The sequence below is a fragment of the Cheilinus undulatus genome, linkage group 10, assembly GCF_018320785.1.
Source record: "Cheilinus undulatus linkage group 10, ASM1832078v1, whole genome shotgun sequence".
NCBI classification, from domain to species: Eukaryota; Metazoa; Chordata; class Actinopteri; order Labriformes; family Labridae; genus Cheilinus; species Cheilinus undulatus.
Genome location: NC_054874.1, coordinates 13708280 through 13982864, shown reverse-complemented (window position 1 = coordinate 13982864; position 274585 = coordinate 13708280). Strand labels below are relative to the sequence as shown.

The 274585-nt window shown below is 39.8% G+C and overlaps 5 protein-coding genes across 12 annotated transcripts; 2 read left to right on the top strand and 3 right to left on the bottom strand.

Annotated features, from left to right (window-relative positions):
• Positions 1-9386: 9386 nt before the first annotated feature.
• On the bottom strand, positions 9387-17408 carry LOC121516757 (skin secretory protein xP2-like). Its single transcript, XM_041798165.1, has 9 exons — positions 17265-17408; positions 13349-13462; positions 12722-12835; positions 12096-12209; positions 11473-11586; positions 10846-10959; positions 10303-10416; positions 9674-9787; positions 9387-9413 (listed from the first exon to the last, which is right to left on the bottom strand). Exons 1-9 carry the CDS (start codon positions 17406-17408, stop codon positions 9387-9389), a joined length of 969 nt encoding a protein of 322 aa, XP_041654099.1.
• Positions 17409-35235: 17827 nt separating this feature from the next.
• On the bottom strand, positions 35236-78029 carry sh3tc2 (SH3 domain and tetratricopeptide repeats 2). 3 transcript variants are annotated; one of them, XM_041797365.1, is made up of 23 exons: positions 77798-78029; positions 68816-68933; positions 64137-64229; positions 58806-58928; positions 58030-58157; positions 57721-57826; positions 56437-56580; positions 53992-54193; positions 53758-53831; positions 52664-52859; positions 52291-52427; positions 51078-51128; positions 50650-50954; positions 49918-50112; positions 47592-48452; positions 47285-47505; positions 44607-44773; positions 44232-44409; positions 43989-44139; positions 43774-43896; positions 41681-41831; positions 41376-41572; positions 35236-38882 (listed from the first exon to the last, which is right to left on the bottom strand). In XM_041797365.1, the coding sequence occupies exons 2-23, from the start codon at positions 68838-68840 to the stop codon at positions 37983-37985; spliced, it is 4728 nt and encodes a 1575-aa protein (XP_041653299.1). In that variant the 5' UTR covers positions 68841-68933; positions 77798-78029; the 3' UTR covers positions 35236-37982. The 3 variants fall into 3 exon arrangements, with proteins under 3 accessions (XP_041653299.1, XP_041653300.1, XP_041653298.1); XM_041797366.1 differs by lacking the exon at positions 68816-68933; XM_041797364.1 differs by lacking the exons at positions 68816-68933; positions 77798-78029 and adding an exon at positions 68934-69077.
• A 7586-nt stretch (positions 78030-85615) lies between these two features.
• On the top strand, positions 85616-180399 carry ablim3 (actin binding LIM protein family, member 3). 4 transcript variants are annotated; one of them, XM_041797558.1, is made up of 22 exons: positions 85616-86023; positions 101063-101197; positions 120311-120494; positions 136304-136419; positions 146343-146469; positions 146585-146678; positions 153618-153705; positions 153818-153876; positions 153993-154064; positions 157719-157880; positions 160780-160809; positions 160954-161080; positions 163465-163560; positions 173466-173600; positions 174290-174360; positions 174548-174716; positions 175837-175866; positions 177772-177827; positions 178658-178724; positions 178820-178827; positions 178947-179027; positions 179191-180399. In XM_041797558.1, the coding sequence occupies exons 1-22, from the start codon at positions 86011-86013 to the stop codon at positions 179302-179304; spliced, it is 2034 nt and encodes a 677-aa protein (XP_041653492.1). In that variant the 5' UTR covers positions 85616-86010; the 3' UTR covers positions 179305-180399. The 4 variants fall into 4 exon arrangements, with proteins under 4 accessions (XP_041653492.1, XP_041653491.1, XP_041653490.1 ...); XM_041797557.1 differs by having other exon boundaries at positions 178817-178827; XM_041797556.1 differs by lacking the exon at positions 157719-157880.
• Positions 180400-182852: 2453 nt separating this feature from the next.
• On the top strand, positions 182853-231291 carry afap1l1a (actin filament associated protein 1-like 1a). 3 transcript variants are annotated; one of them, XM_041798304.1, is made up of 19 exons: positions 182853-182959; positions 209334-209459; positions 211153-211236; positions 211354-211433; positions 211903-212041; positions 212251-212346; positions 212431-212645; positions 214758-214937; positions 215084-215167; positions 216270-216345; positions 218642-218761; positions 218843-219054; positions 220231-220376; positions 220498-220570; positions 221092-221206; positions 223756-223923; positions 226713-226888; positions 226966-227091; positions 228497-231291. In XM_041798304.1, exons 1-19 carry the CDS (start codon positions 182917-182919, stop codon positions 228521-228523), a joined length of 2286 nt encoding a protein of 761 aa, XP_041654238.1. In that variant the 5' UTR covers positions 182853-182916; the 3' UTR covers positions 228524-231291. The 3 variants fall into 3 exon arrangements, with proteins under 3 accessions (XP_041654238.1, XP_041654237.1, XP_041654239.1); XM_041798303.1 differs by having other exon boundaries at positions 226710-226888; XM_041798305.1 differs by lacking the exon at positions 182853-182959 and adding an exon at positions 202566-202756 and having other exon boundaries at positions 226710-226888.
• A 619-nt stretch (positions 231292-231910) lies between these two features.
• On the bottom strand, positions 231911-261057 carry LOC121516755 (gamma-aminobutyric acid type A receptor subunit pi). Its single transcript, XM_041798164.1, has 10 exons — positions 260702-261057; positions 252059-252136; positions 251810-251922; positions 249186-249253; positions 248877-249094; positions 245527-245609; positions 245163-245300; positions 244914-245066; positions 232330-232523; positions 231911-232243 (listed from the first exon to the last, which is right to left on the bottom strand). The coding sequence occupies exons 1-10, from the start codon at positions 261055-261057 to the stop codon at positions 231911-231913; spliced, it is 1734 nt and encodes a 577-aa protein (XP_041654098.1).
• Between the last annotated feature and the right edge of the window lie 13528 nt (positions 261058-274585).

Here is a 274585-nt window from a genome sequence, read left to right as displayed (position 1 = left end):
TGTGCCTGACAATATAAGCAGATGCCTTTTTGGAGCTCGACTATAACTGACACTGAAGGTAAAAAGCTATAAAACTAAGCATTTTTAAGAGTGTATGTATGTAGATATCTTGGCAACCAAATCAACGACAAGCTTATTTTGAAGAGCAGCAGTAAATGCTTTCACTTTCAGTAAAGAGTTTCTGGGCCAGTCAAAAGTATTCTGAGCTTTTCATGGATGCTTTGTGGAACCTTTACCAACCCTTTAACAACCCAGTGTGGTTTGGAGCAACAAGTGCTGAACTGAAACCCTTGAACAAGATTGTGAGGACTATGAACATCAGACAGGGACAGGAGCCTCTCTGCAGCATCCACAAGAGACTTACAGGAAGACCTCATAAATTGCAGTAGGAAACACATACCTAACACCCACTAGGCCCCCCATGTACTCTGTGCATCTATATAGTTCCTTGTCACTCAGACTAAAAGGATTTCTTCCTCTACCCTTAAGCCCATGCTAACAACACAATAACCTTTGCACCTACTTCTGCACCATTAAGAGGGCTGTTGTAGAAATGTGCATTTTTTTAAATTTATGAATAAAGAGTTATTTAAGGTCCTTTAAGAATTTTACAAACACAACATATTCCATAGATGACCTAAGTGATAACTGGTTTGTGTTTGTTGAATTTGTTTTATCTGTAAACTGTACGAACCAAGTTCCTCTTGTTCCCCATGAATAAATTCAAGAAGCTTACCTCTCTTTTTCGCAAACTCCCTCCTTTGGTTTTGGGCAAAAGTCCTTTCTTGTAATGACGTGATGATGGTCTCATCTTCCGACCCCTGGCCTTCTGCCATGCTGGCATCTGGCAACAGAAAAAAGTTAAAATAAATAAACAAGACAGAACTAGCTTTCAGTAAGCTGACTGCATTTGATCCTTTTCTTCATGATAATTTAGTATATAGGGTGAGTCTATAAAGTCACCAAATATGTTAAAGCTCTAAATGTTGTGTGATATCATCTCTTTCCTATTTCCAAATGTGCATTCCCAATAATTGACATTAAGTAGGGGAACCTGCTGTCATTGTATAGCCAAAGAAGATATAGACCCAAACATTCTAATCAAATGACTGATAATTCATAACCAGTGTCAAAATGCCTCACACATACCTTCCATGTCCTCTTGTGAACAAGCTTCAATTTCAACAGTCTCTGAAACGTGAATTGACAAAATACTGTATGAATGAGCTGGACAGCTGAAAGTGTAGTGATCCACCTCTGACAATCAAGAGTACAACAAGGGGAACATAAACAGCTAGACTGATTAAATAAACAGTTAAATTTAAATTGTGCCGTTATAGTCAAACTCTAACCACTACAAACTTGCCCTGTTCAAACCTCTTTCCATTAAAAAAAAAAAAAAAAAAATTATATATATATATATATATATATTATTATGAATATATGACTAATTACAATTTGGATCGATGTGAATTTCATCCAAGCTCTTTCCTTTGTATTTGCCTAGCTTTCCCTGCTCCAATGCCAGAAGAACTTTGCTTATTTTGGCGAGCTGGAGGGTCCCCTCTGGAAGGCGGTAGTGCTTTCTGTGTACATCAATGTTATGCCCAAGGAAATCTGCCAGCTGGTCAAGTTCTGTGTTCTTCAGATTTAGAACAGTAGAGAGTGTTGCAATGTGCTTCCTGAGTTTTGTTGAGGTCAGAGCTTTGGGATTTTTGATATCACTACATTCATGCACTAACTGTCTTATGCAGTCAGAACCCTGAGGTGGTGGACAGAATGAGGCAATGCAAACAAGAAACCATTTTCAGTCAGTACCCCACATTCTTCTCGCTTCTCAACCAGAGTATCAAGAGATTCCCTCATGAGTGGAGTGAGGAGAACAGGAACTTTCCTTCCTCTCTTTCCAACAATGGTTATCCGGACAAAATGTTTGCAAAGCTTCTGCTCAAGTTCTGTAAGGGCCAAGTTAACATCTTCATGCGTTTCTGATAGGTCTCTTGACAAGTACACAGACAAGGGCATTTTGGATACCTCTCCTTCTCTCCGTCGGTTGAAGAGGATAACTTGTGCCAGCGTCACTTTTGCCAGGTCTTTCCAGTTTGAGGGGGAAACCTCTTCTTTCAGGGCATCTAAGTGTTGCTGTTGTTTTTCAGACAACTGGGCATGAAGACTTTGGACATCCTGTGTGAATGGTAAGAGTTGAGGAGAATTCCACTTCGACTGGTCGAGCTGAATCAGTGCTTGGCTTGCAATGTCAAATTTCCAGCTTTCTTGGTATAGCTGTGCAAATTCCTCAGCGTCTTGGACTGTTTCTTTATCTCTAGCCTTCAATCCTTCAGACTTCTTAAACATGGCCAAAGCAAGCAAGCTGTGTCCAACTGCGAGCCAGTGATGGACATTTATATTTGCCTGTTTCATCACTGAATCCAGCTAAGCATCTTGCAGCAGTGACAACATGAACATACTTTTCAGGTTTTATAAGTTCTTTTATAGTCTTCGCTGGTGCAACTTTTTGCTGCCAGTATCAGCCTGCCAAGCTCCTCAGCTTTTGTCGAATATGCTGGTGTTGGCTGATTACCCTTTCGTTCTTCTTGAACAGTCTGTAGCCGTACTCCAGAAGGTAGCGGTCTTTCTTTACAGCTATTGCAATCTCGTCTTAATTCATATCATTCAAGAACTTCCAGTATGCATCACTAAATCCAGGAGGAGCTGGTTCAGCAAAAGCACACAGTGTCTGGATCCTTGTTTTACCTGGTTTAGATGTCTTGTCCTGAGGCTTGAATTTGCAAACCTGAAAATGTCGCCACATGACTCGTTTTGTAAACAGTCCATAGCAGTACACACAATGTAGAAATTTTTGTCCCTCAGTCTTTTTCTTTGGCTGCTTGAATGGTATTAGCTTTCCTTTCTGGCTCTCCAAAACTTCAGTGTTATGTTCAAAGTTTCCTTTGTTTCTGATTAAATCTAAGTGCAGTCGTCTTTCTTTTGAGTTTTTTGGAAAACTGAATGCTTTTGAAACGTCAATTTCATCATTGTGGCTACGTAACAAATGTCTTGACATTTTTTGAACTACTTTTTTACAATAAAAGCAGTGATGCTTCTTGTTATACCGTCTTGAACCATCCTCCTTCTTCAAAACTGGATTAACATAGACAGATGCATTGTTTTCATGGTTTTCAAGCTCATGCTCATCAGTACATGTTTGCCCCACCTTCTCTTCATTCATACAAGTGCTTTCAGCAGGACCATTGTTTGTTTCAAAGCTGCTGCTCTGACTGGAAGACTCAAACCCCCTCTGACTGGAGGATTCAAACTGGCTCTGGCTGGAGGACTCAAACTGGCTCTAGCTGGAGGACTCAAACTGGCTCTGGCTGGAGGACTTGAACTGGCTCTGACTGGAGGACTCAAACTGGCTCTGGCTGGAGGACTTGAACTGGCTCTGACTGGAGGACTTGAACTGGCTCTGACTGGAGGACTCAAACTGGCTCTGGCTGGAGGACTCAAACTGGCTCTGACTGGAGGACTTGAACTGGCTCTGACTGGAGGACTCAAACTGGCTCTGGCTGGAGGACTTGAACTGGCTCTGACTGGAAGACTTGAACCTATCCTTACTGGAAGACTTGCATTTTTGGAATAGTAGATACTTTTTTCATATTCTTATTTGCCATGGGTATTTCCAAGCTGCAGTCACTGTCTGTGCTCTCCTCCATGGGACCTGGAATATACTCCTCTCCACTATCTGCACTTGAGGCATCTGATCCTACAAGAATCTTTTGCATCTTGAGAAGAAAAAGAAAACCTAAATTAATAACTCAACCTCCTCCCTCCTTATACCAAATATGATTAAAATGTATAACTGTCTAGGCAGTTTAATATGTGTTAAAATTATGTTCATTCAGAGTGGTATGAGTAAAATTCAGTGCTTTCAGTCAAGAAAATTCACATATTAAGAGAAACGCTGTTACGTTACATCAGACTAAGGAAGCCAAATTTAAAAAGAATTGACTTATAAGTTTATATTATAAAAAAAAAACACAAATCTACTACAATATTAGGTAGATAACATTAATAACTTAAAAAATTGAATAAAAATACCTTCAAACATTAAACTCACAAGAGCAATAGACATGCTCATTGATGATAGTCTTTAAGACTGCATCATCCATAAGCATGTCTGGAACTTCAGTAAGGGAACTCTGTTTTAAGTTTGGGGGGCACGATCCTCAAAGTGATTACCCAGAAAAAGTAGCTAGGAGACTTACAGGATGGACGCAGCCTCTCTTTGGCCTTTGTGAAGCCATCTCAGACTTAGACCAAGTAGATGTGTCCTCTGTAATGTCATCACTTGAATTGTAGAGGGCATCAGAATATTTGGATACTTTTCTCATCTGTAAAAAGAGTGTGTGGTCAGCCTTTTTCACTAACCATCAAAATAAATGACAGTTGACAGATTTAGAGGGGAAAGGTCTGTCACTTAGTTATTGGCATTTAAAGTGTCAGGGTCATACCTGAATGCTTTTTGCCCTTCTCAGCTTTGGAACAACTTCAATGTCTGATTGCACATCAGAATAATCCTTTATAGACTCCTCATGTGTCTTCCACAATACTCTCATCTGAATCACTGAGAGGTTGACAAATCTTCTAATTTATGCATCTACAAAGAGAGTTGTGTTAGGAGGAGGTTATTTATTTTTGTTTAGTTTTGCTAACCATTATGTTAGAAGAAAATATTCTAGTTATGTCACAAAAATGGAGTAAATATATCACAATTTGTTTGTCAAATGTTGAAGTAAGAATTAAAAGGCACACCCTTGGCAGAAATGTACTGGAATGTTTCAGAAAATATGAATGAAAGCAATAGCAATATTTACAACTAAAATGGCAGCACCTACAAAAAAAAAACAACAACACCAAACTCACCAACTAGAGCAAAAGACATGTAATCATGACTATCTGACCAATTATATCGTTGCCTTCTTAGAATAATTGCCTAAGTCATTTTTTGACAAAAATGATTTTATTTGGAATAAATCAACTCCTTATGATGCTGCCCACCTCTGGTAAAATCGTCTACATCCTCAGTTTAACAGATCATGTGATTTTACACCTTCAGCATATTGCCTATGTCAGGAGTGTGACTTAGGCAGTTTTATTTCTGCCTAAGTCAAAAGACAATGTGACTTAGGCAATTGTACAAGCTTGTCAAGATGGCAGCTGCTTCAAGGAGGAGAAAATCTACCAGGCCACAGAAGTTATTGCCATGGTTTAAGGCTCATCCCCTATTGGTAAGTGATGAGGTTTACCATAATACTGGCTAAGCTGTATTTGGCATAGTTATTTAGTCTTTTAGTCAGCATTTTAGTCAACAAAATAGCTAGCTAAATAATGCTACCTAAAGCTTGCTAAATGATGCGCATGAACTAAGCTATTATACCTAGCTATTTTGGACCAAGAGTAGAAAGTGGAAATCCAGTTTTTGTCTATTTTTTTTCCACATTACAGTCTAACTGCTTGAAATGATTTTTTATTACTAATTACCAAGGATTGACATTTTAAATGTTTTTTTAAATAATTTAATCAGAATGTAACTTTAACATAATATTAGAAATCGTATCACCACTTGACTGGTAATATAGTATGCCTGTTGTGCAGTGTCTGCACACAGTAAAATGAATTTTTTTCAGAATGATCACCCATTTGTGACCGTATACCGCAAAGAGTTAAAATGTTTTTCCTCTTTGGTAGGAGACGCTGGAATAAGGCTAAAACCTTATTACATATGCCTCTATGGGGTTCAGGTCAGGCCAGTTTGCTGGCCAATCAAGCACAGTAACACCATGGTCATTGAACCAGCTTTGGTACCGTTGGCTGTGTGGGCAGGTGCCAAGTCCTGCTGGAGAATGAAATCAGCATCTCCATAAAGCTTGTCAGCAGAAGAAAGCATGAAGGTCTCTAAAATGTCCTGGTAGATGGCTGCGCTGACTGTAGACTTCAGAAAACACAGTGGACCAACACCAGCAGATGCCATGGCAGCCCAAACTAGAGGTGGGAATCTTTAGGCAGCTCACGATTCGATTAGGATTCATAGGGCTACGATTTAATTTGTAATCGATTATTGATGCATTTAGCTGCACTTGGGTTTTCTTACATTTCTGTTGTCCTCACTGTGTAAAACATAACAAAAACATTACATTTGTATTTACAAAAATAGAGATAAATTAAATGTCCACTATCTTCAAATGGAAGACATGTGTAAACTGGAAATTTACAATTGCACTGAGAAAAGGTAGTAACATCATTTCCTTGTAACATTTCTGAAATTACAGACATAAAAATGTCTTTTTCAGAGATGAACAGTTGGTAATCTAAAACTTGCTGTTACACACTGTGTGTCAGAGTTCCACCTTTTGTTCCTGCTATTCCGCAGTATTAAATATTGAAATTACTAATGATTATTGATTATTAGACATTCATAAAATGATTCAGAATCTTTCCTCCGCATCACGATGCATCTAAGAATCAATTATTTCTCCCACCTCTAGCCCAAATCATCACTGACTGTGGAAACTTCACACTGGACTTCAAACAACGTGGATTCTGGTCCTCTCCACTCTTCCTACAGACTCTAGGACTTTAAAAGTGTGTTATGCTGTTTTGCTGTTCTGCTTTATTATGCGGACAGAATTGATGTGTTCAATTGCCTAAGTCACAGAGGCATGTTCAAAAAATTTGCCCAAGTCATTTATTTTTCTTATGTTACAATTGACAAACATTGTTTTTAGTTGGTCAAAAGTCATCTGTTGTCATGACCTTGTTGAGAGAAAGAATAAAAAAATATCATATATTCAACAAATGGTGCAGTTTTTGTGTCTCCTGAAAAACTTGAAAAATTGACTTAGGCCATTATTTTAAGAAGGCAACGATATGTATGTCTCACAGAGTAGTTAGTAAAAGAGGTATTCAGTTTGGAAGGTGTTAAGCTTTAAGTGATAATACAGAGCAACAACAGAGAGGCTTTCAGGATGGTAACAGTCTCTACTCACCCTTTGTAAAGCCATCTCAGACTTGGACTGAGCTGAAGGGCCCTCTGTACTGTCGTCACTTGAATCGTAGAGATCATCAGAAAATCTGGAACTTTTTCATCTGCAGAGAGTGTTATGTTATGGAATGGTTATACATTTTAGTTTGCATTTATCAAAATCAATTAAAGATAAAAGATTATCGACCAATCAATAAATTATTGGTGTTTAAAGTGTCGGGGGCATACCAGAATGCTTTTGTCCTTCTCAACTTTGGAACAACTTCATCACAGTGTGGACCCAATGGCTGGTCATTTAAACAATCCTCATCGGTTTCATCAGTGTCAGAATAATCCACCAGGGATGACCCTCTGATAGTAAATTCTAAACATCATTAAAGAAAAATTAATCAGGGAGGTTGAGCATAACATATCTTATAAACACTGTGGTGCAGTTACCACAAGCAGACTGTACATGTTTCACTCTAACTGTGCTGGGCTGTTAGCACCAGCGCTCATGATTAAGCCATTATTTGCAATGAGGCTCAGGTAATAAGAAAAAGCCTGTTTTTCTTCACATGAAGGCACACATGCTGTTAATTAAAAGGTGTGGATTTGGCTCCTTTTAACAAGTTGAAAAAGTGCATAAGTGGCACAGTCCTTTAGCACAACAGTCCCTCAGTATCAACAAAAAGCATGGTATATTCCTGGAAGTAAAAATATTCAAGAGAAAGAAAATTTTGCATATGTGATGACACTATTCTGATAAGCATAAAACTGTTGGCCAAGTACAACTATTTTTCTAGGAGTCTCAAACTCACAACATAAGAAAAGAGGCTGCACAGTTCATTTTCCAAAAAGTTTTCCTCATCATACAGCAGTTTAGAAAGTGTAAAATAAGTACAGGGAAAACTTATGGTAACTTTAGAAGTGAAAGGTGTCACCCATTGAGAAAAATCACATAAAGAAAGATCCACATAATGGGCCCCAGAAGGGTCAGTCTAAGAAGTCTCCTATCTTGACATCTTAAAAGAAGCCTAAAAAGGGGTCTCACTTCAAAATATTTTCTTCATCATGCAGCGGCTAAGAAAGTGCATTATTTGTATTGTAGATACTTCAGTTTGGATGCTGTGAAGTGTTGTCCTATAGGTTAACAATCACTTAAAGAGGGGTCCATACGGAGGGCCCCATAAGGACACGAACTGAAACTTGTGTGTGTGGAAGAGAAAAGTTGGAAAAACCTTTTGTAGGAAGAGTACCATACAGCCCCATGAAGACAGGATCTGAAACGTGTGTGTGTGAAACAAGTAGGCTGACCAAATGGAGATCAAACAGAGACTAGTCTGTCAAGTTAATAGTGCACCCTGTAAAAAACTCAATCACATTCATTCTTTCCATTACCTTTGGTCCATCAGCAGCAGCAGCATTCTCATCATCATCATAAACACAGGAAGACAGATTAACAGGAAGCGCAGCCATCTCTTCTTCTGGTGCTGGAGCCTGCTTGGATGTCACCTGGTGTTTAGACATAAAACAAGAAGACAGTGAGCTCTGACAGGAACCATGAGTCTGGACAATCTTACAGGGCACAAAGACATTTTAATCTAGTGCCCCATGAGGGTCAGTCTAAGAAGTCTCCCTATCTTGACATCTTAAAAGAGGCCTAAAACGGGATCTCACACCAAAATATTATCTTCATCATGCAGCGGCTCAGAAAGTGCATTATTTTTATTGTAGATACTTCAGTTTGGATGCTGTGAAGTGTTGTCCTATAGGTTAACAATCACTTAAAGAGCGGTCCATACGGAGGGCCCCATAAGGACACGAACTGAAACTTGTGTGTGTGGAAGAGAAAAGTTGGAAAAACCTTTTGTAGGAAGAGTACCATACAGGGCCCCATGAAGACATGATCTGAAACGTGTGTGTGTGAAACAAGTAAGCTGACCAAATGGAGATCAAACAGAGACTAGTCTGTCAAGTTAATAGTGCACCCTGTAAAGAACTCAATCACATTCATTCTTTCCATTACCTTTGGTCCATCAGCAGCAGCAGCATTCTTATCATCATAAACACAGGAAGACAGATTAACAGGAAGCGCAGCCATCTCTTCTTCTGGTGCTGGAGCCTGCTTAGATGTCACCTGGTGTTTAGACATAAAACAAGAAGACAGTGAGCTCTGACAGGAACCATGAGTCTGGACAATCTTACAGGTCACAGATATTTTAATCTGGTGCCCCATGAAGGTCAGTCTAAGAAGTCTCCCTATCTTGACATCTTAAAAGAGGCCTAAAACGGGATCTCACACCAAAATATTATCTTCATCATGCAGCGGCTCAGAAAGTGCATTATTTGCATTATAAATACTTCAGTTTGGATGCTGTGAAGTGTTGTCCTATAGGTTAACAATCACTTAAAGAGGGGTCCATACGGAGGGCCCCATAAGGACACGAACTGAAACTTGTGTGTGTGGAAGAGAAAAGTTGGAAAAACCTTTTGTAGGAAGAGTACCATACAGGGCCCCATGAAGACATGATCTGAAACGTGTGTGTGTGAAACAAGTAGGCTGACCAAATGGAGATCAAACAGAGACTAGTCTGTCAAGTTAATAGTGCACCCTGTAAAAAACTCAATCACATTCATTCTTTCCATTACCTTTGGTCCATCAGCAGCAGCAGCATTCTCATCATCATCATAAACACAGGAAGACAGATTAACAGGAAGCGCAGCCATCTCTTCTTCTGGTGCTGGAGCCTGCTTGGATGTCACCTGGTGTTTAGACATAAAACAAGAAGACAGTGAGCTCTGACAGGAACCATGAGTCTGGACAATCTTACAGGGCACAAAGACATTTTAATCTAGTGCCCCATGAGGTCAGTCTAAGAAGTCTCCTATCTTGACATCTTAAAAGAGGCCTAAAACGGGATCTCACACCAAAATATTATCTTCATCATGCAGCGGCTCAGAAAGTGCATTATTTTTATTGTAGATACTTCAGTTTGGATGCTGTGAAGTGTTGTCCTATAGGTTAACAATCACTTAAAGAGCGGTCCATACGGAGGGGCCCCATAAGGACACGAACTGAAACTTGTGTGTGTGGAAGAGAAAAGTTGGAAAAACCTTTTGTAGGAAGAGTACCATACAGGGCCCCATGAAGACATGATCTGAAACTTGTGTGTGTGTGAAACAAGTTAGCTGACCAAATGGAGATCAAATAGAAACTATTCTGTTGAGTTAATAGTGCACCCTGTAAAGAACTCAACCACATTCATTCTTTCCATTACCTTTGGTCCATCAGCAGCAGCAGCATTCTTATCATCATCATAAACACAGGAAGACAGATTAACAGGAAGTGCAGCCATCTCTTCTTCTGTTGCTGGAGCCTGCTTGGATGTCACCTGGTGTTTGGACATAAAACAAGAAGACAGTGAGCTCTGACAGGAACCATGAGTCTGGACAATCTTACAGGTCACAGATATTTTAATCTGGTGCCCCATGAAGGGTCAGTCTAAGAAGTCTTCTATCTTGACATCTTAAAAGGGGGCCTAAAAGGGGTCTCACTTCAAAATATTTTCTTCATCATGCAGTGGCTCAGAAAGTGCATTATTTGTATTATAGATACTTCAGTTTGGATGCTGTGAAGTGTTGTCCTATAGGTTAACAATCACTTAAAGAGGGGTCCATACGGAGGGCCCCATAAGGACACGAACTAAAACTTGTGTGTGTGAAACAAGTAAGCTGACCAAATGGAGATCAAATAGAGACTAGTCTGTCAAGTTAATAGTGCACCCTGTAAAGAACTCAATCACATTCATTCTTTCCATTACCTTTGGTCCATCAGCAGCAGCAGCATTCTCATCATCATCATAAACACAGGGAGACAGATTAACAGGAAGTGCAGCCATCTCTTCTTCTGGTGCTGGAGCCTGCTTAGATGTCACCTGGTGTTTAGACATAAAACAAGAAGACAGTGAGCTCTGACAGGAACCATGAGTCTGGACAATCTTACAGGTCACAAAGATATTTTAATCTGGTGCCCCATGAGGTCAGTCTAAGAAGTCTCCCTATCTTGACATCTTAAAAGAGGCCTAAAACGGGATCTCACACCAAAATATTATCTTCATCATGCAGCGGCTCAGAAAGTGCATTATTTGCATTATAAATACTTCAGTTTGGATGCTGTGAAGTGTTGTCCTATAGGTTAACAATCACTTAAAGAGGGGTCCATACGGAGGGCCCCATAAGGACACGAACTGAAACTTGTGTGTGTGGAAGAGAAAAGTTGGAAAAACCTTTTGTAGGAAGAGTACCATACAGGGCCCCATGAAGACATGATCTGAAACGTGTGTGTGTGAAACAAGTTAGCTGACCAAATGGAGATCAAATAGAAACTATTCTGTTGAGTTAATAGTGCACCCTGTAAAGAACTCAACCACATTCATTCTTTCCATTACCTTTGGTCCATCAGCAGCAGCAGCATTCTCATCATCATCATAAACACAGGAAGACAGATTAACAGGAAGTGCAGCCATCTCTTCTTCTGGTGCTGGAGCCTGCTTGGATGTCACCTGGTGTTTAGACATAAAACAAGAAGACAGTGAGCTCTGACAGGAACCATGAGTCTGGACAATCTTACAGGTCACAGATATTTTAATCTGGTGCCCCATGAGGTCAGTCTAAGAAGTTTCTTCTATCTTGACATCTTAAAAGAGGCCTAAAAGGGGTCTCACTTCAAAATATTTTCTTCATCATGCAGTGGCTCAGAAAGTGCATTATTTGTATTATAAATACTTCAGTTTGGATGCTGTGAAGTGTTGTCCTATAGGTTAACAATCACTTAAAGAGGGGTCCATACGGAGGGCCCCATAAGGACACGAACTGAAACTTGTGTGTGTGGAAGAGAAAGTTGGAAAACCTTTTGTAGGAAGAGTACCATACAGGGCCCCATGAAGACATGATCTGAAACTTTACAGTTTGAAACAAGTAATATGACCAAATTGAGAACAAACAGAGACTAGTCTGTCAAGTTAATAGTGCACCCTGTAAAGAACTCAATCACATTCATTCTTTCCATTACCTTTGGTCCATCAGCAGCAGCAGCATTCTCATCATCATCATAAACACAGGGAGACAGATTAACAGGAAGTGCAGCCATCTCTTCTTCTGGTGCTGGAGCCTGCTTAGATGTCACCTGGTGTTTAGACATAAAACAAGAAGACAGTGAGCTCTGACAGGAACCATGAGTCTGGACAATCTTACAGGTCACAGATATTTTAATCTGGTGCCCCATGAAGGTCAGTCTAAGAAGTCTCCCTATCTTGACATCTTAAAAGAGGCCTAAAACGGGATCTCACACCAAAATATTATCTTCATCATGCAGCGGCTCAGAAAGTGCATTATTTGCATTATAAATACTTCAGTTTGGATGCTGTGAAGTGTTGTCCTATAGGTTAACAATCACTTAAAGAGGGGTCCATACGGAGGGCCCCATAAGGACACGAACTGAAACTTGTGTGTGTGGAAGAGAAAAGTTGGAAAAACCTTTTGTAGGAAGAGTACCATACAGGGCCCCATGAAGACATGATCTGAAACGTGTGTGTGTGAAACAAGTTAGCTGACCAAATGGAGATCAAACAGAGACTAGTCTGTCAAGTTAATAGTGCACCCTGTAAAAAACTCAATCACATTCATTCTTTCCATTACCTTTGGTCCATCAGCAGCAGCAGCATTCTTATCATCATCATAAACACAGGAAGACAGATTAACAGGAAGCGCAGCCATCTCTTCTTCTGGTGCTGGAGCCTGCTTAGATGTCACCTGGTGTTTAGACATAAAACAAGAAGACAGTGAGCTCTGACAGGAACCATGAGTCTGGACAATCTTACAGGTCACAAAGATATTTTAATCTGGTGCCCCATGAGGTCAGTCTAAGAAGTTCTTCTATCTTGACATCTTAAAAGAGGCCTAAAACGGGATCTCACACCAAAATATTATCTTCATCATGCAGCGGCTCAGAAAGTGCATTATTTGCATTATAAATACTTCAGTTTGGATGCTGTGAAGTGTTGTCCTATAGGTTAACAATCACTTAAAGAGGGGTCCATACGGAGGGCCCCATAAGGACACGAACTGAAACTTGTGTGTGTGGAAGAGAAAAGTTGGAAAAACCTTTTGTAGGAAGAGTACCATACAGGGCCCCATGAAGACATGATCTGAAACGTGTGTGTGTGAAACAAGTTAGCTGACCAAATGGAGATCAAACAGAGACTAGTCTGTCAAGTTAATAGTGCACCCTGTAAAGAACTCAACCACATTCATTCTTTCCATTACCTTTGGTCCATCAGCAGCAGCAGCATTCTTATCATCATCATAAACACAGGAAGACAGATTAACAGGAAGCGCAGCCATCTCTTCTTCTGGTGCTGGAGCCTGCTTAGATGTCACCTGGTGTTTAGACATAAAACAAGAAGACAGTGAGCTCTGACAGGAATCATGAGTCTGGACAATCTTACAGGTCACAAAATTTTCCTCACATAAAAACTGCCTTTGAAACATCATGTTACTACTCTACTACTATGTGTAACTACTATCCATGTCCTCAAAGACACCTGACTTTATGATCCATTTCTATGTAATAATAATGCAGAAAATGACATAGAAGATTGGAATATTTTTAAGTTTGGAAAGCAGATCCCTCTGCACCAACACACCACTTTTCAAGTGCTGGTTTCAACCTTGTGTAGACAGTTTCATTAATTTGAATGAAAGCGTGAATGAAAGGAACTTCCCATGTCACTATTTTTTCTTAGAAAAATATACTTTGGACACTGGTTTTACTATGACTCAAAGATTCTCATTTAAGAGACATAACGTTGTGTGAAGGGAAACTAACATCTTTAAAAATTATGTAGTGTAACCAATGCATGATCTAACAAGCTCACCTTTTGACGCCATGGCCATTTTGAATCACCATAGTTGTAATCAAGTTCCATTCCTACTTCTATGTTCCTCACAGCAAACAGACACAAATGTGGCCTGTTGTTTACTATAACTTTTTTCATGATGCAGTTCGGATATTTGTGGTTGTCATTCACTAATCTTCCAAGGGAGCCGTCTTCCTTGGATGCATCAATACTAAAGATAAACTAAAACAATACATCAAATAAATATAAACTTTATAAAATATATCTTCACAGTTTTATTAGAAGAGCCACTTGAGGTTTAAAGTACATTAAGTCTAATATTTTACTCATTCATTTATCAAATATTTAAACACGTTCCAGGTCTAAACAAGAACACCCTTATTGCTACTAAAAATACATCTCATATACGTACCACCACTGGCTTTTCTTCCAATCAAACTCATACAGAAATGCACTCTGTGTCTCTGAGTAGTTCCTTGACTGGCATTCTTCTGCTGATATGAATTCACCTCTGTACTCCAACACAAAAGAACCTTGCTCGATTGGTTCGGTAGCAAACACTCCTCTTCCTATAATAACACAGAATTAAATAAACTTAAGTAAAAGTCACACCAAGTTGCTTTAACCTTTCTCATACAGCATGAAAAAAGTCTGTACACTGTAGCTCCCATGAACTGACCCCAGATTAATATGCCACCCCCCTCCTTTGGGAAGACCTGTGAGCTGGATTTAATTTCCTAAATGCTCTGGGGACATACTATCTCAAACAAAGAGATGACTTTATCTAGTTATTGGCCAGATTGAATTCATGATTGTCACAGGTCTAATGATGTACTTTTGTTCTGTGAGCATCTTCTCTGAATAGTTTTCTTTCTAAAAATGTTTAGAATGTGACATGACTTTTTAAATACGAGGGTTTTCTGTTTAACAGGGACCATCATGTGATGACCACATGACCTACAAGCCTGTATTCTGGTTCTCCGTTTGTATAACTACTTCTATGCATTAACTTAAAATGTCACTTCTGAATATGCCAAACAGTTGCACAGTGTTCAGACCTTTCACATTTTCATTACAGTCTTCTATTGGTCCAGCACTTACCTTAATGGTACTTGAATGTGCTGGACACTATACACAGCAAAATAAAATGAATAACTTTACATTTCTATATTTGATTTTACCAATGTGTACCTGAAACTTCTCTGATGGAAATCAGGCTCATTTATACATGCCTATACCTAAACGCATTGGATTTTAACAAGACAGCAGATTAAAGCCAGTAATTTCTATAAGATATCTTCTGAAAAGTAGCCTGAATCCTTCTTCATTCCAAATGAAGAGTGTTAATGAATGGTATTTAAAAATCTGTTGCTGTCATTTGCAGCTACCAAAAGGACTTCAGATCATACCTTTGATATTATTGATAAATCTCTCTGCAAACCATGGCTTGTCTCTCGCTGACAGAATGTATGAGATTGCATCTTCAACAGGCTTTATCCTGGCCTTCCTTTTGGACATCATGGCTCTGTGAAAATATTTTAATATCATTAAACAGCTGTGCAGCATGAGAAAACACATTGCTCATTAACTAATTTTGTAATTACAAGAACACATTTATGTCCCAAGGTTTATGATATTCGTGGAACTGTAGCTTTGCACGTCATTATTTATTTTCTCAATTATGAGAACATAGCATGTGGTACGAATATCGCTATCTTGGATTCATGCTTCAATTTTTGTGACTCACACAGATCGTTAACCCCTGAATAATGACATCGGTTGACTATTACTCAACGCTTGTTACACTTTAGGGGGTGGCCCGGACCCCAGAAAGCTTACCTGAGCTAACCGAGCCTACCGCAACACTTTCCCTGACCAAGCCCAAGCCTCAGACCACAGTTAGCTTACCTGACCAGGCCCAGTGTTGTGCAAAGGTAGTTATCCCTGATAGAAAGTGTTTCCCCTGTCTGCGGGAGCGCGCACGTCTTAACAGAGAGGAAGTAGAGTGCTACAAGGCTGGGATTTCACACTACTGAATGGAAAAATACTATCATGAAGATTGTTGTATATCTCTTTTAAGTGTTGTCGTTTTGTCAGTGATGTTTTGTTAAAGAGCACAAAACATATCTATCAAAATAAATGACTTTCTTCTTTGAAATTCTTAAGGTTGCCAAACTGTCGTACATTATTACACTGTGAAGCACCATTAAAAACGGATCTTAGAACGTAGTAGTGTTCATGTAATGCTTTATGTCTCTTCGTGCCATGGTCATACACTGAGTTTTGACTGCTCTTGGTGATACTTTTTCATCGACTACTGTAACGTACGATCTTCCAGAAGTTGTCTCCACACTTTCAAAACAATAGCACATATCCAAGAAAAATGTGAGAAATTGACCTAGACGTAAGACGGGTAAAACATCCAAACAAAAGCTTGTAAACAATTATAATTTTTAGAGACACTATTTGGAAGCTAAGTTTAAGACTCTGTCATCACCATTTGTAAGAATTTCTTAATCTGCATATTCAGAGCAAAAAAACAGAACATCACCGCTCCATCTTAGCACACTGGTCGCACCATTGAGGTTGCATTATTCACTTGAAATGGAATTCATAATAACCTGAATCCAGCATTATCAAACGTTATTTGTCAATACCAATGTTTCTTTGCATAATAAGACCTGGCTAAACCAACCCTTGGATATTGATTGTGTATTTTTATTACCCTTGTAATAAAAACAATTACCTTGATGCAATTTATAATGCAATGAGGGATACACTTTAGAGCAGGCTCAAAAATGAGGTCTGAAATAATTTGTATGCCCCTGTAACTCAGGATAGAAGTGAGCTAACCTGTTCAAACCAATATTATCAGGCTTGGTCAGAAATGAGCACAAAATAAATCTTATGAATGTTGTTCATGATTTGAGCATTCTGGAGGGGGGAAACACTTTATAGCAAGCTCAAAAATGAGGTCTGAAATAATTTGTATGCTCTGAATATGCAGATTAAAAAATTCTTACCAACGATAATGACAGAGTCTTAAACGTAGCTTCCAAATAGTGCCTCTAAAAAGTATAATTGTTTACAAGCTTTTGTTTGGATGTGTTCCCTGTCTTACGTCTAGGTCAATTTCTCACGTTTTTATTGTTTTGAAAGTGTGGAGACAACTTCCGGAAGATCGTACGTTACAGTAGTCGATGAAAAATATCCCCAAGAGCAGTCAAAACTCAGATAACTTTTGTGCTCTTTAATAAAACACCACTGACAAAACGACTACCTTACTACATTGGCACAACAGGACCACAGTTAGCTTACCTGACCAGGCCCGCGCCGGGCCCCGGGCGACAGGTAGCTCCCTGACCGGGCCCGAGCCTCTCGCCCCAGGTAGCTTCTCTGACGAGGCCCGGGCCGGGCCCCGGGCGACAGATAGCTCCCTGACCGGGCCCGTGCCTTCCGCGTCGCATATAACGTAAACCGAAGCACAGAGCTTGTTTTACAATGATTTATCTGGCTGTATGTGAAGTTTTTGACCACTAAAACATGACGCTACGTGTGATCGGATGCCCCTTTAAGCCTGCGTTGAACCCTGGACGATCGCTCTTAGCACAACAGTTTCTACCGTACATCACCTTCTATAGTAAAGTACGAGATGAGCGTTTCCGTAGAAATCGGCAACAACACGTTTATCAAATACCTTATCAGACATCTGTTCACGTAAGACGGCAAGTTGAAACTCCGCACTTCATGTATTGCAATCGACTCTTCCACCGTCTCCCAGCTCGGCCATCTCATGAATATTCACCGGGTTAATTAGCCATGTGCTCAGCCGGATATGCGTCATCAGCCGGATGACGCATATCCGGCCGAGCACATACGCTACCGTCTCCAAAGCTAATGGTTAGCAGCTAACTAGCTTAAGATAACAGAAACGGTCTTTCATATTGGTATCCTGGGAACAATGCTTTCTATATGCAGATATTCATCTGTTTAATGTAATAAATTAAAAAAACGTTATTTAAGTTAATTTAGAAATAAAATAAAAACTAGCAACCTATTGCTAATTCTAGCGGCTAAAATAAGCGTCTATATCAAATGGCACAGTTTGTAGTAATAGTAATGTTGTAATAGTTTGTTTCTTGTAGTCCCACAAAACTCTATATAGTCAAAAACATGTAAATTAAAAATAGTATAAAACTGGAAACAAACTTACCTACTTAATTTGAGAAATTCTTCAGTTGGTACAGCATCGCTCTGTGATGTGATAACAGCATTTCAGCTCTCAAACAAATCCTGTAAAATCCCGCGAGACTATGACACTTAATGTTCAAGGCGTCTCATTGGCTAATATCACGCACACTTCAGGAAGTGTGTGTGTGGCTGCAGTGGCATCAAAAAACCTCTAGGGGGCCAGAGAGCAAACACACTTCACACACACATTTCCAGTTTTTGTCACTTTGTGGGCCAAGTTAGAAAAAAGCATGAGGAGCATCAGGGAAGGCTCCAGAGCCAGTTTCAAGCAGTAAACGGTCTGGGGCCCAGCATTTTGGCCCCACAAGGATTCATGGCCCCATACCGTTGGTGGGCTACCGGTGGTATGGCCCCACCAAGTAATTAAAAACGAGTGCCCCCACCCAGACACACACCTTCATATAGACACACACCTTCATACAGACACACACACCTTCACACAGACACACACACCATACAGTCACACACACCTTCATACAGACACACACCTTCATATAGACACACACACCTTCATACAGACACACACCTTCATATAGACACACACACATTCACACAGTCACACACACACACACCACACACAGTAGGCCTAGAAAGGAAGTAGACAGAGTGAGGGTACACAGGACCTATAATTTCCCCCCTTTTTTTGCCCTGGGTCCACTGGACCTGAACATCCTGTATGTAATACAAACGTGTAGGGGGTTTAAAGCGTGGGGTCATTGAACATTTGTTCTGATATATGTTCTTCACAGAAAATGAGCCAAGGCCAATGAGTCTGAGTTTGAAAAAATAATTACTGATATCATTTTTCTTTTAATAAAAAATGAAAATGGGTCCCACAGACCCGAACACCATACAAGGGTTAAACAACAAACTTTTTCATCTAAAGCTGCATGGTCGACTGATCAACACTGTAATTAGATCAGGGTCGTTAAACATGGGCCAATGACTTTGAAGATGAAAAACAAAAAAGTTGCCGCAGTTTTCTTCCCACAGACTCAAACACCATAAAGGTAAAAGACTGAGACTCGTTTCTGCTGTCTTAACTCCTTTGAGTCTATTTTAAGAAAAGGCCACTGGCTATGACAGATCATCAGGAAACAAGTCTACAGTAAACGATATCAATGATGTGATTGTTGGAATAAAACCAATGTAGAACATCAGGGTTAAAGGTTAGCCACATAATGAATGAGTGACTCAACAGCTCTCTAGGCATCTGATGACACACATGCCCTTCTTATGTAATCCTCCTCTTTCGCTTCTTCCTAAAGGTGGCGTAAAACTGTATGGTGGTGGGTGGGAGGGGGGCTTCAGTGGGCCTCAGTGAGAGGACAACTTTTGTTGTAATGAGCAAATAAACTTCCTGTTGCAAGCATGTTGGCCCACTTGCTTTAAATGTGCACAACTGATGATAATCCCATAATGACCTAATAATACCCTCTATGTGCCATTATACAACAAGTAGATCTGAACAACAGTCTGATTTGTCGATCAGACATTTAGTATTTTCTCTGACTGAGACAGCACATTGTACTCATCAGTTATAGATTTAGACTGTTTCACACAGAATCTGCCCCCTCCATAAGCTGTGCAAAGTGTGCACACAGTATGTGAGGTTATAATGCATATGACTTTGCCTTATAGAGAACCAATGCAGACTTACTTGTTAATCGTCTTTCTCTAGGAGACATTTTTGCTGTGTTGATGTGAAGTTTAGGGAACACAACAAAATACACTTAATTCTCTGGATACCTCATATCAGTGCTGCCTTTACCCATGCACATAATTTGACCATTTTTTAAACTTCATAGATTTCAATAAAACTGCAGGAAAATCAATGTTTCCAATGCTTTTCTATGGAGGACTGAGCCGGATGTCAGAGTGCTCTGTGAAGCTACGAGAAATGCGATTGTCTCATGGCACTGGGGGGCAGGGGGCAGTGACAGATCATTTCACAAATGTAGTAGCTAAATTTGTCTGTTTAACAAGAGACCTAAGCATTCCAGGCCACTTTTAACAGCTTTTCTCCCTCATTATGTGAGATTTATTTGTGAATGAAAACAGTGGTTTACCTTTAAGGTACTCAGCCATGTGGTGGATTTCATGAAACAAAAACTACATCGCTGTGTTAAAGCCTGAGTTGTACTTCTGGAGGAAAATTTCATTCTCCTAGTGAGACTCATCTTCCCAGTATGCTTTGCAGCATGTCACTCTCCCCTCTGACAGGAGAAGACCATAAGAGACTCAAACAGTGTGACACCACAAGAATTTTTACTTGCTGAACAGTGGAAGGAACATTGATTGACTGACCTCTGCTCACTTCTGGATCTAGTTGGACACCAGATTCAAATCACACACCGATCACAAGTAAGAAGCTTTGGTCTAGGCAGAACTAGCAGTAGGAAGTGTTTCATGTGCATTCATTGAAAGCTGTATGTTGTCTAATTGTTTGCTTATGTGTTGTTTATTTACTTCGCTGTGTCCACATTTATCCGGTACAGTGCCTTCTGCTACACAAACATTAGTGTTACTGATAAAAGTCCAGCCACTGAGTTTCCGTGTAGGAAAGTTATGCTGAGTTTGTAGACTACTGAGCCTGAGCTTTTCTCTGTTCTAAGTCCACCAAATTTAAAGTCACATGTGTGAAACTGCATGAGACTCAGCCATTTTAAGACAATCAGCTATCTTGTTTCTCAATCTCTCTCTGACACATGCATCCCAATTTGCTTGAACACAGTTTGTTTGTTGTAGTTGAGTTTCACAGTAGTTATTTTTGAATAAGTGCCACTGATAACAACTGATCCTGCTGTGTTCAATAAATCCTAATATAGATTTAAAGAGAAGTGTGATTGTAATAACCTGCCCGTTAAGAAGGTCAGTGTACAGTCTCATGCCCAGTTTTTTTTCTAAATACCTATATTTTTTGTATGGTTGTTGTTCCCTATTTTCAGTGCCCTGTTAATCATTGGTCTTGAAGGGTTGCTCTGCACATTCCCGTTCTTACTTGGGTCCATCTGCTCTACATGGATTAACTCCTGCGAGCAGTAAGTCCTCGTATGTCGAGCAAAGCAGAGAAGAGTTGGCACATGCTGGAGATGGACCAGACTGCTATGGAAATGCAATGGTTCCTCTAGAGTGCATTGTACCAATTTCTGCACAGAGTATGTGGAATTTGAGGGTTATATAGAGCCCTCTTAAATGAACAGAGTCTTTATTTCCAAACAAAAAGTTGACTTTAAAATGTCTTTGATGTAACATTCAGCATCTCAAAAGAAACAACAAACATGTATTTTTCATGACAGCCACTGTAACAAGAAGACACTGGCAGCCAACTATAAGAAAAAGTTGTTTAATGGCTTTGAAAACTGTTGAAAATGTGTGACATGATGAAAATACTCAAATTTAATGTAGGAGTAGTCCTTTTAAACATTGATGTAGATTTTTTTAAAACAAAAACTTAACATATTGTACCTTTAATTCAATAACCAGTGGAGAAAAAAAACCAAGCCTTCTAATCTAATGAACCTGCTGCCATCACACCAGCTGACAGGATAAAGAAGTGTTAGCTCCTGAAACACCACTGCTTTTCTTCTGTGATAAAACTATCCAGTAGTTTCCCCACTCGGACGCCCCAAAGGTCAGGACTTTGAAAACAGCTCACTAACGGGCAATTACTGAGAACTTAGCTACACTGCAGTGACTGCAGAATACATTTTATCATTTCAAAAGCTTCTGCCGGCATGACTCCTCTCGTCCTGTGCCTGCTTTGGTCTTTAAACTGGGATGTTTTGTGTCCTCTGGTTTTAATGCTCCTATAGCTGCTTGAATAACACACATTTAGAACAGCATGTTCAGAGTGGCTCCTCTACAGAGCTTCTACTAACAGTATACATCTGTTTGAGCTTTCCTATGAAGACTAATGAAGCTTGGATTCTGTTTACATGAGGTCAAGAAAGCCTTTTTCAGTGAGTGTTCTGGTGGTCAACAGGAAGTGTTGTTCTCCTTTATTTAAGTGTCAGCCACATATTAAAGTTGTATTAATCTTTGTCTGATTAATAGAGATTAATAAAATCATCTGGTAGTGGGTGACGTTTGGTTACCATTTGAATTAATGGCACAGGCCAAAGAGGGAGCAGTGTAATAATACCATTTGTAATCTTCCTGCTGTCGTTTTTCCTTTCTAATGGCTCAATTATCTGACAGAATAACAGTCGTAATTGTCTGCAAAGTAATCAATTGTAGTCTGAGCCAGCTCTGGCACATTATATTCTTAATGGACAGCTTTTGTTGAAGGCTTCGAAAAATGCCACTAGCTTTTCTAACCCTATCTTAGTTCCTCAAATACTGCAGGAAGGTTTTATTTGGTTTAAATACAGTCCTGGAGCAGAGGTTCTCAACTGGGGGACTGAGACTGAGAGGATCATGAATGTGTGCCTGGGGGGAAAAATTAATGCAAAAAAGTCTCTAGAGCCCAAAACTGACAAACATCCAGATTTTTCTTTCTCACTCCATTTTACCATGGTGATCGGAACATTTTCTGTTGTTTTCTTGAGCTCATGTTTAAAGACCTTTAAACACGAATTCTGTTATTCTGGGATGAATTTATGTTCTTCACAATTTGATAAGAGACATCACATACATAGTCCAAAGATTTATTCTTCTATTTATTGTGAAAACTCAAAAGACAAGGCAAAATGCTCTCATGCTGTGAGGAATAAAATAAGAGAGAGATTTTGTGGCTTGGGGGGAAGGGGGAATACTTGCTCTTTCCATCATGATAAAACTCTCCATGTAGCGCCGGCGTCAGGCCAAAACCTCTTATCTCTAACCCACTACTTTCCAGTGAATGAAAATAAGGCTACTCAAATAATTCAGCACTGAGTGGTCATAGTCTCCAGTCAGTCTTTTTACTTAAAAATTTGTAAAAACCCACTAACAGAAGTTAAAGGGTGGTTAATAGCACTGATTTATGAAAAAATAAACTAAATCATGAAAAATGGAGATATAAGCTTTTGACCCTGTTCTAGCTATATTCAGTTATAGCACCATCAAAAATAACTAAAATATAAAATGTGAGCTTAACAGGCAGCTGTTGTCATTCTTTACTATTTGTGGAGCCAGTTGGTAAATCAGACTCTTTCTGAAGCTAGTTGTGAGAAGACCAAACAATTATTTTTCACAGAGAAAAGCTTTAAGTGGTTCTGTTCTCTTCCTTGAGCTAATTATTCACACCTGGCTTGTATTTTAATCAAATCACATCCGTCTAATTCAGGCCTTGTCAACACATAGGCGGATATTTTTGAAATGAGGTTTATTTCCTCATCCGTATTCAAAAATAATCTCGTCCACTAACAACGTTTTAGGAACATCTTACCCACACAAAGACGTGACACGTACTGCTGTAAAGTTTCTGTTATGCCAACAATCATCTGTCCTTTACTGTACAGCTGAAGCCGTATACTCACAAGACAGAAATAATGTCCAGATATGTGGAAAATCTCCCGCTGCTCATTCCCTCCTCAAAGTTGTCCCATTAATCTGATCCAGGTCTGATCCAAACTGCAGATGTTGGCGAAGGGTTCTAAAGCAGCATTGAGCTCCGCAGTCCAGTCAGATGTCTCTTTTTTTCAACATAGTAGGAGAGCAACCGTGTTTGTGAAAGCATGGAGAAAGTTCTGCAGCAAGTTTAGTTAGCACAACTTTGGCTGCGACTGCATTGCTATGGAAACGCAAGTAACACTACACACAAGAGATGTCAAACAGAGGAGAAACCACCACACAGTGTGATGTTTCAGGACGAGTTCTGCTTTTTCCCCGTTGGGAAAAATCTCCACCCTGGAAGGAGTTTTTAAAAGGTGCATTTTCATTGTCCTAAAATGCTGTTTGCGTGTGTGAGGAAGGTGTATGTTTTTGAAAACACCCACATTTGTGTGGAGAGGGCATCAGGGGACTTAAGCTGCAAGATTTAGGGCGCACTCACACTAGGCCATCTTAACCTTGCCTGGGCCCGTTTCAGCCTAAAGTCCGGTACATTTGGCCAGTGTGAGTGTAATCGTTCCATGCTTCGGTGTGGAAGGATGAGGTGGGCCTAGGCACAGCACGGATGAAAATGAAGGAACACAAGTGCGGGAATGTGACGTAGCGTGACGTAACAACAAAAGGACCCGCCTCAGGGCAGAGGTAGCAGCTGCACACTAGAGACAGCAGGATTTTTCAAAAGAGATAGAGAGAAATATATATTTAGTCACATTGTATTTCAACAAGTTACAAAGATTTTATAAGAGCTGAAGAATTCAAGTTTGCACAGCTCCACTACGTTCTTGTTTAAATGGATCCCAGTCCAGTCCTCATTTCTGACCAGTTTCTAGATTTATAGTCTCTTCCTTTGCTCTGCAATTGCGAGTTCGCCCCGAGTTCAACATTACCGCTCGCCTCCAACCCTCCTCCACCTCAGCATCCACCTGTAAGCTCCGACAGGGGGTTTATCATGTTATTTTATCACTCCTCAATCCTACATGTAAAACAAATCTGTATTGGAATGATGATGAAGGGAAGATGAAGCTGGAGCCTGACGCGAAACATGCTATGCTGCCATAATAAATGCTCAAACAATTACAAACATGAATGACTGAAAAAATATAAAAATATTGTTTACTTAAACTGCTGCTACATCTGTTTCCATGCTAACCTCTTTCAGCCACCATTGCTGTAACTAAACCCAGCTGTAGATAAGATACGTTATTGTCCGATTGCTCAGAAATTTGTCTTGCATCACCAGCTCATCCATCAACACAGTACAACCACATCAGACATAAAATAAGAGCATATCATTAAAAACATCTCCCTAAATGAAGCTGATTACTCCAGTAATTCTCTGAACAAGCGTCAGCTTATAGCTTTGCAAGATTGATCATGTTGACGAACATAGAATCTGGACAATCAGTTGGCATTAGAGATGAGCCATGAGATGAGCGAAGTTCATTTAGGGAGAAACTTAGATTAAATTAAAATGTTCGTGCAAGCAGCTAAAAAAATAAAATCAATCAGATATAATCAAAAACTTGATTATATAAAACTTGTATATAAAATCAAAATATCTACTACATAAAAATGCTGTATTTCTTTTCTTTTTCTATCGAAGGGCTATATTAGCCACCTACAGCCACTAGTTTCAAGCAAAAATGTAAGAAATACAAGTCATAAAAGATTTTCATAGAAATATTCATCCTTTTATGTTTTTACAACGTGGTCTTCATACATGGTATGGTATTGGCATGTGGTCTCAGTATTTTTTTAGAACGTTGAAATTTACTTGGGACCACATTGAGTGAGAAAGACAGCCGTGTTCACATCACAGACTGTAAAATAAATTCATGTGAAAGAGCCCCAGATTCAGACATGGATATTTACCAGTTCTAGCTTCTTGTCCTTGATACACATGGCTTTTGATAAGAATGTATACGTATGACTTTTCAGCTGGGACTTTATCAATTAAAAAGGCTAACATGTACGTATGTCAGTTATTTACAGCAACATATCTTTTTTTTTTTTTTTTTTTTTTTTTTTTTTTTGCCTTGCAGGCCTTTGGGACTGTAAACCCATCAAATAGGGGGGCGTAAAAGGAAAAAGGTTAGAACCACTGCTACAAGCTGCAGGAATTGACCTTGAGTGAATGTATTCATCATGCATCATCCTCTCTGCATACATGGCCATTAAACCACGGTTTAAAAATAGTGACTTAGATTAAACACACTGACTCTGATATTAAATCTAACAGGCATGCAAAGGTTCAGTTAGGGAGCATTTTGACAATTTTTGGCTTTCAATAAGTTGTGAATGGGCCTCAACAGCTGGCCTGTATAATGTTTCTCCTCTTTAGTTATTGGAAATTGTACAGGTTGTACATCATCCAAAAGAAGCACAAACTCTGGAAAGAATGATTGTCAGATTTTTACAGCTCCTAACAAGAGAGGAAATCCCCTGATCTGTCCTGTCACAACCCTATGGGTCAGGCCTCATCACACTTCTCTTTTTCCTCCAGACCACCCGGCGTATCCTGACATGTTCTCAGGGAATTTTAATGACACAAGTCACTTGTCTGTGGGGTGAAGAGGTGCCTGAAAGTCAAACAGACGTAGTGTAATGAAGATGCAGGCTCTTTTTGTGTATGTGTACTTGCATTCTTAGGGGATTATGTTTATGTCTGGAGGGAAGGTGGAATCCAAGGGTATACAGAGCACAGCTACCCTGAGATGATTGCTCTGTAGCATTTTAAAACCACAGCTGAGGCTGATGATAAATATGCAAAGTGATAGCTTGATACTTTAAGGGGGCAGTTGTCAATACTGAGTATATGAGCCACAGGAGAGACTTGTCAGCTCAGCTCCTCTGAGCAGAAACGGGTTAGTGTGCAGGCATTTAAACTAGATTATATGGCTATGCAGACTGGGATGTTTGCTTCATGGAATGTGGGAGATGTAAACACATCCGTGCACAAATACAGGTACTTTATCGGAGCTCAGTGTTGTTCTACTTGGCTTTGAAATGTCTATGGGAGTGCGCTGCTATGGAGCTGGGGGTATGGAGTTACATCTTAAGGCTCATTTATGCTCCACGTTCAAAGTGCATAAGGATACAGATGGTGCTTTCTGTCCATACTGTGTGCTTATTTCTTCCTTTTTATGCAACATCACTGATAAATGTGGGCAGTGTGGAGCAATGCGGCTATAATTTAAGATTAACTTTTTAATATGTGAAGTAAGCATTAATGAGCCTTTATGTGGGGAGTTTGGGCAACAGAATACACAGTTGACATGATCATCAATCATGGCAGCTCCGTTGCAACAAGACATGCAAAGGATGTTTCTGTTTTTTGGCTTCATAATCTTTAACGAACAATAAACAGCAGCTGTATGATTAGAGTGTGTAAGCAGCAAGGCCTCCCGTAAGGGGGGATAAAGGGAAAGCTTTCTGTGGCCCAGCCAAATGGGGGGGGGGGGGGGCATTGGAAGTGAGGAAAATCATGGTCCGTTGTAAAGTTAAGCTGTGATAACAATTTTTCAAAATTGATTCTGAATAATAACCACTCTTACCAAAGAAACACAAAATTATTTTAATAATTTAGGCTGTAGTACCTTTTTGTTTGTTAATGCTACTATTGTGGATGGTAAAACTGACTAAACCATTTGGAAAGTAATGACACACTTCATAGCTAGGCATGATCTGTTAAAATGACAGAGTGCCAGAGAATAAAGTAGACAGAACTGAAACAACTTTTACCGAAGAATAATGAAATAATTGCAAAAACAACAAGGCGGAAATTGGTGAAATGGGTAAAATGGGGAAAAAAATTGTGGGAAAAAATGGTGAAAAATGGTAACAGGGTGGCATAACTTGGTAAATAGTGGGTAAAAGGAGGAGAAGATGGAATGAAAGGTGCAAAAATGGGTTGTGAAAGACACAAAATGGTACTAAATGGTGAAAAGCAGTTAAAAAGTGGCAAAATTGGAAAAAAAAGGGAAAAATTGGCAGAAACGGTGATGAAAAGGCTTTAACAAGTGTCACGAATGGTTAAAATGGTTACAGAGCGGCAAAAATTGGTTAAAATGGCAAAGATGGGTAAAATGAGAGAAGAATGGTATAAAAGCTGAAAAATTGGTCATGAATGGTGATTGGTCAAAAATGGCAGGGAAATGGTGAAAAGTAGTTAAAAAGTGGCAAATATTGGTTGAAAGAGGTGTTGGTTAAAATTGTGGAAAAAGAGAGAATAATATGATAAAAGCTACAAAAACGGAAAATAGAACGGTAAAAATGGATGCAAAAATGGCAGTAAAATGGTGAAAAGCAGTTTAAAAGTGACAAAATTGGAAAAAAGGGGAAAATTGACAGAAACAGTGATGAAAAGGGGTTTAAGAGGGTCATGAATAGTGAAAATGGTTACAGAGTGGCAAGAATTGGTTACAATGGCAAAGATGGGTAAAATGAGAGAAAAATAGGATGAGAAAGCTGAAAAAATGGGTCATGAATGGTGGGGAAATGGTGAAAAGCAGTTAAAAAGTAGCAAACATTGGTTGAAAGAGAGAAGTTGGTTAAAATTGGGGAAAAAAACAGATGAAAAGGGGTTAAAAAGTGGCACAAATAAGTAATTTAAACATCAGGACCCAATAATAGCATGACATACTATTCAGCCCCAAAATAAAGTAAATGTTAGCCAGAACACCAACACCAGTGCTACTGAGCCAAAAGACATGCATCTGATATCATTAATAAATCACAACTGGGGAGGGCACATTCACTGGGTTTTTTCAGGGGCCCGGCCTATTGTGTGGGCAGGTCTGGTAAAAAGATAAACATAAAGTAAAAGGACAAAAGATCAGGGGTAAGAGACTTCTTCATAAACTGATCAGACTACTTCAAAAGAAAGGAACTTGAAAGACCTGTTTTTAGAACAATATGACATTTACGACTCCATATTTAGGTCATGACCAAAGTGGGCTGACACTTCCAGTCAACATGAAGCTCCCATAAAAATCTAATGAGAGAAAGCAGAGGTTAAAACTTTCATCCTGACCTCGATGAGGTTACAAGAACAGGCTGACAGTGAAGATGATGTCTTTTAGCGTGGAGTGTGATCAGTCGACCTGAGACTGGAACTTCTTCATATTATTGCCAGCACACATCGTCCAATCAGCCAAAAATGAAAAATCACTCAGTGCATGTGTGAGTGCTGATGTGATAAAGTCATTCAAGTGTTCCATCAGTGAAGGATAATGTGGTGGGGCAAGATTATTATCCAGGTGAATGAGAGGTGTGAGGGGAAGGACAGGGTGTGGTGGAACGGTGAACTGAAGGTGTTGTTGGTGTTTCACACTTGTGAAGCATAACACCATGTTCTCATTCAAAGTCACTGATGTGTCTCTTTCAGATGGCAGCAAGTTTCACTGCTACACATCTTTCAGTCTTACTAGTACAAGATGTAGATTTTTCACTCTGAAATGACTACATAAATTCAAATAAAACCACTCCTATAATCTATATGTGGTATATATTTGTGTTATATCTGTGCTGCATCTCAATCACAGTTTGTGCTTCTTAGTTGTGATGGACCAAAAGTATTATCTGCCATTGGCAGTGCATTTCTGTACAAATTTAGACCTCCCAACCCCAAACCCTGCAACATTGTGGTGCAACTAGACATTTCCAAGTCCAGTAGAGGCATGGTTCTCAGGCCCTCCCACCTCTGCTGCTTACTTATCTTAAATGGAGAACTCTGTTCAATAAAACCTGATCCACACAAAGTCTGTTTACGAAACAGTAATCCACAATTCTTGTGCCATTGATAGGTTTCATACAAGCAGGGAGAATAGCTGTTAAAAGTGACATTCCTAAAAGTGGTCTCTTTTGTCAGAAATCTTTAGTTTGTTTAAATGATCTTTGACTACTTAAACGTGAAAAGGATCCACTTAAATCTGATTGTTTTTTTTTGTTTGTTTGTTTTGAGTTTGAAAACTTGGACGTGGACATTGATCATCAAAGCTGACTGCCAGGCTAATTTAAAAGGATAGTTTTTGTCAGGGCAACACCATCCCTGAAAGGTTGTATGGCATGGCCCAAACAACCGGGCCTAGGAAGAATAAACCATGCATACAGACATCTGAAATCAGCTGAAAAGAGCTACCGAAACACTTTAAAATAGATAAAACAACAAAATCCTGCATATTTCTCAGGCTAAATGACTCATAAGCTAGCAGCTAAATGAACAAATGTGCTTTATGCTAAGAAAACTGCTATTCTAAGAATATGCAACATAAAATGTCAACTTTTGAGGTAAAATCAGTAAGGGTTAACCGTTAGGATATTAAAAGTTAAAAACCTGACTTGAAAAACCTGATTATAAAATGTCTGATAAAGTACAGTAACAGTCTGCTGACAGGAAAAAAGCTTGTCCTCCATGACAGCGTTTAAATGTAGCAAACGTAGCGCACATAGCTCTATTAGCTGCATAAGCTATGTAGATAATGTAGCTATGTAATCTATGTAGCTACGTTATGTACATAGTAATGTCAGTAATAGCTACTAAAGTGTACATTGCTGAAACTAATTTAGCTATATTAGCTTATGTAATAATGTCAATTACGTACCTAGCATGACTGTGTTAGCTTTAGCTAAGGCTAATGAAGCTAAAGTGAACCACTGTTCTTGTGTCTACTTCTACTTCTGGTTGTTCCAAAGTCAAGGCTCAAAACTAAAGATGACAGGGCCTTCTCTGTCAGGGCGCCTCGACTTTGGAATGGCCTGCCTGAAGAGATAAGGCAAAAGCACTTTGTAAACCTCTGTTTTTAAAGGTGCTATACAAATAAAGTTTATTATTATTTATTATTATTATTATCAGTATAGAATGGGTTGATACATAATTTAGTCTTGGATTAGACCTCTGAAATGTTTTCTGTTTTGTGTTGCGTGGTCTATACTGTTTGCAATGTGATTATTTCATGAATGTTAATTTAAAAATATCAAAAACTGGAAATATGCCGTAGAAAATTCCTGCACTTCCGTTCTGAGACAGAGGGCGTCTCAAATGAACCGTCTGTGAGAGTGGCTGTCAGAGATGTATGGTCTGCAGCCAGACTGCCATAACACAGAAAAGACTCATTTATCTCCGGGGATATGGCGTACAGAGTCGATACCAAGCACAGTCAGCAGATGCCTGGAAGCCCTAGAAAAGAGTAAACATTGGCCTGACACTTTATAATTCAACATGCATGTTCACATGCTCTTGTTCCTTCAGAGCAGGGAGGTGTAAACAGACAAAAATTGCTAACACAAGGATGCTTTGTGAACAGATGATGAGTTGTTACTCTAAGTGAGCCTAAACAACAATGAGAGTTAATTATGAGAAAATGTCTACTGAGAGTGAGCGGCACAGAACTCAGGAGGCCACCATTGTTGATTTACTCACCCTACTACCCTAAACTTTTGATTCCTTGATAGTGTGCAGTCTCCTCTTATTCTGTTTTGCAGAATACGTATTCTTTCCCCTTTCCTCCTCTCCTTTCACTCCTTTTTTAATATGTAAAAAGTCATACAAAACAAAGATAATTAATAGGGAACTTTCATCCCAAAGTTCCTGCTGAAGTTCATTGTGTTTTACCAGCAACTGTCAACTTAACAGGAAACAAATTTCTCATCCTTGTCATCTCAGTTCTTGCAAGGTCAAATAACTGGAGGGACATGCAAAAACTAACTGTACACAGTATTTACATAGGCTCTTCTATTGCTTACACATTTATTGATGAGAGTCGGAGTTTCGTTGTTTGCACAGCAAAGGCGCGTAAGGCAGCACGTTTCTGTTCTGTTTCATGGGGATGTTAATACTTAACCTCACATGATCTCTGTTTGCTCACGTTTACTAAATGTGTTTGTGTTGTGACAACTAGCTGAGGATGAGTTTAACTCTCATAAATATTCCCAAACATTACTGAGACTCACAGGCACTGTTTAGTTTAAGGCTTGTGATGTCTTTTCAGCTACAAAAGGTTGATTTATTTTGTTTGTCTGACTAAAATTTTTAGAATTTTGTACCTAAAAAGCACAAACATAAAAGTCTGACTGAATTCATACTGGATCACATGGCTCAAGGCTGTGCTGATACACAGAGATAATTCCTTTGGAGACTGATCTACTCTTGCATATATAAGTCTATTTTTTGACCAAAACTGGACTGCATACACTCCACAGTTTCCATGTTGGACTTTAACCTATAAGTTAACTGGTATGAATGCGTAGCATAGCAGAAGTCGTGTTACTGTCTGCCTGTAACCCAAAAATTCCACATACTCAGTGTTTGTAGCTTTGCATCGAGCTTTGCATTGAATTTGTGTAGGAGTCAAGTTTGCTTCTACCATGGGTTACTACACTAGGTCAGGGGTGTCAAACTCAATCACAGCAGGGGCCGGATTCTGGATTCAGGTCTAACCTGAGGGCTAACAGCGTCACCTTTTTAACCATAACTGTCAACCTCGTTTCACCAGTAATAAAATATAGAAAAAAGCGTATCACCGATGATAAATGATTCTGATATTAAAAAGTTAAAAAGATCAGTTAAAAGGCTCAGAAGCTGAGAAAAGTACATTTATAAGTTCAAAAAGGTCAAAACAAGAAATTGAAATTGAAAAGTAATGTTTTTAAAGGCAAATATATCAGAAAGAAAGTCAAAATCATGAGTTTAAAAGGTCAAAATATGAAATAAAATTTGTAATCATGAAATTATAAGTCAAAATATAATTCCGAGTTTTAAACTGTGAGTCTAAAAGGTCAAAATATGGGATTATGAAGTCAAAATCTGGAGTTGGAAATATGAGGTAAAATACAAAATAAATGGTCAAAATATCACTTAGAAATTACAATATAAATCTTAAAGCTCAAAATATTAAATGAGAAGTCAAAATTATGAGTTAAAATGCTCAAAGTATGAAATAAAAAGTCAAAATCCTAAGTTTGAGTCCTAATTGTGAGGTGCAGAACTGAAAATGTGAAATTAAAACACAAATTAATTTATTTTTCCCCAGTCCTGACTTCTTATCTAAATATTTTTACTCCTTAGTTTTTCAGATTTTGTGACTTAACAAGGATATCATAAATCATCAAGGATAAGTTCACATTTTTATACCTGAGGAAATCTGCAGACCTCATACTGATAGGCCGGTTATAACAGAAATATGAGACCATCTTGCGGGTCGGATTTAACTGTTCCACGGGCCAGATTTGGCCCCCGGGCCTTGAGTTTGACACCTGTGCACTAGGTAATTAAAAGGTGTATATTACTAGAAAGAATGTATGTTGTCATATAGAATCCCGTGGTTTTCCACCTCAAAAATAAACTTCTCTTCTTCTATGGCATCATGTTACCTCTGTAACCCTCTGACTGACTGTTGCCCTGTGGATTGTGCCACGAGATGGGATGTAATGTTGATAAACTGATGAGATTTAAAATCAGTCTGTGCATGGTATGGTGTTGTGACCGTGACTGGATGCTTTGCATGTTTTTTTTTTTTTGTTCAGGTTTATTTGCAGAGTAAAGAGACACGTCTTGCACACTCTGGAGACAGACCAGCCAGAGACGGATTATGTGTAGGGTAATTTAGGGGGATAGGGTGTATTGCATTTCTGACCAAAGCTGTATACCTGATGACTGGAGCTTTAAAGTCCTTAACTCAGTAAGGAGCTGGATCTGGACACTGATGATATGTAATGGAGGTAGCTGGGGTGGAGGAGGGTTGCAGCATCGCACTAAAACAACAAACTGACTGCAGAGGAGAGAACAGATTTTAGAAAATGATTGCAGCAGGAAGAGAGTAGCTGCCTATACCAGCTGATTACCAGAGCAGAGAAAAGGAGACAAGTGAATGAGAGATATTGATGGGTGAAAGGATGAATGGAAATTAACATTCTACCTGCATGAACTCACACTAAGCTTCGTTTGCTACAGCTTCTTGCAGCGCATCTTTCCAATTTGCAGCATCAGTCGTTGCATTTATATTGGAGGTTTGCAGGTGTTTTATATTTTGAAGCATATTTAATAATTTGTTTGGCATGTTTTAAATGTGTGCAATTTCAATCATCTGCCTCTTTGCTCATGTCACTAAATGAGTGATTCAGCTAGGATAAGGACTACTTAGGTGGTCAAGGTTGTCTAGTTAAATTGCCTAATTGACCTACTATATCTGTAGCTTGTCATAACCTTGCAGGTAGCCGTGCTGTTAGAGGACAAAGAAAAATGACAAGAATATGTTTAAAAGAAACTCATTAGAATGAATACTGTTTGGTTTGCTCATTTATAATTCGCCTACTGCCTTGAGCTTTAATTATTGTTTAAAGTTTCTCATCTAATGCGAGTAGGACAAACATCTAGCCTTCAAAGCTGCCCATAAGGGACATAATTGCACATCTTAAGGTTTTACATATAAATAGTTTTTAAGTTTTCAGTTCACATGAGATCAATCAGCCTTGTATTATTCAAACTTTTGATACTAATGAGCTTCCATAGCCCCACATGTGAACACAATGTACTGAAGAGCTTAGTCTTACAAAGCAGAAGTCTCTGAGGATAATTTGAGAGCATCCCTGGGAGTACTTAAAAAGGAAGAGCGATTCGCTGCTTGTTTTGGCACACTTGGACGTGTTTTGGAGTCTGTGCTAAACCCATGCCTGTGGAGGGAAGGAAGGAGCCTTGCAACATTATTAGGCATGCAGATCGTGTCTGCAAACACTCCTTCCTTTGGCTCACTGCTGCACAACAATCTCATCCTCAGCAGTTGTTTGTTTGGTCTCGCCTGTCCGCTTTCTCAGACTTGCACGCTTTGATTTCCGTCATTTTACGTCAGCCAGTACCCTAAACACACGCTCAAATCACGAGGAAGAATTGTCTTTATCCTTAAAAGAAGTGTAATTGTAATTATCAAAGAATAAATCATCTCCTGTGTTTCATAGCATCATAGGAGAATCAACAAACAAACTCATAACAAGTTTTCTTATGAACTTAAACCCAGATGAACCCTTCATTTCATGCTTTCTTTGTACAGCTGTCATGTGTGGACACATGACGCGATTTTCTCTCTTTCTCTACTCTTCCTCTCACCTGTCAAGTCTCCACAGCTGCAGCAAAGCGGCAAAGCAGCTGACAGCAACAGTGTTACTCTGCCCTCTTCTGGCTGCTCTGAGGAATAATGTCAGTATGTTATCTTTTTAAAGGAAGTGGAAAGCTTCATCTAGTGGTGATTTCAGGACCATGCAAAAAGGAGGTTTCTTCAAGGCTGTATTGACTGAGTATTGGCTGTTCCTTCTTGTGTTGTTAAACCCTCCTGTGATAGCTGGTATGGTCTGTAGTGGGGTACTAAAGTATATGCTGTGAAGGAAAACAAAGGCATGAAAACCCGCAAAGCAATCTTTGAAGGAACATGCATTTTCATTTGCAATGTGTTTTGTTGATTCTCTCTGTTTCCCCAAAAATTTTTGACATGACACAATCACAAATAAAAACAGAGCAAAGAAAATAGCATTCTTTATTTTGAAGTCATATCTTCCATAGATACAAAACAGACATTGAAAAAAAAAAAAACATTTTACAGGCAGAAGGCATCAAACATGAATCTGTTTAATAGCCTGAATATATTATACAAAAGGCACATGCTTTAAATCAACTAAATCTTTGTATGAACATCGTTTCCTATAAAAAGTGCCGTGTGGCTGGAACGTTTGAGTCAGTTTGCCGGTCAACAGTCGAGACCAGACAAAGGAAATATCAGAGTACGTTTACATTCACACCAATAAACCGATCATAATCCGATTTCTGGAGAGATCTGATTACTCGAGTACTCTTATAAATAGCATAATCCAATATCCCATCATCAGATTATGAAAAACAGATAAACACACCTAGTTTTTGCCCTATTTATGCAGTGCCAGTATACTGTTGACATACTATTGTATATACAAATGTATATGTTGGTAATGATCTAGTACAGTTTCAATTTAAATATATCTCAACTCATAAAAGCGAGTAAGCAATGAAGGAAGGCAGAGCTCAGTGATTCATGGCTTGGCAGCTTGGACTCATTCAGTGTGGCAATATAGGATATGTCTATGTGTTATTTTTTCATGGCAATCGATAACTTCTAAAAAACACATTTTCTGCTGCTATTATTGTTTATCATAGTAAAGAAAGAATTTAATCTAAATAAATAAAGGAAAGAAATGAGATATGTAATGCTAGCATTTTTATATTTTCCATGATAATGTTTAAGGAATTTAGGACACTTTGAAAGTAGGGGTCCATGAAAGAAGTAATGCAGTACGGGGATCCTTGGCATGGCAAAGTTTGGGAAATCCTGATATACTGTTTGAAGAATTCTGATGTTAAAAATTGGTTTCCCAAGTGGTCTCCCAAGTGTTTAAAATCACTTAAGCATTGTAAATAATCCAGTGTGCAGCCAGCCTCAGACTAGTTAAAGGAACAGTGTGTAAAAAAGGAATATTGGCATCATCTAACAGTCAGATTCTAGATTGCAATGCCCGCTTTTGGTGGAAACTGTGGCAACCAGTGGAATAAAAGAATGGGTGTGTTTTATTGGTTGTTTGCAATCATGTGTTCCCAAATGTCCATTGGAGGTCAGGAAGTGGGGGACAGCCATTAGGATTGAATGTGAATGTAGGAAAGTTAGTGCTTAGCTGCTCCAAATGGGTCTCTATGCTGCAATCATCATAAAAAAATCTACATGCATCGATAACGATCCCAACACTTTACAAAAAGGGATTTTTATCACAGTTTGACAGATTGACCAGGTGTGGAGTACTTGAGATCAATACCACAAATACTCAGTCCTGCAGTCATTCTTATACATGTTGTGTGTATAAGATGTGGTCTGACTGTCATTCAAAGTTTCAAACAGAGCCTATGTTCCTTCAATGGCTTGATTGCTTAATGAAAGCTTCATTTTCATGACAATAAATAGGTATTATGAAAATCAAAATATTGCATTCTGTATATTTCTATTAATAGCTGCAGTCATCAAATTACTTCAAATCAAATCCTTGATCCGTAATGAATGTGTGTATGTGCATGCTCCAACCCCATCACTAACAAAAATCCCACCCCCTCCCAGAAAACAATGCCAAGGCTATGCCCACCACTATTGTCAACCACCATGGAAAGGAATCCTTTAACCTGACATTTCAGATAGAAATCAAAAATCCATGGCATGGGATATATGTCATATGAATCTGGACAAAACCCCATAGACAGTGAAGGAAAGTAGGTAGAGGCAGAATCTTCTGAAAAAACAAACAAAAAACTCAAGAGGGTGCATTCATGCACACTGCAGTGGCAGTTTAAGTCCAAGATGCTGTCTACAGTTTGGATGGAGGGGAAAAGGAGTACCCACTGCGAGGAAGGAGAGCCTTCTTCCCTTTTGCTACATTCTACATGTGTGCGATTCTGGTTTACAGGTTTTTCTGCTAAAAAGCTAGGCACTGAAATTTACCCAACTCAACGAGATCCGTTGTGTCAAATTAGCCCATAATAGTCAGCAACTATGTAGGATGGGGGGTATAAATCTAAAAGATTTTCTTTGTCTTCAGAGTCAGATCTTTAAAACTCTGTTTAAGGGCATGACTGTTGTTACTGCAGTAAAAGCTAAACAAGGGTTAGTGGTAGTAAATTCTGAAAAAAAGGAATTAGTTCGCCAATATTATGACTGACAGATACATATTTTTGCATGTTGATATGTTCGGTGGGGGGTGGGGGGCTGGGAAAATATTTTCATCTGCCAAAGGGGGGGCTGTCATGAAAAGTTTGGGAACCACTGTATTAAGTGTGCACAGCCCCAGAGAGTAAACTGCATAACACAAACTCACAGGCAGCACCTGTCATGTCAATACACAACTCCAAACTATCAGTGGAGCCAGGTGGTAAACTGGTTAAACTGGTCAATTAAACTCACCATTGATTAAGATTTGCAGTCGCTTCAACTAAACCATGCCCAAAGTTTCGGTCTCTTTCTCTTCAAATGACGCTGATCGGTTCAGTCTTTCCCAGATTGATTACAGACAAGGAATCTGAACAGTCCATGTGCTGTGCAAGGTTAGAGAAATCATGTAAACCAGGTTTGTTCTGATAACATTACTGAAGTGCATGTAAGTGCATGAGATCAGGTTATAATCTTTACCCGATCATTCCCAGTAATTGTATTGATGTGATCATGTAAACATACTCAGAGATGAAGTTTTTCTGCTGTAGACTATGTGTAGACATCTAAATCCATGTGACTGTGTGGGTCCATAGATTTATCTTCATCAGTGTTTACACCAACAGTCTCTGTGTGGGCAGTGTCACGCTGATTGTCCTTAAGACTGACATCTTTTTCAGTAGCATCTGCAGGAGTATCTTCTTCTCCTGTTAGAGTGTTTTCTTCATCCTGAATATCAGGTTCAATGGTTTCCATGACTCTAGCGATGTCACCCTTTTCTATAACAGGCACGTTACTACACATGTCATGTGCAGCATCGAAGAACGAGGTCTTCCCGTCTGTTTGATCCTGGTAGGTTTGCATAGTGTCAGTAGAGCTACTGGAGTCTGAGATCTGCTCCTTTGCCGTTTCGAAGGATTCAGTAAAAATACTGTCACTGTATGAATGACTGGCGATGGTTTCTGTCTCACAGGCGTCCACAAACAGTCCGTCTGTATCAGGATGATCCCCCTCAGGATCTCCTTTTCCTTCAGTATGCCCTGTAGAAATGTCTATACATCTATCCTGTGTGTTTCCATTTATTGTACAAGCTTTAGGTAGAGAGTTTTCTTCATGTTTTGTATTTTCACTTATACTGCTAGAAATGCTTTTTCTCTCCACCAGACTTTCTGCACATTCCTCATCAAAGTCTGTTTCCTTCTTTTGGCCAGACTCTGAGTCTGCATCGTCCACGTTTTCCTTTCCCACAGCAGCGCCTTCCACTCCGGCCAGCAATCTCTTCAGGCTCTGGGCTCTGTCTCTGTAAACTTGGCACAGCTGAGCGTCGGGCATGTGGTTGCCGTGGATCTCGGCCAGCTTCATGTACACCACGTAAAGAGCCTCAGGGTTGGCCTGGTCCTCCAGAGCAGCTGCAAGAGCCAACTGGAAATATCCCACTGCATCAAAAGCATCCTGTAGATAAAAGAGAACAGAGGTAACAACAGGCAAAATTTAAAATTAATATCTTCCATTTAAGAGGGCTAATTTTATTGATCACATGTACTAAGAAAAGCCAATTGACAAACAAATGTGTTGCTCTGTTTGCCATGACAGAGCTATCATGGCAGAAAAAATGTGTCTCGCTTATAGCACTAGGATAAGACATTTATTTGCCCCATTTTTCTGCTATTTGACCCTTCAGCACTCACAAAAAGCAGCACTGTTCTTTCCAGGATGGACCAGGATGTTACACCAAAGACTAACACAGCGGTCCAATAAGACTATCTGCCTGTCATGACACTAATGTAATTATCTCAGGTGGCTCGAACTTAGAGCTGACAGATCATGTAGAGCAAACAGATGAGTCCTCCATTTGGGTTGTAGTTTGTTTTGTTTTTGGGCCGATCCCATTTCTACCTCTTAACCCCTTTGTCTACCCCTTCCCCTCGCCCCTTGAAAGTGGTAACGGGTAGTGGTGAAAACCACCTTCCCTTAGGGAATGAGACACCACTTCATTGCTATTCATCAGCACAAATTGCCGATAAACAGTGCATCATCAGAAGTGACAATAAATCTTCAACCATCTCACATACTATGAATCTTCGTTTTGTTCTTCTCCATATATTTATACAGTTAATAGCCACCGTTTACACATGTACATACAAAAAATACAATAAACTCCCATGATCATCTATAATCAATGCGGAAAATATTTACATTATGCGCCTCCTTCGTAGTCCGTTAGGCCATTTCACAAGTAAACGCAGTGCATGGTGGGAAATTCATCATACCCCTTGGTTTTAAGTGTAGTCCTGAAAAGTCTTCGTTTCAAAGGCATGGGTTTGGGGCATTCAACCAACACACCCACAGCATCCGAAAGCATGATATAATATACTAATAGTCAATTTCAAGTAAAATCAACTAGTTGTGCAGGTACTTAGCCATTTTAAGTTTTATCAACTTAATTATTAGGGTAAACTACACTGTGGGAAATGTCCCAATCCAACTAAAAACAAAGTATTTTCTGCAAAGCTTTGCATTCTTTATCAACTTTTCACTTTTTTCTGTTTCTATTGTGTATTGTGGTTGATCCCCACAGGCAGGACTTCCCTTACTGAGACAGTAACCTCACTCATGGTGCAAAGAGTCTAATGCTCAAAGGCATTCTAGGAAAACTCTTTAGATTAAGGGAGGATTTTCAATAGTGACAACAATTACATAAAATGTTAACCAGACACGCAAGATGGATTTGTTTCAAACATCCATCTGGAAAACCTCCCATAGACAGTGTTTGGGAAACGGCAGATCCTTTGAAAAAGAACTGAGAGGGTGATTGGATGAACGTTCTGTCTTTCACATCTTTACGGGCCAATCAGAGCAACAAAACACATGAAATAGCCACTACCGAGGTGCGCCACGACCAAGGAGTAAACTCCATAGAGAACTGAATAACGCAAACCATGGCGACTATAGATATGCCACTACATGACTTTTGTCGTCACTTTCAAACCGGGCCCAAATGGTTCAGATGAGAGCTTTTCGAGATGGATTGGCCAGAGAGAAACACGGAAACAGGCGAAAACATCTGCTTTACAAGGTTTATAAAGTCACTAGTTGAGTACTTTTTAAACTAAAAATATGTTCTATCAACACAGAAAAATAGAGCTGACTTTGCTGATTTCAAAGTTAACACAATTTGTTTTTTAACAGCTGTTCAGTCTGATAGTGCAGGACAATTATGTGGTTCCAAGTTCATGTAATTAGATGCATGGTTTCTCCTCTCCACTACTTTATCAAGAACAGCCAAAGAGGGAAACAGACATTTTTAATGCTCTGCCCACGTGTGCAAAGATAAATGCATTTTTACAGATTTGCATCATATTACAAAGCTGCAGACTTTCTACAATCAAAGCAAATTTGTAATTCTGGGCCTTGAAAACCTAGGCTTTACCTTATGAATCCAGAAACATTAATAGAGCTGCACAAAAGTTAAAATTACAGAAATGTTATGTTGTACTCCTTTTTACAGTGCAGGCAAACTTGGCTCAAGCACATGCTCAGACAACTCTAACTGTTAAATTTCTTCTTCTTTTTCTGGTTGTTCGAATCTTGCTTTAATCTAATTAACGCCACCTACTGGACAGTGGTGTAAATCAGCAAGTTGGCAGCCCAGCCCAAGATGTTACTTTTTACTTTAAATTGACTTAACTTGAAACAGCCTCAAAATGGTTTCCTTCACCCTGCAATTAAACATTACTTGGTAAAACAGTGAGTATACATGTAGCCTACTTAATTATCAAGTAAAAGTAAACTGATTTATGTGAGTCTTGATAGCTATCAGGGTTTCCAGTGTACTTACAGATGTTTTTCATGACTGAAATTTTGGTCTGGTTTTTAATTTCACAGCCTTCTGTCAGACAACAAACCTTAAATACTTACTTTAGTTTATGTACTTTGTTGTTTTACCTTCAGTTTATGTAGAGTGAGATTTCCCAGTCGGCAGTAAACCTTAGTGTAATATCGAGCCTCCATGGGGTGCTGCAGCACTGGTGGACAGAAGGACAGAGACTTGAGGTAGTAATTTTCTGCCATCTCATACTGCTGCAGGCTGTAGTAGACTGTAGCCAGCCGGTGGTAAGCCGTCCTCTCATTCTCACGTACACCTACAGAAAATCAGAGAGGATGTCTGCTGAGCAATAATGCCCCTTTACAGCAACTGCAGGACATCAGAACTTTAAAACATCAACAATGAGCTGTCATTGTCATTGTACCTGTCTTGTTGGCGATCTGAACAGCCAGCGTTGCGTACTGCAGAGCTTCGTCCTGCTCTTCATGGTTCATTAACAACTCTGTCAGTTTACTCAACAAACGAAACTCTGAATGGATGTCCTTGATGCTCCGTGCAAAGGGCAGACTGCCATCCTAAAGAAAAGGAGAATAATGCTATATTATGTTCAAAATTCTTCCAGAGCATTGCAAAATTCTGCCTCTTAGATTCATTGAAAGTGATATCTTTATTATTATTGTACATTATTCAAAAAAACTGAGTGTCTGTGAGAAAAGAAAACTGCACAACAGCAGCAGTAGCGGTAGATCGAGGGCAGGGTCTGCCATGTGCAAATTTGCAACACAGCATAGTATGTACAGATGCTTTTCAATAAATTAGGATATCATGAAAAAAAAAACATTTTTTTCTGATTTATTTAAGAAGTGAAACTCCCAATTAGATTATTAATTCTTCTCATACAAAGTGAAACATTTCAAGACTTTTATGTTTTAATCTTCATGATTATAGCTTAGAGCTCACAAAAATCAACTTTCTCAAAATATCCATCCATCCATTTTCTATACTGCTTGCCCCGTTGGGGGTTGCGAGGGGGCTGGATCCTATCCCAGCTGTCATTGGGCGAGAGGCGGGGTACACCCTAGACTGGTCGCCAGTCAATCACAGGGCTGACATATAGAGACAGACAACCAGACACACTCACATTCACACCTACGGCCAAATTTAGAGTCACCAATTAACCTAACGAGCATGTTTTTGGTGCTGGGAGGAAGCTGGAGTACCCGGAGAGAACTCACACAAGCAGAGGCCCTGACTGGGGGGTGAACCCAGGACCTTCTTGCTGTGAGGCAACAGTGCTAACCCCTGCAAGGCCCTCTCAAAATATCATATATCACAAAACATCAGTCCAATAAAAGGATTAATGATACAGAAATGCTGACCTTCTTGAAAATTATGCTTATCTATGCACTCAGTAATTGGTTCGAGCTTTACACAAATTGCTGCATCTCTGTGAAGTGTCGTGAAGCCAATCAGTCCGTGGCACTGCTTGGGTGTTAAGTTGCTCTGATAGCAGCCTTCAGCTCATCTGTACTGTTGAGTCTGGTGTCTCTCATCTTCCTCTTCACAATTTCCCAGAGATTCTCTTTGGGGTTCAGGTCAGGCCAGTTGGCTGGCCAATCAAACACAGTAACACCATGGTCAGAAAAACAATTTCCGGTAGTTTTGGCTTCACTGTGGGCAGGTGCCAAGTCCTGCTGGAAAAGGAAATCAGTATCTCCACAAAGCTTCTCAGCAAACAGAAGCATGACATACTCTGAAATCTCCTGGTAGATAGCTTGCAACATTGACTCATCACTGACTGCGGAAACCGAAAACACTGGACTTCAGGGACCTTGGATTCTGTGCTTCTCTGATCTCCCCCCAACTCTGGGATGTTGCTTATCAAATGAAATGCAATTTTTTTTTTACCTGAATACAGGACTTTGGGCCACAGAGCAACAGTCTGCTTCTTGTGTGCGAATAGCCTGCCTTTTTCAGCAGTGACCCTCTGCGGCTTACCCTCCTTGTGGAGGGTGTAAAGGATTGTCCTCTGGACAACAGTCAAGTCAGCAGTCTTCCCCATGATTGCAGTTGTATGTACTGAACCAGAGTGAGAGAATGCAGGCTCAGGAAACCTTTGCAAATTAGGCTTTCCCACAATATTCTAATATTTTGAGATGGGGGATTTTTTTAAAATTTTTGTGATCTCTAAGCTGTTCTCATCAAGACAAAAAAGGCTTGCATTGTTTCTCTGCATGAGCTGAATCTAGAATTAATGGAAATTTAACTTTCTGAAGTAAATCAGGAAAAAAAACGTTGCTTGATATTCTGTTTTTAGAGATGTTCCAGTATATTGCAGCAGAGTATAAAAGATGTGATTTGGAACACACGGTATATTTCTGGAAAAGAAACTCAAGGGGCACACGTGTAACCTGCTGAAAAATTGCCATATGACCTTTCTAGAGATTTCCATGCAAAAAACAAAACAAAACAAAAAAAAAAACACATCAAATGTGCTTTAATTTAGCTTCCTCTTACCCTGTAGAAAGGAAGTGAAGCCATCCTGTTCCTGTGGCCCTTAAAGTAAACATCTCCTGCCTCCTCATAGATGCTCATGGCAAAGTTAGGATCTTTCATCCTGAGGGCTGTCTTCACTGCTGCCTGCAAGAACAAAGAAAATACTGATTTAAATAGGAAAGAGAAAACTGTAAATGCTCCAGTATTAACTCAGTTTGTTATCCCCTTGTTCTCACCTGAAGATACATATCTGCCAGCTCGTCCTCTAGGATCAAATAATAAATGCGTCCGACCTGGAGCCAGGTCTCCGACTCCTCCTCCCTCTTTCCCAGGTCGATAGAAATCCTGAGGCTCTGTTTGGTGTAGTCCAGAGATTTACGAGATGATCTGTGAAACAGAATGGTTAAAAACCAGAGTTACTGTGGCGATAAACATGGAGAGAGACTTAGAATGAGTGTGACAGAGATGCAGAAACTGACTTCTCAGTGTTGAGAGAGAGGTAGAGGCTGCTGAGGATTTCCAGATACTCTCCCTCCAGCCTCTTATCCTTTAGCTCTCTGGACACAGACACACAGTGCTCGTAGTAGACAATACTCTGACCGTACAGCATTAAGTCCGCATACAGCCGACTCAGCACCTTGGCTACCACCATCTGACCTGCGGGACAATGCAGCAGAACTGTAACATCTAGCAGAGATTCACATTCATAATGAGTTATACATTTATGATACTGAGCAGGCCACCAACAGGAATAGCCGGGCCCCTGAAAGATCCTGTGTCTTGTCAGCAAAAGGCAGGACTCTTTTCCTGCTTATGAAACTCTTCTTTTGAAAAGTGTATTTATATGTACTTACTGTGTAAGTTTCTGGCATGTAGAGCAATGAGCAACCCCATTTCATAACAGGCCCTGATGTCCTGACTCTTCCCCCTGTCTTTGTAGCTCCTCCCGAGCCAAAGGTAGGTCTGAACATGCTCTTCATCAGTGGGGCTTTCACCCAGATCCATGAAAATATGCAAGGATCTGACAAGAAACATAACAATAAATCATTTTTAGTGAACGATGTTTTAGAAAGTGGGTGCTTGTCAGTGGAGGGTGCCAAAGCAATGCATCACCAATCTCCTCAAGGGGAATGGCAAACCTTCAGTTCACTGAATCAGAATAAAAAAAGTCCATGTGTTAGAAGTTACTCCCTGGTCTCATGTGTCCAGCTTGGGCCCCCTTGATTCTCATGAAATGATGCACATTTGCTCCTCACCAAGACAAGACATAGGAGAAGAGGAACATTATCTTAGCTCTGTGACAGCTAACGTGCTCATGAGTGCATTACAAACCAGCTGCCAGTGGGTGGCAGCAAAGAGAGATACACCAGTGGTTACAAGGAACTCTGCATGATCAGACAGCTTCACCATATTGGATTGACATTTGTATCTCTTTTATGTATATTTAACAATAAAACTTGAAATTTTTCAATATTTTGCAAAAGTAATGTTGGTCCCGCCTCTTTCTGGGTGAAAACATTCCATTAAAATGAATGACGGTAAATATAAGAAAGGGTCTTTAGCAGTTTAAAAGCTTGAAATACAAAAACTATGAAGTTTATTAGGATCCCAATCCAGCAGCCAGTGAGTTAAACATAAAAATGATGACTTTTCTGAACAAGGATCAGTATTGTAACATCATAAAGTGTAGTTAGTGAAACATATAGCATTTTCCATCAGGGTTTCTCCACTGTGGAACAAACTGCCTGAGGAGAAAAGGCATGCAGAAACAGTCAGATCTTTCAAATCACCTCTGAAAACTCATTTTACTCTTCTGCCCACTCCTTTCTGCATGCTATTTCATTAGTGTAATATTTTTTCCATAACTTTATTTATTTATTTTGAATTTATCTCTTTGAATTTGTAAGATAAATTTGCTTTTTTCCTCAATTTTTAACATGTTGGAAATAAATAAATCAATCAGTTTTTAAAGACGTTCTTTTATGTGATATCGTCTTCTTATTTGGCTTTTATCTTCTAAATTTTTTTTTTTTTAATCATTTCACACACTGGTTCCCAACCTGGGGTCTGGGACCCCTAGGGGTAGCCAGAGATCTAAGGGGGAGCACAAGGCTTTGTCTGCTTTGAGGTTGTTAAGATCAAATGGGCATATACAGTGCTTAACAAATTTATTAGACCACCCTAACCCTAACCAAAGTAAGGTTCATGCCACAGCTGCCCTAAATTAACAGCATTGGTAATTACCAAAATCATTTTTTATGTTTCTGCGATGGTTAATACACCAATATGTAGAAGATCTTTGACCCAAAAAATATTTTTAATGCTAAAATGGAATTATTATTGTTATCCATGAATTTTCAAATTGACTGATTTACAAAAAAGCTGAAAAAATAGTAAAGCACATTATTATTTCTTGATTGATATGTCAAATTACAGTTAATTACTTGCATTTCTGAACAGAAAAATGAGTTTTAGTGGTTGAATCTTATGCTTGATTCATTTCTGACTTCTCAGAGAAGCCCAGTGAGCCGGCTCAAATTTGGGTATAAAAAGGTGAATTCAGTTTGAAATTCCTCATTCCTGTTCAAAATGGTAAAATGTGAAGGGCTCACTGAAAATGAAAGAGTTCACATTAAAGCACTTCAAGATGCAGCTGTGGCATAAACCTTACTTTGGGTGGTGGTCTAATAAATTTGTTAAGCACTGTATTAACTAAGATCATGGCAAAATTTTACTTAAATAGTTTAAACAAATTTCTTTTGGTATAATAAACATGAATAAATCTATTTTCTTTGGGGTTTGTCTATGAAACAACTAAATTGATGTTGATCTTTGACAGTAATCGATCACTTTTTAATTCTTGTGGGTCTTGGGGGGCCCAGCTTTTCTTAGACATAAGTTGGGGGGGGGGGTCCAAGAAAAAGGATGGGAACCATTGATTTTTAAATTCCTCTTAATCTTTCACTTGAATTTCCCTGCATGTCAAAGAACTTCGTAAACCCTTGTTTTTAAAAGTGCTATTCATATAAAGTTATTATTATATTATTAATATTACTATTATACTGTAGGTGTATATGAGCATTTATTCCATCTGTCTCAGTCAACCCAGACAAACAAGCCCATAATATGACCAGAGATGTCATAATCTGAGATCAAATACCTTACTGGTGTATTTTAACTACATTACCTGAGTATGATCTGAACCCTTAAAATTAATTAAATTCGATTTGTCATTACTGAAGAATCTCTGAACAGGCAGGCGATCACTGGTGAAAGATTCTTCATATATCACTCCTCAGTCTCATCTTTGACCACTCCACCCCTCACTATTTTGTGCCCAAAGCCAGAGAGGATGAAAACAAACCACATCTCCAGTTGACACGGTTTTCTAATCTATCATCATTCAGTCTCTGGGCTTGTTTTCACTGAGACTGAGGCGTGATCAGTGGACAGTAGGCATACACTGACCTCTTGTGCTACATTTAATCATTTTGTTGGTCTAACATTTTTAAGTATTAGACAGAGATCTAACCTGACAAGGAAGCGTTCAGCCACTAAAGATGCCCCCACATCCAGAGCCAGGCATCCGAGGTTAGCCAGTGCCAGGGCCTGGTTCCTCTGGTTTCCGCTCTCCCTGGAGATAACCAAAGCAGAGTGGAGATGGCAGCCTGCCTCTTGAATGCAACCCTGCCGCCTCAGACACAGAGCCAGGAGGTTGTGGATCACACCTCGTTGTGTTGAACTGTCTGTGCCCTAGAGAAGCAAAGATTGGAATAATATAAGCCGGTATAATAAACCTATATGATAAATATTATGATTTATAGCACCATTTCTGTAACCTGCAGCGATGTGAGCAGTGGTTGCAGGACGCTCTGAGCCCTCTCAGCCTGACCGGTCAACACCAGCAGCCATCCGAGCATCACCGATGCCTCAAACCCTTCCTCCTCATTGATGTTGCCTCCAGTTTCTACAGCTTGCTGAGCACAGCACACAGCTTTATCCAGAGCGTTGTACTGCTGGTAAACTGAAGCTAAGCCCTGACACAGGTCCCTCTGGGTCTTCATGTCCTCCCCTCGCTCAGCTATAGCAAGAGCCTGCTGAAGGTAAACCACGATCTGAGCAGGCAGAAGGGAAGTCCCTTCCTTCCAGCATGGGTTCAGACGTACAGAGTTCTTGATAAACAACTCGATCCTTTGGAAGGCATCGTGGAGGGAATGGTCTTGTCTTGAATCCAAGCTGAGGGCAGCCAGTGCTAAGTAGGGCATGTATTTACGATGATAGAGCCAGCTCAAGAGCCAGTTTAGGTCCAGGGGAGCTATGGGAGGCCCCTCAGCACCAGAGAGGGTGATTGAAAGGAACTGGAGCCGCTCAACAAAGGGAAGAGCATCATCAGTCTTACGGAGAAGCAAAAAGAGGCAGGAGATGAGGTAGCAGATGCGGGCCTCCAGGTGTTTGTCTCCCATCACCACTGCTCTTCTCAGGAGCAGCGTGAGCAGCTCGATCTCATCTGTGGAGGTGAAGGTGTGGCATGGAAGGCAGAGGAGCAGGGCGCTGGCCTTCTCCAGAGTCTGAGGCAGTTTGTCAGCCATTTTCTGCTTCAGGTAGACGGCAGTGAGGTTTGTGAAGAGAGCAATGAGTAGCGGCGTGTCAGAGAAACTGTCAACCTGAACGCTGAGGGCCTCCTCATAGTAGACACGAGCCTGAAGAGAGGAGGAAAGACACAGACAACATTTATATAGCCAGTTGGTGCTAGCAGTCTCACAATTGAAGTGGAGATCACCTGAGCACAGTGAATATGTTTCAAGGAACTGTACTATTAAGACACCTGTGTCTGGAAGGTCCAGTCACTGGTTAATCAGCATTCCTGGCTACAACTACACAGAAGACAAAAGAACACTCCAAGCAGCTTGGAGTAAAGGTTATTGAAAAGTACAAGTCAGGGGATGGATACAAAAACATTTCTGAGGCACTGAACATCCCCTGGAGTTCAGTTAAATCCATCATCTAAAAATGGAAGAAAATGGTTCATGTGTAAATCTGCCTAGATCAGGTCGTCCTCACAAACTGAGAGACTGTGCAAAAAGGGGAATAGTGAGAGGGGTCACTATGATCCCTCTGAAGGAGTTACAAGCTTCAACAGCTGAGATGGGAGAGACTGCATAAAACAACTGTTGCCTGGGTTCTTCACCAGTCAAAGCTTTACGGGAGAGTGGCAAAGAGAAAGTCACTGCTGAAGAAAACTCATTAAATCTGGACCAGAGTTCACCAAAAGGCAGGTAGGAGACTCCATGGTCGAGTGGGAGAAAGTTCTTTGGTCTGATGAGACCAAAATGGTGCTTTTCTGCAGTCAGACATGATGCTGTGTTTGGTGGATACCAAACATTGCACATCACCACAAACGCACCATCCCCACTTTGAAACATGGTGGTGGTAGCATCATGCTGTAGGGGTGCTTCTCAGTCTGCAAGGAAGCAATGGCTTGGGATATGCAAGACAACAACCCAGAGCATACAGCAAAATCTATACAGAAATGGTTTAAAGACAACATGGTGAAAGATCTGGAGGGGCGGAGTCAAAGCCCAGACTCAATCCATTAGAGAATTTGTGGCTGCACCCTGGGCAAATGCAAATGCTACCAAGCATCACTAATATGATTTAAAATGCTATGCTGTTTACTGATGACTTAAACAAAATGAGATGCTAACAACAGAAAGTACCCTTTTCTTGATTTTATAAATCAATCAACATCCATAAAATTTGGCTTATGGACAAAAGAATGACAAAAATACCTTCTTAATGATTGCTTGCACCGTTAACTAGTAAGGGCACTTTGAAGAGCCTCTCTTTCTCATAACATGTAATTCATCCATTAAAACCAAAATGATGGTTTACTGGGAAATTTGTCATACTGTAAGGATAAACAGCGAAAAATTGACAGGGTTTTTATGGCATACCTTGGTCTTTTAATGACGAAAGACTCGAAAACAGTCCATGGTTTATAATTTTAAGGAAAAATAATATTCCCCAGATAAATATGTACATTTAAGCAGAGCCATTAATGCTTCATTTGCATTGAATTCTAGGTAATGATAGCAGAGATAGTTTGTAATTACATGTTTATATGCATATATTGCCTTTGTAGGTTGCTTGAGATGAAGTACAAACCTGTGAAAACTTTAATTTCCTGGCACACAGTCTTCCCAGTAGGAAGCACGCCCTTCGATGTGCCCAGTGCATCCCCATTCTCTTTGCACACTCCCTGACGCTCTCTAGGTGCCCTGAGAGCTCATCCTCAGTCTTCCCGCTGAAGGTCGCCCACAGGAAAGAGTAGTGCAGGTCATACAGTGGCAGGAAGTCCTCCTGTAGGAAACAACAAGATTTAAGAGGAGTCTCCTTTTAGGACTGAAACAAATGTTTTAAAATCTGTCTTTTTCTTTTACGCTTAGATTTAAAATGTGAAATGTGTAGGGATTAATATCTGTAATGATGAGCTATAATGTGCTTAGATGTGTTGCTTTATAACTGGAGGCTGTGGCATCAATCTCCCATTTCTGACCTTATTTAAACTTTAATGTAATTGTCTTTACTTTGTAGAAATCTTTTTTCACTTTAGCATTAAAGATGTTTTTATGTTTTTTAATATAAGCCAAATTATACTGATTGATTGATAAAATCAATAAAAGGGTAAAACATCCAAGGGGTTGATTACTTTTTATAGGCACTGTGTATTGCCAAAACACAAAAACTCTGACTGACATTTTCTTGCCCTTTCCTTCCCAAACTAAAAAAAGTAATGCAGATACAATTTTTAGCAAAAAAGTGTCTCGATTCTGAAACTTAACAGCCCTATCTATGCTTCGTGACAAAGAAATCATGGAAAACTTCATTCCAGCTGACCTTAAAGTGTTCCTGGTTGAGCAGGGTCAAAGTGGGGTCACTAAGCTCCGACTCGTCCCCCTCCCAGCTACTGTCCTCCAGGAAGAGAGGAGGATCTTCCTGAAACTCATCCAGTTCCCTGAATGTGTCGTCCAGAGTGAAGGACAAGCGCTCCCCCTCCTGTGGCAGAGGATTGTGGGATTGATAGATGGACAGACGGGGGTGGGAGTGAGAGACAGAGGTCCGAGGGGAGGAGTGGTAAGGGGGCGTCCCTCCGCTAGCTTCTGAAAGGACACTGAGACGGGTGCTTGTGGAGACTTTGTGATCTGAGAGGAAAGATTTAGTAGGTACTGAATGACAGCAGAGACTGAAAAAAACATTAAAATTCAAGCTTTCTGAATAAATATAGCCAAAAACAGCTGATTTCTTAATAAACTGTAAGATATTACCATGTTTTGGTCTATTCCTGATGTACATGAAGTCACTCTCATCCAGTCTGTCTGGAAACACACAAGGCAAATCAATTAAAGCTTCAATTTTCCAGCTGGGGATGAAGACGGAAACTTACTTTTCCAAGAGCAACACAGATCAACATTGAAAAAAAAGCACATGTAGCCAAACATAATCTGTTTTTCACCTCTGACCCCTAATTGACCTAAGCCTGCTTTATCAGCCCTGTCAAATCTTAGTCATAGCTATGGCTCCACCTAAACACAGGTTAGCAGTGAGATTTCTATGCAATAATTAGCATTAATAAGCATTTCTATACTAATTCTTGGTTCTGTTGCCACATTCCCTGCTAATTTGTGTAATGACAACTATGCCAACTGAAGCTAAGCATATTATGTAGGAGTTGGAGCTGATGAATATTGATCAGCAGTTGATTATACTGTAGTTTTTGCAAAGAGGAAAAGGGGGGAGACATCGGAGGAGATGGAAAGTATGGCTGCTGATCAGCTGAGGCAGAGGATAGGGGAATTTTAAGTGCTTGTGTCTCCACTAAGAAACATTCAGAGCTTTTCTCAAGAGCCAGCTGTCAGCCAAACAGCAAACAACTCACTTAATTACAGCTGGTTACTTTATCAGTTGATTTTATAAGATAGCTTGACTAATAAAATGCCTCCTATTTTCCCTTTAAGTTTATACTTTGTTGAAATAAATCTGGTAATTTGTTTTAAAAATGTTTCTTTGCAAAATAATCATAGAACTCATCTTATTGTACAATATTCCTCATAAGATATTTCATGTTTGACTGTAATGTAAGGTTTGTGACGTGTTTTTAACTCTGAAAGGCTTTAGAGATTTGTCATTGAATATGAAATCAATAATTTTTGATATCATATAAAAAATAACAAATTTGAGCATTGCATTGCATGTATGCATTTATGCATAGAGTCAGCCATGATAATAAGATATGTCCTGTTATAAAAATAAGATAAATAAAAATAAAACAAAACAAAACAAAACAAAACAAAATTTAAAAAATTATCTGGCTATGAAAACTGGTAAACATTCGAATTAATCTAAGTATTCAACTAAAAAGATAAATGCAAGAAAGGAGTGTTCAACTTTTAATCAAACTGGACATTTCAGTCCAAAAATTCTACATTTTGTAGCTGTAGCAGTGATTATTTGTGTTGGAAGGCTTCAGAGGTGTGTTACCTAGCCTGTACACAGAGCTGATGTCAGAAGAAAACAGTCTCTCCAGCAGGCCGCTGTCACTTAGCTCCAAGCTGCAGGGGTTGACCTGAGCCAGGCTGGCCCTCTCTTCCTCAGTCAGAAAGACCAATTGTCTGTCTCTGTGGACAAACAAAGACAGCTTTATCTCATCGGGTGTCTCCCCAGCCTCCTCACCACATCTATGCTGTCCAGACAGCAGAAAACATTACACTGGATTCCATAAAGACTATCACTGTTCTATACACTATAAACAAGAGTTGACTCGTGGATGTAATCAAGATGAAGAAACTGATATGAGTTCATGCTGCACTTTCTATAAAAAACAACAACAACAGGAGATTAAAAAAATTCTTACAATGGTTTGATATCCAGAGGTTTGACATGAGCCTTGTGTACAAAACCAGTGTGACCAGTGGAAGTGTGCATTCCTATAAACACAGCCAGGCCTCGTACTAGCAGACCCTGGATCTCCACAGTGTCACCTTGACTTAGCTGAAGTTCATCTGGGCTCACTGGGCTGTATTCGACCACGGCGATGCAGGAGCCTGTCACTGAGATCAGAAAAACCAGACCCAGATATGACAGCATTGAAGTAATTATGCAAGAACAATGTCTGATTACGAATACCATGACACAGCATTTTTATATTTAGCCTGCAAAGCATTTTGTTGCCTTTTAATATCCTGCTGAGGAAATTTCAAGGTGGAAAAGCTGCAGAAACTCAATGTGCTTCTTACAAGTGCATAAAGACTGGAGGTACAAGCATGCATCTATAAGCATATAAACAGTGATTCACTTTGGCTGTACTCTGCTGGGTGTTCTGGTAAGCAGGAAGTTGGAAACAATAAAATGGATGACTTCACAAACACCATGTATGACTCTCAGTATTCAGTGACATTAATTTAACTGTGAAAGTCCATGTGAAGAATCTTTACCTAGCAGACTGAGATTAATACTGATGCTTTTTTTATCACCTAGTAAGGCAAAACCCACCATCAGGAAAAGAGTAATTTGATCCCTACATTGTAATCTTAAACACTTGCAAGTGATGCAATGGGGTCAGACAAGAAAATTTGCAGGCCTTTGTTAAAATGGTTTCAAAAGGTTTTTTTGCAGGAGATGTTATGGTCTTCACATGATGCAACACTAGATAGTTTGCAAAAAAAAATCAGTTTTCCTTATTTTGTATATGCTTGCTTTATTTGAAAGTTCTGAGCAGGGGAAATCCCAAGCATGGGTAAGGGTGTCATCAAAAATAATAATTCTGAGATTAAATTTAATATCACTAAGTGACAGCATATTTGTGATTGAACCATATCCATCCAATGATAATGTTAGTTTTCACTATACTGGCATGGTCAGTGTCTTTTTAAAGTTAATTTATCAAGCCTTTATCAAATTGAACAGGATGTTTGCATGCTAAAAAATGTTAAAACAGCAAGACTTTACCTATAGGATGTTCAAAAAGTTCCTTCTCTGTGGGTGTGTATCCAGCGTTGCCTGGGTACTTCCTCAGGAACCACCTTATCAAACAGGAAGTATGGTTCATAAACCAGGGGAACTTCATGTGCATAAATTTACATCATTACCAGAACTGCTTTGTTTACGTCAGCCAACATTTTCACATAAGAATGAGGAATTTAAACTGTTGCATTCAGAGTTGGAGAAACAGAGAAGACGTACTGATAGAAAGGATAAGGCAGTGGCTGCATGGCGTTGACTGGCACCAGGCCGTGGTTTCCTGTGGGGAGCATGGTGCCCTCCCACATGTTGTCCTGCCCCGTGTCCCTCACCATGAGCAAGTCATTCTTTTTAAACGACAGCTGTTCTTCATCATCCTCATCCTGATCGCTCCTTGTGAAAAGGGCTTTAGCAAAGAAGGATCCTGAAAACAAAGATGAGTACAAGTTACTGAAATAAAGCCCTGACACACTGAGAGACAGAGTATATGTGTATGGAGACATGTGAAGTGTCTCAGTCAGCATTTTTTTGCCATGGCAAAAACAACATACTTCAGTTTAGTTTAGGTTAGATCAGCAAAATAGCAGCAACCAGTTTGGCCTCATTCAGTCACCAGCAAATGATGGATGTTTTACATCTCTTCTATTAAGTTAATGTATTTCTCATTACTATTTGCCAGCACTGCAGTCCTATTACATAATTCCATGAAGCATTCTGCCTCTGGGAAATGTTCGGGAGAAAGTAGAGTATACTCAGCCAGAAGAAATCAATATGCATTCCTGGAGGGAAAGTAGGACACAAGTTTTGCTGTAGCTTATTATTCTATGATGTATAACATTTTGACCAAATTACTTTAATCCAGTAGCATCCAAGACTTATTCAAAGCATAACATGTAAATTCAGCCACAAGGGGGGTCTCCATTTAAACAATAGCAAAATATGTTAATAAAAACTATACTCCAAACAGTGTTTTTTTCTCAACAGTAAATGATCTTTTTGGTTTCATGGATGAATTTCTCATAATGACTTAGAAAAGCTGTTAAAAGTGGTCATCCTTGTGGCGCGCCGGTAGTCGAGTGGTTAAGGCGCATGCCATATACGCAGGCGACCCGGGTTCGAATCCAGCCCGTGGCACTATTTCCTGCATGTCTCTCCCCGCTCTCTCCCCTATTTCCGACTCTATCCACTGTCCTATCAAATAAAGGCCAAAAATAAATCTTTAAAAAAAAAAAAAAAAGTGGTCATCCTTGTTACAGTGAGGTACTCACAAAGCATTCTAGGGTCCTTCGCAGCGTTAACCAAGCATCTCTTCTTCATTATGTGGTATTCATACAATTACAGAAGACTGTAGTTTACTGTTGAGTAAGTAGACCTTATGGAGTGCAGATTATGTTGAGCAGACTCCTCAGTCTCATCACAGTGGCTAAGACACGGACCATTGCAGCTATAAAACTTAAGGATTTCTCTGACTTTAAAAACTTTGAATGCAACTACTCAGTTAAACGGGAGTCGTTTTTTAATGAATTTAGGGGGACTTCAGAATTTCATCTCTGCTGTTTGCAGATGATGTGGTTCTAGTGGATTCCGCAGCTGGGGACCTCCAGCAGACACTGGGGCAGTTTTGAGCTGAGTAAGTGGCTGATATGAGACTACGCATCTCCAAGTCTGAGGCCATGAAGCTCTGCCAGGATTGAGGAGTGAGTCTTTGCCCCGGGTGAAGGAGTTCAAGTATCTCGGGGTCTTGCTCATGAGTGAGGGGAGAATGGACCATGAGATCAGCAGGCGTATTGGTGCAGCATTAGCAGTTTTGCAGCTGCTGTACCATACAATTGTGGTGAAAAGGGAGCTGAGCTGGAAAGTAAAGCTTTCAATTCACCATTCAATCTATTTTCCAACCCTCACCTATGGTCATGAGCTCTGAATAATTATTGAAAGAAAGAGGTTGTGGGTTCAAGCAGTCAAAATCAGATTGCACTGGAAGGCGCTTGGGCTCAGCCTTAGAGATAGGCATCTGGAGGGATCACGGAATAAAGGATAAAGTGTCACATTTCAGTAACAAAACCCCATCTGATCAGGATGTCTCTTGGTCAACTTCCTGTAGAGGTCTTCCAGGCCCATCCAACTGGGAGGAGACCCCAGGTTAGACCCAGAACTTGTTGGAGGGATTGTTTATCCCATCTGGCCTGGAAGCGCCTTGGAGGAACTTGAAAATAGCGTTGGGAAGAGGGATGTCTGGGTTGACTTCCTTTGCCGTAACCGCAACCGGACCTCAGATAAGCAGAGGATGGATGGATGGATTTCAGTGCCAAAATACTATATACTGTATCTTTAATTCACTTATAAGATGAACAAACTGATATTTTTTGCCATAAATAGACATAAATCATAATTCTGACTTGTAATTGTAAGACTTCCAACTGAAAACGTTGGCTTCGTGCAGTGAGTTTTTCTGAAGGAGTCTGTCACTTTAATTTGTCCAGTCATTTGGCAGCTTATTCCTCAGGCTTTTACAGTGTTAATTAGGGTCAGTTAAAGTGGATTAAAGGTAAAAAGACCAAAAGGCTTCTGCAGTCTGCTGCAGCAGAGAGTGACAAAATTCAAGGAAATTCATGACAATAAACTCATCTAACATTTAGTCTTTTTGAGAGGATAACACCTTTTACTGACCCTCCTGCAGTAATAGTCCGAGGTAGAGCGTGGCCAGATGTTCCTCGTCCACAGTGACATTTATCTCCAGGTCGCTGAGCAGCTGTGAGTCCAGCCAGACAGACTGATCACACAGGAAGTTCTCCAAGCAGCGAGCCACAAAACCTGAGATAAAGAGCACATGCAAGTCATATTTCTCATGTGAACACTAAGGCATCCTCAACACCACAACCTTGTCATATAACTACTATAATAACTGATCCTTTGTTTGTTCTGACTGGTCTGCTGACCCACAAATCAGAGCGCGCCCTCTCATAGAAAGTGCAGCTGGGCTACCTTCAGTAAGACAAACTTTCGCACATGCAAAATCAAATAACATGGTTAAAAGTTGGAAACTCAAGATGTTGTAAATGGGGAGTATCATTCATCCCATTTCCTAAACGAAAAGTTGATTATAAAAATACCAGCTTTGGGTTTGACTTGCAGTTTAACCCATGGACAATCACAAAGAATACACATCTGGACCTCTATTTTACTCCTTTCTTCTTTGCAAAACTGCTCAAACTCTGTCAAGCTTCATGGGGATCAGGTGTAAACAGCCCTCTTCAAGCCTATCCACAAAGTCTCTATTGGATTGAGCCCTGGACTTTGACTCAGCCACTCCAGAGCATTCATGTTGTTGTCTTTGAACTATTTCCGTGTAGTTTTTGCTGCATGTTTTAGTCATTGTCTTGCTGGATAATAGATCTTCTCCCAAGTGATGGTTCTCTTGCACACTGAAAATGATTTTTCTCCATGATTTTTCTACGTTACAGAATTCATTTTTCTCTCTACCTTTACAACCTTCCAAGGCTTGCTGCCGAGAAGCTTCCCCACAGTATGATGCTGCAACAAGCATGCTTCAAAGAGGGGATGGTGTGTTTTTTTTTTGTGATTTGCAAAAATAGCGTCTTGTCTGATGGCCAAAAAGCACCATTTTGGTCTCATCAGACCAAATAACATTTTTCCCCCTTGGGCAACAGTTGTTGTATGCAGAGTTTTTTCCATCTCAGCTCCTTCAGAGTAGTCAGAGGTGTCTCGGTGGCCTCTCACACTAGTCTCCTTCTTGCACAATCAGTTTCTGAGGACGGCCTGATCTAGGAAGATTCACACATGTGACATATTCCTTCCATTTCTTGATGATGGATTTGAACTCTGTAGGAACCTTTTTCTCTGACTTTGAGTGTTCTTTTGTCTTTATGGTGTAATGGTAGCCAGGAATACTGATTAACCAATGACTGGGAGCTAGTAATTGCAGTTTCCTACCTAATGCAAGGTAAGTTGAAAACTTCCATATCTCCTCCACTGTCTTGAATGTGAGCACGAAGCTATCCTTCTCAGCATGAACGGACACCAGACGTGCAGATAAGTCCTGCAGAAACAAAGTGTCACATTTCAGTAACAAAACCCCATACACTGCCTAAAAGAAAACCACATATATCTACAATTTAAACTATCATATTGCATTATGTGGACCCTCACATCTTAATGCAGCTCATGTTTCCTTTAGAAAGGTCTGAGTAGTGCATTACTACCTCCGTAATGTCTGCACTGTCAGGCCTGGCTGTCACTCACCTTAAAGAGTTGGATGACATCCTGGCTGTTGCTCTCCACCACTCGTAGTCGGGTGCGCAGGGCCTCCTGAAGGGCCCGATCGGGAACCATGCTAGAGCGCCTCCGCCCGCTGAACAACAACACAATTTCTGGGCAAAAGACAAGAAGAATGCTGTATTTAATCACTCTAAGATCCAATTGTATCCCTTTGTGGAATAACATGGACTAAAATGGAATCCAGTGTAAATAAGATTAAAACAACAAGCTTGGAGAGGATTTGGCATCCATTGTCTGAATAAATAGAAAAATAATTTGTTTATGCTCTGTCTGCTAATTGATCACACTTGCACAAATAAGTTCCATTTTCTTGGTTGTAATCAGTGATTTAAATGGGATTAAAGGAAGACTTGAATGAAATTGGCTGTTCTACTTAAAGACAAAACTTTGAAGAGTTCATTAAAGATTTTCTTCGATAGCTCATATTTCAATGAGACGCTCTGTGAGCACAGCGTAGTCCCCGGAGGAAAGCCAAAGCCATTAGAGCCTCTTATTGGACTCAGTGTGGCCTTTTAAATCCTTGTGAGAGGAAGAACCTGGGGAGCGTGATGGATGGAGCTAAACTGCTGAGTGAGTAAAACATTAATAGACAGGGAATTGTGCTTCATCAGTATGCATGAATATAAAGTGCATAAGAAATTATTCTACACTCATTTAGATTAGGTAATGCAAGCAAGCTTGTTCTTCAGCAGAATTATACATGTCAGCGAATGGAAAAAGAAAAGTCTCATCAAATTTACCTGAGGAAAATTTCTCTCCCAGTGACACTTTACTTCCTCTGAGGAAGGCCTCTTTCTTCTTCCAGTAGCTGTCAGGCTCCCCTCCTTCACCCGACTCCACCAGCGGGCCATCATCCTCCTCACCTGCTCCCAAAGAGCAAACAGAAACTCTGTTTTACCTTGTATTAATATACATATTGGTTATTTGGATATCAAGTGGCAATCCTTAATGCTTTGTGTGGACACACCTTATTGTGTCCTGAATAAAGTCTAAAATGTGACAGCTCAGACTGCTAGGCTAGAGTGCCTTAACTTGTGTTCATTTATTAGTGTTGACCCTACGTGTACTGGCAAGCTTTAAAGAACTTCCAATCACGTGGTGTGGTCTGCAGTGTAGGTCAATGGTAAACAAAAAAATCACAGATTAAATTCTGTTGGCGTAAAACTTTAACCACACCAACTTAAGTTTTAATTCAGCTACCATCACTCACGGACAGACACGGCTGCAGCTCATTAGCTGTCCCAGCTGCAGCTAATCCTTTGCAATCAAGATCTCCTCACCTTGTGATAAACTTTCAGACACCACTGTATTACAGATTCTAGTTGGGTAAGGCCGGCCACTAGACAATTTTAAATCTGAAGTGATTTCAAAGATGATTTTTCATCTTTAATCCTCTGAACGCACACATTTGACAACTTGGCCAGACTGTCAGATCAATGGAGACCACACACCTGCCGTCCTGCCAATGACCTCGGGTGACCACATGACTTCAGAACAAAAATAAACAAACACAGATGTCTGTCAATATCCTCTTGCTGTCCCTCAACAGGCTAGCCTGGCATGTGTAACAGGTGCAGCAAAAATCATAAAACAAGGAAAAGACTCGGGATGAAATCACATCACTGTTGTGTTTATGGTTGTGAGTGGTGAAAGTAGTCCATGATCCGGTTGGTAACGCTACCCCATCTGCTTACTCTCATTGGTTGTCTTGGGTACTCTGTCAGAGGCACTATGACCAAGAACTGTAAATATCAAATAGGTTTAATATTTACAATTTGAGGTCTGGGAGGCTCCGACGCGATTTGGAGCAGTAAAATATTTGTGTTGGCACCACACACACACTGGGGATTATTTAGAAAAATAATCGTTTGCAACAGGCTCCACTCAGGATGCGCCCCCACTATTGTTGGGGGAGGCAAATCTTGCCTCAAATCTGGCTTAAAATCCTGCAGTGTGTGGCCAGCCTAACCTGGCCCCTCTTCAACTTTTGAATCTAGTGATTTTTCTGAGTTTTTTTTTTGCCTTGTCTAACTTCCTTTTGTCCTCTTTTTTTGCCTTGTCTCATGCTCTGCTCTGGGGTCCTTGTCATATGTTCATTGCAATTGTTTTTTTAATATCAGAACACTGAGTATAATACCTTTATATAGGCAAAAAACATCTTCTGTTGTTCCTCCATTTACAGATAAAATGGCAGCAGAATTATCCATTTAGAGTAAAATGTAGCTCTACATAAAGAGGAACATCAACTATTTAAAGAAAGATACAGCTCTACATAATGTGTAACATTTCTATAAGGAATGAAAACTGCTCTGTAAGGTGTGGAAAACAGTTCTGAAAGGATTATACAACATTGTATTGAGTAAAACATAGAGTTTTACCTCAGTCAACCCCCCTACAAGTGACTTGATTCAGCGGATAGTGGAAGCTTGTCGGGAACCCTTCATGACAAAAGCATTCTGTACAAACGATGGGAGTTCCTCCAAAGAAATAATAAACGGGGCTTTTACTTTGAAAAGCTTTTACTTTCTACCAATGTGGAAACAGAAACCTTCCCTAATAGAAGTTGTTTAGATGCACTGTTGTGGACACATGACTAACTGCAGTCACCTTGGTATCCAAATGAACAAAAGGGATATTTAATACAGGATAAAGAAGCTGAAGATCAGAATGTCATCTCATCTGTGTTTAACAAAGAGGAGACTAAATCTTTTCTCAACTAAGTTTGATCCTGTTCTGATTAAACAGTTTTCAAAACACCATATTGCATGTTGGGTTTCTTGAGAGATAATACAGACAGGACAGGTGTGCATATGTGAAAAACGTGTTATAAAGTTCATTAAGAGTTCAGCTTAAAGCAAGATGCTATCATGATCCAATACCCAGACTGACAGGAGGTTTAACTCGATATTCTAGCAGCTGATGCAGATGTTGATCATTGTTTTGGCGGATAAGAACACACGTGTGTATGGTATGTCCTCATGTATAGAACAGGTTCAAGCTGTGATTTAGAACAGTGGGTTCACATCCTTTACAGCCACAGTGCCTTGAATAGACTTTCATTGACATCATCAAAATATGTCCCTCTAAAACTCACTGTGGTTTAGTTGTAATTTTAATGAAGTCAATTAATAAGAAACTGTGGCACATTGAAGAGGTAAAATATGCAATTGAAAGCTTAAATAATGTGTCAAAAACTGCAATAAAAAATGCTAATGAGAGGAACTGACTTTTTCAGAGGAATTCGATTTAGATAAAACCAGATGGATGTTCAGTTAGGAGGGTTAATGACAAGCATTTAATGCTGAGTCATAGTCAGTGCAGACGATAAAAGTTTATAACCTGAAATAAGGGTGTTCGAGGTTACTGTTCTCTCAAAGTTTGTTCCAGCTCTGTGATGCACAGTGATAAAATGCTGGTTAGTGATGTGTAGTTTATTCTTTGGGTACACTGAAAGACCGGAAAGGTTTGAAGGCTTTGTATATATTACCCTAAATAAAAATACAGCCACATTTGGCTCTTTGAGTCGCTGAAGCTTCATTTTGCAACCTTTATGTCACTGCTCTGCACTGCCACTGCCGTGTGTTTTATTCTGCTATTTCTTATCATTGATGTGTGATACTGACATATATAAACATATCTTGTGTATTTTTATATAAGCTGGTTTAGAGGCTAGTCAGTCTACCTAGCTCTGTAGTGTACTGAGACTTCCTACAAGTGGCAGCACAACCTGATAAAAGAAACAAAAAAACATCTTTATTCAGTCCATAACATGTTTTTACTTCCAGAGCCGAACAAAAATCTTCCAAAGAGCAATTCAACCGCAGATCATACTCGAAAGACAACAGAATTACCAAATGTGATGATTAATTCATTAAATTCATGGGAATTACTGTAAAATATAAAGTTTAAAGCAATGAGACCTTGTAAAGGGATGGCTTATATGAAAAGACTCTTCAATTCAGGCCAATAAGTAAAAGTGTTACTCCTGGACTGTGAGCCCGTCTCACAACAATTATTGTACACGGTTAAACTGAACGTTGATGATACCCAAAATATTTGCTGTAACTGATAACGTCAAAATTTTTAAGGAGTGGAAAGACATTTTTGGAGGATGACTCAATCAAACTATATGATTTTCCCTTTAATCCCTGGTGAGTTTATACCACTCAAAATATTAGAGGCAACTGATATGTAATTTCTTTAAGTAACTTACAAAGCAGTATTTGTTTAGTAGTAGGTACTTAGCCATTTTAAGTTAAATCACCTCAGTTTTACTTGTACAGCTATGTTAGGTTAACTACACTGAGGATACTTTCCTACATTTCAAATTTCAGTGGAAATCCAACTTACAATATGAAAAGTATTTTCCAGAAAAAAATATTTCTTAAAAAAATAGTTCTTCATCCACTGCAAGTTTCCCCTATTTCTTTCTCATACTTTAATCTTGAACATTCATGCCCTCAAGGTAGGCCAACTTAAGAGACGGTAACTGAAACGTGCATACTAAACAAGCAAGTCCTCTCCCATTAGGTTCATCACATCGTGGTAGCTCCCCGCAGGTGGGACTTGTCTGTCAGTAACTTCACTCATGGTGCAAAAGGGTTCAATAGCCAAAGGCATTCTGGAAAAAACTCTTCAGATTAAGAGATGATTATCAAATAATTTTAGTACACTTAAAGTGACTGAGTACTGTTTCCTTGAAAATGTTCTATTGACTTAGAAAAACAAAGCTGAAATGGTTATTTTGGATTTGTAAGTTGGCACAATTCATTTTCTTTAACAACCTTTAACTAACCATTAAACTACCATGTTATGGCTTGTGCAAACTCCATGCATAAAAAGATTGTTAAAAAAAAAAGTGCAGCAGCTGCTTTTTCCCTTTGAAATACTTCAAAATAGACACTAGAGCTCAAATACAAAGGTGACTTAACAGACTAAAAATAGGATCGTGCCCATTTAATTGGCTAAAGATTGCAAGAAGTGGTTTTGGAACTGGCCTGGATGGCATCAAAATTCATCTTGGTCTCAAATATTCTAAAGAAGAACCCATACTGTATTTCATGTAGTTTGTGTCCTCACACTTTGCTGCCTCCCAGCATCATCTTTGATATATAAGGGCTTCAATCTAAATCACCTTACCCTTATGTTAAAATGTTCACTAATCCCTCAGCAATTTAACTTTGCAAAGCATCTTGCAAAATTCCTGTCTGCACTGATTGGGGCCGGTTAGAAAGTGACAGGACCAATCAGCGATGAGGAGCAATGTTTTCGGGCACGGCGGAGCAAGCAGCAACAAGAGGCCGTTACAAATATGGCAGAAGATATTAAAGCGCCAGTTTTATCAGCAATTTACGACATGTCTTCGTTAAAAAAAGAACAAATAACAGCATTGAGCTGTTTCTTTTCAAAAACAACAAAAGTTGTGTACTGACATGTCTACAGTTGCCATGGTTCACGTTATGTAGTTCTGTATGAGTTTACTCCTCGGTAGCGGCTACATCACGTGTTTTGTTTCTCTGATTGTCCGTAAAGATGTGACAGACAGGACGTTCATCCAATCACCCACCAAGTTTTTTTTTCAAAGCTTCTGCCCTTCCCCAAACACTGTGTATGAGTGGTTTTCCAGATGGATGTGTGAAACACATCCGTCTGGTGTGCCAAGTTATCAGCAATTAGAATTAGCAGCTTACATCGGACTTTATAAAACAGGGTGTTAAACACAAATGGGCAGAGGCCACGTGGAGTAAATTACCCATATAGTTAGAAATCAAGTAAGTTTAAGAGTGGGTCATTAACAATAGATTTGTACCCTTTAAATATCATCCTCAAGGCTTCATATAACAGCAGTAAAGCTGTGACGGGCTTCCCCTGGTTTGTTCCATTGTGCAGAGAGGATGTCCCAAACACTTCCTGAGTTAGTGACCACACACACACACACACACCCACACACACACACAGCAGACAACTCTTACATAAGTACCACCATGTTGTTTGGCCTCCAAACTTTCACAGTACTCTATAGTCATACATTTTAGATCATTGATAAAGATATTAAGTGCTTGGTAATCTACCTTGCGTCATGATGTCATTTCCTGAGAAGTGTTCACCTCCAAGAGTGTAGGGAGGCTCCCTCCAAAGAGCATCCAGCTCAGCAGGAGAGATGTCTGTGGAAAGGGAAACCAGTTAGTACATGGATCAGAATATAAAACCACTTGAGTCTCCTTGATGCCATCCTCTTTTCAGTGAAGGGTAACATCAACTTCTGAAAATGGTTTTAGTTAACCCAGTGTTTCTTTTCAGACATTAGCCTGTAACATTAAATCGTTTGCTTTCATATGAGTTAGATGACAAAATTGATACCACTGTGTTTGGTAAATAGTTAATGCTAGGCTGGTTTGTTCAGCAAAAGGTACAGCTAGCCTGACTCTTTCTGCAATAAAATAAAAAAGTCTAGCATCACTGAAAACAGGAATTGTAACACTAGTGTCATAATTTACAGTCTAACAGTTCCTCTGCAAAAATCAAAATTGTTTTACATTACTTTTGATTATTTTAACATAATTCTAGGATTAACTTTAAAACATGTTTTATACACTTAAATTCAACATTTGAGTACATTCACGTTATATTTTTGGCAAAGCTGGAAATATTTGGTGTTGTAGTCTGTGTTGTTTACTCTCAGTAAAATTGTTCGTATGAGCAGAAAATGGTTTTAAATACATTTTGGTCACCGGTGACACTTCTGCAAATCCTGGTAAGTCTGATCTTTATCTAGCTTTTTTCATTATGTCTCTGTTTTAAATCACAAGCTAACACGCTGTAACCAAGACGTACAGGTGCCGCATATTATATCTTCACTGAGATGAAGTATTGCCATAATGCAGAGAGGGAAAGAAGGATTAGAGCGGGTAAAAAATGATAACCCACTGCACATCCTGTCGCTGTACCTCGCTCCTTTATGCTGCTCACCCTTTCGATCAGGTCACAGGATGCCAGGTCGCAGGTAAAGAAGGGTTAAGATTTTATGTTGATGTAAATTTTGCATATGTTACATGTTTTATACACGATTAGGCAACTTTGGTTTCCACAGAGAAACATACAAAAGGTATGAATCAGTGCTTATGAATTAGCCTATTTACAGCTATGAAAATTACAGGAGCTTTGCAGGAGAAATCACAAAAAGGAAGGTGGGCAGGACATGGCATAAAAATACGTGGGAAACCCGAGGGAATCCTGAGCGTTGGTAGGTAGGCACTAATCGGTAAAAATAAGGACAAAAGCTGTAGTACACATGCCAGTCCAGTAGATGGCAGTGTGACGAGAGACAGGTGAGATGTAAATGTACAAAAATGGCTACTCCACGAACTACATGAGCCCACATAGCTAATTTAGCTTTAGCAACATGACCCTTAGTAAATGTAGCCGAAGCTAACATGAATATGTAGTATGTAGCTGATTTCAGAGCTTAGCTTTAGCTACATCATTTATGCACCATACACAGCTTTATTTCTGCGTTAGAATGTTTCATCTGGGAAAAGCTTTCTTCCTTTATGCAAACTGTTTACTTGGCTTAATTAAATATGTTATAATTTAGTTATGCTGGTCAGGTTTTTAACTTAAACTTTCAGTATCCTAACCATTACCTTAACCCTTACCCTAACCCTAACAGAAGTTTAGTTAGATTTTATTTTACAAGTTTAGCATGTATTACCATTCTGAGATATATGGCATCTGAGATGAATGGGCTTTGAGAGTGGCTGTCAGAAATGTTAGGTCTGCAGCCAGACCGCTCTCGTTTATTGAAACCACAATGGGCATGTGTGAAAGACTGTCAGTGGGAGGTTTATTTAACAATGAAAATGGTGGCATATTAAATGTTTTCTATGCAGCCTTTTTTCAAAGTTTTATATTTTGGACATCGAAATGACATTGTTATGTATACAAACTGCCAAAACGCAACAAACTGTAGTGTTAACATGATATTAGATGGACTGAACTTTAAATGAAGCCAAAATATTTAGATCACCCCTACTGACCCATCGGAGTATCAGTTATAAACCATGTTATCCATGTTCCCAGATGGGACATTGGTCAAACAATAAAGGTAGAATACATGTCAAAATCATTGTTAAACCAGCATTCTGCTGAGATGGTTCATAACTGTTGAAATGATTTTTGTCCTATTGTTTTTTTTTGTTTTGTTTTTTTTTTTTTGCCTACTAGTTTTGTTTTTATGTGCAATTTGATATAAAAAGACCAGATGTAGCACTGAAGTCGACAGCTCTGTTGACTAATGTGCCTTTTCTATAGTGAATAAGCCTGATTAGCAGAGTAAACAAAAGAGGAGGAAATGTTATAAGAAAGAACATCACTATCATAACACTTTCCATAGCTGTGAGCTCTATCTGTTCCCAGCTGACACAAGAATATGTGAACTGTTCTGGCCTGAGGGGGCTGTTAGATTAGTGAGATTCCTTCCTTCAATTAGGGGTATTCTGGCTTTGATTTCTACAATGGAAGGAAATTGAGTTGAATTGAATTGACAATACATTTCTACATCCACCTATTATATAGTATAGTTTGGGTGCTAATGTCCATGTGGGTAGTCCTGACACCCCACGTGCAAAGGCATTTCTTGAAGCAAACATCCCAGGTTGAAATCCAACCTGTGGTTCCATTTCTGCATTTCAGAGCGAGTGGACCGGGTTGCGTCAACAATTTGTTGTTGTACAGTCTTACAGCTCAAGAAGTAAATACAACTATATCTTCTCCTCATTCGGGATTTCACTCATATTCTTTGTCTCATTTTTGTTTTTGCTGCTATGCAGAATGCAAGCACAGCCAGATGAGCTTGTTGATCATCCTCCATGATTGTTTTTCCCTTTTAAGTCACATACGGTAATGCTGCGAAATCTCCCGTCTGTGGGATCTCCACTGTGAAATTGTGACTACAAACAGCAGGTATGTGGTTTCACGATCAAGTTTTTGTATGTCACTCAAAATGTCTTCAAATAAAGCAAATAATAGTTAAGTACATTCATATCATAAGTTGGATTTGTGTATGATTAGTGGCAGATAATGCTTTTCTAGGAGCTGTTGGCTTTTCAGATTAACAGTATTTTTCACATTTGGCATGCTCTATAGTTCCCCGCTGTTTCTTAAAAGAGATGCCTTGAAATAAACCTAGCACAAAAAAGTAAGGAAATTTATGTTTGGTAGATTTTTTTTTTTGTTGTGACAATGATTCTTGGCAATAAATCTTATACCACTAGAAAGCCTGTTTATTTCTTTTCTAAATCTTGCCACATTTGGAAGGAGCATGCATTTGTAAGATGAGCAGCAGAGCTGAATAAAAAATGTTGCCAAATCTTCTCTGCCATCAACTCTTGTTTGGTGGATTGGATGACTGCATTCTGATCCCACAAGTGTTCAATGGGGTAGAGGTTGGCCATATCCTCCTGCAAACCTTGACTGCAATCTGTAGACGGCAGCTCATAGTTCCTTAGGTTCCCCAACCTTTTAGCTTCTTCTTCTTAGGATGCTTACATCACGACCAGTCTCTGACACCCTGCGTTACACAGAACTTGGCCTTCATTTGGAGATGGTGCTAAGGCTCACTCCATCAATGCCACAACTTGGTTTTGCGGAGCACCAGCTTGAATTTGCCCCATCTCACAAGCCCTATCCAGATCAGACAAACGTGGCATGCCAATCCTTGGAGCAGACGCCTACTGACCACTGTAACAGGGCCCATGCTCACAGGTGCTGACAATTAAGTGCCTGATTGGCATCTGATCGCCAGCATCTGGGAGTGCCAGATGCTCAAAACAAGAGCCAATAGCAACAGCAAAATAAGATGTTTGGCACTCACAGCAAAGTTTTGGCTAATTTACAGTGGAGCAACCCACCTACTCAGCTCTGCTGCTCATCCCACAAATTCATGTTGCAAAGGGAAATGAACAGACTTTCCAGTGGTATATGATTTAGTACTTTTTTCATGTGTTCTGATTATTTTTAGCCCAACAGAGAAAGGGCTTATATTGGTCTTTCCACATGACTAAAACCACACCCACCTGATGCTATGTTAACTGTAGTGTTTCTAATCTAAGCTAACTCTCCAGTGGAATTAATGTGACTCCACAAACTTTAGAGTGGTATCAATCTTCTCACCTCTGCAGGATGGCAAAATTAGAACAAGTCACAAAATGTTGAAAATATTCTCCTTTTTAAAGGGGGGTTAATGAAAGGGAGGATGGTGCCAGAGTGAACATCAAAAAAGTTCAAGCCAATTGTTAGTGAGGGAGTTATTGAAGGGTTTGGGGGGATGCAGTGACATTCAACAGACACGCACACAGCTGCACTGACATCAGCACAGCCTCGGGCTCACACAGCTGCCCTGTCCCTGACTCCTCCACTCTCATGTCAGCACAGACACATGTTTTCAGACAAACAGACGGACGCCACTTTAAATTAACAAGAGGGATACTGGAAATCAAATGGGAACAACAAAAAGACTCAATTTAGATTAAAATGTCTTTTCTTCCATGCTTTGTCAGTCCAACAACACAGCACAATATTGTTTTGTTGAAAAGCTTAAACAACACAATGTGACATGACATTAGGCTGAGGAGGACAAAAGCCTTTTCTTCTCCATCCTACAACACTGAGCACAGTTAGCACCAACAGGACTGAGTCAACACGAGCACAGTCATGCTGCTACAAAAACAAAAACACACCATGCCCTTTTTACCTTCATGGCTAAGTGTGTTACCCATGTTGTGTCTACACCTATGCGCTCCTGTCTATCTGACTGAAGCTGTCTGCTGTCTCATGACGGTGCAGAAGTAGCAGAGCGGGCTGGGACAGACCTGTGAAGAAGGAGAGGCACACTTTGATGAAGGGTCCACAGCAGTACGAGTTGAGCAGCGGTCTGCAGCAACAAGACGCCATCTGGCTCAGGAGCCGGCAACTCCCAGAGATCAATGCCATCCCATCAGGCCCCCCACCCCCCCCTCCCAGCCAAACCTCTTTAACAGCAACTCACTCTCTTCCTCTCAGCTGGACAAGCCCTGTTCCCCTTCCTATTTCTGTGGACTTTTTCCTGCCTCTCTCTCTGCCTTTACTGGATAAGTCTCACGTGCACCTCTGAAAGCTTTACCTCCTCTTCTTCTGTTCTATCTGTCTGGGACAGCTCCTCTTTTAATCCTTCTGTCTCCATCTCCCTCCTCCCACCAGCCTCTCCCTCTCTCTCTTTCGCTCTCTCCCTTCAGTAGCTGCCCAGTCCCACAGTGAAAGCACAAAGCACTCACTACGATTGGTATGAGTGTGTGGGGGGGTTGCAGGCCTCAGTGAGAGTATAGTATATGTGTGTGAAAATATGCACAGAATGTGTGCCACAGAGACAATGTGTGTGCTTCTCTCTCTGTGGGTTGCTGGGAGGATGGTTTGCTGAGCCACTGTAAGGCAATGCCACACAGGGACAGGCTGCAAGGTCAAAGTGAGGGGGGTGAGAGCGGCCCTGTGGCATAGATCGAGAATCACTTTATACCAGACACACAAGTCAACAAAACTCTGCTCTCTGTCGTCACATGGGTGAGCACACACTGATAACATCATCTTGTATGATGAGGTCACTGTAAAGATACGATAATGGTGGTTGAGGAAGTCAATCAAGGTTTGGACTGTTCAAGGGTTTATTTAAGTGTTGCTTATGAAATAGGATGTGCATATCATCAAAAGTACGGTCATAAAAAGGTAAGGAACTCTGACCTCTTGTGAACCACAACAATCTGACAAGATTAGTGGCGTGCTGTTTGCCGACAAGCAGGCTTTATCAAGGCTGGCTAAAACACTAGATTATTCTAAGCCTGATTCTAAGCCTGATTTGCCCCCTCCAACAATCAAGATAATATCAAGTTTCTAACCTTGCAAAGCCAGTGGATCAACCAGATTCCATGTCTGTCATCAGGCTGATACATCTTGCTTAGCTTCAAGTTATTCCATTTTTCTTGGAAGGAGTAGTTCTATGCGAATTTGTGCCCATTCGTTCTGTGAGCCTGGCTCTGAATCTGATCAGTGGGGTTGAGGTCGGGGCTCTGTGCCGGCCACTCAAGTTCTTCTAATCTGAACTGATCAAACCATGTCTTTATAGTCCTTATTTTGTGTACTGGGGAACAGTCATGTTGGACTAGAAAAGGGCCTTCTCTAAGCTGTTGCCATAAAGTTGGAAGCAGAGCATTGTCCAAAATGTCTTGTCATGCTGAAGCGTTAAGATTGTCCCTCACTGGAGTCAAGGAGCCAAGCCCAAACCCTGAAAAACCCAATACAATTATCCCTCCTCCACCAAACTTTACAGTTGGCACAGTACAGTAAGGCATGTAACATTATTTCAGCATTTGCCAAACCCAGACTCCCTCATCTGGCTGCCAAACAGAAGCGCGATTCATCAATCCACAGAACGTTTCCACTGCTCCACAATCCAGTGTCGGTGTGCTTTACAACACTCCATCCAACGCTCGGCATTGGACTTGGTGAAGCTCCCACTGAACAGTTTTGTGCTTACATTAATACCAGTGGAAGTTTCACACTCTTTAGTTATGGAATCAGCAGAGCGTTGGTGACTTTTACGCACCATGTACCTTAGCATACATGACCCCATCTGTAATTTACATGGTCTTCTGCTTTGTAGCTGGGTTGGTGTTGTTCCTAAATGCCTCCACTTTGCAATAAGACTGTTTATGAAACTTCATCTGGAATCATTTAGAATTTCCCCTTGTGGGACTAATAAAGGAATATCTTATCTTATCTAACCTTATCCCTGCTGGATATTCCACAGTCAGCTGTAAGTGATATTATTAAAAAGGTGGCGTCCATCACAGTACCATGTTTGAAGTCAATGCTCTTTAAAACGACTAATTTTGTATCACTGTTTTAAATGGAGACTGCATGGCAAGGTGCTTGATTTTATACATCTGTAGAAACGAGGATGATAAATACAAAAGCGTATAGTGATCAAAATTTAAATGAAAGACCTATTAAAAAAAATAGGAGCAACAGAAATGATTTTATATTTTCCAATAATGGATGCATTTTCAAAAAAAAAAAAAAAAAAAAATCGATAATTCAATTTTATTTCAATTTTCATCTTCAAACATGCTAATTTCCAGACATAATTCATTTGACAAAGAAAAGTATTTTTTTATTTTCAGAAAATGCTAGCTAACTATCTCACTGCTCAAATGGTTTGACCATTTTGTAAACTAAAATGCATTTTTAGAAATATCTCTTCATTTTCAGAACGTGTGCTTTTCTGACTCAAAAATAATAATAATAAAAAAAATCTAATCTCTGAAAATTAAAAGGCGATGACAGAAATGCATGTACATATAGCATGATTTTATTTTACTGAAATAAGATGTCCATATAAATAGAAGACAGAAACATTACCATTTCACAACACAAGAAAAACTGCATACTAAGGCAGTTCTGTTATTTGGAAATTCCATAATTTCAGCCCAATGTTTGTAAAATTATTTCTTTTGAAGACTTCCCTGCAGGAAGTTAGCAGTTAACACATAATGTAAGAAAAAAAAAAACATTCTTGCCTGTAGAACCGGATAACCCCTTAAAATCTGAACTATAATTAACCAAAATTTACACAATCATAGGGCAGACTATATGTTCTCAGCAACATCTGCAATATTTAGACAAAAAACTCCACAACATGCGAGACATAGGGCACATAAAATATGCAAGACTTCTGAAAAACATGGAAACTAAATTTTCAGTTCAGTTATTCTATTTTAAACCAGAGTAAACCTTGACAATGTGGAGAAAAAAATGTTGCCATTTAAAGTAAACAACAAAAATTGAACAATGCATTTGAACGATTTCAAACCATTCAGTGGCTTTGTACAAATTAATAGAGTATTACATTGATTATGAAAATTATGGTTTAATTCGATCTTAAACAGGTCAATATAGAAGTCCTGAAATTTTCAACAAACAGAAAGACGAGAAAGATGACAAGCCGCCATTACTGAAGTGGTAACCCATTCTAATATTTTAGCACATTTGAATGAGAGCATGTTTGCAACTTCGACTTCTCATCTGCTCTAAAGGTCATGATTAAATCATTTTTGAGGGGTGGGGGGACACAAAACTTTCACTTTATGCACAGACAACAGTGGCATTCTTCAGGACAAGTGGCCAAAAATATTTCCAGTTGTGTCTGAGTTATTTGTAGATGTCTCTAGGGATGTACAATATTATTGGCCTGTACTGGTAGATTTAAACATTTCTGCTGACATTTGCATCCAATATGTTGGCTGTGAATTTTAGCATATATCGACTATAAATGTTGACCATATTTACTAATAAATGAACGAAGTTTTAGACTAGAACATCAGACCTATGTCAGTTGTTTTTTTACCTCCGCCAAGGAGGTTATTTGATCGGGTTTGTTTGTTTGTTCGTTTGTTAGTTTGTTTGTTCATTTGTTAGCAACATAACTCAAAAAGTTGTGGACAGATTTTCATGAAATTTTCAGGAAATGTCAGAAATGGCATAAGGAAGAACTGATTAGATTTTGGGACTGATCCGGATCACCGTCTGGATCCAGGAATTTTTGAAAGGATTCTGTACTATTGCGCTGTTACCACTTTACACCAGGAGATGGCGGACATGAGTAACTAATCCAAAGTTTTGGAGTTTATAGAGTTTGAAAGATGCACCCCCGATCGAGGACACAAGTAACTAACAGAGAGAAAGACAGTGAATTGTAGCGAGAATAGTCACAATGCTGGGAGGAATAGCGGAATATTCACCCTCTGCCATGACTTTCACACGTAGTGAAGCCAATGCTTAGCCTCACCATGTTTCCACCCCACCAGGGAGGGAGTAATCGGCTTCACTATTGGGAGATAGGGCTAATTGTGGAGGTCTGCGCTCTCTGAGTGCTTTTCTAGTTTTTTCTTTATTCATCCTCAAACTTTAGTCCTTAAAAAACACTTTCAGGTTTGTGGATAAACAAAGACACATTCTGTAAACTTAAGTGTTTTACATTAATAAAAATTACGTCCTTTGAACACATTTTACAGATTCATTCTAGCTGACACCAATATTTAAATACCAGATATTGGCAAAAGTCCAATATCATGCATCCCTAGGTGTTTCCTACAGTAATCTTGTATCCGGTGGTCTCTGTGCTAGCATAGCCAAGTTAAAACTGCATGTACCAATGGATGGTTGGATTAAAAATGTTAACCACTGGTAAAGCTAGTAGAATCAGATGATATTTTAACTTGAGTTAGATTTATCAAATTACAGCTAACACTTTTGATCCAACCATCTCTGCTGCTGTCACAATCAGCAGGCAACAGGAGACACCACAGTAATGGAAAAGAAAAGATGGCTGCACCCATATAATGGCTGCAGGGCTTACACTATAGTTATTAACTACACAGAATTACTGGTCAATACCAGCAATTTACAAGATGGCTGAGAAATAATTAAACTAGAAGACGAGATGTTCTCCACTTAGCAATTGTTATTAATTCTGATAAAACTTTTTATATGACAAATATTCAACCAAATAATCTTTTGCAAATCAAAGATTAAAAAGACAAAAGTTAAATTGAGTAAATGAGTGAAAAGATAATGATTGATTAATCAATTAAAAAATTGCAGATAGATGCCATCTCAACACTAACATTTCAATCATTCTAAACTTTCCTTGTACAAAAAAACGAGCTCTACACAGTCAAGTGTACTCTTATGGCTTCCAGTTATTCTGATGTATAGCTGTGATTCTCTTCTGCTTTCTCTCTGTGTTTTGGCATACCATAGCAGGTTGTGATGCATGGGCTAATGAAGACTGACTGAAATGCAAAAAACTAAACTTCTCTGAAGCCAGTGGGCTAGATACCAGTATTTCCCAAATGCAAGTTAAAAAGTAACCAATGTAACTTCTTTCAAAATGTTCTGCTACACATTTTAAACCCTGTAATTTCAGCGTCTTTAAAAGGTAATGCTTTTTCTAAGAGTTCTACAAAAATTATTTTCTGCAAATTAAACAAATATTTATGAGACACACCAAAAGATAAACTGACCGATTTGATTTAGCCATTGAATGTCTTCAATGATCAAGGAAATCAAAGAGATAAAGTTTCTTCTTTCCTGGTGCCTAAGGGAAGTTTCTTCTTTCCTGGTGCCTAAGTTATTTCCCTTACTTGGAAACAAAGCATCTGATATCTTGTCTGAGACCCATCTCTCCATCTTGTTTATGTGTCGGCTGAATAGTCCTGATAGAATCCGTGCGTGTGTATCATATGAGGCAGAAAGCTGTAAACAGGCTAAAGGCGTGTCAGGGCATATTCTGATACTCTTTAGACTCCTCCACTTGTTTCTCATAGTGCAACAAATTCTGGCTAATCTAATGAACAGAGGGTGCTCAAGGCTGATTTGTGCTGTCACATGCTAGGCCTTTTGTTTGTACTCAGAGCTGCTGCAGTTGTCTCCATTGGCATCCACTCTAAAATGTGCGGAGATTGGCTGAAAAAATCTTTCTTCTAGTGATTCTGTGTCGCGTAGAGCTCAATCCTGATACACCCCTCCAGCTTAGCCCTTCCCTGATGTTCTTCATGTTCACCGTGAGGGGTAGGGTGTCCTGATTCTTATTTGAATTGGAGAGAAATGGTAAAAGTAAATGGCTCTTTAAACAGAGATTTTCTCCCAGAGTCTCAGCTACATCTTTGATTGATGGGGCCATGGATATAATTCTGCTATTGCCATTGAAGGCCATAAACTGTTCACAATACATGCCTTAGAGTGCAGCTAAACACTGACATATTACAACACTATCATTTAAAATTTAAACTTACTTTTATTGTATTGCTATAAAAATAAGTCTAGAAAAAAGCTTGAAGTTTAGAAGTTTGAAAAATTATCTGTAACAACAAATAAAATGAATTGCAATGGATTGGGAAATGTGTTGTTCCGTAATTCTTCTAAGGAATTGTGCAGTCTTGTACTTTGCCTTTTCTTTATTTTAAAATGCCATTTTTGAGACACTACGACAAATACTGTCTTCATTGAAAATCGTGTTTTTATCGTGTGTAGGGTTCGAAGAGATGACCAACAAAGCAAAACTCAAACAACAGATCCATTTTCCTTTAAGTCTTAACTCTCAAAACTCCACATCTCCAGCTGTCAAACACCTCTTCAGTGTAAACAAGTTTAATGTGGCTAGCTTTTTGCTACCGGTAACATCCATTGGTGAGTAAACAAGCTAAATGTGGCTTACTGTTAGCTACATTTATGATTGAGTAAACAGGCTAAATGTGACTAGCAGATGGCTACCTGTTTTAATCATTAATGAGTCAACAGGCTAAATGTGGTTAGCTGTTAGCTACATGTTACAACCATTCGTGAGAAAAAAGTTACTTGTGGCTAGCTTTTAGCTACCTGTAACATCAACTGATGAGTAGACAAGCCAAATGTTTCTACTCATCGCTTCCTGTTACATTCATTGGCTAGTAAACAAGCTAAATGTGGCTAACTGTCAGCTACATGTTACACCCACTGATATATGAACAAGCTAAATGTGGCTAGCAGTAAGCTAACTGCTATATTCATTGTTGAGTAAACAGGTTTCCCACCACTGGTAGGTAAAGAAGCTTAATTTGGCTCACTGTGAGCTGACTGCTACACCCATTGTTGACTAAACAGGCTAAATGTGGCTAACTGTTAGCCTACCTGTTATATCAATTGGTAGGTAAACAAGCTTAGGCTAGCTGTTATCTCCATGCTAAATCCATTGTTTAGCAAACAGGATAATTGATGGCTACCTTTGTCATCCATTTATGGGTAAACCATCGAGATGTTACTAGCTGTTAGCTGCCTGTTGCATCCATTGATAAGCACATTAGCTAAATATGGATCGATTCAAGCTAACTGCTCCACTCTGGTAGCAATATGCTTTTTGCATGGCAGTGTATGATGTACTTCTGGTGTAATCAAAGGCAGCTTTGTCAGCTTCCACCCTGTGTAGCATGCCTTGCTAACACAAGACTACTTTTAATATTTGTCTCAAAGGCAGGCTTGACTACATTTATGTATCATTTATTTATTTATTGTAGGCCACTGTGTTAAAGTGTGGTAATGTACAGCGTCTGTTGGTTTAACTCTTTCCTTAGTTTTTACATATTCCCAGAAGGCTTTGAACTACAGAAGTGGTGGGTGATTAATAGAGAGAGGCTAACGTAAGAGTCTGTCTCCATGCTTGGGGCAAATAGGGCAACTTGACAGTAAGCTAGCTAAACTGTTAGTTATATGCTACATCCACTGTGGCAGCAATTTCAGTCCAGCTCCCCTTCTTGTCTGTTAAATTGTGGTTTGTCTTGCAGAACATGTTGTAAAAACACTTGTGTTGTAGGCACAAATTAAGTTGGTTTTCCATTCTAGTCTATTGAACGTCACGCTCCATGCTAGTATGGTCATCATGGCTGTGTTTGTTGTGCTTCCTTCCTCAGTTGGCTTGTTATCATTTTGTTCCATGCAACTGTCCACAGAGCGCATGGCTGTCCTTAAGCTCCCCCCTACCTTCCCCTAAACGTATTCAACATTTATTATTTCAAATTAGGGCAGGGAAATTGTCTTCCAAGCAGCCTGAAGAGGAAAAGATCACTCTTAACGCACAGCACCGTTAAACCTGGGAAGATAATCTTTATAACATCAGATAATCAAGCCTTTGCTGACTTAAGTCTGAAGGAGAGAATCAGGCCTAAAATCAGTCTGATTATGGGTAATATCCTCTGCTGAACACCTGTTAAAGTGACGTTTGTTTCCTGTCAGCTGGACAGTCCAAGCCACTCCTCATCTGAATCACTGCACAGTGGTAGACATTACTGAAATCTCTAAACAATACATATGATTTAAGACATGTACAACCACAGGCACAGTACGTCTTTCCTTTAATGACAGGGGTTGACAAGTCCAATGACCACATGTCATGAATGACTCCCCACACAGTCTGAAACCACAGCAAAAACCCTGAGCTGCAAATGTGACACTCGGCAGTCCGTGACAATAGCATTCGGCCTAATGAGAAACATATGGTGTCAGCAGTGTCTGGCTGTGCTTGAATGCATGATAGGAAGGGGTGTTTGTAACTGTGTATATGCGTGGGTGTCTGTGTGTACAGCCCTGGTTTGTAGATTTGGAAGATGTGGAGCAGGAGTTAGCAGTGTAAGAGTAATATGAGACAGGAGTTTTGGGCTCTAAGTTTAGCATAACCCCCCATTAGCTCACTATCAAGCTTGTGTGTCTGGGACAGAGATCCCTGCAGGGAGATTCCCACACTGGTGCATAGCGGCATTTGTATTACACTGGTACAAGCACTGATTAAATATAATTACAAATTTGTCAAGGTTTGTGGGTTTAATACCATTGTCTGCCATATCCTATAAGAAAAACAGGATAAAGAAGTTGAAGTTATGGTGATTCTTCTGCTTTTCATGCAAACTTCAAAGCATTTCCATACATTATAACACTACAAGTGAACAAAAAAGGAACTGAAATCACTACATGACAGTTAGCCTCACTTTTCATCCCATGCCCAGCAGGCTGAGAGCAACTTCATGCTTATGTGACCAAGTACAAAGTACAGCAGTGTTGAAACAGACAAACAGAAGACTTCAGAGCAGTTACACATCTGAAAAAGTAAAACTCTTACCTCTGTGTTGCTTCCAGTTCTCCCTTTCTCAAGTCATTCCTCATGTGCGTGGAAGAATGAGTGTGTCTACATATGTGTGTTTATGTGTGCCATTTCACAGTTTAACCGAAGAGCTGCACCTCATGACAGCTGCTGAAAATGCCGTCATCTTCTCCAATCTGTGCTAAAGAGGAAAAGCAGAAAAAGAAAGTGTGTAAGTAAGTGAGTGTGAGAGCGCCGCAGAGGCTTTCCCAGCCAGCATGTCACTGAGTGAGGAAGTTTTTGCTGCTGTTAACTCCTCCCATCATTTCTTTGGGACAGGGTACAGCTCCCCACCTCCCACTCCAGCACACTCTCTCCCCCTTCTCTGTCAACATTGGAGCCTTTAAGAGGGTTGAACCAAAAGAGGTTGGGTAATAATTACATTTTGATCAGTCTTTTGAAAGCTGTTAATCATGGGTATTAGGTGACACCTCTGCAGAGTCATTTTCCTCATTCTTCTACACCAGTCACACCAGTTTGTTTTGGCTACACCCACTGTCAGAAGATGACAGAAGATCAGCTGGATGAACAATCGCCGAGCCTTGAAAATCACTCGCCTTCATTCCAAAGGAGGCTATGCAGTCCTGCCCATAAATCCCCACTGCCTGCATTCCTCAAAGTACGCTTTAAATGTGGAGTATTTCCTCTCATGTGCTGTATGACTGTAAAAACTGAGCTCATGATATTGAACACTTAATTACTGTCACATTTTTGCTTTCTGGGTCATGTCCGTTCATATCTGTTTATGGGAGATAACGATCCCCAGGCCTGCGTTGCTTTCGTTTCTTTTTTTCTGCCTGGTTAAATATAAACTCTGAGACTGATTGTGTATCCGCAGCCCCACTGCACCATGACAAAGTCACCCTGAACACAGAATATCAGCCTGGCCCTGCACATGTGATCATGCAATTTGCTATGCAAGGCTGCAAGACACCCACCATTTATTCTGCTCTGTTTGCAAAAGTGAGTGAAGGAAAGGAGAGGGCTGTATTGAATGGCAACAAATAAGAAATGGACAGGAATGGGTGGAGTAAGTAGTGAGCATGTCAGGTTGGATGTGTGTAGGGTTGGACAAAGGGCATGGATTGTGTGGGTTAGTGAAGAATGCAGCACACTGCTGATCATTGCCATAGATAGTAGGCACGTGGCCTTAATGTGATAGACAAACAAACAGTACTTCACCTCCAATAAAAACCCATGAGTTGATTATTAGGGTAACAATGAGGCAACACATCAGGGCTGCGAGAAAAAAACACAAACATGTCTCCATCATGTGTTCAGCAGCTCATAAAAAGCAGAACTTGTGCCCCATGTTGCTCTTTTGTGTGCTTGAGGAAACTGTTACCAAAAGAAGGAACAACATGATGTCATCAGCGTACGGGTTAATTCCAGTAATGACACAAACCAGTGCATGTTTGCTTTTATTGTCAGTCGGAGGGCACTGGCGCCATTGCAGTCAGTGTCAACAGTGCGTTGACCCGGCTGCCTCCTGCCCTGCTGCCTTCAGTGAACGGGAAGGCCAGCTTCCTGTTTTTCTGCCCCATCAGTTTGGAGGACAAAAGCACAACACGGGATTGACACAGCAGCACAATCAGCAGCCGGCACACTTCAGGCACCCACCTACATACAGTGTCACACCCAAACCTCGGCACAAAAACACACAAATACACACAGCCTGATAAGAATGCTTCATTTAGGTGAATCATTATCTGTCATGACACTGATAGTGATCACATTAAGCTTTGACCTGGGCCAGGTCAGTAAACATACTGCAGTAAACACAGACAATCACCAGAGTTCAGGTATGTAGGGTATTGTGTTTGATTAACAGGAGCATTATCATATCACTGTGTTAAATACTTGGTGGTACCTAGGGTCTGATAAGTATGGATGAAGCACAAGGAAGCTAAAAGGGACTAAAGCAACTAAATAAATAGGTCAACAGGCTGAAATGAGTATGAAATCAGCTCCTGCCTTTAAAATTACCAAATATCCCTCCCCAGTGGGAGAGCAGAGCCTTGAGGAGAAAAGAAAGGTGACTGTAAATTGGAGGAGTAATGCCCGCTTAAAACTTTAACTCAGGTGTCCAGAAGATGTAGACGATAGGGAGAGAAGAGGTCAGAAAGATGGAGAAGAAAGCAGGGACAGGGGGCAGGATAATAAAGTTAAAAGAGGGAAAGAGAGAAGAGAAAGAGAGCAAGAAGATGAGGATGATGAAGGGAGAAAAAAGCAGGGACGGAGAGCAAAAGATGAGGATGACAGAGGGGAAGAAAGCAGGGCAGGAGAGCAAGAAGATGAGGGTTACAGAGGGTAAGAAAACAGGGACAGAGGGTAAGAAGATGAGGATAACATGGGGAGAAAGCAGGGACAGAAAGCAAGAAGATGAGGAAGATAAAGGGCAGGAGACAGCAGGGACAGAGAGCAAGAAGTTGAGAATGATGGAGGGGAAGAAATCAAGATCAGAGAGTGAGAAGATGAGGATGATGAACGGAGATGAAAGCAGAGACAGAGGGCAAGAAGATGTGGATGACAGGGGAAGAAATCAAGGACAGAGAGCTAGAAGATGAAGATGAAAGAGGGGAGGAGAGCAGGGACAGAAAGCAAGAGGATGAGGATGATAGAGGGGAAGAGAGCAGGGACAGAGAGCAGGAAGATTAGGATGATGGAGGAGAAGAAAGCTTTAGATCTGTATCTGAACTTGTGGCTTAAAATAGATGAAATTACATACTTTTGATATGAAATTAGACAATAAACTTGCTTAAATTTGAGTTAATGCAAAGTTCTCACATCATTATGTGTGATTATAAATGCTGCTTTTATGAACCAGCATGTGGTCTTTTTCAATAAAGAATCACACCACCTTGTCTTTTGTCCTGAGGAAGCGTTGGTTCTAAAGTCTGGAGGAAGCTGGACAATAGCGGGATGTAAGAGGCGCCACATTTTCTCTCTTTTTCTCCCTCTCTGCATCGCCCCACGTCTTTACTTTTTGGCTCTGAAGCTTAATAATTGTACAAGATGTTCTCTCTTTATTCTTTAATCTACTTTACCCTCTCACATGGTCCCTGCTTCGAAAAGGCGGCTTTGGAGAGAGAATGGACTTAAAATGATAACAACTTTAAATTAAAATTCCTTCATTATTGAGCACCCTGGTGATAAAAAGGGCAAATGTTTGAACCACATGGCCTCTTTCATTTCTGTCTTTAAGTTTCTTTAAAACATAATATAATGTATATAATCCTGTTTGCATCAGGTTCTGTAATCATGTTTAAAGAAGTGTATGAATGTATATAAATGAGCTAACTGAACTCCCCATAGCTGTAACGTATGGACTGGTCTATGATATCTGGCATTTACAATGTTTGCATATTATATGCTTAAATTCTCGGATGTTGCCTAAATGCTCTTACCGGAAGTCTTTGCACTCTTTGGGTTGTATTTGAATGATGTCTAAGCCTCTGTACAGCCACTCTGCTGTAACTCCAGATCAGTGGAGGGCTGCAGTGATGTTTGTCCTTCTGAAACTTTGTCCCATCTCCACACGGGATCTCTGAAGCTCAGAAAAAATGACCATTGGATTCCTGGTCACCTGTCTTACTAAGGCCCTTCTCCCCCAATTACTCAGTGTGACCAGGCAACCAGCTCTCGGAAGAGTCCTGGTTATGCCAAACTCCTTCCATTTGAGAATCGTGCTGCTGGGAACCTGCAGTGCAACCCCATTTTTTTTTTTTTTTTTTTTTTGTAGTCTTACGCAGATCTGTGTCTTGCCACAATCCAGTGTCTAAGCTCTACAGGCAGTCCCTTTAACCTCATGGCTGTTTTTTTTTTGCTCTGATATTCATTGCCAGCTGTGAGGCCTTCTATAGAGAGGCCAAATCATGTCCAGTCAATTTAATCTACCACAGGTGGACTCCAGTCAAGGTGTAGAAACATACTAGCAAAGACTGAGAGAAAGGGGAAGCAACTGAGCCCCCTATTTCTCTGAATCTGAATACTTATGTCTAAGTATTTATTTTTTTACATTATGCAAAAATGTCTAAAATTCTTTTTATTTCCTTTGACATGATGGGGCACTGAATGTAGTTTAATGGGAATATATTTTTTTAACTGTAGCATTAGGCTGCAACATAAGAATATTAACAAAAGTGATGGGAGTTTGAATACTTGATGAAAGCTCTGTAGGTATCTTTTCCTCTGCATAAAAGTCTAATAAAGTTTTGATTAGTTTGCCTCTTACTCCAAATGTGAGTCCTTTCCTGTGTTATATTCGTGGCTTTCCTTGTCATATAAGCCAGGAGTTCTCAAACTTTTCAGCCCGAGACCCCAAAAATAAAGGTGCCAGAAACCAGGGACCCCAAATGCATCGGAGGGTGGTTGAACTCAGCCATGTACATTCAAGAATAGTCCTGTGCAGACAAGCCCGTCCATAAGGAGGAATAAAGGGGAAGATTTCTGGGACCCAGCCAAACTGGGGGCACATGGAGGTCAGAAAAATCATGGTCTATTGTAAAGTTAGCTGTGAAAACCATATTTTATATTTGACCTAAAATATAACCACTCTAATCACAGAAACAAATATCTCTATCTATTCATTTGTGTAGTAAATAGCCTTCTTAAAATGAAAATAACTTTTGTTAAAAACATATTTAAAATGGGTGAAAAATTGTTTAAATTAGTTAATGGCAAAAATGGTTGAAAAGCTGTTGAAGCTGTATTTTTAAAGAACATAAATGGGTTAAAAGTGGCAAAAATTAGATAAAAGTGGCAAAAAATAACCAAAAAATGGAATAAGTTGACAACTACAGGCACAAAAAGTGGTAAGAGAGGATTAAAAAGTGACTTAAATGGCTTTAAAGTGCAAAGAATAGAGGGAAATTAGTTGCAAATTGGATGAAAAATTGATATAAACTGGCAAAAATGGGATAACTTTGGTTCAAATTGACAAAAAAGGGTGCAAAAAGTGCTTAATAGCAGCAATAATGAGGCAAAAATAGGCAGAAAATGGCAAGAATTGGTTCAGAAGAGACAAAAACAGGCAGAAAAAGTGGTGGAAAGGGTATAAAATTGACATAAATGGTTTTTAAGTGTCAAACGTTAAACTTATTCTTAGTTTTTTTACGGCATCTGGAGACCCCCTCTCAGTGTCTCACGACCCCCAATGGGGTCCCGACCCAAAGGTTGAGAACTGCTGATATAAGCGATGCTGCTTGTGTTTCACCATTAGATGGAGATATTTCCACACTAACATTACTCTATGAACTACAACCCCTGGTGTGAGTGCACAGCAGCTTTTGTTTCACTCAAACTGAGTCAGAGTGAAATCATATGAGCTGTGGTAGCATACTGAATTAAGGTGAGTTTAAGGATAATGGGACATTAAGTGATTTTCAGTATTCTTTTAGCTTTCTTGCCATGGATTAACAGGGAAAAGTCCAACACATGATACCTTTCTGTAACACTGATGCTACTTGTCTATTTCAGGAGGAGGGGGGGTTTCTAGTGTTCCAATGACTAATGGTCAACACCTTGAAAGTTAAAAATCATCATTTTTGAGTTAACAGCACAGGTTTTGGAAATGTATCCGCTTTGACATCTTCAGAACCCTTAGATTTAAAAAAAAAAAAACTAGCAAAAGCTAATGAAGTACAAATTCAACTTCATGTTAATCTTGGCCAACCCAACCACGTGACATCCCTTTATTGAGAGTGAGACATCTTCATATTGTGGTGGAAAGCTTGTGCTTAGAAAGTTTTACCTCAGGCACCCTGATTTGTATTTTTTCTCCAAAGGTTTGATGTCTTACTGAATTCACACACCAATTAAGTCAATCGCTGCGTTTCTGCAGCCACACAGCGGTGCGTCTGTGTCAGCAGGTTCATAATTAAGCCGTCTTCCTGAACACCAGCTCCACCGTAAATAATCCAATTAACTAATTTGCTTACGTCGACTTTCCAGAAGAGGGCGGTGTCATGACAGTTTTAGCAACAAGCCTTCACAACCAAGTCACACAAGTCAAATATCCTCCCCAGAGACCCTAAAGCAAATGCTTTATTAGGCTATTTTTAGCTCTGTACAACGTTGTTGTTGTAAATGAGCCACTATATAAATGTCGCTGCCTTCATCGATTCCCAAATACTTTTGAGACGTTTCAAACATTTCGAGTCTCCCTCTTTCTGAGGCCATTTCTCGAGTTATAAAATGAATTCATGTTGACTGAGGACTTTGAAACATTTAATACTTCTTGCAGTGTGATGTAGGCTGCAGAGTCCCAGGAGCGTTCACAGCAGCTCTGAGTGACGTCGCTTAACCCGGGATAAAAGCACAGAACGGTCAAGTCAACCACAAACAGGAAGGGCAGGACCGGATGTAATGCTTTTTACCCTTTCACAGTAAAACATACTTTTATTTTTTAACTGATGCCTGCCTACAGAGCCGAGCATCAACAATTACCTAGACCGTTCATCGCTGGCGTCCACTCTCACACACCACTCATTTATCTCAAAACTGAAATACGTGCTAAAACTTTTGAAACAGACCTCCGTTTATGATTTGGGTAAGAGTTATCTGTTAGGATACCAAAAGTTAAACGTGAAAAAACCTGACCTCAAAAACCTGATTACAAATCATTTAATAAAGCAGAGTCAACAGTCTGCCCAATGTAAAAAAGCTTGTCCTCCATGGAAAACATGCTAATGCTGCAAATGTAGCTGATGTCGCTCCATTAGCTGCATAAACTAGGTACGTAATGATGCTACATAGCTAACGTAGCTGCACAGCTTAGCTGAAGCAGCTACATAAGCTAAAAATTTAAGTAAGCTATGTAGCTAAGTTAGCTTTAGCTATGTTTGCTGAAGCTCACACTGCTAAAGCTAACTTAGCTATATAACATAGCTAAAGATAAGCTCACAAAGTAGCTATGTAAAATATGCTGATATGTGATCTATGAAGCTACATTAGCTTTAGCTATGTTTGTTGAACCTCTGGTGTTCAAGCTAACATAGCTACATTGGCTAATGTAGTAATGTTGATTACTTAGAAAGCATAGCTTTGTTAGCTTTAGCTAAAGCTAATAAAGCTAAAGCAAGCCACTGCTCATTTAACTTCTGAAACAGGTCCATGTATACTTTAATCCCAATTTAGACCTCTGATGTTTTTCTCTCTGTTATTCATTAAATGTGCTTAGTCTAAATCTGGAAATACACTGTACTAGCAAATTATGGCACTTCCTTTCTGAGATATGTTACTTTTGGTTGGCATCCAGGGCTCCTCTGGGCACCTTACTGACATTCTTAATCCTCAAAATTATTTTTGATTTATACCTCACATGTGCATACTTTTACCTGGGCCTTAGGGACCCTTGTGGCCTTGTGGCAGTGCATCCCAAAGTGTGCTTTTAATCTCTTTGTTGACCTGAAATCACATTGTAATGACAAAAAGAATACTCACATGTTTGGAAATTTCTTGTTGAAGTCCCAGAACAAAAAAAACAACCAACCAAACAAAAAACTAAAAAAAAACAGCCATGTGATCTGACTCACATGTCACCTTTTTATAACTTATTTTCTTTTATGACTACCGGTGTTAAGGTTTTGAGTGCTACTGAAATAATTGGTGACAATTAAACATTGCTATGCTGTTTGATTAAGAATAGGAGTTTTAAAAAGCCCCTCAGAGGTTTTTTCTAACTGTGATTATCTTTTATTTTGAAGGTGAAGGCCGGAAGTGTTGTGCTGCCGCTGTGCTGACAGTGTGTGAGCGGCGCGCGCTGACAGCAGCAGCACACGGGCAGAGAGAGCGCGAGGAGCTGGAATCAGCGAGGAGCGAAAATGTGAAGGTGGACTCTGTCAGAGCAGCGTTGTGTTGAGACTGACGACCGATAAATACAGCGGAAATTCCTGCACGGCAACAACGGGAGCTTTAATTAGGAATTTAAAGAAAAAAAACACTGGAAATATCCTCGCTTTTTTCTTTTATTTCTTCATTTTTGTGTCTCTATTCCTGCCTCTATCCACCTTGTCAGACTGGGAGCAGTGTTGCGGAGAGTGAGGAGCATCTTTTTTTTATTTCATCTGGATATTCATTTTTAATGACACCGTTTGGATGGAGTAAAGTGTTCCGTGTGAAGATTCCCTCCTCCTTTATGGGATTATTGTCGACGGGGGCGCTTTGTTTCAGATAAGAGCTCATTGGGCATCATGAGTTCCAGTGGTAAGTCCTTTCTTGCGCGCGGAAGCCGTACACTTGACGCGCAGGGACAATACCCATAGGTGCGAAGAGCTGAGGAAAGAAAGGATGTGCTGTCACACTTGTATCTATAGGAAGAAACTACAAAAAGTGCCTGCAAAGGGTTTGATTTAAAGTTTTATGGCTACTTTTATTTATACTAACACCATTATGATAGCTTTCTACAAAATTATTTGAATATAAATGCAGTGAAAATGATTAAAATTAATGTGTAAAATGCTTCTGTAAATAGTGTTTACCTAGCTCCGAGAATAGCCTTGGAGGAGCTTTACCCAGGATGTATGTGCTAATTATATCCAGAGGTCAAAAGTAGCATTTACCCTGAGTTTATCCTTGCAGAAGCATTTTTTCACATTCTTCATCCTCATAACAGCTGTTGCTCAGACACTCCCAAAGTCCTATCCCTCCTCTTTCATCTTCCTCATCATCTCCCCACCACCAAAGCCATTACTAGTACTCCTGCCCTTTCTTCTGAGACCACCCAGACTCACAGGCAGCTGTTGCCCCAGCGATAAACCACACCTGTCCTCTACAAGCATCCACAGCTGGGGCAGGAAACCCCTGGAGCTGGAGGTTTTAGTGCCCTGACTCCCGGGCTGGTCTGATGGAGTTTGGTTCAGCAGCACATGACAAATAAGTGTGACAGCCTGAGGGCTCATGTCATGCTTACAGTAGACTCAGGACTCAGGGGCTGCTGGGATGCTAAGCTGACCTTGTATCAGCTGACTGTGACCCTGATCCTGTGTCAGCTGAATCAGAGCTTTCCCTTCAGGGCTGGCGGGTCAGCTGTGTGCGTGCGTGTTAGCGTGTGCATGCCTCAGCTTTGTTTACAAGTTGCTTGATTCACAAGAGCATTCTTTTCATTTGAGAGGGTAGAGAGAGAGAGTGGTGAATAACATGCAGGAAAGAGCCAATGTTGGATTTGATCCTGGCCAAGAGCAACATCTTTTCTGCCAAGAAACGCTTCAGTGCAGTTGCTCGTCTTTTAATAAAGATGTGTAGTTGTGATAAAACTGCAGTATCCATGCTGTTCTCTCCACCATGCACATCTTTGACTACTGCCCCTTTGTCCTTAAATGATGCTGATTGGTCCGGTCATTGTCACACCAGGAAATAAGCATATCAGTTTGAAGCTTGGCACAATCGATCCAGCTGCCAGTCCACTGTCTTTGCAAGGTTAATGTCTTAAATTAGCTCTGCTTCTTTGTTCCTCAGTTGATCTCAATGTTAGAGACAGCATTTCCAATATGGCAGCCACCATGGCTTCAGTAACCAGCTGGCTGACATACAGTGACAATAAAAAGTTTTCACTCCCTTGGACATTTTACCCTTTCATAGCCAAAATAATTTGACTTTTTTGACAAAAAGTAAACAGAAAAAAAACATCTTCAAACTTCAGCATACTATAAATTAAATAGAAATATGTAATGCCAAATAAGTGACTGCATAAAGATTCATTCCTTTCAAGTCAGTATTTAGTAGAAGCACCTTTGGCTTCAATCACAGCACTGAGTCTGTGTGGATTGGTCTCATCTTGATACTGGGTAGGTTGCACAGAGATCAGGTGTGAACATCCATTTTTCAAGTCCAGCCTCAAAATCTCCATTGAATTGAGGTCTGGGCTTTGACTCGGCCACTCCAGAAGATTCACCTTGTTGTCTTTTAACCATTTCTGTTTAGCTTTTGCTGTATGCTTTGGGTCATTGTCTTGCTTCTCCCAAGCCGTAATTCTCTTGCAGAATGAATAAGACTGTCTTCTAGGATTTTCCTGTATTTTGCCGCACTCATTGTACCCTCTACCTTTATGGGCCTGCTGCTGAGAAGCATCCCCACAGCATGATGCTGCCATCACTGTGCTTCACAGTGAGGATGGTGTGTTTGTGGTGATGTGGAGTGTTCGGTGTCTGCCAAAGATAGCATCTCATCTGATGGCCAAAAAGAACCATTTTGGTCTCATCAGACCAAGAGACAAGAGTTGTTTAAAAAAAAAAAAAAAGACAATTATTCTGGGGCAAAAACTCAAAGGGGGGTGAATACTTTTTATAGACACTGTAGTTCAGACTTTATCCAGTACTTTCTACAATCTTTAATAGACCTCATACAGACCCAGAACAGACTGGCTATGCACTGCAAAAACCGCCTCAAGGTACAGCAGTATTCAGCAGAAGTCCAGTTGTCATCTGCATGAATGTATCACCATTAGCAAGACATAGAGATGCACCAATTGTGAAGTTAGGTCCAATACTGATACCAGTGCCTCTCTATTACTTCTTTTGGTGTAAGACTCCAAAAATGATGACATTTCTGTCATTGTTTACCACAAAACACTTCAAGGTTTTCCCAACTTGTCATTTTCTCTGCCTGAAAAACCTCTTCTGTAACATCACTTGCCAATATGCTGAAGTTTTTCAATAGGGCTGATATCATAGATACTGATGTTAAACTGATGCATCCCTAGCTACTAGAGGGATAGCATGCATTGCATCAGAAGTCGAGTGCAGTTTGTAAAATGCAAGAGCTCCAAATTAGTCAGTGTTTCCACCGTAAAACTAATTTGCAGCTTGCTAACTTGTCAGAGAAGATAAGAGGGGGTACTATTGCCACCTATCATAATGGAGATGAACATACTTTCCATCAATATACCAATCGTCCTCTAGTGCTTGTATACTGGGATGATATTAAATGGTCTGATGGAGTTTTACCTGTAGCTCAACTTAGCTGCATGTAAACATACTGAGTAATGCCTGTTGAAGCTGATGTGCACCAGGTGCTCCATGAGCTGAAGGTGTCATGTCCTTCCTGCCCTCTGTGTCTACAGGAGGAACCAGGTATCACTGCATCATTCATAATCTGGCCTGTCATTGTGTGGCACTACATTATTCATCCTCTGCTCTTAACCCTCTGATACCCAGCCCTGCTTGACTGCCAGTTCCCGTGTCGTGCTTTGGTGTGTGCCGTGCATGCCAGGAGTGGTGTAGCAGCTCCTCGCTTACAGAGAAATTAGTAGAATTCTTTTGTTAAGCTTCGAAATGCCCTTTCTCAGCTGACAGGGAGGGGGAGGAGCACGTGGGGCCAGCGTGTGTGGAGCTGTCACAATCCCTTTTGTGACTTGTGGCCAAACAGGAGTGAGCACAAACGCATGTCAACATGTCAGCCTGTGGTTTGCGTGTGAGACAACCTGTGTGTGCATTTAACCGTGCGTGTGTGTCAGAGCCGGCAGATGGTGGTGTGACATGTGTCAGTAGTCTGGCTTTAGGCGTTAAAACACAGCAGGCTTTAGAGCTGAGGAAAGAACATCTCCTCTCCTCTCCTCCTCTCGTCTCATCCCTCCAGTCAGTCAAACATATGCTCCCCTCCTCTCTCAGCACTCTCAAGGTTTCGGACATGAATGGGCCTGTTAGGCCAGGCTGTGCGCTCTGTTTTCCGCTGCATTGGGTGTGATAGCCCAGAGGCCATCGACACACCGAGTAATTACACACAGCTCTGACTGTCTGTCTTCATCTTCTGGGCCTTATATCTCTCATGGTCACTGGCTTGTGTATAACTCCATGTAAGAGTGTGCGGGCAGACTCCTATTTTCTGCCTGGCTGGCGGACGAGTCAGGACCGTGGGTGCAGCAGGTTTGATGCTGGTAGAAAGATTTTGAATTCTCTCTCAGAAATGCTGAGAGCTAACAAGTATCCTTAAGCACAAAGCAGCAGTTTTACCAAATTTCCTCCTAACAGAAATCTCAGGCAGTCTCTCCAAGATAGAGCGCTCTCAGAGTCTGTGTGTTTCCAGGGAGTGATAAAACACGTGTTGATCAATATACTGATCATTGAGCTCAGGGACCTGAGGGATCAGCAGAGCCATACATCACAGACTACTCTGACACCTCTCCCTGTCTCTCTCTTTCCCTGTAGCAGAATTCTCAAGTATCAGACCAAATACATAGTTTAGGTTTTTAACTAGACAGGCTGGTGAAGAAATATGATCCATATGTAGTATTGGCTTGTAGATTGACACAACAACATGCAAGGATATGGGCGGATTAAAATGAGGCAGATAAGATCATTTAAAGTAGTTGATTAGTGCCAATATGCCTATGAGGCGAGGCATCTTACCATGGTGGTCATCAGAGTAACTCTGTGACTGTTGAGTGGTCATCAGAGTAACTCTGTGACTGTTGAGTGGTCATCAGAGTGACTCTGTGACTGTTGAGTGGTCATCAGAGTAACTCTGTGACTGTTGAGTAATCATCAGAGTAACTCTGTGACTGTTGAGTGGTCATCAGGGTGACTCTGTGACTGTTGAGTGGTCATCAGAGTGAATCTGTGACTGTTGAGTGATCATCAGAGTAACTGTGGCTGTTGAGTGGTCATCAGAGTAACTCTGTGACTGTTGAGTGGTCATCAGAGTAACTCTGTGACTGTTGAGTGGTCATCAGAGTGAGTCTGTGACTGTTGAGTAATTATCAGAATGACTGTGACTGTTGAGTGATCATCAGAGTAACTGTGACTGTTGAGTAATCATCAGAGTAACTCTGTGACTGTTGAGTGGTCATCAGGGTGACTCTGTGACTGTTGAGTGGTCATCAGAGTGAATCTGTGACTGTTGAGTGGTCATCAGAGTGACTCTGTGACTGTTGAGTGGTCATCAGAGTAACTGTGACTGTTGAGTGGTCATCAGAGTGACTCTGTGACTGTTGAGTGGTCATCAGAATAACTGTGACTGTTGAGTGGTCATCAGAGTGAGTCTGTGACTGTTGAGTGGTCATCAGAGTGACTCTGTGACTGTTGAGTGGTCATCAGAATAACTGTGACTGTTGAGTGGTCATCAGAGTAACTCTGTGACTGTTGAGTGGTCATCAGAGTGAGTCTGTGACTGTTGAGTGGTCATCAGAGTAACTCTGTGACTGTTGAGTGGTCATCAGAATGACTGTGACTGTTGAGTGATCATCAGAGTAACTGTGACTGTTGAGTAATCATCAGAGTAACTCTGTGACTGTTGAATGGTCAAGAACAGTAAGTTCAACTCTTTGATCTATAGGCTGAAATATATTAATAATGGTTAGTTTTAACAGAAATATTTGACAATAAAACACCCAGAGGGTTCATATGAATTACTTTGCCAAAGATTTGGGGGTATACAATTTTCAATTGGTGATTTAATTTACATTAGATTTCTATTATCTGTAGCTAACCTTTTACTGAACTTTTTTATTTCTTTAAAAGGTATTTTAAAGTTACAGTGGAAGTGTTACAAAATCACAAGACATTCTTCTCCTGGAACCAGTCACGGAGAGTTGTTACTGACATAGATTAATGTGGTCTAGACCCAACCTGTATGAATAAGCTAAATGAAACTTCTAAATTTAATAATAAAAAACACCAACTGATGGATATTTTTAATGCTTTGCCCAATATCAGTTATATTTCCCTCTTCTATGGGAGGACAGTGTCTGGCAGTGTTTACTCAGAGGGGGGTGCTGTGTCATATATGATTCCTGCTCTTCTGCCTCATCTGGTGAGCAGTCCAAACCAGAGCCAAATACCATTTATCACTCCTGCTGCCAGACGCCTCAGTTCAATAACACAGAGAACAAAGGGGGAAGAGAAAGATGCACAGGTGCAAACACAGATGCTGGGAATTCACACATGAATATTCAACCGGGTACACAGTCAGGTACAACTGGTCTATATTTACACACCATCATATAATTAAGCAAGTTTTCTTGTTTGTGAGCAGCTTAGGTTGATTTCAAAAGACCTTCAAACACTGTAGAAAAAATTATTCAGTTGACAATGATATTTGGGTTTTAGATTTCTTCTAGACACTCTGAAGAGAGCTCCTGATTTCATAAAAACTGCACTCCATAAGGTGTACTTTTTCAACAGTGAACCACCATTTTTGTTTCACAATGAGGGAGCAAAACTGTTAAAAGTGGCCTTCCTGGTTTGTGCTGTGAGCTACTTGCAAAGCATTTCTGGGAGCAGATCGCAGCCAGTGGCAGAGAATTATTTTGTGTCTGGATCAGTGACTCTGTCATGGCACCAGAATGAGACATGGACTGCTACAACTTCAACATTCAGTATTTTGGCTTTAAACAGTGTCTGAAATATTTGAGGTAAAACTCACTGAAAGATATGTGTATGAATAACCATTTGTATGTAGACACTGCAATGCAAAAATTGTACGTATTGCACCTTTAAATGTGATTTGATAGAGTAGAATAATAAGCCTGCTGCTCAGCTCAAAGCTACTCATGCTGGTTTTATTGTAAGCTGCGTCCTCGAGGTCTTTGTCTGCACGACCTTGGCTCCTGGTGGGATTGAGTGATCATTCAGAGTGTCAGCAGCAGTCTGACCTCTCTCTCTTTCTGTTGAGTGGCTGTATGTCTGTGATTCCTCCAGACACTAGCATTGCTCTGATGGATGCTCCAGGCCAAGGTCCTGACAGAGATGGAGGGTGATAAAGGGAAGAGTTAGGGAGAAGGGAGATATCTGATCAATGGCTTCGTTAGATTGCATACACAGAAGAAAAGCTACTGCTTATCTGTGTCAATATTTAAATACAATATTGATTTAAGTAGTTAAGTTCCCTCAAGTTATAAAAAGATATTTAGATATTTAGCAGATGTGTTGTATTCTTTGAAGATTATTTAAATGGAAGGAAAGAAGATATAGGAAAAATTTTATGATTCTAATTTACTGTACCTGAAGTCTGTGATTGTATCATATCTCATGGTGTCACATCACATTTTTACTTTACCTTTACTTAACCAGAAATTGTCCTTGTTAGGACAGGAAGCAGCACAGTTACAGTTAATAACAGGCAATGGGAAACATACAAGTACAAAAGTGCACTAGGCCTCATGATAATATTAGATAAGCACAAATTTGTCCGAATTAAGCCACAATCATAAAAAATAAAAATCTAGGAGAACATCTACAGACAGATGTATCATATCATATTGCCTTGAATCTTATCATATCATATCATATATCCTATCATATCATATCATATATTGTGCCATGTTAAATATCATGTTACTTCACTTTAAAGCTGAACAATTTGGGGAAATAATCTACTTGCAATTATTTTTTCCAATACTGCAATTTCAATTTAATATGCAATTGTTTTCTGGGTTCCTTGTCTCATTATTTTCAACAGATAGGAGCAATTAATCAGTCTATGTAATGACCAACACAATAAAAGATAGAATAAACTAAGGCCAAACGATTGTGAAAAATATTTAATTAGGATTATTTTCAGTCATATTGCAAATCGGATTTTAACTGTTTTTTTTCAGAGGGAATGATCATTTTCATGCCATTTTCATTTTGACTGGAAAAAAAAACAAAATAAGGAAAGTAGGATATTTTTGGCAAACTATTCTAAGAAGTTGAAACTTAAATGTTCACCTGATGTGTCAAGCAAAATCTCTTTGCTGCAAAATTAGTGTTAAACTGGTATTTTATCACACATTTTGGTTAAACAAATATTGCACCTTCTGCGATTTGAAAATTGCAGAAGGGCATATTGTGATTAAATCTAAATCTTGATTAATTTCCCAGTTCTACTTCATGCCACGTAACGTCACATCTCTTTGCGTCATATCATATCATGTCATATAAATCATATTACTTCAAGTCACGCCACGCCACTTCATGTCTCTTCAGGTCATGTCATATACAGGGCAGCCCCTGGCCAAAAGAAGTCCCTAGGCAGACTCTGATATGAGGCCCCCCAACACAGCCATGTATTGTATTGTACCTCCTGGGTCGTATATCCTGTGTTATCTAATCATAATGCATGCATTGTTTTGTATTATAGTATTGTGTTGTATTGTTTCATATCTCACGGGTCACACAAGTAACATACTGCCTTCTATATATCTATATATCTTATAGTCATGCATTGTATTGTTTAGTACCGTGCTCTATTGTATGGTATTGTCTCATATTGCATCCAGTTGTATTGTGGGTTCCTCTGGGATTCCCACTCTTCGTCAAAGTTATTGAAGTTCGAGGGTCACATGTCACGGGTTAATTCATGGCTAACAATTTGGAATTCCTTCTGAATAATCCATGCAAGGCGAAATTTGTGCAAATGGAAGTTGTGGAAGTTTGTCCTGAGTTTTTGCCTGTCCTCCCACAGATAATTCTCATCTCTGTAGTAGTCTTTTCAATGTTCTTTGTAGCGTTATTTCAGTTATTTGGATTGTAGAGAGAAGCTTATGGCCATTAGGCTGACATGAAAATATTAGTGTTTTGGGGGGACAGAACTTATCTTGATCTGAAATTGTTGTTTTGCAATTATTCTCGTTGATTCCCTGCCTTATTTGCACTCTGCCCACTAATCGTCACTGATCTCCCAACATTCCTTGTGACTGAGCTCCCAGCGTGTTGTTTCCTGGGGCTGTCAGGTTAGGGGCAGAAATAGCGGCAGCTTCTCCATCCCCGGGGACGCTGTCAGCCTTGCCGACCCTGGCCCCTGTTCTTATCACCTGTCTGCTGGGGGCCGTATTCTCCTGGGGCTCCGGCCGCTGGATTGGAGTCAGCGGATTACACTGCTAGTCTGCTGGCTATCATTAGAAAAATGACTCAACTCCTCAGCATGGGAGGGGATGGAGGGCTGTTAGAGGGCTCTGTAATGGGTTTCAATGGGAACCGCTTGGCTGTGTTTAACAAGAATGAATGCTCTGACCCAATCTGATGCAGTTACATAACAATGCTTCAGCTTCTGAGCTGATCGTTTACCTGAATTGCTTTCTGAGGTGCGCTTTTTTTATGCACATGTTAAATCTTTAATTACATCCTTTTAATCCTGCAGGAATCTTTGCTATGTACCTCACCTCTGTCATGAACAATTCACCTTTTATACAGTTAATAGTCCTTTTAAACCATGGCGCCATGCTTGTACACCGGGTGGTTTTAGTGATTTTGAGGCCCCAGGCAAAGAGTAATATAGAGCCTTTCTATATTGCTAAAAACAATCATAGTCAATGAAAAAATATTTTGAAACATCTTTTTTCAGTTAGCAAAGCCAGAGATCTACAGGTCATACCTAAACCTCAGTTACAAATAACAACCGTAACACCCATCAGTCCTTGCTTATCAACTCTTAAAGCAGTGTCAAAACTTATATTCTCAACTGGATATTTTAACATCTCTTGACCAGCTGTAGATTAAGAAAATAAAAAATACTCACTATCAGTGCAACAGCCAATCTACTTTGTTATCCACCAATTTATTTTTTTCAGTATGTTTATAGGGATCTACCTTACTATAATTTGCTAGATATGAAGACATTTTTTGATTTTTTGTGAGGCTTGGACTACGGTTGGGCGGTAATATAGACATGTGGTAAACCACGGCGTTTAAAAAATAGTCATAGTACTCTTTAAATACCATCATGAAAAAATCTGTTTTATATGTGCACATTTATTGTAAATGCTTTAAGAGTGTATGTCCTTTTCCAGCAGCAGCACCACTGTCTTTGAAGACAAAAATCCCATAAATGATGTAGGCCTCATTTGAACCTGTCTAAAGAAGAACTTACTTGTTATGAGTGGCACCACTCTTTGACACTGTCCTTTCATTTGTTTTTTTGTCACCTATGGATATTAATATGTGCTGGACAGTCCAGTATTCATGAAGCACACAGTAACAGAACAAAGCCATCGAGATCAAGCAGACAGCGATAGGTATTTACAGCCTTCCTTATCTGATTTAAAGCTACTTTAAAAACTCTACTTCGCATTATCAGATCCTACCTGGTATTTTTGGATTATTACTTTTTTTAAAGAGCTGAACAAGAGAAAAAAGAGCACTAGTGCGCACATAGAGAAAAAAATAAACCTTCATTAAATCATCCACTCTGTAACATAAAGTTAACCAGTAAAGTGTGTGAACAACACTGCAACTGTATATTACTTTCACTAATAAAGGCTAAATGCCCTTAAGAGGCATTAAGGATTAAATGAAAAGCATGCAGAGGTGCTCACTCTGCACTTAAGCTGGTGCTTTATCTGATTGGCTACTTACATAGTTTGATTTTTGATCATGTGGTGTTAATACTCTACACCGCAGAAAACCATTGTGAAAGTGTAATGGAAAATGTAACTCCCACCTTTACAAGCCTTCCGGGGCTGGCTGCCAAGAAGCATCCCCAAAGCATGATGCTGCCACCTCCACCTGCCTACAGTAAGGATGGTGTGTTTGCGGTGATGTCAAACATAGCATCTTGTCTGACGGCCAAAAAGCACCATTTTGGTCTCATCAGACCAAAGAACTTTCTTCCGCTTGACCATGGAGTATACCACATGCCTTTTTGTAATCTCTTGTTTTCTTCAACAGTGGCTTTCTCTTTGCCACTCTCCCATAAAGCTTTGACTGGCGAAGAACCCATAGGTGTCTTGGTGGCCTTGTACACTAGTCTCCTTCTTGCAGGGTCACTCAATTTGTGAGGATGGCCTGATCTAGGCAGATTTACTCATGTGCCATAAGCCTTCCATTTCTTGATGATGGACTTAACTGAACTCAGGGGGTACTCGGTGCCTTAGAAAGGTTTTTGTATCCATCCCCCCCTTTTCAATAACTTCTTCTCTGAATTGCTTGGTGTTCTTTTGTCTTCATGGTGCAATGGTAGCCATGAAAACTTATTAACCAGTGACTGGACCTTCCAGACACAGGTGTCTTTATACTATGGTCACTTGAGGCACAGTCACTGCACTCAGATGATCCCCATTTCACCAATTATGAGACTATTAGCACCAATTAGCTGGACCTCTGTTGAATTAGGTCAGTTGCTTTAAAGGGGGTGGATTTGTTTTAACTTTGTCATTAAAGAGGTTTTTTGGTTAAAAAAACGGGGTAAAACATCCAAGGGGGTGAATACTTTCTATAGGCACTGTACAGTTTTGACATGTACCTTAAACATATACATCACATTTAATATAAACCTGTAATGCCCTAATCTTGAGGCCTACTTTTGCCAAATTGTAGCAGCGATACCTCTACTGTGTGCCAGAGGTTTGTTTTGGCTCATGCCCAGAATGTCAGCACTGTAAATTATGACCTGTGTGTTTTTCCAGTGGGACCTGGCGCTCGCCTGCATGTATGGCCATTTGGCCCCATTATGTCACACTCACACTCAATGAGATCTGTGTAGCTAATTTGCTGTTAGAACAAAAAATTTCTTTCCTTTTCCTTGTCTCTCACACAAATGTATAATATGCTACTTCCAGAGGAGTGTCATTATTTGGACCCCTGGCTGGACATTTATCAGTCCGGGTAGCAGTTCCCAGTGGTGCTGCCAGCATTGTGAACCAAACAATGAACTAACTGAGAGTTGAGTGTGGGAGACTGGGGCCGAGAATCAATCATGCTTACATATTCCCAAAGCCCACACTCTTGTCTCGAGCAGGAAAGTAAACTACAGTCACGCATACATTATCTCTTGCAGCCATGGCAGGATGTATATCTGCCCTCAGACTTGCCTGCAAACACATACTGCTGCAGCAAACACTATGCATACCTTTTCGTCAACTTCTCAGCATGCAAACAGTGCTATGAAGCGTGCAAGTCTGTTGGACTTTTTAAGTGCTGCAGGTCCTTTGGGATTCATCCAGTGAAATGGAATCAGTGGCTCTGTCACGCCAGCACATATGCTGCGACTGAAGCAGCAAAGTCCTTCAGTGAGCTATTCAGGTAAGCAGTGAGACCAGCTGGTCGTCCCGCCCCCCCCACTTCCCCATTATACCCTCTTCAGAGTGCAGGGCCACTCAGATGCTCCTTAAGGAAGATGGAGCAAAATGAGAGACTGTGGAGGCAGATGTTCTGGCACCGACCCAGTACTGGGAGGGCGGATATCTCTGCTGGTGGATGCAAGAGACTCAGTTTTTAGCCAGATGGACTCTAAAGAGCCTCTAATAGCCAGAGAGGCCTTATACGAATACATTTTTCTAACTTAATCAACGTCCAATTAAATGATTATTTTGACCTTCATGCTTGTCAGAAGTGGGCACAGATGATCAAATATTTAACTGTGATAATGTTAATCTCTTAACAAAGATGTAAATGTTGATTACAGCAATCTTTCCATAATAGAAGTTAATATTAGCAGTAATTTTTAAACATCATGAAAGAATGACAGTATGCCCTTGGACCCTAAGAGTGTTTTCTGCTTGTCATGATTATTAACAAAGCTGCTTTCAGAGTCAAAGTCTGAATCAGTTTTTTTTGGCCAAGTATAATCACACAAAAAAGGAATTCTTGTCTATTAACATCAGAATGTACATTTTAATATCACTTTTCTGGTTAGAGCTCAGCAGGAGTGAATCAAAAAAGTTTATTTAATTGTAGGTTTGAATCAGTTCATGGATCTTTGTGCTTGTAATGTGTTTGGATTAAATCTTTCACTAGATTTGCATCGTGGGACCCTTTCCTCTGCAGCAGGACCATTTTTGTTGCAGTATTAAGATTAGGAGAGTACAGTAGAGCTTCAGTAAAAGCAGAATGGGAGAACTTGACTTTTTGACCATGAAACATGGCTTACAGGCTTTAAAGGGTTTGACATGTAAGTGAAAACACAGTGAAGGAAGGGGATCCTTCCTCTTTCTAACCTGATGCAGCAGAGTGTGCATTTGTGTGTCTGCCTGTATGACTGTGTGGAAAGTAGAGACAGTGGGAGACAAAGCCTGGAGCTTACGCAGCTTACAGTGTAGGTGTCAGACCTCACAGCTTCAGACGGCGTGTTGACAGAGCTGATCTTATTGTGTGAACTGCACACAGTTCAGTCTGAGACCCAGCTCTGATGAAGGCTTACTGAATGAATTAGAAAACTTTTCAGTGCGAAATGAACTCTCATTGAGCAGAATGCTGAAAGTTATCATAATGCTGAATTATAATGATGTTATTATATAACTGGAATTGATTATTTCTCATCCTGAGGATGATGTTTGTGTGACACACTTATCCATCCCACCTATAAAAGTTATACACCCCCTTGGATGTTTACCCATTTATTGATTTTATAAATCAATCATGGTCAAGATATCACCACCTTTAAATCAGTATTTAGTAGATGCACCCTTGGCTGCAATCACAGCACTGAGGCTGTGGATAGGACTTAATCAGGCACATCTAGACACTGCAAAATTTACTGTGTTCTTCTTTGCAAAAATGCTCAAGCTCTGTCAGGTTGCACAGGGCATGAATAGCCCTTTTCAAGTCCCACCACAAATCCTCTGTCTGGACTGAGGTCTGGGCTTTGACTCATCTACTCCAGAACATTCATCTTATTGTCTTTTAACTATTTCTGTGTAGCTTTTGCTGTATGCTTCAGGTCATTGTCTTGCTGGAGAGCAAAACATAAGTTTCATGTTGTAATGTGGGCCATTTTTCATTTATGTTTTAGAACTTGCTGCGGGCCGATTGAAAGTAAGCAAAGGGCCGCATTTGGCCCCTGGGCTATAGTTTGGACACCCCTTCTCTATATGTTCAAGTTGGTCAGCCTTCACTGAAACTAGCAGACAAGACCTTTGGCATACCCTTATGCATGAGGCTGTAGTCAAGATTGAAGATTCTTTATTGTCACTGTATACAAAACAAGGAGATTCAGTTGCACTTTGAGAAGACTTTTAAATCTCACACAGTCACTCCCTCACTCACTCAGCTACATGCATTTAGCCACACAATTGCAAGTGTATGCAACTAGGCTAAAATGACATGAATGATTGCACTGAGTTTAATAAGTACTGGATAAGATAATGAATAAAGACGTGATATAACTTGACTATGATATTGCCTAATTATTGTTTGTCTTTGGGGTGTCAGGGCCCTGATTCTTCCCTCATGCTTGTGTGATTTTATTCATATGAAAAGTGCTGGAAGCTACAAACTCCACTCTGTGACTCATTCACAAGACTTACTCTTGCAATCTGTCCCCAAAGTGCATCTGTATATGGAGAAGAGGAGTTTCTGCTGCAAGAAAATTTGTATTTGGGGGAGCTGGTCTATTTTACCCCCTTTATTCATGCAATAACAGGGATTTATTACTTATTTGGACATTATTATAACAAGTGGTAATCCTCAATACTTTGTGTTGACACTCCTCAATGTGTACTGTAAACAGTTTGATATCCGACAGCTCAGACTGCATACAAATGTGGTTTGGAATGCCTTAATATGGCTTGTATTGGTTTAAAAGAGCATCCTATCACCTGACATGATCTGCAGTATTCTGCTTGTTAATAAAAATCATTATGTCCATCCAGTCTCTTTCAGAGTGATGGGAATGGTTGCTCCTTTTAAAGATCCAGATTATTTGTCTCCATTTAGAAATACAAATCAGTTCTTTGGTTTCCTAAAAGCTTTTCATTTGGTACCATTTTGAATATTATATATTTCAAATAACAATAGAAATAGAAAAACAAGGAATTATGCCTCAAATGCTCCCTTGTAAATTTTCATCTTGAATTGAGTTATGGTTTTAACCCAACAACCACTTTTCTTTGCAAAGTAGTCAATCACTGTGTCCTTCTGCATGTTTATGGCGAAGTGTGGGAGAAAAGCTGTTAAAGAGGTACCGTTAGCATTGTAGCCTTTGGCTAGTTTGCCCCTTTTTTTCTTATGGCGTTGCAGCATATGCAAGCTACAGTTAGAAAGCCATGGAAATGATGTGTAGGCTGTTGTTTGCATAAGTGGTGGACAAGTGATTTCTGATATCTTGTCCTCACTGAAGACGTATTGTTAATGCACAATATGAATTCACCAATAAAGTGCTGTCACTTGGTATTGCCAAAAATGTAAACAGGGCCTTCAGTTCTTTTTTGTAAGAAGACTGAATATGTTGTGGAAATATTCATGGTTATATGCATCAGTTCTAAGTGTAGACTCATAAATCGCACCGTAGCAATAATAACCTAGTTGAGTTAAGAAATAAGTAATAAAGTTTGCAAAAAAGATTAAATAGAAGATACAAATAATAATAAAAAGTGTGTGTTTTTGTCTTCTGCAGCTTCTCACCAAGGCTCTCTTGGTGGTGAACGAAGCTCTGGATCAATCCGGTGCCAGCGATGTCGAGAGGTGTGCAAAGGAGAGGTGGTTCGAGTGCAAGAAACCCACTTCCACGTCAAGTGTTTTACATGTGCCGGTAAGATATGAGAGCCTTATCGACAGTTACAACACTGCAGGTGTTAAAGCAGACAAGCAGCTGTGACTGTGGACATGCTAAGAAATGTTGTCAGAGTTAAACAAGATGGGTCTCAGATTCCAAGAGTAGGAATTGAGTCATCTATCTTGGTAACACACACCAATGAACGCATGAACACACTGATGAACATGCACGCATCCCCTCGTTTATCCGTCTCACAGTGCACATGCTGGGTTTTACTATTAGTCTGTGGAGGAGGTTGGATGGGATCAGAGATGGTGCCTTGCAGGGGACGTAAGCTCCTGCTAAGGTAGCTCATTATTACCCTGCCAACTTGGAAAGGATTTCCCCTCAGTTGTATGCTGTGGTCTAATGAGACTAACTCAACAAGCTTTGCCGTGCTACAAGTGGGCACGTCAGACGTGGTGCTCTGCATATTTTGCTTTTTTTTATGTTTTATTTGTACAAAAAATAATTATTCTAATTCTATCTATCTATCTATCTATCTATCTATCTATCTATCTATCTATCTATCTATCTATCTATCTATCTATCTATCTATCCTGCTCACATGTTGGGCTTAGCAAATTCTTTTGCTCGAATTCATGCTTGAAGCTGTTTGCATCAATAAAATGAAGAGGCTGATGATCACATGAATGAGGGTTTTTTTTTGCCTCAGCTTGATTACAAAGCCGACATATTCAGGAAAGAAATGACCCCGGGCTTTCGTAAACACAATGCTGACATTTAAACTGCTTGTACATTTGCAGACTTAAATGCAGCAAAAGCAGCTTATAGTTCAAATATCTGCATGTACACATTAACTCAAAGGAATGAGGACCGTTGTTTGTCATGGTTCTGTACAGCCTTAAGCAAGCCTGCTCAGCATTATATTAATCATTTTATTTTAACAGCCAGGACAGTCATACCTTTATTTTTGTCATTTTTAGATGACCAAAAAGTCACCTGATAAATTTAGAAGAAATGTGGGCTCAGTTCATAGAATTCAGTTGTGCTACCAGTGCTGAGGCCTGGAGGGCAAGAAGCTTTTATGGGCAGCACTCCATAGGTGATATTTGGGGAAGGGTGATTGGATAAAGGCCCAGTCTGTCATAGATGTTAGAGGCAAATCTGAGCAACAACATAATAGGTGGGCACCACTGCCAAGGAGCAATGCTAGCTCAGCAGGCGGCTGTTATCATGTCAATACAGGATTGTTCACTATCAGTGGAGTCAGTTGGTAAATTAAACTCTTGCCCAAGCCAGTTGGAAGAAAAGCAATTTTTCCACAAAGAAAAGCTTGCTATTGTTTGCTCTTGTTTTTATAAAGAAATTTTCTGATAAACTGTCACTATTGCTGCATCCAGTGATCATATCACTGGCCACCAATGTTGACTGTAAATAATGACACATTTTCATCTTAGGAAGTAAAATATGGCTCGCTAGGCATGCATGAAAATGAAAATGCCAATTTTCCCTTTGCCTCCAAAACATTCATACACATGCGTCAGAGTTTGCTTATTGGTGCACACGCTTTACCGTCTAGTCCACAGGTGTCAAACTCAAGGCCCGGGGGCCAAATGCAGCCTGTGGGACAGTTGTATCCAACCCACAAGATCATACGATCTTTCTATTATAACTGGCCTACCAGTATGAGGTCTGCAGATTTCCTCCATTAAACGTGTAAACTTTACCTTGATGATTTACAATATCCTTGTTAAATCATAAAAATCCGAAATACTAAAGAGTAAAAGAAGTTATATAAAACATCAGGAAAGTGGGAAAAGAAATTAATGATATTTTATATTTTCAATTTTGCATCTCATAATTCTGACTTAAACTTATGATTTTTACTTTTTTCATGTTTTGACCTTCAGCATTCACAATTCAAAGTACTAAGTGATATTTTTTCCTTTTAAACGTGTGATTTTGATTTTCTATCCCATTTATTTGCCTATTGAAAGCATTATTTTGCCTTTAAATTACATGTTTTGACCTTTTGAACTCATAAGTTTGACTTCATCTCCAGAGGTGTCAAAAGTATTCACATTCATTACTCAGGTAGAAGTTTAGATACTAGGGTTTAAAAAGACTTCTGTAGAAGTTGAAGCATCAACTCAAGCTTTTTACTCAAGTAAAAGTATAAAAGTACTGGTTTCAAAACTACTTAAAGTATAAAAGTAAAAGTAATGTAAAGGGAAAAGATTTCCATTAAGTACAAAAGTTTAGGCTGCGCCACAGGGGCCAATTCCATTCTACCATTTTATTCCATTGCATTCTACCATTCCATTCCATCATTCCTATTCATTATACTTTCCATTCTGTTCTACCATTCCATTCCACCATTCCATTCCATTCTACTCCATTCTATTTCATTCGATTATACATTCCATTCCATGGCATTCTACCAACTCCACTGCATTCTACCATTCCATTCCATTCCGCCATTCCTTTCCATTCCATTGCATTCTACCATAGTGCACCACCCCACCTCCCCCAAAAAACATTTTTCTAAAGGCCATAAAGACTATAATGTTATATTAAAATGTTAATGTTGAAAAATTTGGGATGCACCTGTTTCAGCCGCATTTATGCCCATTGAAAACGCATTTTAGTACAATGCAAATACATTCAAAAACCATATATGTGTACTACCAACCTCCTCACTGGTGCTTGGTTGGGACATTTCGCTCCAGTTCTCTTGAGTCTCTGCCATGGACATCTTCCTATTAGGCTGCATACGTCTGCTATTTCCTTGCTGGTGTGTGACGTGATTTGTGTCATGTCCGAAGGTGCAATGGATCACGTACAAATCAACAGGGTGTCAGAATGGTATTATGTTCATACTTCTCATCCAACCACAATTAAATTCACTCTATCCAGGTGGCGCGATTTATCTGGATAGTTTTTCGGGTTTTTTATTTGTGTTTTTTTTAACCATGCCAAGCCAGAATGGAAACAAGCTGAAATGAAATAGGAGTAACAAGCTATTTTTAAAATTGAAGGAGTAGAAGGTACAGATAATTGCATTTACAATGTAAGGAGTAGAAGTAAAAAGTCAGCTGAAAAATAATTACTCCAGTAAAGTATAGATACCCCAAATTTCTACTTAAGTAAGGTGACAAAGTATTTGTACTTTGTTACTTGACACCTCTGTTTATCTCAGACTTTGAGCCTTTAAACTTATCATTTTGACTTTTTTCACTTCAGAATGATTTATTATCAGTGCTATGTATATTTTTTTTATATTTTACTAGTAGTGAAAATGAGGTTGACAGTTTATAGTTAAATGTTGAGCTTGTTAGGCTCTTACGTAAGGTCTAAATTCAGAATCCATGATTGACTTTAACAATTCTGGCCTAAATAGTCCGGCCCTCAGGACTTCTCATCGGAACAAATCTGGCCCCGGACTCAGTATGAGTTTGACGCCCCTGGTATAGTTTGTTATTATAGACTACATTCTTTGTGTGGGAAGTGGCGTACACCAACTTCAGTCCCTGTTTGTGCGTACGCAGTGTTTCTACATAAGACCCCTGGTCAACAGACAGTTCAGATTAAAGCTTTGCAAGATGGATCCTCCAAATTTGGCTAAAAATCCCATGGTGTGACCGGCCATAGAATCTAGACAATTGGTCAGCTTTGCAAGGTTAGTCATGACCCACTGACAACAGCTTTTTGCCCTACATTTGGGTCCTGGGCCACTGGTTTAGAGCGGTTTCTTTGGACAACTTGCAAGTTGCTGTCACCGCTGAATGGCTAGAATTGTAAGGAATTTGGTGATTTTTTTCTCCACAAACTTGGTCAAAATTCACCCTGCTGGTTAGGAAAACTTGATGCACCTGATGGCTGTTTCTAATCAGCTGGTCTGGGAGGCTATATAGGGAGCAGGTTGTTCCTCAGCTTAGTTGAGTTGTGTGTGCAAGAGAGTCAACACCATCAGTTAGCTCTGGCCAAATTTCAGTTGGTCTGTCATGACTTTTTCTTTCTTTCCATTTTAACCTTTCATTGGTGAGATGAATAACAGGAAGGTAATCACTCACTGGCTGTTTTTCACTTATTTTAAGAAAAATGCACATCATAGGCAGCCTCCAAATGACTCAGTAAGCTGAACAATCTAGATCCCAATCTCTCCCTGTTGATCTTTTGAAGCCTTATGTTTTATATAAGTCTGCTGTTGTCGAGGAGAAGAAGCAGCGTTGGCTGTGTTTGTGACTGTATGAGCAGCATGAATGTCTCCACAACAGATGAACTCACTGAAGGCTTTTCACTGGAGGCTTGTTGTTTCATGCTCCCTGCGTGTAGCCGGCACACACATGAAAACACATGTATACAGTGCAAGCATGCACTCAGGCACACAGGCGTGCACATCCGTACATACGTGTGCACGCTCGCAGTGGTTGTGAGGGGTTGCTGTGGTAACGATGTGAAGGGGCACCCAGGCCCTGGTTGGTGGATATTCTCAGCATCTCTGTGGTGCTATTAACCAATCAGGAGGCTCTTTTCTGTGCCCCAGAGAGAAAGGGGGGGTGAACACAGGAAGCGAGGAGGGAGGAGAAGAAGGGGGGGTGGGAGTGCTGTTTTTGTGTCACCTAAACATTACATCATCACTTGAGTTTAATACTAATCTGATCCCCACTTCCTCCTCTTCCTCTTCATTTCCCCCCTCTCTCTCACTCTCTCTGTCAGAGCAGCAGTACAGAAATGGAAAACTGTCAGGGATGAGCATCATGTTAAACACACCTATCAGGCAGCCCTCCCTTCTCATGTTCCAGAGAGCTCTCCACATCCCATGAGGCAATGGGGCTCTATTGTGCAGCCAGGCTCTGCCACATCCCTGCCCATAATATATCCTGTATGGGCCCCTGCACAGCCAGCACTTTTCTAAAGCCTTTATTGTTCATGTGTAACCCTGCTTATACACAAACATGTTGCATGTTCTTTTTCTTTATTTTCATTGGCTATTCTATAATTATTTGTGTTGTGATTCTCTGCGTTCAATTAGCTGCCCTGTGTATTATCTGTGGCTGAATGGTAGAAGGATTTAAGATCACAGTTCTATATTTGATCTCATTTTTTTCCCCTCTCCCAGTTTTCCCTGCTCTGTTTCCCCCCCCCTTTCTTTCCTTCTTTGCTGATGACAGTCACCCAAGCGTGAAATCAATTTCTCATCTTGGGACAGGATGACATTGGCATGCGGGGCGTGCGATTTGGAGGCTAATGGCTAAAGTGTATTATTCCAACACAGCAGAGTGACAATCCGCCACCAGCAGCTGATTGCCTTATCCGCCGGGTGTGTTTATGAACTCTTCAACTGGGGCGTGTTTTAACATTCGATCTCATTCTTTGCTGGTTTACCCAGGCTGTTGACCTTGACCAATGATACAGTGCCTATAAAAAGTATTCACCACCTTGTTTTACCCTTTTATTGATTTTATAAATCAATCATGCTCATTATAGTTTGGCTTTTTAAACAAGAATATAAAAAAACCTCTCTATTGTCAAGATGAAAAAAAGATTTCAACAAAGTATTTAATCAATTAACACAAAAATATGCAAGGTAAAATAAATGATTTCATAAACATTCACCCCTTTTAGAGTGACTGACCTAATTCAACAAAGGTCCAGCCAACTGGTGGTAGTCTTATTATTGAATGGAGATCACCTGAGTGCAGTGAATTTGTCTCAAGCTATTGTAGTATGAAGACACCCGTGTCTGGAAGGTCCAGTCATTGGCTAAGCAGTATTCCTGGCTACCATTACACCAGGAAGACCAAAGAACACTCCAATCAACTCAGAAGAAAGGTTACTGAAAAGTTTAAGTCAGAGGATGGATACAAAAAGTTGCCAAGGTACTGAACATCCCCCTGGAGTTTAGTTAAATCATCAAGAAATGGAAGGAATATGGCCCATGTGTAAATGTGCCTAGATTAGGCCTTCCTCAAACTGAGTGACTGTGCAGGAAAGAGACTAGTGAGAGAGACCACCAAGACACCTATGACTCTGAAGGAGTTACAAGCTTCAGCAGCTGAGATGAGAGAGACTCTGCATACAACTGTTGCCCTAGTTCTAAATCAGTCAGAGCTTTATGGGAGAGTGGTAAAGAGAAAGCCTCTGTTAAGGAAAACTCATTAACCCCTTAAAGCCTGAAAACACAAATTATAGCCAGAAAATTCTAATTTTTTGGACTGAAATGATTTTTTTAACTTTCTACTGAAACCCCCAAAAATCTGAATTTCTATAAAATTAAAATATATTTTTTGTATCTCATTTAATACATTAGGTGTTTTTTTTAGTAACTGATAATTCACTTGAGGGCATTTTTATCATTTATCAGATTGTATTTAGACTGATTTGTTTTTAGTAATTTATTGATCATATTGATTAGATAGAGGTATCATAAAAGTATTTATCAAATATGATACAACAGGCTTTAAGGGGTTAAAGCTAGACTAGAGTTTGCCAAAAGGCACGTGGGAGACTCCATGATCAAGGGAAAGAAAGGTCTTCTGTCTGATAAGACCAAAGTGGTGCATCTTGTTGGACACCAAACACTGCACATCACTACAAACACACCATCCCCGCTATGAAGCACGGTGGTGGCAGCATCATGCTGTAGGGATGCTTCTCAGCAGCTGGCTCTGGAAGGCTTGTAAAGGGTAGAGGGTAAAATGAATGCAGCAAAATATAGGAAATGCTGGAGGGCGTATTTAAGTGAAGGCTCAGACCTCAATCCGCTAGAGAATTTGCGGCTTGACTGTTTTTTTTTGTCAGAAAGCCAAATTATATTGACCATGATTGAGTCATGAGATCACTGAAAAGGATAAAACATCAACGGATGTCAGTACTTTTTATAGGCACTGTATTTAGTTTGTTAATTTCTGCTGCAAAAGCATGACAAATTAAAGTTATTTTCCCAGTTTTCCTCCTCCTTCTCTTATTTCTGTCTTTCTTCCTTTTAAAGGGCTGACTGTGCCCTACTGAAAAGATGATGATACAGTCAGCTGCTCAGGCTTTCTTTGTGTGCAAACATGTTCACTTGGCATGTAGCAAAACATACATTAACCCTATGCATCACTTTACCCGACCACATTTTAACAAACCGCAATACTTTCTGGAAGCGGCCTTATCATAATTCTTCTCTCATGCATTAGTCAGAAAACGATCCGATCACTAATCAAGAGCATTCAACCTCTAATCTGAACCCATTACACAGCAGATGATTATAGCATCAAGGAGCAATCAGCTAAAGACAGACGTGTGCAGAAAAAGCTGCAGGCGGAGGCTAGCTTGCAGATTGACACATCAGGTCGAGACACAGAGAAAAGAGTGGGTGTATGTGTGGATTATGTGGATCCTGTCTCTTGATACTGCATGGACGGTGAGGTGTTGTATTACCAGCAGACGGGCTGACTCGTGCATACTGCCCTAATGACATAGTGACCACATTTACCCCGCTCCGAAGCGTAATCAGCACTCTAAGATTCCAACAGAAACAGCGGGGCCTGTCAGTGGCACGAGCGCAAGGCTAACGCACATAAATCAAACGCAAAAAAAAGGGTCTAAATGCGCTTGTGTTTCCCATGCAGCTGAGGCACAGGCGCAAATATACAAGCAGAGACAGAGATGGATGCAAACACTGACACATTCACACATAAACTGCCTGGCTGCTCCCAGTAGTTATTTATTTTCCCAGACAAAACAGATCTGTCTCATAAAACAGTGCTATAAAGGATACAGCAGATTTACACAGACAGGTCAAATAAATACTTGACTGCTCCATTTCTTGCCGCCGTTCTCTGGCCTCTTGTAAAATCGCTGCACAAATCTTTGTCTCTGCAGACCTGTTTTTGTCAGTTCAGCCTCCCTTTGGATGCCATTAGCCCCCATCACTCAACCTCTGTGTTAATAACATCAACCGGCTGTAGTGTGCAGCCGCTCTACCCTCTGAGGGTGAGGAAGAAGAGATGGACTGAGCTGGGAAAGAAAAGACAAATAGCAAAGAGAGGTTATTAGGAGAAACAGAATAAGAGACACGGCACAGAAAAAAATGGGGGTTACAGAGAAAAGGGGAGCTTCCTGTAGCTATAGCAACGCCTGGTACGCTGGTCCAATCACCACGCCAATGCCTGGTTGCTAGGGAGAGATTCTGGTGGTGAGAGAGAGAAGGAAGCGCGGCAGGCAGCGGCGCTTTTTCCCGTCGACTCTCTGGGAGCTGGGATAGATGACAGGGATTATTCCTCCGCTTGTCTCTTTAAAGCGATGCTGTCTGAGGGGATTTCCACACGCTGGCGCTGTGTTTATTGTCTTTAAGTGCGTGTTTATGTGCTGAATTTGTGTTAAGGTGGAGCAGCTGAAGTGTCTGGCTCAGTTAAGTGTTGATTTTTGAAGGAAGAAGAGGATTATTAAGTGACTTTTCCTGCTGTGTTGGAGAGAACATGCGTATTAAACCAGGGCCTCTGTGTATTTTCATCAAGTGTTGTTTATTATAATGCCTTACGTGGTTATCCCTCCCTATCATGCCTCTTTTCCCCTCGGCTGAGCATCATATCTGCCCTCCGAGGGTTAAAAGCTGAAGGCCTCAGCAGCAGGACTGGTCTGCTGGTATAAAGGGACTCTGCTGGGCAACCATCTGTCTCCATCGACAGCCACAGCCAAATTCGAGGGGAACCCTGTCACTCATGCATGATTTCTCTTTGCTTTAGCCTTCAGCTGTCTCTCTCTTTTGCTCTCTTCTCTCCTCGTGCCCCTCTATGTAACCACGTCTCCTGTTTCCTGTTAAGGCTTTTTTTTTCAGACACGTTTGCAGTTCGACTGTAGAGTTGGCAATGTCTGTCAGTAACTTCAGGCTTAAATATCCCACTAACTACTGCACTATGGAGTCAGATTCACCAGAGAATTGAGCATTCAGTTACATTATTTCTTTGCTTAGCAAAAAATAAATAAAGAAATAAAATAGTATAATAATAATAATACCTTAATAAAAAAATAAAGATCTCAGGGGGCGCGGTGAGACCCCGTCTGTGGTGACATCGAAATTAAATGTACATACAGTACATATTTCTTTAAACCATGACTAGAAACATAATGTATTAGCGCCAACCTAAAATTTGAAAAAAAAAGAGAAGAGAATCTGTTAAGTTTTATGCCAAAAAGTCAATTTTTGGGGGACTAAACCCCCATTTCTTTCTGATTATAAACATGTATATTTACAAGAAATGAAACTCTTGACTCTCAGAGTTTTAAAAGTTGGCAATTTACAAAAAAAAAATTAAACTTTTCAAGTTTAAAAGTCTTCAATTTAGATACTAGAAACTCGCAAATGTCATGTTTTTAAAATTTTTAATTATCTGTAAATTTGCAGTGTAAAATGAATAATTTACAAGAAATCAAGCTGAAAACAGTGGTTGAATTTTCAACTCAGTAGTCTCAAAAATTCTACATTCTGGTTCATGTACATTTACAACCTTTAAGTCAATATTTTTTTCTCTAGTAATTAACACCATTTTAAACTTCAGAAGTCTGTTTTTTTTCTTAAAAATTAATAAATCCTCTTTATTATTTTTTTCTAGAGTAGCCCTAATACACCGTTGAATGATGGAGAGTTTATACATGGATCATTTGTCAAGAACAAATATATGTAGGACTGTTATGTTGGGATTTTGTCAATGAAAACAATTAAAATGGGTCTTCCAAGCCTTCCAGGCCTGTATGCCGAGAAGCATCCCCACAGCATGATGTTGCCACCACTGTGCTTCATAGTGGGGATGGTGTGTTTGTAGTGATGTGCAGTGTTTGGTATCAGCGTCTTGTTTGATAGCCAATAAAAAACATTTTGGTCTCACCAGTCCAAAGAACTTTCTTCCACTTGACTTTGGAGTCTCCCACATGTCTTTGAAGTCTAGTTGAGATTTAAAATGAGTTCTCTTCAACAGTGGCTTTCTCTTTTCATCCAATGGTGAAAATACTTTTCATAGGCACAGTATGCTACAGCTATAGCTCTCAAAAAAATTATGAAGCTTTGAAGGACTCTCATACACAAGTCCAGCCTTAACAATGCAGTGAGAAAACTTTACAGATTTACATAAATCTTGCTTTCACAAAATTATATCTTGGCTCAAACTCTGTGTGCACTTAGTCAGAACATACTGACAGCTTGGGTTCTCATTTATAAAAAGTGCATAAAATCAATACTAAAACTGCATGAAACTGTCTTCTTATGAAGAATGGATAGCAGAATAAAGTTTTGTATTATGTGAAATTGTGTCTCTTGACAGTTACTGTAGCTGTTAAACAGTTGCTGCTATCTGGCCTGCTGTGCTGTGGAAGCCAGAGCTGTGGCTGGAGATCGTGACATTTTCCAACTTATTTACACAGGTTTAAGTTTGTGTGGGTGACAAAGTTTAGCTTTAATGTATGGAGAGTCTCCTGTGTTGAAAAACTGTTCAGTAAGTCAGCATTAGCGCAGTCTCAGTGTTGGAGGGTTTAATAGCACGCTATTACTCTGAGGTTTCGGACGACACTCAATGAGGTGAGCCCTCCATGTGAGTGTGCAGATGAAGTGGAAGTGTGGAGAAGTGCAGGAACTGGTGCAAGAGAGGCCTATCATCTCAACAAGACTTTATGTGAAAAATTTAGAAAGAGTAGTGGCAGGTACAAATCTGAGTGGCTGTTGTGGTGTTAACACATGCAGCTCATCTTGAAAAATTAAGCATGCTTTAAAAAGGATTTCTGACACTGTGAATAGAGTCATATTGAGGCTGCTTCCACTTCTTTAAAATTCTTGATTTTTAAGGTGCTCAACTTTGGTTTTTATCCAATCTTGGATGTTCTCAGAGCCGGTTAAATACAACCTTGGGGAGCTGATAAATTGACCAGATTCAATGTCTGTCATTAGGCAGATCCATTTTGGAAAGGCTCAAGCCTCATGTGCTTGTTTCTGGATTGAGAATGTCTGGACCAATCAGCATCATTTGAGGAGAAAGAGGGGGTAGTTACGGAGGAGGTTTTGTTTGATGATTGTAGCCATGCAAACAGTGGCGACTGGTGAAGAGGTAAGTGTTAGTGATGGGTCATTCGTAAACGAGCTGGTTCAAAAAGCCGACTCTTTTACACGAACAGTAAGGTCCGGATCACTGTTGAGAACTGTTTTATATCATTAATACTAAACTATTGTTTTGGGGTTTTTTTTGTATGTTGTATAGGTCTGTGCATTCCGTGATTGATAAGTAGGGATGGTCTTTTCTCAACACTACTCTACCACAGGCTTATTATGCATTAAGGACTTGTGCTTGATGGTGTAACATTAATGTTTTATATCAGGTATGTCATATACCCCAGCTAGTAAGAAGATTTCATCTGACCCAAGGTGTTTTGGGGACAGTATATGTTGAAAATAATTGCGTGATCTTTTCATAAATCTGCACAGTTTGAGTAAAATACTAGCAAAAATATCAATCATATGTCATGCTATAGCTAAATCTGGCAGGTCAAATGAAGCCAAGCTAGTACCCGAATTAAGAGCCATTTGGGAGCCGAAAGAGCCGAGCCAAATGATCCTGATCACTGAAAAGAGCAGGAATTCCCATTTCTTATTAGTATGAATACAGGTATAGTGGCAGTTTTATCAGAACTACTCAATATGTATTTTTTAAAAGAAGAGCAAATAACTGCACTAAAAAGCTTTCTGTGGTGGAAAAGATGTTTCTGCCTTCTCCTGAGCAGCTTCAGCAAAAGTTACTTACTAGTTTTACTGATAGTGAAGAATGACAACAGCGGCCTGTCAGGCTTGTTTTATGTAGTGAAATTATGGGTGGCGTTGCTCACCCACTTCTTTGTTTTGATGCTCTGATTGGCACATAAGGAATGTGATAGGCAGCTTTTTTTGTACAGTCACCATCCATCTTTTTTTGTTATTTTTTTGCCCTTCCCAATCATTATCTTTAATCTGTTGCCCAGAGGGATGAATGCTAAATATATCCCATGTCATGCATATATGAAACAAGCCATCTGGCGTGTTAGCTCAGGTAAAAAAATACATTAATTAAAAAGAAATATGGAAATAAAAAAGAGAGTGCTGGTATTTTTAAAACTGAAACAGTGACATGGTACTCAATTTGCTTAAAGTCCCTGTAAAGTGATTGAAAAAATCTATATTTTAGCTTTGTTGTATAACAAGCCACTGTGTTATGAAGCACTTGGCCAAATTTCAGTCATGAAAAACCTGTGTATGTATGAAATTAAGCTTCAGAATAATGACAAATAAGGCAGTAATATCTGCTTGAGGATGCTGTGGGCATGTTAGTTGAATGCCCACTCATGAGAAATACGATCCTCTCAAATTTGAAAACACCATTTCCTGATGTTGCTCTTCACAATTAAATTTTAAATGATGATTAACAATTGGGGCTTTTATTGTGAAGGACCTGGCAGGAATAGAAAATGTCTATGGTCAGATACTCTGCCAAGCTTGAGCATGACAATACTAACAAACAGGAGGGATTGAACTGTGGCTACGTAGAAGGAGACAGTCACAGTCTGCTTCATTTATTTATCCAGGATTAAAGTCAAGTAATATATGGATTAAAACACACCTTCAGCAGGTAAGATGTTTGTTCCTGCTATATCAGGTTCAAGTGAAAAAAGACAGGCCTGACCCCTGACCTTATGGTGAACTCTGGCCAGAGCACAGCTGCCTGGCTCTGTGCCAGAGCAGAGACAGAAGCTGGGGATCAAATTTACTGTTTTCTGGCACAAATCTCTCTATTATTATACTTTTGATGACCCATAGGCCACTGTCGCTGATAGATTTGCAGAATTTACTTCACAATGAAGAAAAAACACAGCATGTAACTTTCAATGAAGGCAGCGATAGCAGCTCACAACAGACTGTACTGACTGAGATTGACTGCTCAGTGATTTTATATTGTAGCGTTAGGGGGGCGGGGTTATTCCTGATAGCAGCTGGTGACATGATGGGCTAGTCACACATAGATCTCAGTGTTTTCACATGTTTACAGCAACCTTATTCCAACATATCCATGTGTTAATACACACATTTTGGATTTTACTTTACAGGGACTTTAATATAGGAGTGTTAGCATTGTCACTGTTAGCCTTTAGCTTTAAACTCTGTGCCTTACTATTGCCTCACAAAGCTGCCAGTGTGTTGGTAGACTCTTTTGTCCACTCCTCTTCCTGTCTGTCTGACTGCCTCTCCTCTTACGCTGTGATTTGGCACGACTTAAGAAAACACATTATTTACTCTTGAAGTGTTTCCTCCTTTCAGAGCGACTCTGATCCGAGGGACAGAGGGAGGGCAAAGGAGCGTGGGCCCCATGTTGGCAGCACAGATGTGGGGGTGAATAGGCCATTACCTCCCCTGTTGGAACTTGTCACTGCCCTGCTATAAACATACTTTGCTAAACAGTGGCTGCTGCTTATTAGCCTGAAAAAAGACTTGGGAATTAGCAGCAATAAAACAATGGAAATGTGCAGTCAGCTGCTTTGATGTACTGCACAAAGCATGTCCATTTACTTAATGGCACATTATGAAGGCCTATCAGTAGCATAATGAGCTCAGAGAGAGCCACATTGAGAGAAAGGGGGAAGGTTGCAGTCCTGTTGTGAAAAAAGAAGGTGCAAATTGAGATAAAGTGGAGACCTTGTGCTCACAGCCTCAAAGATTTGGAAGCCGTCTTGAAAGGGAAAGACAGAGAAAGAGAAGGGGGGGAGGCAAGGAGGGTTGTCTGCACTATTTTGGGGTTCCGGCCCGGGCCGACTTGGAGAAGGGAATTTTAATTGCGTCTGTTGGCTGGAGATAAATACCTAATCATGCAGACCCCCCTGTGGGTGCTTAATCAGCGCTGTTCTAATGACCACAGCTGCAGAGACCAGCCTACATGCTAACTTCTAATCACCAGACTTATGATCTGTAGATGCAAACTTCCTGCATTGCCAAAAAAGAAGAAATATGAATGAGATGAGAAGCATCTTCAAGTATTGCTCATTAGAGCACCATTCAGAAAAAAGATCATGAAATGAGCAAGTAGATGAAATGAAGTCTTTGATGTAGTGTAGTCTTGCAAAGCTGATTATGTTAGTTTAGGAAGCCAATTAATGATAAATCTGACTTTGTCTCACTAGTATGACATATAGTTAAGTAAACAAAACTCTTCATTTAATTAGGAGTATAGTAAACACGCAATTTAGCTCCCTTTCCTCAGAGAAACTATAAATTGAGGCAAACAGACCAATCTGGTTCTCCGCTGGTTGTTTGGGCTGCTGTTTTTTTATGGCTGGGTATTCAAACCATGTGGTGCCAGTTTGAGGCTGCAACCAAAGCCTTTCTTCTCAGAGCCAAGCAAAGCAGCACAGACATCAAACTCTGTCTCAACTCCAACCACCGTGCCTCCAACTGTAACATATGGAGGGATAAGTTTAAAACTAATGGTTACAGCAGAAATGAGAGAACCCAAAGAGCAGAGGGTTCACAAGTAGGCTGTAAATAAGGAGGCTCTTTAATGCATGTATGTGAAATGATCCCTACTCAGAGTTCTAGAAGCTACTTTGGGTCGACCAAGGTGCCCCTACAACAGGTGCAAATGTATGCTTCTTATTTAAAATGTTAATTATGGAAAAACACAAAGGGTCTAGGGCCTAGACTAAAAACAATAAAAGAAAAGAATATCTCCAAATGGGCTTTTTTGTACAGTCCAAGCACTGTAGCATCCACAGTTGCCATGCTGATTCTGTTGGCCTATTTTCGAAAATCTCTCTTGTGTTTTAGCACCAAGTTAACAACCTAAGGTGTACATCCCTGTCCATTTGTGAGAATTTGCACCAGTGGTGTGTTGTTTGCAAATGAGTCAATCCTATGAGCCAACTGGCTCTTACACTCAGCAATAAATTAATTAACTAATCACACTGCTGCAGCCAATGCATCTTGGCATGTAGACATAGAAGTTCAAACTGGGTATCCTTAAAGGGAAGACAGGTGATTTAAGTGAATTTAAATGAATTGGAAATGGATGAAAGTTAGTACTTAACAGCTCTAAATGGACCTCTACACTGCAATTATCTGAAAATGTCTACATACATTGAATACAAACCCTAAACTTCACAGAAAAAATGATGTTTACCATGGTTCTAATTATTTACTTGGCATGGAGGCAATCAATATCAAATTCAGGCCTGCAGACCTCCTAGTATTCTAGTCAAATGAAGGGAGACAAGAGTCTAGAGGAGTCTTGTACTGGCTTTTTGAATTCCTGGTGGAGGTTTTTAAGCATTTGTTTTATTGGTTGCTTGAATATTTCACTACTTTAAGGATACAAAAGTAGCTCAAGACTTAAGAACGTTTATATGTTTGGACGTAGTCGTAAAAGCTGCAAACATGGCTTTTTTCAGAGCGTTTTGTTCCTTCTTGCCTGATGCTTATTGTAGATTATTCAAAGAAAGATAAAAACCTTTCTTTTGTTTCAGTCAAACAACACAAAAGTGGCAGCATGACATGTTTCCAGTCACAGGACTAACATTGCACATCCTGCAATGTGACTATCGCGCATGTGCACTTTGCAGGATGTGTGATTTAAACTCTGTTGTGGGCTTAACCATTTCATTCAATGGACCACCACTGCAACAGTGTGACACAATTTTCACTAATTCCACATAGCTGCGTGCTTTTCCACTACAATTGTAGGTTATACTTTCTCTTTGTATTATGATCATAAAGGTCCTCAAGAATTTTCAAGCAAAGTCTTGACTTTCATGTCTCATCTTCATGTTTATACCAGCTCAGCAGGGTCCAAACTGATCTGAAGCAGCAGTATCTTCATTGGTAACATTTCTTTTCGAGCCACCAGTTCAGTCACCAAACAAAAACAAATGTGCCACCAGCAGCACCACATCCCTCAGTCTGGGGACCTGGCTGTCTCTAGGGCAACTGTGGAAGGTTTACGTTTCCTATGGCAACTGAGGAAGGGGGACGTCCTTTGCACTGAATCCAGCCAATCGTCCAGTCAGAAGAAAACACTTTGATTAGGCGGAACAGGTGAAACAACCCAGCCAGACTGTCCAATGGGGTCTGAGCAAGCCCTGTCTGCTGGCTGTGATTTGGTCAGGCGTCCATATGCTAATGCAGTGCATTAAGCTAATTGAGCAGATTCTAGTAATTTGAAAATCAATCTGGGTGCTGATTGAAAAGTGAGTTGTTTTGAAAGAGATGGAGAGGCAGAGGGGAGAGGGAGAAAGGGAGGAGAAAATTATAGATTTTCACTTCGGTTTAGTGTGCATGATTAAAACTGTTTTCTATCAAGTTAATGTGATAGATCATTTCAAGTTTCCATTGCAAAGAGTTTAAAAAATGGAAATGTCTCCTCTTCCATTCCCAATTTCCATGAAGGCATCATATAGCCTGTGATTTTGGTTTTGGTCAGAGTTTGTCTGGTTTTTAAGGCAGCACAGACACTTTTTGAAGCTCAGTGCCACTGTTCAGCGGTTCTGGAAATGTGGTCTGCACATGCACACTCAGACATATTTTTATTGAGTGTATATTTAAGTCTTAGCTCAGCTTCTTGCTCTTCATCTTCCCTTCTTCTGCACTTTTGCAGCCACCTTTCCTTGATGCCAATGACCTGTCGCAATGATAAAGATCCATCATCATATCTCAGCATACACACTGTCCCATTTCATCATCCCAGCTCTGCACATAAACACACACACCGAGTGCCATCTCATCAGGCATGGATTTATGTGTTTCCATCCTCCTGTGGGAGCCGAGATTGTTTTGTTTTTAAGTGAGGGCCCATTGATCTTTTATTACACCATTAAGTCAATACGCTCCACTCATAAACAGCTTGAGATTAAATGAGCCCCCTTTGAAGGGTTTATGTGTGTGTTTGTGAGTCCGTCTGTGTCAGTGAACCTTCAGCCTGCCAGCAGCTGAAAACCGGAGACAAATAGCAGCGACTCCAGACTCTATGGCATGGGAGGGATGAAGCTATTTATCAGCAGAAAGTTGTGGTAGCTGCTTCATTCCTCTAACAGCAAAAAGATGCTTATTTAACTTGAAAGTTTTTACCGTTTTATTTACTTTGGCACTATGAACGCTCATTTCTGGAAGTGTGTTGTAAGCAGTTCAGGTTTTTCTGTCAGTCCAGATATTGTTAAAGTCTTAAAGCAGTTTTCTTCAGTGAGAGATTAGATCTCTCTTATTGCTCGCTGAGATTGTGATCAGGGGTTCACCTTTAGAGCTGTGTTTTCAGGGGTTTCTAAAGTCCTCTGCAGTCAGATCAATCATCGATATCCACAAAGGTTTTGATTTAAGCAGCTGATAAAATGTGTTTTTGACTGAAATGTTGATACTGACAAAAAATAGCTCATAACCCTAGATAAGGGCTACACAAATATATATATATATGAACTATGATAATTAGTGGTGAAAATTAAACTGATCTGAATCTTTACTTGAAAGAGTCTAGTGCATCGGTCTGTAGCCCCCTGAATCAGTACAAATTTAACAATACTGCCCAAGGTTAACACTAAAAATAGTTTTTTTTAAATCATGAAGTACCTATGATTGTGTAAATCAATCGTGGTCAAAATAATTTGGCTGTCCAGCCTTCCTGAGGCGCCTGCTGAGAAGCATCCCCACAGCATGATGTCGCCACCACTGTGCTTCACAGTGGGGATAGTGTGTTTGTGATAATGTGCAGTGTTTGTCTGATGGCCAAAAAGCACCATTTTGGTCTCATTAGACCAAGGAACTTTCTTCCACTTGATCATGGAGTCATGCGTATACCTTTTGGTGAACTCTAATCGAGATTTAATTTGAGTTTTCTACAACAGTGGCTTTCACTTTGCCAGTCTCCCATAAAGCTTTGACTGGTGGAGAACCCGGGTAACAGTTGCTGTTTGCTGAAACTTTTAACTACTTCAGGGTAGTGGGAGGTGTCTTGGTGGCCTTTCTCACTAGTCTCCTTCATGCATGGTCAATCAGTTTGTGAGCACCGCCTGTTCTCTTTACACATGTGCCATATTCCTTCCATTTCTTGATGATGGATTTAACTGAACTCCAGATGTCCAGTACCTTGGATTTTTTTGTATCCATCCCCTGACTTTTACTTTTCAATAACCTTTTCTTTGAGTTGCTTGGAGTGTTCTTTTGTCTTCATGATGTAATGGTAGCCAGGAATACTAGTAAACCAGCGACTGGACCTTCAAGACACAGGTGTCTTTATACTACAAAATGCTAAAAGTGGCCTTTCTTGTTAATGCCACATCAGATCGAGAATGCTAGTCGTAACTTTCATGAATGAATATGAGGACCTTATTTTGCACAGCATGTGACCTTCCTCGGTGCCATGTCTGTTTCAGGAGTCCACAATAACTTTCTTTTCTTCCTGTTGGTAAACCACAGTCTGGGAGAAGCCTGTGACCAACAACCACAGGGATGACTGATTGCTGAAAACACCTCTCAACTCTACAGTTCTGCTTACTGGAATTCTCTCAAACTGTTGTGGCGTTCAATACAAAATATAGAGTCACCCACACAAACACACAAAGTGAGCACTCACCTGGGTAAACACGGCAAACGATCTCTTTCTCTTCTCTGTTGGTATTTAATGAGCCTGTTGTTGATTTTCCTACGATGCTGTGAACTTGCAGTGTGTTGTTTTGTCTCCTTCTTCACATTGTTCAGCACAATATGATGTTTCCACTGATTATATCATTAGATTCCCATCTGAGGAAATTGGCTCACCACTGTCTGGAGCTGAAAAACTTCCCAAGCTGTCATGCATGAAGATAAACACAGGCACACCACAACCACACACAAATTCACACACCAACAGGTAAAATGAAAAGAGAGCTCTGACTACGAAAAACAGCCTTAATGTCACTGTGTGGCTAAAGAAGCTGTCCAAATAAACAAAACCTTTACTTGATTTCCATGGGCCCTGCTCAGATCACCACCTGTGGGCCTCAGGGGTCTTGCTTGCACTGTGTCCACCCTAAAGTAACATGTTTAAGTGTGTGGATAGTGACAGTTGTATTATTAAGTGCATTTGAGCTCTAAGTGTACACAGTCCTCATTTTCTCTCGCCTTTCTCTCCACAGTGTGTAACTGTGATCTGGCTCGTTCCGGCTTCTTCCAGAAGAAGGGCGAATACATCTGCACGGCCGACTACCAGCGTCTGTACGGGACACGCTGCGACCGCTGTGACATCTTCATCACAGGAGAGGTGGTTTCTGCACTGGGACGGACGTACCACCCCAAGTGCTTTGTCTGCAGTATCTGCTGGTATGCACAAAAACACTAAATGACATGAATTCTTCCTCTGTATGTTGATACGGAAAAGAGCAATGTAGAGTAATAATACAGCAACATTACTGCAAAGAAGTTTGTGCAGGTCCTTGTGAAAGTAGGCATGACTCTACCTTTAGCTTTTCTTAGTTATCTATCAACCAATGGCATATTTGGCTCTAAACTAAATCTACAACCTTCCCAAGCTTCTTTCTACCTTTTAGTTTGTTTCCAGGTTGACGTTGAAGTTTTTTTAAGGACTAAGGTTTGTTTTCTTGGTCATCCTCAAACCTAAAAGTGTGTCCAAATGGACTGAAGTTTCTTGTCTGAAAAGCATATTTAAACATCCATGTCAATATTGGCTAAAATAACTGTAACGGCATAACGGCATTTTTGGTATCAGCAAAACCCAATATTGTGCATCCCTAATTTTTTAGGTCAAAGGTCAAGGTAATCTGCCCTCATCTTTATTCTTTGCTTGTGAATGTGATATCTTGAGAAAGCTTCAAGGGATCTTTAAACTTTACGCAAAAGCCCACTCTTGTGACTAGGTTGAGGTCACTGAGACCTTAAATCTAGTGAGCAAGAAATGTTTTAAGAGTGTTGAGAATTTTTTGTCAAATTCTGCTCACACCTGTTGGGCAGATAGATTAGATTTTGGAGGTCAAGTTGCAGCGACTTTGCATATTAACATACAGAGGCCACCATATGATACACATTGCAATCCACGTTGGTTTGGGGTAGTAAAGATTTTGTAATAAACATTTCCTACACTGAATTCGCTACAGTAGCTGTTCTGTATTATAGAGGGTATAAATGGAAGGTTGTTACACTTTGAAAAATTACTATTCAGATCCTCAGAGATCCGAGTAAAGTAGAATATTCTTTTTATAATCACTTAGCGATCATTAAATACAAATCCAATAATATTTATCTTCTTAATTTGAAAACTGCCCTCTCTGTTGTCTCTCTTACTGTTGTTCTTCATACTTTTGGTATGGTAATATTCTGGTTTCACTTTACTATACTATAAGCCCACTTAAATTTGTAAGAATTACTTTTGCCTACCCCGGCATAAATGGCACCTCTGTTTCTGTAATGAACAAACAAGTAAGGATTAAAGCCACACTCCTTAAGCAGCTGTCTGAAGCCTTGGTTATCAGCGTCATTCAGTGCTGGTTGGGACGCCACAGATTATCCCGTTAAGCCTACCTGTTGTTGCTAACCACTAATACACCTGGTGTCATGTGTCAATGAAGATAGGTGTTACTGCAGTGTTTCACCTTATTACAGCTTGCATGACTCATTTCCAGCTCCTGAGTTTTTGGTGTTTGAAAGAGCCCTGTATAATCTAGTATCCTCGCTTTTAGCTGCTGGCTGCCACCATCTGCTAGCCTTTTTGAATACTGCACCATGGGATATGAATATTTTTAAACTGCCGTCACAGCGTCTATGGCCATATCGATACTGTAAAATCTTTAACATTACATGTATTGACAAGGTGCCATTCCAGTATATTGCCATATTGATTTTTTTTTTTTTTAGCACAGGCCTAATTATCAGTTATGATGTCAGGAATATCCAAGGTAGACTTACGATGAGCTACCAAGTACTACTGATTTGCCTTCACATGATTCATGTTAAATGGTACTTCCTGTTGTTATGGCAACCTGGTAACAGAAACTTTTAAGCATAAAAATTACATTATTGACTTGCTTTGTAAACTATTATCTATGTTTTGGTCACCACCAATGAAAAGCATGTGTCTCTTTAGTCACTCCATGCTCCACTACATACAGTATACCACCTATAGCCCTGACCTTTATCTGCTCAGTGTCTGGTGCTCAGCAGGAAGCCTGTAATGGGTTTGTCAGAGCTTTTTACTGAGAGAAACTACCTGCTGTGTAGGTTAATGAGTATAACTGGAGTAGAGTAAAGCAGTAATGCCACAACCATCTAACTACAGTATCCAGTACAGGAGGCAGAGGCAGCTCCGTCGTAATGAGATCGTTGGTAATGTGCAGCTCAGCTGGAGAGGCTGTGGCTTGGCTCAGGCAAACCTGCATGGAACAAAGCAGGTCCTGAAGATAGAAGGAAGTTGTTAGTTGAGCAGATACATAGGCAGGAGGAAGTAGTAATTTGTACTAAAGCTTTGGCTCAGGCTAAGCAGGGATCATGGATGAACTAGGAAAGTGTAAAGAGAGTGTAGAGAGCTTAACTGGTGGGGCCTGTGAAATAATCAGGAAGAGAGTGAAGGTGTGCAGTTTGTTCATGATGGAAAGAAAGTTAAAGGTGGCAGGTTTTTAGGTAGGTGTCAGTTAGCCCAGTTAAAGGGTGCTAATGACTGGGAGATTGAGGTAGATTTGGAGAGGTAAAGGTTGCACTAAATGGATGCCTGAGAATACTGCTGTGTTCTGCCAGTCAGTGAGTAGGTTGTTTTATAGAACTTATTGTTCTCTGAGGGGATTCTGTGGAGGAAGCTTTTTAGAAATAAAATCAGATTAAACTTCCCTTTATGGTTAAGGTAAGTGTTGGGGTGCCAAAAATTAAAAACCTGACCTGTAAAACCTAATTATAAAATGTATAATGATGTAGAGCAAATAGTCTGCTCAAAAAAATCTCATCCTCCAGCAACAGATTGTAACGCAGCAATCGTAGATTATGTAGTTATGTAAGCTGCATAAACTACATAGATAATGCATTTACATAGCTAACAAAGCTGAAGCTAAGCTCACAAAGCAATTACATAAGCTACATATCTATGTCATCTACGTAGCTAAGTCATCTTTAGCTATGTTTGCTAAAGCTTGCGTCACTAAAGCTGTCTTAACTATACATAAAGAAGCCAACAAAGCTATGTAGCTCTGTTAGCTACGTACACAGCTAAAACTAAGCTCAAAGAGCAGCTACGTAAGCTGCATAGATGCATTATTTCGGTAGTAATGTTAGCTTAAGCTTCATTTGCTAAAGCTCACATTGCTAAGGCTAACTTAGCTATAGATGATGTAGCTACATTGCTAATGTAGCTAAAGCTAACCTCACAATGCTAAGGCTAGCTTAGCAATAGATAACATAGCTACATTGCTAATGTAGCTAAAGCTAACCTCACAATGCAGCAATGTAAGCTATGTAGATACTTTAGCTACACAGACAGGTTTGCTTTAGCTATATTTGCTAAAGCTCACGTCGCTACAGGCTTTTGTATTAATGTTAATTACGTAGCTATGTTAGCTTTAATTTCACTAACAGGCAGAACACCTGTGCTTCTCCCACCCTCTTGCTTAGCTCTCTCTTCACACATTTTTCTTCCTATTTTCTCTTGTGATCTTTGCAGTTTCAAGCGTAATGTCTGTGCCAGGACTAGTCTTTTTACTACTGCAGCCATGAATCATGTATGGGTTGGTAGTATCAGCATTGGCACTACCTTGCATTTACAGAGCCTTGGTCTATTGGTGATGGCAGTGTTGCTTGGGCTTTGATGGCCAAGTGGTAAGGTAGTTTGGTAGAGAGTGACTCTCTACTTTCTGGAGAGCTCTGTTAAGCCTTCTGGAGGTGTTGTGGGACTAAGTGAACGCAAAACAAATGAAGGGGGGTTCCCATTTGACAACCTGGATTTTTACAGCTCATCCACATGATTCACATGCAGAGGCAAATATTAAGGGCTTACCTGGGTTAGGAGATTTCTTTCTTTATCCTTTTAGCAGGGCACAAGTATATTGTGTTTACTTGTAAATTACATCATTGTCAACTATAGACACTACCATAAAGATACTGGTTGATAAGGTTGCATATGTTCATTCATACAAATTAAGGCAGTTGCAATGAATTGTGGGATTCCTAGTCTCTTCACCCCAGGAAATTATATGTACTCAGTCTTGTGCTTTTTTCTCTGTTTTTGAGCTCTGGTTGAAGTTTCTCCCTGAACCAGAACTGCTGAAAAGTTGGCACTCACTTTTGAGCTCTGTTTCTTAGTACCACATATTTGCATTTGTCCTTTTCCAGTCTGTTTTTTTCTGCTGTTTTCCAGAGGGTTTGTACTTGTGACTTCATCAGTTATGTCTCCGTACTTATCTGTGTCTAATCAGTTATGCGATGACGCTTGTAAGTTTTAATCCAACAGTTAAAGTAGCCTGAGAACAGAAACGTATTAAAGGAGAGAGAGCGAAAACAGGCGATAATCTGTGGAGTCACTGTTCCTGATCCAAAATGCACAAATGTTCTCTTTCATCGCCATGAGTCACTGTTTGCTAACCCGTGAGCACGCAGTCCCTCCTCAAATGAAGCTCCAGACGTTACATGTTCAAAATAGAAAAAGCAAAAAAGGTGATTCATTACTTTTCAGGGGGTGTATTAGAGCAGATATACAGCTCATGAATCAGCTTTAACCCAGCTCCTGAATGTCAATAAATGTCTGATAAAAGCTTTTGCTTAGTCGAGACACGATTCTTGAAAGAAAGCTGACCTGGTGTTTCGCGCTGCTAGGTTTTTGTGAAAGTAGGCCATCTCTCTCCTGACCTCCATCACTTTTCATGTTAAGCTCCTCCTGAATGAACTCAAAGTCAGCATCCCCTGTTGGTTTCCTTTTCTTCTTTTATTTCACTCTTTGAGCCTCCTATTTGGTTTTCTTGCTACCTCGTTTTTGTGCATAAATGTCAGAACAAGTGGAAATTTAGAGGAAATCATTCATAGGGTTAGACAATATTGACATGTCATGATGATGCTGATGTGAACAAATAGATGCCAGACCTAATGCTCTGTAGAAAAAAAAATGTTAACACCTGTTTTAGACTGGGTGAGTGTTGGCTGTTTTACAGCTACAATGCGTGTCAGACCTGATGAATGCCATCACTCCTTCACACTGGTTCTACATGCTAATGTGTCAAGGTGTGAGAGAAGGAAAGGGCATCTTTTTTCAGTTAAATATTGCTTTCATAAAAAGTTAACAGTATTATATGATTAGTAAAATAAGAAAACACATTGAAATACATAGGTGCTACAACCCTCTTTAACTATGATGCTGTACTGAGTTCATGTGTGAGCATAAGATCACAGAAAATTGTCCATAAAAGTCTCGCTGTGTTTACTGTTTACTCTCCTGCTGAGGTGTTTTAAGCTGCTACTCACAACACCACATTTCCTGATGTAGGCCTTCATAATAAAAGCACTCAAACAGAATAACAACTACTATCTTTTATTGTCAAGGACATGTTGCAAATTGCATGTTGATCATTGATTTAGCTTAGCTTTAGCATAGGTATTGGCGAGTGTATTGAGCTACAATGCTTATAGCTGCTTCCCTGACCTGCAGCGTTGGGCTCAAGTCAAACTAAGTGGATCCATTCAACGGCGACTTAATACCACTGTGGGCCCCTGGACCACAGGCATTTGAGAGGCCCCCCTCCAATTAAAAAAGACTAAATTGAATGACTAAGAAAACTAATTCCCCACAGATAAGGTGGAGATGACGTCACGCAGCACTATGCTTGGTCACTGTGTTATATTTAAAGGAATGAATTCCATATGTTTAATGTTGTTACCTAACAACTTTTTTCCACAATAAATAATAAAAAGAGTGTAGTGTAGTTTAAGGGGAAAATGGGGAAAAATGAGAGGATAATGAAGGAACTCTATCTGAAAAAATAATTTTAATGTTAAAAATGATAAGTATAGAGAAATGCATGTTACAAATCAATATAAATTGGCTGGATTACGATCTGACGATCCACCAGCCACATATAGGAAATAGTTTGGATTGAAAGCTTACATATAATGATAGTTGTAATGCTGTAAATCTTTAGAAGCTTGTGCGCAGTTTTGAAATGGGCAGTAACTCTCTTTAGGCCTAAATCAGACAAAATACAGCACTCCATAAAAATAATCTACGTTGTTGGAAGAGAACATTTCCGATTTGCTTTAATTTTGAACAACGCTCCAAAATGATGATGGTCCTTTATACATCCCTTTTGACTATACAATTTGCGTATGCCATACAGTTTATATTTTGTGTTGTTTAACATGTTATTTCTGTATGAAAGTCATGATTTTCAATATAAATCTCTATTTCTAAAGTCTTATTTGCACCAGAGTACCGTAAACCCTGTGACCCATCTACGTTTTATTCGTCCATGTATGAATTAAGAAAAAAACTGTCATTCACTGTCATTTTACCCCCTCTTGATTATGTAATCTGCTCTGGCAGTCTATAATGCAGTAGTCGTACAGAACTTTGCCGATGTTTTTAGTTTCCAGCCGAACAAAACGGTTAGACTTGTGCTCGAGCCTGGCCCAACATTAATTAGCCACTGGCTACAATCCTACATATTTACATGCAAGTGTTTAATAATATGTACTGACCCTAATATTTCAAATAAAATAAATACAAATACAGATACAAACATCAGACTCTGTAAAACGTAACCTCACGTTCTCTATTTTCTTGTGATGTGTTTCTCTTGTTAATTAAAAAAAGCCTTGCTTATCAAATGAAGCTCTCAAGTGTTTTGTAATTGACTTGTCAACTCGTTTAAGTGCACTCACATCATAGCATGCCATGAGAACATCAATTCATGATCCTGGACCGCGATAGCCAGTGCAGTATTCCTTATTAGTTAATTTAAACAATAAATAATAATTAAACAAAGAACATGAGGTTAACAATAAGCCAATATAAAACTTAAGGGCATCTCCACTAAATGCCTCTGCAGACAGAAACAATGGGACTAAATCAAACTTTTCTTAAAGTTATTTTTACACCCACAAAGCAATAACCTAGTATTAAAATGGTAATTGTTTACCTTGAGAAGTGCTCTCTCCTGGTCTTTTTTTTCAGCAAAGTCCTCGACGTTGTTCTTAAAATCCACAGCTCGCAGAATGTCATGCTCAGTGGACATAAGGGTGAGATGGCTGAGTCTGTCTTGTTTGCATACTTGGATAATCGCAGCTTGAATTCACAAATGAAAGTTTGGAGAAAGATCTCTCACCACTTGGTGATAAGCGCGCACCAGTTGGTCTATTGAACAGAACAAACTCTATTCTGTCCCCCTAGCAACCTGGATCAGTGCTGTAGGGATCTGCGGTGTCCCCTACTGGTCACAGTCAGTACACAGTCCGGCTCCATCCTCCTCCACAGTGGCACAAAGGTCTCTCACCTTCGACACCTTGCTCCGGTTCTCCTCTGTTCTTAGCTCACAGTCCTCCGTTATCCAGTGGAGGTGTGTTCCCACGGCTCCTGGTCTCCTCCGACGGTCTGTTCCTCCACTTCTTCGCTGTCTTCCTTAGACAAAAGTCCTCGCTTCCCCGAACTCGACGCGAATGCCCTGACATCCTTACTCAGTTCCTCTGAATAAAGCTGCTGTTCAATGTTGCTGCTTGATGTCTTGCTGTTAAGAAAGTCTGTGACTTTCAGCAGACTTTCAAAATAGAATTTATTCTTTTTTTTCTTTTTCTTAATACCTCTGGGATATGAACCCTTCGTTTTTCATTAAGTTAACCCTGCTTCTGCTAAATGAAAAGGCTAACTAAAAACCCACAAATGGAGACATTATAGTAGAGGCCCCTCCAGGTGTGAGGCCCTGGGCTGCAGACCGAGGTAGCCCATGCACTAATACCTATGGATCCATTCCTCCTCACAGCTTGTGTTAGAGCCCCAGACAGGCCAACAGAGATGCTCTGCAAAGCAAGACCACTTACTTTATGTTGCTGTTATTGCAGACATAATTTGAGAGGAGAGAACACAAGTTTTACCTGATGTCTGTGCTTCATATGAAATATACAAATAACACAAACAGGTGACGTTTGGTTTGTCATCTGGGTGCTCTTTGCTGTCAGAGAGAAACATGCTGCTGTCTGTTATCTCTAACGATACTGATACCTGTTTACCAACCGCCAGTAGTTGAGAGGCTTCAAGTGCTGCAGCAACACCTGGCTTTCTCTTTCAGGGATCATTAAAGGATCAATGATTTTTCTCAAGTGTTGTATTTTGTCTGGTGTTAGCCACAAAAATTGTTCAGAATGCAGCTGTATTTTGCTATTGCAGTTCTGCCGCTTGTGAGTTTGCAAATCTTTTCCCACTCAATCACAAAACCGCTCAGCAGTTTTATTGCATTCGAAATGTAAACACTTTTTCCAACACAGGATAGTAAACATTGCCTAGATATGTGACTGGTGGTTCATCCAGGTTGTAATCCAGTCCTGAGCTGTTAACTCATCATTTATAACAAAGATTTCTCTCTCTTAATTTTTCCTTTTTTTCCCCCTTAAAAATCATTCATAAGCTGCTCAATTTTTTTTTCTTTTTTCAGTCCTGACTAAAAGGGCCAGGTAAGACTGACCAAACACTAGAGTATTAGAAGGCCAACTTTTAGCCACATTTGCCCCCTAGTCCCAAGTAAAGGCTTATCACAAATGATCATTTGTCCAAATAATCCTCCAGCGTGTGGTGTCAGTGTTATCATTTTACTGCGCCCTACCAAGATGGAGTCCCTCAACCTAGACCTGTAACCCACAACAACCAATGCAAGCAAGCAGACCAGGTAGCATCACCAACCTTGTGTTACCCTGATGAACCATTCCAGCCATTTCATCCTCATTCGTTTCTTTATTTCTCTTTCTTATTTCCTGCAACTGGAACTAACCCACGCCAAGGAAATCCAGCTGAGGACTGTGGCCATCCTCTGTGTTTGTTTTTCTTCTGAATTGTAAGATGCAAGATTTCCTGTGTGAGGACTCCAGTTCAGGTCAATCCAGTTGAATTTAATCAGTTAATCAGTTTGCATTTCTAAAGCAAATCTGGTCTCATGGTCTAGCTGGTGAATCTAGTGTGTGCTTTCACAAGATTATAACATGAAAAATCTTCTGAAACAGTCCTTATGTCTGTGGTCTCCCAGTTTTTTACAATACTTTAATCTTTGAAAAACACCTAGTGTGCAAACAGCCAAACTATACTGAATGAACAAAACCAAGTTCCCTTAAATGTGGTTCCCGCAACCCAATTTGTTGCTTCGTAATGTAATTTCCACATACTCAATAAAAAAAATCCAGTTGTTGGAGATATATTTCACCCTGTGCTTGGCAGTCACCATAATATTAACACAATACCCATCCTTCCATCCATTATCTACAACACTAACCCCATTCAGGACTGGGGTGCTGGAGCCAATCCCAGCTATTGGGTTAGAAGTGGGCTACACCCTGGACTAGTCACCTGTCTATTACAGGACTGACACACAGAGACGAATACAACCATGCTTATACACACGTGTCTTTGGACTGTGGAAGAAAACCAGAGTACACTAGCAACAGAAAAGCCCTGTCCAGCTGGGATCTGAACCAGGACCTTTCTTGCTGTGAGGTGAAAGCGCTAACCTTGGCAGCCCTCTAACACAATCTGTATGATTGAAATTTGTACTCAAATTTTGGACTCTTTTTCAACAGGACCAATAAACACCCATACAAACAGGTCTTAGCAAATCTTCTCCAAGGCTGCAGTTCTCCGGCAGAATGAATATAATAGTCCTCTAGGTTTTGCGTGTATTTTGTCACATTTATAAGCCTTCCTGGGCTAGCTGCCAAGAAGTATTCCCACAACATGATGCTGCCACCGACGTGCTTCACAGTGGGGGTGGTGTGTTTGTGGTGTCCTGCAGTGTTTGGTGACTGCCAAACATAGCATCTTTGCTGATGGTCCAAAAACACTGTTCCGGTCTCAGGCCGAATAACTTTCTTCCACTTCACCATGGAGTCTCCCACATGCTGTTTGGTGAACTCTAGTGGAGTTTCCTTTGGCACTGGCTTTCTCTTTGCCACTCTCCCATAAAGCTTTGACTGATGAAGAACCTGGGCAACAGTAGATTTTAGTAAAAAAAACAAGTGGTCCTGGTGTTTTAATGACTCTCCAAGTTCATTTACATATAAAAAGCTAGATGAATGAAACTTTTGTTGCCTTAAACCAGGGGTGTCCAAACTGTAGCCTGCGGCCCATTTTTGGTTGGCCCCCCAAAAACTATTTAAATTACATTAAATATGGCCCTCGATAGAGGATGGAGCTTGTGCTACACTGTATTATTATGTTTAGTTTCAGCACAAGGCAGTGCTACCATGCTTATACTGTAAACAAACATTTTGACAAGGATTTGTAGCTGTTTTTTCAGGACTAAATTGAGATGACACTAAAAAAAAGTAAAAATATTGGCAACCAAAATAATAAAGATATCTTGATTTATAGCACCCTAATGGATTACAGCAGCAATTAGCCGCACCAATGATGCTCCAGGGGTGTGGCAAGGCATGGAAAAAGTTTGGACACCCCTGCCTTAAACCATGCTTGGTCAATGCAGCAGAAATGAAATCTTCCCAGCATCCATAACAATCATCTGAGTACCCTAGTACTTGTGTGCTGGTAGCCATGTCTTCTTAGAATTGCTTAAAATCAAAGTGATCTTTCTCTTTTCTCAATGAAAGCCGGGTTTGTCTCTCTATGGTGTATCTGCCTGACATCGACTAATAAACATGCAGTCATGCTCAGCAGCCGAGGGGCAGAGAAAACTGAACCGACACCAACTGGCCGGAGACAGCCAGTGGAGCAGTCCTGGCAGTGATAGGGATGTCTGAGTGTTTGTCAGTGTATGTGGAGTCAACCGGAAGAGACAGCATGAAGCCAGAGGGTGAATCTTCTTCTTCCCTGCTCCGTCTGCCCTCTGTCACTTTGCTTACAGTCCTTCCTCGTACCTCCTCCATTTCTCCCCTCCCGTCTTGTCATCCCCTCAAACACAGCCACCCTCCCTCTCCTCCTCCTCATCATCATTACAGTCCTCATCTTTCCTCTGTCTCTTAATCATCATTCGCATCGCATCAACTTCCTCTTCGTCTTCATCATCATCTGTCTCTCTCTTGTCATCCTAATGAAGGCAGATTGCAACTTTCCAGGATGGATTTTTTTTAAGAAATGACTGTGATCAAGCCCAGAGGGCACACTGCTAAAACCAGAAATAGCTTTTACTTCTGAGTCCAGGCCCCCACCTCCAAAAAAGAGGGGGAAAAAAAACATGCATTAAATATGTAAACACAGTTAAATTTTTAAAGCGCCGAGAAAGGCTGACAAGGCAAGAGCGTCTTGAGGGAGTGTGAGGAACACACAGGTAAAGACAAGGTCAAGCTAACACACTCCTCTGCAGCATTTCCTACATTAAAATGGACTGTATGGTGGGGTAGCTTTGGTTGCACATGTGAAAGATTTATCCTGTTGTGCATAGAGGTGGACATAGACACAAACCTCAAAAACACGTGTCATGTGTCAAATTAAACTTCTCTCTTCGTATGATACACTTAGAGAGTATCAAAGCATGCAAAATATGGTAACCTCTGGAGCAAATGACACCCAAAAGATAATGCTTTTTGTTAACTTCCTTTGACTTTATCCTTTCTGCATTTTTGATTTTAAAAGCGAAGCTTTTTCTTGAAAATTAAGTAATGCCTCTCCTGGTTTGTTCCTTGTCCCTCCTTAGTGTTTTATATATATGGAAGCAGTCTCCTCTAAATAATATAAAAGCACAAGGGAGCAAACCTAGAACACTGTATAAGCCACATCCCTCTGCACACCCGCAAATATCCAGGCAGAAACATGTGTAAAATCCTCCCAAGTCCTTAAAAACACACTCACCAGGGCTCACGTCTTCAACACCTGCGTGTATATATCCCCCAAACCTTTGTCTACACTTATGTCTGTTCATGTCTGAGTGTGTACGTGGATGCTGTGCACTCCCCTGTGCTGACTGTGAGCTCTGCTAGAGACTCGAGCCTCCCTCTGGGTCTTGGCTCCGGCTCCAGGCCTCGGCGGGGGAGTAACAGGATTACTGCTGTCTATGTCTTTTAAACAGCCTTCCCTAAGCCTTTTAGCTCCCCATTCATACTCGCATCCTTCTCAGTCATAAAAATCAATCCATCTCTTTGAGAGAAAATAATACTGCTGAAGAGGAAAGAGACAAAGCGGTGCTGATATGATATAGTAAATTTAATTTTTAGACGTCATGTTCTCCACTCTGTCAGCATGTGTGTCAACAGCGGGCAGCAGAAAGATGCCAGCGTTCAAGGACTGTTGTTTTCAAAGCCTCGTGTTTGGCATTGTTTCTGTTTCCATGTTTTTTTGGAGTCGAAAGGGACTTTATTTGGACAAAAAAGATAGAGCCCCATAGCAGTAAACACTAACATAACAAAGCTAAATGTTCTTACTCCAGGCTAATTCATTAGCTGGGAAAATTAAATTATTTATCACTGTGCTTCCCACGGAGTAAGACTTTATTTTTGGTAACAGCAGACCAAAGTTATTAAAGAAACACTGTGTGGAATTTCTGTACTGATACTGATATATACATTAATATAAAAAAGGACCATTCCTCTATTACTTCCTCTCTTGAAGTCTGAGAGTATCTTGAATATTTCTCAAAGTCTTTAGAGACAAAAAATTGTTAAGTTTTTTGAATGCAACAGGATGTGTCGTGTCATGGTGGCAGTGTTAATTTTGACAGCTATTTTTCTTTTATTTAGTCTTAATCTTTAGATTAAATGCCTTTGAGTTTTAGTCACATCTTTGGTACATTAAAGGTGATTACATTTTAGTAGGGCTGTCAAGAATAATCAGATTAATTGGGATTAACTACAATCTACACTTATTGCACTATTTTTTTTCTTATTGCAATCAATTGCATGCTTTATTGTTCCTCTCAACAAACTTTGGTTAAGCCACTGCAGCATCTCCCTGCAGCAGCAGTGATGTAAAATAAGTCCGCCACTTGTCCTTAATGTCTCATTTAATTTCTAAAACTCACATCCAGCTCAGTGGATGAGTCAAGAGTCACCCGAGCCTTGTGTTAAAAAGCATTCACCTTCTTTACTTTCCATTTATTCCCTTTTCAATCCATAACAAGTTCCTTTTTCCGTAGTTAGGTCTTCATCGCACCTATAACAGCAGATCTGTATCCAATCTGTAAGACAATTACCATTATTGTAAGAAAGATCCAAAAATTACACATAAACAGATTTAATTCTAAGATAGTGGGTTTTTTGAACGCGATAGAAAGGGTGTGATAAATCGTGATTAACTACAGAAATCCTGAGATTAATCACGATTACAAATTTTAGTCTTTTCAATTGACAGTCATACATTTTAGGCTTTACTTTTAATCAAAACATTTATACTTCTGTCTGAGTCTGGTACCAAATCATGTTAGTGGGTTCTGTGCATCCTGCCAAACCTGGGGCCCCTGCTTTCAGCAGCTGAAAGGCAGAAGCAACAGCTTTTTTTGCATTTTGACAGATTTGCCCACAGTGAAGAAATATCACAGATCTCATTTTTTGTCTCCTTGTCAATAACTAAACTTACTTTTCACAAGAGTTTTTAACCATCAAATATTTTTTTAAAGTTAGTCTGTCTTATAGAAAAATGGTTGTCACAATTTTAGTCGATGTGATAATACTGCATGGTTGCTGCCATATGTTTAGAGCTCAGTCGCCCACCTCCACAGCCTCCTTCTCAGTGGTATTTCTTGTTTTGAACTGAAGACTCTGTTCAATAAAAATCACAAATTAAATCAGCATCTCATTAGTTGTATTTCCTAAATAGAAAACCAACATTTTGTTTTCGTTCATAAATTTCTCATTATGAGGGAGAGGTGCATTGGGAAAAGTCATTAGGATAAATTTACCAATGAAAACAAAATGTGGTTTCCTGTTCAGTAAATATGCCTTGTGTGGTTTTTACTGATCAGAGCCTTAAGTTCAAAACTGGATGTAAAAAATTTGGGGAGCTGGGCAGCGCTGGTTTGTACTCGTCATATTGTGTTATTGTTTTGGTTGAGAGCCCCCCCTGTTGGTGGAATTTTAAGAGGGGTTTGTCTGCAGACCTTTCATCTGAGATGGCCTATATTTCAGGAAGGAGGTGCTGTAATTTCCCAGTATAATGCTTTTCCACTTTTAGATTTTTTTGATTTAACTGTATTCATAAACAAGTATGTAAGTTACTTTGATGACATAACCACACTGTAAACTTCACAACTAAGCAACGTTCAAAAACTTAAATTAAGAACATTATCATAGTTCTAATCCAGGATTAAATTGTGTATAGACCTGTTTAAGAAGAAGGTACATGAACAGTGGCCTGCCTTAGCTTTGTAAAGCTATCATAGCTATGCTAACAACATAATATATGTTACTTCATAAGCCAGTGTAGCAACTTGAACTTTAGCAGATGCAGCTAAAGCTACCTTTGCCACATAGATAACATAGATATAGCTGCCGTAGCTGTTTTGTGACCTTTGCTTTAGTTACATTAGCTACATGGCTACATTATCTGTAGCAAAATTACTTTTGGCATCTGAGTGTTAGCAAATGTAGCTAAAGCTATCTTAGCTACATAGATAATGTAGAGTTAATGGACAAAAACAATCACTTTAGAACCACAAATATTAATTCATTTGATTCTGAATTGTTTCAAATGAATATAATGTAGATACTTGTAAATATTGAGCATTTTCAACATTTATAACCAAAAATCCTGTCGTGGGTGGTGAGCACTGAGGACAGCCGAGCAGGCATGAGCAGGATTGCTACATGGAACAGAGCCTTAGCGATTGAGATTTGGCTTTTTGGCAGTCGAGACCAGGCTGAGACTCTGATATCTGGTTATCAGAATCTGTTAGTATGTGGTGTGCTGTGTTGATACTCTCATTCCACACCACACTATCTGAAAAAATCTGTGATTGCTTGTTGACATGTGTGGGGTCTCTTGCACTGAAAAAAAACTGGTTAGGATTTTAAAAATGTTTGGAACCATAAGAGACATATTGTGAGTGAGTTCTGGAGGAGAGAGGAAGTTTGAAACACTCTGGACCACTACTGATTGGTCAGATGGAAGACTGATCTTCACTGATTGGCTGAGAATTTCACTCTGGCGCTGCTGTAAGTGTGATTATCTTGTTTAATATGTAAAGGTAAAAGGGCTTTGTCATTAAAGAGAGCTTACTTTGTTCAGTGAGGAGATGTATCTTTTTATTCATGCGTGGCAAATATGTGTCTGTTGCAGGTCCCGCAGGACCTACAGGACCCGCGGGACCCTGCTCCTGATAAAGCCCACTGAAACACACTCCAATCCAACGTTCCCATTTCTCTGCATTCAAAACCAGAGCACTAGATGTCTTATTTTTTCACAAGGGGAAATAGAAGTTGTTCTTTCTTATTCAGCAGATAACATCAGAACTTTTAGGGAATGTCCGCCAGTGTTGTGGGAACATTTCTGTCTAGCTGGGTCAGTTTTAGCTTAGCATAGAAGCTATGAAAAATACAGTGACCTGCTGGCATTGTGTTAGAGAAAGTGAGCATAGCAAACTGGGCTGAGGCTGAGAGAGAAAGAAGCAGTTAGGATCGGTATGCTCTCCACACAGGGCCTCCCTAATAACTTTTCATTCTCAATGAGAGAGCCACTTTGGCTTTCAGACGCCTGTGGCAGCGTCACATTATCGGCTCTTTAATCACAGAGCGGCCAGGTGCTCCTGCTACAAACAACGTCCTATTAACCTGAAGCAACAACTGTTTGGAGACGCAGCTTCAGGTTCACAGAGGACGTCAGACTGTATTTAGCTTGTGTCAGCCGGATTACGGCCTGTCTGTCACCCAATCATGTTTCTGCCAGCTTCTATTTGTTATTACTGAGTGTACACTTGGATGTGATGTAAACACACAGGATGACTGCAGGCGCTGTAATCTCCTTTTGTGCTCTTGTTTTCTGACTCTCTGTCTATTATTTATTTCCTCCCCAGTAAACCCTTCCCCATTGGAGACAGAGTGACGTTCAGTGGAAAGGACTGCGTGTGCCAGCACTGCTCTCACACACTCGTCAAGCCAAATGAACCAATCAAGATCCACGGGCCCAGCCGTAAGTCCGGCGTCCTCCTTAGTCTGTCTTATCTTCTTAGGACCATTAGACACGATTATTCTTCTCATCTAATGCGATGTCTCCATGAGGCCAATACAGCTCATTTAGCTAATCAAGTGTCTGCCAAATCAGAGGTCTGACCTGCCGCACTGATCTGACAGAGGAAGATTACGCAACACAAACAGGGGCATAATTCATTCATTATTGTCAACAGACAGAGGATGCATGCTTAAATCTGTTGGCTGCACATCTGGTCGCATATTCCTGCATGAGTGCACATGTCTTCCACAAACACACATTAAGTTCAAGGTGCAGAATGCAGTTGAATTGTTACACTGAAATGTCTATGCTCATTGAAATGTCTACTACTATGTTAAATGCATCAGCTGTCGAAGACATTTCTAAGTTGAGTAAAGATTCACTTAAATCGAGGACTCTGTGTAATTAAGACTGCTCTCCATGAGGTGTATTTACGAAACAGTAAACAAAAGTGTTATCATTTTATCCACACCCCTAACAGTGATTTAACTGAGAGAATAATTTCACATCTGATTAAACACATCATAATTGTGTTTTGTTGATGAGTCTGAAGTCAATAAATGCCCAAAACACAGCCCAAATTGATCACTTCCTGAATGTTGTCACTCAATGCTTCAGTTCTACAGGTGCATCATGAAAATGTTCATATTTTTCCTGTGATTTAATTCAAGAAGGGAAAGATCCATCCTTACAAAGTGAAGTATTTCAAGACTTTTTTTTATATTGATGATAACAGCTTACAGCTGAGAAAAATCCAAAATCCACTATCTCAAAATATTACAAAAAAAAATCCCAAACATAGAAAAATCCCAAAACATCAGCCCAAAAAAGGATTAATAATACAGAAATGTTGACCTTCTGGAAAATTATGCTCATTTATGCACTCAGTAATTCGTTGGAGCTTCTTTTGCACAAATTACTGCATCTACAGTGCTGTGAAAAAGTATTTGCCCCCTTTCTGATTCCTGACTTTTTTGCATATTTGTCACACTTAAATGTTTTGGATCATCAAAACAATTTTTATATTTCACAAAAACAACCCAAGTAAATACAAAATGCAGTGTCTAAATGATTATTTAATTTTTTAAGGGGGGGGATCAAAACCTATCTGGGCCTGTGTAAAAAAGTAATTGGCCCCTGAATCCAATAACTGGTTGTGCCACCCTTGGCAGCAATAACTGAAATCAAGCATTTGTGATAACTGGTGATGAGTCTTTTTCATCCCTGTGGAGGAATTTTGGCCCACTCTTCTTTTGTTTTAACTCAGCCATATTGGAGGGGTTTTGAGCATGAACTGCGCATTTAAGGTCACAACACAATAACTCAATTAGATTTAAGTCTGGGCTTTGTCTGACAGCTTCTATTTAAGTGATTTCTTCATTCAACAAATCTGGCGGTAATCAGGCCTGGGTGTGGCCAGTGAAATTTAACTCAGCTTTCCAAAAACTGTGCTTTATCACAGTTAACTCATGATTTAACAAGGGGGGACAATTACTTTTCCACATAGGGCCAGATTGATTTGGATCCCCCTCCACCTTAAAAAAATAAAATAATCATTCAAACACTGCATTTTGTATTCACTTGGGTTGTCTTTGTGACATATAAAAATTGTTTTGATGATCCAAAACATTTAAGTGTGATAAATATGCAAAAAAGTCAGAAATCAGAAAGGGGGCAAATACTTTTTCACAACAATGAATGTAATGTGGCATGAGGCCAGTGAGTCTGGTGTTTCTCGTTTTCCTCTTCACATTTCCCCAGAGATTCTCTATGGGGTTCAGGTCAGACCAGTTGGTTGGCCAGTCAAACACAGTAACACCTGTCAGCTACCAGTTTCTGGTAGTTTTGGCTTCACTATAGGCAGGTGCCAAGTCCTGCTGGAAAAGGAAATCAGTATCTCCATAAAGCTTCTCAGCAGACAGAAGCAAGAAGTGCTCCAAGAGCTGAGAGACAGCTGACAGCATTGACTCTGGACTTGATAAAGCTCAGTGGACCAACAGCACCATCACTGATTGTGAAAACTTTACACTGGGTTCTAAGAAGCTTGGATTCTGTGTCTAATATTTTGACATTTTTTAGGTTCATGAGAGGGGGAAAAGATGCTAAAAGTGGTCTTGTGGTTTACACCATTAGCTACTTGCAAAGCACCCTGGGATCACTCACAGCTTTCGTTGATAAGACTTTAAAACAAGAATTAAGCAATGGGGGTTGGCAGAGATGAGCAGTGTGTCTCTACTTTTGTTTTTGTTTTGACAGAGAGCTCCCCTGGTCTGAACATCCTGTTTAATTGGACTTATTAATCGGTCTGTTCTAGAACAATGCAGGATAGATGATCTCCTAACCAAGAGATGTGATTGATAGTGAATCATTTGTTAATTTTGGTGCATAGACAGCAGACGGCTGCTTTCTTGCTGTGAGACAGATGCTGGAGAGGTATTGAGTAACACCCCCCCCCCCCCGCTCAGATCGCTTCATTCAGGAGAATAAAACACAAACAGTTCCCCAGGTGCACGTTCATCACTCTGTCTGATGAAGAAGCACTCTATGAGACGACACAAGAGTGCAAACACTAAATGTAATGGGCTGACTTTTACACACTGTTTCTCACTAAGTTTTATTGTAAGAAAGCAAATGTGTGCAGATTTGGTATGTATTTAGTGCAGGGTGATTACCTTAGGGAGAAAAGGCAAACAGAAAGTCGTTTATGACACTAAAAACTATTACAAATGGGCCTTCTCTCACCAAACTCACACAATGGACTTTTATTTACTCAAGCTTCTACTTAAGTGCCAGTGTTCAGAGCCACTATTAAAGCAGATGGAAAACGTACCAGACTGTTGTACTCAGGTAAAAGCAGTTACTTTGATTAAAATGTACTTAAGTAGAAGTAAAAGTACTGGTCTATAATTCTACTCAAATAAGTAAGTTTACTCAGAGGAGCTAGCAACAGATCAGCACCTTCCAGTAGTAGTTCTCTGACAGATTCTCCAGCTTTCAGTGGTAACAATTATGTGTCTGTCTGGCAGTGCTGCTGTGATATCCTTGTGATAAGACATGTCGCTTTACAGATATAAAACTAGAATGGCCGTCTGAGGCGGCAAACCCACACCTAAGCAGTGCCACCGAGGAACTGACGCTCCCATTGATTACTATGGTGTTCAAAATTTCAAAGTCCGAGAAAAACCGAACGGGTGCGCGGATCATCACCAAAATCTAATCGATTCTTCCCTATCACTATCCCAACATTCCCTGAAAGTTTGGTAAAGATCCGACTTTCCGTTCTGGAGCTATCTTGTACACAAACAAACAAACAAACGAACGAACAAAGAAAGAAAGAAAGATACGGAACCCTTTAGATAACCCCCTGCCGATTTCATCGGTGTGGGTAATAACTAAAGATTTTCTCCGACTTTCAAAATGATTTAAAATATTTAAGGAAATTTAAGAACTCAACCACAAAAAATATAACATAAAAGTAGTCATGTTTTTATTAATGTAGACATTTCAATGCAAAAAAATCGACATGTTGTAATAATGTACCTTTTCATTTTTTTTTCAAAGATTTATTTTTGGCATTTTCTGCCCTTTTTTTTTTTTTAAAAGAAATAAAATAGGATAGAGTCTTAAACTGGGGAGAAAATGGGGAATGACATGCAGGAATGGAGTCACAGTAGAGATGTTCCCATAAAGGCTATTATAGTTAACTAAAACAAAGTAACTAAAGCTAAAATTCCAAAATCATTCTAGTTAACTGACAAGTTATTAAAAACTAAACTTTACCAAAAAAACAAAAACTAACTAAAACTGTATAGTGTGCTCATAAAACTAACTAAAATGTAAAAAGAATGGAGAGAAAATATCCTTTGTTTTAGTCTTTGACACAACCATACTGACCGGCACCTTCACCCATGTCAGGGGAGTGTAAAATTACTTGAACTGATTGGATAAGACTTCACAGAGTGGTAGTTTTAGGTCTGGAGCTGTATTCAAACATCATCTTTAAATAAATAAGACGATGAGTGAAGAGTATCCTGTTAGAATATGTTTTAAAAAATGTATGCTGTTCACTCAGCCCTGACATGTATCTGAAAAAAACTTAAAACTTAAACAAAAACTAATAAAAAATCAACTAAAATGAAACACTTATGCAAATAAAAACTAAACTAACAAACCAACAGTAAAAACTAATTAAAACTAAACTGCAACTGAACACAGAAAGTGTAAACAAAATAAAAATCAAAACTACTATAAGCTTGGACCCCACCATTTTTTCCTTTCCAGTACTAATACCAAGATGTTGGGTATTGGCCAATACAGAGTACAAGTCAGTGCAGACTAGTTAATTATTTTAGACCTGTATTTGACTCAGAACATGGATTAACAAAAAGAATCATAATGTACTGCATCTCTGTGACCCTAAAGTTGTTTTTCTGCTGATTATTAAGTTTTACTGCTAAATATTTAAATTACAATAATACAAGGGCCTGCATCACAGGCTTTTCCTTCATTATGCTCTATTCGGGCAGCTTGACGTGACTATGGAAAAGCCTGCCACTGGCTGACATACCCTCACAAAGGGTAAACAATGTGACGGTTCGCATTCAAGTTAGCGGTAAAACATGATCGTAATTGGATTAAGATGGATAAGAGGACATTCACTATCGAGTTTACTGGTGTGGATTTAATCATTAAAGTTCCGAAAAGTCACACGAGTTCCAGGCTCGCTGAAAATGCTGCCGCGAGGGACTGAAAGGTGTCAATGGGAAGGCACAACTGCTGACTTCAAGAGGAAAAACAAGTAGGAGTATGATTCAAACGTTGTTTAACTTTTGATAAACCGCATCACTTCTTGTCGTGTATGACAACGCCGTTCTAGAAGGCATTTTGATGATCACATTCAGAGAAAAAATGTCACGCAGCTACCATTCTTTGCTGCTGCAGGCGATCCTTTGCTTCTTCTTCACTGCTCTAAGAATAGTAGCTCATGTATGCAGTGTTTTTCAGAAGCAAAGAAAAATTGATTTCCAGTTTTTAGCACTAACATTTATTATGACTAAACTAAGCAAAATAAAGCTGAACCAAACAGTTTCAGATCGGTACAGAGACTCAAGTACTCGCCGATACCAGTACCTGCATTTTGAGCAGGATCGGACGTATCTCTGGTACTGGTATCGGAACAACTCTAAGTCATAGGATGGATTTGAACTCTGAGTCACCTGCTTCAAAGTCAGCAGCCTTTGTACACGGGGCGCACATCAAGTCACTATCGGTTACTGACACCCCCATATTTTAGTTTTGAGAGCTAATTAAAACGAAAGCTGCGACATCACATTGTCAGAAACTATAAACCCTGCACACCAAAGTCTTTCTCTTTATTATTTCAACTTCTGTGCAGCCACATCTAATCATGTCAGAAGCTCTGCAGTATCATTTTTAATGATCTCATACTGTTTTCACTGTGTTCCTTCAAATGAGGACTGTACCATGACTCAGAGGAAAATCAGCTGTGCACAGTCACCATTGAGATCCTGACTCTTCAGACTCAGCACATCACCCCAGAATGACGGTTAAGATTTATTTGGACTGCAGAAACCCAGCTCAATACACTGCAATTTTTCTTGACTTCATGGAGCAGTTTGTGTTGGCTGACAGCGCCGAGTAAAGCTGTCCCATGTGACTGCGGGCTCTCTCTCTCTCTCTCTCTGGGGCAGCAGAGCGGGTCAGAAAAGGTTAAGCTTAGCCAAACATCTTCCAAATAGAAACAAATGGAGCGCTGACCTTTTTCCAGCTTTTTGACACTCAGCTGCCATGCATCATTTGAAGCCTCTGCTCTGTCCAGCTTCTTGGCGCTGGTCAATAACGCCTGCTGGGGCGCCTGTCTGAGGGAAGTGAAATGCACAGTCTGCTTGTATACAGCCTGTGATTGTGTTTGTGAGGGAGAAACAGAGAGAGAGAGAGCCATACACGCCTCATGAGGGGGATATGCTACTGTTTTATCCCTGAGGCTGTTGCAGTGGTACTTGCTTCCTGACTGCGTTCAATCATGTCTAACAGTGCTTACAGTTGGGAGAACGCGCCTCACAGCACTGCAATATCCCGCATTAGTGCAGCTATTGATTAAGGAGGTGGCCGTGCCAACGGGCTAAATACTACACAGAGGCAGTCTTTAAAGTTGTGATATCACACCTCAGCTCTCTCTGTCTGGCAAAAATGTACTATGATGTATAAAAATATTGGGCCGCAGTCAACTATCTTCTTTGTTTTGTTTTTTTTTTTTTTGTATTTTCTTCAGAAAGTTTCTGAGAGAAATCTACATCAGATTTAAGATGTGTTTTTAAACTGCTGACTTCAATAGTTCTAAAGTAGATGTAGTGCTGCTTCAAATCAAACCAACAAAAGACAATTTGATTATATAATTAGTGCCAGGAGAGGATATTACAACTGCATTAGATTATATCAATTGTTCAGATAGTGCTGTGACCGGAAATGACATCACACCTTAATATTTGGGGTGGTAGCTATCAAAATGAATAAATGAGCATGTCTGTGGTGGGAAATCAATAGTTTTACCCATCTGATAAGCACTCAAATATGTTAGAGTGCTCACTGTTTTTATACATTTTTCATAGCCAAAAAGAAATCATGGATAGGAAAACGTTGGTGAATGTCTTAATCTTCTTATGGGCCTCATTCACCAAAATCTACCTCAGATTTTTCTCAAATTTGTTCTTCTGAAATTTTCTCACAGAAATGTTTGCAGGATTCATGATGTGTTCTTCCTTTGCTGAATTGTTTCACCTGTGCTTTAAAACTGATGAATGCCAGGTGCTCATAAGCTGGAAGCACATAATTTTTCCTGATAAGTACAGAGAAATTTCCTTTAATGCCCATATAAGGGCATGAGACTGCAGGGCAGTGTGCAAACACAGAAGGCACACGGACATGAGAAATGCAAGATATTAGAATTGTCCAAATTAAAATAAACTGTAAAAACAATCATAATACTTTGAATTCTGCAGTGGTTCAAAAGTGGATTTAGTGCTAATCATAGCACCATGAGGTCCTTTAATTTGAAATTGCATTTATCATGCAGTAATGGGAATAGGACGCATTCCAGATGAACACAAAAGTTCCTAAATCAGGCGTTGAGATTTTTAAAAAGTGAGTGATTTGATAAAAAGGTGCCTTACAACGAGGATGTTCAAACTTTTTCCACTAAGGGCCACGGACAGAAAATGTTGAGGATGGTGGGCCTCTTTATTATACCTCCTCTTTATGATATTAAAATTTGCCAATTCAGTCCAGTTTAGAAAACACATGTTAAGATTTAGGATGCAAAAAAGTTGAAGTTATGAAATAAAGCACGTTGATGAATTGTCCTGTCAAAATGTTTGTTTACACAATTAACACAGTGCTTAAAGGAAGGCATACACTAATTCATACCGTCTTCACAAACTATAATTACCTCTGCTAAGGAGGTGATGTGATTGGCAGGGTTTGTTAGTTTGTTTGTTAGCAACATAACTCAAAAAGTTATGGGCAGATTTTGATGAAATTTTCAGGAAATGTCACAAATGGCATAAGGAAGAACTGATTAGATTTTGTGAGTGATTCGGATCACCTTTTGGATTCAGGAATTTTTTAAAGGATTCTGTACTATTAGGATATAGGGCTAATGGCGGAGGTCTGCGCTCTCCAAGTGCTTTTCTAGTTTTGTTGTGTTTTTTAATTGACTGACAAGTTTAGTTTTGTGTTACATACCCAGGCAAGCCCCCAAGTTAACACAAAACTATGATCATCTGTCAGTAAGACAACACAGATAAAATATACACTACAGTAGAGTACGAGTTTCATGTTCAAATGTGGGACTTTTTTCATTTATGTTTTGAAATTTGCTGCGGTCCAATTAAAAATTGGCCAAGGGCCACATTCGGCCCCCCAGCCAGAGTTTGGACACCCGTGCCTTACAATTATATACTTTTAAAAACATTCATACGTGCTGATGCACACATTCTCCTGTGTGGAAATAGGTTTTAAATAAGCATCTCAACATAAAACTTATACACATGCAAAGCTTATATTTATAAAGAAACATTTAGCAGTTGAGATCAGACACTACATTTTTTAATTAAATCTTATTCTGCAAATTATCTCATTTTTATTTAAGCATGATAAAAATGCAGTAAAATAGAATTTAAAACCATATTTGATCATGTCATTCTCAGTCTTTCACATTTGAGTGCTAATAAGTGCAAAATTCAACATTTTATCCTTATCCTTATCCTTATATCAGCACACACACGTTTGTGTGAGTGCTCTGTAGAGTTCCTAGATTTTGTTCCTTGCTAAGAAAAAAATCACAGATAAGACAACTTTGGTCAGTGTCAGAATCTTCTTTAAAAAAATGCTCTTACCATGCATTGAAAAGTATTCAGACCCCTCTCACTTTTTCAGTTTTGTTAATTTTGTTTTTGGCTCTAGGGAGGCAGGGGTTAGCGCTGTTGCCTCACAGCAAGAAGGTCACTGGTTCGCTTCCCGGTCAGGGTCTTTCTGTTTGCATGTTCTCCCTGTGCATGTGTGGGTTGTCTTTGGGTACTCCGGTTCCTCCCACCACCAAAAACATGCTCATTGGGTTATTGGTGACTCTAAGATGGCCGTAGGTGTGAATGTGAGCGTGCCTGGTTGTCTGTCTCAGCCCTGCGATTGACTGGCGACCAGTTCAGGATGTACCCCGCCTCTCGCCCAATGACAGCTGGGATAGGCTCCAGCATCCCAGCGACCCCGAACGGGATAAGCGGTATAGAAAATGGATGGATGATCACATGCATTGTCAGCTGTGAGGCCTTCTATAGAGAGGTGTGTGCCTTTCCAAATCGTGTCCAGTCAATTTAATTTTCCACAAGTGGACTCCCCTCAAGGTGTAGAAACATCTCAGTAAAGATCAACAGAACTGAGATAAATTTCAAGTGTTTTGCAAAGGGTCTGAATATTTATGTCAATGTGTTATTTCAGTTTTTAAAATTTTCATAGATTTGAAAAAAAGAAATCTTAAATTCTGTTTTCACTTTGTCATGATGGGGATCTTAGTGTAGATTAATGAGAATAAAGTGTTTATTATTGTTGTATTATTGTAGCATCAGACTGCAACATTACAAAATTGAAAAAGTGTAGGGGGTCTTAATACTTTCTAAAAACACTGTAATGCTTTGTGAATGAGGCCCAAGGTGTTTGCAAAATTGCAAGATCTGAAGATGTGTCAAAAATATCTGCATGTGGTACTGATTTTTGAAACAATCTACTGCATCAGACTAGTCTCCCTCATGTACTGTTTCCTGCAAAGTGCCAACCTGTCAGAGGACAATAACAGTGTGTGGAGTTAGAAGCATCAGCATTAACCCTGTTACATTTACAGTGCAATAATGCAAATAAGATCCTGGTGAATTTACTTCTTCAGGTCATTACATAAAGGGTAGCATACTATAAAATATCCCAGACTGGCAGTCATACTATTCTCCGGCACAGTAGGGAGTCGACCAGTTATCGGCCTGGCTGATTATGAGGGCCAATGTTCAGTATTTGGCTGATTGCCCTCATGTGTTTTATTCTATTAATCACTAATAAAATTAATTTATCAAAACGTACACAACTTTGGCCGTGAGGTGCGTCCTTCCCTCTGGCTCTGTTTTCTCACCATGTCCTGCCCACAACACTATCTGATTGGCCATACATCACATGTGTAATTGCTAATCAAAGCTGAGACTTATTGGTTCTAAATATCATTTATCAGTCTCATGTTCTGGTTATAATTAGTTTTCTTATTGGTTGGACCCTCCTATGCACTTTTTCTTTCTCTCTGTTTTACACATCATTCTTTTATTCTTCAGATTGTGCCGGTTGTGGAGCTGAGATTAAGCAGGGCCAGTCCCTGCTGGCGTTGGAGAAGCAGTGGCACGTCAGCTGCTTCAGATGTCGGACCTGCAACATGGTCCTCACAGGGGAGTACATCAGCAAGTGAGTGTGAACACAAACACAGCATTTCAAACCGTAAGGGCATCAATGTTTGGTAAAAAGATGCACCGTATCCCTCACATCCTGCTGCAGTTGATGTTTTTCTCTCATGTTGCAGGGATGGAGTGCCGTATTGTGAAGCCGATTACCACGCCCAGTATGGGGTGAAATGTGAGACCTGCAGCAGATACATCAGTGGAAGAGTTCTGGAGGTGAGAAGTGGATAACACAGGACAGAGTTAATGGAGATTCAGCGGCACATAATTCTGCAGCAGTACGGATGTCAGAATTGGGATTTGACTGTGCTTACTGAGTGTAATCAGCCTTATCAGGATTGAGCAGTTTATTCTTACATTTTATCCTTGCCTCCCTATAAGCCCACTGTGCTTCGGGGAGAGAGTGACTTAAGATTGCAGGAGGATAAAAATTTTGTTCTGTGTAACTAACACCAAAACAAATTCATATGCAGCGTGTGAGCACGGCCGCGCATTGATGTGTGTTTACTTTTACACAGTCTCTTCTAAAAGCTTCATCCCAGTCGAGCAGTAGGGAGAAAAAAGCTAGATTGGATCATAACAATGTGTAGGGAGCTGAGAGAAAGAGGGAGTTATAAAAAGATCAGTGGGTAAAGAGTGAAGGAAAATGAGGGAAGAAGGAGAGACACAGAAAGTAAATCCAGCAGTGATGGAAAAGCACATTTTGGTCTTTGTGTGGAGCAGTTTAAAAAGAGACAGAAGGAGTAAACAGTGGAGAGAGGAGAGCAGAGAAGCTGAGAAGATGGGTTTACAGGGGAAGTGAAGGGGAAATGATGAGGGGAGTGGGGTTAAAATGGATGAAAGTGATAAAGTGCAGATGTTATTTAAATATTTTGTGGGCTTCTGTAGAGAGGTGAGGAAAAGAGAGTAGATATGCTGCAACCTTAGCAGATGCACGCTTTGGCTGCAGGAACTAGAACCTTTAGAGGAACTGCATGTGTTTCGATTACTGGAACCAGGGTCTAAATTAGGGGGCAGTGCTGCGTTGGGGGTACTACTTTCCGAAGATGTAAGGACTTTGGGGACTAGGCCTGTGGCGCAGGAAATTTCTGACTAGTCAGAAACTTGCAGCACTCTTTTTCACCCAATACAACAGAGCTTAGCAGTGTAGTTGTAGAGGTAAATATCCCATTCATTTTCTCCTTAGGAGATTTGATTACAACTAAAAATGTTACAACCATCCAAGGTAGACTCTCAAGGAGTTACGTGAGTGTGAAACAATATTAAATGCTCCAGTAGGAGACATGTTTGTATGACATTAAGAACATCTAATTTAATTGGGATCTTTGCAAAAAATAAGCTACACAAATCTGGGCAGCAGTTGTAGTATGCAGAGTCTCTCCCATCTCAGCTGCTGAAACTTGTAACTCCTTCAGAGTGGTCATAGATGTCTTGGTGGGCTCTCTCATTTGTCTAATTCTTGCATGGTCAGTCAGTAAGTGAGAACGGCCTGACTAGGCAGATTTACACATGTGCCATATTCCTTTAATTTCTTGGTGGGGGTTGTACCTGAACTGCAGAGGATGTTCAGTGCCTTGGAATTTTTTTGTATCCATCCCGACTTGTACTCTTCCTTCACTTTTTTTTTCAAGTTGCTTGAAGTGTTATTTTGTCTCCATGGTGTAATGGTAGCCAGGAATACTGGTTGACCAGTCATTGGACCTTCCAGACACAGGTCCTTATACTACAGTCACTTAAGACACATTGAATAGGGTCATCCACTTTAAGTAGTTATGCAGTCACCTATTTTACCTTTTTTTTTTTTTTTATTTAATTGACATTATTTTGTAGAAACCTGTCTTCACTTTGGCATTAAAGAGGGTTTTTTTTGGTCAAAAATGCCAAATGATATAGACCATGATTGACTTGTAAACTCATTTAAAGGGTAAAACATCCAAGGGGATGAATACTTTTTATAGGCACTGTATGTTGAGATGTACAGCAATCTACTAACAGCAGTTATCGAAAACTGACTGAAACTCAAAAGGAATAAAATACATACGTTTTAACAAGTTAGCGTAATGCTATGGAAGAATGCACAGAAATGGCCAACTTTAGGCCGTGCTAGAGATGCAGACAATGAAGGGCTACAAAAAACCATTTAGTTCCTCAAAAGGAAGTTCCTTGAATTACATGTTACCACTACTTTTGGTTAAAATGCACCTCTACTCAAATGCACACATGGGGCCTTGTCCCTGTGCTCCTTTGCCTGTCAGGATGGCTGGTGTAAAGTGCTTTGTTCCTGCCTATCAGCCTCTCTGGGCTATTTATAGACATGGGGACATGTCAGCACTCGCTCTCTCTCTCTCTCTCTTAGTGTTTGTGTGTGCTCACACACATGACTTTCATTCTTCTCTCCGTCAGATTTTTTTTCTCCTGTCAGATAGTGATATCATAATATTTGCCTCTTTAAAATGCAGCAGGCAACAGAGTTAACCTAGAGAAAGTCAGATAGAGGAATGAAACTCTGCAGAAACACACTTTACCTAAAGAATCAGAATAACACCTGGTTTTAGCTCAGCTTTTCATCCAAGTCAAAGTTTGGTAATGTGATGGGGGTTTAGGCTTTGTTTTAGGAAAGATAAACTTAAGGAAAAGTCAGTTTTTATATCACCCTTGCATATCTCCAGGCTTTGCATTTGACTTCTACTGTAGAGATAAAGGTATTTTAGGTTTTTACACCAATCATTTCTGAGTCCAGCTAAAAGTAAGCACAGATGGTAGCTCTATGTTAGCCTTGTTGGTTAATGACAAGGGAATCTGCAACTTTAGCATCCTGCTGACGGACTTAATCACCCTGCATATTCATCAGTGCACCATGCTTTGATATCTAAAGCATGTGTATATGTAAAGCCAGCTTCAGGGAGTATATTTAAACTGTACTACTTACTTGTGCCCTACAAAAAGGATCAGCACTCAGAGAACAAATTTCTAACCCATTTTTATTTGCCTTAACTGTGCAGACTGATGGATCACAAATAGTGATTTTGTGACTGTTGAGGGGTCATCAGAGTGACTCAGTGACTGTTGCCCAATCTGGTGACCAATCAACAGTCACTGAGTCACTCTGATGACCAATTAACAGTCACTGAGTCACTCTGATGACCAATCAACAGTCACTGAGCCACTCTGATGACCAATTAACAGTCACTGAGTCACTCTGATGACCAATCAACAGTCACTGAGCCACTCTGATGACCAATCAACATTCACTGAGTCACTCTGATGACTAATCAACAGTCACTGAGTCACTCTGATGACCAATTAACAGTCACTGAGTCACTCTGATGACCAATTAACAGTTACTGAGTCACTCTGATGACCACTCAACAGTTACTGAATCACACTGGTGACCAATCAACAGTCACTGAGTCACTCTGATGAACAATCAACAGTCACTGAGTCACTCTGATGACCAATTAACAGTTACTGAGTCACTCTGATGACCAATTAACAGTTACTGAGTCCCTCTGGTGACCAATCATCAGTCAATGAGTCACTCTGTTGATCCCTCAACAGTCACAGAGTCCCTCTGATGACCAATCATCAGTCACTGAGTCAGTCTGGTGACCAAACAACAGTCACTGAGTCACTCTGGTGACCAATCATCAGTCACTGAGTCACTCTGGTGACCAAACAACAGTCACTGTGATGACCAATCAACAGTCACTGAGAACGAGGAAAACAGAACTCCATTTAATGGGCACCTTAGCCCTGCTTAATGTTAAATACACTCAATGTGTTAAGCCTCACCTCATATGCACATTTGCACTCAATCTATTAACTGTAACTCAAATCCCTGCAGTAAAATGCTTTTCTCAGTGACCTCCCGCTCAACAGGATTTCTGATCATAAAAACTGAACATGTTTGATATTTATGTTTCCAAATCAAAGCAGCTCCTCACTTTCTTAGCAGTTCAAAGAAGGGGAGTTCTTACGATCCCGCTTAACACACCACAGGAAAATCTAGCAAAATAAACTTTAGAACCTTCAGATGAACAGGCCTCTGCTGACTTAAGTTGGGAGGGGGGAATCAGGCCCAAAATCTGCATGGTTATCTTGTAGTTTGATCCCCACTTAACCTCTTGTATGTTGAATGACAACAATTGAAAAAATTTTTAGCTCTGTATATTTTGTTTTCTGTGTCATAGCTCAACGTAGAGGTGTTGGAGTACAACTTTGAGAAATTTGATTTAGCATGACGTTAGTCAAAGTAACTCAATAATTTGGCTTTTTTCTAGCTCCATGTCAACAAACAGACTGTGGTTATAATTTCTTTTACGACCATGTTTCTCTCCCTTAATGAAAAGCCTGACTAATTTGTTGGTGTTCATTAGTTTTTTTCCTCAGAGCAACAGCAGCTACCTCAGCCTGACTTTTCAAAGTCAAGGTTGTTTAATGAGGAGTTTCAGGTTAAACAGAGGAAGTAAGAAATATAAAAACAGCAAGCAGAAGAAAAGGGTCATAAATCCCCCTTTCTTTAGTTTCACTTCTTTCTTCCTCCTTCCTTCTTTGGCGTCTCGGTTCAACAATAAATATAGCAGCCTATTAATGCCACCAGAGAGAATGGGGAGCCTCATTAGAAACGGTAACAGCAGCTGTTTAACTGATACCTCAGTAACACAGACGGTAAATGCTCTACTGCTTGGAAAGCGCACAACTGAAAGGCTGCATCCTCTGCTGGCTTCCCATACTAAGAAACCTGAGACAGACAGGCAAAGAGAGACTGCTTTAAACACAGCTTGGATATGATAAAGACGCAGACTGCACATAGAAGAGAGAGTGTAAAACTGAGTTTCCAACAAGCAGTCTGGTTCAGTTAAATTCAGCTAGGTGCACAATTATTTGCATTTCCACTGTCAAAAGTTGGGAAAAGTACCAAAATAAGTAATCCACTCTGTCCTACGTTTTTTTTGTGCCTTACTGCTGGAATACCAAGCATACTTATCCAATCTAAAGATTGGAGCTGGACTCAGTCCAGTGACAATATTAATGGCTACCTGTAAAAAGTATTCACCTCCTTGGATGTTATACCCATTTATCGATTTTCTATATTGATCATATTGAATATAATTTGGCTTTTTTGAGATAAAATATTATAAGAAACCCTCTTAAATCTCAAAGTAAAAGCAGGCTTTTACAAAGTACTGTCGATAACATAAAATTATGTAATGTAAAATAAGTGACTCCATAGATATTCAGCCCCAGTCAGTATTTAGTAGATGCACCTTTGGCTGCAATCACAGCACTGAGTCTGTGTGGATAGGTCTCAATCAGGCTAGTTCATCTGGACACTGCAGTTTTACTCCATCTTTCTTTGCAAAACTGCTCAAGCTTTGCCAGAATGCACAAGGATCTGGCCTTAACAGCCCTTTTCAAGTCCAGCCACAAACACTCTATTGGATTGAGGTTTGGGATTTGACTCAGCCACTCTAGAGCATTCACTTTGTTGCCTTCAAACCCTTTCTGTGTCGCTTTCGCTGCATGCTTCGGGCCATTGTCTTGCTGAAAAATACATCTCCTCCCAAGCCATAGTTCTCTTGCAGACAAAGATTGTCCTCCAGGGTTTTACTATATTTTGCAGTCATTTTACCCTTTACCTTTACAAGCCTTCCAGGGCAGAGAAGCATCCCCACAGCATGATGCTGCCACCACCGTGCTTCACAGTGGGGATGGTGTGTTTTTAGTGATGTGCAGTGGAGTCTCCAACATGTCTTTGGCAAACTTTAGTCAAGGTTTAATGAGTTTTCTTCAATACTGGCTTTCTCTTTGCCACTCTTCCATAAAGCACTGAATGGTGAAGAACTGGGCAGAAGTTATTGTATGCTGGTTCTCTCCCATCTCAGCTGCTGAAGCTTGTAACTTTGTCAGAGTAGTCATAGGTGTCTTGGTGGCCGGTCTCATGATGTATGTAACTGAACTCTGGAGGATTTTTTTTTGTATCCATCCCCTGACTTAAACTTTTCAGTAATATTTTCTTTATGGGTTAGGTTCTTTTTAATCTTTTCTCTGAGTTGCTTGGACTGTTCTTTTGTCTTCATGGTGTAATGATAGCCAGGAATACTTATTAACCAGTGACTGGACCTTCCAGACACAGGTGTCTTTCCACTATGATCACGTGAGACATTCACTGCATTGAGGTGATCCCCATTTCACTGACTCTGAGACTACTAGTACTACGGGCTGGACCCCTAAAGACTTGACATTAAAGACAGTTTCTTTTGGTCAAACAAAAGCCAAATTATATAAATTGGTCAATATAAATTATATTGACCAACAAAAGGCTCATCCTTTTGATAGACATTAAAAAGACAAAATACTACCAAATAAAGAGGTGTTTAGGATCCCAAATATGGTCTCTTCTCACAGAGCTGAGCCAAATAATCCAGATCTCCATAAAGAGCCAGAAGTCCCATCACTCAAAACTAGGCTGGACTGACACTGACTGGAGAAACACAAGTAAGATTAGGGTTTTTGTACCAAACCAGACTGCCTGATGCAACATACCAAAAGAGGCTGTATTTCCTGTAGATGACATTAAAAATTCCAGCTGAGAATGTCAGAGCATACTCATACACATGCTGGGTGTGTTCAGGTGAAACAGACGTGGCTATAAATAGAAATTCTCTGATGGTATGTCAGTAAGGTGACAGGATGGGACCACGCCTCGGCTGTGTGCTTCATGTGTCTGCTCCACCAGCACCACGTGTATTTGTATGCTTTCCCTGGAGGCGCCCCAGTGTCCAAGGACATGTGTCGCACTCTTGTGTCCTTCACTTACATGGCTCCCTCTGCACTGCTCACATGCTTATATACTCAATTTTCCTCATAAGAGGGACTACAGGGAGCTTTGCTCTAATTATAGCTTGCAGCAGGATGTGTGGTGGCCATCATGTGATCGCTGAACAGGCTATGCAATGATCTCTTAATGGAGTCTGAGGCCACTGCTGGTCAGGTGATACACAGTTTGAAACATAAGGAGGTAATGACCTGCTCAAGGTGGGGGCACTATTTGTAGATTAGCCCACCCTGTGTGAAGCTGTTCATGATGATAATTTATGTTCAGTCACACCTTCTCTCCTCTTCTTCTTCTTCTTCTTCTTCTTCTTTTCACAGGCCGGAGGAAAACACTACCACCCAACCTGTGCTCGGTGCTCTCGTTGTAACCTGATGTTCAAAGAAGGCGAGGAAATGTACCTGACAGGTGAAACTTGATGCCAATCCACTGATTCACTCACACATTTAGAGTCCATGCCCATGCAAATGAATGCATGGCACGTGGAAACACCTGTTCTGTCTTCTCTTGTCTTCCTCAGGATGTGAGGTGTGGCACCCATTATGCAAGCAGGCAGCGAGGGCGGAGAGGAGACTAAGGGTGAGATAAAGTTTGAAATGAAAACATTCAAAGAAAATGAAAATCTATAATTTCATCACTGTGAATCTTCTCTCCTTCTACTTGTTTTATTTCCTTTGTGTGTTGGTGCCTCACAGCACAGACGCCTGTCAGAGGCGTCCATCTCTCCACCCGGCTCCTCCATAGGCTCTCCCAATAGAGTAATATGTGTGAGTAAGCCATAACTTTAAATCTTTTTGTCACTTTTAGCTGCCACTTTCGCCAAATGCACCCTAAAAGCACAACTGCTACCACTAAAACACAAGCACTCCCCAGAAGCTTGAATGATTCAGCACCAACCAGATAGGCTGCTCACTCCCTCGGCCTGTTCACTTGTCTGTTTCACAACCTCTTTTTTCATTAGTAATGTGGCAGGAATAGAAGAGCCAGTAGGATGATATCTGCCTGTGAAATATATAAGTGCTTTTATCTGAGATGAACATCTTTGAAGGGTGAATTGCAAATCAGAGGAAAAATCTGAGATTAAAACTGAACATAACCTGAATTAAACCTGCAGCACCAGCCTCTTGGGTTCAGGAATGTTAATGTAATATTGTCAGTATGTTTAGAGCTTAAGTATGAAACAGGAGCACACTGGTAGGCTAGGCTCTCCATATCCAATAGCGAAGCTTATCAGCCAACTAACAAGTCATGTTAAAATAAAAATAACAGCATACAAATTAAATGTTGTTAAATAAAACTAAAAAAAAATCATGTATTAATAATGAGCATATGCTTATGGTTGTTTAAAGTCCCTGTAATTTTAGCTTTGTTGTATGACAGGCCACTGTGTCATGAACTACCAGGCCAAATTTCAGTAATGAAAAACATCTTTAACTTTATAAAAATTAAGCTTCAAATCATAAACAAAAGGGGCAGTAAAATCTGCTCTAAAATGGCGTGGGCATGTCTGTTAAATGAATGGAAGCCATGTCCACTTACAAGATCCAGAGCACAGCTACCTGGCTCTGTTCCAGAGCAGAGACAGAAGTTAGATTAAATTTACTGTTTTCTGGCACAAATCTCTCTGTTATGAGACTTTTAATGACCTGAAGGCCATTGTGGCTGATAGATTTGGGAAATTTACATCACAATGAACAGAAACACAGCATGTAGCTGGCTGTTAACACTCAGTGAAGGCAGCGACACTGTGCTGAGATGAACTGCTAAGTGGTTTTGAATCTTTGTTGCGTTAGGGGGCCGGTATAACTCCCACCAAGACCGGTGATATCATGGGCTTCTATATTTGTCCTTCTCAAAAAAAAAAAAAAAAAAAGAAAAAACAGGCCGGGAAAGAAGTAAACGACTTTCTAACAGTCTAAATCAAAAATCGCACACAGATCTCAATGTTTACACCTGTTTACAGCAACTTTATTCCAACAAATTTAGCATGTTAAGACACAAAGTTTGGATTTCCCACTTAACAGGGACTTAAAATTTACTGTACAGACCAGCAGTTGCACCAACTTTCAGCCATTGGTCTTTTTTTGCTTTAAAGGTCATACAGAATTACCAACTACTACTTAACTGCTACTTTTATACACTTAAATACAATTTGAATGTAAGCATTAAATGTGTTCCAATACAAACGTACTAATGTCAACAATCAGCTCTCTATTACTGGTGTAAATGTAGACTCTAAATCTTGTTTAAACATATAATTTACAAAGCATTTATTCCTGAGTCACTTTTAGGCTGAAATTTGTCCTTAAGAAACAGGGTATCCATAAAAAAGTCAAAGCATATGAATTGCTTTAGGTCAAAAAAGAAAAGAAAAAATCTTATTATTGCACCAGCTCAACATGATGACTTCAGGATGATCCTCCTAAGGGTTTTGGCCCTGGGCTTTCTACTTTTCACAATCCCTTCTGTGGTTGGTATTCTGCAGGTATTTCTTTGAAGGAAACAGCATGCCGTCAACAAAAAAAAAAAAAAAAAAAAAAAATTAAAAAAAAAAAAAAATATATATATATATATATATATATATATATATTTACTCATAGCCTAGTCCAAAAAAAGTTGAGATATTGTGTAAAATGTAAATGAAAGCAGTGAAATGTGATTTGCAAAACATTAAACCTATACACAGTTGAACACAGCACAAAGACAAGATATTTAATGTTCAAACTGATAGACCTTATTGTTAACATGCTTAAAAAAAAAAAAAAGTAATAATAATATACACATTCAGAATTTTTCACCTGCAACACATTCAAAAAAAGTTGGGACAGAGGCAAGCAAAGACTGGGAAAGTTGTGGATTGCTCAAAAACATCTGAACATCCCACTAAGCAGGTTAATTGTAAACAGGTGATAGTGCCATGATTTGATTTAAAAAGAGTATTTATGAAAGGCACAGAGAACAAGCAAAAGACAGCATGGACAAATAGTCCAACAGTTTATGAACAACATTCCTAGACATGCAACTGCAAGGAGTTTAGAGATTTCACGATATACAGTTCATGATATCATTAAAAGTTTCCGACAATCTTGAGAAATCTCTGCACCTCTGTGGCAAGGCCAAAAAGAAGACATCGGATGTCTGTTCATTTGTATCCCTCAGGCAGCAGGGCATTAAAATTTGGCATCATTCTGAGCATGCCTGATTTCTCTGGGCTTCAGAAATGGACTGACCTAGAGTGGAAAAGTATGCTGTGGTCTGACTTGTCCACATTCAGAGGTTTTTGCGGAAATTAGTCCTGATTGCTACCAATGCAAAGTTCAAGCCACCATTTGTGATGGTATGTGGGTGTTTTAGTGCCCGTTGCATGGATAACTTGCACATCTGTGGAGACATCATTAATTCTGAGAGGTTTATAGAGGTTTTGGAACATATGCTTCCACCCAGATGACTTCTTTGACAGGGACGCCCCTGCTTTTTTCAACAAGACAATGCCAAGCCACATTATGCATGAGTTACAGCACCGTGGCCTCTTGAGCAACTTAAGATGTACATCAAGTAAGAATGGGAAAGACTCTGTTGTTCAATACTGCACATCTTTGGTCCCCAGTTGCTTGCAGTGTTGTTGGAAGAAAATATGATATAACACAGTGGTAAACATGCCTCTGTCCCAGCTTTTGTGGAGCATGTTGTAGGCATTAAATTCAGGATGAGTGTAATCAACAAACCCTAGACATTTTAATGTGCAAATCACCAAATAACAGAGTTCTTGTTTTCAAAAACAGCCAACATGTTCAGACATCTGTAAAGACTTTAATAGACTAGTTAGGTAAAATACAAAGTTAGTTCAAAGGCAGCCACTCTGTGCATTTCAAAGTGGGACCAGTTCCATTCAGCTTTAGCATGATTTGGATCAGCATCCTACTGTTCTGCTTGGCAGTCTGCTGAGTGTTGCTGCATGCAGCTGTATTAGCATGTCAAGGGTTGTCTGCATGCATGCAGGAGTCACCGCTCCCTGCTCAGCCCTGCCCCACCCTGCTCTCGTCCCATAATCAATGACCTTTCTGTTTAAGGTGATGGATGAGGCAGAAGTGCAGTGTAAGCATGCTTCTTGTCCATACTGTCTCTCTCTCCTGCTCCTCTGCTCTTATTCTCACACATGCTGGGCTCCTGAAGGTCAACAACTTACACCGCTGTCAGGATGTGTGGCGTACACGTGTAGTTTTGATGAGCACACGCACGTATGTGCATGTACAGGCTAGTGTGTTTGCTTCATCAGCTCTTTCTCTTACTGCTGTATGATCTGCTTGCTTTGCTCGAGGACTTTTCATTCTACTTTGTTTCTGTGTACCATCCTTGTGTTTGATGTCGGGTCTTGTTGCTGTTGTCTTTGGTGGGTGTATGTGTGTTTGTCCTCTTTCCAGGCCAGAGTGCAGAATGAGATCCTAGATTATAAGGACCTAGCTGCCCTGCCAAAGGTCAAGGCCATATACGAGGTCCAGCAGCCAGACCTCATATCCTCCTCATACCAGCCGTACTACAGATACACATCTGATGACAGGCTAGACTCATACAGCTATGGGGAGGTACTTCTGCGACACACTCCAGGCCAGACTGAGGATTAAACTCATCAGGAGAAACCCTTATTTTATTTTAATTGTAGAAGAGTTGTATTGACAAGTTATGTGCTTTGTCAATACAACTCGGTCATGTAGTATTTGTAAGGCTCATTATTTTCATTTTGTCATTGGCACTGTATTAAGTTGGCATAATGTGATCAAAAGATTTTAAATTTAAATAAATAAATTTGGGTATTAGGACATTGCTTTTGGAGCTTAAGCTCAGTGCAGCACCAAGGGAGTTTGACGAATAAATTTTCCCCTCACTTTTTTGTTGCTGCAGGCAGTTATTAAGCTTCTAAGATCATAAGAAGTATTTATTTAACACAGAGTTTTGGTCCACAACCAAAGTTTGTCTAAAGAGAATCCTGCATGTTAGGACATACTGACCTCATTGGATTAATACTGGTGTTTCATACATGTACGTTGCCCAAGGAAAAACTCTAGATTTCCTTTTTAAAGCTGTTTTCTCAGTGTATTTCCACACTGAGTGTGCCATAACAAAGTTAACTGATTAATTTGGCTTTGTTTGGACAAAGAAAATTACAAAACACTCTTTAATGTCAAAGTGAAAACAGATTTCAACAAAGTGATGCTAATTGAAAAATATGTTATGTAAAATAAGTAACGACATAAATACTCAACCCCTTTAAGGTGACTGACCTAATTCAACAGCAGTCCAGCCAACTGGTGCCAGTTGTCTCACAATTACTGAGATGGGGATCACCTGAGTGCATTGAATGTGTCTCAACTGACTGTAATATAAAGACACCTGTGTCTGGAAGGTCCAGTCACTGGTTAATCAGTATTCCTGGCTACCATTAAACCATGGAGACAAAAGAACACTCCATGCAACTCAGAGAAAAGGTTACTGAAAAGTATAAGTCAGGGGATGGATATGAAACATTTCCAAGGCACTGAACATTCCCCAGAGTTCAGTTGAATCCATCATCATGAGATTGGAAAAACTCTGCATACAACTGTGGTATTCAGTCAAAGATTTATGGCAGAGTGGAAAATAGAGAGCCACTGTTGAAGAAAACTCATTAAATCTTGACTAGAGTTTGCCAGATGGCATATAGGAGAACCTGTGGTCAAGTCAAATAAATTTCTTAGGTGGTACTTTTGGCCATCAGACAAGACACTATATTTGGCATACACCAAACACCAAATATCACCATAAACACACCTGTGAAGCATGTTGGTGGCAGCATCATTCTGTGGGGATACTGCTCAGCAGCTGGCCTTGAAATGCTCATAAAGGTAGAGGGTTAATTAATTCCGGCAAAACATGACAATCCTGGAGTACTATCTTATTCAGTCTACAAGAGAACTACAGCTTGGGAGAAGATTTATTTTCCAGTAAGACAATGACCCAAAGCATACAGTGAAAGTTACACAAAAAGGTTTAAAGACAACAAGGTGAATGTTCTGGTGTGGCTGAGTTAAAGCCTAGATCACAATCCAATAGGGAATTTGTAGCTGGACTTGAAAGGGCTGTTGGCACCAGATCCTTGTGCAACCTGACAGAGCTTGAGCAGTTTTGCAAGGAAGAATGGAGTAAAACTGCAGTGTCCAGATGAACTAGCCTGATTGAAACCTATCCACACAGACTCAGTGCTGTGATTGCAGCCAAAGGTGCTTCTGCTAAATACTGACTTGACAGGAGGGAATATTTATGCAGTCACTTATTTTACATTACATATTTTTGTTTAATTGACAATAATTTGTAGAAATCTGTTTTCACTTTGATATTGAAGATATTTTTTGATTTTTTTGTCCAAAAAGCCAAATTCTATTGACCATGATTGATTTGTAAAATCATTAAAGAAGTAAAACTTCCAAGGCATTACAGGCATTGTATAAATCCTATCTGGTTGACTCCAGGAGGATAACACTAGTCTTTATGGAATAAGCTAATAAAGTGAATACACCTCAGTATGCAGTGCTCATCTAGCCAAAAGGTAAATCTGGCTTAGAAAGATCTATACATTTGATTATTCTACTTTTTTAAACCACTAAGAATCATGTTGTCCTGCTCACTTTTATCCTAGGTTTGCAAAGTAAAACTGGGCAGAATCCCTCAGATCCACATACAGGCTTCTAAGGATTCAAGAAATTCAAGATGTGATCAAATCTTGATGGATTCATTTAGAACATTGGTGAATTTGATGTCAAAATGAAATAAATAAAAAAAAAAATAATGAGCCCTAAATATATATGTTTAATTTATAGATATTGCCTCCTGGTACATGTCTTATAACTGCACCATACAGAAAGGTGTAATTTCAGAAATGGACTTATTATGTTTGTTTTAAGGGTAATTACAAGCAGTGAGATTAACAATAGTACTCATATATCTACTTTTTCAGTATGAAGTTTTTTATTTCGCTTTTTATTACATCTAGTAACAGCCATCTCTTTTTTGATATCCCAAATGTCTGACTATTTCTGTAACTGTTTTCAAAACAAACTGACTGCTGGTCATTAAGCCATCCGGTGAAGAAAAGACAAAAAAAATGAACCACAGCATATATTGAAGTTTGGAGATTGTCCAGTAGGGGTGTAACAATACACAACAGTTTTGGTTTGGTTCAGTTATGTACGATTTTGGTACAGTACATGTAATGAACGCAACACATTAATACAGAATTAACCTAAAAACACATCTGGGATGGTGGTATAGATGTCCATCTATCAGTCTGCATATGCCTGTACAGTACCAGTAGAAACGTGTATCTTTATACCCCTACTGTCTGGTAATCTCTCGTGGTTTTGTAAACAAATGATGTATGAAATATTCTTGGGTCTTTCTGTCCGTGTTTCAGTATAAAAAATAACTCTTCTTTCTCTGCTCGTTCTTCAGTCTCTTGGGACCCTCTCCCCCTATTCTCAGGTGAGCATTCTTTCCCCGCGCTGGAACACGATACACTTAGGACGAGTTTAAACAAGCCAGCAGTTGTCATTTTGGCCTGTCACTGAGCTATTTGTCTTCTCTTTGCCTCTGCTCTTCCTTCACCTCAACCTTTCTCTTTCTCAGGACTATGACAGCCTAGATATAAAGCAGAGGCGATGCTCCAGTCCAGGTTTTATTGACTCACCCACTTATAGTCGTCAGGGCATGTCACCCATCATGCCTCGCTCTCCACAGCACTATGGCTACACTGGTGAGTCAGATGGTATTTAATCCATGTTCACTGCTTATCACTGCAATTAGACATCAATCTTTTCAATTTTGAAGTAAACTGGGTCATGCAGAGCTGAATGAAAAGTGCTTTTAAAAAAGTTGAACTACTTGTCTGGCTCATTGAATTCATTTTACTAAACTTACAGGTGCATCTAAAACAATTAGAATATAGTAGTTCAGATCAGAATGTTAAACTTCCAAATATTTAAAATTCATCTTATACAAAGTAAAAATTTCAGGAGTTATTTGTTTAAATCTTGATGATTATGCTTACAGATTACAAAATGTAAAATTTTAAGATATTTCAGTTCAACTGTGTTTAGTTGAGTTAGTTGAGTTGGGTCAGGTTTACTTTACTTTACTTTACTTTACTTTACTTTACTTTGGTTTAGTTTAGTTTAGTTTGGTTTAGTTTAGCTCAGCTCAGTTAAGTTGAGTTTTGGTTTGTTTTGTTTAGTTCCATTTGGCTTTGTTCGGCTCAGATTAGTTTATCTCTGTTTTGTTTAGATAAGCTTAGTTTAGTTTAGTTTAGTTTACTTTAGTTTATTTTAGTTTAGTTTCATTTGGCTCAGCTTAGTTTAGTTTGGTTTGGTTTGGTTTGGCAGCACTCATTTTGGTTCAGTTCAGTTTAGTTTAGCCCAGGTCAGCTCAGCTCATCTTAATTAAGTCAGCAAAGTTTAGTTTTGTTCTGTTTATATTAGCTCAGCTCAGTTTAATTTATTTCAGTTTAGCTTAGTTCACTTCAGCTCATTTTAGATTGGTTTGGTTTGGCTCAGCTCAGAGAGGTTCTGTTTGGTAAGTTTACTTAAGTTTAGTTTTGTTCAGCTCAGCTCAGCTTAACTCAGCTCAGTTTAGTTTAGTTCACTTTGTTTCATTTCATCTTGTTTCATTTAGTGCAGCTCAGCTCAGCTCAGCTTAATTTAGTTCAACCTAGTTTAGCTTTGTTCAGTTTAGATTAGTTCAGCTCAGCAAAGCTCAGCTCAGTTTAGTTTGGTTTGGTTCAGCTCGGCTCAGCTAGGTTCTGTTTGGTTGGTTTAATTAAGTTTAGTTTTGTTCAGCTCAGCTTAACTCAGCTCAATTTAGTTTAGTTTAGATTAATTTAGTTTGGTTTATCTCTGTTTTGTTTAGTTTAGTTCAACTTAGTTTAGTTTAGTTTAGTTTAGTTTAGTTTAGTTTAGTTTAGTTTAGTTTAGTCTTGTTTAGCTCACCTCAGTTAAGTTGAGTTTTGGTTTGTTTTGTTTAGTTCCATTTGGCTTTGTTCGGCTCAGATTAGTTTATCTCTGTTTAGTTTAGTTTAGTTTAGTTTAATCTAGTTTCGTTTATCTCTGTTTAGTTTAGTTTAGTTTAGTTTAGTTTAGTTTCACATTGCAAAAAGAAAAGTCAACCAGAGAAGACGTGAATAGAAAATAAATCACATGTGCAGGTGAGGAAGCCACCCACAGTGGGCTTATCTCAAAACCTCACCTAAAGAAATAAATTAAAAAAGAACTACAAAGAAAAAAACAAACAAAACTCAGTATCAACTAACAACTTCCCCAAATTAAAATTGCAAAAAACAGCAAATAATGTATGTTGAAGACAAAACAAACATAACAAGATCAGGATCACTCTGAATTAACTATTTAGAATTATTGTTTTTTCAGGCAGTAAACCATTCAAAATCCTGTTTTTATGTAGACAAAGAAAGTCATTTAGTAAGTATAAATCTGTGTTGGTGTGAATTTATTTCAAAATCATGCCTCCATAGCCTCCGTGAAGAAAAAAATAACTGCCCATTAAACAAATATAGCTAATTGCACTTGCTCTGATTGGCTGATTCTATTACCTTCACACAGCCAGGCTGTTTCTTTTTATTTCCTGTATCTATGCTAAGCTACTGTATATTAGCCAGCTGCTGACCATAGGCTGCATTCTTTTCTCTTTACCCTCAGCAAGAAAACAAAAAAGAATACACGTGCTTCCTAAAATGTCAGGCTATTCCCCAAAGATTGATCAAATTGCTTGTCATTTTCATTTGTTTACCATTGCCATTCTTATATTTCAACTGACATACCATCCTAGAATATCAGTAGTGACAGGTTTAGTGCCTGAGGGCAGGATGTCACTTCCAGCTCTCCAGAGTAGTCGCTCTTCTATCTCATCTGTAGCATTCATCTCATTTAACTCTTACACGTGTGCACTGACATGAAAACTTCTGTCAAATGAAGACAAGCCAACTGTCTTTGTCATCACACAAGTGGAACAGTTATCAAATGTCACTTTGTTATTTGAACAATTGTTTTCATCTGCATGGATTACACTTGCCTTGAAGCCTTCCTTCATGCTCATGTTTCCTTTGCTGTGATTGGCTGTGGCTGGCTGCAGGCTCTGAGAGTGGCAGGAGTTCACCTTATTACGGCCAAGAGGGGCGGTCAAGCACACCCACCACAAACCAGCCCCCTAAACATTTTCATGTACCAGGTAGGACTCCTCATCTCCTCATCGCTCTTCTCATTATCTCATAGATTTTTCACCCCGTGGGGAGGATTTCACTTGACATGTTTTCACTAACGCTGATCATTTAGAAAGGTCATTTTGAGTTTGTGAAAAGGAGGGGGTGTGAAAATGTGACTAAGTCGTATTTTTGTACCATACATGATTGCTCTGGCATTTCTTCCCCCTCTTACTGCATTTATACCATCTTTCCCAACTCCACGTTCTTCCGTTTAATCATCCCAGCTGACTCCACTTTAACTCCTTCACCTCTCCATCTCCCTTTCTCTCCTCAGCCACAGGGGACCCCAACATCTACAGGAAGCCTCCCATCTATACGAGAGCGGGTACAGTGCAGTTAGCCCCACCCTAGCCTGCCTGTCCTCTTGTCGGTTTAAGGCTGGATCAGACTACACAGATTTAGTCAGATTTTGACCTGATTGTTAAGCCCGCCCCTTCTGGGTGGGAACACTCCATCAAAATGAATGGGGGTGAATGGTAAAGATGGGAAGTTTTGCCATACAAAAGCTCCAAATACAAAAAACCCCCCCTACAGTTAAAAAGTTACTAAGAGCCAAAATCAAGTGGTCAGTGAGTAAAACATAAAAGTGATGACTTTTCTGAATTGGGATCGGTATCATACCATTAAAAAAATATAAAAAGTTCTAGTTGTTAACAGCTGTCTGTTTAGACTGTCAGCATCTAACTGGACAAATGCTACCTTACTGTAATCAGAGATGTTATAGACTGAAATCAAATACCATAGCTGGGTGGGATCTTTACTTTCAAATGTCATTATACTGAATATGACGGCCAGTTTAAGTCCATAGCCCAGTCTTTCTCACTCCTTCCCTATTTAGGGATGAAGAAGGACTGAATAGGATATCTTAAATAACACAATAGTGTTTAATTGCATTGCTATCAGTGTTTTCTAATCTACCACTATTTGGGCTTGCTTTCACCAAGGCGTGGTCACTCTGTGAAGCAGGAAGTGACATTTCCCCACTCTCATCGATAAACAATGCATCCAAGATGTCCCACGAACCTGATTCAACAAGACTGGCATGTCAGATTATTTCAGATTCTTGAATCATCCATCTAGATTGACACGTTGATCAGACGCCAACAGCGTGATAGTGGTTTTTCGCTAGGGTAACTGGGCTAATTCTTTTCTTTCTTTAGTTTTGTCCTTTTCTTGGTACATAAGAAGTCCAGAGTAGGTGTGTAACGGTTTACAGAGGTCATGGTTTGGGTCGTACCTTGGTTTTTGGGTCACAGTTCGGCACAGGTTCGGTTCATCTATAAAAAATAACAAATCAAAGTAGGATTTATAAGTCTAGGTTTCCCTAATTTATCATCATTATCACGTAACTTTTATGTCACAAACACAGGATACTTGTGCTCTACAGAAAGGATAAGAGCTCAGCGAAGAAGTCCCTAAACCCAGTTAAATCTCTACTACTTAACTCCACAAGTAAACTGTGCCAACAATCATCAGTGCAGCTTATGGTTTGTTCCATCTAGTGTTACTTAGAATTATCTGTGACAGTTGGTACAGCCTGTGATGTATTAAACATGAGACAAAAAAAGAGTAAAATAAAAAATGTGCACTACCCTAACCCTCTACACGAGATATCTCAATCATAGCCTAATGCCTCCTGATTCAAAATAGTAAAAATAAATAAAATGCTAATGCTGTTACACCATTGTTGGTTTATAGCCAGTGCAGTAGAAACTCATGCAAAATCATGACTCGTGTCATCAATGAAGGACTACAGAGAAGCTGATGAAAACACGGGATGGGATGTTACAAAGGAGTCTGAGCAGAGCACTTAAATACACGCTAGAAGTCGGTGTTCTCTATTTCTGCAGGTCTGTGCATAGTCTATAAAATGTATTATCATCACTACTGTCTTTGACCCTCCCTGATTTTGCATCAGAAGACTTTTTATAGACAGCTGCACTATCGACTGCACCTGGATTTGTGGTAAATACTGTCCTATTTGTTTGCTTTTTTTTCCTTTTTTTAACGGGTCGTACATATTTGTTGCGGAACTACGTGCACAGAACAGTAACCCTCAAACTACCACAGTTATGGGCGAATACAAAAACCCTTACACCCCTATTCCACGGCCATTTCTTCTTCATTATTTTTCTCTTTTCAGAGCACAAGACAGCTAACCTTCCTGACACCCTATGAACTTGTGTAGGTCACAAAGACAGCAGATAACATCACAACTACAGTATTCCATGACTGATTGGGATCATACTTTTGGTGTTTACAGTCTCTAGGCCAAGACGGGACAAGATTTTTGTTTGGTAATGAAACCGTGTAGTGGCTCTGCCAACCTCTGTTGCTTACTTTTTTATTTTGTACTGAAGAGTCTTTTCAATAAAGTCTGCTCTCAGTTATGTGTATACAAATCGGTAAACCACTGTTGTCATTTCATGGATGAATTTCACATAGCTTTGGAGAAAAACTGTTTTAACAGTGGCAACACCTTTCTAGTTTGCTTGAATCCCCAATTCAAAATTAAAAGTAAGCACAGAGGTGGGGAGAGCATGATGCTCCATCATTACACAGCTTGGACAGGTTCAGTGTGGCCACACCATGGCTTGGCGCCATCACTAAAGAAAAAAAAAAAAAACGTGTAGTCTGATCCAGCCATTAGTCATGCTGTGCTTAAGTACTTAGACATTTCTTTTTACTGACCTTTTGATGTCAGTATGGCGGTATGTGATATTGATGTTCCAATTGTCAAATTTCTTCAAAATGCATTAAGGAAATAGAGTTGGACTTATTCAACTCTTTTCAAAATGCATTAGTTTAGTGGCTGTTAATGTTAAATGTGCATGCCACAAGCCTACATGTCTGACTCCGCGTGTGGCTCCAGCGGCACGACAGGTTCTCATCAACAAGCAGGGCTCTGAATAGACCTTGAATGAAGTACAGGCAGCTCATGCGTGACAAGTGTTCAGTGTTCAGTACCTGAGATTCTCAGGAACCACAGTTCACCAGAACAAAATGGAACAATTGAAGAATATGGAAAAATAACCGTCTTATAAATGGAATTTATATTCTTTGTGGATACCTGTTTTATTTACCAAACTAGATGTGTTAACTAGCAGTCAGTGTGATTTTATGTGATTAAACTATGATTGTTTGGATCTGGAGACAGCTGTGGGCTTTGTTTGTTATAGACAAAACAAGCATGTGAGAGTGGAAGACTAATTTCTTAATTGTGTGGATTTATGTTGTAGGGCAGTTGAATAGCACAGCAATGCACTTCACACAAGATACTATTTTTGCCTCTTTTTACAAGTCATTAAATTTAGATGCACTTCAGCCATCTGGATAGCGTGTTCTAGTGTAACATTCATAAGAAAAAGATTCACTATCCCCTTGTCAAATCAGACTGGAAAAGGCCTTTCAGCTGAGAGTCACAAGACTAAAGATATCTTGATGGAGGATAGTTTATCTTTGTTGTCACTCTGCATGTTCCTCTGTGTTGTACGTGTTTGTGGGATATTTGTCATCCTTATGTAAAGGTTTAACACATCTAGATTTAACAAGTACATAACTGGCTGTTAGTTTTATACACACACTTTTGCATACAAATATTAAATACTGGACATTTAGCAGCATATTCAAACATCACTGAGCTCGACTTCACTGACTACTGACATTCAGTGCACACTTCAACATCAGTCACATTGATCCCTCTTGTTCTTAATGTCATCCTGAAGAGGTATTGATTATCATTTTCTCTTATTTCAGCACTAACAAAGATTGATGTAAACCCAAAGCCACAACAGACACATGTAAAGCAGTGTTGCTATTAAAGGCCTGTTATGTACTATTCACTTAACAAGGTTGCTACTTGTACAGAAAAGAGGCTTAATAAAGATGCATTTCAACCAAGCACTATGGTTTAGTTTGGTACGGTACTCAGTTATTTGCATTTCCTCTGTCAAATGTCAGAACAGCTGCATTTATTCAAGTTTCTTACCAAAACCCAGTTGTTACTTTTCTTGAAGTAACATTTGTACAAATCATGTGACTTTCCCTTAACTTACCTCAACAATTGGGTGTAAAAAAATCTTCTCTCTAGCCATAGTTCTCTTGCAGACTGAATTAGGTTGTCCTCCAGGATTTTCCCATATTTTGCCATATTCATTTCACCCTTTACCTTTATGAGCCATCCAGAGTCGGCTACTGAGAAGCACCCCCACAGTATGATACTATCACTTCTGTGCTTCACACTGGGGATGGTGTGTTTGTGGTGATGTGTAGTGTTTGGTGTCTACCACATGTAGTGTTTCTTCTGATGGACAAAGGCTCAATTTTGGTCTCATCAGACCAAATAAGTTGCTTGAAGTGTTTTTTTGTCACCATGGTGTAATAGTAGACAGGAATACTGAATAACTTGGACTTTACAGACACAGGTGTGATTACAATAAAGTTTGAGGCCACATTCAAGACTTCAGTGTCAGTTCTACCTCTTACCAATCGATAGCAAGAAGTTGCAGGAATGCTTATATTAGGTCAGTCAACAGACACGTTATTTTGTGTGTTTTTTTTTTTTTTTTCATGTTTTCCAATTATTTTCTATGAAATAAAAGAAAATATTATGTGCAACAGAGATCAAAAGATTGTACAGAAACTCTCCAAAACAGAGTTTGTGGGAGCTACAAGCCAAAAAACAGGAGCTGTGTCACAGGCCCTTATTGTGCTGGTTTTAACAAGGATTTCAACACAGAATTCAAAGTGAAATTATTTTTATTTTTTCACCATAAAGCAAGGATGTCAAACTCAAGGTCAGTCGAGTGGTACAGTTATAACTGGCTGGCAATATTATATTATACTTTTATTCTACCCACCAGTATGAGGTCTGCAGACACCTCCTGTATGAAATTGAAAATGTATCCATGATGATTTAAAATATCCTTGTGAAGTCAGAAAAATCTGAAAACATAAAGGGCAAAAATATTTTTAAAAAACAGTCAGGAATGTGAGAAAGAAATTAATTTGTGTCTTTATATCGTGTTTTCAATTTTGCATCTCACAATTACATCTTCAACTCATAATTTGTAATTTTTTATAATATTTTTTTAATTTTATAATAATTTTTTATTTCATATTTTGACCTTTTTTTAAACTTTCAATCTCATATATTTACCTTTTAAAAGCCTAATTTTTGCTTTTAATCTCAGATTTTGAGCCTTTAAACTTATCATACTGACTGTTTTTAATCTCAACATTATTTATCATCAGTGCTAAGTTTTTTCCCCATAATTCATTGGTGGTGAGTTTGACACTCCTGCCGTAGGGCATGAAGCAAAGGTTGGGATATTAACACAGATGCATAAAGTGGAGGACTGAGCAGCAGCAGCTTAACCAGGATTGCTACATTATTTTGGATTGGCTGCCATCAATTGGGATATCCCTAGTATAGACATTCCTAGGAATCATTAGTGAAATTAGATAATTAGGTCATTAGGAACCCTCGCCTATCATGTAATTGTACAATTGGCTGGAGAAATGCAAGCAAGATTGTGGTTTACCATACCAGACTGTACTGAACCAAATTGAACTGTTTGGTGGAATGCCTGTTTTTGATGCTTTTTCTGTATTGGTAGAAAAGCTCTTACATTGTCACATCACCCTTAAAGACACCCCAATAACGTCTCCTTCTTCTTTTCACCTCTTCTTATCGCATCCAATCACTTTATTCACTTCCCTCCACTTCTGCTCCACTTTACCCGGTGACCTTGCCACTGTAAGTATCTCCCTCCTCTCCTTATTTCACTCACTGGTCGTGGATATTTATCATTTGTATGTAAGTGCATATGTGCAGAATATGTCTTTATTCCTGTGTTCATCATTTCATGTCAATATGTGGATCCTTGCTCTGACAGAATTTTCAATATCCTGTCAAATTTCACTCTAAACGTGTCAGTGTGTGGCGTCACACCCTGTCACAAGCTAAATGTGTGCATCCCAAAGAGGAGAATGTCTGCCATTGGATTCATGTATCATGTATAAAGGAATTCAATGGCTCATGGATTGAGGCTGGCATTGCTAATGGCTAACGGAGTGAAGAGCGATGTATCTGACGTTACGCTGCATGTCATCCCCATTGACTTCCAGTGGCTGTGCTTAAGTGCAGCGTGGCGTCAATATCATCGCCTCACACCACTCATGAAGCGGCGGCGTGCCTCAGGCTGAGCAGTAACTGAACTCACTTTGAAGCTGGTTATTTTCTCACTGTAGGCTGAAATATTGATCTCCCCTGACAGGAATAGCATATATGATGACTATGCAGCGTAAATGTACTCTCTCTGTTCATCTTTGTGAGATTCATTAACACGTTTTCCTTCACAGCACACCACAGTGCTATGTCTAATGGGGATAATTCAGGAAATTAAACAATTTATTGTCTTGCCAAGAGTAGGAGGATATTAAAACCTTTCTGATACTTGTTTTTTCAGCATAAGGCTGGAGCAAGGTGGGAGTTAGCCTGGCAGCAAATACACCAAATTCTAGCTGAGATATTAAAAAATGTAACACATTCAACTACCTTCTCTAAACAGAAACATTATACTTCTTTTATATTTACAGTCATGGATGAAAGTATTGGCACCCCTGGAATTTTTACAGAAAATACACCATTTCTCCCAGAAATTGTTGCAATTACAAATGTTTTTGGAATATACATGTTTATTTCCTTTACTTGCATTGGAAAAACACAAAAAATCCAAAGAAAAAAGACAAAATTGACATAATTTTACACAAAACTCAAAAAATGGGCCAGACAAACTTATTGTCACCCTTTTAAAATTGTGGGTAAATCATTTTATTTCAAGCATGGGATGCTCATTTAAACTCACCTGTGGCAGTAACAGGTGGTGGCAATCTAGAAATCACACCTGAAGCCAGTTAGAATGTATAAAAGTTGACTCAACCTTTGTGTTGTGTGCCTGTGTGTGTCACACCAAGCATGGAGAAGAGAAAGAAGGGCCAAGAATTGTCTGAGGAGTTAAGAAGCACAACTGTGGAAAAATATGAACAATCTGAAGGTTTCAAGACCATCTCCAGAGATCTTGAGATTCCTTTGTCCACTGTGTGTAATATAATCAAGAAGTTCATAACCATGGAACTGTGGCTAATCACCCTGGACGTGGATGGAAGAGAAAAATTGACAAAAGAATGCAACACAGGATAGTTTGAATGGTTGATAAACATCCTCAGTCAACTTCCACATAAATTCAGGCTGTCCTGCAGACTCAGGGAGCAAAAGTGTCAGCTTGGACCATACGTCGTAATCTGAATGAGATGAAGCACTATGGCAGGAGACCGAGGAGAACCCCACTGCTGACAAAGAGACATAAAAAAGCCAGACTGAATTTTGCAAAAATGTACCTGAGTAAGCCTCAGTCCTTCTGGGAGAATTTTTTGTGGACAGATGAGACTAAGGTGGAGCTTTTTGGAAAAGCACGTCATTCTACTGTTTACAGAAAACAGAATGAGGCCTACAAAGAAAAGAACACAGTACCTACAGTCAAACATGGTGGAGGTTCAAAGATGTTTTGGGGTTATTTTGCTGCCTCTGGCACTGGGTGCCTTGACTGTGTGCAAGGAATCATGAAATCTGGAGACTATCAAAAAATTTTGGGCTGCAATGTAGGGCCTAGTGTCAGAAAGTTGGGTCTGCATCAGAGGTCATGGGTGTTCCAGCAGGACAATGACCCCAAACATACCTCAAAAAGCACCAAGAAATGGTTGAAGACAAAGCGCTGGAGAGTTCCGAAGTAGCCAGCAATGAGTCCAAATCTAAATCCTGTTGAACACCTATAAAGAGATCTTAAAATTGCTGTTGCAAGAAGCACCCTTCAAATCTGAGAAATCTGGAGCAGTTTGCAAAAGAAGAGTGGTCCAAAATTCCAGTTGAGAGGTGTAAGAAGCTTGCTGATGGTTATAGGAAGCCATTGGTTTCAAAAATTTATTCCCAAGGGTGTGCAACCAAATATTAGGTTGAAGATGCCAATAATTTTGTCCAGCCCATTTTATGAGTTTTGTGTAAAATTATGTCAATTTTGTCTTTTTTCTTTGAATTTTTTTGTGTTGTTTCAATGCACATAAAGGAAATGAACATGTGTATACCAAAACCATTTGTAATTGCAACAATTTCTGGGAGAAATTGTGTACTTTCTGGAAAAAAAATTCCAGGGGTGCCCATACTTTCATCCATGACTGTAGCCCTTCAAAAACTGCACAGCTCCTAGAGATTACTGCTTATAACCAAAATTTATTCCACTCACGAATCACGCTAGAGCTTGTCATTTTCCTTTGCACAAAGATGTGAGTAATAGGACAAAAGTGTTGGCTTGGCAAATCCAAAACAGTAGCACTAAGATCAGGAAGGGGCATATGGCAGGCCACTGGGGGGCTGAAATATATTCCATGTATTCATCAGTTTACATGCCAGTACTTTAGTAGCATGTGCAATTTTAGTGGCATATTTTCCATTTATTTAGTGGCATAGGCCATTTCAGTGGCATGCATGCCAGTGCTTAAGAAGCATGTGCAATTTTAATGGCATATATGCCATTTATTCAGTGGCATAGGCCATTTTAATGGTACGTATACTATTACTTAGGCATTATGTGCCATTTCAGTGGAACATGCCATATATTCAGTGACATGTGCCATTTCACAGGCAAATATGCTATTGCCTCAGCGGCATGTGCCTATACAAACTATCCACCCCCTTGGATGTTTTGAAAGCATAAACAGATTTCTTCAAAGTAATGTCAATTATATGAAAATATGTAATGTAGTATAAGTGGTTTAATGACAAGTTGCTGTTTTTAAACTATTTCTGTGTACCTTTCGCTGTATGCTTTGGGTCATTGTCCTGCTCAAAATTAAATCTTCTCTCAAGCTGTAGTTCTCTTGCAGAATGAAAAAGATTGTCCTCAAGGATTTTCCTTCATTTTCCCCTCTACCTTAACAAGCCCTCTAGGACTAGCTGCTGAGAAGCATCTCCACAGCCTGATGCTGCCACCACTGTGCTTCACAATGGGGATGGTGTGTTTGTGGTGATGTGTGTTGTTTGGTGTCCGCCAAACATGGCGTCTTGTTTGATGGCCAAAAAGCACCACTCTGGTCTCATCAGACCAAACAAATTTCTTCCACTTGACTGTGGAGTCTCCCACATGCCTTTTGGCAAGCTCTATTTGAGATTTAATGAGTTTTCTCTAAGAGTGGCTTTCTCTTTGCCACTCTCCCATAAAGCTTTGACTGGTGAAAAACACGGGCAACAGTTGTATGCAGAGTCCCTCCCATCTCAGCTGCTGAAGCTTGTCACTCCTTCAGAGTATTCATAGGTGTCCTCTCTCACTAGTCTCCTTCTTGCAGGGTCACTAACTTTATATGTAGGGTAGCTACATACTTTACTGTGGTAAAATATCTCACCTGTTCAACAACAACATACTTTTAGCATTAATAAAACATTAGTAATTAAAGCGTAAATACTTAACTTGTCATCTATAAACCATTATTATTAACTAAGCCATAAGTGCTTTAATGATGCAAATGAGTAAAGTTTTAGTAACTCTGATCCTAACTCTTCCTAACTGTACTTCTTCACTAATGCTTTAATTGAATTAAAAATATGTCAGTAAATGATATGTCAATAAATGAGGTGTAAATTAGTTAGTTGTGTTCTGTAGTTGATAAATATTCTACTGATGCTTTTCTAATGCTTAATAGTGTGTAGTTATCAAGAAGAGTTTCCCAGAAGTTGATTGTTTCCTTTCTGACTGAGATTTCTTTTGCCTTGTTCAGTCAGTTGTTCACTTCCCTCCCACTTTGATCCATCTCTTCACAGACATTCACATGGATGCAGCAACCAAAAGCCGGACCAGTGAGGACATCCTCCGATCCTCCAGACTGTCCACCTACTCTCCTGAGCCATACTACCAGTCAGAGTCTGACTACTATCCCTACACCAGCTCCCCAAAGGGTAAAAACTGTGATTTTATTTGATATGAAAAAAGTTCCACAGTAGCTTCAACTTTAGCTGGGCCAAACGCTGACATACTGTACACCAGGATAGGAAATTAGCACCCACCACCAGCCAAATGCAGGTATTTTTTAGCAGTGTCGGGTGAACTTGCTGAACCTCAAACAGAGTCGATGTGACTGTAAATATTAGAGTAATAATAAATTAAATCCCCGCCTCCCCTCCCCTCTCCTTGCCAGAGTCTGTTTAGGGCCTCACTGTCGCTAGGAGCGGCCCTGCAAAAAAGTAAAAACAAAACAAAACTTTTCATTGTTTATGAACCAGTCAGACAGCATGCTAGAATTTTCTAAATAGTTGTAACATTTCCCTTCATTAAATAGCCTACAATCTGAATACTACAAGCCTCAATTATTATACATCTTAGGGGAAATTGTGAGTGAGTTTTTAATCCACCATCCACTGTAGCAGGTAGGCAAGAACATTTCCAACCCTGCTGTACATACTGTAGAAGTACAGTATATTTAGCTATTTTTAGTTGTCATATTTATTCCCTCACCCCCTCATGAAAATCCAGAATATTTTGTAAGTCTGTGTTGTCATATTTATTCACACACCCACTCTGTTACTGCGCCTTTCTCTGAGATCTATACTCATACATGAGAATCTCTTTAATCTGTTTTCTCCTGCAGCCTATCGGGTGCAGAGAAGACGCTTCTCGACAGGAGGAGATGAAGAGAGTTGGAGTCGCGGTCTTCAAAGAGTAAGAGAGTCATTATTTTGCTTTCTTCAACATCTGGTATAGGAATTCACCTACTCAAAAACATCCATAAATAAAGCACTTCTGATGGTATTGGTGATTAATCCCTCTGCCTCGTATTTGTTTTCTACTCCATCTTGCATTCACTTATCAGTTTTCCCTTATGACTTCTTCTTCTGCTCCTACTTAGATTGGGAGTGGCATTGGGAGGATGATCCTAAAGGAGGAGATGAAAGCCAGATCTGGTTCCTATGACAACGACCCCTGGGGTAGTGCAAGAAATTCTCGCAGTGGGAGCAAAGAAACACTCAACACTACAGGCTACGGCACCACGGTGTACAACAACACCGTCAACGGCTGTAAGTATCCACCCTGCCCCCTATGCATTTCCCCTTTGTCTCTTATTCTTAAAGCACATGAGCAGCAACGGCTTTTCCCCTCCCAGTGTGATCATACATGTGGCAATCAGGGTGTTTTTTACAGGCCTCAATATCTGCTGTCATCTGGATCTGGGGCCGGGGCAGGGAGGTTGCGGATGCAGGTCAAGGAAGGTCATGGCTGCTGCAGGCAGGGCGGTTTATTGAGATGGAAAGATGCTAAGATAGCTTAACAGCTGCTGCAGGAGCTGTCATAGGCCAGGAGCTGCAGCAGATGTGGCCTGTCATTGACGGGGGGTATATCTGATTGCACTGATTCCAAACCGGTTGTGCAGAGGTGCCAGATGTGATAAGGGTGGACGTGAAGCTACCAGAGTTGCGTCTTGTCACGCATTGTATCAGGAGTGTTATTTTAGCACATGACATTTATACACTAATCTGTCTTCATCACTATCCAACAATTGGCTCCTCTTTTCACTCCCATTCTTCATCTTTTGTGCAATCTTCTTCTTCAGTCTGCATCCTCATTTCAGACTTCCTCTCTCTACAAATAACCCTCCCTGTATTCTTAACTCTCCATGTCTCTATCTTTCCATCCATCTATCTGTGTATCTCTTGCTCACACAGCTGGTGTCCCATATCCTGGTTTATTTATGAGCAGTAAGATCTCTCATTAAAATGGTTTCTCTGATGGGAGGGGACAAAACAGAATGGGATTTCGCTGGCTGCAATTGAAAAGCAACAGAGGCTGTGTGGTGTGATTAGATGTTGGAGCATGCAGTATGTCTTTGTATATTTTTTTAACACCACCCCCACTGCTTTCTTCCCTGTACCAGTCCTGCCTGGCCTCTTTCTGCCTTCTTGCCCCTTTGATGTTTTGTCTTCCTCCCGGGGCATGATGGGTACCAAACTTGCTCCTTTTCTGTTTCTTTGTTATGCATCTGACTAGACAGATGGCTGTCAAATCTCTGCTTGAGTTTTTTTTTGTAAGAGTTTCATGAAAATTCACAGACGGATAAGCAGCATACTTAGAAATGCTGCAGCATGTTGGTTTTCACAATAACAAGATGTCATTAAACAATTTTATCTTTCTTTTTCACAGCTCCCAGATCACAGCTCAGTGCTGATAGTGGTGAGTTCATTTATACGTTGGGGGTGAATTCAGGGTGACTGAATGGGACAGTTAAACAAAGGAAGGTTTATTTTCCCACAGGATTAATGACAACTTAAATGTCTAGAGCCTTAGTTGAGATACCACATTATTGAAAAAACTGCATGGCCTCATTGTTGAGACATCAGAGAGGTAGGTGGAACATGTTTCTAACAGGAAGTTGACAGTGTAATTCATGAGGTGAGGAAAACAATAGAAGTTTTTGTGAGTTTTTTTTCCCAAGTCATAAAATTGTCAAACTAATAGATTGTTCAAAATTTAGATGTAAACTGGGAAGTTATGTATTACTGCAACACAGCAAGTTAAACATATTTATTTAATACATTTGATTTTTGGAAAAAAGTTTGTTTTTACAGTGTCTATAACAAATATTCTCCCCCTTTTTTGTTTTTTAAAATTAATTATGGTCAGTATTACCTGGCATTTTTGACAGAAAAACCAAAATGATGCTTTTTATGCCATCAGACAAGACACTATGTTTGGCAGACACCAAACACTGCACATATTCAGAAACACACCATTCCCATTGTGAGGCATGGTGGTGGCAGCATCATGCTGTGGGCATGCTTCTTAGCAGCCGGCCCTGGAAGGCTCATAAAGGTAGAGGACAAAATTATTGCGGCAAATTATAGAAAATCTTGGAGGCCAATTTTATTCAATCTGTAAGAAGACTACAGCTTGGGAGAAGATTTTTTTCCAACCAAACAATGACCCAAAGTATGCAGAAAAAACTGCACAAAAATCGTTACAAAAAGTGGCCAAGTCAAAGCCCAGACCTCAAATCCAGTGGAGAATTGTGGCTGGACTTGAAAAGGGCTGTTCAGTCCTGATCCAGGTGCAACCTGACAGAGCTTTAGCAGTTCTGCAAAGAAGAATGGAGTAAAATTGCAGTGTCCAGATGAGAAAGCCTGATTGAGACTTATCCACACAGACTCAGTGCTGTGATTGCAGCCAAATGTGCATCTACTTAATACTGATTTGAAGGGGGAGAATATCTATGCAGGCACTTATTTTACATTACATATTTTGTTTAATTGACATCATTTTGGAAATATCTATTTTCACTTTGAAATTAAGGATGTTTTGTGTAATTTTTTTTCTGCCAATAAAGCCAAATTATATTAACAATGATTAGTTTAAAACATAACTACAGGGTTAAAACTTCCAAGGGATTGAATAGTTTTTGTAGGCACTGTATGTTGTTTCAGAAGGTATAGGCAAATGGGACAGCATCTTTCAGGTGACTTGGACAGTGCTAAAAATGATTTCAAAATGAAGGAAATGATCAAACTTGCAATAGAAAACATTTGTGCATGTTCTGTTTGCTCCAATAGTTAGTTCTCATCCTCTTAATGTGTGGAGACCCATAATCAAACACAAATTTGTACATGGATAAGCTGGATTTTAAGCTTGCAGAAAATGTCTAGTAAGATTCTACTCATCCAAATTTAAATTAGCACACTGACCTGGTGCAATAAAATTTGTGAAAATTTGAACTCTGAAAGAAAGTATATTAAAAAAAGATTAAATGTTCCATTCCAATAAACCAAATGTTTCCAGAAAAATGGTTTTGAAGCACAGAGGTACCCTGTAAAAGGTATGATTATACTTGAATTGTGTTCATTTTAATAGAAGCCATTTTTGGTGTAACATTTTGAGTTGTGGTTCACATTTGTTCGTGAATGATCTGTTTATAACCTTAAATCCACAAAGCTCCAGTGTTATGAGCACACATCTGGAACTGTTACTTTTTTGATTGGTCATTGGCGCCATCTTCTGGTACTGAGCCCACACTGTGCTTAACTTTAAAATAATGGCAAATTTAAGTGGACTTTTTGTTAAATGAAACTTCTTTCTGTATTTTAGATTTTGTTTGTAAGTCTGCATCATTACCAGGATATGGGCGCAACGGCATCCAGAGGGTGAGACCACAACACACAACACCTTATTATTGTCAAAGCATCCACACACAGTCTCAGTTTCCATCATTTCAATGAAGCCCATCCAGTCAGTTTCTTTGCATCTTAGGGATAGAGGTGGGCTTCACTCTGTCACTGACATTTTGAAGGTTTTGGCTGTAGGAGATTTTACTGATGGCCTGGATCACACCCACACTTTAGACTTTTTAACCCCACATGAGCCAGCACATACACTAAGATCCTTGGGCAGAGATCTTTTATCTGTCCCAGGGGCCCGGCTGAAACTAAGGGGACAAAGTGTTTACAGTCCAGGCCCTGAGGCTCTGGAACACCATGCCCAAAGAAATCAGATTGGCTGAGTCCGTACCTCATCTTGAAACACATCAGAGGGCCTTCTTATTGTGTTTTAACTGCCTTGTTTTTGTTACATGTGAAGCACTTTGTAATTCTTTTCAAAAGTGCTCTCAAAAAACAGATTATTAGTAGTATTGCATTTTTTTAAGATCTCCTCAAACACCACCTGTAAAATCTCTCCTCATTCTCCCTGCCTCCCATACACATCTTCTGTTACTTAATTAGTCTTGGTTTTGTGCAGTTATTATCCACCTTCCCATGAGGTGCCTTTGGTCCCATGAAAGATGCTATAAAAATCCAAGCTAGCATTATTATTTTGCCTATTGTAATTTATAAAGAGGCACACATTTGTTTTCTAATACTGCCAGTTAATTTTAGGTTCTACTATTTTTCATCCAGCTTGTGTCTCAGGCTAAAACCACAACATGTCATGATTACATTTACATGCTGTATGTTACTCTTCCTCTCTCCACCTGCAGCCTCAGAGTGCAGATTGTTACCAGTACCAGTATGACAGTAGTAGTGAAGTCAACTGGGGGAGCAAAGGTAATTTTATTTTAATTTAATCACATACCCCTTATTAAGCAATTTAAATTTTTTAATACTGTACTGACTTAATTCTCTCTTTCCCCTCCCAGCAGAATACAAGGTAAGCTGTTAAATCATCACTGGAATAATTTATTTAATAGGATGAAGATGTGAAGTAATCCCAGTGTTATCGTGCCTCATGCTGAAGGTTAATGAATCATGGCTTGTCCATCTCTGCAGGTTTATCCATATGAAGCACTCATTGTCACCACAAGAGGTCGCAACAGGCTGCCCAAAGATGTCGACAGAGCCAGACTGGAGGTAAGAGCACCAGGCTGAATGTAGTGCATACAATGTAGGACTTGCTATTTTTTACATTTATCCAAAAATTGTACATATTTTACCTTTAAAGCTAAAAAAAGTGTAATTTATTGGTGCTTTAAAGGCTTAACATGTGATAACTGTATGTCTCCTTGTGGTCCAGCGTCACCTGTCCCCAGAGGAGTTTGTCCAGGTGTTTGGGATGACAGTAGAAGATTTTGACCGGCTGGCTCTATGGAAGAGAAATGAGCTCAAGAAACAGGCCCGACTGTTTTAATGAAACACGGACCTCTGTTGAATTCTGCCATATCCAGAGCGGGAGACTTTACTATCTGTAGGAAGGGAGAGATGGGAGGACTTCTCTTCAGTTTCACTGCCATGGCTGAGAACCTGTTCTTTATCTCCTCATATGATGAACCAAATCCTGGTCACACCGGTGTGGACACGTGCGACACAATGGGAAGGCTGCAGAGACATTATGCACCAGTGTGAAGGACTGATAAGCTGTTAAACGGTTGTCAATGCAGCTGTGGATGTGTTCTGAAGTGACGTGTAAGCAATAGAGACTGTAGTCCAACAGTTGAGCTGTGCTTTTCTCAAGCTTGACGGGTTGAGGATGGCATGACTGTGCCCCTGTAAGTCCAGGTGTGGGGGCATCTGTGACCAGAGCTACAGTGCAAAATATTAAGAGGAGGATTTTTGGCTTTGCCTTATTTGTTATGCTCTCTTAGCTATGAGTGTGCAGCACCAGCAATCTGAATGAGTAGAATATAGATACAGTATATCATTTATGACACTTTATGAGTGTGAATGAGGAGATGGGAAGAATGGGTGAGTCAGCATCTATTTGCTTTGTTTCCTAAAAGATTGGATTTTGTTTACATTTTATTTTCTCTCTTTCACATAGACAGCTGTTTCGCTCTCGTTTACACTAATTGATACACGATAAACAAGAAACAGTCAAAGGTGGGCACAGTCTTTTCAACTGTATGTGATAGTTTTTGCTGTGTGTGCAAATGGAAACCAAAGTGAGGATGCAAGTACACGGACTAGCAGATCCACCTCCATGTGATGTTCTGGCTGAATAAGTCGACACTTGATACAGTTCACTGTGCAGCTGTAGGGTAACCCAAAAGAGCGTGCAATTCAGTAGATTTAATAGATTAAAGAAACACAAATGAAGTCGTCCAGCTCCATGTTTTCCCGTTTATCGCAATAGAATCATGGCTAAATATGATAGGACATGAACTCTAGTCATTCATAAATTAATACATTCACTATTTATATTCTTTGAGATTAATCCAATAATTTTGTAGCTCCAGAGATTATATTCACTCACATTGAAATGTTCTGTAAGGTATTTAACACACTGACAAAGATCCAGGGTTGTTGAGAACTTCTTTTAAATACTGTTATTTTTGATTTTGTCACAAAATAAAAATTGAATCAAAGTCTTGTTATTTGTCTGATTTTGTCTTAAATCATCTGCTTGTAAATTATACTTTGAAAGAATTGTGTGAATCTTCAGAGATTTCTTTTCTCTCATGTGATGCAGTCTTACATGCCAAATTAGATCATAGCAGAGTTGGCCTAGCTAAACATTAGCATGAGGCTTGAAAAGCATTAGCCCACAATTTAAGAGTACATGGTGGCTGTGTTAATCAGGTAACTCCAACTACAGTGTTAGTAAAAATGCAATGCCTTTATTTCAGGGGGGCTCTCCACCAAAACAGTGTCAAATCATGACAAGCCACAACCTGTTGTATGCTTCTTGTTTTGAATTAAGGACTCAGTTAAAAGAAAAGAAAACACAACTCTATGAGGTGTATTTACTAAACAGTAAACCTACATTTGGGTTTCATGGATGAATTTCACAAAGTGAGGGAGAAAAGCTGTTAAAATGACCTTCCTGGTTGAAAATACATGCTCACAACAAAACTTTTTATCTCCTCCAGTATGAGTAATTCATCCTTAAAACAAAAACAGCTTACCGTTTCGTAATTGTGTTGTGAAACAAGAAGTCAGCTGTGGACATTGGTGTGCCAAACAACTATCCATGGCTCTGCTCGACCTGGAAATGGTCTCATGTTGGCAACTGCTTGCATAATCGTGGTCCATTAAAAGTAAGCAGCCAAAACATAAATGAAATACAGTAAAGAGAAGGGGGGCTTCCAGTGGCAGTTGATTGTTGTAGTTTTCATCAGTTCTCAGACATGTCTTCTGAGGAATCCCAGCCCGTTCTTAACTGGCCAGTCTCTCAAGCTCCTCCAGATTTGATGGTCTTCTAGTATGGACCTTGGTCTTCAGTTCACCCCACAGATTTCCAATGGGATTCAAGCCAGGGCTTTGTGCAGGCCAGTCAATAACATTCACTTTGGTCTTCTGGAGGTAGTCCTCACCAAGAGCCACATGTTTTGGGCCAAGTTGGAAGACAAAGCGACAACCCAGCTAGCTACCTGTCATGTTCCCGTAAGCTAGCTCCCTCGTGGCTAAGCTAACTAACAGCTGACTGCCACTAGCCCCCTTATGCAAGGCAAGGTAAGGTAGGGTCGGGGGGGGGGGGGGCTTGTGTGTGAGGTACATCAAAAGATGTTACTACATCGAGAGTTAAGTCATATTAATATGCCTTTATTACATCTGCATTTGTTTGGCTGGTGAACAAATATTAAAATAAGATGACTATAATACAGGTCATCAGCCGCCACAAGACTCTTGTCACAGTCAACTTAAATTTTTAACTTATCACACATTATCAACTCAATTCATGACAAAATTATTTTCAAGAGCTGATTCAATGTTTATTTTCAATAGAAAATTTAAAATTAAAAGGCATAAGGTGCAAGTAGTTACTGCTTCAATAGTGACTTAATGCTTAAACCCATAAAACTGATCGATTTACTTACTTCTTAATATTAGTCACAGCTTTGTTGCTTCATCCTGAATTCTGGCCAGTCAGGTCCAAGCTCTTCTTTGTCCTCCTCTTAAAACGCCTCACTTTTAAACACTCCACTGAGTTTTCTTATTGCATTTCACTGTCTTCCTGGCATCTCTTGATGAGCCAACCAATGAACGCTGGCGCAATTTCTGGCATGACTTCCTCTGTGTGTCTCAAATTACGAAGCGTATCTCTCTGTTGCCACCTGTTCAGCGAGTGGCTTAACGGCTCCTCCAACGCTGCGTTGCGCTGGGGCGTATGGGTCGGGGTGTGCTGCTGCACGCCGCAGCACGGCATATATACACCTACCCCAATGAGCTAGTCCTAAACTTAACCAGTTGAGATGAAAATACTAAACCTAAACTAAAGCTAAGCAAAGGATGTGTCGCAGTGTGCAGCTGTTAATAGTTGTGTTTTGGGCTTGTTTTCACAGGCCTGGTTGCTTATTTGTCTCGCGAGATCTGGCAACACTGCCTAGCGCCCCCTATTGACCAGCTGCTACTGGATTTAACATTTTTAACATATAGCACACTAAAGACGGAAATACGGCATTAAAATGAAACATATTGAAAAAGAACTTAAGAGTGAAAAATGCGAACTTTAAAAAACAGAAAATATGCGTATTTAACTAACGCCTCCTGCTAACTCCTAAGGTATTTCGAGCTAGTTTACTCATTATGATAAGTCTGTGGATATGAGGAAAACATTAACTGCACATTGCAAGCTTTTAAATTAATCTAATTGTTAAATTCTTACAGCTTTTTCTAAAGTTTCGAGCTGCCTGCTGCTCCTATCATCAGCTGACGCTAGGACCCAGCAGAGTAGAAGCAGCCTGCCAGAGTTTCCCAACCAGCAGCGCTGTAATGTAGCGACAGTATCTGTCAGCAGAGGCCCCACACGCCTTCACAGTCTCCACTCAGTTATGGACCCACGCTGAAAATCTGCAGCCTTCACATGGAGAACACCACCGGCAGGATGGATTCTAAAGGCACTAAATGTAAGTCACCTTTAAGTCTTAAATGGTACTGCAGAGAGGTGAAATGTGGTCAGGGTGTTTGTTTCTCTGGTGGCTGAGGAATACTTTTCTTTGTGGCTTGTACATCTTTAGTCAATGTTTGAGAACACATATGGACAAGACACTCCCCTTTCCTCCTGCAACTCTCCCTCCTGATGTTCATCAAAAGAGACACAATTGTAGTGCACTTTAAAACAAATAAGACTGCTTTGGTCTACCCCCAGCTGCTCTGAAAAGAAGAAAACTGAGTTCCCATCTAAAGTTGGTTTGTTGTTTTAGAAAGTGAATCTCTCTCATCCTCATTCAAGTCAAATATCTGGATGTGGAGAAGAGATGTAGTAGGTGGTCGTGGGTTGATATTGGACACCAGCAGCCAATAGATCTTCTGGTCTTTAGTGGTACAGTGCTTGACTTTGATACTTAGTTAGAAATACAGCATGTGTTTCTCCCTGTGTGTTTTTCTATGGGAGGGGTACAGTTGCCTCCTGCATAGTTAAACATTTTTCCACATTGTAATTGAAAACAAACACATTTGCCTCCCTTGTGGGCTTGTTGTGACGTCTGAAACACTTTGAGATTAAAGTTTGACACAACTGAGCATTGCAAGCACAGTGTTATGATCCCCTTGACTTTCTTTTTTAATGCATTAGGGGATTATTCTGTTGTATATTCCTGCTTTAAGAGCAGTCTTCATAAACTTCTTGCCAGCTGCCAGGTTTGTAAACATGCAACAGTGATTATGGCATTAATGGACATTTAAGCTCGATTATTTGAGGTGAAAGGAAATGAGACAAGCTGCAAACATGTTGTCTTTTAACAGATGTTGACTGCAATGAAAAGGTAATTGCAGCCACAAATGTCACTCCTGCCTTCCCCATCTATATACTCCTTCTTATCCTTCCTCACCTTGTCAGTATGTGGATGTCAATGTGTGCTTGGTATGTACACAGCTTTTAGGCATGGAAGTTTATGTAGGTCTTCTCCAGATTGGCAGAAATCCTTGCCTGTCACTTCCATCTTAGTCAACACACCAAAAACACCCAAACAACCACACAAAGGCTTTTTGCTTGACTCACTCTCTCTGAGGTTGGTGTTTGTGTAAACACTGTAGGAGAAAACACACTAATGATCCCTAAAGAGCACCATGCTGTTTAGGTTGTCTTTGAATCTTCTGATTGGCTGTCACTGATTTGCTTTTTCTTAAGCCTGCCACACGCTACAGGATTTTTTAAGTTTGAACCCTTTTTGAAGATATGAGAGATCTCCTCACACATGATGACAAATAATAACAGATTTAACTGTTTAGCTTTCAGTCACATGATGAGTGCAGAGACCTGGAGGGCAAACAGGCTTCTGACAGAAGCAACCACCAATGACTGTTGCATGGAGCTGCAGCATCCGACATTGCTGGATCCTTATACTCACAGCACAGGGACACTATCTATGCTGCTAAAAAGCAGAAATGTCCTTGCCAAAACTTAGATTAGTCAATGTTTACTTACCAATATATCTGCTGCATATCTCCTTACTCCACTACCAGGATGAGGGTCTACAAAAGTACCAGCAGTATTCTGTTTTTGCAGATTGAAGTGCAAGAAATTTGGAATAAAAAAAGGTGAATGCTAATTAGCTAATATAGTTCATGTGACTTAACAATGGTATGAGGATCACTAGCAGCTAAAAGACATTTACATTTTGCTCAGGTTAACATAATATTTAATAGGCTGTGTTCAAGGCCATAGTGTTGTTCCCTAAAGGAGATTTACTCCTTAATAGGTTTTCTTTCTCCGATGGGGTTCTGTAGAAGTATAATCCGGGCTTATATCCTCATCAGTTAGTGTATCCCAAGGCTTTCAATCTTTATTTACAGTGCAATAGGGATTTCATTCATTTCTTAATACTTGCAGATTTAGAATTATATGAAAATATTCATGCACAAATATTATTTTAATAGGCTGCCCAGCAGTGCAGTGGTTAGCGCTGTTGCCTTACAGCAAAAAGATCCCTGGTTCACTTCCCGGTCAGGGCCTCTCTGTGCGTGTTGCATGTTCTCCCCGTGCATGCGTGGGTTTTTCAGGTACTTTGGGTCCCTCCAACCACCAAAAAATGCTCGTTAGGTTAACTGACCACTCTAAAATTTGCCGTAGGTGTGAACATGAGTGTGCCTGGTTGTCCGTCCCTCTATGTCAGTCCTGTGATTGACTAGTGACCAGTCCAGGGTGTACACCGCCTCTCGTCCAATGATTCTGGTGGAGTTACTCTGTGTTTAAGAGGAGGATAACACACCAGTGTTTGTAAAACTTGCCCCCCAAAGAATGGAAAAAATCACTTAGAACAAGATCAAGTCACTTAAGAACTGTCATCCTAACAAGTAGGGCTGTCGATATTTATCTACAGTCCCATTAGAATATCATTTGTTATTTTTTACAGATTTCAAATTAGATTCGAATATTTATACACATTTTTTATTAATATGTATGTAAAGTGTTCAGTTGCTTTAATTACCATGTAGTTACACATTTGTCCACTAGAGGACCCTCCAATATTACATTACAGATTGCAATGAAGAAATAATGAGCTAAAAACAAAAGTAGTTAATATGGATTTTTATGTTCTTTTTTTAGTGCAAAATCAGCCACCTGCGCCATGTAGAGGCCTTTAACCCTTTACCTACTGAGCCGGCGGGGATGCTGTGTTTTATATGTCCGGAGTATTATTACCGTAACTCTGTCAAAGTTTGTCCGATCAGAAAAATTCCAACGGAGTTGGAAAGCTGAGAATTTCTGGGCATGCGCACATATATGGTTCATTACGGTACTCGCAACCATATGACATAGGCATTCATAGCAAAACACCATAGCAAAACACCAGAAGTATCGCGAGACCGCTGCATGGATTCTCAATGCTGTAACTCCTCGAAAGTTTGCTCAATCTAAAAAATTCCAACCCTGACAGAGAGCTGAGAATCTGTGCTTTCTGGCAATATATGATGTGTGGTATATATATATTACAGTAATGTCAAACAGCACCACGAAAATGGCAGCTTGGCAGAAGACAAGTGAGAAAGGAGAGTGAAGGAAGAGAGTAAAAGGAGAACAAGTGAGAGTTGTGTTTTGTTTTCAAAAAACAGTGTTAGATAGTGGCATTTGTGTGCGTCTGTCATGTGCAATAACAACAACTTGAGAATATTGAGAATGCATTTTTCCACCTTTATTTGCACTAATTTTCGCCTTTGTACAGTACTTAACAAATTTATTAGACCACCTGTCATATTTGTCTCAGAGACCATCCAGCATCATGAAGTGTTATAATGCGGACTCTTTCATTGCTGCTCTTAACACTCTACATGCCCCAGGAAAATCTGTTAAGATAATCTTAAGAGCCATCAGATAATCTGGCCTTTAAAGACTTTGGTTGAAAGGGGGAATTGGCCCGCCTTTTAAAGTCATAATAACCTATCAATCACTTTTCAGTCTGCCATGCTTAACACGAGCCTCCTGGTTTCAAAAAGTCGACTTTCAACATCTCCATAAAATACAAATAAAAAGATAATTCTGTTTACAGCTATTTGACACCAAAAGAAGGATTTATTGAGCCACAGTTGTCACATAAATTGTTTATGACAATAATCTGAACAGTAATTCTTGATGTTGGAGTTACTCAAGTTCAGGTATTAGGTCCAGAAAGATTGATGAGAGGCAGGTATGAGCTTGAGAGAGGGATCTCCTTAGTATACAAAATCCAAGCCAGTTGGAGCAGCAGTGTAGTAAAGGTTGAGTTTTCACTGTGAGAAGCAGAGCATCAGGTGGGTGTAAGTGGGGAGAGGCCGTCCCTGCAGAGACGCATTGAAATGGGTGGGTTGTGTGTGATTTGGCCCAGCTGATAGGATGAATTGTGGCTATTGTCAGGCTGTTTCTCAGCATATGGAAGAACTTGTAGACAAAATATGGATCTGCTTGGACTGAGTTAAGTAATGCAGAACTTCTTGTATAAGATGGGGTCTGAAATCCCTCTGTTTAGCTTTAATTAGATGGTATGAGTTATTCACGTCACTTAAAGACACCTTGCATATCTGTGGGAAGAATGCACCCTTCCTCGATTTTCTTCCTTAAAAGCTGTCTTTGTAATAAATATTTCACAAATGTTTCTGTTTTAAAACTCGTGTCTCTCATGACAGGAGTTGAAATCTTTTAGTGGGCACTTCAGACTATTACAAGGAAGTGGATTGTTAAAATTTGAATTAAAACAAGGCTTTATGGGTCAGCAGGGCAAAAGAGCACATTTAAATGTGGTCTGCTATCGTCATCTCGTCAGTGGTCAGTGACCTCACTGACTTCATTAGTCTCTTATTTCTTGCACTGTATTGTATGATCTGCATTCTCACATCTGCAGAAGTAGAGTTTCTGTTTACACCACCTCTCCAGGGTTTTTATTATCATTCTTAAAGAATCAGCTAATGTCAGCAGTTTTTTAAACTGGGTTCTTCTGTCATAGTTTTGGCTCAGGCAACTGAAATTTAAAGCTGTCAAGGTCCTGAGGTTGGACTATAATGCTCTGTTGGAAGCAGAGTTGTCACCATACCAGAATTTACAATATGATACTGTTAAATATCAAATAATATTGATATCAGATTTGACACTATAGCAACAAAAAATGACTCCTGGGTGCTCAAAACTGGTTAATTTAGTTATTATTAAGGATTTTAAGGATGTATTTTAGTTAGAGTTTAACGCCATGGATGCTCCTCTAGCCCCCTTAACCCCTTAAAGCCTGTTGTCGCATATTTGATACATACCTTTATGAAACCCCAATCTAATCAATCAAGCCTTTGACTTACTGTCAGTAGACACAAAAGGCTAAATAAATAAGATTTTCTTAAAAGTATTATAAACTGAAAAATTTCCTCTGATGTCATTAGAGATGTACTGATATTGGTGCCAATACCGATCCTATTTACTTGTCCTCATACTCACAAAACATCTCAGATAGTGTACTTTAACACCAGATAAAAATAAAATGAATCTGCATTCTTATTTTAAGAACTGTAAAGGTATTACCAAGTTTGTACTCAGTACTGGTTAATTCCCAGATATGAAGTACTTATTCTTGTACTTGGCCTAAAAAAATGACAATTATCCGACACCTATTTACCATTTACAATCCAGAAGAAGTGTCTGCAGTGATTCTGCTTTCTGTCTGTATTCTTATATTTCAGTGTGTGAAGTGAACCTCAAAACCAAGTTTTCGCAGGATGGGAGGTAAAGACAAAAGTTTTAAAGACCAGGAGACATCGCTCTTGTCTGCTCTCCATCCATCAGTATCAGACACTAATGTAAACATACACATTTTAATTAGCGGTATAAAATAGGGATGTGCGTGGTTAAACAGTTAAATTAGTTTATCTAATTAGCTTGCGCAAGATTTACAAGTCAGTTAAACTATTTACCTGTCTTTTTTTTTTAATAAACAGGGGCTTGAAGTCCTGGTCTTGTGCTCTTTTAAACTGTGAAGATCCTCCCATCTCCTGTCAGAGCTTTCCCCAGGCACTTTGCCAGACATATGAGAAGCAGTTAGCGTGTAGTAGGAACAGTGTGATGTGATTTTTGGAGTCGAAAGTGGAAATAATTTGGTTAGGTAAGCTGTCGGGGATTGAACTCACGTATAACTGCTCAACCAAAGTAAAAAGAGGCCACATATCAAAACATGATATTCATCTGCAAAGATGAACAAGGCTGGTGGAGCTAGCTGCTAATGTTAGCCTTGCTCTACGGTGCAAAACAGGCTCAAACATACCTGCTGATGTAACTACCCCTAAGTATTTTCTCCTCTTTAGACTAGTTGGTTAAATGCAGTTGAAATAAGCGCTTAGCCAAATGGGGAAATAGACTCTTTGGAACATCCTTAGTGTAAAACATATTGGCTGATGATTTTGGCAACAAACGTTCCTCTTTGTTTTAACATCTTCATTTGTCTTAGCTTTCCTCAACTTTTTTATAAGGCAGGTTTTATTGGAGCACTCTTTCTGCATTATCTCTGCATTGCATCGTAAATGCAGTGTTGTTTTAACCCAGTGGAACACCAGCTAAGATAATATGAGCCATAAGAGGAGGGGATATACCGCCCATAAAAATATTATTTACTGTATACATAAAAGGTTCATAATTCCCATCAGTTTTATGCTCTCCATTAGACGTTGTGAAGTTTTTTGATATTGAGATGGTGTGCAGACATGCTGACGCTCATACATACAGTGTAGTATGATATATATGTATATATGCCCCATCATGCATGAGCTATAAATCAAGCATGATTGTGGAGCAGCCCTATGGAAAGTGGAATTCCCCTCTTTAACCCTGTGCAATGAAGGGATAACTATGATTCATATGGCCTGAAATATGTGCAGGGTATTTCAGTGTATGGGTGGGTGGGTTGTGTATAGGCAATGGTCAGTATCTGCACAGCTGTTTGTATGGGGTTTCCATGGAGATATGCTGCACAGTGTTAGAGCAGAGGGGCTATACAGTAAACTGTGTGAACAGAAACCTCCAAATATTTTCTCCTCTTCTGCTGCTGAGGCTAAAACGTGACTGTGCCTGAGGTGTGCAGGTTACAAGCATATACTCAGGTAAATTTCAGGTTTATTGGAAAGACTTGGCAGATTATAAGAGTGAGAAAAAGACTCGCAAAACCTGTTATCAGTGTCTCTAAATGTGACTTAACAGGAGCCATGATTTAGCACTGAAGTATGAATTATGTTAATATAAGGGTAACGTTATTGCTTACGTGCCCTTGGGCCAAAATTAAAGTTAACAGTTCAGTGTGCAGATTTGTGTGGTTGTAAAAATGCAATACAGAATTTAAAGAAATGCACAGTGTGCTGTTATTGTGTTCTGCTGCTGATACATCTGTATTGTTTTGTTTAGAAAAAGTTATTTTATAAATGCACAGTATGTAAAATTCCACCACCAGGGGGCTCTCATCTAAAACAATAACAGAATAATGAGTATAGACCAGCGCTGTCAAGCTCCACCCATCTCTGCTGTATACTTCTTGTTTTGAACTGAGGACTAAAATAAAGGATGCGCATGCACTCTAGGCTTGCTTCCAGTACATCCTAGGACCGCTTCCATCGTGAATGCAGAAATGCACTTTTAAGATGACTTAGAACATAATGTTAGTTTTCTGTTTAGTAAATACACCCTGTGAGTTGCTTTTTAATTAAACAGAGAGTCCTCAGTTCAACACAAGAAGTAGTATGAGGATGCTGCGGTGGTTGGCGACACTGAGCCGTGCTGGTCAAATTTTGCTGGACATGCTGGGAGTCGATGGCTCCCATTCTACGGAGATGAATTTAAGCGATTGAACTCACAACCAGCCACCATGACAAGACACATCCCTGTTACAATAAAAGAAAAAATGTGTGTGACTGGTGACTGCAATTTAACATGCAATTATTTTAAGTTCCTCATCTTATGTATTTTTTAACAAACACAAGCAATAAATCGGTCTACTGTACATCACTCTATATATCTTTCCAACACATTATAAAGTGATTAAACAAGGGCTTAAGTTTTAAAAATATCTAATTGTGATTATTTTTACTCTTGTTGCAAATTTGAAATAAATTATTTTCTTGAAGGGAGTTATAATTTTTATGTCATTTTCATTTGTATATAGAAAAATATAAAACAATAAGGAAAGTTGGATTTTTTGTGAATTTTTCTAAAAAATGACACTTGAATGATTGCATGGAGTGTAGAGCATAAGATCTCTGCTGCAAAAAAAGGTTTAAACTGGTATTAAGACACATATTTGAAGAAATATTGCACCTTCCGCTATTTGAAAATTGCAGCAGGCTATATTGGGATTTCATCTAAATTTTGACTGATTGCCCAGCCCTACTAGGGGTACACACTGTTGGATCTTGCACATATCCTATATGCCGATATTTACAAATTCAGCAGTATCAACTCTGATTAATAAATTTGGTTCAGACCTAAAACTTCAGCACTTTAAGAGGATGAACAAGCAAGCAACTTCTACTGATGTAGGTCTGTTAGTGCTGTCTAAAAGTCCATATACTTATTCATTAGAGTCCAAATTTATAGCCAACATGGGCAGATAATTACAGATATATCTGTTGCATATTTTAACAGATATTCATATCTAACAACACCGATATCATGCTGATAATAAATAATATTGAGCATCCTTAATGCGCACATTACACGGTAAGTTATTTTCTATGATGGTAATTAAAGGGATGCAATATTATCATATGATCATCCAAGTGTAGTGCTTAATTATCTGACAGTTCTAGTAGCCTATCCCATTGCAGCACACAGATGGGGCTTTTCTCAGCCACAGACCCCTAGAGCAGTGGATCCCAACCTTTTTTCCTTGGAGTCCCCCCACTTGTATCTCAGGAAAGCTGAGGCCCCCTAAGACCCACAGAAATTTAAAACAGCAATCCACTGTCAAAAATCAACATCAATTTTAATTGTTTCATCAACAAAACCCTTAGAAAATAGGCCTACACATGTTTATCATAATAAAAGACGTTTGTATAAACTATTTAAGTAAAATATGTGGAAATCTAATTTTTACTACCTCAGAGTGGACAAAGCCTTGCGTCCCCCCTGAGATCTTTGGTGCCACTCTAGTGGATCCCTGACCCAAGGTTGGGAACCCATGCTCTAGAGTTTTAAACACAGGTGATCAGTTTTGTGAACTGATGACTAGAGGCTTAAATTCTCTTTTGTTCTCATTAAAATTGGGCCATGTTGATCAGTTGCCAATCACTACAGTATTTAAATCATTACAGCATCTAAAAAATAATCATTAAAAAGATTTTGTATTTTTTGTACAGGCTGTTCATTCCATGATACACAACGTGTAAACATAGATCACTCTGAATAAGGATTTATTATGAGTACCAACATATACTCCTCATAAATATTAGACCCAGACAAAAGCAGGAGGACAGAGAGAGTGTGGCCCAGTTTCTGGTGAACAGCTAACGTCCTGGCTATGCCCCGGTCAAAATCTCATTAACACAAAAAATCCCAAATGGAGACAAAGCAGCTCCTCTTCCCTTATGTGTGACTGCAGTTCTGTGTGTGTGTGTGAGAGTTTCAGGCCTGCATGTGTGTTTTGTGTATGTTAGCCTTGTCTGTGCAGCATCAGTAAAGCTGGGCTCCAGCTTGCAGAATAGCATCCTTCTGTGTATGTGAATACTTTTCTGTGAGAGAGACATAGCATTGTGGTGATCTCATAGGACTCAGGGCAGATATGAGCTCTGAATAATGCCCACTGCACTGTAGAGCCTTTGTCTGTCAGCAGGCTGAGTCAAGCCCTCAGTGCCATCTCAGACCTGAATAAATCAGATGAAAAATGAGAGGGAGGGGAAGGAGGTTTAGCAGACAAGACATCCCTTAAATCATAGTCACTGCTCTGATCTTTGGTCTTTGACCCGACTGATAATGACCAATGCCAAGATGCAGCTGTTGCCACCTGACCAGCTAGACTACCTTACATCAGACAACCTCAAAACTGATCATTTTATGTTCTTTTATTCCATTTTCCTGGTGAATACACCAGTCTGTCAATCAGTCTGATACCATGATTAATTAAGAAAATTAAGGGAAAAGCTTCTTTTGTGGTTTCCCCTCCATGACACAGTATACATAATGTAATTATTCCTGTCACAGACTTCTCGCTCAACAAACACGAGACCTAACTTTCTAAAACTGATCAAAGTCACAGGGAAAACAGAACAAGGGAGGAAGGATGGCTAAACTGTACTAACCTGACCTGTAACTAGAGCCCTTGACTCTCTCTCTGCAGAGGTAGCAGTTCCCTGCTATCACCCTCGCTCAGCTGCAGTCAGGCCACTGTTAGTGTGTGTGTAAACTTCAAAAGCTTCAGCGCTCCCTTCAAAAGCCAGTTAATACTTAAACAGGTGAGTGGGAGTGCACCAACCCATAATTCTCCCTCTTCATCTCCATGGAAACTTTCTGACTGCTTTAAGAGGCCTAATGACTTTGAGAAGATTTTTCCCTCAGTGACAAGCTCAGCTCATTAGAGTGGCCTCATTAGAAGGAGTGAGGAGGGATGTTCAGGATAGAAATTTGTTCTAGACATTAACTACAGAGGAAAGATACACCCTGTTTGAATTATGTCAGCAAACATTCCCAGGGACAGGAGGAATTCAAGCAAATCCTTTACCTTAAGAGGTACAGGGAGACCTTGTTACCTGTGACTTTTAAAAAAATCTGGACACATTCCTGTTTATTATGTTTCAGTAATGTTCTACAGATGTGTCCAGCTGATCACATGTGTGATTTTGTTGATGTGTAGTTGTTAAGGGAAGACTGTGGCTCAGTAGGACTTGTGAGCTTTTGCAACCACATGCTGAGCGTGGGCAAGAGACTAAACTCCAAATTTCTTCATAGCTGCTGGTGCGTGAATGCATGAGAATTTGTTTAGTTAATCCTGGTGGCCACTTTACATGCACTGTATGGCCAACATACTATTTTATGGCCTAAAATTGCATTTGGGTGTTTGCTGAAGTATTGTAATATACATGAATCTTATCTAGTTTTGTGCTTTAGTGGTGGTAGTGTGATTTTTTTGGGCTACTTCAACTTGAAATTGCGAGTTGTTCCTTGCACGTAGAACTGAGCTCAGGTAAAATGCGCCAAGCTTGACCTGGTTTTTGCTCAGTCTGCAGAGTTTTCCCAGAATGCCTCTGGGTATTAGACAGTTTTGCAACATGGCTGAAGTTACTGACCCAGTTAGAAAAGTCCCACCTGTGGAGACCCAGTCAAACATAATGAGAAAGATGCACTGAATTCTGTGGAAGTGCTTTTTCTAAATCAAATGCTCCTTTTAGTCTGTCACTGTAAGACTGAACAGTTTAAGGTAGATAAAGAAAAATGAGTTGTGTCAACTTGATAAACAAAATAGTTATTTCAGTGCTATTCTTCTGAGTAAACAGAACTACCTTTTAGTTTAAAGTGAACAATACTCAATCATGGAGTGTATTTTTTGTTGTTTTACTTGATTTTTCCCTAATTGCCTTTGGGGATTAGACACTTTTGCACCATGAGTGAAGTTACTGACTCAGTCAGAGAAGTCTGCCACAACACATTTTGCATATACGCCTGCAGATATTACTCAGACATGCAGTTACCCAGTGCGACCTGTTGGTTTACTTAGTAAACTTAAAAGCTGATAAGGGTTATCAGTCATTTTGGCCATAATAATCAAATGACTGATAATTAGTTGACCCCTAGTTAAAGGCTTTATGAACCTTGGGCGTATAACGGTATAGATTTGATGCAAAAGTATACATCAGGCTTAATAAAAATACAGGTTGTAGTTCCCTCTCTTTCCTTCTCATTTATTTTTAAGTGAAGGTTATTATAGTTGGAGGGACAAAGCACACACTGTGCCGAGCACTAGTACACAGTAACCATTAGGACTGACAAATAAAACCATATAAATAAGAAATTAGAACTAACTGCAAACTTGTGGAAACAGTATCATGTGTTTTCTGGCTCTGATTAGGGGAGTAATCCCAAAAAATTATGAGCAATGCCCATTCATGATGCCAACTTAAAAAAGTTAGCTAAGCTCTTCCATAATGGACAGACACCAGAGACCGGTGAGGATAGGGGCCTATTGTACTATGACAAATATAAAGAGATCAAGCTGGAAATCATCAAAGCAAACATTAAAAGCTCTGATAAGCTTGAAACTGAAGACCCTTTGAGACTGATTTTGATCTTTCTCTACGTGCTGCCAACAAAACACTCTTCCTGTCCTACATTAGTTAAAGCTCTCACAAACTGTATTGGGATGCCCCTTATGCCCCCCACAGAGATGGACTTCCTCCCTCTACTGATGACATCACTTATCACCGCTGGCCTTCTGTTTCCTCTTCCTGTCAGCTGACCCTTTCCCGCTTTTACTGTAGTGTCTCTGGTGACCCTATTCTTGGTTCACTGTCTAGATGCTGAGCTAGATAGCATTGAACGTCCCTGCTTCTTTAGCTGCATTTCAAAGGAGTGACAGCATAATGGAGCTTTAATGATAGCACAAAAACAAAGCTTTTTTTAGCCGCTGCAGGTGTCCCCCTGAGAGAGGGAAATTCTTTCTCATGGCTTTGACATTGACATTTGTCATGTTGGTAGACATTTCACACAAACATACCACCGTCAGTGTATATGCTGGATGCACACTGTAAAAACATGCGGTTCAGCAGCAGGTGAGGGGAGCATGTGGAACAACTTATTTGGTTTGAAGGAATCGTAAAGTTTACTAATGAAGGGCAAAGAGGGTAAAAACATGCTCTCCCCACTGTGTTTTATTGTACACCAGGAGATGCTTCAGGTGATCATAAAATCAAACACATCAGGACACTTACAATTGTACGTACAAATACAGTTAGTACTCTAGGGATGAGTTTTCTAGGGAAGCAGATGCTATGAATGTTTTTTGGATGTAAAGTAAATCTTAATCTGCCCTAGTTGTGCAATCTTAAAAATTTGTTATTAACTGGAATGTACCTTACTCAGAGGGTTAAATTAAAAGCTGAACCTTAATTTTTTTTTAGCACACATTCCACAACATGCTTTCTGCCAGGTGTGTCTGAAGGCATGTGGGTGGGCAGCAGCACCCTTCATACCTCCATCTCCCTCCCACAACACAAAAGAAGCAGATTTTTCCTCAGTTGTCCTGCTGGGCACCCTTTTAAAGGGGATCGTTGAAAGTCAAGTCTTATCTGTAGATAGTAAAAAAACACTGCAATGAGTATGAAGTGCAATCAAGAGAGCAAACATGCACAAATATGGAACCATGGTAGTTGCTGCCGCTAAAGGCAGTATGATAAATTTACTTAAGTTTGAATTTTCAATCAATCAGTTGTAAATTTTTGAAATCAATGAGTTATCTTGCTACAGCACAGCTAAATCAATGTATCAGAGCAGCCTAATATCACATAAATGTTCATGACCTGAATTAGAAGGTGAAGCAGACACATCTTCCAGAGCAAACAGAACATTAGCTCACAGATTCAGTTCTCAGGCTCGGCTTTTCCAATGAGCTCCAGTTTCATTGTTTCTCCTGGGAATCTCATAAGTTTTCCCAGACAGTCAAATGAATAAAGGAAATTAACATTAATGTCTTTCCTGTGTGTTTGAAAGGCACAGAGCCAGTAATAATAGATTAAAAGTGGTAGTACTTTAATGTTTAGTCGGGCAGGGGAAACGAGCTGTCCATGCAGCCATGTCATTCAGGGTTGTTATGATGAACTTGCCAGCTGAGGCTTGCTGACATATACGTTCAGCACACAACCTTTGCATCCATTTGGATCTGTCCTTCTGGACTTGTAGCCATTATAAGTCCAGTTGTTTCAGAAAAAAATATTCTATTTTGTTCTCTGACTTCTGAGAGGAATATCTTAGCTAAAAAAAAAATTATGTTGAGAGGGAATAATTCTAGTTGTTAAATACATTAAAGATGTCTTATTCAAAGTGCAAATGGCAACAAAAACACCATAGTCACTGTAAGAGCTTAATGCCTTTTCAGGGGTTACAAAACATTCAGCTCTTTGACCTCTTACAAGGGATGCACAACTGGATTTTTGCCGATATCCAATATGTCATATCTCCACAAATATAGGTTTGTTTCGCCAGCTTCTTCCTCTTCTTTGTTGATAGTTTATTAGTGGTTAGCAAACCCTTTTCAGCATGACTGCCACCTGGATTGGCAGTAAATACTGTTGTATTTGTTCCATATTTTTTTTCTTTTTCAATGGTTCAGACTATAGACTGTGAAAAGAATGCTGTTTGATTACTACAGATGGGCTCAAACAGCTTTTGAAGTCAATCCGTGGCTGCTTTCATATTGCTGTCTCAACCAAACTTGGATCAACCTAACGGCAGGCAAGAGCCCGCCCACTGAGCTGGACTTCCTTTCAGCTAACTAGCTAGGTAGCATTCTGGTTGACAGATAGGTAGCATCAATCAAATGAGATGCGTTAATGAGTGCACTGTGAGGTTTTTCCTAAATATAATCGAAATGATGGCGGGACACAAAAATTCACCCCCCATATGGTGTGAGGACATAAAGATATAAGCTAATGAGACCTTTTCTTTTTTTGGAACCAGACTGTAAACCAGTTTACTACTAGTGTCAAACACGGCTTTTTAACATGCGTTGTGCACGTGACCTCAGGTTTTCCTGCAGCCAGCCTCAAGTGGACATTCACAGTATTGCAGTTTTTTTTTTGCACATCAGCATTGGCTTCATTTTTCAGGACTGGAGGTTGTCGCTTGGTTCAGACATATTTGTCGTTTGGGACAAATACAAAAAACGTTACACACCTAATAAATACCATAAGAATAAAACATGTTTTAATTGTGAGAGGTAGTCCACCGTAACTGAGTCCCTTTCAATTCTCTATTCTAATTTCAAATTAAAATCCTGCTGTTTAATAATCTAATAAAATATAGAAGTTGAATGCAAAGATATAAAGTAGTGCATTTTTATAGGATTTTTAACGAATGTTGTAAAAATTTTGCAAATACATTCATGATGTGTTTTGGGTCCCAAAAAGAAAGAAAACTTCTCGTCTGGGTCTTGAGCTGAAAAAGTTTTGGAAACCCTTTTCTAATGTATAGCCAGCCTAAAAGTGTGGTTCCAAATCACAGTAATAAGGTGAAAGCTGCTAAATTGTTCATCAGCAATACAAACAGCAGATAAATCTCAGTGTGTTCATTCATTGGACTGAGCCTTTTCACATATTTAAAGTCAATGTTTTACAGTTGCAGTATGGCAGCAGGATCACTCATAGTTTGGTCATCACACAGATTTGTCTCACTTCCTTAATGATCCAACACTGTCTCTGTTCACCTTTCTTTTACTCCGGAGATGTGACTGCCCAGGCATGTTGGGGAGCGGAGAGCTGTCAGACTTGGGAAATGCCTGGAATCTGAGGAGTAGAGTGGGAGGAGATTTCATCATGATGGGGCACACAGGCTGGTGAGAGAAGTCATTGTTGGCACAGCTCTTAATCCAATTAAAACTCCCAGGCACATCTGGTCATGGGGTTTACCTCACCTTTGTTGGCGTGCACTGGTTACACACGCCCCAGTGATGTGTCTAGGAATACAGATGTGACTCCTGATGCTTCTTTCTATCTGCTTCTAAAATGTTATGATTCAGCTGTTTTCTTCAGCATGCATGGAAGAATGCTTTGCATGGTGGTATTTAGATAACCCTCACATAGCGTGGAGATAACATTCAAACCCTGCTGTCTCTCAACTGAAAACCCTCTCCAATGACTCACTTAACAAGGGAGATAAGATTTTGCCTTTTCACACACAAACACAAAAATCTGCTTCTCTCTTCTTCTCATAAGTTGCTGGGTCATAATGTTCAGCCAGTCGTTGTGATGAGACAAAGAAAATCTCCCACACTATGTTTTCTGGACACCTCAAAGTCCTCAACCTGCAGCGCTCTTTCATGTCAGATCAGGTTGGGAAAAGGCTGTATACCCAACATGTCCAAAGACAATAAGGAAGGGGCCACTTCCAAGAAAAACCCAGCAGTTTTCATTAGATTCTGATCTCTCACAGAGACACAGATGGTACAGTCGTTTGTGTTTCTCACAGCAGCTTTGTCCAGCAGAAGTTACCTCTACTGTGTGTTTTGGACTGGGAGCTCCATTGTTTGTCTGGAAAATGTGTTTGTTTTATAGATAACCTTTGTTACTCGACTATGTTTGCTCTACATGAGAGCTTTTTTATCCATTTGTAAAGCAAAGAAAAGGTTTTCTACAACCCAGTATGCTGTCCCATCCCTCCTTCAGCATCCACGCTGCTGTGTGAGTTTGCAGCTTTACAGAAGAGGCCAGAGGTCATATCAAGTCCCAATGAGGAGTGGTTTAAAAAGCCATAACCATCCCTGTGTGTGTATGTGGAGCATTTGTCACACCTAGAAAGAATTTGAGGAAAAATGCAGAGATAAAAAGAAACACTCTGGCAGAGAGAAACTTACTGAAAGGAGCTTGTTGAAGGTATTCCACAGTTTAGCTTTTTGTATGTCTATGATACCCTGACTACTTTTCGATAAGGGATGCATTAATGCAGCTACTTTTAGCACAGGTATAATCAGGACATCTCCACTTTTAATGGCAATGTTTGTCATCATTCAGATTTCTGTAGTGATCTTCACATAGATAAAGACTTTTGTCACTCTCTAAATTTCATAGATAGGCCTCTCAGTGGTGGTAGCCAAGAACAGAAGCATTATGATGTCAGGTTGTCCGTCTGTGCTCGCTTGTAAACCCAACTCTAGAAACACTCTTCGAGGGATTCTCTTCAAACTTGCCTCAGATGTCCACTCTGTCTCAAGGATGATCTGGCTAAATGTTGAAGGTCAAAGCTCAAGGTCATTTGGGCTCTTGTTCGTCCCAAGCGATAACCTTTGTTAATGAAAATTGAAGCTGATGTGGAAGTGCAAAAAACTGCAGTTCCTGGCGTGTCCACTTGAGGCTGTCTACATGAGCATCAGGAGTCATACACATCTTGTGCAAAATTTTACATCAGAAATAATGGCTTGTTCATATTTCAAGCGTTGTTTCTTAAATTGTCAAGGGCTTTGGTGAGCTGGTAGAGCATTTCATTGTTGACAGCAAAAGTCAATTATTGCATGTGAATCTATGGAAGTTTTTAGTTAGTCGCTTATCGCATTGCACCATAGCTCTGCTGATAAATGTTCTCATTATGCTCCTTTAGAGCTGTAGCTCTCAACTGGTCTAGTGTCAGGACCTACCACCATCTCTTTAGGGAGACTGAGTGTTTTTAATGAAAATGAAGCAGTTTGGACTTGTGATGGAACAAAGATGTGGTGATCTTTTTTTAAATTTTTTTTACTACTCTAAAGTTAGGTAAACACTCAGAAACTAGGGGTGTGCGCAGTTAAATGGTTAAATTCATTTATCAAATTAGATGGCAAGATTTATGAGATGGTTCGACTAATTACTTATTTCTTTTTATAAACACAGGCTTTAAATCACAGTCTATAATGATCTTTTAAACTTTAATGAACTACCTGACACTAGAAGCTGCTGTAGCTTCAGTGACTGGCCGCTGCCATACTGCCAGAGCTTTCCCCTGGCACTTCTTCTTGTTCTAGGATCTCTAGATTTTTAAGCTTTGGTGGCAACAGGGTCCTAATTTTTTATAAATTCTTGCCACTGACCGTTGTTATTATACCTAGAGTATACCAAAACAAACCCAATGTCATTAGGGCCTTATGATTTCCACGTTAACGGCCAATAAAAATGGAATTTACAATTTAACGCAGAATTGAATGAATTTGACTGAAATGTTGGGTTTTTTTGAAAGAGGAACGTATATCTGGGGAATATGTTCCATGGGATCGCTAAAGCGGGGCACAACTTGTGCCTCACAAACACTCACCCCACCCCCTCCTAAACAATAACAGCATGTCAGGGCAGCTGCACGAAACACCGGCAAACATCATGTAGCTCAACACGGGGCAGTACAGTGCAACATAATGTTGCACCTTCAAGAAAAGTCAGCCATGCTACAAGTTATTTTACCTCACCACACCAGAGAGTCACGGAAAGAGAGAGGTGTGTCTGTGCGCAAGGCACACAGCAGAAGACACAACTTGAAGACCTATTCACCTGTCAAAGGCTTCAAACTTGAGTCAGACAGACTGGAGATTTTATAAAGTCCCACAGTCTCAATGATGTTACATTTGAGTATCAGTAAGCTTAACAATTCCTCCAGTAGTGGTTCCTTTTGGTTGCTTAATGATCCAACACGTGTCTGCATTAACGTAGCTGTCTGATATGAGGCAGGCGGACAGACAGTGAGGAGCAGGGAGATGATGAGAGAACCATTACAGTCAGGAGTAAAACACAATGCATAATCAAACTGCATGGACTGTGACATACTGTGAGAGTAAAGAAAAGTTTAGGCAACAGATTTTACTTGTCACCATTTAACTTCAACGTGACCTTTTTATTAAGTTACTATCACTCTGTGTTTGAGAGAAAGGAAGGATTTCTTCATTTACATTAGAAACATCAGTTAGGATGTGATTATACACATAGATGTGTCTTAAAATGTTGGAAGTATCTGACTGTTACACTGGTTATAATTATTTTACACCAATGTTATCCAAACAACAGCTCCTGGGCACTTGTGGCCCTTTTTCAATAAATTTAAGGTTAATTCTTTTGAATTAGTGACCATTTAATTCATTTACATAAACAGGACACTCTTTTTAAAGGTTAAAAAACGGAATTTGGCAAAAAATAAAACGGAATTTGGCAAAAAATAAAACGGATTTCACAGGGCCCTATGTCATCCCTTCAAGGAGTCTCTAATATAAATTGAAAAGCAGAAAACATTTTCACTGTCTTTAATTTCTATGACTACATCCAGTTATGTTAGAAATATTTATACAGCAAGGACACTCATTTACCATGACTTGGTAAGTGGCTCACTGCTCTGAAGAGTTAGGCATCCTGGATGTTGCAATTTTCTTTTTTCCTGCCCAAAGTGGTCATGTTTGGATGAGAGGATAGGTATGCAACACTGTGTCGCAATCCTGAAAGGTAAGGAGATCTAGATTAAGATAAGATACTGGATAAAGAGGATTAAAAGTGGTTTCTGCTTGTGTACTTTCTTGTGTTTGTATTTATCTCTATATTAAAAGTGATCATAGTAGGTCAAAGAGCCAAACCAGGACACAAAACAGTGGGGGATCTTGTGTTTTACCTGTCTTTTATTCTTCTAGAGTACCTGGATGATGATTGTTTTGCAGTCTTGAGTGCCAGTCATCCGTACAGCCAGCTTGAATTTTGCATACAGTAAAAGCCTACACTTGTTTTGTCTGAGTGTAAGAGTTGCATTATTGTTGTGGATTTGGTTGTGTATTGTTCTGTGTGTGCTTGAGGGTTTGTTTGTGCAGTGTTGGTTCCCGTGTGATTGAAGGCAGCGTGTTGCATCGTGTCGGGGGCACTGGATCTGCCCCAAGGCAACAAGTCATCCACGTGTAACTCTGAAAAGTCTCAACTTGCCTCTACCTCCACTCAAATCTTTGCTTAATTCTTCCTTTGTATTTCACTTTATTTTCTTAAATCAGTGCACTGAGACAGAGCTGCTTTACTGGTATCTTATCAAACCGTGATGCACTAGTTTGAAGTTTAAGCACAATGCTTTTCTGTTTCTGCTGTTTTAGTGGGTTCAATGGCATCTTGTATGTGGCAGCCCCTATGTGGATCTAGTTAAAGGTTAATAATGTGTTGAGGGAAAGAATGTGAAAGAATAAAGAATGTGAGTAAGCTATTAGTCGACATGTGTGTGTTTACACAGCAAGCCTTTCCCAGGTGCTATACGATCCCTAGGATTACAGCGGAGGGGGCTGCTATAGGGCACATGCACACAAACAGAGCAACCCCCCTAAAAGAAAAGAGAGGAGGGGAGACGGAGTGTGCATAGGGAGCGAGGGAGATAACACATCAGAGGGAGGAAAGGAGAGGTAAGGGGAGTGTGAGTGCAGCAGAACGCAGACTTAAGCTCACCTCCGCTACAAAGACTTCACAGGACGGAGCACACAGGAAGTCTTTGACTCGGGAATATCTTCTCCAGTATCTGATGGTTTATGAATGAACCGGTTTGTCTCCTTCTTGAACCCGGAAAATGGTGGGACTCTCATCCACTGCTGTGGAGGGTAAGTGTTGGAGGGATGTCTTTATAAACAAAGCTGTTTAGGCTAAAGAAGCTGCAAGAAATGCTAATGTTGACTGGTATAAACAGGAGAGTTAAGGTTGCATACAGGTGATCTTCTCCTCATGTCTTTAGCCAAGGGTGTCCAAACTACAGCCAACGGTAGCCCATGGTCCATTTTTTATTATTATTTTTAAATGTATTTGTATATATTCAATCACTAAGCATTAATAGCTTTAGTACTTTAAATATGCGGTGTGCTAAAGTGGCCCTGTCAGCCTTTTGTTTTTTCCTGAATGTGGCCCTAAGTTGAAAAAAATGAGTGTAGACGCCCCTGGATTAAGTGATTAAATCATTGAGAAAGCAACATTTTGCCACTTAAACTGACTCAATGAAATATTGTTAATTTGTGGCAACTAGGGACTCTTTGTGGGATTCAGATTCTTGTGTGATTCACTGGAATGTCTGCTTGCACTATTGTGAAAAAGACTGGTGCAGAAAAATTAAATTTTGTGACTTTATGAAACCATTTATAAGAGTGAGAATGAGACATGTGGAGGGAGAAATCTAGGGAGTAAAAACAACCTGTGCACCCAAAACAAGGTCACATTATTCATCATATCAGGATTTGTCAGACATGTTAGCACAGGTGCTTAACTCGCTGACATTATTCATCCTTCCACTACCCCCCATCCTTCTTTTCACTCCCTCAAAGAGTTGGTTCAGAAAGTCTGCTAATGCAAGCTTCTTTTAAAAGTCAGCCTGCGCTGTTAAACAAACAGATCTCTTAGTTTCACTACACAATGCACACAAACACAATCTGCAGAGTCTGGCACTGTTAACAAGGTGAGGAATGTGTCCCGTGTTTAACAGCAATTGTCAGATTGGTGTGAGGAGGTAAAAGTTTGAGTGTTAAGCACATTCCTGCAGGCTTGGTGTACTGCTTGCTCCCATCTTTTGTGCTCTTTTGATAACTCGTCATGATTTTGTCTATGGTATATCTCAGGTAATATTTGCACAAAATAGTCCACTGAAAACAACGTTTTTAGTTTTCACTTTCAAAAAAAATTCAACAACAGTGTTTTGTTAACAATCATTCTTTATGCTGTTGTGTAGCTGAATAACTGTTAATGTGTTACATTAACACACCGGACACCTATTCAGCCTGTTGTTCTGTGTGCTCTTGTGTGGTTGAATAACTTGCCTTTCCAGATTAAGTGTCTGTTCTTGGTCTGGATTTTGTGAAATAAATTTATAAATAAATGCGACTTATAGTCCAGTGCGACTTATGTATGTTTTTTTCCTCTTCATGACACATTTTTCGGCTGATGCAACTTATACTCCGTAGCGACTTATAGTTCGGAAAATACGGTAAGTTTTAACCAGAGTAACTGTACTTTACTTGAGTATAATATTTTTGTACTTTTTCCACCTCTGCTGACTACACAGTAGCACACATTGAGTGAGTCCAAATCACCTCCCCAGACTGCTGTTGCACACAGAATGTTGATATCTCAGGATTTAACATTTCTGGGTTGATTTTAAATCCAAAGTGTAATTTTAACTCAGTTACTGGCCAGAGTGTTTAGATGTTTTTATGTTTAGTTGTGTTTGGATGTTGCCTTTTGTACAGTGATCCCTGCTCAATTCTTTTGCTTATGCTTGCAGTGGACTGTTGGTGTTTTTGTTGTGGGACACTTTTGCACCATGAGTGAAGTTGCCCACTGAGTTAGTACTTAACTACAACAGTCATGTGCTTTTTTCACCTCTTATTGCTAGTATACATGACAATGAAAATTGTAGAACTTGTCAAAAGTTTGCCCTCCGGAACCCATTTTTGAAAACTTAAATTTTAGGCACCCAAAATACAACACATTTTCTCATATGAAATAGTTGGCATAAAAGCATGGCCTTAAGTTCATTTGTCATACCTGAAGCTGCAAATATCCCAGAATATTAGCAAGAATAAATTAAATCTATTGTTACTTTGCAGGTTCCTTCTCATTTGAAAAATTGAAAAGACCCACAGTTTAACTTACTTTATTTATATTGATTTGACTCTTTTTTTTTTTTTTTTAACCTGACCTAATTAAAGAATAATGACAAAGATACAGCATGGCATATGGAACCTGTACATTTTTTTACATTTTTTAAAGAGAGTTAAACTGTTATCAATGTCTGATACAGAGTGCTTGTGTCACAAAGACGATTCAAGGAAATGTGATTTACATTCTGATCTGCCTTACTCCACCAGCAGTAACACTAACATGTATATTTATGTAACCGTAGTGAGCTTATTTTGTAGAATTGTACATCAACATTACGTAGTTCCAATGTTCCTGGTTTACTTCATTTGCTGTAAAGTAATGTCATAGCTGCATTTTGTCAGTAATGTTTTTCTTACCTTTTAGCTTATCACTAAAACCTCATTTCTCCCAAATCACCAGTCTTCAGGATATGAAAACCACTCTGTTTTTAAATAAATTCAACATTGAATGGTCATAGTCAGCATCTTTTTGACACTTTTTATTGCTTCAAAACTGGTTAAAGCTGGCTGACAGATGTAAAAGGTGACCTATAGCACTGATTTACGAAGAAAAAAAAAGTACAATAATGAAACATGGAGATACAAGGTTTTGGTCTGATGCCAGCAATATGCAAGTTTTCTTTTGTGATTGTCAATAGGGTTGAATTGCAAGTTTGGTTGTCCAGAGTCATACAAATGAAACAACTTGGCCCAGGCATGATTGCCAAACTGGAAGTAGGCAATCATGCACTTGGCAAGCAACAGTTGCTATGGGAAGGTGTTCTATGATTGGTGTGTCAGCTGGCCAGTCAGAGAGCCAAAAAAGGGTCAGTAATATCCACCGTATTCTCAAATCAAACCATACCTGACTTGTATTTGTGCAGCATTATTTCCTTATGCAAGCTTCCCTCATGCAAGGCCTAAGAAAACCATCTTATCTTGCACTTAGAAACATCAAAGGCTAATCACACTCACATAAAGGCCCACAGGTTAAGATTGGGGGCAGAGATTTAAAGGATCATGTGCTGCTACGGCTGTGTAGGTAGTGTGGTGTTGATTATGAGGTTATGACCAGGGAGTTAAGGGTGGTCGTCTCCAACTCACACGCCAAATACTCTGTAGTAATTCCTCTTTGCTCATTTTGGCACAAGAAGAGTTACTGCTATCGTTAAATTGGATAATCAGATCTTAAGAAGGCCAGTCCAAGGGAAATAGTGAAACAGTTCTGATTGTTTGGACGCCAGCTGCTTTAGAGTAACGCCTTTATTTCTGTGTTATATTTGATTTAATGCTGACTGGTGTAAATTTCAGCTTCTCCGTGCTGTTAGTGAGTCATGCTGCAGATACAGTTCTATCCTCCACTCGATTAGGGGAAGCCCAGTGTATAACCAGAGCCAGGATCTAAACAGCTGGAACCTCTGGCAGAGCCAAGACTTCCTTCTCTCATGAGTTTCCTCTCCGTCCACAAGCTCCCCTTCCTCATCTCCCCCAGGGTGAATCGGATCTTAATGAGGACACATTCCAAGTCCCTCCATGGATAAATTCCTCATGCCCACTTCTCAAAGAACGAGCGTGCTTTTGTTACAATGGACGGAAACCGCAGTAGTAAAGAAGTGGCAAAACAGACACACGCAAACACACACACCTACTGTAGCTTTTGTTGCACTTTACTGTAGCCTTGGCTGGGCATTGTTAAGCCCATAGGAAGACCCACCTCAGGAAAATATGTCTGTCTTTAAGGAGTGGGAGTAGTCTAAATGTAGAGCAGACATTCATGAAAAGCACAAGATACATCTTACAGCTCATCAAGACTTTCTGCTTGTCACTGGTGAAGGGATCTTTGTGTAGGAATGATGCATCAACAAGTAAATTAAACCCTTACAATAGGCCAGCTCATGTGGCTTTTATAGATGGCTGCACTAACGTTTACTTTTAACCCAACCCACTATATACCAAGGATGTTCATTTAAGGTAAAAATAGTCACCAAAAGTAACTAGCAACTATACAAAGAAAATGAGGAGATTGAGAGAGTTTTTTTTTTCTTCTTTTGTTGCATAGTTGTCACACTTTTAATGTAGCCTTGCAGAGCAGATTTGGCCAGATTCCATGTCTGTCATCAGGCAAATCCATCTTGTAAAGTTCCAATCTGAAACGATTGTGCTGGGTTTTAAAACAGACCTGACCAATCAGCATCATTTGATGAGAACGAGGCAGTAGCTTTAGGCGAGGTGCTGCTGTCCTCAAAGCTTTGGGAATGTCTTCCACCAGTGTAGCAATAATATAGCGACAGTTTTGTCAGAGCCAGACTTAATTTCTTCATTGAATTAAGAGCAACGAACAGCACTGAAAGCTTTCCTTGATGGAAAAGATGTTTTCGCTCTTCTCCCAACCTGCTTTGGCATGAGTTTACAAGTTGTGGGCTGTAGTTGCTCTGTAAACTGGTAATTACAATATCTGCTGCTGGTGAATTGATTTGCTCAAATGTAGTTATAGTGGCAGTTAATCGGAAATGAGCCACATTTCTTTATCGAAACAAGAGTAAAGAGCCACACTGAAAACTTCCCTTGTCAGATAATGTTTTTGTACTTCTCCTGACTGGCATCAGCATGAGTTTAACCACCAGCAAGCTCCAACACTCATGAACTATGCCAGTGCCTGCCCTTTGAGGTCAGATTACCATCGGAGCTGTGCATGCCTACTACTTTGTTTTGTCTTGTCACTCTGATTTGTCCATAATGAATGTGACTGTCAGAGCATTCGTCCAATCACTTTCTGAGAAACTTTTTGAAAAGTACCTCTTGAACGCTCTCGTTTACCATATGAACTTTGGGGTGGCATCCAAGCCTAACTGGCCTTATGACAATCATCTATTAACTGTGATCAACCAAATTGGGAAAACTGGGAAAACTGAGTTTGATTTCACTAACCATTTTCAGATGAAAAGGTTTTCTTGTAAACATGGCTTTGTGGTCTTATTGACTGTTTAATATTTGTTCATCAGTGCCCATCCTGACTCAATACACCTCATGCAAGCGTTCTTTACATTTTTCTGCATGTGAGCACGTCTTTGTGTGTGTTGCATGTTTGCTTTGCAACAGGTCTTGTTGCCATATGACTGCCCGCAGAACAAAGACTTTTCTGGCTCAGTGGCTGTCCCGTGGCTGACCTCCATCAAGGTGCATGGTTCAGCAGATCTAATGTGGCTGGACTGTGAAAACTGTGAAGGGGGGAGTTGGTGAGAGACCGAAAGACATGGGGGGAGTGGGAGTGATTTAAGTGGAAGAGTGAGACAAGCGTGCCAGCAGTGACTCAGACAGTTGTTGTGGACTGTTGTGGATTTTAGGATTATTGAGATAGAGGCATGACTGTTTGAGTGTAACAATACAGACAAAAAAAATTAAAACTAAAAGCTTGAAAAGTAGCAGAGAATTGGTGGCTTTGCTGTAAGTCTGTAGGGAAGAAATCCTAGCCCATCAGCAGGTTGCAGACCTGTTCTCAGAGGGTCCAGCAGCTGCAGGATTGAGAGGGTTTATTTAATTTCTGTTCTGAAAACAGGGAGTGGAGCAGTCCCACCTCTCAGATCAACATGCGATGTGAAGCATACATATATCCCTATAAGCCACACAGTGTGAACCTGCAGAGCCCTGTGCAGAGTGTGTATTGCAGGAGGCCGGCTTGTCTGAGCCAGTTCTGGCTTTTGTGCTTCCATGACTTAAATCTCCCGACTGACAGATAAAGATCAGCTCCCTCTCAGGTCTGCTAGATTGGCCTGCTCTGGCCTCTGTTAAGTGGTCCTTCATTATTCTTGTCAGAGGCTCATTTTTCTGCCAGCATCTTTACAGTGCAGTCGATTTAACTCCTAAGCATTCAGAGTGACAGATGACTGAAATTTGGGTTTGTGCCCAGGGTTGTGTGAGCCAGCAACTGCTGCTGCAGAAAAACAACATTTAGCACATTTACATGCACTTAAAACAGTTAAATAATTGTGTTAACCCAGCTAAAAATGAATTATTGAAATGCATGTTGCACCTTTTATAGCATATTAGGGCCACTCAAAAAAGAAACTGAATGGATAGATTTAAATGTTTTTAATAAGTTGTTTTTACTGGGCTAAATCACAAGTATTTCCCAACTGCTCATCAATCTATACTGTATTCCTAGCTGGACTTAATATGCATGCAAATCTACTGACTGGTTTTTGCTCCTTTCACAGGACTCTTATTCTGTAAATATAGAAGTGTTATCTTTGCTATTTTCTCCGGGTTAACAAGCAATTAGACAACCTGTTTCCGGTCAGCCTGGCGTTTTGTTGTTGTTTAGTCTGCTTCTCCTTAAGAAAGGGGAGGACAGAGAGGCAGCTGTGTGATAAAGTGGCAGATTGATATATACAAACTGTGAAGCAAAGTGACAGAAACGAAAGAAAGACACAGAGAAGGAGCCTTTCTGACACAGTCCTCTGGGTTTGTTTGGACTTGCCTGTCTGCCCTTTGCCCTCTTTGCTGATATACTGAACCCATGTCCTACTGACCTTTGCCCCCTTTCCCTCCTGTACAGCCATGGAGGTGTTGGTGAGTGAACTAGGTGCTCTGCTGAAGATGCTGGACCAGGAGAACCTCAGCTCCTCTACACAGGAGAAGAAGACCTCCGTGTGGAACCTCCTGCAGCAGATACAGCCGTCAGGTTGGTGAGAGGGGGAGAGAGACCCCCAGAAAAGGTTTTGGAGCAGACAGTCTATTTGGATCATTTAAGTTGTGGTTTGAGGTGATTTTACCATAAGGCTGAAGTAGGCCATTCCCTGGGGTGTGTCCTCCAAGGGGCCAATTATAATCACGATGACCAGGGGCAGATTAAGTAATCTGCAGACCCCCTGCAAAGACCTAGATGTGGCCCTGTTCCATTAGCTAAAAGCAATCATAACAAGTTAACACAATGTTTCAAAGAATGTCTTTTCAGATTACTAAGCCCTGGAACTACAGGACATACACACTTCTGAAATATAAATAATTCATCTCCTCTTACCATTCTGTCAGACTGGGTATGTGGTAATGTGGTAAGTATGTGTTGCCTCATGGCTTGATTTCACTTTCAGGGGGCATGTTAACAAGTCAGGGATTACAGACTGCCAGCATGAGTACTGGGTCTCATGCACCTTGCATCTTGAGAATAGAAGGCTTGCCCACTTTTACCTTGAGCTGCATCCATCTGTCAGCCAAAAGAAAACAGGAAATGATACCTGCATCTCAGTTGAAATGGCTGCTAGTGGAGTGATTAGCTTGGTCTTAGCTACAGCAACATTTCTTTATTAAACCAGAGCAAAGAGCTACACTGAAAGCTTTTCATGATGGAAAAGATATTCGCTCTTCTCCCAACCTGCTGCTTCCCAGATGAATAAGAAATACATCCATGCAATGGATATTTGAAACAGTCGGTCTGGCGTGTCAGGGTTTTTGGAGCACGAGGCCTCAGGCAATTGCCCACCTTTGCCTAATGGTACAACTACCTAATGTGTCTTCTTTGTATCCTTAATGTAAATAAAATTGTTCAAAGTAGATTTTGTTTGTCCATAAAAATCCATGAAAACCCCTGGCAAAAGTCCCAAAATGTCATATCAAGCAGATAGAAACAATGAATAGGTGAATGGACTTGAGCTTGTAATGTGCTTTTCTAGTCATCTGACTACTTGATGCAATTTGTCACCACAGGTCACACCTACCCATTCATACCCTTTCACACCACTCACACACTGATGGCAGAGGTTGCTATGGAGAATTGTCCATCAGTATTAGCTAATACCATTCAAACGCATCCATACCCATTTACATGCCAGATAAAGCACTGGGAGCAAACTGGGGTTAACTATCTTGCCCAAGGACACATTGACATGTGACTGCAGGAGTTGGGGTTGAACCTAAAACCTTCAGATTGTGAGTCAGCCAACTCTACCAACTTAACCACATTCATAGTGGATGACTGTGGAAGAATTGTATTACAATAAGTGAATATTTACGATTTATGGTAAAAACAAAATAGATACTGCTGCAGCAGTGAGGATAAATTTCTTGTTTTATAGGTCCTTCGGGCATTGAGTCATGTTAAACTATTATGATGTGCTGAGTTTGAGTTATGATGCTCTTCTAAAAACTGATGAACTGCTGTTGGCTTTTTGGGTATTTATAGTTCTCGTTTGGGTCTGTTCTGTAATTCTGTGGCCTTGTTATCCAAAATGAGCTGATTTAAATATTGGTCTTTGCCCAGGGCCTACAAATTACTAAAAACAACCTTGGTTCTGAGATAAAACTTGCTCTAGATTTTATTTCATGTGGTAAAATATGACTTTCTTAAATATGAAGTGTCTCTGTATAATTTCCTGCAGTTTCAGGAACAGACTACATCTACATGAACTCATCAATGTACAGAAATGGCACAAGCTTTGTGGAGTCACTCTTTGAAACATTTGGTGAGTTTGAGCTGTAATGGGCTGTAAAACAGATATAAATCAGCCTGTATATGACCTGATGAAGTTGTATCATCTTTTCAAACAAAAATGTTATGAATGTGTTGAATATTGTTTTAGATTGTGAGATCGGGGGCCTAAAGGATGTGACTGACGACCTGAAAGAAGACAAGAACCCCCAGATGGACACTTGTAAAGAGGCATGTGATAATACAGTTAATTGATGACATATTTTTTTTCAATAAATTTCAATTTACATGTGAAATATTGGCTTTGAATCCTAAATGTAGTTTGACGATGTGTGGGGGATGCATGTTGTTGTATGTAGGTGAAATGCATCCATCTTAAGGAGAGTGCAGCCCCCTCTTTTCAACACTTTAGAAATGTAACTTTCCAGAGGACTATTGTGCCTCTAAATTACTCTGAGAAACAGCAAAGAAAACAGAGATTGTGTTCCATGTTGTGGGGGTTTCCCATGCACACATACTCATCACTCTGCAGGCTGCTGGAATAGTTAAGGTTTCAGGGCCTGCCCGCAGCCCATGTTCCTAATTTATGGATATTATTTTAAGGGTTTAATTTTGTCTCTTTGATGATGTAGTTCTTTGGCTGTGAATTAAAATCTCGTGTGTTTATAGAGGAAATCTAAGCCTTGTATGTCTCATTTAGGAGAACTGCACAGACTCCACAGCCCCACACTCAGCTGACTCCCCCCCACCTCTGCCCACGACCCCTCCTCCCGAGGAGTACTATGAGGAGGCAGTGCCGCTCAGCCCTGGCAAGATGCCCGAGTATATCATCACTCGAGGTCAGCATCTTCCCACTGTGCTGAACTCAGTGCCCTTAATGACTTTTCAGCTGTAAAAAAACCTTTTAAACCAGCAATTAGCATTTCGATTACACAAATATGGGCACACAGCACTTTTCAAAACATAATTACAAAGTGCAAGGAGCATTAAAGTGCATGTTAGAACATCCTGTAAGGACTAATTAGGGTTTTTTTCTCCGTTCCTGCAGTGAGGCCTAGCCCTCCAAACTCAATAGAGGATGGATATGAAGATGCTGAAAACAACTACCCCACTACCTGCATTAACACACATCGCAAAAACTCATGTGAGTAGAGTGCTTAAACTTGACGAGTAAAACTTCCCTTTCAAACCGATGAGACATATTTATCTTCTCTGATTGCTCTTACAGACAATGACTCAGATGCTTTGAGCAGTTCCTACGAGTCCTACGAGGAGGATGAGGAGGAGAGGAGCCCGGGGGTCCGACTCACTCATCAGTGGCCGTCAGATGAGAGCTCCATGCCTCCAGCCAGAGATTGTCGAATCTGCGCCTTCCTGCTGCGCAAGAAGCGTTTTGGACAATGGGCAAAGCAGCTAACTGTCATCCGCGAGAACAGACTACAAGTGAGAATCTGTAGAATACTCCAGGAGAGTGCAGTCATGCAGCACGTTTACATGCAGTTAGAAAAAGTCAAACTTATCTATTAGGCTGAGTAAAACTCGACTTTTAAAGGGATATTTGGGGATTTTTGAAGTTGGGTCATGTGAGGTACTTGACTATAGTAGTGGCATTAGCCTCCAGTGATTTCTGTGATTTCTCAGAGAGATCTGCAGCATAATGGCTGTAGATGGGAACGTTTTATCCATGCAGTTTAACAAGTTTTACATAAAAGTGGGCCGCGAAAATATGCTGGCTTGCCTGTATGCTGTGTTGACAACATACAAAGCACTTTATTTCTCCCAAAAAAATACCCTCTGTGCCAGGCACTAATTTATGATGCAGTTTTCAGCATTGTGTCTCCTTCTGCTACACACTGATCCTCTCATCAGCTGTGTGGGTTTGCGGGCTTCTACAGGGATAATAACACCACACCAAGCTGAATTAGTGCCTGATACAGAGGGGGTTTTTTGGGAGAAATGAAGTGCTTTGTACATTTTTTGACAGAGCGTACAGGCAAGCCAACATATTTTTGGCTATAAAGTACCGCTATTTTTTTATGTCAGTCCTCGGAGGCTCAAATTTTCAATACAAGTAGTAGGGGCTCAAAGGAAAAAAGGTTGGAAACCACTGACCTACGTAGATAATGTGGTGGAAGATCAATTCACTCTTGCATGTATAAACCTCAGTTAGACACAAACTGGAGCGCTTGTACTGTGACAGAGAACATAGTTCCATTGCAGAGGGTGCAGTATCTCTTAACCTGAAATGTGTTTCAGAATACCAGTTTAATGCTTTTTTTGAGGCGGAGATGTTCTACTACATCATGTAAACATTCATCAATTTTTTCTAGAGTAGTTTGCAACAAACTGTACTTGCCTTGGTTTTGTATGTTAGTCTCATTAAAAATGAGAAAGACATAAAATCATCATTCCCTTCAATGCAGAATTCAGACAACTCATTTGCGACTTGTTATGATATAAAGTGGTTCATTGCTTGCTTGTTGATAAATACAAAACAAAATGGGAGGGGACGCTGCTCGTGTAGCGACCGGCAGGAGGGTGAATGTCTGTGTGCTTTACGCTGTGAGTCTACGCCTTTTCGTCTGTTTTTAACGTGTAATTGTCCCGATCTTGGTGGCATATGTTGTATTACTAGTTGGTCACCTGTCTTGGACAATTTCTGGATATATGCATTGAAGTTAAATACATAAGATGAGGAATTTAAAAAAATAATTGCATATTAAATTGCAATTGCAATATTGGGGGCAAGAATTTGCAGGTAGATTGTTCTTGACCCTCACTGACCATGGGATCTGGGGACTTAGTACCCTTTAAACTGTTTTCATATTTAAAGATCATATCTTTTCCATTCACCACAATTAATTTAGATGGAGTGTTATCACCCACTGAAGGGTGAGGCCAGCATCGTTTGGGCAAAGTACCCAGATGATTAGAATCTTATAATTTGCCATCTACAGAGGTAGAGATGGAAATACTCCCAACAATAAATTGATTTTCTTGCTACTTGTAAACTTAGATAGGACAAGTCCAGTTGAATTGCCGAATTAAGGTGTAGCCAATGCTCAACTTTACTATGCAGGGAAAAGTACTGATAAAGATGCACCGATTGTAAAAATTAGAGCCAATACCATTTTTTTCCAACACTTCTTTTAATATGTCCTCTATGCCATCTTTTTTCACGTTGGACCTTGAAAACAGAGTTGGGGCATACAGATGGTCGAGTGGTTTAAGGCGCTACCCATGTGCACAGGCGGCACGGGTTCAAATCTGGCCTGAAGCACTGCATGTCTCTCCCCACTCTCTTCCCTGTTTCCAAGCCCAAAAATAAATCTAAAGAAAAAAAAGAAAAACAAAAGAAAACAGATCAGAGTGTGTCCAGTTTGACTCCTTCTACCCAGTAAAAAAATCTCTTGCTCTCTTAATCGCTTTAAATTGATTGTACACAACAGATAATAACTGGCTTCTGATAGATGCCCATGCCATGTTATTTGCCAGTGGTTAAAGTTTGCTATCAGGTTTGTTATCCAAAGCTCACTGAATGCTCTCTTTCTGCAGTGTTACAAGAGCTCAAAAGACACGTGCCCCTATGTAGACCTGCTGTTGCCCCAGTGCACTGTGGTCTATGCACCCAAAGACAGCAAGAGGAAGCACCATGAGCTCCGCTTCACCTTACCCAATGGAGATGCACTCGTGTTGGCGGTACAGAGCAAGGAGCAGGCCCACAGATGGCTCAGGGTAACACACTATAATCAAACATTTAGTAATACAGCCCGGTAGCATAAGCATCAATCATGCAATCAGAGGAAGTGGGTTTGACGGAGAGAGAAGAACACATGAAAGGAAGTTTACAGTGTAGACTGACATGTCAAATTTCACCACAGGTTGTAAGAGAGGTGAGCGGTCAGAGCGCGGGGCCTGAGGAATCTGCGTCTCCTGTCACCCAAAGAAAAACTGATCTTGACAAGGTAGGAGCAAAGAGAGGATGTTTGTTTCTGCGTGTCTCTGTCAGGTTTTTTTTTCCTCTGCGAGTCTTAAATTACAGCTGAGGTGAGGAAAAGCAGCAATTTCGTTGTCAGCACCAATTTTCCTTAACAATTGTCAAGGTCCTCACGGTTTACAGTGATACCTGTATTTGGCCTCCAGAACAAAGATGAGATCTGCATCATAATTGGATGGTAAGACAGAAATTATAGTAGTGTTGGTGAGTCATTGTTGAAACCGGCACATCCTCTTTAAAGCCTACCAACCTGTCAGAACATAAAGAAAGCAAGGCTCTGTCATCAATGAAAGCATGGGTGACGATAGGGGAGAGTTTATGGGAGAAAACACCAGAGGATTGGTTTATTGTCTAAGTATTTCATGAGATCATGGTTATGAGACAACATGTGGGAGGAGAGAAGAAGCTAAAAGATAGTTCCATACGCTGTTGGCCTCTTCATTAGGCATATCTCCTCAACTGCTCATTAATGCAAATATCTAATCAGCCAATCAAATGTCAGCAATCTGCTTGGAGGAGGATCAGAGCTGCTTGTGTTTAAAATCATATTTATGATTTTGTGCATTCACTGCATGCCTCAGTTTTAACGAAGGGTTATTTGAGTTACTGTTGCCTTTCTATCAGCTCAAACCAGTCTTGTCTTTCTCCTCTGTCTTCTTTTTGGCCCAGAGATCTGCAGCTCACTGGATATTTTTCTCTTTCTCTCACTATTCTCTGTAAACCCTAGAGATGGTTGTGATGGTGTGAAAATCACAGCTGATCAGCAGTTTGTGAAATGCTCAGATTAGCCTGTCTAGCACCAACAACACATTCAGTCAATTTTCATTTCTTTTTCCCCTTTCTGATGCTCAGTTTGAATATCAGCAGGTCACCTTGACCATGTCTACATGCTTTAATGAATATCTATTCTTAGGGTATACCTAATGAAGTAGTCAGGGAGTGTATGTAAGCTTGTAAGAAAATGCCTCTTGTTTTTTTGTTCCAAATCTGGTAAGGAAAGTTGTAGAGGAACCTAGTTTGATTGTAGATTGTCTAAACTTGTTTTCTTGTGGGTTTTTTTCTCCCCTCAGAGGTTATCCACCGAGAGGAACACATCAGATTCAGACAGTGTGGGCGTGTCGACTGGAGAGAACTGCAGAGAGAATGGTGAGACAGAAACCCACACGGCCTAAAATCAATGCAGCAACTAACACTTAGCAGCTTATTTTCTTCTGCTGCTCTTGCTCAGTTTTCATCGGTAGATGCGGTAGTTGTCATGACTTCTGTTCTGCTATATTTGTGTTATAGTTGGTTTGGTGGATGAAATGGAAAAGGTCTTATTATGTTTACCACTTATGGAATCATTTGGCAAATGAAAACAGCTGGCTGAAGTAAAAGTTTGATGAACGAGTGCTGTAAATACTCTACATAATAACATGATCTGGCTTTAATTACCTAGAATAAAAACAGTGGTTGATGTGATTCATCCATGTTTTGTGGGCACCTCTGTGTAGAGATCAGCATGCAAGTCAGAATATCAGTCTTCTTTTTCATTTTTTATTGTTCTAAAAGAAAACACTACACACAGCAATGTCAGTGAAACAAAAATATACAATGTAAAATAAGTGACCAGGTAAATATTCACCCCTTCAAGTCAGTATTTAGTAGATGCATCTTTGGCTGCAATCACAGCATCGAGTCTGTGTGGATAGGTCTCAGTCAGGCTTGCACATCTGGACACTGCAATTTGACTCCATTCTTCTTTACAAAAGTGCTCAAGCTGTGTCGGGTTGCACAGGGATCAGGCGTGAACAGCCCTTTTCAAGTCCAGCCACAAATTCTCTATTGGATTGAGGTCTGGGCTTTGACTTGGCCATTCCAAAACATTCACTTTGTTGTCTTTAAACCATTTCTGTGCAGCTTTGGCTGTATGCTTCAGGTCATTGTCTTGCTGGAAAATAAGCCCTAGTTCTCTTGTAAACCACGTAAGATTGCCCTGCAGGATTTTCTTCTATTTGCCCCATTCATTTTACCCTCTACCTTTATGAACCTTCCTGGTGGTTGCCGAGAAGCATCCCCATGACATGATGCTCCCACCACGTGCTTAACAGTGGGGAGGGTTTGTTTTTATGAATGTGCCTTGTTAAGTGTCCGTTAAACATAGTGTCTTGTCTGATGGCCAAAAAAGCACCATTTTGGTCTTTCTCCCACTTGACCATGGAGTCTCCCACATACCTTTTGGTAAGTTTTCTTCAACAGTTCCTTTTTCTTTGCCACTCTTCCATAAAGCTTTGACTGGTGAAGAACCTGGGCAACAAATGAATCCAAAATGTCTCCTGTCTCAGCTGATAAAACTTGCAACTCCTTCGAAGTAGTCATAGGTGTCTTGGTAGCCTTGACACTCATCTCCTTCTTGCATGGTCACTCAGTTTGTGAGGATGGCCTGATCCAGGCAGACCTTCCAAACACAGGTGCCTTTGTACAATAATCACTTGAGACACATTCACTGCACACAGGTGATCCACATTTCACTAATTTTGCAACTACTGGCACCAATTAGCTGGACCTCTGTTAAATTGGGTCAGTCACTTTAAAAGGGGTTGACATGGTTATATGTGATAACTTATTTTATCTTACATATTTTTGTTTGATTGACATTACTTCATAGAAATCTATTTTCACTTTAGTGTTAAATTTTTTTTTTGAGATTTTTTTTTAATGTCAAAAGACTGATTTATTAAATCAATAAAAGTGTAAAAGGTCCAAGGGGGGACAAGGACCTTTTTATCAGTTGAAAAGGAACTAAAGGAAGAGTAAAAAGATCAATTTCCTGATGACTTTGAGTTGTCCTCTGATTTCCCACTGATTTTTAGCACCCATCTAATTTGCTGCCTGTTCATTTCAAATGTAGTAACTACAAAATAGTTTTAGTATTAGGGCTGAATAGCAGTCAAATTGATTGAATTATTTTATTTAATCAATGATAAGGACAAAGCATCTTTGCTGCCAAATTGTACGTTAATAGGTTATGCTGGGTTTTGCCCAGGCGTCTGATGAGATAAAATAATTGGATTTTTAGCCCAAAAACTAACAGATACAGATGATAAAAGAAAAAAATTAGTGAAGTTCTGATTACAGTATATTCAGTACTAACTAAATGTATGAAGGTTTAAAGGTATGATAAAAACATTAAAACTGCATCTGAATCTTCATCATGTTCAAAACATTTCTGTAAACATCTTCCATCAGCTTAGGGTCTATACTGCCCACAGAGAACCTTCTCAAGAAGTAATTTCTGCATAGATGGCACATTTCAGCTAAATCAAAGCTGCTTACTGCTTACTTCCTGCTGATTAATGACACCAGAATGTGCTTTCTGCCACTCAGTAACTGTAACTGCAGACTCCTACCTATGGTGATGTCATGCTCTCTTGAGTATTCAATCTTTTCATTTTTGATGTAGGAAAGGTGAAACGGGGAGCTTTAGCCGCAGGCCGTAAAATCACACGTATCATCAGCTTCTCCAAGAAAAAGCTCCCACGTCCAGGAGATTCTCGAACATCCTTCAACGACCCTCGCCAAGGTCTGACCGGAATTCACCATCACTTTTTATGTTTTAATTTTTTGCACTTGCCTCATCTTTCATTCACTCTTCCCCACACAGGATATCTGTCTGTGCTGGTGAATCAAGTGTGGGGGGAACAGTGGTGTTGCGTGTGCAGAGGCTCCCTACACTTTTACCATGACAAAGGAGACCCTCGGACCTCCCTGCCTTCACTTCCTCTATATGGCTGCGAGGTTGTTCCGGGGCTGGGACCCAAACATCCCTTTGCCTTTAGGATCCTACAGAACAGCAATGAGGTGGCAGCTCTGGAGGTGAAAAACAAGAGCCCTTGTTTCTTATTTTGATGTTTTGGTCTTCAGCTTTGTTAACTGATATTGCTGATTGGGTCTAAGGGTTTTGGAACATTTAGAAGCCAAAATCTGAGTTATTTGGGTTGGTGGAGATTAATACAAGGCACAAAGAAGAGATTTTTGAATATGATGCTAGAATGTAAACATGGATTTTAATGAAAGTTTAATGTTGGATGTCCATCCTCCGTCTCTTCAAAATTACACATTTATGTACCATGAAAATTGCAGAAAAACTGAGATATCAGAATAAGCTTTCAATTTTGGGGACTTTTGTCTCTCATACAGCACCCAGGACTTGAGTTCAAACATTAAAACAGCAATACCTTTACCAGAACTTCACAGTCAGCTTAGTTTGCACTAAGGAGAGGCTTCCATCTCACCACATAAGCCCACATCAGTGGAGGGGTGCACTGATGGTTGTCCTCCTGTAACTTTGTCCCATCTCAACACAGGATCTCTGAGCTCAGTCAGAGTGACCATCGAGTTCTTGGTCACCTCTCCTACTAGGACGCTCCTCTCCTAATTGCTCAGTTTGGCCAGGCAACAAGCTCTTGGCAGAGTCTTAGCTGTGCCAGACTCCTTCCATTGGAGAGTTCAGTGCAACAGAACTTTTTGTAGCCTTCCCCAGATCTGTGCCTTGCAACAATCCTGTCATTGAGCTCTGCAAGTAGTTCCTTTGACCTCATGGCTTTCTTTTTGCTCTGATATGCATTGTCACTTGTGAGGCCTTCCAATTCTGTCTCCACTTTGTCATTATGGGATATTGAGTGTAGATTAATGAGAACGAAAATTAAGGTTTTCAACAAAACAACAGAAAAAAAGTGGAAAAAGTAAAGGGTCTGACAACTTTCTGTGTGTCTCTGGCATTGGGAGAAGTCTGTCCAGTGATACTGCCTATTGTAAGCTACAGAGACAGTAGAGTATTTAGTGGCATGAATCCGTTACTTGCTCTTCTCTGGGTTTTATTTCTCTGATGAAATTCTGTAAATAAAGAAAAAGGTGTGTGATATCACGTGAAATTAGGAATGATAGTTGCAGGTATTTTTGCTTGTCCTGCAGCCTACAAGATGCCAAAAGATGGATGATGACATGATATTATCTTCCATGTTTCCAAGTTGATTTGCCTTGTGTATTTAGGCCAGCAGCTCAGTGGAACTGGGAAGATGGCTCGGCGTCCTCTTGGCAGAGACAGGCTCAGCGACAGACCCAGAGTCCCTTCATTACGACTATGTTGACGTGGAAACCATCGCTAACATCCGCGACGCTGCAAGGCACTCCTTCCTGTGAGTGAGACAGAGCGGGGGAAGATGGAATATTTGGGCAGGGTCACAGGAAGGCCACTGACCAATGAAATGATGGTGAGACCTCATGCAGATTTCCTTTCCTCTCTTTCTCTGAACCTAGATGGGTCACATCCTCCAGCAGCGCCTCCACTGACTCCAGAACATATGACGAGGTCCCTAATGAAGACATGCAGGTGGGATATAAGCGCTCAGACTCACACACATATTCTGTGTTCAGTAAAACCTTTGGTTTAATGCTCCACTTTGATGTGACAAGATTAGACGCTACATGTCTGTGTGTGCAGCTGCTGAGAATGGTCACTGTGGAAATAAGACACCCCATATCAGTCATCAGACAGACAGTGCTCTGTTACACGCCTGTCAATGATGGCCTTTTGTAGCACAGAGGAAGAGCAGTGTGTGGGTGTGAGGGAGGGAAGAAAGAGGAAAAAGAAAAAGCGATCAACTGGTGACAGGAAGGCAAGAGGTCATGGTGGTTTTACAGCCAGTAAACACGTCTCTTAACCTCAATGACACGCACTTAAACACAAACCTCTCACTGCCTACAGCCACAAACATACACACCTTCCTTGTCTCCAACTAATAAATCTGAAGATTGCTTATTCCATATAAAAATGTTTTTTTTTTAAGTTTTTCTGTCCTCATCCTTCTTTTTGCACATCTGTCATGTCCACTCTCTCTCTGCTCTGAACAGTCAGGGGAAAACCACACGCCACAGTCTGGGAATCAAGTGAAGCGGCGCTCAAGTTTCTCCAGCAGCGACTCCGACAGAATCAAGCCTTTGGTCTCACTCAAACGAACAGGCTCAAGTAAGTTCAGACACTCCAAACTTACATTATTATGTATAAAGAGATGGTGAGCCTATTTTGTGAACAATACAGATGAATTCATTGGAATCAATAGTTATTAAGGGTGTAAAGGTATGTGTATTCGTATCGTACCCTTTTGATGCGGGCCTCTTGATACAGTACAGACGTGTTCCAAACAGATATACAGTGCTTAACAAATTTATTAGACCACCACCCAAAGTAAGGTTTATGCCACAGCTGCCCTAAATTAACAGAATTGGTAATTACCAAAATCATTTTTTATGTTTCTGCAATGGTTAATACACCAATATGTAGAAGCTCATAAACCAAAATGATATTTTTAATGCTAAAATATAATTATTATTGTTATCCATGAATTTCCAAATTTACTGATTTACAAAAAAACTGAAAAAATAGTAAAGCATATTATTATTATTATTTGATTAATATGTCAAATTATAGTTATTTACTTGCATTCCTGAACAGAAAAAATAGTTTTAGTGGTCGAATGTTATGCTTGATTAATTTCTGACTTCTCAGTGAAGCCCAGTGACCCGGCTCAAATTTGGGTGTAAAAAGGTCAATTCAGTTTGAAATTCCTCATTCCTGTTCAAAATGGCAAAACGTCAAGAGCTCACTGAAAATGGAAGAGTCCGCATTAAAGCGCTTCATGACGCTGGATGGTCTCTGAGACAAATATGACAGATGGTCTAATAAATTTGTTAAGCACTGTATGTGGAACGAATCCCTTACACAGACGGAAAACCAGAGCGCAACCCACTGTCTCACTTTCCTGGCAACCACACAACAACAGCAAACAACAGCAACAGCCTGAATATTCCCAGATAAAAGAATTCTGTTTAAGAACACGTTGTTTCCCAGTAAAATACAACAGTGGACAAAGACAACAGCAGTAATGCTGACATTATTCAGCAGGTGTGTCGCTGACAGCACGTCGTCCAGCGGATCAGTCAAAACATTTGAAAAGGCACCACTTAAACAAGAACGTCACTGTAATGAGGACGAACAACAAAAAGTCTCACCAGCCAGTTATGAATTTCCCATGATTTAAGATCTTTTTTATTGTAACAATGGTGCTCTCGTTTTGTGAATCAAATTAATTCTAAATGCGGTAACTGTCAGCCATTGGAGGAAGGGGAGAGGCGACTCCATCATGTCTGCAGCTGCATCATAGGTAAAGTTATCCTCAGATTTCCACAGTTCTAACCTCTTTATCCGCCAAGATAGGCTGTAAAAAGTTCTCCCAAACTTTGTAGTAGGTCCCATTGGTTAAAAAAGTAATCCAGTGCTGAAGTCCGTGTTAAAATCAGCAGGATAGACGTTAATTAGCTTAACAAGCTAACTTGCAGTTGTATGTTGATGTGTTCAAGTTGGCTGGGAAATTTTAGTTGTGTAAAGAATGGGTATAAATTTGTCAATATATCAATTAAAATAGCCTAGTAATTCAAAAATGTATTTCACTGATGACAAATTTGGAAGGAGGCTGCAGCATTATTAATGATTTAAATGTAATTTATTCAGCCTATTTATTTCAAAAAAACTTAATATAATTTAAAGAACTATTAAATTCTGTTATTTATTTTTTGCTTTAATTACCGTACTGACCCATGACTTCAAAACTGAGGTACATACCAGCCAAAATCTTTCAGTACTGTTACACCCCTAATAGTTATACACTGGAAACATAATGAGACCAACTGGTATAGCCCAGTAAGAGACAATTATTATAAAGCATCAAATATGACCACTCTTTGAATCACCAAGATAAGTACGCCATGTTCACTTCAGATGTTTACTGCAGCATGTCACTGGCCTTTATGTTTTTAGCTTTTTCTGATATCAGGCTGCAGTGTGCACATGTTTAGAGGAGTTTACCAAATCTTTGTACTTTGGAGAGTTGATGAAATATCAATGCTACTTTTGAATTAACCAATATTCATTTAAATTAAAAAAAAAAATTCAAAGTTATCTTTCTTGATCTAAAAAGGTTACCGTAGTACTTTTAAAATGAAATTTATTACTTGTTTCTAATGATTTCTCCTATTTCTCTTGATCTTTACTGAGATGTTTCTACACCTGAGTGTCCTGAGTTTAGGAAAGTGATATTGGTGTGGTCGGCTGTCTCTGCACTCTCCCCAGAGCTAGTTCACAGGCCGTCACTGGGAAGTTCTGGCACATCAAAGAGGCAGCGCCGTCCTGGGCTGAGAGCTTTAGGATGTAATCTGAGATTTATTGGACACTTGCATTAGATCCGCTGTCTTTCCTCCTGACCTTTCCCTCTGCAGGAGTGTGTGTTTGTTTTTATGCATATGCTGCATCAGTGTTGGCTCCAACATTATCTGTTGAAATCATAAATGTACTAATCTATGTGCAGCTCTTTAAGTTTTAGAGGAAGCACCGTGCTCCTCACAGTTGGGGCATATTAGAAAGGACAGGGAGAATTACTACCGTGAGTTGTGTTATGTTCTTCCCATAACCCCCGAACATTTGGCCCTTCACCTTTGCCCCTCTGTAACATCTCCACCCAGATGCCAACCAGTATGGGCGGTATGGGAAAACGCGAGCAGAAGAGGACGCCAAGCGTTACCTGAATGAGAAAGAGGAGCTGGAAAGACAGAGGGATGGGATAAGAAATGCGCTGCTGACCCTGCGACAGGAGAAGAGAGAGCTGAAGGAAGAGCTGAAGACGGTCTCTGGTGAGAGGATAAAAAACAGATTTCTGGTCAAGCCTAACTGGTGCAGAATATTAACTAGCAGTAAATTATAATCAGTGTATGGAAAGAAAGCTCCGCTGCTGCTGTTGTTACCATGTATAAAACCCTAATTTCAAAAAGTTAGGGCTCTGTGTAAAATGTAAATAAAAACAGAATGCAAGGGTTTGAAAATCTCATAAACCCATGTTTTATTCACAACAGAACATTAACACCATATCAGATGTTGAAATTGAGACATTTTAGCATTTTATGATAAATATTAGCCCATTTTAAATTTGACAGCAGTAACACATCTAAACAATAGGGCTGGGCCATGTTTACTATTGTTTAGCTTCTCCTCTTCTTTTAACGACAGTCTGTTAATGTCTGGGTTAGCATTGTCTTGCTGAATTTTGCAAGGTAGGGAAGCATGATATTTTCATTATGGTATTGGTATAGCAAAATAAGAACATTTCTGCTGACATTTGCAACTGATATTTTACCTGCCTATATAAGCTATAAATATTGGCTGTACAAACAAATAACTTAGTGAAGTTTTAGGTTGGACCAACAGATCTACGTCAGATGAAGTTTTTTTCTTTATTTGTCATCATTTCTTACACTTTAAAGTGTACTTGAAGGACTGAAATGTGTTAATTTGCTCATCCTCAAACTTTAACTTTCAAGGATTGATGTTTTAGGTCTGAACTACAATTTAATATTGTTAGTGATATCAGTATCGACTAGATTTATTTTGTGAATATCAACATATCCAATATCAGCAAAATCCCAATATCATGCATCCCTAATGCGAGACCTTCCCTGAAAGAGACACTGTCTGGATTTCAGCTCTATGTACTTTTCTGTGTGCCTTTCCAGATGTGTAAGCTGCCGCTTTAAGCACTAACGCGCCAATAACTAGCTGGATGGTCCCGCTCCTCCTTAGTCTGCAGAACATCGCTTCTGGGGTTTCCAACAAGAATTTCACATTTCCATCTGACCAGAGAACAGTTATCCATTTTGCCTCAGTCCATTTTAATTCAGCTCTGGCCCAGAGAAGATGGCGTTTGGCGTTTGTGATTGTGTCCACATAAGTGTTCTTTGCATGATACAGCTTTAACTTGCATTTGTGGGTGGCACAGTAAACAGTGTTGACAGACAGTGATTTCTGGGATGTTTCTGACCCCATGGAGTAATTTCCAGGATTTCCAGAATCATGTCTGTTTCAGTATAGTGCTGCCAGAGGGCCCTGAAGATCACTAGCATTTGATATTGACTGTCCCTTGCATAAAGACTTCTCCAGATTCTCAGAATCTTTCGGTGATATTATGTACTGTAGATGGTGGGATAGTCAAAGTCTTCACAATTTTACATTGAGGAACATTTTTCTGAAATTGGTCCACACATTTTAAATGCAGTTTTACAAATCCATGAACCTCTGCCCATATTTACTTTACTTCTGAGAGATTCTGCCTCTCTAAAATGCTGCTTTTATAATGCTGCTTCTGTAAGCAGTCATGTTACTGGCCTGTTGCAAAGTGTTCTCCCAGCTGTTTATTAGTACCACTTACCTTTCAAGCCTTTTGTTGTTGCCATCCCTATACTTGCTGCAGTCAAATTCAAAATGAGCTAGTATTTTTCATGAAAGGGAAAATTGTCTCACTTTCAATAGCTGATTTGTTGTTTATGTAAGATAATATATTTTATGTGATTTACCAACTCTGTTTTTAGTTTTTTTTTTTTTTTTACACAGCAACCCAGTTTTTTTAGAATTAGGTATGTACAACCATAAATGTCTTTCTTTTGCTCTAAGAGCATCTTCATATTCTTTTTTTACTTTGTTATTCTTACATCCTACAGCACAATAAGACAACTTCCCTGTAGCACAGGTGTCTGACCTGCTTCTCATTTCTCTCCACATGTTTCAAATGTGTTTGTGCCACCAGTATGCATACACAGCTGCTGTAATCAAATGACTCTGTACTGACAACAAAGAGCATCAGTATTAAACATCTGACCTCAATAAAGGCTGGGAAGCAAATGGAAATGCAAAAAGTATCAGTTAGTAGGTCATGATTTTTCCTGATGGTTAAGTACATGTCTGCACATTAACCACAAGGCTTGCATGACAAGTGTGTGTTGTATATCCCTGATCTGTATCTGACCCTGCTCTGAGGCTCCATGTGAGAACAGAATTTCCCTACAGGGACAAATAAAACATCTAATTGCTTTTATTATTTAAAAAAAATATATGTCTGTGAAAATTCCTGCTAGGTCTTATTAATTTCCTGTAGTTTCACTTTGTATGCAGCAAGTGTTCAGATATACTTGAGCATAACAGTATTAATGACCAACGTACTTATAATTAAAGCTGAGGATAGACTACATGATCTGGATTTGTTCTCACCACTCTCTGTAAATCTTGGAGATGGTTGTGATGGTGTGAAAATCCCAGTAGATGTAAAGTTTTTAAACACTCAGACCAGCCCATCTTGCAGTAACAACCATATGATCAGTAAATCACCTTCCTTCCCCTTTCTTTTGGTTTAACCTTTAGCTTATTGTCTTGACTGTGTCTAAATGTCTAAATGTATTGTTTGCTGCCATGTGATTGGCTGATATCTACATTAATGTGCAGTTGAACAGGTGTACCCAACGAAATTGTTGGTGATTGTAGAACGTTACACAAATGAGAAGTGTCCCAAACTGTGTACATGCACATTATAAGAGACTGTTTTTAGACTCCTGCATACATAATGAATACTAAAGTATCTTGTGTTTCTGTGCAGCAGAGCGAAGAAAGGCCGTCATCACCAAGCGTGTCTCCCTGCTGGAAGAAGCCTGTAAAGCCAAAGAAGCAGAGAGGGTTGACTTGGAGCTGCGGCTTACCCAGGTCAAAGAAAACCTCAAGAAGAGCCTCGCGGGTGGAGCACTCGGTGCTCCTGTTGAGGCTAAACCCCCTGTGAAGGTATGTAATAGTATTTGTAGAAAGGCGCAGAAAAACATGCTTACACATTATCAAACATTGTATTTCTCTTTGTGTAGAGCTCCAGCAAGAAGAAGCAGAATATCTACAGCGAGTCTTTACCAGTGAACTGTGCCTCAGAGATGAGAAGGAGACCTCCATCTGTGTATGCCTCCTCTGCAGGAACTGTCATGCAGAAGGCAAAGGTAACTCATGCTGAAGAATTCCTCCTCCTAAACTTGTGGACAAATTTCTGTCAGGCTTCACATGGCTTAGCGTAGTTAGTGATGCCCTGATCTAGCCATTTTAAGTTCTGATACCAATTAGAGATGGTTACAGGTATCTGGGGACTAGAATACTCTATGTGGTTTTGACAAAGTTAACAGTGATGACAATGGTATTATTTCCAAAATAACTTAAAATGCAGTGTTCCAAATAATTATGCAAAACAGAGTTTCAAACACTCAATAGTTTCACATTAGGTTTTGCATTAGGAGGTAATTTCCTCAAATCAAAGCTATTTTAATCAAAAATATCTTACCAGATTAAGTTACATATTAACATATGAGCCCTTCTTTAATATCACCTCAACAACTCTCTCATCCATTGAACTTGTAAGTCCATGTATAGTTTAAAAGCTGTATTTCTTTTGAGGATGCCAGAGCTGCTGTCGTCCACCCTCAAAGAGCTTCCTTTTAAGGATGACCCACAGGTTCACAATAGGGTTGAGGTCAGGGGATGATGGCGGCCACGAAATTATTATTTCTCCCTTTATGCCCACAGCACTCAAGGCCTCAGTGGGATTTTTTTGCAGCATCGGATGGTGGAATGTCTTCCATGAAAATGGTTTTACTCCAGAAGACACAGTTCTATTTATACCATGGCAGGAAATGGGCAGTGAGGAATTCCACGTAGTTTGCTGAGGTCATTTTGACACCTTCAGGCATTTTAAAGGGGCCTACCAACTCATTTCTTTGATTCCAGCCCAAAAAAATCACTCCACCACCTCCTTGCTGACATTTCAGCCTTGTTGGGACATGGTGCCCATCCACCGACCATCCAGGAGTCCATCCATCTGGACCATCCAGAGTCGCATGGCGTTCATCAGTGAATATATCTGGTTAAAATTAGTCTTCATATATTTCAGAGCCCACTGCAATTGTTTCTCTTTGTGGGCATTGGTTAAGGGTGGCTGAAATACAGCTTAAGCACATCAGCAAGCCTCTGGAGGATCCTGCATGGAGAGGTTCTGGGGACTCTAGAGGAACCAGCAGCTTCAAATACCTGTTTGCTTCTCATGAGAGGATTTTTTTTACAGCTGCTCTTTAGATACCATGATTTTGCCTTACAGAAGCTTTATCTGAACGAACCTGTCTGCACTCTGACTCACTCTGTGCTGGTTCAATTTTTAAATCTGGATTTATGTGTAACAGTCCTAGTGGTATATATTAATACTAACATCTACAAATGTTTATAAGACCGACTGTCTTGTAATATGTGTTAGTATTAGTGCTAGTATGTCCTTCAAGGTCACTGCAGACACATTTAATTTGTCTGCAGTTACATCTAAATCTAATCTAAATCCCTGATGTGTGTTTTTTCTTTCCACAGGAGTGGGAGTCAAAGAAAGGAACCTAGGAGTGTAATCATGGAAGGACTGAAAGAATGAATGAATGGAAATCAGGAGCAGACTTTAGTGACCCTCAGTCCTCTTAAGGAGAAGCCCCTCTACACCCCATAGCTTGGAGAAAGAAAGTGTAATGAAAGTAACTGGCCACTAGATGGAGGTACATGCCACTAAATTCTCTAGCTTCTCTAAGAAACAAAGAATCAAAGTGCTCTCTGTCCATTTCTTAGTAATTGTTATGTCTTTGTTGACAAAGATTAAAATGTGGCAGTCTGAAAAGACTAAAAGAAGCAGAGTTTGTGAAAGAAAGAAGCAAGGAAAGTGTATTGAAAGCATTGTTAAGTCATTTATATGCTTCTGTGTTGGAATGCAACAATGTGTGGGTTAAATGTTTATTGTTTAAGGTCTGGGAAATGTGATGTACTGGACAATAAGAGGATACACAGTGAGAGCCATGACGTGCCTTTATATTAGATATTTTCTGCCTGTACATAGAGAGCCATGACTACTGTCCTGTATGTTTTATACTTTCCTACTGTCCAAGGTTTCATTTCTCATCATTATTCTGCTGCAGTACACGTGCCATGGAGGGCAGAGAGTGTCCTGTATCTCCTCTCAGGATGAATCGGTGCTATCATATACAGCCACAACATCAGCTGAATAACAAAATCCTATACATACTCAACCCTCTTCAGCACACATTCAGAAGCAGTAAATACTCCAGATGGAGATGATTAAGGCCACTTTTACACAGAAACAATCTACTAATGATTGTATCTTTTTCATTTCATTGTTCAGAAATGTTCCACATTAAGACAACTAAGTTTTGATAACAACTACTGTGCACATGGATCCACAGAAAAACCCTATCATACATGCCAGGCCAGTAGTTGGTGGTGTGACTTTGTAATGAAACAACACGCCCATGTGAACATCTTTTCTACAAAGCAGTGAGGTGTAAAACGTGCATGAGCCTAAACTACAAAGAGAGTAAATTTCAACACCGACTAATGCATGTCTGCTGACTGGAACCTTAATGCACATGTGCAAAAAATAGTGGAGACTTTAAAGAGAATCCCATTCATACGTGCTTTATTCTCAGAAAGGACTTTATTAACATTACAGCCAAAATACTGGTGGTAAGATTTGGCCGTATGTTTATATCATGTTTTTGAAACTTTAAATTGAATGTTACAGACTGTTGCTTTAGGCCTGAAGTGCATTTATATATCAGTATCAATATTGGTATTACCTCAAAACATTAGAAAATATCTCAAAAGCATCTCCATCCACATGAAAACACAAAAATGCTCTGTTAGGTGCTGTAAAGACTATGCCATGTCAGCAGTAGTCTGTCCTTTACAGAAGAAGGAGTTCACTCTGAGACAACAACGATGTACTTGACGTTAAAGATTCCTCACCATTCCTCTGCAATAACACGTTTATTTTCAATCTTAAAAGTTGTCCCACAAACCCAAACTGGGTCTAGTATAAAGCCTTAAACGCTTGCTGCGGGGTTAGTGTCTTCAGAGTGTGTATAAAGGTGCAGTGAGCTCTGTAGTTCATTTTCCTTATCCACACATAAACACTTTAAATCAGCCTTTCCCAAACTTCAGAACATTTAAACCCAGTTTGAGACCTGCAAATTTTCTGGGGCCCACCAAAACCTTTGTACAACCATAACATGAAACTCATATATTTACCTTTTATTTGCCATTTTTCTGATCCATAAACAGCTTTGCTTTCAGATACAGTAACATTAATTGGAAAATGTAGGTGGGGCCCCAAAGAACAATTATCGCCCACTGCCATTTATTTTGTTTTAATCAGGCATCTGCAAAGACAGTTACATTTTATTTTTTTTCAATGAAGTTTCTAAAAATCTTCACTCTGCAAGGAGTTCTTCTAAAAGGTGCATCATTTTCGGAGACCTAAAATGCCGTTTGCATGTGTACTAAGGGCAAAATTGCGGAGAAAACCTAATTTTAGAAAAAAGGTTCTTTTTTTTTTATCAGGCGTCTGCAAAGACAGTGACATTTTATATAATCTAATATCTATATCTGTAAAACTTACTTTCTGGTCCAGAAACTCTTCCCAAGCAGCATTTATATCTCCTTAGACACTTATAAATTCTTAAAATCAGGAAAAAAGTGGCATAGTAGAACTGGTTAACAGTGTGTCACCAGTTAATCCAACACCAGCTAAACCATAACATCAGTTCTATACGGCAGACAAAATAAACAAAAAGCTGACATGAGTTAAAATTTGTGGCCGTATTTTACTTCCGAGACTAAAATACAACTTTTAATCAAGTATTTAATGATCATTTAAAATGTGAATTAAACACTTTTTAATTTCTATGGTTAGTGACCTACCAGCCCACACTTTTAGGAGCACTGCTTTCAATGGAGTTTCTAAAAATCTTCACCTTGGAAGTTCTTCTAAAAGCTTCATCATTTTCAGTGACCTGTTTGCACATGTAATAAGGGCCAAATCACAGAGAAAAACCTCAGTTTACAAAAATACCCGCCTAGGTGTGGCGTTTAAGTTTGCTCTCCAGAACCTGTTTTCAAACCTTTTTCAGACACCCAAAACGCTGTTGTTATGTAAACAAACAGCCAAAACAGAATAAGGGTACCTGTTTTGGATTAAATTATTGTCATGTAAATGGGCCAAAGTAACTAACAAATGGTTCTTAATCAAGATTGCAATGTTCTGTCATTTTAACAAGTTTTCCATTGAACTTTTGGTTGACTTTTGCACTTTACTGTTCTCTCGCCTGGAAGAGGAAAAAATAAAAATGTTTTATTCTCAGAAATTTCACTTTCAATCCTTTATTACAATGCACAAACACTGGATTTCTCCCTCATTTAAGTTCAACACATTCAAAGTCATTGATTTATTCTTTAACTTCACATGAAATGTTGTGAAATAAATGAGTAAATTTCTAGAAATAAATATGATGGAAGCGAAAACCAAATAAAAGTCCATTTTAGTCACTTAATAAAGGCATTTCAATGCAGCACAGTATAGTGTGCTGCAGCTCAGGCAGCCTGTTGATTAAAACTCGTCCTCATTTTTAGCGTGGGATTATAAGTAGATAGAAAGATACAGACTTCCTATCATTGTTTTTACATGCTGTTATGACAGAAGCTGTTGCTTGCGTACATAATAATCAACCGTAGCTTTTCATACACTGTAACACAAAGAAATTCAGAATCTGAATTCACCTGCTTCTCAGCACTTTGTAGCCCTGTCTATCGTTTATATTCATGAAATTAAAACGGTTATGATCCGTTTAGATCCAGGCAGTGGTGACTGGTTTTGGGTCTCAGATGAGGAGGTAGAGCAGCTTCAGGATGGTGAACATTAACGATGCAGCAGCGTGAAAGTGGGGCTCAGAGGAAGAGATAGTAAAGCCAGTAGAGGATATTGACAAACAGGAACGCCGTGGGGAATACAGTGCGAGCGTGGCGATCGATGTTGTGTGGATTCTCCACAGTGAAGACAGATGCGGCCCTGCGTGATGCACCCTTCACTGAAGACAAGGTGCAGCCTTGCTCTGGAGTCTTCTCATTTAATACCTCAATGTTTTTCGTGTCACTGTCGGCCGACTGCTCCGTGGGCTCTTCTGCGGTGGAGCTGATCTCCACGGTCTGGTTCGGCTGGGTGGAGGTGACGATGGGGATGGAGCCATTCCCTTTGGATTCATTGAGCTCCTTTAAAAGCTCCTAAAAAGAATTAAAATTACAATACCATCATTTTTATTACATTTCAAAATGTTCCCCTCGTCCATAATTGTAATAACTCTCCTCACCCGGTGTAGCTCCTCAACCGTGTGGTTCTGCATGGTGTAGAAGTGGGCGCAGGCGTACTCCAGCAGAGCGCCAAAGATGAAGGTGAAGCAGATTCCCAGGTACACATCTATGGCCTTGATGAAACAGTTGGCATTAGGAAGGGAAGTGCGGGCGCCCATCATCAGTGTGGTCATGGTAAGGACTGTTGTCACTCCTATAAAAAAAGGGCTGAGTGTTATTATCTTTTACAAAACAGGATCATGACTAAATAAAAGGCACATTCTGTGGCTGTCGCTGGAGCCCTAGCTGCCATTACTGGAGCATCTGCCAGCAGAAAACTGTAGCGAAGACATTCGCAATCCTAGAGCATCACCTACAGGTGTCCTGTCAGTTGGAACAGGCTTGTTCAGAGGCCAAAAAACTATGTTCAGTATGTTCACAATAAAAAGCATTTACGTATTTTCTATGGTGTGGAGCTTTAGGTGACATACTGAAATATTTTTTGTGGCAGGTGATGAAGAATTTAATGACTAAGATTTCTAAAGAGTCAGAACTGTAAATTACTGATTTTAATGTTACCCCAGCACTCTCTGTGGTTGAAATTAATAGAAATTATAAGTTGAGTTTTTACACCAACAAATCTTGATAGTAGGCACAGCAACCTTGCTGGAACCAGCCTTGGGTACTACTGATTCAGGGTTTGCTGACTTACTGACTAAGCCACTGAAGATGTGAGGTTTGCACATGCATGTCCAGCACAGTAGGCAATGATCGCATGTAGAAATAAACATGTCATGAAACTTAAAATGTCAATGACATTAAAAATGTTGATCTTTTGAAACATTTCATCAGAGGAGGGAAATAATATCAATGCTTTACCTCACAGTGATGCAATAATTATTCAAACAACACACATGGACAAATGTTTCTTAGAGTTCATGAGGATTTCTTGGTAGTTGTGAGGTGTGAACCTTGGTTCATATCTTACTGGTTATGGGACTTGCCCACCAGTTGCTTGACTGACTGAGTCAATGGAAAGTGGGGATTACACAAATTTCATATGAGGCAATGGCAGCAGATTCTTATTTCTCAATTTTTTTGCCATGAAAATTTAAAGTCTTGTACTTTTTTGAGAAAGTTAATCAAAAATTGAATGAAGTAAAAAAAAAAAAAAAAAAAAAAAAAAAGTGTACAGTACTGATTATAGAAAATGTTTACTGTCAACATGGGCATATCGTTGGACAGATCAGAATGAAATGTGAGACGTTGGATAGTTACTATCCAAACAATGTTTTTGCCAATTTTGGAATCATTTCAATCATAAATCATTGAGTTACGATAGTTAACTGATAATGCATATCTTGAAAAATATAGCCTGATGAAGTTCTGAATTGACCATGGTTGCAGCACAGCAAATGATAAACATCCAGGGAAAATTCTATGTGAATATTAGTTTTCACCTGCTAACTGTTAGCATGTTAGTAGCATTAGATGCTAAATGCATCTAAAATTGACCACCTAATTGCACCATAGGTATCAATTTGTAGTATGTAAAGCATGTTGATATCATGAATCTCAAATTTCAGCACTTTCCAAATATTTATATAAAATCACTGGTATATGCTAGCATCAAACAAAGTAATAGCTTACATCTCATCTATCAGATGCTTTGTTTTGTAAGTTTTTAGAACAAACTACAGAGGACTAGATACAAGCCAAAGTTTTCTGCTATAATAATAAAGAAGTATAGAGAGTTAGGATTACATAAGTATGAGAGCTGCTGCCCATTCTCACTCTAATAATCCAGATAGCAGTAATTGATTAATGATCCCAGGCATGCTCGGCCACTCAGTTCTTCCCTTTTCCTTTCTAGAAAATGTGAAGCTACACTGGGAACATGCACAATCCTGCTCATTTAGTTTGTCTGGGAAAGGCAAAAACTGATGTCATGCATCAGGAGTGCTGCACAGTGCCAAAACAGATCACACAGTCAAGCAGGATAGACCGAATATTAAATATGTATTTTCTCCTCATTTTCCTTAAAAGGGGGGAACACTTAAGACCTTAAAAAAACAGTACAAATGATCAAGGTCCAAGCACTCAAGATGGTTTGAAAAATGTAAAAGGCCTTCAATTTATTGGGCTAGAAATGTTGGTGTATTTTTAATGTCTGTAGCACTTTGAATTAAAGGCCTTTTTACATTTTTCATTTTATCTTATTTTTTTTTATGGTGCTGTAGACGTGTTTTAAGTTTTGTATCTTGTCTGGCTTGAGCCACAAACGGCTGTACTCTCAAAGTTTGCTTTGAGAGTACACTTTGAGTTGAAGCTAGTTAAATATGTCAGGATATGTGACTAGTTGTGGTTCATCTGGGTTGCAATCCACTCTTCTGCTAACTCATGGCTCTATCATTTATCACATACATCACATTATCGCTAAAATTCTGTTTTTCTGAAGAGTCCTTTTTTATTTTCCTTTTGTCTTTCATTTCTTCTCATTTAAAGCAGATATAACCCATTCAAACATTTTATTCTCTCGATACAGATGGAAGATGTCAGGTAACCAGATAAAACAAACCCGGGGCGTTCCTTTAAATATGATGCCTGCAACCCAGCACAGTGCTGTGTGACATTAACTTCACTTTCTCTATCTTCTTTTTCCAAAGACTGTGTGGCAGCAGACCCCCAGGCTAACACACGTCTGTTGCAGGCTCTACACTGGGGCCAACATCACTGTCAGGCCAGGACAAATTACAAAATAAAAACCACCTAGTGATTCATTTGTATTCAGTGGACGACCGATACTAACACAGTATTTTACCCCAGTTAATAATGCCTTTAAAGTTGTATTATCATTTAGGTTTTTGATTACAGCTTTTTAATAACACAGTAAATTTTATCTAGACAGCACGCAATAAAGGTTTGTAGGATGTAAAGAAAAACTTTCAGGGACACTTTGAGAGGTCATTGCCACCTCTCTCTATCTGTCTGCACAGTCAGAGGATAAAGCAGCGGATACTACTGCAATCAAATAAAGTAATGAAATCTTCAAACCTAACAATAAAAATGCTATACTTTATTAAGCATACTGATACAGGAGTAATACTTAAGCTATGTTCAAAATCAGCCTGTGTTCCAACATACGTCAAATAGACATCACTTCTGGGTCTGACAGTGAAGGTGTGCCCTGCAGCAAGACCCTGCTTGTTTTTCTGCAGTTTGCTGTTGCCCTTTGACCTGAATGGGTAACAATCCAGTTTCATCATGTCAGGGTCAAACTGAGGGGAAAGTGGTGGTAAAGTATTGTTTTTCATATTTGATTAATGCAGCTTCATAGTTGACAGCTGATGATTTCTGGTGATTCTACATTGCCTATAAAATGTAGGGGAGAACGGGGTTGGTTGTCACACTGTAGTGTGAATTGCTTATCTTTAAAACATCCTTCAGTAGTCATTCCTACATTAAATTGAAGCTTAAGGTGTTGGCTTGAAATGTGTATCCCTCTCATTTTCCAACTTATTGTAACAAAGAGGTAATTACTATCAAAGGCACTCTGACACATTGTGATAACCAACCCCATTACAGGGATGGTTGTCACACACTATAGGGTTGTTTGTCGCAATGTTATTTTAATTTGAAAAAGCACAAAAAGAATGCAAGAAGCCCAAACTAAATTTGAAACTTTAATTGTATTGAGTTGACAATTACATAACTTAATGTATCTTAACACAAAATGAGCAAAGAACCATGGACAGGGGCATTTTTAGGCCACATAGGTCAATAGTAATAGCCTACTCAACTAGGCTATGTGCAAATGTAGCATCTGTGCACTACCACTAAGCAGAGCTTGTGTGCTCACTGGTTGCACATCTAACACTTCCCCCATACTTCCTTGAAAGGCTGTGAATTGAGCCGTAGTTATATGTATGTTCATGTCTTACTACATGTGACAACCAACCCTAAAGAGAATGTGACAACTAATCCTAACTGGAATTTCTTGCTAGTTTCAAGGTTAAAAACCGTCTAAGAACATGTTAGCTAACTAACAACAATATAAATATAGCTTTCCCTACACATTTTTAAGGGTAACAATCGTTTTGTTAGAAACCCACTGTGTAAAAGCCTAGAATAATAATACTGAGGAGCTGAATATTTAAGATTTGACATGAAAAGAACTACAAGTCCTCTCACCTCAAGTTCAGCTGTCCTACTCCAGAGAAGACTATGTAGGTGAGCTCTGAACCTAATTCTGGAAATTTCCATACCAAATTTTGGCAGACAGTGCCCTCTGGTGGCGAGATACAATGAGTGTGACAACCAACCCCTCTCTCCCCTATTCACCCCCTTTGATTTTTTGCCCTTTTATCAATCCATCACGCTCAATGTAATTTGGCTTTTTTGATTAAAAAAAACATTTTTAGAAAAAAAAAAACTTTTTAATGTCAAAGCGAAAACAGATCTCTACAAAGTAATATCAACTAATTAAAAAAAATGTAGTATAAAGACAGCTGTGTCTACAAGGTTAATTCACTGGTTAATCAGTATTCCTGGCTACCATTACACCATGAAGACAAAAGAACACTGCTCGAAACTCAGAGAAGAGTTTATGGAAAAGTGTAAGTCAGGGGATGGGTACAAAAACAAGTTTCCAAGGCACTGAACATCACTGCAGGAGCTGTGGATTGAACTCCAGAGCTTTATGAGGGACAACCAGCTCTACCACTGACCCCCTCTTGCAGAGGCTCCTATATAAAGTTATATTTGTGTCAGTGTGGTGTCTGACGTCAACAGCAATAATCAGCAGCTGGCTATGATGCTGTGCAAGAGAGCTTCACATTATTAACACATTAAGATCAGTATATCACCATCTCATTAACCCCACTGGAACACATTTTGATCTAGATATAGCTTAACCGGATTGTTACCCGCTCAACTACTGAAGACGGAGAAAGCGGCCAATGGGAAGCGAACGCTGAAGTGCCCTCAACCTGCTATATTTTTTAATGTCCAAGAGGGGGAAGCTCTGCTGATTACATCGAAGCAGCAGACCATGATTGAAAAATGAAGCCAACGCAGTACAGCAAAAAAGCTGCAGATTCTAAAGTGTCTGCTTAAAGCTGACTGCAGAAGCAGTACAAGTCCATCCCAGTTAAAACAGCCATTTTTAATGTGCAGTCAGACATGTTTACAGCCTGGTTCAACAAACAATTTTGGTTGGAATAGTCCATTGCTTTAGGGACAAACACTGTATGAGTGGCTGATTTTTTTTTGTCTAATTTTTGCATTTTTATTTTCTGAAGAATAGATTTTATTTAGAATATAGCCTATGGCTGACGGGTCAGTGTGGAGCAGCTATCAGGAGACTCAGCTCCAGCTTCTCAAAAATTAATGCACCACGGGATGTAGCATGCTCTTTTGTGGTAGTGCAGGTGTAGAGAAGAGGGGGATGGGGATGATAGTCATCACAGCAGAAGGGACAACAACAATGGAAGAAAGCTTTAAAGACAAACTAATAAACCAAGTTCTCAACTCTCTACATCTGTATGATGTTTATAGACACTGCAAACATGTCCTGTGATAAAAGACAAACTCTGTTTTGGAAGTCCAAGTTTATAGCTGTAAAAGTAATGGGAATAAGATCAGTGTTTCAGTTCAAGTGAACATGTAAACTGGTGACCTTCAGCCATGTGTGTTCATTTGTATCAGATGCAGTGTTATGTGTTGACCTTGTGTGTCTGGGCCCATCCACTTGTGTATTTGCCCCAAACCTCCCTTGCTTATACATTTGTACTTTCATTGATTTCAGAAATCTGATTTCAGATTTGGTATTTGAATGCTAGTTATCACTTAGTCTCTGTAAAGTGAAACGGCGAATATTGCAGCCCATAACATCACCAGTCTCTGTGGGGAATTGCCCCAACCCCATAACACTACAATGGCAAATCAGTTCAGTCTAGTGTTAGCTGAAGCCACTGCATTCATTGAAGTTTAAAGCCAGCTACATAATGTGTTTTTGTTCATCTATCAGCCACACTGCCCTACAGATCATTAAAACTATAATAACAGAGAGATTTGTGCCAGAAAACAGTAAATTTAATCCCAAACTTCTGGCTTTCTCTTCTGGCACAGAGCCAGACACCTGCGCTCTGATCAGAGTTCACCATAAGGTCAGGAGGAAGGCTAATTGCTGGAGTGCAATTAGTCTTTTTTTTACTGAACCAGATGCAGGAACAAACATCTTACCTTCTGAAAGTTTGTTTTAATTCATATTTCACTTGTCTTTAGTCCTGGATGATAGAAAAAAGCAGGTGGTGACTGTCTCACTACAAGTTCAATCCCTCATGACTGTTTGCATTAGGATGCTAATGTTTATATTATATTGCGTAGTGGTGTAAAGATAATTCTATATGGATCGGATAACCGATCTTGATTTGAGCGGTCCAAGTGCATCAGTCCACGGAGCCCTGGATTGGTAAAAATGCGTCACGAACCGGTCTTTGGACCGGTTTTAACGTTAGAGATCAGTTCATGGAGGCTCTGCTGCTTGTTTTCATAGCCCGTTCCACCATGCTCTGGCTCAGTGTCTGTAATCTTGCGCGACCCGCGGTGACCTTTTACCTTTAAACGAGAGTTCTGTTTGCCGTGGGTGCCCGCTAGGGAGCTGGATGTGTTTCACCGGTCGTCACCAAAACGTCTCTCAGTTCCAGTTCTGCACCTCAGGAAAAAGTCATGTGGACTTCATATGAAGGAAGGATAACTGTAGAAATGTCCGCCTGTCTGTACACTTAAGAGAAAAGCGATTAAGAACTACAGCAGCTCATAAGTCTCATCTGTTGAGACGGCAGAGCTAAAGTTTAGCTAAGATGCTAACGCTAAAGACCCGAACATTTACACTTTTCTGAGTTAAAACTCAGAGAAGTCTTCAGTTACCACTGTAACAACAGACCCTTTATTCACAGGGTTTACAACCGTAACATGTTGTTGGGAGTGATTGATTTGGTGACATAATCAATACATCTGAGGCCACGAAAATGTACCAGTAAAATCTCATTTTAATATTTATCTCCCAATTTAATGTCAAAGTAAGACACCTGGGTGTGATGAAAACTTTCTTAAACATAATTTCAGAATGTTAGTACAGGCGGTCTGGCATTTAGTCTATTTATAGATAAGATCAAATAAACTTAGATTATTATGAAATTATCTTGTTTTCCCCTTTTTTGCTTATTTTTGTTAAAGCAAAAGGTTATTTTGATTCTACAATCAGATTTTACCAAATCGAATCTGACTGAATCGTTCTGTATTTTAATGAATCATCAGTGAATCGAATCGTAGTCTGTGAATAGAGATTCAAATCGAATCGTCTTGAGAAGGAGAGATTCACACCCCTAATATTGCCTTATTAATTTCCAGCCATACTCACCCAGCTCTATATCTGATTATATCAGATCACTTCATACCTAGGGTGCATGGACTCAGTGTTTCTCAGATGACTATGAATTCAGACGGCTCCATGACAGACAAAGAGAATTACTCACGAAGGATGACTTTCACCCTGGTAAAAGGCAGACAAAGTTCTTAAGGATCACATTCCCCTCATCCACAGCCACTGACACTGCATCAGTAGAGAGTCACATCTACTTTGGACTAATGTTTCTTATGGCCTGACAAAAACTGACAAAAAAAAAAAAAAAAAAGCAGGAGTTAGAGCTGAATAGTCTTGTCTAATTGGATTTTCTATAAATTGCCTTAATAACAGAATCAAACTGTTTCTGATGATATAAGCTCATAAAAAGTGCAGCACGCCTCTCTCTAACATTAAAATTAATTTACAATACCCTGTCTCTCTCCCTCTCTGCTATCAATATAAATAAATAATAATTCATTTAAATCATCAGAAGGAGAGTTTTCGTACATGGAAGAAAAATGGTGCTCTGAAGACTGATCGCTGGGTCGCTGTACCATCCATAGTTATAAATACAAAGGATCATGTTTTTTGCATTGTGCATTAAGAGCAGCATGCTCTAGGCTACTACTGTGTGACAATTAATAAAATAAAAGGCTGATGACACAACTAGCCCGCAGGTGAACAAAAGGCTGTCTCTATAAATATTTCAGAGAGACATTCCCGTTTTTTTCTTTTAAAGAAAGTAAAGAATATAGTAGCCTGTTCAAAGCTTTCTCATGATGTCACACACTCATAGAACCACCCTCTGGCATCAAGGGAGGAGTCCTACTGCTATAAACTATAGACAAGTTAACAGGCTCTGCTGTCTCCTGTGTGCTTAAAAGACTTATTTTTATCTATTTTCAATGGAACAGAGTTGTTGTTTAGCTAGATAAAGTAACTGATAAGGAGACAAGCCTTTACAAAAAAAAGTCCTTGCGCTTTTGGGAATTTGAGTCATTATTCACAGCTGTCTGCAGTGACACAGGGAGACACGTCACAGCCTCTCTGTGTCTCTTTCTCTCCATTACAAGTCATTCTCCTCCAGTTTTGCACATGCTCTATTTGGCAAAGCATGACGTGACAATGGAACAGCCTGCAGTTGGTTGTTACAGCCCAGTCACGATGCATTGTGGGAAACAAACAGACCCTATGGTGACAGTATCAGCCGATAGCGGCAGGGAAGATCAAAAATGAATTATAAAATGGCTAAAAAGATGTTCAGTGTCTTTCTAATCTTTAAAAACCCTGGTAAGTTCTCGGCTGGAAAGTGGTGACCCTGGTGACCCTGGAACACTGACAGCTGACAATGATCCTATCATTAAGTATTGTGAGTACGCTCATGTTAGCAAAATAGCACACACTTATGCTTTGATAATGAAGAGATTTTTTGCCCTTCATTTCCAAACAGCAGCATTATTACCCAAACACTTCACAAATGTCCATACGTCTGTGGTGTCGGTTTTATGTGAAGGATTCTGACATATCAGTGATTTAACGTCACCAAAGCTAAGTTCTCTCAGACGTTTTCTCATTTTAATGATTTGAAAAGCGTCCCTGTATTGTATTATAACATGACAAATGTTACATTTTGAAAGGGTAGCAATGTTTTTTCTGGGGTTCACAGGTGATGTAAATATCCATTGTTTTGGAGAAACAGAGAATAAAATGCCAGTGCTGCAGCACCACATAGTGGTCAGTGGTTGCTGCCACTGTTCTAAGCTTCTTGTTTTTTCTACCACCCAGGCACTGGCATGGTCACATGAAACAAAAAGCTATGAAAAAAGAAGGGGAAACAATTTAAACTTTTGATATCTTCATATCGATGAGTTTTGTCATTATAATAAAAAAATAAATAAACAGGCATTCAAATGACTTTTTGGTATGTAACAACAACATATTTAGCTGTAATTCACCAGCTATAAACTAGTGCTTAGCAAGCACCAACTCTTTGCTGGGCCAGAGCGAAGCACCAGCTACGTCAGGGGGCATGGCTACGTATGCAGTGAGGTATTGACATTTTAAGCAATGAAGTGACTCCAACTTGGCTCCTTGCCGATGGAAAACCAAACTGGTTCTTACGAGGAACGTGGTTAAAACTAACTAAGCACTAGCATTAGCACTAGCACCGAACGAGCACCTGGTTCTTTTGATGGAAAAGGGGTAACATTGGTAACATTGTTATTTGCCCGAGCATGCTTGTGTGTTTACACTGTCCAATTCAGTTAATTGCAGTATGTGTGAAGTCTGTTTGCAAATCTACCAAAAGTAGAAAGAAGAGACAACCATTGCAACAACTCAGGGCTGCATTTGTTTATGTGCAGTGTAGACAGTGGAGTCTGTCCCTCTACTGTGAAGGTTTTCATTATATTTAAGTTACCAACAACAATCCTCTTACTACTTCCATTTCTACCGTGCAGCTCAAAGGATGAAACAGGTCAGTGCTGTTTAGATAGAACAGTTTTTGAAGAGAGAGGAGACTTTTAGAATTGCCTCAGAACTCTAATAACAGATTAGTGTACCCAGTGTGCCAGAGATCACCTCTTCAATTGGATTCAGGGATGCTTGAATGTATAGTGTGCTTGCATGCACGCTGACTAAATGGAACCATCCACTAAGATTTATTACACTGCGCTAATAGTGCTAACTTTAGCGCTATATACAGTATGTGCGAAAATAACTCCACTTTTCAAAATAAATTAGCTTGAGTTGATACTTCAACTTCTACCTATACTTCTACCTTAGTAATGAATGTGAATACTTTTGACACCTCTGCTACTATGACTACAGTGAGGCAGGAAAAAAAGAAAGGACACAATTTTCGAACTGAGAACCTGTTCATGCAGAGACGTGCAGCAAAATGCATGGCTGTTGGCAAATTAGAGGATTGTTATATGACTATGTACAACTAGGATACTGGTAAAGCACTGATAAAACACATTCATATCATACAAACACATTTTTTAGAAGTCAAGGTCAGTCACTGGTCTGTTAAAGCAGAGAGAAGCCATTCTGTATGGTATTAAATATCCTGCTTAGTAATTCAGTATTTTATCAGTTAATTACTTGTTCAGGGGTTTTTATTACCGTGACAATTAACAGCTGCTCTCACTCAGACACACACTACAAACTTCACACCACACATATACACAGACGTGCGCTGACAACTGGAACGAACAGAGCAGTAATGAGACATTTATTCAATACAGAGGATGAGGAGAAGGACGATGACGCGCAAATATTACTGGCCATTAAACACATCATAGTGGTTAATATGAGACAACATAAGTCTGTTATTAGACACTAAAGTGTTCTTTTACATGAAAATTGAATTATTTCAGGACTGATGCTGTGTTTATTTTCCCCCCAAAAGCTGTGTAATGACAATCCCTCTGTCATCCATATACACTCGCTCTCTACTTTTCAAAAGAATAATTATGAAAAACAAAATACAAGGAACCATCTGCTGATGCTGCTCTTGCTCTGTATGACAGCATGATTAAATCTTTGGACTATTTTTTGTGTTGGAAAAAAAAAACATCTCGATGTGCCAATCGCAGTGTGCGCCTGCAGCGGCTTAGTAAAGGCGGAGTTGTTTTTTCATTGTGCAGAAGCATTAACAACTTACAGATAAATAGGAAATATAAATATAAAATCCAACAAATATATCATATATAGGTTAACTTCCTCTACATACATCATAAAGCAGGGCTAATCAATTACAAATTCAACTGGGCCAAATTTTATAATTAAGAAATGTAGCCGGGCCAGACATGTTCGGCGCCCAGTGAACAGCTGGTAATGTCAAATTTTGAACCAATACAGATCAAATTGATAAAAAATATGCACTTTTTATTCACAGTCTCCCTTTTAAATTCGGCAACATGAAAAAAGCACATCAAAAAGTGCATAAAACACAACAGAGCTGTATTTGAACATAGCCTGAGGTAGTAGACATCTTATTTCACTTGAATAAAAATTAAATAAATAGAATGAAAACATAAAATGAAATTCTGTAAGTGTTTTTGGTCACATCTTACCCAGGCATATCTTAAAGTGCATAAAAACTAAATATGCACAGTTGTACCAACAGCTGAAAGGACATATTTTAATACTTGGTATTTTCAGGCTACTCCTGTCAGTATTGCTAGCCACGCAGTGCATTGTAGGTAGACTATTGTGAGGCTAAGCAGAGTGTTACTTTCAAAGTCTGTAATACTGTTGGAACTTATGAAAACTTCCAAAACAGGTTGCCCCCTGCATCTCTGGCTTGGCCACTTAGGGATTGGTTCTGGACCGCATGTGGCCCCTGAGCATCTAATTGAATAATCCTGCCATAAAGAGTTTAGCCTGTCTGTAAACTTTTTTCTGAGATGATTTATTTAAAGGTGTGTGATGTTACAGCGCACTGCTCCAACATTGGATTCGTACTGTAAAATATAAAATGACATTTCAAACTAATACTGCTGCTCACTTTCAGAGTGTTTTTTATTATGTAATTTATTTCTTTCTGATAAGTGAGAAGGTGCACATGGCAGCAGAGTAAGATATTTGGCTAATAACATATTTCATTTTTTAAAACATTTTTTGTTCTAAAGTCGGTCATTGTTGTTGATAAAAAGTTTATCTTTGGATCCACAGGAACAACTGACTTAAGTGGAGAGAGGAGAAGCAAGAGGAAGAGAGGGAAATGGTGCCAAATTCAATTCCTGGTTTCATTTGTTGTTAAATTGCACTACCTTTACTGCCTGTGACAGTTCTTGCTGCCATACAAAATCAGGTGCGATTTGTAAGCTATTTGTGCGATTTTGTGCTGAATTTTGAATAATCCTCCTCCTATTACTTGTTTACATACATGTAAATGAGACGTGGCGCAGTTTGCTCAGCTGAGCTGTTTGCAAGCATTTTGTTTGCAATTTGCATGAATTTCTCCTTTGCACAATCTCTGTTATTTAGACGCAATCTTTTTTGCCATTTCTGCAGCAAACTTGCAAAAATCTCTGCTATTTTTTTGTGGATCAGCCCCTAAGACATTTAAATTGACATGAAACATCTTAGAGGCCTAAATACCTTGTCTTCAAATGGCACTGTGAATGTGCTTTTAGAAACATTACATTTGTAACTTTGAATAAAAGCAGAAAGAGATCTGTTACTGACCGATGCAGGTCCTGGCTGGAACAGAAGACTGGCTGATCCAGAAAGAAACCCATGACAGAACCACCAATAGGATGGAGGGAACGTACGTCTCCAAGATAAAGAACAACACGTTCCTACGCAGTGCAAAATGCAGCACCAGCTTAGGGTACTGGCCTGTAAGGAGACATAGAAAGACACACAGCTTATTTAAAAGAATGTAAAGATGAGGAGATGGGTCTATATTACTGATAATAAAATATCCTACTGTACCTGTCTCATACACCGCCTCAGACACTGTTGTGTAGTAGCTCTCTACACTGTACTGAGCCAGCCGCAATGTGTCCAAACCCCTTACTGAATCGTTCCCTCTGGTCCAATAGAACACCACATCCTGGAGGTTATAGCCCCCTGGACACACACAAAACCACACACACACACACACAACAAAACAGGCTCTATAATTAAGATCTGATGAATCTGGCTATCGAGGGAATACATGCTCTCTTCAGTATGATACTCACTACAAAGATGATGATGATGAAAATGAAGATGATGAAAAGATGGTGATGAAGCTCCGTCTACACAGTGGATGGAAGTTTTTATGGAGGTGAGGGTGGAGCTTACAGGTACTCACAGCTCTCCAGCTGCAGGGTGCACACCTGTCTGTCCATGGGGTACTTGGTCAGGTCCATGTTGCAGGCAATCGTAGCGGTGATGCTGTGGTGCAGTCAGGGTGAGATGATTAGAAACCTTCAAACACTGATCCTGCTTCGAAGTAAAAGAATGTGATTAAAAATAAATGAAAATGATGAAGTCTTCCCCTGAGAGCAAACACAACAAGAACAAGGACAAGTATCTGAGGTGTCAGCAGCAGTCAATTGTGTTCCTCATGCATCAGTTATGTATAATTCATGTCATGATTTCATTAAAAATCTCTCAGGACATCACTGTCTTACTTTTGTTGGAGGTGGAGAAAAATATGCAAATTTTGAAGAAAAGCAGCAACAGCAGAATATTGTCAAACATCAATATGGACAGCATGAACCTACAAAACATCCATTTTACATACCATCAGACACATTTAGAGGAGAATATATTGTGATAGTCCAACTAACACAGAACCAAAGATACATGCTAACACACATTTTTGACAGAAATCATTGAATCAAATTTCTTGAGACCAGTCAAACACAGCTAGATAATGGATTAGGGGAGCAATTTTCTCTAGTACATGCCTCAGTTGGACCCAAATTCAACCATGGACTCTCTGCATGCTCCACAGTTTCCATGCCAGGCTTTGACCCAAAGGTTGACAAACATACAGTACCTAAAAATAAGTTTGTTTTACTTGGTAAAATTATTCTGTATCCATGTGATACGTTTGTGAGAATTTCAGAAATCAGTATCAAATATTTCTGTAACAATATTGATGTGTTATTGAGTAGATGAAACTCCCTGATTTGCCATGCTTTGCTATTTAGAATTAAACCATAAGTTTCAATCTAAGTGATGTGGCTTGTTAACCAGCAGTCAGCTAAAGTATTTGCTGGTATGTTTCTATTATGTTTGGAAGTTATTACGTCCAGAAATAATTAACCTGTCTGTTTTACCCTTTTATAGATTTTATAAATCAATCAAGGTCATTTTTAACCTTGCAAAACGGATGGATACGCCCATTTCCTTTTTTTTTCAGCGGCGAATCCATCTTTCAAAGCTCCCATCTAAACCGGTTCAGCCTGGTCAGAAAGTGACAGGACTAATCAGCATCGAGGGGCAGTACTCTCAGGCGCGGCAGAGTCATGACGTAAGCAAGCAGCACCAAGAGGCCATCTATGGCAGAAGAGATTAGCGTGGATCAAGGTTATTATAGTTAACTAAAACTAACTAAATAACTAAAACTAAAATTCAAAAATCATTTTAGTTAACTGAAACTAAATCAAAACTAAGCTTCACCGAAAAAACGAAAACTAACTAAAACTGTATAGTGTGCTTATAAAACTAACTTAAATAAAATAAAAATGGACACAAAATATCCTTAGTTTTAGTCTTTGACACAACTGTATTGACTGGCACCGACACCAGTCTGGGGAGTGTAAAATTGCCTGAATTGATTGGTCAAGACTTCATACAGTGGTAGTTTTATGTCTGGAGTTGTATTCAAACATCATCTTTAAATATTTAAATATTATTGTGAAGAGTAGCCTGCTTGAATATGTTTTTTTTAAAAGGTATGATGTTCCCTCACCCCTGACATCTATCTGGAAAAACTAAAACTAACACTAAAACTAATAAAGACGAAACTGTAAAAAAGCAATTTTGCAAAATAAAAACTAAACTAAACTAACAAGCCAGCAGTAAAAACTAATTAAAACTAAACTGAAATTAAAAAAAGAAAGTGAAAATGAAATAAAAATTAAAACTACTGAAAAATCCAAAACTATTATAACCTTGGTGTGGATGCTGCTAAGGTGCAAGTTTTATCAGAACTTGATGAAATTTCTTCATTAGAAGAAGAACAAAGAACAGCACTGAGTTGTTATCTTTTCTAAAACGACAAAAGTCAGGTACTGACATGTCTATGGTTGCCATGGTTCACATTATGCTGTTCTCTATGTAGTTTATTCCTTGTTAGCGGCGCATGCGCATCTTGGTAGTGGCTATGACATCATGTGTTTGTTGCTCTGATTGGCCCGTAAAGTTGTGACAGACAGTACGTTCATCCAATCACCCTCCAAGTTTTTTTTTTCAAAGGCTCTGCCCTTTCCCAAACACCGTCTATCAGAGGTTTTCCAGATGGATGTGTGAAACAAATCCATCTAGTGTGTCAAGTTAGTCATTTTTATTTGGCCACTTGAAAAATAAAAATGACAAAAAACCTCTTTAATGTCAAAGTGGAAACAGATTTCTACAAAGAAATGTCAATTAAATAAAAATATGTAATGTAAAAGAAGTGGGAGCATTAATATTCACACCCTTCAAACCAGTGATTAGTAGATGCACCTTTGGCTGCAATCAGCACAGAGTCTGTGTGGATAGGTCTTAATCAGGCTTGCACGTCTGGACACTGCCATTTTACTCCATTCTTCCTTGCAAAACTGCTCAAGCTCTGTCAAGTTTCACAGGGATTGTGCATAAACAGCCTTTTTCAAATCCAGATACTAATTATCTATTGGATTGAGGTCTGGGCTTTAAATCCTCTCCCAAACCTTACTTCTTTTGCAGACTGATTCAGATTGTCACCTCATTTGATGTTACATCAAATGGGGTGAATACTTCTAATAGGCAATGTACATTTATCATTGTATTTTTATTGTTATATATCTTGGCCAGTCTATAGTATACTGTCCCCATGCATTTCTGGAGCTTTTTACTGCAAAACCTGCTGACAAAAAAATGCCACAAGCATGTGAGAGTAAACAGCCGCTGCACAAATGTACTGAAAAACAACATCATTACATCAGACAACATAAAAGAACCAAATATTCCCTCTGCTGGGGAAAAATGAGGACATTTTTGCCCTCTCTGTCCCTAAATAATGCTGACCGGTCACAATAATAGTCTGTTTCAGTGTGACATGACCAATTAGACATCAAGACACACTTTTGTTCTGTGGCCATGGGGAGTCTGCCAATCTTCCCTAACACAATCTGAACTATTCACAGAGCACCAGAAAATTCAGCACATTCCCTTCAGTTATATGACTGAGTGATGATACATCATGTTTTTTTCTTTTTTTAGTAATTCCCAAGGCACATTTATGGTTGATTACCGGGACAATGAGGTAAACAGCAAATTTAGAAAGAGTACTAGGAAAAACATGTTTTCTGCTTCCTCCTTCAATCATTGAATGTCTTTTCCTCTTGCTCATTTTCCTCATATAAGCTGTGCTAAATCTATAAAGCTTCTTTCACGACACTTGGAGGAGTATCAAATGTCAGTAAATGTCAAATCAATACCACCCATGCCTATGAAAATAAAATGTACCGGAGAGCATAGAGAACCGTTCCATTGCTGAAGATGCGAATGAGGCGGTTTTCCACCGTTACGTCATGCAGGAAGGAGCGCTTGGAGTCTGGGATGAAGGTGTCAGGGATCCAGAGCAGAGAGACCAGGCGTCCGTCCACACTAACGCTCTCGTTTCCTGGGAACACGAGCCGGGAATCACGCCAGCGCTGACGGAGAAAGATTGTTGCAGTGTAGTCCTGGAAAGAAGATGAAAAAGAAGATGAGGCCTTGATTGAACTCACCATTTCAACATGTGGCACAGATTAAGTAGCAAAAGGAGTTTAATACCATATTGATTTCAGAGATGGCGTCAATGCTGGCGATATCAAGGCTCATTCCAATCTCCACGGGTCCCTCTATGGAAGGGACAATATGGAAATAAGTCACGTTTCATGTAAGGGATACACAGAGAAATCCCCTATCCGACTCATGCATGCACTATCATTCGTTCGTTCTAGTGGTGCACCAATGGTGGAAATAAGGGCCAAAAATCCATTGTTAAAATAATAATGTAGCTGATTGCCAATACAGATGTCTTTTCAATCACTACTAATGGGTTAGACTCCCTCTCTATGGTAAAATCTACTTTCATTTTTGACCATGAAGACAACAAAGATGTCATATATGGCAGCATCTCACCAATAAAGGCTTCACTTTAGCTTGTTATATGCCTCTAACAAGTTTCCAAGCCCAGACAGTGAAAGCACAGTGGTTGGTCATGAAGAAAGGCTAGGTTGTTTTGCGTGGGACAAATGTTGTAAGAGTTGACTGGGAGGCCTAATGATCTTGACCTTTGACCTCCATCTTTGAGTACAAGTGAAAGCATGCTCAAGGTTTGAAGAAAGTCCCCAAAGCGTTCTGAAGATATTGCATTCACAAGCAAAGGATGTGCACAAGCTCCATGACCCTGACCCTATGTAAGCTACACGTCTACGTTAATTATGTTAGCTTGAGCTACATTTACTAACGCTTATGTTGCTGAAGCTAACTTAGCTGTAGATAACATAGCTCAAGGTAACATATGCTAAAGCTAAGCTCACAAAGCAGCTATGAAAGTTACAAATCTATGTTATCTACATAGCTAAGTTGGCTTTGGCCATTTTTTGCTAAAGTTTGTGTTGCTAAAGCTAACTTAGCTATAGATCACATAGCTATGTAGCTAACACAGTTAGCTCACAAAACAGCTACAAAAATGACATAGATAATGGGGTACATGGATAAAGAAGCTAAAGCTGAGCTCACAAAGCAGCTAAGTAAGCTATATATCTACGTTATCTATGTAGCTATGTTTGCTTTAGCTACGTTCGCTAAAGCTCATATTGCTTAAGCTAACTTTGCTACATTGGCTTATGTTGTAATGTTAATTATGTGGCCAGTGTTGCTATGTTAGCCAAAGCTAAAGCTAATGAAGCTAAAGTGATCCACTGTTTGTTTATCTACTTCTTAAACTAGTTTAAATGTAATTTAATCCCCAAATAGACCTCTAACCTTTTTTTTTTTTTTTTTTTTTATAAATGTTTCTTAGTCTGTAATGTTTGCAGTGTGTTTATTTCATGAATTTAACTGCTAAACTGTGTTTATGAATAAAGCTGAATGAAAAAAGAAAATCTTAAATATTGTAGCTATGGGCAGATTACAATACTTTTGTTCTGAAATAGACGGCATCTCCGATGAACGGTCTGTGAGAACGGCCGTCAGAGATGTGTGGTCTGTGAGAACGGCTGTCAGAGATGTGTGGTCTGTGAGAACGGTTGTCAGAGATGTGTGGTCTGTGAGAACGGTTGTCAGAGATGTGTGGTCTGTGAGAACGGCTGTCAGAGATGTATGGTCTGTGAGAGTGGCCATCAGAAATGAATGGTCTGTAGCCTGGCTGCCTTAGGAGAGCCTAGGGCAGACCTATCAACCTGGGAACCTCAAGCCTCAGAATCCCCCAGGAAGAGCTGGGGAGTGGGATGTCTGGGTTGTCTTCCTTAGCCTGCTGCCACGATCTGGATTAGTGGAAGAAAAGGGATGGATGGATGGATGGCTGACAGATGACTGGACAGGTTAAAGCCAAGTTCATTAAGCTTTATGTTCATCCCTTGCTTGTCTCAAAACTTTGAAAGAATGTCAACTTTGCTTTGAGAATGATCTGTTTTGATTGGAGGTCAAAGGTGAAAGTGTTTTGGGTGTCATATTTATCCCTTCTTGAACAGCTGAATGCTAGCAGAGCAGTAAAGAACTATATGATCTGTGTAAAGAAGCTACATATATTTGTATGCAATGTGAATTAAACAGGAACCAGCTCTAAACCTTGAGGAACTCCTTTCGATGATGTCATACAGAGAAGGATAATTACACAAAAGCTCACACTGTTGTCTCTGTGCAGTCCTAGAACAATTTACAGCAGGAGTTCTCAACTGGTGAACTGGAACCCAAAAGGTCATGAACTGTTTTCATTGGGTCACAAATGTGCACCTGGAAGAACATGTGGCAAAGGCTATGTTGTACAGAAGCATTAACAGGGGTTTTGTGTATTCAAATATTTTATTTTAACCTCACTTTCCACTTCCCAAAGTAGCTTCTCTTGAGATCTGGCTAATCTATCAAGTTATCTCGGGATGACAATGCTGGTTTTCCAATTTTCTCGAAATCTCTACAAAACTACCTATATTTACTTGTTGTCAAAGGAAATGGAGTCAAATAAAATGTATGCATATAGGGCTTTTGTAATGTTATGCTTTTCAAACATGCCAAACAGCAACATTTTTCAGTGATTGAATTTTTTCTGGAAACTTGGGTTGTGATTTCTTGTTTCAAAGGTGGTGATGAGTCCTGAGAATAGACCAGTTAAGACCGACTGATTTACAGGATCTTATTTAGTTTCAAAAGGAGCAAACATGGTCAACAATCACTTATCAAGCTTTTTTTACCATTAAAATTAGGTCTGAGGTAGCGGTTGTATCCTTTCATCAGCTTCTGGATGGTTGGCAGCAGCTGAGAGTCGTTCCATTCTCCCCAGTGAGGACTACTAAACATGCAAGCACTGGTGACAGTGACAAGAAATGACAAGGAAATGAAGCGGGAGGGAGGAAACAGGTTGTAAAAATTGCATTTCAATCAATATGAATGTCAGTGTGAGCTTGTGTTGTTAACCCTGAACTTGTGCGTTCTGCTCTCACCATTGTGTGGACCTCAAGCAGAGGATCAGGAATGCCTGCAGGTGGATCTTAGACATGGTTTGGATTGGCAGGCAGCAGCTGTGACAAATCAAAACATAAGGCCTTTAAACCCACAAATAATCTTCCCTGTCCATTCACATTTAATAGGCTAATAGTGTATCTCCATTAGGTGGCGGCGCCTACATAAATGTGATCTAAACCCCAGGGGAAAAGTGCGGCTCAGCAGTCGTTCTCGCTCTCTTTGATGTTATAAAACCGAGCTTCCTCTCTTGCTCTCAAACTTGCAAAATGCAGCAGATGCGACTATCGATCTTCCTTGTTTCATGAATATATTAGTGGCTCCTCCTTTTTCTTCACACTCTCACACTTAAGAACACAGAGAAGACAAGAAGGAGTGTAGATAAGGCTCCACATCTGCACCTACACATCTAAAGGCTTGTTTTTGTGCACACAGGTGTGTTTTAGAGTCTGTCGCCTGCTGATTTATGTGGTCTTTACCTCATGACTTATTCAGTTACCCTTCCTGACAACTAATCCAGCCTCCAACACATCAAGGATTCACTCGTTGTCTACACTTTCTCACCCTTTCCTTGTCTCTTTGCTCCTCCGGCAGATCAGCCTCACTGTCATTAATGGACCCTCCTGCTCTCCTAATTTCATCTAAATGGTCCTAAGTCAAACACGCTTGTGTTTGTGCATCCATCTACTCCCCAAAGCAATCTTAGCAAACACTGTATAGAAAAGACGCCAGAGTCTTTGGAAAACATGGCCATTATACATCCAATGTATTATTCACACTGTACTGTCACTATAAATAATGGTGTGTATGAACACTACTGATTCCCCTGTCTAATGACTGATAAAAAAAAACAAGGAATCAAGAGGCACTGACATGATTAGCTCATGCTTAATTTTCTACATATCATGCCATTTGATGATTAATTAAAGCCAGCATATTTTCCTTGTTTCTTTCACTTTCTTGGCAGGAAATGTGTTGCTTATATGCAAGGGTCTTACATGATTCGCCTCATGTTTTTTTCTACTGTTTCATTATCACCAATTTACCTTCAGTGCTTAAACTAAAATTGCAAAATATCATCTTGTTGCTTCTCTCCATGCTCCTCCAAACGCATATTATCTTTACAATTGATACTTTTGCCTTATAAAGCCCTTCTATCGTTAAGAAATGAGTTCCAGTCAGGAACAGTCTCGTCACACATTTTACCACTTAATTGCAAAATTGATACACTGTACTACTTGGCAGGCTCTGCTCAAAAGATGCTCCCTGGGTTAGTCAAGCAGCATGCTTTGACTTTCCAGGAAAAGCATGGTGAGAAACCCCCATATAGATAGATATTTTATGACAGTGTGTATTGAACACAAAAAAAATTAGTTCAAAAGCATTCAATCCATAGTAGCATGAATCTGAATAGGGTGCAACAACATTTATGCTATGAGGCTGGGATGGAGGAGGTTAAGTTTGCCAGCGGCATCAGCATGGTGCATCAGCATTGATGCAAGCAGAGATTAGTGATAAGTGCGTCATATTTAAACACACCGCTGTGTTGAGAGAAAGAGCTGTGATTGGCAGTGGGAGCTAGAAGGCGATAATTGTGATCAGCTGATCACTGCTGGGAGTATGACCACCGTGTCCTGCATGAGGTAACACTGAGCTTCATATCTTGTGTGCAGAAGCCTCTGTTGAATTGCATTAATTGCCACCTTTTTTTGCTCTTCTTCTACTACAGTGTTGGGCAACTGGCGGCCTAGGGGCCGCATGCAGCCCACCTTCTCACACAGTGTGGTCCTCAAGTAATTTCAGATATCGAGAAATTGCAAACATGAAAGAAAACATGACAATATCTGCTATGAAAACGATAAAACACCATCTTTTCTATAAATATGTCTGATTACTGCCATATGTTTGGTTCCTTGAGAAAAATAGAGATTTAATCAGAGTAACTGTTGCTGAAAAAAAATTACATGCACCATTAAATGCATTTGTAAGTAAGTAGATAAAATAAACTAGAATAGCCCATTAGTGTTACGTTCTCATTGCAAAAGCATTTTTCTTTTTCATTTCTGTGTTCTATGAATTAAATTGAGCATTCAATTTTGCATTTGCATAATGAAAGCCTTAAATTTTTTCCTTTTGTTGGAAAAAAAGTCATCATAATTGCTAAACTGATAATGTCCCCCAATTCGGGACATTGTGGCCCAGTGAGAATAAAATCAAAGTGCATTCAGCGACTAAAGTTGCCCATCCCTGTTCTATAGTTTGAAATATTCTCTCTACGCCTAAGCTTAACCTGTAAAATATAATCTTATTTCTCCTTGCCATGCACATTCAAAGAAATACTTGCCTTTGCATTAATCCTTTTAGCTCCAAAAAATATATTTACCCCTTACTGTTTTAAGCTAAATTTGTTTTTCCCTTTTGTCTTCACATTTGCCCTGTTTAATTTGATAAAGATGTAAACTCTTACCAATTCAAAGCTTTCTTTTCTCATTCATCATGCCTCTCTCTGCTGTAGATCTTACTAGGTCATGCTTGTTTTTCCACACATTGTGCCAGTTGCTGTTTAATTAAGCCAACATATTTTCTTTCTTTTTCTTCGTGAGGAATTTGAAGCTTGTCTTACAACACTTATCTCTTCTCTTCTATTGTAATAAATTGCCCTATTTCTCTGCAAAACCTAAGCTATGAATGCTTGTTTCTCCTCTTCATTCACATCTAAATAAATATTCTTTCCTTATTTCATTTTCATCTTATCATGCTTCTTTTTCTCCATCAGGTAGTGCTTGTTTTCCAACAAATAATAGTACATGAAAATTAATTAGAGCAAACATAGCTTTTTTCACAGTCTTGGCAAGAAATATGCTGCTTATGTGCAAAGGTCTTGGCTCATTATTTGCACTGGCTGTTGCCTTACTCTCTTACGCTTCCCTTGTGATTATTTCACCAATTTCTCTTCAATGCTTAAAGCTAAAAAAAATAAAAAATAAAAATGTGATCTTGTTTTTCTCATTATGCTCCTTAAAACACAATTTTACATTTGATTTTTTTGCCCTATAAAGACATTTATTCTCATTTCACCTTCCCTCTCATTATGCTTCTCTGTCTCCTAGAATAGGTTGTGCTTGTTTTTTCCCACTCTCTGTACTCTTCGATATCCAAACTATGCCAACATATTTTCTTGGTTTCTTTTACTTTCTTGTTCAGAAATGTGCAGCATATGTGCCAAGTCTTCCTTCTTTCTTTGCACTGATAGTTGCCTTCTCCTTTAATTCTTCTGAGTAATTCACCAATTCACTGACTAAACTAAGAATGAAAAATGCCACAGTGGATAAAAACACTTACTTCTCCATGCAAAGCTTCATAAATATCTGTGTTTGCATTTGATCTGTGTGCACTAACATGGTTTATTCTACCCTTAATATTAAAATAAAAAAACTTGTTTTTTCCTACTTTCAGGTCTGATTTAATCATGCTTCTCTTTCTCCTACCTGCTTCAGTCCTCAGCTTCTCTCTTCCCCTCCTCTGGTCGAGCTTTTTCCACTCTTCCCTTTATTTCCTCCCCCACGCTCCTTCCTCTCCCTGTGTCTCTGTTGTAGAGTGAGTGGCTGAGATTGCTCTGCCTCCTCCGTTATTGATGATTATATCCTGGTGTTTCTTCCATGTACTAGTGAAGCACAATATCTTCTGTGATGAAGTCCTAGTATGTGTGCTTCTGTTGGTTGTTCTACTGTTTGTTCATCCCCCTCTGCCTCTGTGCACAGCTGTATTCATCTCCCCATTGAGACTCAATGCATCCCCCCTCCCTCCCTCTCTCTCCATCTCTGCCACTCATTCCAGCAGCATCTCTCTCTCTCCCTTCCTCTAACTGCCCCCCATCCTCCACTACCACAAATCACACCTACGTACTGAAAGCACACACTGAAACATATATCTACTTTGATACCCGCATATTGCTTCTTTTTAATTCTAATCCTCCCTCTCCCACTCATTCTTTGTCTTTGGCCCTTAATCTTAGTCTGCTTCCATTTTCTCCAATTTACACCGACATCACACATCCTTCTGGGCTCGTCTGTCTCATTCCCTCATGCCCTCTCCACCCTCACCTCCGACTCTGTTCTTTTGCATCAGTGTCACCATTGGAGTTACTTTGCTCTGAACTCTGCCTCCTGTCTCCTTCCTCACTTCTATCAAACAGAGATGTGAGGTGAAAAGACTTTTTCAACTATTCTTTGAGTTTTTTGACTGAATTTCACACAATTGTTGTGTCTGTGATACCGAATCACCTCATAATTTTATGCTCTGTGAACTCTGCTTCAATGTCAAAGTGAAAACAGATTTCTATGTCAATTAAACAAAATGTGTAATATAAAAAAGTGACTGCATAAATATTCTTATTCAACAAGACGTCCAGCCAATTGGTGCTAGTAGTCCCACAGTTAGTGAAATGGGGATCACCTGTGTGCAGTGAATATTTCTTAAGTGGTTGTAGCATAAAGACATCTGTGCCTGGAAGGTCAAGCTTGGTAATTAGTATTCCTGGCTACCATTACACCATGAAGACAAAAGAGCACTCCAAGCAACTCAGAGAAAAGTAAAATCAGGCAATGTATACGAAAAATTCCAGTGAAATCCATCATCAAAAATATGGAAGGAATATGGAACATGTGTAAATCTGCCTTGACCAGGCCATCCTCACAGACTGAGTGATGGTGCAAGAAAGAGACTAGTGAGAGAGACCACCAAGACACATATGACTAATCTGAAGGAGTTACAAGCTGCAACACATGAAATGGAAGAGACTCTGCATACAACTGTTGCCCAGGTTATACACCAGTCAAAGCTTTATGTGAGAGTGGCAAAGAGAAAGCCACTGTTGAAGGAAACTCAAATTAAATCTGGTCTAGAGTTCGCCTAAAGACATGTGGGAGACTCCATGGTCAAGTGGAAGGAAGTTCTTTGGTCTGATGAGATCAAAATGGTGCTTTTTGGCCATCAGAAAAGACTGTTTGGCAGATACCAAACACTGCACATGACCAAAAACCCACCATTCCCACTGTGAAGCACAGCAGTGTTCATTTTGACAGCCAATTTTAATTTTAGTCTTTTACTTTTTAAATTAAATGTCTTTTTATTTTTAGTCACATTTTAGTCATTTCTACCTTTTTTAGTTTCAGTCTAGTTTTAGTCGAAAAAAACTGGAAAACATTTCAGCCTAGTTTTAGTCCATAAAAAGTCCTTACATCTTAGTCTTTACCTTTAGTCCAAGCATTTATTTTCTTACCTAAATCTGGTACTCAGGCACTCTGTTAAAACAGGGGTCCCTGCTTTCTACAGCTGTGAGGCAGAATAGCTATAGATGCGTTGTTTTGTGACAGATTTACCCACAGTAGAGAAACATCACAGATTTTGTATGTCCAACAAAAACTACATTACATTTTAGTCTAGGGTTAGTCATCTTGATGAAAAGTAAACTTACTTTTAGTCAATTTTAGTCTTCACAGATCTATTTTTGTTAGTCTTAGTCTAGTTTTGGAAAAAAAAGGCTATAAAAACATTTTTAGTTATAGTTTTAGTCGACAAAATTGTTGACTTGGCAATATCAGGCTGTAATTTACCCCTCAGTTACACACACCTACCGTGTCATGTGTTTTGTTGCCTTTGAAAGGTTCTGCCCTTCACAAACACCATCAATGGGGTGTTGCCCAGAGGGATGAAAAATATATCCAATGCCATGGTTATGTAAAACAGCCTATCTGGCTGTTCAGGTTAACTGCACACAGCTCTTAAAGTTTGATAAATAATTCTGGCCACTTTGAGAGTTTCAACATGAGAAGTTCACCACCTTTAAAGCTTTTGTGTTTGGCAGGTGTACAGTGATTATTTTTGTATTTAGTTATGGGTTAGAGTTACTGTGGCTTTTTGAACCCAATAACCAGCCATCATTGAGTCTGGGGTGTTCATTATCAATTTGTGATTCCCATAGTGTAGCTTACCAGGGAATCATTGTGAGAAAAAAAGTAACAGAAAACCTGCTGAAGGCTGAACGTGGCTCCTTATTGCCATTAATCTTGAGCAGAATCCTGGTACAGCACAAAATCCTGGATCAAGCTCTCTCACTGCGGCATCGCCAGCTTTTCATTTAAGTATCTGTGAGCCCCTTCTTCACATGAGGGACCTTTAAACTCAGCCCTATTGCCCCCTCAGCCCTACATCTTTGACGGGTATGGCTTATCTACAAATGGCAGTCACCTACAGCCGAATGACCAAAGCTCTTTTAGAGTTGAACGGTCAATCTTTCAGCTGCAGCACTGGTGACATTGTGATTAATCTCTATTAGCCCCTTGTTCTGTGGCTCCGTTGCAGAGATTCAGCTCTAATTATAAAGCCTGACCTGTGAGAGCCCACTCCTCAAAGATCCACTTTATGTGAGAAAGCCTTCAGGGTATACAGCCTAATAATACCTGATGAGATTTCAGTGCAGGCGCTTGACTCGCAGCAGCCTATTGCTTCCCCCCGCCTGCATCCACGGGTGCTGACTATTTACTGGTCGCTAACAAGCTGATATGTGGCCATCCCTTGTTATTAGGCAGCTCAATAACTCACAGCAGTCCTAATGCTCTCTTATTCTTAATTTCATGCTCTGATGGCTATATCTTGAATAAACAGTCTTTTTCCCTTAATGACAATGGGGAGGAGTGTATAAAATGAACACTATAATCTGATTTGCGTCCACGCTGAGGAAACCACTGAGGAAACCGTGGAGTAAACGCACTCGCTGACAGTGAAAGAGACAAATGGAAACATCTGTGAAGCTCCTGAGGCAGGGATGTAAATGTTTGATCTGTGAGTTAAGGGGCTAATGAATAATTATAGTCTGCTCAGGGACGTCGGAGTGGCAGACAAGTCAGTGTTACTCAGTATCCACCTGGATGCTTCTGCCCACCTGCCTGCATGCTAACATCTGTCACAGCTGACAATGATGGAGTGGGTTTAGTTTTAAATTTCTTTCACAAAATGACTGTTTATCCATATCTGTCCACTACTACATTCCTCTAACTTGTTTATTAGCTTGCTCCCTTGACATGTTATCATGCTTGTCACTGTTACTGCCTCTTTATGACCTAATGCACATTATTTTTCTGCCAGTTTTATGAGGCACTAGAGGAGCTTTTATGGTTCTAGTAAAAATTACAGCTGCTTCATGTACTAGAAGTTTGGTTGTGAGTGTAGCTCAGTCCAAATGCTTTAGAAACATGCCAGATGCTAATGAGGCCCGAGCCTGGCTGAGACACAGCTGGCACCAGACGGCCCTCTGGGCCAGTATCAGGACAGACCAGCTTAGCCTCTCACATGCAGAGTTTATCCAGCAGAAACGTAGAAAATTAATGAACTAAAATATCTCAAGCCATTTCATCTTAGGGACTTTGCACACAATAAGTCTACTTTTTCATCCAAAATTATTAAATGTTAGAAAATAAATGTTGTGTTGGTCATGTTTGCATTGACAAATGTTTCATCCGTCATTTTTTTGGGAACAGGTTTGATGTTCTTTGCATCCATCCAAGAGATTTAAATCCTGGATCAACGCTAACTCTTTCTCTCTCCCTTCCTCTCAATGAAACTTTTTTTTTTAGCCATTGCGCTTTGCCCATATGTCATGTGGATATGAACCATTGCAGATAAAGGTCAAAATGTTTACTCAAATCCAACAAGGAGACTGAATTGAAAAGTTGTGCTCTAGGGGTCCATGGACCCAGTGTTTACTTTTCGAGGGATAAGAAACAAAAATGTATCTTCACTGCTAATTTTTCATTGCAGTGTAAGACCATTTTGCCTCAAAGTGCAAATTTCTGCATTAAAGAGAAAAATAGATGCACCAGGTTTGGCATGCAAGGTTTGAGTACCTTATGTTTTTTATTTTAATGGCATTACAGATCTGAAAATGCATCCTAAAATAATGGACTCAATGTGCAAAACCTTTGAGCCCAGTCCACACCAAGGCAGGTATTTTTTAAAACGGAAGCTTTCCACATAAATAATCATGTCCACTACACTCTTAAAACATCTTCTGGAAATGGGGGGTGAATACTTTTTTAGGGCACTGTAACTTATTTGCATCAGAACAAATGGAACCCTAACAGAATGTCTCATATGATCTTTTATAAATTATGTTGGAATCCTGCTTTCTAGTTATACCTATGATGTTGTGATCACTAAATCCAAAAGAAACAGATCTCTATTACAGCACAAGATGTGGGTGATGGAAGTGGCTGTTCTTTTACCAAGATTGTTGATATAAACTTGTGTTGGTTAACATGCAGAGTGAGGAGGCTGAAGTGTTGGGAATGCACATCTCCTGGGTCAAAACAAGGATCCCGGTGTTTGGGGATGCCTTGGATGCTGCCATCAAATCTGTGTCCCTGAAAGCATGGAAGTTGTCAAACAGTTCACCTACCTTGGCAGCATAATTCATCGATCTGCTGATTGCGAGGCTGAGATCAACCGCAGACTTGGACTCACGCGCGGGCCAGTGGGCTCGCTGAGCAAGACAGTGTGGTGTTCCCAATATCTGAGCATGTGGACAAGAGTTAGAGACTTTTGGTCCTTGGTCCTTCCAGTCTTACCATACTCTTGTGAGGCCTGGAAATGGGCTGTTGGCCAGAGGCGCTGACTCGAGTCCTTTGGGAACACTTCTGGGTATCACTGGCACAACCCTGTGTCTAATGATGACATAGGAAGGGTCAGCTGCCTGATACAGGAAAGGCAGCTCACTTTTCCAGCACCTGGCCCACATACTAGATGCCCATGACCCAGTGGGCTGGTCCAAACACTGGGAGCGATCAAGTGCATCATGGAGGGGATAGCTGGGAGGATACTTGGAGAGATGGGGCATGAGTCTGGTGCAGGCTTGGACTACGGCCATCAGGATGCCAGAGCAGTACAGGTCCAAGGTTGATGGAGCGAAGTGCAGAACCAGCATATGCTTCTACCTGACCTGAATAATAAATGATTTTCATCAAATAACATGCATTAGTTGAACTGAGAAGCTGAGCTTGTAGTTGACATTCCTGTGACATCCATTTTTTTTTAAGTCTCCAATAAGATAAATTTCACTTCAAGTGTCACAAAAACTTTCAATCATAACCCACAATTCATCCAGATACTAGCTATCTGCACATGGTGGCCTGTAACCGCACCTGACTAACAGTGATTTGACATATGATAAATGTACCTGCAACCAAAAGGACTCTAAACTAGCATAAGATCATAAGAACATAAGGTCTTGTCTCATTTTCACTGGGATGTGATTCTGGATGTAAACAGTAACCCCACCTCGATGTGAGTTTCTGTCTTTCCTGTACACATGAATTCCCTGTATATTCAACACTTCATCCGAGAATGCATAATCAAGATGAGTCTCTGCAACTGCCAGAATATGAATGCTATCTGTAATCAATACATCTCATTTTTCTGCAAGTTTATTTCTTAGACTGCAAGCATTAACATTTGAAAGTTCCAATCCTTTTTGAGGTAGCGCCATAGTTTGAGTTCTTATTTTCCTCTCTTTTAGCTGGGTTTAAAGAGGCAAAACAGATGGCATAGTACAATATATCTGTCTCTCCTTACTTAGCTTTCATGTTAGTGTTGTTCTTGTCTTGAGATGACTGGATTGTGATTAATCTGTCATACCTCAGAAAGGCAATCTCACCCTTTTCTGTGGCTGCGCTCAGTTCAGGCAAGAGTTCCCTACTTTGATACACAGCATCAGGAAAATCCTCCTTTAGATAAATATTAGTGCCTTTGAGGTATTTTTTGTCCTCTCTAGAATGCTTCTTTGTCCTTAAACTGAAGAAAACTGACTACAGTGGGTCTGGGCCTTGACAAATTCCCATTCTTAGGTTTTCCTACTCTGTGTGCTCTTTCAGTAGTAACTTTGCTGTTGCAAAGTGTTAATTTCTCTTGAATCAGTCACTTCAGAGCCACTCCATTTCTCATTTGGTGATTCAGGAATGCCACTCACCACTATGTTGTTCCTTCTGCATTGTCCTTCCAGGTGGCTTTAGTATCATTTGCCAGGAGCAATTCTGCTGTCATGCCGCCATGTCATTTGTGTTTGCATTGCATACAGTTGAATGCTTGGCCTTAGTATCTTTCAGTTCATTCACCTCCTTCTGGGTTAACCAGAGACTTGTTCTCAGATCCTGCACCTCTTACATGAGCTCATCTACTCTGTGATTACTTAACTGTTCCTGTTGCAACAGTTCTTTAAAATGTACTTGTTCCTGTTCAAGCAACTCCTGAACCTGAATTAAGGAGATCATGTCGTCACTCCCGTTGTTTCTTGGCCCGGTGGCAGAGGTAGCTGACCTGATCTTGGACCAGTGATGTGTGTGTTGGGTAACATTTAGCTAAGAGCTGAGCAACCCATTGTTTCACATCTTCCTCAGTACCAGCAGACTTGCTATACTGCGTTCTGATGGTGCACTGTCAGGAAGCAGAAAAGCTCGACCTCCCAGCACTCTCCCATAATCCTTCAACGATGTTCCGACAGCCTCTTTGTGATTTCCCCAGGGGCTCTGCCAACCTGTCTGGCTACTTACCTGCTAGCCACTGCTTCTGTGTCGGCTGCCCAGCCTATAAAGCTCGTATGTCATCTCGGATGCCTACCCGGAATCGATGGTTGTGTTAGTTTTCAGCTACTCTTCCTAGCAACTCCATCAGACTGTTATGTATGTATTCAGCTTAATCTCTGTGCATTTATGACATAGGAACAGGATCTGACATCAACTCAACACATTACACATCTCTTCATCTAATCTCTTGGCCTCATCTCTCATCATTGATTTATAGGTGACTGACTCTTTATGACATTTCCTTGTTTTAAATGCAATTTAAGTGCATTTCCAGACACATCAAATGACTCACTGCCATCACCCTGACCCTCCTATCGTTGGGTCAACCTTCTCTATGATTGTTCCACCCTCTCCTCTATTCTGTACCTTTACAGCTTTCTGACGCTCTCTTCCCCCACCATCCACTTGTCCATTCATCTAAGAATCCTTTCAAGTGTACAGGCAGCGTTCTCCCCTATCATCCTCTGTCCAGCTGGGAACACTTAATGATGCACTTTGGTTTCTTTCCCATCAATCCCATGTTTTTAATCTTTCTCTGAACCTCTTTCCCTCTCTGGGCTCTTGAAGCGTATTTCGATTTCTCTCTCTGTCCTTATAATCATTGTAATTTACATTTTCATGACACCATGTTTCAGGTAATGTTCCAGGCACCAGGAAATGGAAACGTCACTGCCCGCCCATTGGCCAGGGTGATTTGCTGTCATGTGACAAATTGAAATGTCACAGGACATCCCATGAGAAAGACAGAGATAAATCTCACTTAAATGACTGTGACGGCTGCCATATCCGGGAGAAACACATATGAATTAATGTGGCATAAACCTGAAGCCTTGCACTATAGCCTCTGCTCTGAGCCAGCTGTCATGTCCCCCAATGAACTGTTGTATCTACTTATAGTGGATGGAGTGACTTCTGTTCTATTTCCCAGATCAGCTACAAAGGGCGTTAAATTTTAAATTAAATGTCCCTTCAAATCTTTTGTTAGATGGAAGATGGTCTCACGCAGTCTGTTTTATAACACAACCAAGGTACTTCTTCTCATGGAACAATGTGCAGTTTCTTAGTCTTATAGTCAGATCACATGCAAACAAGAAATATTTCAAGACTTTTTTGCTTTAATCTTGATGATTACAGCTTACAGCTCACAAAAAATCAAAAATCCCCCATCTCAAAATATTTGAATATTTTGGGACAGTCAAGTTTGCAAAGGTTTCCTGAGCCTTTACTGGTTCGGTAGTACACACAGCTGTAATCGGGGAAGACTGCTGACATGACAGTCGTCCAGAGGACTATCATTGACATCCTCCAGGGTAAGGCAAAAAAGGTTACTGCTGAAAGGGCGGGCTGTTCTCAGAGGCTGTATCAAATCATATTCATGGAAAGTTGACTGGAAGATAACAGTGTGGTAAGAAAAGGTGCACAAGCAACAGGGATGAGCTCAGCCTTCAGAGGATTGTCAAACAAAGAAGATTCAAGAACTTAAGGGAGCTTCACTTGGAGCTGACTGAGGCTGGAGTCAGTTAATAAAGGTCCACCACACATCGATGGGTCCAGGAAGTGTTGAGCCAATTGTGAACCACAGACAGAGTCGTCATCATCTTATCTGGGCTGAGGAGAAAAAGAACTGGACTTTTCAGTGGTCCAAAGTCCTGTTTTAAGATGAAAGTAAATTCTGAATTCCATTTGGAAATCAAGGTCCCAGGGTCTGGGGGAAGATGGGAAAGGCCCAGAATCCAAGGTGCTTGAAGTCCAGTGTTTTAGGTTTCCACAGTCAGTGATGGTTTGGGGTGCCATGTCATCTGCTGCCGTTGGTCCACTGTGATTTATCAAGTCCAGAGTCAGTAAGAGGGAGATGAGAGACCCCAGACTCAACAATACAGACAAGCTGAAGGCTGTTATCAAAGCAAACTTGGCTTCATAATGCCCCAATAACTCAGAATTGGAGTCTAGACTTTAATATAACAGCCACTGATAATTTAAAATCTCACTAAAGCTCTTAATGGAGTTAACGGGATAGATCAGGACAGGCACAGAGGAAATAGGTGAATGGGCTCAGGTTGAAATTTTGGGCCCAGTCCAAGGTCTAATGTGACTGTAGGAGCTATGGATCCAAACTACATGGTAAGATGGATCATACCTAACCTGAAGAAGAGCAGCCTCTTACTTTGGAGAGATTAATTGAGTACCTAGCTAAAATGCCCGTCTCTGCCCAAGGCCCTTTTTGTTGAGAAATTCTGCTGGACTTACATGAAGTATGACTGTTTGATTACCAAACAAAGCCTTTTGAACTCTTACCCCCTCTTCTTATAAGATATTGATCTTTTGAAGACATGTGGGTGTAATTGGGAGCCCTTAAAGAAACAGAAAGTAAAATAAAATAATTATCCTACTCCCTACAAATGTCAAATGTCAACGACTTTGTCCAATGAGCCCAGTCTTTAGAGCGCTCAAAGAGAAACTTGTGAAGTCCGGACTGGAAGAGACTGCATCTCTGCTCACAGGTGACTCATCTTAAAGCATGCAAAAGCCTAATGCCTGTGTCGTTGTGCTTCTAAATACCTCTTTATAGCATTCATTTAAATGTCAAAACGTGCTAACATTTCTGTTTTTAACTCCTCCTTCTGTTTAGTAACCAGCAAACAGGGTCACACTATAAACCACAACACCAAAGGTTAATAACACCCCACCCAACGGTTCGTCCTCTCATGTCTTTACTGATAAAGTTTTGGAAAAGAGTTAACTTCCTTTTCTGAATATGATCACATGTGTGGCTTTACACTACCTGGTCCCTTAAGACCAGTATATCCACACAAGTATAATTAAAAGCATTGGAAGACAATGTTCATAAGGCATGGCACAGCATTCTGTTTGGGACTGGGAGCAGAAAACAACCTAAAGGACTTCCAACCACAGTTGCATTTAGTGTATCACTACAATACCTTATTAGAAGTACAGGCCTTCTGAGGATTAGACACAACATGATCAATAATTACTGGAGCAAATCACAACTTCAAACTGCCTCTTAAGATTCAAATGGACTTGAGTTACGCTAAGTGCTTAACTTTTCTAATTTCATTGTGGGTCTCCAACTTTCAAGCCACTTAATGAAAGCATTAATACCTGCTAAGATGCAGAAAGTAAGTATGCCACGGCTTACCATTCCTCTACTTAAAATAGCAACATAACAGTATTCTGTTCATCCATCCATCCATCCTTTCAAAACTGATGGATTGGCCACATAACATGTCTGTTATCATAGGGATCCATTTTGCAAAGCCCAACCTGGTTTGGACTGGCATGGTCAGAAGTCATGGTGGAAAAGCCCCAATGGAGAACATGCAAACCCCACGCAGAAAGGCCCCATCCAGCCTGGATTCCAACCATGAACTTTCTTGTGGAAGACTGTGACTTAGTAGGTAGAGTCGGTTGTCTCTCAACCAAAAGGTTACAGGTTTTATCCCCAGGTCCTGCAGGCACATGTCGATTTGTCCTTGGGCAAGACTTAACCCCAGTGCTATGTCAGAGGCGTGTAATTGTCCATGGATGGTTGTGATGGGGACTAGTTGATACTGACAGCCACTTTACACAGCAGCATCTGCCATCAGGGTGTGAATGGGTCAAAAGCATTTTAAATATTTATTCATTCATTTAAAGCAATCCAAATAAAAGCTGACAGGTGGTTTTGACAAAATATTGAAGGTTAATATGTTTATTGAGCATGAAAATCCTCTTTTAGCCCTTGAAAAAACAAACAACAGGGGTTAGGGAAATTCAGGATTAATCATTCTAAGGTCATCTGGTATTTTTGTCATATGCTACCAATTATTATTTTCTGCATTAGTAATAATGCAGGTTGTTCACTGATAAGTCACGTAGTCTGTTAAGCAGAGCTGAAGTTTCTGAGATGAGTTCAAAAATATGATCCTGACTGAGACTTTTTGATTTGACACAGCCACACCAGCATTACTTGTGGTTCATTAGAAGAGCAGCTGCTTCATTGCTTTCCAATAAGGACTTTGAAACTTGGATCTAAGCCCAGAGGGAGTGCAAAATAGAATAATCCAGTGAGACATAAGCAGCTTACTCCCCCAATGTTAACATCGTATTTTCTGTCTTTAGATGACTGCAACTTGAAGTGTCTAGGATGTTATAAAAGATCAAACTTTAATCCCTTGAATTGAAAACATCACAGCACAATTGATTTTTTTTTTCTTTTGTGAGGCAATATTCCGCTTATCATCTTCAGAATAACAAACCAACATTAAGGCTGGCTATAAAGTTATCAGTAGAAGTATTCCTTTGACTTTTTGATCTGAAATTGGCTTGTAGGGCTGATCAGATTTGCATGATTTCAACAGACCGTTCATCTTCTTCTCCAGATAATAACAGAATCATCCAATCATATCGTCCAACCATATCATTATCAGTGAAGCATTGATCTCTTTTATCCTCAGGGATAAACTTACAAATTCTGTAATATGCAAATTTTGTGTTGATACAATAAAAATATTGATTGTACACCTCTAATTAAGGCAGCATTTGTTTTGGCTGAGAGCACACTGGTGAAAAGAGAAATGAGCCAAAGACTCGTGGCCATGCAGCTCCTTCCTGCTCTGCCCTCAGGTCCACTTACTCTGTTATTACGGCTGTCAGCAGCAGAGACTGAAAACTTCTCTTTGGGGATAGCAGAGGTGGAAGGTAATAAAACACTTCTTCAACAAGTAGCCCACTAAATCCAAACTCTTCTGCTCCACATTCAACCGATCCTATATTCTGTGTAAGGCTGTTTACTGACCTCATAATTAAATATTTCTGACAGTATTTGATTCCTAGCAAATACTCTAATGGTTGCACAGTGGAGCAGTGGTTAGTGCTGTCACCTCACGACAAGAAAATTCCTGGCTCAAAGCCTGTCTGACATGGCCTTCCTGTGTAGTTTGCAGTTAGGTTTTTGTGCATGTGTAGGTTTTCTCTTTTCAAGTCCAGCCACAAATTCTCTATTAGATTGAAGTCTGGGCCATGACTCAGCCACTCCAGAGCATTTACCTTGTTGTCTTTAAACCATTGCTGTAGTTCTCTTGAAAACTGAATAACGTTTTCCTCAAGGATTTTTCTAGATTTTGACTCATTAATTTTACCCTCTACATTTACAAGCCTTCTGGGGCCAGCTGCTGAGAAGCATCCCAACAGCATGATGCTGCCGCTAGTGTGCTTCACAGTGAGGATGGTGTGTTTGTGGTGATGTGCAGAATGGTGTCCACCAAACAGTGTCAAATCCGATGGCCAAAAAGCAAATTTTTGTGTCATAAGACCAAAGAAGTTTCTTCCACTTGACCATGGAGTCTCCCACATTCCTTTTGGTGAGCTCTATTCAAGATTTAAGGAGTTTTCCCAAACAGTGGCTTTCTCTTTGCCACACATGAAGCTTTGACTGGTGAAGAACCTGGGCAACAGTTGTTGTATGCAGAGTCTCTCCCATCTCAGCTTCTGAAACTTGTAACTTCTTCAGAGTTGCTGTCTTGGTGGTCTCTCTCACTAGTCTCCTTCTTGCACAGCCACTCAGTTTGTGAGGATGGCCTGATCTAGGCTGATTTACACAGGTGCTATATTCTTTGCATTTCTTGATAATGGATTAAAGTGAACTCTGGGGGATGTTCTTGGAATTTTTGTATCCATCCCCTGACTTATTCTTTTTAACAAACTTTCCTCTGAGTCACTTGGAGTGTTCTTTTGTCTTCATGGTGTAATGGTACCGAGGAATACTGCTTAATCAGTGACTGGACCTTCCAGACACCAGCGTCTTTACACTACAACCACTTGAGACACAGTCACTGCGCTCGGGTGATCTCCATTTCACTAATTGTGAGACTACTGGCAGTAGTTGGCTGGACCTCTGTAGAATTAGGTCACTTTCAATGGGTTGAATATTTATGCCGTCTATTATCCTACCTTACATATTTTTGTTTGAATGACATTGCTTTGTAGAAATCTGTTTGACATTAAAGAGGGTTTTTCTCTGTCATTATTGAAATTCATCTATGCAACAAAAACACTGGTTCACAGAAATTCCCCTTAAGCAAGTCTTATTGAACACAGTCCTCAATCCAAAACAAGGTGAAATACAAAGGTAAGAGAAGCAGTGCTTCTCTACTTGTCACCCTAACAGTTTCATCAGTGTCATCCCAAGTCACACGTGCACTAAACATGGATGATATACTATGAACCCCATTTAGGGCTTAGCACTGATTTATAGTAGCTTTCTTACGATGCAAGCCGGTAGCCAGCCGAGTGGAAGGGGGAGGGTTCTTCTTCTTCCAAAAGGTCAACCATTATGCAGCTTCTCCCGTTATTCTTTTAGGATTTATTTTGAGCTTCTTAATACTAGCTGCACTGTATGTTGTTAGGGAAGGTCAAGATGAAGGCTTCCATTTGCTTTAGATTTTTTTTCTTGGATTATTTTAAAATTATTGGCAGTTTTAATTTTAATGAGCCCTCTTTTTTAATTCAACAAGAGTTAAAGAACTTAAAAAGCATAAGTTTAATGCTGTGCATGAAGTTGTTCCCCAGGGTAACTTTCCCAGTAAAAAACAAACAAATCAGCAGTGTATTAAGTAATCTGTTCAGTTTAATTAAAACGGGTCCCTACTTGTCATGTTTGAGTGAGCTGCATTGTGCATCAATAATCAAACAACAACTGAATATATTTATCAAGAGCTGACAGAAAGAGGAGTCTATGTTTTTCAACTCAGAGATTCTGTTTTTGTCTTCCTTTGTCATCAATGTGGGACTTATTCATCCATGTTCCCATAAGCCATCACACCAGGCAACCACCTGGGAGTCTGAGGAACTTCAGTTCCAATTAGAGTTGCAAGTTTTTGTTCATTAAATCAATCTTACTCATCATGGGAAATTCAACAAGCAATGGAACAGAACATAACCCAGTTGCCCCAGCAGGGTTCCATGTTTGCAGGGAAATGCTTTGAGAGGCACGTACATACATAACACTAGCGGGACTATGAAACACCAACATTATGCAGCATGCGGAAAGGGCAGAAGCAGAAACTGTGAGGATGAACTCCAAAGGAAACAAGCACTCTGGTGAGAAAGCCTCCTGAGTGGAGACTGCTACTTCATTAAAAAAATATGCCCATCTTATTCACCAAGCTCTGGAATCCTTTTTATTACCTCTGACTGTTACTTTTCTGACATTATATTTCTCCCTGTTTGCTAGTCATTTTTTGTTCATAGTATCAATAACACAGCTGTGTTTCTGTTCCATTTCTAAAACACTGCTCAGTCTTATGACAGCCCCCATGTCAGGTTAAAACAATTGTGTTTAGCATCTTTAATCTTGGAAGACTCTAACTTTGACATGTATAAAAGTAATGTCATCAACAAAACAGTATTATGTGGATTATGAGAAGAAATTGCGTGGCTCAGATGATTTAATAATAAATTGTTGCATTTGTCCTTTGGGCTTTTCATGTTCACACTGCAATATTGTAAAGAGAGCGGCAGTTCACACCAACAGCAGGCTCTTCTCACATCATTGCAGCCTGCTGTTCTCACTGTGTATGTATACAGTTACCATGTCTTGCCTAATAGTTGCATTTTACATTCAACATGCTAGTTAGCAAGTTAGCCAGCCTTCTAAGTGAGTGGGTAGACATGGAGAAGAGAGGAGGTCCATTACATCATCAACATTTAGACCAATAAGCATATTTCTGAAAAGACCATTCATGCTGATCCCCATGCAGCCTGACAGAGCTTTAGCAGTTTTGCAAAGAGGAATGGAGTAAAACTGCAGTGTCCAAATTAGAAAGCTTGATTGAGACCTATCCATACAGACTGAGTGCTATGATTGCAGTCAAGGGTGCATCTACCAAATACTGACTTGAAGGTGTGGGTTTATATGCATTCCCTTATCTTACATTGAATATTTTGATTTGATTGACATTACTTTGTTTAAATCTGTTTTCACTTTGACATTGAAGATTTCAAAAAATATTTCTTCCAGTCAAAGCCAAATTATATTGACCATGATTGATTTATAAAATCAATAAAAGGGTAAGACATCCAAGGGGGTGAATACTTTCTATAGGCACTGTATCTCCAAATAAATCAGGCCAAAGAGGGAATGGCTCCTTGTTTCAGGACAGCCTCTCCAGGTGATCCAGGTGTCAAAGCACCTTTACAATCTCCAACTCAAAAATCAAGTCACTAGGACTCAATATGATGGAAGGCAAACAACAGGAGTATGCCTGTCTGCATGCTTTTTGAAAAGCAATGAGGTACACCTGAGTAGAATCAGCCAGGCTGCTGTATCAGCAAGCAACAGCACAGGCAGACCTGAATACTGAACACTATGACCAGTCAGAACCAGGTGAAGGGCAGGGTTATCAAAGCATTCATAGCTTGATGTATATCTGTGGTTTATAACCTTACTGTGAAGTTGGGAATGATGACAGTGGCATGGTTCATATGTTTAGGCTGCATTGTATGACACCAAGCAGCCATTTAAAAAAAGTCCTTGCCAGAAAGGTTTAGCATTAAAGAATGAAGTTAAATAAGAAATGTTGAGTGTAGACAGTTTCATGATATTGGACAATAACAGAAAATTAAGAAAGGTATACATGATTTATTGAATTGTTGTCATGATTATTATCTTAACATATGTGCTTGCTGAGCACAAGCTTAGTTATCAATCTTTTTCATACAGGAGAGAAGCTTCACTGAGCTCCCTCTGTCACACCCTTTCCTTGGATGCATGTTAATTTTCTCTAATCTTGTCAGGCTCCTGTGTCACAGTTTTACGCCTGGTGATTCTGGGCCTGCTCACTTCTCACTGTGCTATGACCTTGACATGGAAAAGTGGCTTGCACGCTCCAGAGACCCTGAGAGTTATGCTGGGGGGGTGCACCAAGGTTCAGCTTTACCAGACAGGCCTTTGTGAGGAGCTTAACCTCTACTTCTGGATCACTCGTATGCTGGCTTTTCAGCACTATGCAACTTTGGCAAATGGCTATTGTTCTCTTGTAAAAAGCTAGTTAGCCTGTCTAAGTACTGTACTGTTTGATACAATAGATGAGGCTAATGGATGGAAGAGGATATAAGAAGACAAAATCAAAGAGAAATAGAGAGCAGCAGAGCAAGAATCCAAAGAGAAAACAACAATGAAGCTAGTGTACAATCCTGCTAATATTACTAATGACAGATTGTGATGTAGCATTATTGCTATCATCATCATCTCAAGCTTTACCAGGCTTGGCATGCCATCTTAGCTGAGTTTTATCTCAGGCTTGCAGACAAAAAAAAAAAAAAGAGTCTATCTTAGACCAAAAAAAATGTCTCTTTCTTTATCATTTTCCAAGTTAGCATTACAATTTCCCAGAGGCTGTATCAAATCATATTCATGGCAGGTTGACTGGAAGAGAAGAGTATGGTAAGAAAAGGTGCACAAGCAACAGGGGTGAGCTCAGCCTTCAGAGGACACTCAAGCAAGCAAAGCAAATTCAAGAACTTTGGGGAGTTTCATAAGGAGCAGACTGAGGCTGGAGTCAGAGTATCAAGAGCCACCCCACACAGATGGGTTCAGGAAATGGGTTACAAACATTGTGTTGAGCCAATCCTGAACCACAGACAACAGAAGTGTCTCACCTGGATTAAGGAGGAAAAGACAGGAGCTAGCTTGGTGGTCCAAAGTCCTGTTTACTGATGTCCTTTTCCAGAAGGACTTGGCACCTGACCACAGTGAAGTCAAAACTACCAGAAACTGGTTTGCTGACCATGCTATTACTGTGTTTGATTGGCCAGTCAACTTGCCTGACCTGAACCCCATAGAGAATCTCTAAAAGTCAAGATATAGATGAGAGAGACCAGACTCAACAATGTAGACAAGCTGACAGCTGCTATGAAAGCAAACTGGGCTTCGTAACACCCCAGCAGTGCCACTGACTGGTTGGTTCCCTGCCATGTCGCATAGATTAAGTAATTTGTGCAAAAGGAGCTCCAACCAACTACTGAGAGCATAAAGGAGCGCAATTTTCAAAAGATAAATATTTCTATATCATTAATCAATTTCAAACTGTTTATTACTAAGCAATCCTTTCTGGGACTGGAGTTTAGTGATATTCTAATATTTTGAGATAGTGGATTTTTGATTTGTGTGAGCCGTAAGTCGTATTCATCTAGATTAAATAAAGTCTTGAAATATGTCACAGTCATGATGAATCTAAAATAAATGGAGGCTTCACTTCTTGAATGTACTACTGGTTAAAAGAAACTTTTTTCATGATATTCTACTTTTCTGAGATTTACCTGTATATGAGTCTCTCCATTGTTGTCATTAAGCCTACAGTCATCATGGCAAAGCTGAATACACTGACTCATGCTCCACATGCTAATGATTAGCTGTAAAGCAAAGTCAAATTTAAACAAAATCAGGTAACATCACCACACCTTGTCAGTCAACATGTCTGTTAATCCACTTCTGAATTACACAGTAATGTCTGCTGCCACCTGAAATGTTTTAATGTGTCAAGATTTTACTACTTAATATACTTTTTCTCTTTTTCACTATGTGGATATGAAGACTTCAACGCTTCAATTACAAAGAAAAAGAACAGTTTCTCTATTTGTGAAAAAAAATCAGTTGAACCATTTAATTTGCTCTCCAGCAGCATGCCTGCTTTAATCTGTTTTACTTAACCGTTTGAGGTCCATCTCTCGTGTGTCTCTTTTTCCTTCTCAGTTGACTTCCTTTTCCAATTCCTCTCCTTTCGCCAATCAAGTGAACATTTTACCTCTCCGTCCTCTGCATGCTCCAGTGTGTTATATGGACTAACTGAGGTGTGAATCCATTAAGCAGCCTGTCAGATCCCTGGAGATCTCACACCAGGTTGGGTCATCTGATCAGTGAGAACCTTGAAACAGACAGGGAAAAGGACAGGTCATGGTTGTAAGTACATGCAAGCACTCCCAGTCTGTTGCAAAGAGCTGCTGTAGTGATTGTGTTTAATTCAGTTTATTGATTCCTTTTTGTCACGGTCAACTAAGTAAATAACATTTTGACTTATTTTCTTTGCACTCCCTCTGTTTTCTTTGGACTCTTAGCTGTGCCTCTCTCGTGTGATTTTGTGGTTGTATTATGTTTATTACGGCACTTTTTACCTTTATGAAATCAGTCCACTGACCCATAGTCTTGCCTGCTAAAACTACCCTGTGTCCCCGGAGCAAGTCCTGTCCTTTTTGCCTTTCTACTTGAAATTCAGATGAGCGGATTGTCAGGAGTGGTTATCGTCTAGACCTGGGTGGTATCTCTTCTAATTCCACAGGGAATGCAATCCCCTGTCACCTTCATCCTGCCAGCTCTCATAGATCAGTGTTCTAGTCTCTGTGTACTGGGTCTGAGTCAAAAGTCTATTTCAGTATTTTCATGTTTTTTTAATGGGCCTGTGTACTCACAGGTATTTTACATGCTCTGTGAGGTTTTTCTTTTCATTTACATATCAACTTAATATAATTAGCATTTATTTAATCTTTCCCAATATTGCTGTTTTCACATTATAGGCACAGATCTTTCTTGCCATTTCCAAGTTCGATTGCTCCCCCTCCTTTGCTGGTCTGCTTTAGCACTAGTATCTTTGTTCCATGCTTGAGCACACTTGGCTATATACGCAGTCTGATACAATAGTTGGCGATATACGTGTATGGGTTGCAAATCCACCATGAGGAAGAAATCCAAATCTATAAATAGTGCCTGAGAAACCTTTTAATGCAGACACAGTGGGAAGGGTTAGGGTTAGTGCTCAAGTACGGTACGCTTGAGTTCAAACTGATCAAATCAACTGGACTTTGGGGTCAAGTGTACTCAGA

Excerpts from the sequence above, each read along its gene's own strand:
- sh3tc2 (XM_041797364.1), bottom strand. The coding sequence starts at position 69,054 with ATGGCATTGATCTCTGGGAGTTGCCGGCTCCTGAGCCAGATGGCGTCT. Across the intron at positions 44,774-47,284 it reads GCTGAACGCTTCCTTGTCAG|ATCCTTGCATATTTTCATGG; the intron begins GTTAGATCTCTG and ends GTTTCTTGTCAG. Across the intron at positions 44,140-44,231 it reads CTCTCTCTCAACACTGAGAA|ATCATCTCGTAAATCTCTGG; the intron begins GTCAGTTTCTGC and ends TCTGTTTCACAG.
- ablim3 (XM_041797557.1), top strand. Across the intron at positions 146,679-153,617 it reads TCAGTGGAAGAGTTCTGGAG|GCCGGAGGAAAACACTACCA; the intron begins GTGAGAAGTGGA and ends TTCTTTTCACAG. Across the intron at positions 174,717-175,836 it reads CAACAACACCGTCAACGGCT|CTCCCAGATCACAGCTCAGT; the intron begins GTAAGTATCCAC and ends TCTTTTTCACAG.
- LOC121516755 (XM_041798164.1), bottom strand. The coding sequence starts at position 261,057 with ATGCTGGTTCTGCACTTCGCTCCATCAACCTTGGACCTGTACTGCTCT. Across the intron at positions 249,254-251,809 it reads CCTCAGACCTAATTTTAATG|AGGGACCCGTGGAGATTGGA; the intron begins GTAAAAAAAGCT and ends TCCCTTCCATAG. Across the intron at positions 232,524-244,913 it reads TCCAGCCAGGACCTGCATCG|GAGTGACAACAGTCCTTACC; the intron begins GTCAGTAACAGA and ends CTTTTTTTATAG.
- afap1l1a (XM_041798303.1), top strand. The coding sequence starts at position 182,917 with ATGGAGAACACCACCGGCAGGATGGATTCTAAAGGCACTAAAT. Across the intron at positions 211,237-211,353 it reads GTCACTCTTTGAAACATTTG|ATTGTGAGATCGGGGGCCTA; the intron begins GTGAGTTTGAGC and ends ATATTGTTTTAG. Across the intron at positions 226,889-226,965 it reads AGGCTAAACCCCCTGTGAAG|AGCTCCAGCAAGAAGAAGCA; the intron begins GTATGTAATAGT and ends CTCTTTGTGTAG.
- LOC121516757 (XM_041798165.1), bottom strand. The coding sequence starts at position 17,408 with ATGCGACGCGGAAGGCACGGGCCCGGTCAGGGAGCTATCTGTCGCCCG. Across the intron at positions 13,463-17,264 it reads CGGGGCCCGGCGCGGGCCTG|GTGACATCTAAGCAGGCTCC; the intron begins GTCAGGTAAGCT and ends TCTAAACACCAG. Across the intron at positions 9,414-9,673 it reads CTGCTGCTGATGGACCAAAG|GACAACACTTCACAGCATCC; the intron begins GTAATGGAAAGA and ends GTTAACCTATAG.